The following is a 283,272-nucleotide window of genomic DNA, read 5'->3' on the forward strand; positions in this document are numbered from 1 at the left end:
TGTGTCTTTATGTTAGCCAGATGCTGGCGCGGTTCTGGCTGACTAGGTGGCAGCAGAACTCTTCTGTGGCATCTGCAAGTGGAGGGCAGAGATTTCAGTGCCTGCAGCTAATGTCAAAGTTCAGGGGTCAAAAGGGTACAGCCTAAAGTTCATAGGTCACAGGTCAGTGTTTACTGGGCAACGGTCAAGGTTTGGAGGTCAAAAGTCAAAATTCAGGAGCCAAAGGTCACCATTTGGTGATGAAGGGTCAAAGGTCAAAGTTAAGGCATAGAGTTTCAGGGCTAAAAGGTCAAAGACTCAACATTTAATGATCAGTGGTGAAAGGTCAAAGTTCAGGAGTCAAAGGGGCTATAGGTCAAAGTGCAGGGGTCAGAGTTTTGGCGGTCAGGAATCAAAGTCAGCTTTTCATGGGCAAGGGTCAAAAAGTCAGGGGTTCAAAGAGCAAAAGCTAGGGTTCAATGATCATAGGACAAAAGGTTGTGGGTCAAAGGTCAACACCTAGTGATTGAAGGGTGGAAAGTCAGGGTCTGAAGTCGGCATTTTAATGGTCAAACGTCAGGTCAAAGTTTGGGGTCAAAAGGTGATAGGTCAAAGGTAAATGTTTAACTGGCAATGCGCAAATTGTCAATGGTCATAGGTCAAGGTTCAGGGGTCGAAGGTCAACGCTTGACGTGGTCAAGGAGCTTAACAAAAGCCCTCCTGAAGCTGTAGTGGCAGAGCGGGTACAGGACGGGGTTGACGGCCGAGTTGATCCACAGCAGCCAGAAGGAAGTCTCGTACCAGATGTCAGAGATGCAGTGGCCGTGGCAGCCAGCCCGGATGATCATCAGGAGAGTGTACGGTGCCCAGCATATCCCAAAAATGCCCACTATGATTGCCAGTGATTTAGCCACTTTCTTGTCTCTAGAGAGCCTGAAGCGTTGGGTCATGCTCTGGGACACGACCTTCATCCCTTTCTCTAAGGACAGAGTGGATGCTGAGCTTTTACAGCTCTTCTTGTTGCAACACTTGGGTTTCCCAGCGCTCTCAGAGCTTGTTGACAGCAGGGCTTTGGCACCCAGGCTGGTAGGGGAGGCTGCTGCTTTGGCTTTGCTCTTGGAGGGGTCGAGGGTTTCAGCTGGCTCCTTCTGCTCCCACTTACAGCATTTCAAAGAAAGCTTTGCTTCTGCGCTCGTTTCCATCTCCTCGGTGAAGGATTGGTTGTGCACCTCATGGAAGATATCTAGGCGTAGTTTGGTGCGTTTCTGTATGTTCAGGTAAATGCTCAGGTTGAAAAACATCACACTGATGAAGGGGGTGAAAAACTCCAGCGTGGAGGCTGTCATGAGAAAATACCAGTTGTAGAAAAACTCAGCGTAGCACTGGCCAGTGGGTATGGTGCTCTGGCCTGAGATGTACTCCCAGCTGATAATGGCAGGTCCATAAAGCAGGAACGCCAATACCCACACCATCACCATCTTCAGAACTGCCTGCTTGGTGTTGCCTTGCTGGGCTCTGTAGGCGACCTGCAATGGGGGAAACCTTTTCTTAACTCTGGTCACACACCCCAGCTGGTTGAGGCTCTTCACAAATGAACTGTTAGCATTCCTGGTAAAGTTGCTAGGCAATATCCCAGCAGTCTAACCAATTCATATGCCATAGGCGACAGGAGCAATTGCTAGATAAACCACACTCCTGCAGGGAAGACTCAGAACCCTCATATTGCAGCTCCAAAAGGTGGCATCTGCTCAGTGGAAATGTACTTCCTTAGCTGGAGCCCAGCGCTCTGCTGCACCCCGTGCTTGTGTCCCCAGGTACACCCTGTACCTCCCAGGAGAGGCATGCACCAAGCTCCTGGGCCAGGCAGGCATCTCCCTATGGCTCTCACTGAGCATTGGAGCTAATCTGTGTTGTAGCTGGAGTCAGGGAGCAAGCAAACAGCACTGGATCTGGTCTGCCTGTGAACTGCTCGCTACCTCCTGTGAAAGGCTGAGCTTTTTCATCTCACCACGTAGTCAAAGAGCTGAGGGCTGTGCCCTGCTGAAGCTGGTACTGCAATCTACTGCCTGGGTAGCCAAGGAGAAGCTGGGAGCCCAGCTGCAATCCAGTCATTTGTCCTGGAGATAATAAGTCTCTGCAAGTTAGTGGTAGGTCTGCTTACCTCGCTGGCTGGCTTGTATGCTGCTACCCTGTCATCAGGGAAGGGATCAAACACCTGCACAACGGGGTCTGAACATTAAATGATTTAATTATGCCACAAATACTAATCTGAAACCACAGCTGAATTATGTATTTGTGGATAATTATTGCTTTCCATCACCAGGCTGAAACATTCATCATTTCTGGAGGATTCAAAGAGCTTTTAATTATTGCAGAGAGTCTGGAGAATAAAGCAGGATGAGAGCTATTCCCCCCCACCGGAGCTGCCATGACAGGACTCACCGCTCTTGTCACCGAGAGGAATCTGTCATAGCTAATCAGGACGATGTTGAAGACCGAAGAGGTGCAGAGCAGGTAATCAACGACCAGCCAGAGTTTGCAGAGGCTCCTCCCGAAGATCCATCTCCCCGTCAGCACATAGGGCACGTACAGGGGAATGCAGAACGCACCTGCAACCGGAGCGGTCATTTCCCATCGGGATGCGGGAATCCGTCTCCTTCCCCCGCCCCGCACGAACCCCGCACACCGCCCCCCACGGGACCTGCCGGGACGTCGGGAAGGACCCCAGCGGAAGGTATCGGGGCCGGGACAGGAGCTGGGAACCCCGAGGGCAGGAGGCGGCCCCGCCGCTAAGTTTCCTCCGGTGCGGTCCGGTCCGGGGACGGCACTTTACCTACTAGGAAATCCGAGATAGCCAGGTTGAGGAGGAAGAAGTTGTTCTGGGTGCGCAGGCTGGAGTCCGCCACGAACGCCAGCATCACCAGCGCGTTACCGGCCACGATGACCGCGATCAGCAGAGCCATCAGTGCTCCCAGCGCGGCCGTGCCCGCGGCGGTGAAGCGCCCGGCGGCGGCGGTGGCGGAGCCGTTCAGCGCCCCGCCGCTCTCCATGGCCCGCGCCGCTCCGCGCCTCTCCGCGGGGCTACCGCCCCGCCCCGGCCCACCCCACATTCCCGCCCCGCCGGGGGCTGCAGCCCCGCGCTGCCTTGCGGCCGATGGGACCGGCACTCCGGCTCTCAGCATCCCTTCATCCCCCAGAGCATCCCTGCATCCCTCAGAGCACCCCTGAGCATTCCTGCAGCTCCCTAGAACAACCCCAAATCCCCCAGAGCATTCCTGAATCTCCACCAAGCATCCCTGCATTTCTCCTTCCCCTCTCAACTCAGGAACATCCCTGCACCCCCCCTAGAACACCTCTACATTCCTCATTCCCCCTCAACCTGGGAGCATCCTTGAATTCTCCCTTGTACTCCTCACAAGAACATTCCTGCATTCCCCAAAGCATTCCCCCAAGACAGAGGCCATGGGGAACACTCATGGTTCCTGCCTGAGTGGAGAGGAGCGCAAGTCAAGGCTCAACTTGTCTGTTCATCAGAGATCAACCAGGAGAGCTCTCGGGCAGGCAGAGCACAGAGGGCGATGCTTTTGCCCAAGGAAACACTGCTGGGAGCCCACAACTCTACCAAGTGTCCCTGCCACTCGGTCTGCAAACTCCTTGCCTGCAGCCCCCAGCTCCAGGAGATGATTATTGCTCCCTCCTCCTTCCTCTCCTTTAGCTTTTCATAGCTGAAGAGAATACCTCTTATTTGAAGACTTTCTGCAGCTGGTGATATGCCAGGACTAAGTTACCTACCACTGCAACCCCCAGTATGCAGCGTCTGCCCCACACGTCAGCATTGGGAACATCTTCATGTCCAGGGATAGGGTCAGCTCACCCCCTCAGTCACTCCCTCTGGAGAGGGACACAGGGACATGCAGAGCAGCGACACTGGGAAGCAGAGAAGGACACTGGCTGGAGATGCTGGCCAAGCAATGTTCTTCCTGGGAAAGCCTCATAAGTTGTGAATGCCTTTGAAGAACAGAGATCAAAAAAGCACAGCAGGCAAATTGTGCAAACCCAGAAACATGCATGAAGATAGAGCCCAGGGGGTTTGTCACCTTCTGATTACTCCAAAAGCTATTTTCACATCAGGAACTGTTACAGCCTCACAGAACTCCTCTTCAAACCCACCACCACTGTCCTGACAGCGGATGCTGATCCTGCTGAGAGGAGCCTGGAAGGGTCCTTTTAAATCGTGGTGAATCACTTGCAGCCTGCAGAGCCTGGAGGTGAGAGCACCTCTCAGCCAGCGTGGGCAGGGACCCTGCCAAGCCCTCCCACTGCAATGGCCTTAGGTGGCCCCCAACATCAGGCCTGCAGCCACCTGACACAGTGCGTCCCTTCCTCAGGGAGCCAAGTGTCCCCCAGCCCCTCCACTCCACAGAGGGCTTGGTACCCGCTGCTGCTGCATCCCGACGGAGGATGTCACTGTGGGCTCGTGGGAGCTGTGGGTAGGAGAGATGTTGCAGAGGATGCTGCCTGTCCAGAAACCCCTGGTCAGGGGGATAAATGGCTGGAGGTTTCGAGGAACTTCATGCATGGCTTCAGCACTGCTTTGAGGAAGATCAGGTTCAACAACACACCCGAGTCAATTCCCCGCAGATCAGTGAGCAGCTTGGCTGTGCAGCTGCAGCATGGCCAGAGCAAAGAGGACCTGATTTTCTGTGATCATCTCAGATGCCATGGAGAAAAAGGGCTTTTTTGCCCCCCTCATGGTATTTAATGAACCCACACACCACTGAGGTTCTGACTGCTTGTGCCCTGCTGGTGTTGGTAATCTCTGTTCAGACAACCATCAGGATTCATTGGCGTGCTTACAAATTCCAAGCGATTGTGTGCGTGTTGCAGCGTTGTCTCTAGGAGCTGTTTGTTTGCTGTCATTCTGATTCAGAGTTTTCAGCATCCAGAAAGAAAGCAGAAACCACACGTTGTGCCTAAGGTAATTTATAAAGTGATTTATAATTGTAACATGGATAAATCATTGTTTATTGCCAGGAGTATTAGATAATAAGAGAGGACAGAGCTTCACAGACTATGGTTTTCCTTGTCCTGCGGTTTCTCTCTTGCTTCAGCAGAAGGATAAATATATTTCTAAGACAGGCCAGGAAACATGCAGTCTTGTTAATTGTCGGAAAGAAAAGAAAACCAAAGGAAATCACCTAGCCTAGAAGGAGTAGTTAAAGCAGATTACACACAGACTCGCAAGCAGATGGTACGATAGCTAACGTTTTGACCTGGCTTATGCAGTACGTATGCCACGTGTGGATATCCTTTGTGCTCACAAGTGCTTAGAGATGTTCATCTAAGGTGTATTGATCACCCTGCAGTCAGGCCATGGGGTCCTCTTCTGGGCTAGGAAGGCTACAGAGACTCAGCACCTGAATGCTGCTCAGTCCTTGTGTAGATATAGGAGCAAAAATGGTACTTTCTGGAGGATCAGAGCTATAGCTCCCCGAGCATGCTTTAGTCTAACGCTGTGACTGAGAAGCAGGGGCTGGGGACAGCAGATGCAGAGGTCCCAGTTCAGAGCTCCCTCCCAAAACCATTTTCAAGGCTTTCTGCCACAGCTTGAGCCCCAGCTCACAGCCCAGGTGCTGAGGCAATGCAGTGTTTCCTGAACACACTCAGAACTCAACTACACAGGCAGACAAGCCCTAGAAGCCCCCAGGAAGGGTGAAGCCCTGCTGCCACTGCCTGCAAGGCAATTCCTCTCCTGAGGAGCTCCTGAGTAAGGAGCGGGGGGCTCTCTTCCCCTCTCTGCTTCCTTCCCTACTTTATTTTTGAGAAGCATTTAGCCTGAACACAAATCCTGCAGAACTTCCATATCTTTAAAGAGAACCAAGGGAAATAAGTGGCCTTTTTAAGGCTGCTTTGTCCTTGGAAGAGAAGTCTGCACTTGAAAGTTGTTTCGCATTCAAGCAGAGAGTGAGAAGTGAATCAGTCTCTTGTAAGATAGCTGTTCTGGGGAGTTTCTCTGTGAAGCAAAGCTTCAGGCTAAGAGACAAAGAGCTTCTGCAGCCTCCTGGTGTTTAAGGAGCTCAGGTTTTGGATGTAATTTAGCAGTTGGCTCTATGCTGGGTTTTGGGCATTGCAAAGTGTGTGTATTGCCATGTCAGAGAGCAGTGCCTGGGGACATCAACTGCTTTGGCTTTGCTAAAGCCATGCTGGGACCATCACCACTCTGCTCGGTGCTGGTTACTGTGGAGAAACAGGCCATTGGTCTGACCTATGGAGTGTTTTGTACATGCTTTGTATGCATGTGGCTTAGTGCCACTTGCTTGTGTGTTGTTCATTTTAATTTGGAGTTTCTTTTGCATAGCTGTATTTCCTCTGTTTAGCATCTCATTTATATTTTCTCCTGTGACTTGCAGAATTGTACATACATTTACAGAGGAGGTGGGGAGAAGTTGTGTCTTCTCCCAGAACTCACATCCAAATAAATACGACTTCCATGTGGACTGATTATTCTGTGAAGACATGGTGCTGGAATCTGCTCTTCTTGGTAGGACACCTTAGAATCATAGAATAGTTAGGGTTGGAAATGACCTTAAGATGATCTAGTTCCAACCCGCCTGCCATGGGCAGGGACACCTCACACTAAACCATGCCACCCAAGGCTCTGACCTTCTACAGGCCAGGTTTAATTCTCCTTCTGTCTAAAATTTAGCACCCTTTAGTTTTGTTAGATCCCTGTAAGTCCCACCTGCTCTAGTGGAAGGTGCAGGGGTTGGAACTGGATGAGCTTTAAGGTCCCTTCCAACCCAAACCAGGCTGGGATTCTATGATTAATGAGTTTCTTAAAGGTGGCACCATCTTGGCCGAGGTAGCTGTTCTACACAGTAAACCTGGAGCTAGGAGGATTATTCCTTTTTAGCTGTTTGGGTAAATATTGCTATATAATTGACAACATCTTTCATCTTCAGAGACTATGATCTTTGACAAATGACAAAGTGATAATCATGCCTGAGTCATTAAAACAAAATCAAATTTAGTCTTAATACACAGTCTCCCTGTGGTTTGTCACGGAGAATACATTCACACACATGCCAGTCCAAACCAGCTGGGATGATCACAGCCAAATTCTATGTCAAATACCCTGGACTCCATGAGGCAGCAGATGGCTTCTGAGTTGTCAAGTTCAGACGATTCCTGCCCCTCTTCTCCAGGCACATCTATAATTCAGTGCTTGCACTGTCATGCTTGGCTCCAGCTCTGGAATCATACCTTGCTTCGACAGCAGTAGAAGGGCCTCTGTCACAGGGCACAGATGTGTGGGCAAAGCATCCACCCCTGGGAGAGCTCAGCTGCACCGGGACACACATGTTCTCACTTTCTTCTTCACAAAGGAGAAAGATGGAAGCTCCCATTTCTCCTGGAATAAATCAAATAAACCCAGTAAATTAGGTGCTAACGACAAGGAGGGTATTTGTAATCCATAGGGACAGAAGTAATGTTGCCTAGAAGTTGATCAGGCTCCTTTCGTCCTCCCACGGAGGAATTTGCACTTTGGTGCTGGTTTAGATACGCATCATTGCGATTACACAGAGAGGACAGCTGTGTCCTGAAATCAGGAGTTACGGAAATCAGAAGGCACATTAGCATCAGTAACATTTAACAGGGAAATGAGAGCTTTCTGGACATCTTCCCTTTGATGTCTACCTGACTTTGCCTTTCCACAGAGGTAGAGCTTCCGCAAGGAGGAGTTTGCTCTTCCAGGTGGCAGTGAGGGTGCACAGGGCTGGAGGCAGAGCAAGCTCTGAACCTCGAGGAGAGGTGCTGTTACTACTATGCATGGATTGTATCTTTCCACTGCTTATTTGTGTCCCATGGAGCCAGCTAGTCTGTGAAACAAACTTTAAAGAGAAAGAAGATTAAAAACCCCTCTTTGTGTTCATGTCTTTACTGGTGAGGGTAAAGGTAAATGCCTGTCTGGCATTCACACAAGTATCTGTCATTAGAAACGCATCCCTTTGTTTTATTTCCTTTTCTTCTGCCTTTATCATGGGAAATGTTTATTCAGCTTGGAAAATTCACGTTTTTGAGATGCCTGTGCAGGTTAACAGCACACGTGCGTGAGGGTAAGGGCAAAGTGGCAGAGAAAAGAGGTTCCAGAGCAGCCGAGGATGAAATCTCCAGAGGAGCCCTTGAGCTCCTGCTCAACGTCAATTTTTAACATGTAGCGTCAGAGGAGAGGGCACAGCAAATGGCGAGGGAGCATTTCACATTCCAGAGGTGATAATCAGAGTGGATTTCTCTTTTAAAAACAAACCCAACACAACTTATCTGTCAGACTTGGAGAGCCGTTAGGACTGAAAAGTAGCATAGAAATCCAAACCTGGGTGGCACAGCACAAAATCACTTGTTGGGTGTGCTTCATCCTGCTGCTCAAGCAGATGTCAGAATGTCTTCTGCTGGCAGCCAAAGGTCTTTTCCTTACTGTACCGCAAGGGGCTTAATTAAGCAAGCTTGATGTTGGATAAAGATGATGATGGTGACAGGAATAGTCCTCAGAAATGCTGAGAAATACTCTGTGAACCAGCTTTCAAAAGGGAAGCACTAATGTCTCTACTCTCAAAGCATCATGAGTGAGAGCCGCACTGCACAGCATCAGAGCACCAAAGCCACCATGTCTCTGAGAAGGACCAAACACTGGAGGCAAGTCGTCCCTGGCCTGGGCATGCTATGTGTCCATCTGTGTTCAGAACAAGTCCTGCACCTTTTCACTTCTTTCTTTTCCCTCCTTCTTTCCTCTCCTTCCCTCCCTATTTTTCTCTATGTTGTAGCTGTAACCTGCAAATCCAAACTTACAGCATCCAAAAACTTTAATGCAGGGAGACTGTTCATAGTTGGACCAGTCCCAAACAAGCTTCTTGGTTTTGGCTTCTTGGGAACTAACTCCTTAGAATTACAAATCACCTTCTCATCAAAGAAAGTCACATTTCTGGTGGTGTGGAACCAACCATGCTCATGCTTTTGTGAGCATGAAAATGCTGAGTTTAGCTGCTCTGGGGGAGGAAAGCACAGCAGAGCAGGATGTGTAACACAGTTGGTGATGAAGTAACTGTCTGATCAGAGTTAACACCTGGTCCTTGTCGAGGCCAATTCAATACTGCATTTTGAAATGAAAAAGGGAATAAACACAAAACTCATCCTGCACCTGTCATCTTGGACCAAATTGATGGCTGCTTTTAAGACCAATAGATGTTTTCAGCAGAGTCTGAATACCAAGACATGATATCCACATCCAGCTGCTTTCAACAATGCTGGGAGCATTTTGCCATGTGCAGGAGTAAATGTTAAAGCTCTGTTGAGGTATCTGTTGAATTTGGTATTCCATCAGGGGGTGGTTTAAGAAGCAGGGTTGGGCTTTGTTCTTTGACAGTAAGAAGGTTGGGAGTGACATGAGAACACTTGGGAAGGACTAAACAGTCTCCAGTTGAAGCCAGAGCTGTTCCAAGGCAGCTGGAAACCCAACTGTAGAGAAATGAGCTGGATTTCCCTGGGCTTTGGTGCAAGCTGCAGCACAGTGGGCTCATTAACGTGCCATCAAACTTCATAAAACTTCAAACTTCATAAAACTGCCTGACACTAAGCAATTAGAGTGGTAGAGTTTCAGCTCCTTCTGGAGTTCATGGTGTTCTTCAGAGCTACCACCAGCTTCTCATGGGAGGAGACCTACGAATGTCAGCTCCTTCGCTTCCTGCTGGGGCCTGGAGACAGGGAACTCATGAGTAACCTCATGTAATATTTAACAAACTTCCTGGGCTAATTAAGTTTATTGCTTTATTTAGTAATGAATGTAGCTCTAATATCTATCAAAATTTAATTCATAACTGCCACTCAACATGGGCCCAATTCTCTGCTCCCTTACAAAGGTGCAACCACAGGAATTCATTGTGTGCACCAGGGAGGTGCACCAGGATGTAGCCCGTGTTCTGCCAGATCCAGTTTCCAAGCAGAAATATGAAGACAACTTTGCTCTTGACTCTGCACAACTTGATTAAACCAAGAGAGTTCCTTCAGAGTCTTGCCAATGTAATTGAGAGCAGAAGCTGTTCCCAAGCACTGTCCCATCAGGTCCTCAGTGTCTTACAAGCTGGAGGGTTCTTCAGACACAGTATTTGAGGTGCTTTTCTGTAAATCAAAGCTTGGATTCGCTGTCTGGTACTTGTTTTGCGAGCACAGGCAGTTGTAAAAGCAACACAGCATCAAAGGAAAGCTATTTCTCTGAAGAGTAGAAGGCAAACAAGATCTTTGCTGCTGAGATTAGGAAAATCAGCTCTCTAGCTAGCTGGAACTTGTTTATTTGACCATTTGACTTCTGCAAAGCCCCTGATAATGAAACCTGATGTCTCCAGGCTGCTGGACAATGTTAAGCTAATAGGGACTGAAGCTTGTTGTTACTTTATCCTTCTCTGGTGCCTCCTGTGAAATGATGCAGTGGCATCTGTCTGGGTCCTATGGACAGTGCTCTCATTTACTAGAACACCCTCAGGAGAAGTCCCTCTCCCCATGGAGACAGGGCAATCTCTGCTTGTTCCAGGCTGGGCTGCACCTCTTTAAGGTAGGGGATGCTTCAACTGAGCCAGCTATGAGAAACAGAAGAGGCTTCTGCCTGCACACAGCCCCTGAGAGGGGAGGACAGGACAACTCTGCTCTGCTGCCCATGAGGGCAGGGAGGAGATGCTTGGGATGTAGAGGCAGAGATGCAGGCAGAACTGGCTTGGTTAGGTTGAAGCTACCTGTCCAAGCAGCCTCTGTATAGTTACAGGCTGTGACCAGCACCTTTGTCAGACAGGCAGCTGGGTCCGACCCACAGATCCGTGTCCCAAGGGATGCCAGGGGTGAAGGTCTGGAAAAGTGAACAGAGATGCTGCTATTGCCACTTTTAGCAGGAATTTCAAGTGCCCGTGTCTTTAACAGCACTCTCACAGGTGCTCTGTGTAAGGTCCGTCAGCTTCATAGTCAGTTATCAAGCACATTTTCTCTGGAGGAAGGCAGCTTTCCTGGGAAGAGGGGGCACACCCCTCTGTCCTTCCAGCCTTCATCAGCTCTGGCCGTTCCTTGTCTCAGCCCTGTGAGCCACTGTGGTCCTTTTCCATGTCTGAAGAGGCCAGATCCTGCTCAGCTCCCAGATTACAGGTTTGCTAGTGGAGGGGTGCTGCTCCCCCTGCCTGCCTGTTGCCTTCCAAAGCCTCACCTATGGTTACCCACAATCTCCAGATGAGTCTAATTTAGACAGACCTTCATCTGTACAAGGGAGTGATCAGCTTCTCCAGGGCAGTTGGGGTACAGCTGATGGAGATCAAGAGGCAGAATATAAATTGCACCAGTCTGCAGTTACACAAGGGCTGCCTTGAGCAGGCTTTTCTCTCCTCTTCTTTCTGCCGATCACTGGGTGGTGGCAGAGTCCCACATCCCAGTCAGGATCCCAAAGCATTTTGCAATGTGAGGCTGATTTTCCAAAGCATCCGCTTCAGCTTTCGCACTCTCTGCAGGACGCAGCTGACAGCGGGGACAGGGAATTGCATTGCAGCAGCTGTTAGAAACCTGGGTTTGAGGTGGGCAAACACTGCTGTGCCTGTCACTGTGTCCTGTGCGTGGTCGTTGCACACTGCCTTGAAAATGCAGTCCTATGGGAGGAGAAGTGAGGTTGAAGAATGCCCCAAAATACAGTTGTATCTTGCAACAGAGGCCCCATGACAGTGAAATGCAGCTGGTCACTGACTCTAATTTTAATTGATGTGCATGTGAAAGTGCATCAATCTGAGCTGCTGCATGTGGAGCAACCAAAGTGAAGGCACAACTCCACAGACTCGACCTGCAGCCTGGTTTCCAGCACAGTGAGAGGTGCTAAAGCTGCTCCTTTCACTCGTGCTGGAAACTTTCAGCCACACATGGACCATTGGTTCCCATATGCACAGGGCACAGGTAAGTGTGGCTTTGAGCTGCTGAGGCTCAAAGGGCTTCAGAGAGGGCTCTGGCAGCACTTCTCCCCATGAGTTATGCCATAAGCGAGGAGCTGGATTTCAAACCAATGCTTCCTGCTCCAGCCAGCCTCTCCCTGCAGACAAAGGAGTTTTAATATGGCCTGGCCAGATCTGTGCTCATCTGACCAGCGAGGCTGTTAATATTGACACTGCTATATCTGGCATATTAGCCTGAGCATCTAAATCATCCCACAGCTCCGCAGCCACCTGATCTCCTGTGCTGATTCCCACAGCCTCCTCGCTGCCACCGGTGTTAGACACACCAGCAGCCTTCATTACAGGGTGGCAGCCTGCCAGCACCCAAGAGGCAGAGCTGAGCTGCCTGCACCGCTTGCAAAGGGGGAGTGAAAACCCCACACTGGGAAGCAGCAGGGCAAGCCCTGCAGTGCTGATCTCACGGTGGGTCAAGCATCTGCTTTGCCTCAGGTTTATCCCCTGGGAAGAAGCATTGTGTGGGAGCTTGGCTGGTCCCCAGTCCTGTGGCTGACCCATCTTGCAGGATGCTCACAGGGACCCTTCCCAGTGGGGTGCACAGCACTGTAGACTGGAGATTAGGAGCAGTTTCTTCACCAAAAGCGTGGTCAGGCATTGGAACAGGCTGCCAGGGATGTGGCTGAATCGCCATCCTTGGAAGGGTTCACAAACTGTGTAGATGAGGTCTGTAGTGACATGGTTTAGTGGTGGCCTTGGCAGTCCTGGGGGAATGGTTGGAGTTGGTGATCTTAAAGGTCTTTTCCAACCCAGCTGATTCTGTGGTTTTATGTTGTTGAGTCCCATCTCCATCCCGCCCTACTGGAGAAGGTGATAGAAAAGCAGCATTCCCCTATTTTTGCTCTGGAGAGTTCTAGGCTTTTCCCCTGTGTTGCTCTGATGCATGACAAGGGGTTGCAGGCAGTGGGCTATGCCCTTGTACTCCATATAAATGCTGTCAGAGAGCAGAACACACAGACCTGCTTCCCTGCCTGGTTCCTGCATCAGTCCCAAGGCAGCCTTGCTAATTCCTTACCTTTTGGAGCCTTACGTTTATTCAATTCTGTGAAAAACTGAGATGAAATGACATAGTTCCATGGCTATCGGGGATCTAAACATCTCCTCCCCAGAGACCCCAGCAGGAGTGAAGGAGGTGACATCCTGACTTAGTTCCCAGCCCTGCTATGGAGTTGTCATAGCATCTGCTCCCCTGGGCCCTTCCCAAGGCCATGTACCATCTGATAGTGTCAGTGTAATCTTGATGCTGGAGCATCCCCGTGGATGAACGCTCACTGCCTCTCCTTGGAGGACAAAAGCGTTTTACATCTGGAACTGAACTCAAACAGCTGCTCAAAAGCAGGACAGGGATGAACCAAGGCAAAATCCTCAGGTACCACTCTGAAGCAAACAGATCCCTGAGGCACTTGTGCTTCACAGCTCTCAGCAGATAACAGACAATGCCGTGATTGTGGGAATGCATTTAGCATTGTGCACCAAATTGGGTGAATGCCTGGTTAAAGAATAGCTATTCCAGCCTGAAAAGATGGCCAGGGAAAAAGAAATCAGCCTTTGGGTTCTGAGTCATCGCTTTCCTTCGCGCTCAGGATTTGGTCCCCTGTGTGCCCAGAATAATTATTCAGCAAGTTCTGATGGAAGAATTTTATTTACCCATCCTCAAAAAGGAAGAAAAGGATCCTTAATAGTTGATTAGATCAAAAAAAGCATAGTTTATTTTTCAAGAAGTACTTCAGATGTAAGATCAATGGCTTGTAGTTGATTGATAGAAGCTGTTTGCAACGACCTCAAATCTAATTGTACTCAGGCAATCACACGGACGTTTGCTTTGACTAATACCAGACACCATCCCTCTGGTACAGATGGGGGGTACCAGAAAAGAGCAACACTGTGCACTGGAGAGTTGCTCAGCAACTGCCCCATATTATTTTTGAGTTGTCCCTGAGTGCAGCCTCCTTCTCTTTGATCTTTGCATAATTTTTGTTGCTGCCACTTCTCAGAAAAGAAAACATTTTAAGAGAATTGCATCTCCATTTGCCACAGTCTCTTTTCTCTCTCTTTTGCCGCCCCCAAGCACAGCTGAAGCCTGATGGCACCAGGGAAAGCAGTGCATTTCTTTGCAGAGGGGAGGAAATTAAGGTCCATCTATTCTGCTAGAGCCTTTCATGGGGTGTTGGGGAACCCTGGTTCCTACAGGGATTTAGCATCTGTTTCTATACATGGTTCATATACGATATTCAGAGGCAGAATAATGGTGCTTAGCCCTTGCCATGAAGCGGCCACACAGATAAACTGGTACTGGCACTCCTATTTTGGCAGTGTTTTATTAAGCAATGGCAATGGAGTGATTTGTCTGGAGAAGAGAGTGCCAGGGCTGGGATTTCTCACCCTGGTGTAATCCCAGAACGAGCTTGGCATGGAGGCATTACTCTGATTTGGAAGGAGCATTGCATCTTGCCAACCAGTTATTACCAGCCCTGCTTGATAAATGCATTTATGAGCTGCTCATCCTGAACCAGTGCTTCTTCCGTGCTCTGGATGAAACAGACCCCTTGTGGGCCCAGCAGAGAGGAGCTTCTGGTTGTTGCAGTCTATCAGATCCTTTTTTCTCTCTAATTTATTCTCTGCTACTGTTGCACACAAGTGGGTAACAAAAGGTTTGCATTGTGCTTTGGCCTCTCCTGGGTACCACACGCAGAAGAAGAGCAACAAGTAAAACACCAAGGCCCTGCAGTATGGGGAAAAAAACCCAAAAACTAAAAAAAAAAAAAACCTAGAGAAGAAAATAACTCATAAATTTGGAAATTTGAATCAGGAATATGAGTCAGGAGCATCTTTCCTGAAATCCATAGACAGCAGCATCGTACAACTACATGGACTAAAAGGGGGATGACTTGGCAAGGGTTAGCACAGCCCCTGCTCGAGGAGGACACACGCAACTCCTGAGCCACGTTACAGCCCAGCTGGAGGATGTCACCGAGGGAAACAACCAATGTCATCACTTCTCTGTGGTCTCACAGTAACCCCATGAGGCAATCAAACACCCCGGCAGAGCTGCGGAGCTGTGAGCAGGGGTTCCTTGTGCTCCTTCCCCAGTGCTGAGTGGCAGAAAGCAGCTGGTTTGTTTTGCTGGTGTTTGACCAGGCACCACCCAAATGCCTGAACACCCCCCCCCCACCAAACCCTGAAGCTTTCAACGCAAATGAAGAGCCAGGCAGCAGAAGGATGTAAATTTCTACATCTAGTAAAAATTTCAGCTTGAAAAGTCTAAAAATAGACTTTTCTTGCCTTGGGAATTCTGGCCTCGCCTTGTAACTTGTGGTGCTGCAGCTGATTGCGTTCATAATTTAACTGTTGGATGGGTATAAAATTACTCATGTGGGAGGTATTCAATTTCTGGTAAGGACATTTACATTAAATAGAGGCTGCACACACAAAAGAGAGGAAAAATCCCTTCCACTTCTGCTTGCCTGGAGCGGTGAGGACATGTGCAGCCTCGCAAGGCTGCTCTTGTCAGCAGATTGCCTCTTTGTCCTGCTGAAAACCTGATAAAGTACACCATGGCTGCAAGGGCACTTGTGTCTCCTCTCTGACACTTGGCATAGGGCACCCAGGGCTCATCCGAGTGCTGCCAGGGGTGGCTGTTTGTTTCCAACCCTTCCATTTTGTCACCTCGGTGCCTGTGAATCTGAAAGCTCAATTTCAGTGACCCTCTCCTGGGGGTGTATCTATTCCCCTCTGTCTATTCTCAGAGAGAGGGCTGAGTGTGCTGGGCATCATCAGTTTGTAATGGATAGGTGGGAAGAGGAACAGACTGGGAAGGCGATCCAGCAGCAGGCCCTGCATGAGTGGAGGGTTTGGACAAGGCAGAGGTAAGTCACAACAAGGCTCAGTCCAGCCTTCAATGTTGAGGCAGGAGCTGGGGTTCCCTTTGAGGTCCACCTTTCCCACTGCCTGAAATCCTCCCAGGTCTCTGCTCTGTGGTTCTGGAGAGGATGCTCTGTGTTAATAGCAACTGAGAGTTGCGGTTGTCCAGCCTGGAGAAGAGAGCGCTCAGAGAGCCCTTGTTCTGGCCTTTCAATACTTTAAGGGGGCTTTATAAGAGAAAGATGGGGACAGACTTTTTTTAGTGCCTGTTGCAATAGGACAAGGGGTGATGTTTTTATACTAAAAGAGCGTTGATTCAGACTAGTTATAAGGAATAAATTGTTCTTACAACAAGGGTGGTGAAACACTGGCACAGGTTGCTCGGAGAGGTGGTAAATACCCCATCCCTGGCAGTGCTCAAGGTCAGGTTAGATGGGGCTTAGAGAAACCTGCTCTAGTGGAAGGTGTCCCTGCTCATTGCAGAAGGTTGGAACTGGATGGCTTTTAAAGGTCTCTTCCAACCCAAACCATTCCATGATTACTTTGAGGAAACTGGAGGCTCATAGGTCACTATTCCTTCCTCACCCCACTCCTTCTTGCCCCAGTCTTCATTCCTTTCGCTTCCATGCTCTCAGAGTAGGGCTGTTTCTGATCTGTGCAAAGCCACTGCCAAAACCCAAGTGACTGCATCTGGAAAGCCACTGAGGGAGGATGGTTCAGCTGGACCCAGCTGGATGGAGCTGCACCATCAGCAGACCCCAGCTCTGCATCTGAGGGGCTGCAGCAGCTCCGGCACTGCAGCAGCCTCCAAGAAGCCCTGGCTTTCTCCCACCAGCACGTCAGGGTTACTGGGACACTGACTTTCCAGACAGCCCGGGGCTTTCAGTGATTGATCTTTTTTGGATACTGTTCTAATCCAGACAGTGCAGCCTCCTAATGAATCACATCTTGGTCTATTAGGAGTTTCCTGTGAGTCGTGCCTTCTTGGACATCATTCACAACAGGGTAAATGCCATGCTTGGAGCCAGAACTGAGCTCTGTCAGGCAGGAAGAAACCGGCCCTATGTGTAAAAGAGGAGAGATCACCCCCAAAGTCCACTTGTGAATGACAGGGCTTGAAAAATACAAGTGTGCTTTGCATCCAGAGCGGCCGAGCACAGGTAAAGTGGATTCTCCTCCTCCCCTCTCAGCCAAGGTTCCCATCCCGGGGATGAGGAATCAGTCAAAACGGGAAAGGAGCCCTGGGCAGGGATGCAGGCAGAGTTTTCTCACTGCTGGAAACCCTTGGAGGCAGCCAGCTGGCAGGGCTCCTTCCTGCCTGCATGCGGGCCCGGATGGCTGGGAATGCCGGTGTTCGTGCTCGGAGCTTGGGAAACGCCGGCACCGCCAACCCAGCCAGGCAGACACCCAGGGGTGAGTTCTGTCTTTACAAAGCTGTGTTTTCACCCGTGGTGAACACCTACCCCCAGCACAGAGCCCTGGGCTGCAGCAGGGCTGTGCTTTGGGTTCAGGACATTGTTTATTTCATGGGGAAACAGGGAAAAAGGGGGACTTTAAACTTCTTTCACCATCAGGGTGAGGGAACTGTTATTTGCCAGCTGCAATTTCACCCAGTCTGCCTTCATCATTAGAGACGTCTAATTTGACATTTAGCTTAGTTAGGGTAAAAAACTGTTCTTTGGCTGTGCCCAGGCTGAATCCACCTTACTTTTCTGTTAGGAAACATACACACAGTAATCAAAATGATTCAAGGTACCTTAATACACAGAGTAATACAGCTCCTTCCTCCACGACAGGGTTCTTTCTGCACTTCTGGTGGCCATTCTTCCACCTAACCACTTGTTTTCTCTCATTTTCTGAAAGAGTTCCCTTGGACAAAAATGATGCTGGACATGTAAGACGACATTGTGAATATTAATGAAGGGGGTTTTTCTTTTCCTTCTGCTCCCAGTTCCTCCTCTGGGCTAAAAGTAAATAGAGTCAGCTGTAGCTGACACAGAAGCTGATGAGGGAGGCACATTAGTTTGTCTGCCTGTCCGGGATTGCTTCTATAGCAGGCTTCAGATCCCTAGCCAAACTTCCCAACTCCATCTGGGACAGGATCTGGGACAGGATCTGATCCTTTTTCTCTTTATTCATGCTCAAATGTCCTATCTGTTTTATGACTTCTTGTGTGTCTCTGTGTGATTTCCTGATGAGACCCTTTTTATACTTGTTTTTAAAACCAATCTGTAAATGAGTATAATTTGGGGAACATTCAGGTGCTAATTTTCAAGCACGGAAGACACAAAATTAACCTGGATCTCGTTTGGATTTGTATATGTGAATTTGTAGTTACTAATTACTTTGTTCTAGTGGTTGCCTAGGGACCGGTGAACAGGACTTTGTTACATTCAGTAGAGGAGACTGTCCCAGCAAGTGATATGTGCATATAAATATTTGCTGGATCAAAGGTGCTAATTTTACAAAGCTGAATTGGTTTGGAACAATCTGTAGTGCATCAGTAAAAAAAAAGCTTAAAGTCTGCTGTACCCACTGGGGTTTGGTTTGGGGCATTTTGGGTTTCTTTTTGCTGGCAACCACAAGTGGTAGGGTTAAAATCCAGGGATTTTATACCAGATTGCAGGGCTGAACTGACCTGAGCCCATTCCCAGAGGCAGTAGATGCTTCAGCTCCGTGCTGCATCATGATGAGGTGGTACCCTGTGTGTGGGGGCAGTTGTCCTCATGCTGTGATCTCTGCCAATCCCGGTGGCTCTTCCTTGTGCTGTGGGGCATGTTGAAGATGTGTCATGAGGAACACTTGGAAAATACCTGTGCATGCCATAGGAAACACTCCTCTGCTGTCTCTTCATCCACAAAACCAGCAAAACGGAGAGGGAATAGGGAAAAACCACATTACTGAATTAATAGTACCTAATTCAGTAAATAACTTAATGAAGTTAATTTACCTAACATCAGTAATACCTTCATATTAGTAGAATAGTAATAGTGGAAACCTGACTTTCTGACTTGGTACGGGGAATATCCAAAGGAAAATATCCCTTTTATTGTGGGCTGTGAGGAGCATCCTCTCACCTGCCTCGTGCACACCCATCCCACCCAGCCGCTTCTGACTGGTGAGATCCTGGAGACAAAGCTAAGTTACCAAGGAAGCACTCAGGTTAAATTCCACTCACACGTCAATTCTGATCTTGCATCAAGAAGTATAATTAGCTTCTATTGACTTAAATTTCCAGAAAGCAAGCGTACAAGCCATTGAGTTAACCTTTGATGTAAGTACTGCCATCCAGAGAGAGAAATTTGGTCTGAAGAGTACAAGGGTAACTTGGATGCTGCCTCCCACGTAGCTAAACCCAGACATTGTAATTAATTCTAACGAAGACGCTCTTGTGGCCAAGCTTGACAGATAAACCTCTATTAGGATATAAAGCATCATTGATTGCCGGCAGATCAACTGGAGGCAGCGTGATTGTTCATGGGCACTGGGAAAAGAGAGCCTTCAGATCTGCTCCTGAAACAGAGGCAGCTGAAGCTCCTGGGTACCCAGCCCTCAGCAGTATCCCACTGTGGTGCTTCCCTATACAAGTGTGTGGGGGATCGAAGCTGTGAGTCAAAGCTGATCTATCCCCATCTTCCCTGCTATGGAGATGCAAGAAAACCATGGATTTTCATCCCAGGGAGGGCGAGACAGGATATGGAAGTGACCTAGTTTCACCCAACTATTTTTATCCTGAGCACAAGCTCCTGCTCATCCCAGCTCAGCTCCAGAAGTGGGATTTTCCAGTGCCAGAAGTCGAATCTGGAATTAGAAGAATTCAGGATTCAGCTGAGGGGAACATTGACACTTTACGAGAAAGCTTGTTTTATAGGCAGCTTTCTGCTCACTGTGGAAAGCCCCTTTGGACACTCAGCACTTGGCTTTGGAGCTTTCCCAACTTGACCAAGTGTATAACTTCATGTTATATTGAAGAAAAGAGGCTCAGATCCTGAGCTACCCCTGGCTGAATGGGTGCAGCTCTCAGGGTAATTATCACTGAAGCAGAGCATACAGGCTGTTGTGTCTTTTCCTTTCCTTGCTGCTACAAAGAACATGCTTATTCAGCCTTTTAACAGACTGGCTATTTCTACTTATTCAGCTTTTGCCATGTTCCTCATTATTTATGGATTCCTTTTTCTCTTGAATTTCTTTTCTTCAAGATTCTGGTTAAAATTCGTGTGGTTTCAGCACTACCATGTTTTTTCACTAAAGTTTTATCAGTGTTAGCAATGTCTGATTTTTTAAATGTCTTTTTTATATTGAAATAATCTATGGGACATGAGTTCTTTCACAATATATTCCCTTTCTTAGAGCGGGCAGCTCAAAATACACAATTGATTTCAGGATGCCTCGCTTTTGAGCTGAGATGGGATAGAGGAGGAAATGTTTATCATTTTGATTGTGGAAGATCTCATAGAATCTTCCACAGAATCAAATCATAGAATCCCAGAGTGGTTTGGGATGAGAGGACCTTAAAGCTCACCCAGCTCCAACCCCTGCCTCGGGCAGGGACACCTTCCACTGGAGCAGCTTGCTCCAAGCCCGTGTCCCACCTGGCCTTGAGCACTGCCAGGGATGGGGCAGCCACAGCTTCTCTGGGCACCCTGTGCCAGCACCTCAGCACCCTCACAGGGAAGAGCTTCTGCCTAAGAGCTCATCTCAGTCTCCCCTTGGCCTGTCCCTACAGGCCCTGGTCCAAAGCCCTTCTCCAGGTTTCTTGTAGGTCCCCTTTAGGTATTGGAAGAGAAGATACTGGAAAACAAGGTCTATTTGGATGTTTCCCATTTTGCAAAGTGGTTCCTGGCTCCCAGGAGTCAGCCCATACATGTTAGGAGTGAAGTAGCTGCCTTGGGCCAGTGGCTCCTTTGGAGAAGGAGAGAAGCAGCATTTGTCTCTGCCCACATACAACTGGTGAAAGACAATCAGTGTTTTTGCTGTGATGTGCCACATTTCCTGCATTATCTCTATCTCTCAGGATCACTGGGGTTCAGTTTTCCATTCGGCCCTTCCTTACTCTGTTGCAATTTGGGTTTTGTAAATCTGCTGCAGCGACAAGGTTTCCTTGGGTTAGTTTTCTAAGCGGGTTGTGTTGCTCCACAGGAGAGAAGCATTGGGGTTTATTACAGGTGGAGCTGATGGTCACACCTCTGCCTAAGACCATTGCTCAATACTTCCCACTGTAAAGCCCCGTTTTAATTGCCTTTAACGTTGCAAAACTCCTGCCAGTGAGGCAAAATTTTCCATGCCAGCTCCTTTAAAAAGTAACTGTTTTATCCCCTCATTGCCAACACAGGAGGGAGAAAAACAGAGAACTATTCTTCTGCCAGTCCAGCCTGGGGTTTTTGTGAGTTTACATTGTTAGGGAGTAGTTCCATAGTATCTAACAAGGGAATAAATTGTCCATGAGCCTTGTTATTGCTAAGCTTGAGCATTTAGCTTGAATGCCCATGAAATGCCTGGGAGAAGGGGTTTTGTGGCAGTCTCAGAATGAACATATCTTCAATTCACACCTGGAAAAGCGGCACAAATTCAATATTCCCTGGTCAGGTAATCAGTGGATTTCTCTTAATGCTTTTGGAGAACTCTTCCAGAGCAGCTCCTTAGTCGTGACAAAGGCCTGTTCAGTCAGAGAATACTTTATATTCATGCTTACTTGTTGGTTGTTGCCTTTGCTTTTAAGCTGTAATAATAAACTCTGTTCTTAATGTTGAGTCTATGACATTGAGCAATCCAGAAGTGGGCTGCTGAATCAGGGCTTACCGGAAAAGAAAGAATCACTTATCCAGGCAAACTGGGAAACTCTTAAAGCCAGATTTGGAATTGTACAGATTATCCTCTACTCCCAAAGATTTGTATTCCCTAAAGATGAGTGTAATGACACCTGCCTTGCAACCTGGGAATGGGTGAATGCAGGGGTGAAACACGGGGGGTAGAAAGGCTGGAACCAGAGGGACCAACAGACACCCTCAGAGCCAGTCAGAGGCACAGGCTGACACCCATAGAAGCTGTGGCTCCCCCATCCCTGGCAGTGTTCAAGGCCAGGTTGGACACAGGCGCTTGGAGCAAGCTGCTCTAGTGGAAGGTGTCCCTGCCTGTGGCAGGGGTTGGAGCTGGAGGAGCTTTAAGGTCCCTTCCAACACAAACAGGCTGGGATATTATGATTTTATTGTATGACTCTAAGCTTTCAGGTGTGAAAAGGGAAGGATGGAGACATTTCAATGGAAAAAGAGTTTCAGTTCTCTGGTCACGGAGGAAGCTGCAGTGTCTGTGCTCAGAAAGGCAATGGTAAATCAAACGAGCAGAACGGGTGTTATCCGGGAGAAATGAGTCAAATAGGTTTTAAACTCCTGACTCACAGTTCTTACACTCGCATCAGCATCTACAAATCCTCTCGGTTGCTTTAGCGTGCCAGTAATCACCGTCAAGGGGGTTGTTACGAACTTGCCTCCAGTTACCTGTTGTGTACCAACAAGTGCAAGTTCAGGGTGAGGCAAATCACAGCACCTGCCCGGTTCTGCTTGGGAACAGCTCCAATCAGCCCATGGCTTTGGTGACCTTGTGGGACTTCCAGATGTCCATTAACCTGCTCACATCCATCAACGTGCTCAGAGCAGCAGCTGGGCAGGGAGGATGTCACTGGGGTGAATGCATGGCCTGGAAACCCAGCTGTGGTGTTGTGTGACCCACGGGTGACCACTGATGTACCTCAAAGCGCTAGAATGTGATGGAAAAAACCCACAACAGTGGAATAAACCCACAAAAGTGGTTAAAATCCTACTGGAGCACAGCAAAACACTGCACACACCAGCACGGGCATAGCGCGACATTGAGAGACGGGAGTACAGCCACCCTTTTACACCTTATTAATAAAGACACTTTGTTCTACGCAGTCGTGGTGAGCCGAGCTCACTCTCTGCAGTTCGCTGATGGTACAAACGTCCCACAAAGCACAACGGCCGATAACGTCTCCAGCATCACCGTGTGCGTTTGCATGACAGAAGCTGCACCGTCCCCTCCGAAACGCGCCCGGTCCAGCGTCCCAGCGCCGCGGGGAATGCCGGTACCGCTGTCATCTGCATAGACCCGCCCCCTCCGCCGCGCCATTGGCCAGCAGTCTCCCCAGCAGTGGTGCGGCCCGGGGCTGTGAGGCGCGGCGCTTCATTAGCATTCGCCCCGCCTCCGGGCAGGTGAAAGGGGAAGCTGATTCGTCTCTTCGTCAGCCGGCGGGCGCGGCTGCGCTCTGCGATTGGCGGAGAGGCGCATCACTCCGCCGCGGCGAGGACCGTACTTCCGCCTCGGTGTCAGCGGTGCTGGGGTGGGAGGGTGTTGTGGCGGGGCCGTCGCGGGAGCGCGGTGTCAGGTAATGCCGCCGGGCCCGGCCCGGCCCGGCCCTCGGGGGGCTCCGCGCTGCCGCGGCGCTGCCCACCCTGAGAGAGGGGCGGCAGCGCCGCCCCCAGCCCCGCCCGGGCCCGGCGCGGCCCAGCCCAGCGGGGCTGGGGGTCCACTCACCGGTGGGCCGCGGGCGGCTCTCCTCAGCGCCGCGGGCTGCCCGCTCGGTCCGGCCCGGTGGAGCGAGGCGAGGCGCTGGCGGTCACCGGGCCAGGGTAACGCGGCTGCCTCAGCGCTTCGCGCCCGTACCCGGTAGAAGCGGGATCCTTGGCCCGTTCGCTCTTCCTCCGGGCCGGGTCGTAGGCCCGTGCGGCTGAGTCGGTAGCGGGTTGGATCCAGAGAACCTTCCCTCAGCCGTGGCGGGACCCCGGGCTGAGTGGCAGATCCACTGTGTTAGCCGTGGGGCCGGGCAGGGGGAGGCAGCGGGGCCGAAGGACGGTGCGAAGCGCGGGCTGCAGGGCAGCGGGGCTCTGGCAGCACCGGCGGAGGGATAGTTCTCGTTTCTTGTGTCCTCCTGATGCCTTTTGGAGCTGAGTGGTTTGGCGGAGGAGCCTGTGACACGCGGTTCCCCAGATAGATGCGTTGAGCTCAGCTTCAGCACCGTGCAGGAGCCTCAAGGGGCCTTTAAGGCCACAGCTGAAGCACAGCGAGCAGCCAGGGTTTATTAGAGTTTGGGTTATTTTTGTTCTTCAGTTACCTACTCAATGTTTCTCTTACAGAGCTCCTGAAAGGGAGACAAGCAAGATGGGGAAAATAGCAGGAAAAAGGCTTTTTTTTTTTTAAATAACATGCCACCAGAACTTCTGCATGGTAACAAAGGTATACGTTATGTTGCCATTTATTTAATTGGGGTATTAATTATGTTTGTGCTGTGTGTTTGGATTCAGGGCTCCTCCTGGAAGTGGTTTGTTACTCCGCAGCACTTGCTGGGCTGAGTTTAACATGGGGGTTCAAAATCACTTCTGTTTTTTATCTGCCATGGCCTCCTGTTTCCCCTCAGAAGCATCTGTGAGAGCATGATACTGCTTTCATTTACTTTGGATTTTCTCTATTAAAATACATAGCCTTCATTTAAGATTTCAAAGAGTAGAACGGAGACATGGGCCTGCAGTGGAGATGAGCATTACTGTGCCACTCTTTCTTAAAGCTTATGCATGCAAGAGAAATCTGCTCCATCCCAACTTCATCTTCCAAAGTTCTATAACTCCAGTTGACATCTGGGGGCAAGCACATATATATCGTATTAACTAACTTTATACCAGTGTGCTCTGGGACTTGTGAAACCTCAGGGCAAGTTCTGGAAGCAGTGACTTGGGTAACTTCCAAACGTACAGCGCTGCACCGTGGGATGAAGTAGGAGAACTGGCTAAACGAGCGCAGAAGCAAGAAGTTGTGAGCAGTGACTTTCCCCTGAGTAACCCTCTGGGTTTTCAGTCCCTGTAAACAGAACTTTCCTTAAAATAGTTGTCAGCTCATGCAAATGTTTGACCACGTGGTAGAAAGTTGAGGGCAATCGAGGGTAAAAATCAGGAGTGGTTCGTAATGGTGCTTTCCTGAACCAAGAGCACCTTGTAATGAACTTGTCACTTCAGGGAGTGCTCCAAAGGAAACACTGAGACATCTGCTGTCCAGGAATGAGCATCCCATTTTCCTCCGAAACTACTCAGCCCTGCTAAGATGATCTTATAAACAGAAGATGCACTTTCAAGGTATAAAAATGATGATTAGACAACAAACTCTGTGCCTGTGAGTAGCTGAAGACTAGAGAGGTTAGAGGCATCAGTTGTTGCAGTACTGAAAAGCAGTGTGGTGCATGGAGTTCTTTGGTTGCTAACACCTATGCAGATGTACCTGGTTTGGTAGCTGAGAAGAGAGGATGATTTTCACTGTTGGATGGTTTCTTGAAATCAATTTTAATTCTTACTGCTTTCTACAGTGTGTGCTTGCTTAAGCTGAAAGGTTTTATGATTGAAACTGTCATTTCTTTAAGCCTTTCTTCTTGTGAATTCTGTCCTGTGAACTTCACACATGCTGACCTAGAACAAAGGTGGAGAGCTTAGCTTTCTGTTAGTGCTGGCTGGAACACAGGCCAGTCAGGCTTTTGTGCTTTGATAAGGCTGTGTTTTTAAATCACTGTTTGTATTGCCAGTCAGGTGATTTATTGCTGCTGTTGTTTGAAAGTGAGGTTCATATGCAGGTAAACTGAGGTTTGGAGCAGATAATTCATTAGGTTTTGTATTTGAAGTAACTTGTCCTTGAACAATGCAATGTTACATCATGCTGCTTGGTAACTAGAACTTCTGTTCACAAGCTGGCATTGATTTTGTCACCTGAGTCATGAAGATGTAAGAAATGTCTGTATTTGGCACTAATAGGATGTTTTAACGTGCTCAGTGTTCAGTCTGTTCACTGTGAAATAACTAAGCGCTTGCTTTTCTTACCTTATGTGGAAGAAATGCACAAAATCAGGTGTGCAAAGAATGTGTTAAACATGGAGTGCTCAACATCTTGAATGGTTTTGCAGAGGTTGTGTAACTCGTCACAGGGACATCGTCACCAAAGTTGGAAAGCGAGAGCAATGAGCAAGTTGGTCACCTTGTGTCTGCCAGATACGGGACTGTGATGTTTCCTGTTGCAAGAAATATGTATTGTATGGATTCTGTAGATATATAGACACTGTAGAATTTGGAATTAAAGTATATATTATTTCAATCCTTGAACCCCTAATATTTACAATGGAGAAGACTGTATGGTGATAGTGATTTACTTTGTATTCTTAAATGCTTGTAACAGCAAGTTGCATGAGAGCAGTGAGTGAATAGAACATGTCAAATGTGACATACCATTACTTTCAGTGGTTCTCTTCAACAACTTCATTCACTGCACAAAGATAATGTCTTAATTTTCAAGGTTAATAAGTTACAAGAATAGACCAAACTTACTTAAACTTGTTTTATTTTCTTTTAAATACAGTTACAATTGGAAATCCATTCACCAGTCTAGACAGATCCTTTAGATTATTTCAGTATGTTTAATTATGCACATAATTTAATGAGACGGACTCTTGGTAAATTACAGAAGCTCTTCATGCAGGAAATGCAGGAGGCTGGACAGTGTTGTCTTCCCATGGTGGTTTATGAATGTGGTGGGAGCAGGCACAAAAGGTGAATTGTTCCTGCAGCTGCAGAAATACATCTGGACCTTTTAATCTTGTCCCTCTTGGTTTCATGATCCCAAACTTAAACTGTATATTGCTCTATGGGACATGTAACCTCTGTGGTTGACATGAAACTGAATGGAAATCTTGGTCTGTGGCATTTCTGTTTGAGTTCAGTTCCTTTCCTGTGCTCTTGAGTTGGTAAGGTTGTGGCTGCTGGGAGGGAAAGAACCTCTGGGGTACTACAAAGAAGGCTGCATGCTTATGATACTTGTCAAGAAGCATGTCTTCATGAATGGATAACTTCATTATCTTTTTGCTAGCATTATTTCTACTCTTCAGAGTAATTTTGCTTTAGGACTCCCAAAAGAATTTGTTAATAGATTTCACTGGGGTTTGGTTCTGGTGATAGTTTCAAAGTAATAATGATACGAGGAGAGTTTAAATTTGGAGGTGTCTATGGTTCATGTCACTCACTTCAGACCTAACCAGCTGCAGGCACTGAGGTGGAGTCCTGATGTGCCCATGGACTGAGTGAGAATGAGAATCCTTCCAATAACTCTCAGTTACGAAGCCTGTACGTGTTGAGGCTGCAGAGAGGCTGGCTCATCAGCCTGTTTGTAACGGGCCATTAGCAGTGTGTTTGTTGAGGGGATGAAATTAGAACCTTGTTAGAAGGGCAAAACCTCTCCCCCTTGTATGTTCTCTCTAGATTTTGCACATCAGTTGTGTTGAACAGTTGTTTAATAGCGAAACAAAAAGCTATGCATCTTTAGAGATGCAAATAACTTTATTTACATGGTCTTATTTTGTTTTAAACAGAGTTCTAAGTGCTGTGCAGCTGTTTTATTATCTGAGTTAATGTTACTCAGGCAGATAGCTGTGTGGATTCTTCATTAAAAAACTATTTGGATATATTTGTCCTGTTTTCAGAAGTCAAAAGTTTATTGAAATATTTATGTATATATACTGACAACAGCAAACATAGTAACACCCTTACACTGGAATCCATTGCGTATCTACTATAAATGTAGCTTTAAAGGGAATTCAACCACAGTAAAAACTCTTTCTAAAGCTTTTTTTAACTTGTGGTACCATCTTTAAACTCTCTAACAAACAATGTGCCAGCTGTGTGCATGTGCTGCAGAGCGTCAGTGTGTGAGGAATCAGTGGTAGGCATAAAAATACGGTTTCTTCTGCCTTAGGGCTTTACACTGGGTTAGTCAAGTGTTGTCCTCCTGCTTCATTTGCAATAGGACTGCTGCCATAATAGTTTAAGAGTCTCCATAAAAATGATTTGTAAGATACCTTGTAAAGAATAAATGTGAAATTACACATGCCTGGAGAAAATGGGGCCACAGAGACAGAGCTTTAACAGTGCCTCTGAGTAAGAAGATCTATAAACTTAAAACTGTACCTGTTTTTACCATTCTAGGGGTTTTCTCCACTGATGTTACATGCTGTAATTTTCTCCAGTGATCAATTTGTAAGGTGGTTATATTATGATGGGAGAGATTCAAGCATACTTAATTTCACCTTCAAAGGAAGTTTTGGTTCAAAGAGAAGTGTTCATAAATGGTTAATTAGACATGTACTGACACTTGAGTCCAAAGCCACTGTGCTTGGAGTTATTGATTACTTCCCACCATGTCACTTAGAAATAAGATAAAACAAATCCTCAGGTAGCTGCTAAGAGTCAGAGGTTTTACAATGCAGTATTGAATTACTGATTTTCGTGACAGTGTGGTTAGAAATGAGCTGGTTTATCAGTCGTGATCAAGCCTCACATCATGCATCATGTGGAGCAGGTATGTAAACCAGAATTTAGTGATCTTTTACTGTTGTGGGCAATGAAATCGTTCCCAAGGGAAGGCTACAAAGTCTGAAGAATGCTACAGCAGATGCTGTCAGGTGGAAAAATGTCTCAAATATTCATGGAATGTTAAAAAAGGAGCATATTTGCAGAATTCTGTGGGGATTTTAGTGGATTGTTTTGCATCAGAAAATATGAATCTGCTGGAATCAAGTTTTCTTGGTCTGTTTGTTTGCTAGGTTGGGTATTAGTTCTGTGAGGCAGTGTCCTTAGCTATGGAATTTTTGGCTGCAGTGAGGCTGGAGTTAGCCATTGGTTCTGTAGGTATCTGAGCACTAAACTATGGGGGTATCTTCTCTCCAGTTTCATTTTGACAGCTTTTATCTTCAATAAATAGTTCTTCTGATAGCAGCACTGTAGCTCTGTGCTGGGGGCAGCACTCAGAGTGTGGGACAAGTATTGTGGTTCTGGTGCAGAAACACATTCTGTTGCCTGAACTCAGTTGCAGACCAGACTCTGAGTGTTTCAGTTGGCTCTAATTCTTGTGAAGCATCACCAAAAATCTGTATTCCTGAGAGAATAGAATGTGATTCTTCCTACCAGAAATCTGTTTGTTCAGAGCTAAGTTTTCAGATGCTCAGTTTGCTGCCACTATTGCTGTTAAGTGCTTTAAAAAGGTCAGCAAAACTATCAGCTTAGGATGCTTTGCTGCTTTGCTTCTGGGGTGGATAGACCCACATAGCTCCCCCCCGCCCCGTGGGATGTGGGAGAGAATTCAAAGGGCAAAAGCAAGGAAATCTAGGGGAAGAGGCAATGACACTTAAAGGAAGGGAAAGAAGCCAAACAGAATAAAGAAAAACAACAGAAGCAAAAGCATTTGCATCTTGGTGGGAGATGCTGTTACTTTCAAATGCTGGAATAAGAAACAAATCTAACTTGGTAAATAAAATCCGCTTCTGGATTCTGCCATTTGTGTAGCTGTTCTCTGGCTGAAGAGACTTTAAGTGCATAATAATTACAGCAGGTACCTGGACTGCCAATTAAATTGACTTCTTGGCTAATTTTTATAGATGTTTTAGCTCCAGTGTAACCTAATTTCATGGGTCTGTTAAGATTCATCCTTGCTGCAGCTTTCATTCAGAGATGAAACACTGCAGTTTGATGCTTTCAGGAGATGTGTATGGAGCAAAACCCACATGAATATTTATCTTGTAGTTCAAGCTATTTATTTCTATCCCTTGAAGTACTGCAGCTATGTTTTATTTCAGCTGGCAACCCAAGAGAACATGGGCTTGGCTCTTATTCCACCAGTCATGCTGTAGACTGTTGGGTTGTTTCATTTTCCTTATTGTTTTTGATGTTAATGTGAAGGGTGGGTATATTTGATCCTCTACTGGCTCTTTTGGAGTCCTTTTCTGCTCAGAAGCTGCATCCTGAACGCAGGAAATGAAGCTAATGAAAATGCTGCTTTTTATTAACATTTTTTTAGGTGGATTAAACAGGGCATGGTGTGAATTTTCCTTTGTATGGAGCTACTTTCAATCCTGTCAATGCTATTTCTATTTTATTTTGTTTTCTTGCTTGCAGGTGTTCTCCCTTCAAGTGAATAAACTGAATTTGGTTTAAAACCTGCTGTGAAAGTGCACATCCAACAAAACCTTGTTAGGCCTGTTAAAAAGCTGAGGAATGTGCTGCTTCATCAGTTCTTTGGTGGCACTGTAATTCCAGTGCATTGACCTTCCAACACCTTTACTGCTCATGCTGGTGAATGTCTGTGCTTATTTTCATGACTGCTTACTGTTTCTGATCTTGGACTTAACTTCTCCTTGATCTCACAAGTAGAGTGTCTGTATAATGAATGTGACCTAGTGGTTTATAGATGGCTCTTGGAGCTAGAACATGCTTTCAGAGCACAAAATCCAGGATTTATAAAGGAGCAGGATAGTGTTGACAAACAGTGGCTTTCCAGAATTGCTGCATGATGTGAAATTTCAGCTGCTGGAGGAATAAAACACTGCAGCTATAGTCAGTCAGCCAGCCAGCCATCAAAATGGAGCTTGCTGAGCAGCATTCCAGTCAAATAAGCTGCTCCAGCTATAAATGCTTACCTCTCTATGGAAATGGTTCTTTTGAGGAGCAACTTTTGGTTAACCAGTTGGGTCTTTGTGGAGGATCGACATAGAAGAACAAGTCAGTATGGAGTAACTAGTTATGTTGAATTAACCAAGTCATAGTAATTGCATGTTTGAGCTCATACAGGTTGTTTTGAACAGGTACTCATGTTTGGGGTACTTTAATTGTAAGTTCTGAAGATCCCAGGGTCTTGGAGATACAGAAATTAGCTGTTAATTTTTAACGTTGAAGATGGGATTGGAGAAGGAGCAAGCATGCATGGTGGCGTTAGGTTAGCATAGGAAATTACAACTTTTAGTACTTGATAAAGCTGTAAGCAAATGCAGGCATGTTATGGACAGCCATTCTAGGTCATCTCTGCAGCCTCATCTGGTGGGGAGAGAACAGGTACACATAGATGCTCGCATGCAGATCACAGAACACATTGATACCTTTTAAAGTGATTTGCAGAGTCTTGCACTTTTGTTGTCCTGGTTTTAAAAATAAATTCAAGTGGGTGGAAATGGTTTAAAATAGGTGGAATGTGCAGAGTCTGGAACTGATCTTACTGACACTGGATCTCTGGAAAAGAGTTCCATGTGCCTTTTGCTGAAGGGGACTGTGAGCTTGTACCTGACCCTCCAACCTGCATAGAGGTAAGCTTTGGAAAGCAAAGCCTGTTACCAGAAGAGGTGACGCATCACCTGATACCTGTCCCCGTTGTGTTCAATGCAGTGCTTGACACAACACTTTGTTTGACATATTCATAACCAGGTGACTGGCAGCTACAGTATGACTTTGTTCTTCCTTCATCATGGGACTGTGGTGTAGGTGGTAGGAATAGTTACACTCTGCATTGAGGATGTGAAGATCACTGACAGAAGCATGTTATCTCCTGAGGGTGAGCATCTTGGGATCTGCCTTGGTATGTTTTGTGACCATTGGTGTGCTGTGTGTGTTTAGGGACAGCCCTTTCTGTTTGTTCTCTCTATCTGTAGCAAATGTACCTCTGGAAAGCTGTATGTCAGTCTTAGTAATTCCTCCTTGCTGCAGAACCTGTTTCAAGGTGTGCTATGGATGCAGTGCAGGTTTTCATTGTGTTCCTGCAGTATTCATTACAGCTGCGTTCTTTGTTTTGTCCTTTGCAAAACATCCCCATGTCCTTTAAGGAGAGGACTGTCCATGGTCATCAGTCATACAGGAATGTGTGAACCTTTTCCGGTAAATTATGGGAATTTAAAGGAGTTTTAATGAGTAACCCACTTTTGATTAGTTGTATAGCACTAGGGAGACCTTTTAATAACAAAAGTGCAAGACAGACTTCTTGCCTGTGTCAGTAGTAGTTACTTGTATTTCCATCCCTTACCTGTTCAGGCTTTGGGGTTCTTGTTTGGTACAACACTGCGTTTTTATTGCAGCATTGCTATCTGCATTTCTGAGTTGTGCTAGTGGAAAGCATAATGTCTTGTTTAACCCGTTTGTGGATGGTTTTATATCACGAAGGTGCAAAGCTTGTTTCAGAGGAACCAAAGGTAGTCCTTTGAATAGATGATACCAGAAGCTTTTACAAGTTTTTCACTTCAAATTCTCTTGCTGGTCTGGTTTTGTATATTGGAGGCATTGGCATGAAAATAAGCAAAATGACTAGAAAAACTGGGTTCTGCCCAAATAACTTGTTCAAGACTCGCTTCAGTAAGCTCTGTTCAGCGTTGTTCTTTTCTGTTAATTGCTTTGCCACTCACTTTAAAATTTATTTCCAAGAGCAAAATCATATTGTGAATATTCTGGGCAGCCAAACACAGAGTTTCTCAGGGCAAAATATAAGAGAATAGAGCCTGCAGTATAGATTTACCAGCCGACATTGAAGTTGGACTCTTGTGATGGGTATTAGACGGATTTGATGTTTTTATCTGTTGTCTTTCAGCTTGAGCTTCAAAACTAGCATCTTTCCTGTAGGAGATCAAGCTATTACAAAAATAAACCCAGATATGGCAGTTTGAATCCATGCACACAAATCCTGTAACAAATCCAATTAGTATATACCAATGCCTAGCCTTCAAATCTGAGGAAAGAGATGAGCTTTGTTGCTTATCTTGTAAACCACAAAATCTGGGCTGCTTGTAGCCAGTGCTGTGTTGTCATCCTTAAACTGTGAATTTCCAGTTCTCTTACGAGGCCTCCATTTGCAGCTTTTTCCTGTTATTTGTTAAATGGTTTCTCTAAAGTCTCTCTTTGCCATCAGTGACAATACAGCTGATGGCAGCTGGTCCTAAGCTCCTGAAGGCACCCTTCCTTGAAAGGCAATTTTGGTAAGAGCTGTTAACTGCAATTGCCAGTGTGTAAGTGAGTTTTTCTGGGTACATCATGGACATGGGGAGGAAATGCAGATTACAAATGCTGAATATGAAGCAAACAGGATGTTTTCGTCTTCTGGCATTTCAGCCTAATTGAGAGTAACTTTTTGCTGTTCCTCTTAGCAAGAGGAAAGGACTTAATCCGTGCTTTTTGGCTCATGAAAGCTAAACGCTGTTATTGTGTCTTCAGCTACATGCAAATTCACAGTAACTTCTAAATAAAAGAACTGAATGTAAAAGAAGTGATCTGAGTGTTACGTTATTCCTAGTGTAACTGATGCAAAATATATTACTTTGTCCTTTTACAAGTGCTTCTAGCATCTTAGGACAATTTGTGATTGTTATTTAAAGTGACCTCCATGATTATTTTGTAATTTAGGTAATGGTTACAAAGCTTGTATATAACTTACAGGGATATGACTGAACTTTCAAATAGAATGAGCTTAAATTGTGGTGTGAGGTGCCTATCAGGAGAGCACAGGGTAACTCTGGCGTTCAGTTAACTCAAGTCTTTGATTCTAGTTCCTCCATTTGTACTTGTGTTTTCAGAGGAAAGCTTCATTGCCTTTGTAGTGCAACTGCATTCTGTGGGATGTAGTTCCGCTTCACAAGGCCTTTTGTAATGCAGCTATTAGCGTGCAGGAGAGGGGAGCAGAGAAGCTGGTCTTCATCTTTGTGACCTGGTTTACTCCAAGGCTCTTAATAATAACTGGCAATCTTTTAAATCATACTTTTTATGTCTTAGTGCCTTCTATACAAAACTACAGCATACCAGAGCTGCTGTTACAAAGCATCTCTGGAGCTTGCAAGCTGATATGCGAGGTGGCTGTGTTTGGGTAGGGAGCCTGAGGACTTGTGCTCTTTGCATTTGAACTGAGCCTGAGCAGGGGTGGATTTTGAACTAGCTCCTTTTTATGTGTTGCAGGTACATACAAGGCTGTTTCAGACCAGAATCCCATTGCATGAGCTGTGTGCAGCAATAGGCTAGTCCTGCTGCAGGAGCTTCAATAAAAAGGGAAGAGGCAAGAAAACATGGTGAAAGTGAGGGAATTGTAGCACTGGTCATGAGAGGGCAGTGTCTTGTGTGAAATCAAGTTTCCTTCTGGAATTATTGGCTGCTCTCTTGCTAAAAGGATGCAGTATTTGCAGCCAGTTGAAACCTGAAGCGTCTTGCATCTTTGAATAGAATCATAGAATGGTTTGGGTTGGAAAGGACCTTAAGATCATCCAGTTCCAACCCCCCTGCCTCACCACCCTAACAGGAAAGAACTTCTTCCTTATATCCAATCTAAACTTCCCCTGTTTAAGTTTTAACCCGTTACCTCTTGTCCTATCACTACAGTCCCTAATAAAGAGTCCTTCCCCAGCATCTCTATAACCCCCTTCAGATACTGGAAGGCTGCTATGAGGTCTCCATGCAGCCTTCTCTTCTCCAGGCTGAACAGCCCCAACTTTCTCAGCCTGTCTTCAAAGATACAGTACCTTGGAGGATTAAGGAAGCCTTCTAATGTAAACTTCATTTTTGGCAAAGGAGTGGATTCATTCCAGTGCACTGATAATTGCTTCTGGGGTCAGCAGTTGTCCTGAGAGGTTCCTGTTTCTTGTTGCAATAGTATTCTTTGGATTCCCTCTTTCCTCCCCTGCTATAAAGGTTTACATAGTTGCATCCTCAAGGACAGATTTTCTGCAATGATAGGACATATTTGGAGACCTTGGAAGAGAGACTTCCAGATAATATTGCTGGTAGGGCTGGGAAGTTTGGAGAAACTCCAAGGCTGACAGCAGCTTTGGTATGAACAAGCATTTTTCTTATAGAGTCAGGGACTGGCTTCTGCTGGGCAAGATAACACAAGGATAGGTGCACTGACTTGTACTTCCAGTACAGATTTAGAATGATGTTATCAGTTCTGCTGTTCAGTTCACCCAGATACGTGAGCTAGCTGCTGCTCTGGAGCCAACTGTTGTTAAGAGGATTTCTCCCTTTCACATCTGGCTTGTTAATGTTTCGAGCTGTTGCATCCTGGCCTAGAAGAGTGCAGCACTTTGGCAAAAGGAAGTCAGAAACTTGTGGCTGATGAGCAAGAAAGTTGAAGGTTTAAAGGTCTCTGACTGGAGAACAGCACAGGAAAAAGGAAGGAAACTATCATCCAGCTGAGAGCAATTGCAACAGCGCTGCAGCAACAGTCAAGAAAAGCAGATGCATAAAGTTTTGTCCTTGTGGAGATGAGGACTTGTAAATAAGAAATTGTTGAAGCTCAGATACTCACTATGGTGCCGAGGTTGATATAAAATCCTGTAGTGGCAGGGAAGTAGGGAGTTCCCAAGGGAAAAGCGGCAAACTGAAATGCCCTGTCTTGACAGACGTAGGCGAATGCTACATTCATTGACTTGGATATCTGAGTTCCAAAATGGGCTATTTTAGTTCCTCCTCCTGAATGGAGAATTGGAAGGAATGTATATGTGTGAGGCATTCAAAAAGCTTTTGTTCTGGGCAGTGAGGTAAAAAGACTTGAAACACAGGAGGAATTGTACAGTTCAGTATCTTACAGAGAGGAGGAAGGAATTGGCTTCAAACATGATGAGCTCTTCTACTAGGTGTAGAGTGTGCTTCTGGCTTTGTTTCTCTTGACTGGAATGCAATTGTGCAAGTTATAATTACTCTGGAAAAATTACTGTCACAAAAGCAGTGGGATCTTCAAGGGTCATAAAAAATTGAGGCTGACAGATTGAGGTTGTTTGGGAGGAGATATTGATAGCATTGCCATGCTGTCGTTTATCATCGTGCACTTGGCTTGTCATTGGTACCTGGTGAACATTGAAAGTGTGGAAACTAGATTTCCTCGTTATTCTCCTTAGACTAAAATTGGGTGAAGTAAAAATGTTTGTTACACCATTGCCAGCCATCTGGAAAAAATCTCCTGTAGTCTGTCCATAAAGCTGGAATGCTTCATCAATCTGTAAGTTACTTGCAGTTTGCTTGGTTTCACTGAGGAAATCTGTTGTTTCTTTACACTCTCCCTCTAAAGAGGAACATCTCCAGTTGTCTCAAGGATTCGCAGCAGTAGCCTGACAAAGCTTCTGTGATGGTCACTGGCTGCTGATTGCATTATGTACAGTGAGGCCCAGTGTTTCTATGCAACATTGAGATTCCGAGATGTCAGGTTCTCTTCTTTGTTCCCAGCTTTCTTGGTTAAGGATGCAGAAGGGCTCATCCTCCTGCTGAAGAGAAGTTTTGTTCTGCCAGCTGTCTTTTTCTTCCTTCAGCTCCTTCTGGCTGTACTTGCCTGAAATTACCTTACAGTAAATAGGATGTTTTACAGTAATGTATATGATGTATTCAGAGAGAGGAGTGTGGTATAATACATCAGCTGTTCTTGTGGTAGGTAGTATTTGTCTTCAGAATGACTTTGATAACAAAGAAGGCAGTTTAGTTATGAATGCAAAAACCCATCTTTTACCATGGGAAGAAACAGGAAAATTAGTATTTGTCAAATGTGTGTGTTTGTGCACATCAGAAATGTGGAAGTTGCTAATTCTGCTTTCCTGTCTTGTCAAATAGATCTTCTACAGCAGCTGGGTATTTGCAAAAGAAGACTTGGACAGCACACAGATACTTCATCTCTAAATCAAGTCCAACGATGCATTAGAGGAAGCTGGAGTGGCTGCACAGCGATTTCACACTGAAGGATGAATAGTGAAGAAGAGTTTTATGATGCCGTTACGGGTGAGTGACAGGCACAGTGCCAGCCACAGACTGCATTGTGTGTGTGCTGAGGAGCTGCTAGTGTCTTGCTAACATTGCTGTTAATGAATAAATAAAAAGTAAACTGCTGCTGGTGGAACTTGCAGTGCTATTTTCTGAATAGAAGAAAGGAAGGAGTATAATTCAGGTTCAGACTTGGAAACGAGGTGGGGGTTTTTGATTAAAGCTTAGTGCTGGCTATCAATTTATAGCAGTCCTTTAGAGGCCAAGTCTAGCTTTCATTTTCTGTAAAATGCAGGTGATTTAATAGCAGCTTGAGAAGTAATAATTTTAAGACCTTTTGAAAGGTGAAATGTCTTCCATGGATTATTTTTGTTGTTATTTTATTCATTTCTTTCTTTTAATGGAAAACTTATCCTGAAGAATTGAAGTAGAAAATGTTTTTCTGGTCAGGAAGAAATTACTGTAAAAGTATGCTTTTACAGTATGTAAAAGGGAGCCAAAAGCCTTTGCAATCCACTGCTGTTTCTAGGAAAGCAAACATGAATCACTTCACACTTGAGCAGTGTATCAAATGGAACTTTCTTTGAACTAATAAGGATGAATGGTTATTTATGATATGGTTCTGATGGTGAAATAAAATGCTCAAAGTGTTTTAATAATAAAAAAGAAATCCTGTCAAAGATCTCAAACAAGTTTAAAGTTTTCCACTTAAATGTTTCCTCAGAAGTCCTCTAATAGAGGTGAAATGAGAAGTGCTGGCTGTGGTGAGTGTAGACTGCTTAATGTAGAGTCATGGGAATACAAAGAGTATAATGGGAAGCATGAAAGCTGAAGGAGTGGAAGTAGCATGGAAGATACAAGTGGTAAGGTAGACTTAGGCATGGTCGGTTGGAGATTCATATGATGAGGAGTAAACAGAGGAAGCTGGGTGAAGCAGTGTGACTGACAGTGGGCTAGATAGGACTTGTCACAAGTATGTCACAGAGCAGATAAGGATGTTTGCATTGCATTCATGCTGGGAGTGATGGGGGCTGCTGCTCCTAATCCAGCTGTGAAATCAAATCATTGTACTGTACAAATCTTGAACACAGTGTATTGTTCCTGTATGTCTTAATGTTTCAATTCTGAGAGCTCAGGACCACAGCTGTAAATGTACTAGGCCTTTTTCCCACTGAAAAAGGTGAACAGAAACATGGCTCTGAGGTCTGTGTGTACACCTTTGATGTTGATGTATTCCTTTGTCTCTTGCTGCAGAAATACACAGCACTCGGTGCTTGAATCATCTGCATTTGAACACTCTGGTTTTGTCATCTTTCCTCCTCTTTTTCCCTGTCCTCGACCTCAGAAGGTTGATTCCCCTTGCGACTGCTCTGGGTGGTAATGACTTCTGAGCTATTGTGTGTGAGCTGTTCTTGTACCTGGCAGTCTTGGCTGGCTCTGCTCAAAAGTGGATGTTGTACATCAGTTCTGAGTGCTCCTTGTCCTGTCCTAATCTCAGTCTTCCACAGGGAGGAGTGTGATGGCAGGAGGGAAGTTTCTAAGCACAAGAATAACTGGTGTCTCTATAGACAGAGACACAGCCTATACACAGCCCTCTTCTGAGGAGTTTGGTCTGCAGCAGCCACTACAGGAACTAAATGAGCTTGAACTTTTCTCCTTTATATATGTTGCCCTGGAGTGTGTCCCACAGGTTTAAGAGGAACACTAAGTTTGGAATAGTTGGTTTCAGATTCTGCCTCCCTCAGGACTGGCTTTAAAGACAGGTGCTCAGTCTCTTTCTCCAGCTGGATGCTTTAGAAGCTGATGACAGTTTGAAGGATTACTTGCACAAACCTAATAAAGTTGAGGCCCAGTTCTTTGTAGCTGTGTCTTGTCCAAGTCATATAAATGTGATGTGAACATTAAAACCAACTGTAAGTAGGTCTTTCTGCGTTCACGTTCCTGAAGTGGCGATGCCTGTAGCAACTCTTTGCTCCTGTTAGCACCATGGGCTGTTTGTCTTTCAGACAGTGCTTTGCTGAAATTTTTAGGATCTAATGGATCCTCCTTCCTTGAGGAAGCCGCAGCTTTTCTGTAGTTATTAACTGATGGCATCCACTTCTAGAAGATGGATCTGTCCTAAGGAGACCCCTGGGTTTTGTTGCGGTGGATTTTATCTCTTCGCCTGGAAGTTTCCTGCTTCTGACACTGTCCCCGTCACATCCAGAAGACATGCTCACGTGATGGAATTACATGCTGTGTGGCTGGGAGTCATCCTCCTGGCACATGGTTTGGCCCTGACTAGATGATGACTACACTTCTAACACAGTCCATCCTGCACATTTACATGGGTGATGAATTGAGTTAGTGACTGGTAAAGAGCTTCCATGGAGAGAAGTTTCTCTGCAGAGGTTATTAACATTGCTGATTAGTTGGACACTTGACATCCTTACTTCATGAATGAGTACTCCCCTTGGGAATCCCTTGGGAATGTTACCTGTGGTCTCGGTTAATTCTGCTTTTTTCTGAGATGCCGGAGGTAGTTTTCTCTGAGACTGGATCAGATGAAGTGGTTGATCCTTTGAATTTCAGATTCCTTGAAATTGCATTTGAGATGGGGAGCGCACATCTTTGATCACTGCCTCCAGTCTGTGTCACCTTGGGTTCATTAATCTCATTGCAGACTTCTTAAAGACCGTGCCATCAGGTTCTGCTCTGTCAGAACTGTATCTTTCATTAGTTCTGTCAGATATCTGCTTGCCAAAATGCTTTGTGGAAGGATTGCCACAGAATAGAAAAGTGCTTGGCCAGTTACCAAGGTAATTGGTTTTGACAAACATGAATAGTTTAGTTTTGCTTTTGAAAGTATTGACCTGCAGGTCCATGGAAATCATGTTCTGTGCCAGGTTCACGCAGCCTGGTGTGTTGGTGAGGATGTTGTCCTGTTTCCTGTTGCTTGGCTGTTGTTCACTTTATTGCTTTCACTTGGGGAGGAGGAAGTGAGGTATCTGCTGCCAGATTTCTGTTTTCATAATGTCTGAATCAAATGGGATCCGTGGATTCTGTCATAACCTTTAAGTGCTGTGGCTCTGTGAAAGGCCAGGATGCCTCATCCGTGTGTTGTGAACATGGACTTGTTTGAGAAAGTGGAGGGTGGTAATTTCTGGCAAAGAAAACATTTGCCTCTTGCTTCACTGACTACCTACACTTCAGTGGATTTATCCCTACTGCTTATGTCCTTTTTCGGTCTGGAGGTTCGCAGTGCTGGGCTGTTTTGATTCCTGGCTGAGTGACAGAGCTTAATTAGCCTTTAAGGAAGTTGCTGACTGTATGAAAGGGGAGGTCTTGTGTCTCTGTACATGACTCATAGGACCGGGTGCTGCTCATCTCCCTCCTAGGCTGGTGCAAAGCGTAGTCTGTGGGGACTTGTTTCACTTGCAGGATGTGGAAGAAGAAGAAGGCCAAGAGAACTAGAGTTACTGGCAAGTCACTTTTCTTTAAGCTCTTGAAATAGATTAATGTGGGCACCCAATTTAAGTGTTTGACTGTGAAAATTTAAGACTTAAAAGTAGCCCTTAACAGATATAGTTGGGTCTTTTGATTAAGCTAATTTATGACATCTTATTTATGTGTGTGGTCTCCTATCCCCTTTCAAATCCCTATTTTTATCCTCATTCCCAGTGGCTTTCTGCCACTGTCCTGTAAGTAAAACTTACCTACTCGATTTTGCAAGTTCAAGGCTTTAATGGCAGTTGGAGGAAGGTTCTTTCTGTAACTTAGAAAAACTACAACAGATCATTTCAGTCAACTGTTTTTATTCCAGATCAGTACTTTGTGAAGTACATTCTCTGGATAGTTCTTCACTATAATGCTTAGAACTATACAGAACTATAATATGTAGAACTTCATTGAGAAACAGCTTTGAAAACTTTCTCAATGGGCTTGTAGACAAGCCAGCTGATACTGAAGGTTGAAAGTATAGTTGGAAATCTAGTGATTATCTGTCTTTGAACTGTAGTGATGGTTTTGGGTTGGTTGGTTGGTTGTGGGTTGGGGGGGGGGGGGGGGGGGGGGCGTTAAAGTAACCAGGTGCACTCTAATAAAGCAGACTTTATACTTCTGCTGTATCTTAATTTTCTGGAGTAGGGATTTAATTGTTGTTGTTTGTGTGCGAGACACTTGTTTGAACTGACATTTACTGATTGTTGTCCATAAATAATACATATGCCTGAATCTAAATTCCCCATTGTGCTGAATAGGAACAGGGCAAAACAACTCTGAATCATGGAGAAACAGAGAGACTTGTGTGGATAAAAACCAACGAACATTTGATATGATTTGCAAGGTTTCAGGTACAATGTAATTCCAGTAACATTTTTCATAACTATTCCCTTATGAACCATTTGACTATTCCTGTTGTGAAGGTTTGCATTTACATTTAGGTGTGTTTATCTTATTGAAGTGCCTATTAAATGTGATGCTGTTTCTCATGTTGAGTATGCTTATCACCTTTCTGGGGGAGGGTAAGTGTACCAGAAAGCTTATCTGGTTTTCCAGCTTCATCAGACAAACTACTAAAAGCTATTTTGCCCAACAGTACTTGCCTTTTCCATCTCCTTGTACTGTAACAGGTTCCCAAACAAGTTAGTATGTGGTTAGAAATGCTGTTTTAAAATCAGAAATATTTTGTTGTGGATTGACTGAAGCTAGACTTCAGTTTAATGACCTCAATAATATATATATATATGTATATATATGTGTGTGTGTGTGTATATGACTGTCAGACTTTCCAATTAAGTACTAAGGCTGCTAAGGTGTGGTTATTGCTGTGTAATTACATGCTTGTGACATCAAAATGTAGGAGATGGTTTAACACATGACATCACCCATCACAGCTGCTGTTTACCAAGTAAGATCCTATCGGTGGTACTTCCTTGTGCAGTTTTGAATGTTACTGTCATGGTCTTTATCCCTGAATGGAAGGAACACAAAAATAAGCATTCCTTAAAGAACTGTATGCCAGTAAATACTCGTTTTCATGTTGCTTTTGGACTCTGGCTCTTAAATTGGAAGCTGGAAATTGAAATCATCTTGAGGTTCTTGATGAAGAATTGACCCTTGTGGCACTCAGAAAGGGTTTCATGCTCTTTGAATTATTTTCAACAAAGGTATTCCTTTATTACAGTGATTGATGAGCAGTGCTTTCCATTGTGATGCTGTAACAGTTGTGAAGGAGGCTTATATTAATGTGTCATTTTAGGGTGCTCAGTATTGGTGCTGCAACTGATCCTTATTTGTTGTTAGCAATTGATTCTGCAGTCAGTTTCATCCAACTAGTGCTTAGGGCTGCTTGATGACAGAGGTTTGTGTTCTGTAGGTTCCCATTGCTTTTATTAAAGCTGTTCAAAGCATCTTGTTATGGGGGGTGCTGGCATTTACTTACAACAATGTTCCAGTAGCTGTCTACCCAAGTGGATGGAATTGGGCGATAGGAAATGGAGCCACCTACTTTAGGTCATGCTTTCAGTTGCTTGTAGGGCTCAGGGAATGACACCTGGTGTCCACAGGTTCTTGCTGTAACCATTAGGGAAGTATTACATAGTTTGCACACGTGGATGGCAAAAGGAAGTTGGAATCACAGACTGGTTTAGGTTGGAAGGGACCTACGATCATCCAGTTCCAGCCCCTGCCACAGGCAGGGACACCTTCCACTAGACCAGGTTGCTCAATAGGTATTAGATAGCCTACCTTTATTTTGCTCTAGTTGTATGCATGTTTGCTGCTGGATTTTGAAACTGCCCTTTTCTCTTTTACTTGCTCCTTGCCTGTTTGCAGTATAAGAAGGCGAATTTAAGTGGTTTTAAGTTCTTTGAGAAAAGCTTCATAACTGAGCAAAATTGTTGCAATCACAGCGCAGCTCTGAAGAAGAGACAATGCAGTGAATCTGATCAGGGCCCACCGAAGAGCCTGTGAGCGTCTAAATTGGTTTTATATTCAGCAGAGTGAAAAAGGAGTTGAGAATGCTCCATTCTAATGCAGTACTTGGCTCTAAATACTCTTTGGACATGAGGTCACTTAATAAAGTGGGTTTATGCTGATATTCTTTAAAATTAAATAACCTGATGTAAGTGTACTTATGCTATGAAAGCTATAAAACGTGAGTGGCACTCTGGGGCATAATATGGTTCCTAATGAATGCAACAGATTTCTTATGGCTTTTATGCAGGCTTTGATTCTGACAATTCTTCAGGAGACTTTTCAGAAGCAAATCATAAAGTTGCAGAAATGCTTGATCTAGATCCACACCAAAGCGATAGGACTGGGAAGCATAACGGAGAGACAGAGATCCAAGAAAATGGAATTAAGAGACACAGGTAAACATGTACTACTACACAGTGAATGAGAACTGAGTAAGTGCTGGCTCATTGCCTTTTGGGGCATTACTGTTCTCATTGGAACAACTTAATTCTCTGCATCTGAAAAGACTTTCTGTTGTCTGCTTCTTAAGTCAACTGCAGGTGAATGCTTTGCTTCTTTCATAAAGTACTTCAATACCTACAACTGAAAATGACTTGTTGGATAAGGGGCTGATAGTGACAATTGGTTTTTCCACTTACAGGACGTCGTTACCTGCCCCAATGTTTTCTAGGAATGATTTTAGTGTGTGGAGCATACTAAAAAAATGCATTGGACTGGTAAGTGAGCTTGGATGAAGCATGCTGAGGTCAGGGCTCCTCACTTCAACTGTTCATTTTATTGCTGAAACCTTAAGAACAATATGTGGTACATTTTGCATTTTGTCCTGTAGGAGCATCATCTTAAACTGCAACTCTGAATTTACTACCATTTACTAACAGCACTATTTCCTTACCATCTTTAGCTGTTGGAGCATGTGGATTGGTACATTTGTAATGCTGTCCTATAATAACTGGACTAAAGCCATTACAAATATAGTCCAATGTGCTTTGATCAACACAATGTTTTTTTCTGCCTTTTTTTATTCTTTACGTCGCAAAATGTGATTTCAGGGCTTTATTTTGGTGTGATGGGGAGGTTTGGTTTGGTGTTTTATTTTTTTCTTCCCCTCCATAATTTAAGCAGTTTGTCCCCAAAATAATTTGCTTTAATTTGATGGGAAGGATATAAAAGTTTGGGATCTGTTGGAGTTTCTTATGGAACCCACTAAAGCTTGGAGTATTAATGGTGTGATGTAATGGGCTCACAAGATTTGTTCTTGGACTCCCAGACACAGATGTTTACATCGCTCTGTGTTGTTAAAGGACCCTGATGCTTGCATTGTTATTGATCATCACTGCTGTTTTCTTTTAATCCTTTAGGAATTCAGTTACATTAGTTCATTGTTATTAGGAATGAAAGGGATGTTCTACACTGGAGGGCTGTGCTGCCATAGCTGCTTTTTAGAAGCATTAATCCTTACATTTATCTCTAGCCTAGGTCTGCCAGTACAAGCCTTTGTGAATGCAACAGACAAGTCTGTAGCCCTTCTGTTAGCTTACCTTATGTCACCTAGGAAATACATGTGTACTGTCAAAACATCCTTTTGTTAGGATGAGTGACCTATCCACTAGAACACTTTGTTTTGACCAAATCAATTGAAGTCAGTTGGATGTGATGTTTTTCTCCTTCCTGCCTGTGACACTATGAGGAAAATGTTGCATGAAGTTCATCTGGTGGCATTCTCCTTTCTGCTAAGTTTTAATCACTTCAGTCATTCTTTAGTGCTCAGTCATGAGTGCAGCCTTTTAATTAAAGAACAAAATTTGCCTGGATATAGTAAAAGAACCTGGAGAACTGGAAATCTCTGTGCGAGGTTCATGTCTGCCTTGTATCCACATGCAAAATGAGAAACGTTCTGATGCAAATAACAGGTTGCTGAAATAAAGCCACGAAAATTTGTTAGAGCAATTCAAATGCTATTCTTTATGTAACTGTTCCTTTCAAAAATTAATTTGTGGTTCCTGCAGCAAAATAGTTAAGATTTTATGCAAATAGGTATGTGAGGATTTCAAAGGAATGCGTGGTACTTAAGTATCAGTAATGAGCTAGCTGGCACGTTAGTGCTGCTATCTATGGAAATCCTAACATCTTCTGTTTCATGTGGAACCACAGAATAGAAGGGAGCATTTTCCTTGAGTTTGCTAGGTTTGCTGCATCCATTTTGCTTGTTCTTTCAGATGATAGTGGGGTTCTGCAGCACTTTTAGCCCCTTCCAGTTGTAGCACTTAGAGGTCTGCTAGAGACTTGCCAAATGGCTTTTGAAGCATGCTATAAATAAATGAACCCACAACTTATTTTCACAGTTGTTGTTGTTGTTGTCAGTTGTTAACTTCAGTGTTGTGTCTAAGGAATTAACTTATCCTTTTGTTACATAGGAGCTATCTAAAATTACAATGCCCATTGTTTTCAACGAGCCATTGAGTTTCCTTCAACGGATAACAGAATATATGGAACATATATACCTCATAAATAAGGCTTGTAGTCATGCAGACCCCCTGGAAAGAATGCAGGTAAGTAACAGCTACCACCTCTGCTTAGTTGAGAGGAAGATTTTCTCTCCCAGGGTCTTCTAAGACATTTTCTCACTTGAGGAAGTATTTTGTTCTTTGGGGCTATCATACGGATGCCCATTTTGTCTTTCTAGACAAGTTTCTTGTTTCATAGTGGCTGTATCAGATACCTTTGGCACTTTCACACTTGATGCTGAGCACAGAGTTTGAGGCAGAAGTCTAATACAGGAGATGCCACGACTGATGATGTCCAAGGACCTCAACCCTTTTCAGGCCTTCTTTTAACTGGGACGTTGGGGTTTTATGTGTTGTGAAGGTGAAATCTTGGCTTTAAGGCACCCTAAATTGACTTGTTTGGTAGCTCCATGATTTTTAAGTTCCTGAATAAAAAACTGCTGTGACTGAGACAAGGTTTGCCACTCTTTCCTCCAAAACTGGTGGTTGTTGGGAGCAGAATACAGTACCTGGCTGGTCTCACAACAGGGAACTGAATGCGGTAAAGCCAGGTCTATGTACGTTAGGTTATACTGGTATTGCTCATAGCTCTGCTTAAACTTAAGTGAAGCTGGAATGTGTATATTGTACTCTGTGTAGCACATACTCCTGCTTTTCAGCAAGCAGGAGCTTCCAAGTGTCTTTTGTACTTGCTCGTATGGTTCAAGAAATCCCATCTGTGTTAGAAATAATGCTTGTCTGACACTAGAAAAGCTCTGTTCTCCATGAGCTGAGTGTGCAGGACAGTCAAAAAAGGAGAAAAGTAGATTTAAGAAAACAGGCTGTCCTCTTTGAGGTAGCTGGAGGAGCATGGGGCAGAGTGAAATGTGACAAAAGTACAGCAAATAATTCCTTTTGGAAATGAGATTCTTGTTAACTGCTCATATTTCCCCACTTCTGTATCTGTTACTGTGTGGCTTACAGATGTTTTGGCCTGAAGCAATACACAGCATTTCCTGTTTGGAAGAATAATGAAATATTATAATGTGCAACAAATACATTCAACTTAAAGTTTTAATGTGCTGTTCTCATAACTGTGTGTTCTTAATTTGCTTCTAGGCTGTAGCTGCCTTTGCAGTTTCTGCTGTAGCTTCTCAGTGGGAGAGAACTGGCAAACCATTCAACCCACTCTTAGGAGAAACCTATGAATTAACCAGGTAATAATAACTTTAAATAAGGAGCTGGGGCTGTTTGTGTGTTTGTAGCAGACTCTCATGCTGGTTTGGTTGTTTATTCAGTGCAGTACATAAAAATCTATTAAAATACATGTCTGAGTAGATCTAAAACTCTTTTTTTTCCCCTTCAGGCTACCTCAGAATCTTTGAGAAGTTGTTATTCAAGTTGGTAATTTTATTTCTAGGTTTAGGCAGAGTATCTGAAGGGGGCCTACATGGATGCTGGGGAGGGACTCTTCACTAGGGACTGCAGTGATAGGACAAGGGATAATGGGTTAAAACTTAAACAGAGAAAGTTTAAATTGGGTATAAGGAAGAAATTCTTTACTGTGAGGGTGCTGAGGCACTGGAATGGGTTGCCCAGGGAGGTTGTGAATGCTCCATCCCTGGTGGTGTTCAAGGCCAGGTTGGACAGAGACAGATTTAGTGTGAGGTGTCCCTGCCCATGGCACAGGGTTTGGAAATAGATGATCTTAAGGTCCTTTCCAACCCAAACTATTCTATGATTCTATGATAAAAACTGGTCCTTGTTCTTCTACCAAAGATATTTCCTGACCAGACACTCCTAATTACTTTAAATAGGGTTTGCTGATTATGTTGGATGGATCACATCAGAGTAACTCTGAAGGGCCTCCAGCTTGCTTAAATGAATGAGTGATGTGTCTGCAGCAGAGAAAAGAATTTTCAGGCAGACCTGCTGCTGCTGCCCAAAATGTTCCTGTATTTTCATGAGTTACTTCAGTGAAACATCTTCAGATGCATTTGTGGGTAGCAAGTTGTTCAGGTGTTTGAATGTGGGTGGGTTTGGGGTATAAAGAGAAAGCGTTCAGAGTACTGGTTCTTTCACTTCATTAATTGTAAATGTGTCATAGGACTAGAAAAGTCTCACTTCAGCTTCATCTAAAAATCCTTCACATTTTTAAAGCATTGAGTAACTCTTTTCTCCTGTAACATTAAAAAACCTACTTACTGTTTAATGCTCTTTTTTTTGTTGTTTCTAGGGAGGATTTAGGGTTTAGGTTTATATCTGAACAAGTCAGCCACCACCCACCTATTAGTGCGTTTTATTCTGAAGGCCTCAATAAGGATTTCATTTTTCATGGATCAATCTATCCCAAACTAAAATTCTGGGGAAAGAGTATAGAAGCAGAGCCCCGGGGAACAATTACTTTGGAGCTTCTGAAGTGAGTATGAGAAGTAAATACCTTTATGTCGATCTCCTTAACATTAACTTGACTATATTGGCTTTTCATAGGTGGTGATCTTGCAGAAGAGGTCGTAAGAGTTTCTTTACAAGTTAATTTAAACTGCTTAATTTCAGGGCTTTGCTTGTTTTAAGTTATGTCATGCTTGTGTAGTTGGAGTAATGCAACCCAGTTTTTCCATTGTGAAAAACAGCAGTTCTTAAAAATGGAATGCTACTGAAAGCCAGTTCTGTGAAGGCATGTCAAATTTAGAGAGATAAAATTCTGTTACTGGACTATTCAAGCTCATCTTGCTTATATATTGTTGTTGTCTTTGATTGTGTGGAAGGAACTGCATCTTCAGAATAGCTGTGAGGAACTTCTAAGGATTGCCTTGTCACTTGTTTAAAACTCCCTGTATGATCACCTTCCCATTTAGATCGAGAATGCCTCTCCAGGTTGCTCCCAGGCTTGTCTGTAGCAGTAGATGCCTCTCATAAACTACATGAATCTGTGTAAGTTGGTTTGTGTCCTGATGGCACAGTGATTCTCGACCTTTCCCAGGTAGGGTACAAGGGGACACAAGGTCATAGCTGCAGAAAAATTACTCTGCAGTTGAACACTGAAAGGTGCTTTCCTAAAAGCTTTCTAAAAAGGCTGTTTGAAATGTTGTCTTAGGAAGTTTCTATGCATTTGGTTTCAGCAAGGAATCAACTTGTCTGCTGTATCAAGCGTTGACTTTGCCTGTAGTTTCCTTTGAAGGTATAGTTTTAATTCTCAAGCTGCTGGCATCGAATCTTCCAAAGCTTATAAAAGCATGAACTGGTCTTGGATATAAACGGTAATGAAAATAGAAGAAATTTCTTCTGAATGTAAAAGGAACTATGAATGTTAGTGCAAATGTGACAAAAATAAAGTCTGTTGCTTGAGAGAGAAGCCTTTATTAGAAGACTATTAAAAGTCCCATTCAGCCTAATCAAATTACAGGGCACAGATTTAAACTGGAATATAAACCATTAAAGCATTTACTTTAAATAATTGCTTCAAGTTAGCAGCAGAAGTGGAAATCAAATTTTGAGCCTCTCAGTGTTTGTGATTCATCCCATTCTGTTGGGTTGAGGAGTCTGAAAACTGCTCAGGGCTTGTGCAAACAAGTAACTGTTCAGGAAGCAGAATTGCAAGTCAGTGTGAAGTACTGCATTTAGGTTAACCATGACTGCTAGCAAAACACGCCTTAGAAAACACACTTGTTCCTCACTTCTCCAGCACAAAGAAGTGTTTCAGTTTATCAGCTGTCCATGAGTGTTTTGTGGATTGTTTTATGCTGTGCAGCTTTGGGTGTCAAGTAGGTCATGAATGAAGCTGTGTGCTAAGGCTGGTGGCATGAATTTGGGGGGTTCTGGAATTTTTCCCCTACTTGATGGGTAGTCATTGTCCTAAAGTGTGCTTGAAGAAAAGGTGCTGTGGAAAACAGGCTTCAATGATCTGTTTTTCTTCTGTGCTAGAAAATTATAGACTGGGTGGAAACCTGAAATAGGAGTGTTCTCTCCATACTTAATTGGAAGTAGAAGTGCAAGGCATTTGTTACAAAGAGGATACTGCTTGTTTCTGTATCTTTTTTATTAAAATAGAGTTTGCAAGCTTTCCTAAGATGGATTCATTGCCAGCCAGGTAACTTTAGCATTTCTTTTGCCAGCATGGAGTGAGAAGAGATGGCTTTGACTCTGCTGAGCCTGGTGCTGACTGGAGCCCTGTTTAACATTTTGACCACTTTGAGAATAATGTCTTGTAAGGGTTTAGAATCTTCTAAGGGTTAATTCATCTTTGTGAAGCTTTTCACAAAATATTAAGCCAAACAGAAACAAAGTGGAAAATCCTTCAATTCTAGCGCTTCTCTTTCTTCTCAGTAAATCTTTGGGAAAAGGATGGAATTGAGTAATGAATGGGGTTTTCAAATATCATGTTCATAAAAGCTTGAGCATAGTGCTACTGAGTCCTACTGGTGTTAAACAATAACTGACACCCCCCCCCCCCCCCTCAAACTAGTAGGGGTATTTGTATGCCTTTTACTGACTCCTGTCACACCCTTCAGGTTCAAAAGCCTTTTAGCACTCAGTGTTTGTAGAATGATTCAAGTGCCTTCGTCTGACCAGCCCTTGAGGAGGAGTGTCTGCCTTTGTCAGAACTGGTAGTGACTAACCTCTCTGCTGGAAGACTCAACTATTCCTGTTCAGTGCCTCTTTATCACAAAAAGGCACTCTAGATAATGACAGAGGTTTACAAGAAAGAGGTTTTGGAAGAAGCTTTGCAGTGCTGCAGCAGTAGTTGAAGAGAAGACACTATTAGGAGTTAGTCTGTAAGTCTGGTTCCCCTATGGGTATTGTTTTATCACATACAGCTTTAAAAGTGTAAATGAAACAGATGAATTATTAAAGATGTTTATGTTGGGCTGGAATCTGTAATCAAAAGCACAGCAACTTACTATTTCAGCTGTGAGAGGGAAGAAAAATAAAGAGATATCACTGTGTTCACTTGCACCAATGTTTAGATACACACATTGTTGGCTCATAAAGTCAAGTCTGTTTCTCTTCTGTTATGAATTCAATTGCTGGCTGGTCACAGGAGTGCTAAATATTCTGCCCTGCCATGAACAGACTTGAGACCATGTTTACATTCCATCTCAAGCACAAGAAAATGATTTATTTCTGTTTTCTTTACAGACATAATGAAGCTTACACATGGACGAACCCAACCTGTTGTGTACATAATGTAATTATTGGTAAACTGTGGTTAGAACAGTACGGAACAGTAGAGATTGTAAATCACAGGTAATGCAGATCATGAAGCTGAGGACTGGCTTGTAAGAGAGCAACCATGCAACAGTCCCTACAAGGCAGATAGTTCTGCCTTTCCCCCCCCCAACTTCTGACATGCAGTCTGTTCCTTGGGCTGGACTTAGTATCACAATAATACTAATGAAAAGGCATAAGGCTTGATGGCTTATGGGATGTAAAGATGTGTATTTGTCAATTCCCCATTCAAATTCAGCCCTGTTGACAGAGAACAGGGGTTAAATGTAAACTCCAGAACCATTAAATGAAATAATTGTCAGAGGCTTGCAGTGAACCTCCACCATGTTGGCTGTGATTGGGTTTTGAAACTCTTTTTAGTTTTGATAATAGAGAATGTCTTAAATGAAGGGTACAGCACAGAAAAATGGCTGCAGAGTAGGGTAATGCAAACCTGGAAGCATATCAATTGCTCGGCCAACTGCCTCTATAAATGCTTTTTACTTTCTATAAATGACCTCCTGTAATGATGAGGGAGAGAATTCTGTGAAAACTGGTATTTCTACACGTTTTTCTGTCAATGAATGGAGCTTTAATCCAGCAGGGCTGCTGTTCTGATACTTCTCATAGTATCAGATCTACAGTCCTGGCTCCTCTATTTGCACAAAACCCCCATGATGGTGTGTTTGTGCTTGACATAGAAACTTGCCTTGATACCTCAGTGGGCGAGATTATTTACACATGTGTACCTCTCAATGCAAAGATGACTCTGAACTATAATGCTGGTTTATGCTTGTAGACTGTTAGAAGTCTTGAGATGCAATTTAGAGGTAACTTTTGAATGCACTTCACTGGATTTTCCTGGGTAGGTGATTTGTAAAAGCCATTTCTCATTGTGGTTAGCTGTAAATAGGCACTAATCTGAAGTGCAGTGTGCTAATAGTGTGAGTTATGTAGTGTAGAAGGCTGCATTCCATTTTATTCCTAGTACTATAACTACCCCCAGCTAACTACAGCTATATGAAAATGGCTAAATAAGGTAAAAAAGTGAACTTGTCAGTGTGTTTAGCTGCTTTAAGCATGTTCTTGTTTCCTCTGCAGCACTGGAGATAAATGTGTCCTTAATTTTAAACCATGTGGACTGTTTGGGAAAGAGCTTCACAGAGTAGAGGGACACATTCAGGACAAAAAGTAAGTGATAAAAGCTGTTTGGCTTCTCTCTTTCTGAGCACTGAGGCGTTTCTTTCCCTGGCACAGTGACCACAGCTGATGTGACTGCAGAGTTACTGGCACATGGCAATGCGGATTGTAACCCACTTCTGTTCCCTGTGTCAGTATTGAACCCCCTTGATTTTAGGATGCTTATTTTAAGAATTATTAGAAAAAAATCTCCAACCCAGTGTTTGAAAATAAATCTATCCAGGGAGAACGCAGAGTGCTCACAACTGAGCTCACTGTTGTACAGTCACAAGTCCAGTAGTCAGTTTGAAGTAACAACAGTGTGCTTATTAGAAACTTCTAATCAAACCCAAACCTGTTTTTTGACCCCGAGTCTCTCTATTGTAAACTACTGGCTTTATTGCACCCACAATCATTTGAGAGTGTCAACAGCATGTGACTAAGTCATGAGGATGTGTTCTGCACAACTGAATGCCAGAAAGACTGGAAGAAGCTGAAACCTTTTCTTTGCGTTGTCAAGTATCTGGCTTCTAAGACACCTGCAAATAAAAGTAAAATACAACAAAGTAGGAAGCTGTGTATTGAATATAGAACAGAATCTGTATGACTTGGCTTAGAAGGGTTTGTAAAGAAAGAAAACTAAAGATCCCTTGCTTTCTCTGCAGCAGAAAGAAGCTGTGTGTGATCTATGGCAAGTGGACAGAATGCTTGTGGTGCACTGACCCCACTACGTATGAGACATACAAAAAGAATGAGAAGAGAGGTGGTGAGCAGAAGAAACCGAAGCCGGTAAGGTCCAGGGTTCTTTGGGGAGAAAAGATCCTGAAATAGGAGAACTGAGAGGAAAACATCTTCTGTACAGAAATGGGCTGTGGTGAATGGAGGGTTAAACCAGTCTGTCTTTAGGTAGGGGTTGGATGTGAGCAGTGCTAGTCCTGCGAGAAGGCTTTGCACTTTGAACTTGTGTAGACTTCAGTGTGAGCTGCTGGTGTTGAAGAGAGCTCATAGGATGGTGGTGTTTGATCGAAGTTTGTCAAAGAGAAGTCATCAGTTATCAGCCCCAAGCTGATGCTGTCCAGTCCTTGTATGAGGAAAGCGGCTCTACTGCCAGCTCCAGATGTAAGAACACTAGGATTTGGGCATTAAAAATAATGACAAGTTTAAGTCCATTATGGGTTTTGGTGATTCAGCCCTTTAGAATGTATGACGTAGGCAGCCAAGACAACAGGGGGGTCTGGAAGCACACAGGGTTTTTTCATCACATGTGAGTAGTGTCAGGTGAGTTACCACCAAAGCCTCAGTGTTACATGGTGCAGCAGAAGACTTTTGGGTTTCCTGATGTCAGCAGGGCCTTGCAGGCCCTGGTTGTTCATTGAAAATGATAAACAAAATCTAATCCCTCTTAATGTTAAGAGGCTTAAACTTGTATTAAAAAGCCTTCACATGAGAAGAATCCAGAGGCCTTGCTTTTGGCTCTGGATTCCATCATGGTACAGGCTTGTATTTTGACTTTTTTCTTTATATAATAAGGTTCTGTTCATCTTACAAAAATCAACTCTTTCTTTCCTTCCTTCCTGTTGAATCTATATTTAGATGGGGAACTCTTTTAACAGTAAACCAGATGTTGACATGGAAAGTAGCCTAAAAGAGTCTTTTTAAATAATGAATACTCAAACCAAATGACTGAAAATTAGTCTCTTAACCATATGGAGCTGTTTTCTAGTGTATAAACCAGGCCCTGCTTAATGTAATAATAGGGTGCTCTTGAATAAAATAAATGGGTTCTGTCAGAGGGGGCAGAAAGAAAGTAGAAAGCGGGGTGGGTGGGAGTGAGGGGAGGGAGGAAAACTGCAACACTGTCACTCTAGGATGTTATTGCCTTAAACTTCCCTTCTGGTGGCTGTGGTTTTAAATGGTTTCCTATGGTGAAATCCTCCGAAATGCCACAGTGTGGCTGTGTCCTACAACAGGCAGAGTCTCTCAGATCATGAGAGCAGCCTCTTGCAGAATACCGTTTGATTTTAGATATGCCTTATAGCAGTGCATCTGGTAACAAAGGAACATTGAAGGAAGGATACTGTGTTTATAAACTTAAGTGCACAGTCTTTGTGGTGAGAAAAATGGCAGTGATGATAGTTACTAGAACCTACATCATAGGAAATCAGTCTGAAACAAGGGCAGACCTGGCTTTAATTGCGCATCCACGTCTTTTGCAAATGATGAAGCAGTAGCCACAAGTGGGCACATCTTATTTGTCAGTTTAGGCCATTATGGGGACTGGTTTAAACTGCAGTCTTGGCTTACTTCCACCTGAAGGAGTAATAACCATGTTGGGTGAAATTAAGCTATGGCATGGAATAGAATGGAAGTCACAGAAAAGGCTTCTGAAAGATATTAGTTTACTATTGTAAACAGACATTCAAGTGGGTGGGAGACTATTCAGAGACATTACAATAAGAATGAGAGGATCAGTATACACAGTGAGGAAAAGCAAACAGGAGGGGTGAGGCAGAAGTACAGGAGAGTGTTTAGTATCTCAGATTGGAACAGCTTCTTCACAGTCACTGCAGAGCTCTAGATGAAACTGTCCAATTTCCTTTTGCTTCCCTGCCAAATGTTATCTCTGTTCCAGAGTGAAGATGTTATTAAATCTGAAAATGATGAGGCTGATGATATGCCAGAGGTTCAAGACACGGTGCAGTTCATACCAGGCAGTAAATTACTTTGGAGAATAAACTGTAGGCCACCAAACTCCTCGCAGGTAACCGTTTCAATCAGTCTGTGCGTCGCTATCGCTCGTGATTTATCCAAGGGAACATGAGAGATGTTGAAGGGAGACCTTGTTGAAGTGTCTGACCTTCGGATGCACATTGACAGGCTCTGGCAGTCCTTGCTACAGCTGACAAATTACACTACAGTAAGCTCTGTGCTTTGATCCTGTTCTCAGAGCATCACTGCTGTGTCAGAGTTGGTAGCAGGAACACATGCTGTGGCTGCAGCCGCTTCAGCGTGGGCCTGGTGGCGCGGGTGAACGTGTGAGAGATCTTCGCACTTGGGGTGGCTAAAATAGGGAAACACATTCCCTCTGCTGACCCTGCTGTTAAAAGACAGGCTTCCAAAATGCAGTCCCTGGGCAGCTGGGTATTAACTTCAATAGTTTCAACAAGAGACTGTGGTCCTTTAGGTGCGGGTGGGGTTTTGGTTTGGTTATTTTTGGGTTGGTTGTTCTTCTTTCTAAAAATCATGCTGTTATGTGTCAGATAGGAGGAGAATCTGTGTTAATCCTCTGAATCAAAGTGCTTAAAAAATCAAAGCTGTGATTTCCATCCCTTCTTTTGCCTTTCCTTGTCCCTCCCCTCCAAACGCAGTTTCGTACGAGCCTAACCTTGATTCCAGGGCAGCCAGTGCAGGAAGGTTTGACTCAGCGGTTTCTCCTGGAAGCTCCATTGTATCTATTCAGTAGAGGGAACCCGGGGCCGCTTTGCCGAAGCACCTTGTGCGTTATCTTTGATTTGCTTTGCAGATGTACAATTTCACCAGTTTTGCAGTGAGCCTCAATGAGCTGGAGAAGGGCATGGAAGCGATCTTGGCTCCCACTGACTGCCGGCTCCGTCCAGACATCAGAAACATGGAAAACGGGAACATGGGTACGTGTTTGCTGGAGGAGATGCTTTCACAGCAGTAAGTCTTGAGAGGGGTGGCTGGCGGGAAGCTCCTCATACAAGTCTTCAGCTTCTCATTCCCAGAGCAGCCGTAACTCATTTTCACCCTGGGGTAATGAACGTGCATTTGAACAATGTCTGTCTTCTCCCAGAAGATGTGTCCCAAGTGGATCCCAAGACTACTGTCCTCTGTTGGGGTGTATGTGCATGTTTGCTAGCTTGGGGGGAACTGGCAGGCACGCTCTCTTGCTCTGGAGCTTGTCTGGAAAGACATGTGGTGAACAGATGTGCTCTGGTGTTTGTCACCGAAACCACATGGCCAAATAGTGAAAGTCACACTCTGTTATGCTTAATGCAAGTTCTTCCCTGCAGTGTTTCTGAGAGATAAACCACCCCAGTTTCATTTTTGACACTGTGTTTGTCGTAGCAACTGCTCTGAAATGACAGTTGAGGGGTTTTGTTGTGTGAGATTGTCATTGTTCGGTGAGATTTTGTACAGCAAATGCTTTCTCTTGCTTCCATGAACTGTTTCATTTCCCTGCAGTCTCTTCTATGTTCTCTGCTCTTCTGTTTCTATTTGCAAGGTAACCAATCCTTTCTTGCTGTGTTTGTTAGATGTGGCTAGCAAAGAAAAGGAGAGACTAGAGGAGAAACAGCGAGCTGCTCGCAAGGAGCGTGCGAAGGATGAGGTGGAGTGGCACACACGGTAAGGGGAGGGAAGCTGGGCATTTGTTTAATGCTTGGAATGGTTTGGTGCGCTGCTTGAAGGGTGTTGATTCAAGAGAGCGTGTTTGATTTCCTGCATGGCAGCACTAATGTCACCTAAAGCAAATTTGCTGGGTCAACAGCTAAATGTAGCTGGAAGCCAAAATTGCTCATAACTTCTCCAGGCCAAAGTTGTCCAATGCTAAGTGCTGAAAGCTGTCTAATGAAGTACTGTGGTAATGTCAGGTTTCTTTGGGTTTTTCTGCAACCTGCAGATGCCATGTTTTCATTAGAATGAATAAAATATGAAGTCTCATCTGTTCTTTAACCAAGTCCTGTGCAGCTTTTGGCAGCTGAGTAAGACGTTTGTGGCCCTCTGAGGCATTTTGTTTCACTCTTGCGAGTTCTTGCCTTGGATGCCTCAGAAACTGCTTTTTCTCTTGCATATTCGAGTGACTTCCCTGTCACAGAATGCATCAGTGATGTGTGATTTGGAGCCTGCTCCTGCTGGCTCCTTTACACAGACGCCAGTGCTCTGCAGTCAAGTGCATGCTCATGGCCAGTTCCTGCAGGTGCTTCCTTCAAAGGCAAGAACTTTGGGATGCTCCTGTGATTTCCTGAAATTCCGAAGAGACGTTCTCTTCCCAAAGCCTGGAGGAGCAGCTACAGCCTGATTCCAGTTAATGCCTTTGAAAAGCTCTTCCAGAAAACACAGAATTGTTTTCAGTCAACGTGGCTGAAAAGGGAGCATCTGTTCTTGCAGAGTACAGCTCCTCAGAACCAGGCTCCTTCCTGTTTGGACAGGATTACAAAAAGGATTGTGGAAGGGAGTTGGCATTCCTTTAAAGTAAAATGAATCCATCTAATCTAGAGTATCGGTGTTCTTTTTGTTTGCAGTGCGACAGGATGAAAGCCCTTTCTTTCCTCCTTGACTTTAGGTTAAAAATAATCATAGAAAAGGTGCTTTACAAGCGGTGATAACTGTGTAGGAGGTTTAATGCCTTATTTTTCACGCTCAGGCTATTTCCTGAGAGATTTCATTTTCTAATAAGAAATAGCAGTGTGTTTTTCCCAGTGTTTTAGGAAAGAAGCAAAGTTGGTTTTTTCCCCTCTTAATAACTGCTCACTCTATTTGCTTTTTCCTTGTTTCTTTCCTTTTCCTTTCTTTTGTTTTCCAGATGGTTTCATCAAGGCACTAACCCCTACACCGGGACTTCAGACTGGCTGTACTCAGGTGGCTATTTTGATAGGAATTTCTCAGACTGCCCAGACATATACTGAAATTACAGAACCAATCGCTCATCTCATCTGGACATCCAGCTCCTAGATTTCGTTCCAAGCCAGTCACTGGTTTTGTTGATAGCAAAAACCAGCTTTTCTAAGTCAATTTTAACACAGTCTATGGGTCAACAATCAAGGATTTCATTAGCACTAATGTTGGATTGCCAAATATTGAGGTACTGTTGCATTCTGTCCATAAAGCTGCACCTGAAATCATCATATTTTCACTAATTTTCAAAGGCACCTTTTGGTTCTTCATTTCCCCCCCTAGTTTCTTTGTCAGGAAGATTCGCTGTACCCAGTAGAGCACATAACATCCTTGAGAACTACGTAACTTAAATAAAATAGAGATAATATCCTTGTTACTTAGTACAATAGTGAAGAATCGGAAGGTTTTTGGAACTCGGAGCAGGGATGAAAAGCATGGTACCAGCAGGATCAAATCTAGTGCTGTGGATGCTCCCTGTGAAGAGATGCATGTGAGCTCCCATATGGTATGTAGCACTACGGGGGGACCAGCGCCTGGCCCCTCGGTATGATTCAATAATGGATTGACTCGGGGAAACGAAACCCAACCTGAGCTTCCCAACGTGTAGTTGTCTGTTACAGAGTCTTCACAACTTTGGGACACTGTGAGCATTAAACTGTATACCTGTGATAAACCTACATAAAGCATACGTTAAAGAGCAGGGAAGGGTGCATTAAAAACTGTGCTTTTTCTGAAGTCAAATGCTGTTCTAAAACTACTAGAAGCTTTGGAAGCAATTGCAGGAATGTCGAGGTGGTTACAGTGTAAAATATATTGCTTGCTACCACTTGGAGGCTTAAATCTTCTGCACTACCTTTGGCAGCTTTGGCGCTATGTATGCTTCTAGGCTAAACTCTTTGGAAGCACTTTGGTGTCTGTAGCCACACAGGTTCATATTCTGGGGACGTTTTGGTTTGCATGTTGTTCATTATTAGGTCATGTCTGGTTTGTATGTTGTGAAAAAGCAGAAATCAAGCTTTGGCAGAGTTCTACCTATTACAAGTTTTCTGTGAGCACGTGATGTCAGTAAGTCAGGTTTCTTTTGTTCCATGTCAAACCATCAAAGCCATATAACCCTAGAAAGGATGACTGGATTGACGCATTCATTGTCGTTCAAGTGAGAACACTTGGGGAGGGGCGAGGGGGGAGAGAGGCTGGAAAAAGGAAGTCCAGTCATTAAAGCTAATCCTGATGTTGCTGCTGCTTTTATCCAAGTTTTTAATTGAGTACCCAGGTGAAAGGGAGAGCGCCTGCACAGCTGTAGGGTCTCAGCAATTCAGCAATTGCTGGTGTTAAGCACCAGCAGCTGGAGGAGCTCATGGTGTGATTAATGTCCAGGACACATGTGGCTTCAGCCAGAGAGGAGATGCTGAAAGGGCTTCTCTTCCAGCCTCAGGATTAAGAAGCAGAGGAGAGTTGAGTGGCTGGTGGAGAGACGTGTTTGTGTCCAGCCAGGCCCGTCATGGTTAGAGTAACGTTAAATGGGGGGAAACCTAGGTCTTGTCCTCCCTGCAGAAATGAGGGAAGCTGTAACGATTGAGGGCAGCCTGGAACCTGCTCCTGTTGCCAGGAGTCAGACTGTGTGTGCCTGCAGGTCTCGGGGCTCGCCTCGGTGCACAGGGCGCAGCGGGGTGCCTCGGTTCCTCGTGAGCACAGGAACCCTTGGCTCTTACACGGACGTTGCTGAGCCCCGCGGGACAGCACAAAAATGGGGTTTTATCTAAAACAATGAACTTTGGTGACCGGGCCGGGCACGGGGACCCCTTCCCAACCCGCTGCGGGCGGCGCCGGGAGCCCTTGGTGAGGCGGGGACTGAGGATTCCAGTTCAGTGCCTCATGGGAGGTTAAAGCTTGCCTGAACTAAACAGCGTGTTCAGTGGTGGTGTTTGCATAGGAACAGAAACTGAATGGAGGAAGTGTCACTGCTAAAGCGATGCTCTGTTTGTAAGAAGTGTACAGGTTGGCATCTCATGATTTAAGCTCAAAGCCCTGAAGCCTTGGCATTAGGTGAAAGCACAAAACAATGGTTTAATCCAAACCAGGCAGGATCCTCGTGGGATTTAAAAGAAACGGGGAAGGTTCCTATAGTACGAGCACTCCATTGCTTGTGTCCTTACCCTCTTCCCCCCTTCCTCTGAGGTTTTCAGTTCAGTTTCAGGCTCGTTCCAACCCCATTCTTCTAATTTATTGTTCATTGCCAACACTTCAGGTTCTTTCCCCTCCTGGCCCCAAGGTCGGTGCTTGGCTTCCCCTGGGACTCCTGATGCTCTCAACATGCTTTTTTTTCGATGCAGGTCTCGCCTCAGTAGTTTCTGTGTCAGGACATGAAGAACTTTGCACCTTTTGAAAGAATGTCACTTTTATAACTTGATTAAACACTGTCTATACGATACCGGTGTTAGATTGCGTTGATACAGCCCTGGAGAGCAGCTGGAAAGGAACGATAATAAACACTTAACACCCTTTGGGCCTCGCCATGGTGACAGAGATTGGTGTGAGACTGAGTCTGCGAGGGCAGGAGGGACTTGGGGCTGGTTCAGTCCCGTGTGTGGCTGCGCTGATGAGACAGCGGTGATTTAAATGCAGTCAGAGCTGAGCACCTCCTGCTGCCAGGGCGCCCTCGTCCTCCCTGGGCCGCCTGCGGGCTCTGAGGGTGGTGGTGAAGGGGGGATCGGGACTGGTGCAGCTTCAGCTCTGGGGCTCTGCTCGTGATGGCGGCGGCGGTGGAAGGCGGAGCGGCTGCGGGCCCGGTGCTGGCAGGGCCGGGTGGCTGCGGCCTGTGGGGAAGGGAATCCCGGAGGGGCCGTGCTCGGCTGTGAGGGAACAGGGAGCAGCTTCTTCACCCTCCGGCATGCGCGGAATCCCCGGTATCCGGGTTACCGAGGCCAGGGAGCTGCGCCCCTGGATTACCTGGAAACTGCAGCCCCCGTTAGCGGTGCTCACCCCTGCTTAACGGCAGCAATCCCGCGTCCGCCTGGGTTTTGCCCAAGTCCAGACTCTTCCCCGCGGAGGCAGGAGGCTGCTCTGCGGGCACAAGCCCCGCGCCCCTCACCGCGGCTGCTGCCGCCGCACACCCGCGCCCCGTTGGGGCCCGCTCCGTCCCTGCGCGGTGCCCCCCGGCTCCGCCCCGGCCGTGACCCGGGGGCGGGGCGCGGCGCCGCCATCTTCCGCCGCCGCCGTGACACAGCAGGGACGCCTGGCGCCACCGCCGTGACTGGCACCAGCGCCGGCCAATCGCGTGCGGCCGTGGGGCCCTCGTGCCGCCAGGCCCCGCCCCGCCGCGGGAGGGGTTCCGGTGAGAGGGGCAGGAAGAGCGGAGCGGCGCGGGGCCTGCGGGAGGCGGCGGCGGCAGCGGCAGGTACCGGTACCGGGGGCGGGCACCGGGCAGGACCGGACCGGGCCGGGCGGAGCGGCCTCCATCGCGGGCTGCTCCGCATCCCCTGGCCTGGCGCTGCTCGCCGGGGCTTGGTTGCGGGCGCTGGGGGAGCGGGGTCTCCCGCCGGGGGAGGGGGAGCCGGAGCCGGAGCCGGAGCCGTGTGGAGCCGGCGCGGCGGCCTCGGGGCCCGGCTGGAACTCGGGGCGGGCGGGGAGCGCCGGGGCCGGGGCGTGCTGTGGGCCCACCCCGCGGGCCCGCTTCCGGCCGTGTGAGGGGCTCTGCCGGCTCCCGGCTGTGACCGGCCGGTGCCGCGGTGCGCTCGGATGGGCCGGCGCAGCGGGTCCTGAGCCGAGCCGAGCCCAAGTGCAGCGTCATGCGGCCCGAGCGGCGCCTCCACCTGCGGCCGCTGCCGCGCTCTGCCCTCGGGAGGCCGGGCCCAGGCCCCCGGCCGGGCCGCGCTGGCGCTGGGCAGCCCCGGGTTCTCCTCTCCGAAGCTAAAGCGGGAGCCTGGAGATTGGCGTTAGGGCAGCGCCTGTGGCTGTTAAATCCCCCCCGGTGCCGTGAGCTGAAGAAGGAAGCGCCGAGGGGGGGTGGTGGCTGCCGGCTCCTCTTCATTGCGGAGCCCTGCCCGGCTTCTGCTCCATCTCCTTTGGACGTGAAGCTCTGGAGGCCCTGAGGCTGATTCCTCTTGTGGAGCGCTCTCGACGCAGGTGGACGTTTAATGTCGAGAAGAGGGGTCCTGGGCAGGGTTCTCACCGCCCCTGCGCTCGTTCTCCTTCCAGGATGTCTTCGGGCGCGCTGTTTCCAAGCCTGGTGCCAGGCTCCCGCGGCTCCTCCAGCAAATACCTGGTGGAATTCCGGGCAGGGAAGATGTCCCTGAAAGGCAGCACCGTGACCCCAGACAAGAGGAAAGGGCTCGTTTACATCCAGCAAACTGATGATTCCCTCATTCACTTCTGCTGGAAGGACAGGACTTCGGGCAACGTGGAGGATGTGAGTGCTGGGCTGTGTGTGTCAGTGCTGTCGTGTGCTTGTGCCGCTGCTAAAGGGCTTCTCTGAGATAAATCAGGACAAGAGCACCACTGGCAGATCTGTGCTTCCAAACCCTCCGCTCTGAGGAGCAGATGGGAGGGGGTTTGGGGAGGGTCAAGGTCATAGAATCATAGAATAGTCAGGGTTGGAAAGGACCTCAAGATCATCCAGTTCCAACTCCCCTGCCATGGGCAGGGACACCTCACACTAGACCATGTCACCCAAGGCTCTGTCCAGCCTGGCCTTGAACACTGTCAGGGATGGAGCATTCACAACCTCCCTGGGCAACCCATTCCAGTGCCTCACCACCCTAACAGGAAAGAATTTCCTCCTTAGATCCAATCTAAACTTCCCCTGTTTAAGTTTTAACCCGTTACCCCTTGTCCTGTCACTACAGTCCCTAATGAAGAGTCCCTCCCCACATCCCTATAGCCCCCCTTCAGATACTGGAAGCTGCTCTGAGGTCTCCACGCAGCCTTCTCTTCTCCAGCCTGAACAGCCCCAGTTTTCTCAGCCTGTCTTCATACAGGAGGTGCTCCAGTCCCCTGATCGTTCTCGTGGCCTCCTCTGGACTTGTCCCAACAGTTCCATGTCCTTTTTCTGTTGAGGACACCAGAACTGCACACAGTGGTCCAGGTGAGGTCTCACGAGAGCAGAGTAAAGGGGCAGGATCACCTCCTTTGACCTGCTGCTCGCGCTCCTCTTGATGCAGCCCAGGATAGGGTTGGTTTCTAGGCTGTAAGCGCACACTGCCTCCGTCTTTGGGGAGCTGGAGGGAATGTGCATGTGTTTTCTCAAGGTGCTGCCCTCTTTTCCAGGATTTGATCATTTTTCCCGATGACTGTGAATTCAAGAGGGTGCCTCAGTGCACTACGGGCCGTGTGTATGTATTGAAGTTCAAGGCAGGATCCAAGCGACTCTTCTTCTGGATGCAGGTTTGTGGGATGTCCATAACAAAGGTCTCGGAACAAAACGCTCCCAGTTTGACTCATACCAAGGAGCAACTCTCTTACAGGAGCCGAAGACGGACAAGGACGAGGAGCACTGTCGTAAAGTGAACGAGTATCTCAACAACCCACCAATGCCTGGGGCTTTGGGTGGCAACGCGAGCGGAGGCCACGAGCTGTCTGCGTTGGGAGGTACAGTCCATCCTCTGCTCCTGCACATCCGAGGCTTTTATTTGAACGTAGGAGGAGCGCTGACAGCTCCTTAGGAAGCAGTTGCTGGTGCTGTGGAGGGTGAGCTGGGGACAGGGTTAATAGCAGCAGAGTAAACATGCTTTTAGCAGAATAAAGTGGGCTGTTAAACAGGTTCAGGCTGGAAGTTAAGGCTGCCAGAAGAAACCTCTGTGTTTCCAGTGGATTCTCTGGAGTCTTACCTCTTTATGAAGCCAGGTTGCATTTATCTTTTATGAGCATCATGAATCAGTAAACACTTGAAACTGTTTTTTCCATGCAGAATGTGATGCCAATTAATCTCCTGCTGTTTGAGCCGGAGTGCTGTGAAAAACCAAACCAATGTGAATATGTTGTGTTTCAGAATGTTTTTGTTTTTAGGTGAGGGTGGCTTGCAAAGCCTTCTTGGAAACATGAGCCATAACCAGCTCATGCAGCTGATCGGACCAACGGGCTTAGGAGGACTTGGTAAAATGCTTTAATATCTTTATGCCAAAATGGTATTTTCTCCTGCCAGGTTAAATCTTACCTGCCACTGTTTTCAAGCAGTGCTATTGGTTTGAATAGCGCTTCTTTCCCTGCCTCAGAGATGAGCTGAGGGGCACAAAATGGGGCAGGAAATGGAGGGTGCCCCATTCTACGCAGCGCTCATCTTAGGGCTTGATCTGCAAGAACCTCGGTTCTGCTCCTTGCTCCTCTGAATCCGCTGCCTTTTTATTCCTCTCCTTTTTTCTACCCCTTCTCTTCCTCCTAAATATTCACTGGAGCAGGGACTGGAAACTCGGGATTCGTTCCCAATGAATGTCCCAGTTACAGAGCCCTGGAGTTGCTCGCGTTGCCTGTGATCCAGTGAATATTTGTGTGTGAAGCAGGAAGAGCTCATGAGGAATTCTGCACCCTCTGGTCAGAGGAGCAGGGCTCGGGTCAGGGCTTTCTCTCCTGGGTGAATCACTGCTGTGTTCCTGAGGGGATGAGGTGTGTTGTAGTTCCTGCTGTGTTTTGGTCCTAATGCCACCCGTGCTCCAAGGCCAGCAGAGCACTTTCTGAGAGGTCAGACCCTCGAGTGGAGGCAGGCAAAGGAACACTTGCAGGTGGCAGTGACTGAGGTTCTATGCTTAAGCTCCAGAGTCTTTTTAGCTTCGGATTCTAGCTTCGGATGCAACTCTCGTGTTAGCGTTGAAAGGTTCTGTTTTTTTAGGATGTGTTTGGAAAAGATCTTCCTTCTTGAAGCTTCACAACTCCTGAGACTCTTCCTCTTCTTCTCATCACTTTTTCTCAGCAGCTCTTCTTTCTTTGCCTTTATATCTAGCTGTAAGACATGAAGCTCACTGCTGTAACACAAAGGAAACCATCTGCTTGCCTCTGCAGACTGTGGTCGTGGTGAATGTGTGGATCTCTTCCCCCAGTAGTGGCCTGTTCTTTTGCATCTGGTTTGCATCTCTCAGGTCTCTGCCTCCAAGAAAGGAGCTGTAAGCTTTCCCAGCAAGGGCAATCAGAGCAGCGTGGGGTACAGCCGGGTTAGCTTCAGCCTCCTGCTGCTGTGAGGGCTTTGATGAGTGAAGGGTTTGGGAATGGTTCCATAGGAACAGGTCCTGTGCAAAGGGAGGAGGTGGTGGCCAGTGCTCGCTCTGACCCCAGTGGTCTGCAGCTTCACTTGATCACGTTTGCCATTGGAGCGCTGTTGTTCTGCCCTCTGCTTGCAGGTAGATCCCAGAAGGTGGGTGATGGATGCAGGCGCTGTGTAGGGACGCGTGTCTAATTCTAGGTGTGGTACAAGGAACCACTGGATGGGACGCGTGTGGTAAACGGAGCGTTTGGCTGATGTGGCTCAAGGGAATTGTAGGGAATGATCGAGTCACCACTGCAGGGCACCTCTGCCGGGCCTTTCCCCAGCTCTCTTTAGCTGATGTTCTTGAGCCTGTGATAAGTCCTTGGTTGGGATGTGGGTGAAGGAGGCTGATTGCTGGTTTCTTTTGCATATGGCGGTTGGCTCTAAGGCTGTGTTGGTTTCCTGATCACTGCTCTACCAGGAGGGCTGTCTCTGTGTGGGGTTGTTCTTACTTTGCTCTGCCTGTGAAGCGTTCTCTGCTGATTCTGCTGCCACATCTCTGTTAGGTTTGAAGCTGCAAAACCATCTGTATGGGGAGAGAGCGGTGGCAACTCTGGTCTTGTGCTGAGGGCCTTGGCCTTCAAGTTTAGAGCAAAGCTGGATTTTTGGGAACCAGGAGATACGAGGGCTGTGGCACAGGGATCATGTCCAGCACAAACTGAAGTGATGTTATCCTTACGTACATCTAGGAATCGGGTCCTTTCTAAAACGTGCAGCTCTCTAAGGCAGTTTCTAACAGGGACATGAAAACAGGAGCTGTTAATGTAGAGAACGGGGCGGGGGGGTTGGTCTGGGGTCTTTCACCCCCTCCTCCTCTATTTTAGCGAATACCTTTCAGGTACAAGAGTGACCTCTCCAGAGCAGAGAGGTGCAGAGCCCTGAGGAAACACGTTTCTAACCCCCTTCTCCTCTTGTGTTTATGGAAGGTGGGCTGGGGGCGCTGACGGGGCCCGGGCTGGCCAGTCTGCTTGGAAGCGGGGGACCCCCGACCAGCAGCTCGTCATCGAGGTACGGCCCCGTCTGCTCTGGGGTGGTTGGGCTTTTGTAACGTGACGGTGCTGCTACTGCATGGGAAAGCCAGTGGGAATCAGGACTGCTTTATTGCCTCCCAGAAGGGGCAGGAGCCCTTTGTAGTGAACGGGCTTGAAAAGCGGCTTTAATTCCCTGGGTGTTGCAGGGCATTAATGGTATTAACTGTGTCCGCAGCTCTCGCAGCCAGTCAGCGGCTGTGACTCCATCTTCCACGACTTCCTCTACGCGGGTGACGCCTGCCCCGGCCGTTCCTGCGGCTGCGTCCGTGACCAGCCCGAGCCCGGTGCCCAGTTCGGGTAATGGAACCAGCTCAGCCACCAGCCCAACACAGCCCATTCAATTGAGTGACCTCCAGAACATTTTAGCTACTATGAATGTGCCATCTGGAGCAGGAGGGCAGCAAGGTAACAGTGTTCTGACCAGGCAGCTCTTGGATCCTGGAGCCCTGGGGAGCTGTTTTACTGTCCTGTCCTGTTCCAAATTGCTTTGAAAGGTCTATGGTTTTGATTCTTCATTTGAGTGCTGTTCTTGGCTGCTTCAGGAGTCGTATTCTCACTCCAAAAGTGACAGAGGGAGAAAGGATGCTAGCAGTGTGCTAAGCATGTCCAGTAATCCTGACTAGATCACTTAGCTTACATGACAGGGCGGTTGTGCACAGCCTAATAGCCAACCCTCTTTTCTTCCCAGTTGACCTGGCAACTGTTCTGACTCCGGAGATAATGGCTCCCATCCTGGCCAACGCCGAAGTTCAGGAACGGTTGATGCCTTACCTCCCCTCTGGGGAATCTCTGCCACAGACTGCAGAAGAGATTCAGAACACCCTGACGTCCCCTCAGTTCCAGCAGGTGGGTGCCTGGCTTCATGGGAAGCACAGGTCTCCTTCCCTCCTCCCCAGGCCTCTTGCCCTGCTCTGTCAGGTTCCTGGCACTGTTTGGAGGAGGAAGTTACTCAGTAGAAGTGGAAAGGAGAAGGGATGTGCTCTAATGGAGCACTAGTCCTGCCTGCCATCACCCAAGGGCAGATCAGAGTGTGTTTTACTATTGGATTTGGGCTTTACTTTTCTCTTTATTATAAACACTCTGGCAGATGACAGTAGCACATTCATTCATGGCACGGCAGCAGTCTCTTCTAAGGTCATTTCAAGCAACTAAAGGGAGATGATGCTCACACTTACAGCCCTTGTTCCTCTTGAAACACTAGCACTGAACTCGGGGCAGTCTGTGTGCGATTAAACCTGATGTATTTCAGGCCAGCTGGAACCAGTTGCGCTGACGGATTGAAATCTATCAATGCAAGATTTCAGTGGCTAAAGATGACTGGGTTTAGTTTCAGCTACAGCAACTCTTGTGTGAGGAGACTGGGAAAGGGGGAATGTTTTTACTTGCTGATGCTGGAGAAACATGATATGAACTGAGGCTTTTGATGCTGATGATTCCAATTCACAGGCATTGAGCATGTTCAGTGCTGCCTTGGCTTCAGGACAGCTGGGCCCGCTCATGAGTCAGTTTGGCTTACCTGCAGAGGCAGTAGATGCAGCTAATAAAGGAGGTGAGTATCCTGTTGGGAGCAGGAGGAAGTGGTTTGTTGGGGTGGGTTTGTGCACTGCACACAGCCAGGGAATGGGAATGTCAGGTTTGGCTTCCGTGTAGATGGTTCGGGGCCGTTTGTTTCTTTACAACGGGAAGGTTCATAGCTCAGGGGTTCCCCAGCAGACAGAGTGTGTCAGAGCTGTACTTGGAGAAGGCAGGGTTCTGCAGAGAGCTCTGCTGAGCAGCCTTAGGCTTGTTTCCTTGATGGAGATGCAAAAACCTCTGGAGGTGTCAGTGCCCTTGTCCAGGAATGGTGTTTTGGTGGGAATTGTTACTGACTCATGTGGAACAGGTGAACAGAGTGTTGGCTGTAAGACTGCTGGAATAAGTGGGTTGGCTTTACCTAATGAGCTTTTAGTATCCGTTCCATTCCTGGAATAATTCTAGTCTTAGGCTGCCTGTGCACAGTGAAGTGCATAAAATGCACTTTAAATCTATGTCAGAGATATCCAAATGAACATTTTATATTGAGTCAGTGTTAGAGTTAATAGATTCCTAGTAGAGCAACCATTTACTTTGCAGTAATGCAGCTTAACCTCATGTGAACAATGAACTCCATCTCAAAAAGCACAAAGTTCACTAACAAAACTACTGTGTTTAACTTCCAGATGTAGAAGCCTTTGCCAAAGCGATGCAGAACAGCGTCAAGTCAGACCAGAAGGAAGGAGACTCCAAGGACAAGAAAGACGAAGAGGAAGATATGAGTTTAGATTAAGTTATTTGCTCTTCCTTACAGATATTCCTAGATACTAACTTAAGCAACTGCAGTAGGATTACTAACTTCGTATTATGCTTATATAAATCTACAAATAAAGGAATTTTCTTTATCTGCCATACTGTTCTTTCTCCCTCTGTTTAGCATGCACACGGAGGCAGTACTTGCTCTTTATCTGCAGTAGAGTTGTTCACGGTTCAGCTTTGATGCTTTGGACATGGGGATAGACTGATCCTTCTGATTTCTTTGTGATCAAAGGGTTGAGCCCTGTGATTTATAGGAGTAATGAGCATCTCAAAGACACAGTGCTGACTGCCAGCCAGTTTTGGTCATGCCAGGTTGTGATCTGCAGTGCTGAACCTGAGGAGGTTCATTGCCTTCCTGAACATCAGTGCAGTAAGCCTGCTTAGGAGGGAGCTGCCTGTGGCAAATACACTTGTAATGTCCCTATTGTGCTGATTATTCCTCTTCCAGTTCTCCATCAGCCTCATACTTGCCATACATCAGCCTCATACTTTCACCAGTAAAGTGAAAGAGAGTAACATAAAACTTTATTCCAAAGTATGTACCAGTGATTTACAAAGCCCATCTTTAATACTACAACTTAAAACCAGGTCATAATTACATTTGTTTAAGATGGACATGTTAAAAACCCATTTTACAATATTTACCCCTCATAAAAAAAAACCCCACAATATAACGATATAAGTTACAAGTCCATTTCAGAAGCAAGATGTTGTCCCCAAGTGGCTTAGAGATATATATATACACACAAATATATATATGATGTGTAAGTGCACGAGTGAACTGCGTGTCTTGGGAGAAAAAGGTCAAGTGAAGACTGTGCTACAAAGGGGTGAGTGAGGCTGAGCAGGAGCAGGCAATGCTGGTGGGGGGTGAGGGCTGAGGGCCCCCCTTGCACCCTGCCAGCCTCAGAGGTAACCTCTATTTCTTCCCCTTCAAGCAACAGCTTCTTGCTTCACACACCAGGACTTCAGTCAGTGTTTCTACCAGCGCTGAACGCAGCTGCAGTCACAGTGAGTTTTGGGTCTTTTGCTCTCCCTCAGCCCATTTTGTTCCTTTTTGTTTTCCTTTTGATCCTTATAAATCAATGTGGAAGTCGATGCTAATTCTGTGAGCAGAATTTTGTCCACGTTCCCCCTTGCAGAGCTCTGGAGCTGTGGCGGGTGAACTGAGGCTGCCCTGGGGCAGCCGGGAGGTTAAATGAGTCCTTGCTTTTAAAAACACCAAAGTGAGGGAATTAATCCAGTTTGTCCTAATTGCATTTATTATAAACCAGAAGCTGGCTCCAGCCTGCAGCAGAAGACAGTCTGTGACTATTATTAATAGCCTCAAGTGTTCCGTGAACTACATCTATGTGCGTTGTGAGTGTGGGGTGAAGGGAGCAGGATTTAGGACATGATGCACGGCTGCTGCCTGCTTCAGCCCACGCTCTGTACAGGACAGGGGCTCTTGCCATGAGCCGTGTGGCAGCGCAAGTCCTGCTGCCGATGCTTGACCACCAGGGAAGGACTCGGACCTGTCTCCAGAGCCCACTCCAACTAGTTGGTTGTGTTTGTGAAAGATGTCCCCAACGTGCCCCCTTATCCCCACCTTCCTCCCCTGCCCTCCTTCCCCTTGGATCTTGACCCCTCGCTGGTTTTTGCCCCCCCCCCCGACTTGCGCCTGCAGTCACTGGAGATCAAGTGTTTGACCAGGGTTAATGCAATCGAGTAGGTGATGTCGGGCCCAGGAGCAGTGCAGCTTTCTGGTGTCAGGCTGTGCACGGAGGTGCACGCACTTACTTACAGCACGGGGCAACCCTGGAGGCCAATGGAGCCCCTGACAGTCCCTGTGCGTGGCAGGTTGATGTGCCTCTGGTTAATCACCAGGTTCCTTATGCAGCCCATGTAATGAGGGACAGGAGGTAACGGCGGCACTGTGCTGGCCTTGGCTGTCTCTGCAGAAGGAACAAGTGAAAAGCAAGCATTAATCTGGCTCATTACAGGGCAGAGGATGAAGTAGCTCTTAACTGCACCAGGACTGGGATCTCTCTTGGTATCTCGTTCCACAGTGCATCCTTCCCAACTCACCTGGCAGCCCTCCCATGTGGAAGGTGGCCCGTACGCTGGGTGGAGGAGGCTGGCTGGGTCCCACCGTGTAGTTGCCTTTTGTGTCCACATCGACCTGGATCACGTTTTTCCTTTTGGTAACTTCAACAGAAAACAAGAATCACTGCTGGTTCCTTACCCAGAGAGCAAACCCACCTCCATCCTTCAGCCCAAAACCCCGTCCTTCACCCACAACAGCATCATGTCCTGCTCTAGTGAAGTGGGAGAGCAAGCACTGGGTGTACAGGGATCAGCTCAGACCAGCTCTGGCTGTGGACAGGAAGAGGTCCTGAAGCTGAAAATGCAGCAGGAGCACACAATGGGTGCTGGGTTGAGGAAAATGAAGGCTTAAAGCACAGCTGTGGCTGTGACCCACCCCCAGAATGGGCTTGAGGAAAAGCTCAGCATTTGCTCAACAGCATTAAAGGCTGAGCTGTGCCTGCACAGGGGTGAATCCTGCACATCCCCCATCCCAGCCGTGGGCTCTGAGCCCTGTGGACGCACTCTGCAAGTCAGGCTTTCCCCTTCAGCAGGATGTGACAGATGGAGCTGGTGCATCCAGGGTGATGTGGGACATCCCGGGCCTCACCAGCTGCTCTGTGACTGGGAAACACCCCATTGATCCTGCCCCCCAGCTCTGACAGCACTAATGAGATCAAGGACTCTCACTAATTAGGAAATTACTCAATGGCAGCTACAGTCACCCAACTCAAGTGCCTTCAGGTGGGAGCTGGGGCATAAATACCCAAGGAAGGGCCCTGGGCTCCCCCCAGGAGTGGGGGCTGAGCAGCAGGAGGGGAGCAGTGCCCCAGAGCCAAGTGCTGGCTGTCACCTCACCTGCGATGCTGTGCCACTGCCTGTCGCAGAGCGATGGGCACATCACCGATGTGGAGAACTCATTAGCTCCAACGTTTGCTCTCAGAGTGACCTGGTGTGAGAGACAAACCCGTTAGACCCAGTGAGCTGGGTGGGATGGGCAGGAAACTGCTGAAAACCTGCGGCGAAATCACCCTCATGTTACCTTTGTCTCCTCACTGTACAGCAGGAGATGGTGCCTTCTCCTGGTGCCAATGTAGAAGATGAGGCCAGAAGCACTGTGGGGACGGACCTCCAGCGTCACCTCCAAGTCCTGCTCGGTCACCACTGCATCAGCTGGAAGAGAAATGGCTCTGGTGAGGAGAGGGATAAAGGACCTCCTGTGAGGTGTGTTCCTCCCAGTCCCAGGGCCATGGGAGCCAGCCCAGGCTGCTGTGGGGTACCCAGGGCGATGGAGCCGCCATCCGCAGTGAAGAAGACCCCGCTCTCCAGTGCGCCTTCATAGCACGGCATCACCCCAAAGGTGCGTGAGGGGGGACCCAGAGGCCTCCCGTCCAGCTGTAGGTTCTTCAGGCAGCCGTCAAAGCTGGAGACCTGCAGGGAGACCACAGGAGTGAGCACTGAGGGGCTAAGAGCTGGGAGCACAGGGCAGTGCCCCAGAACTGCAAATGGGCAGCGACAGGAGGATACTACAGGACTACCAAGCCCTTACCGGTATGTGAGCCTTGACTTTGCCACCTGGGAGCCCTCCTACATACAAGGGTCCCCGGGCCACAAAGAGCCCTGAGGTGGCCACTGCAGCATCCTGGGCTCGCAGCCCATCGATGACCAGCTGGGCCCGGCTCTTGTCTCTGCTGAAGAAGACCTGCAAGGACCAAAGGTCAGCGCCAGGGCTGGGGCTTCCTGGGTTGGGAGGAGCCCCAGGGCTGTGCCCAGGGCAGGGAGACCTCAGCTTGGAGGTTCAGCCAGCCCGGGCTGGGGTTTTACTGTCCCCTTTGCTCCCATAGGAGCATGAGTGTCCCATGTGCGATAAGGAAGTGATGTCTCCACCAAACTAACCCCCCCGGAGCCCCAACCCTCCGCTCACCGTGTGCCACCGCTGGTCGTGGTACTTGTCTTTGCTGCGGATGCGCAGCCGGTGCCTGCCAACGTGCACCAGGAAGACAAAGCGGCCGTTGAGGACAAAGAGAGCCATGAAGGTGCCCCCCTTGCCTGCCACGTGGAAGAGCAGCCCGCTGGAGGAGTTCAGCTTCACCTCCACGGAGAAATGGGCCCTGCAGGGACACGGGAGGTGATGGGAGCACCCTGCTCTCCCACTGTTCTCCAAGGGAAACTGCTCTCCAAGCCATTATCCCTGGGGCCCAGTGCACGTGTGGTGCCTCACCTCTGCCCAAAGGAGAGCGGGATCCCATCGAACTCCCAGCGACTGCTCGGGGTGTACCCGAAGCGGAAGGTGCCCCCAGCTGCGTGGGGCTGCGGGTCCAGGCGGCACAGACCATGCTGATCGTGGCGGCGGTCCTTTGAGGCAGGCTTGCTCAGCACCTACACACAGCACCAGGGAATGGAGTGAGGGGAGCAGGCCTGGCACGGGGCAGAGGTGCTCAGCGAGGGGGAAATGGGGAGTTTCAGCAGCAACTGGTACCTTGGGTTTCCGCCTGTCCTTCTTCGGAGTGACTCTGAACTGCTGCGGCTGCTCAGCCCAGGGACAGCTCATGGTGACGTTGATGCTCTCCACGTTCTGCTGCAGGTCCACCACCATCTGTGGCTCTGATGTCCTGCAGGCAGGAAGAAGAGGTCCCTGTCATGAGGCCAGCTGGGAGGTAGGACGGGGCAGAGCCCCGCTCTCTGGATGCGGCAGGGAGATGCTCACCGCTTGACAAAGACATTCCCGATGCAGCCGGTGAGGTTGCTGAGGGCCCCTGGCTCCGGTGATCCCCCAAGCTGCAGGAGCGGCCGCCGATCCTGCTGCTGCCTGCTGGGCCCAGAACCTGCCCCGGTGCTCTGCAGCTCATCATCCACGTACAGCCGGATCCTGTGGGGACGAGCAGTGTGAGCTGAGCAGGTCCCCATGGCCACGGCCACCCCGTTCCCCAGGACACGTACCCACGGGTGTCGCTGTAGAAGGCCACATAGTGGGTCCTGTCGTCCGCATAGGCGTTTGCAGTGGTGACTTCAGTTTCCAGCAGGTTCAAGGCCAGCTGGCCCCTTTGGAGGGATACCTGGCATACCCCCTCCTGCAGAAAGAATCACCCCATTGCTGCTCAGCAGCTGAACCCCAAGAAGGACCCGTTTCCCCACTGCCCTCCAGGAGCTCAGGACACAGATCTCACTGTGTATTCAGCCCCTGGCCCCACCAAAATCCCACCTTTCCTAAGGGGGAGCAGCACCATCCCCAGAGCAGGAGGTGATGATTCTGCCCCACTGCAGGTGCCCACCTGGGTTGTGTGGTGGTACAGCAGACCCTCGTGTTGGCTGGTCCGGAAGCTGAAGCCGCTGTAGAAGTCCCTCAGCCCTGGTATGTCCTTCAGGGCCAGCGTCAGGTAGCCATGGCCATGGACACTGACTGAGCGAGCCACCTGTGAGGGACACCATGGACACAAGGTGAGAGCCTGGTCACGGCGTGGCAGGGTGCTGGAAGGATGACCAAGGTGCTCAGGTCCTCGTTGGCTCTAGGAGGAGCTACGGCCAGCCCTGCAGAGCACCTCACCATGATCCCTCTGCACTGAGGACCTAGGGTTTATGCTTGTTTATATGTGAATGAGGGGACATCAGACCTGTGGTTCCTGTGCTCTCTTTCCCCAGCAGACCCTTTCCCCATGATGCCAGCCAGACCTTGTGCTTACCAGCAGGTCTGAGGTGCACCCGTAGCTCACACCAACGGTGCTCATGCGCTTCAGGTCGACGTACTTGCCGAGAGCCTTCAAGCCCTTCATGCAGCCCCGGATGGGCCCACCCGTGGGGAAGAGTGCTTTCAGGCTGCAGAGAAGCAAGTAGTGTTAAGAGGACAGCCCCAGATGCAGGATTCAGCCCTGGCCAAGAAATGCTCCTGCAGCCCTTTAAACAGAATGCTTGTGAAGGACACAGGATGGCCACAGGTATTGCCGGTGCCCCAGGCACAAGGCTGCTCCAAAGGAGTAAAGGAGAACTCAGTGACACCCACCAGCACCTCATCCCTCAGCAGAGATGGAGCTGTCCCATTCTCAAAAGCTCACAGTGATGGGCAGGAAATTAGCCCCCAGAGCTGCAGCAGGGCCCCAACAGCCCTGGATGTGGCTGAGAAAGGGCTGGGGCCACCACGAGGGACACTGGAGGGCAAGATGTGAACTGTCCCAGCCAACCACAGGCTGGACCCACCTGGGGGGCAGTACATGTGGGGGCACACCACCCAGGTAGTAGGAGACAGCGTTCTCCAGGGAGTTCTCCTGCTCCACCATGAAGATGGTGAGACGCTCCAGCCGCACCAGGATGCGCTTCTTGTTGTTCATTTTGAGGAGGAAAATCTGGATCTGGAGACAAGGAAAATGACCTAAGGATGATCTGCCAGCCCGGGGCAATTAGGTGCAGCACGAGGTGTCTGGTGGCTCTAGTCAAAGAACTTCTTGCAGCTTTCCATCCCCCACAACCACGGGCCCAGGTGCCCCCCTGCCCTCTGCCTGAGGAGCCTCCAAGCAAGCTCCTCCTTACCGCTTTGTTTGTGGTGCTGCTGATGGTGAGGGAGGAGGAGTTGCTGCTGGGTTTTGCCATCTCCAGGCCAGAGCTGAAGTCGTAGTAAAGCACCAGCTTCCCATCCCGGATGGCCAGACACAGGAACTGACCCTGGGGGAGGCAGGATGGACACTGAGCCCCATGTCCTGGTTGCGGCACTAAGCCCGACCTGCCCTTTCGCACTGGTGGGAGCAGGTCCCACTGCCAGTGCCCCAGTGTGTTACTGCCCCAATTATTGGGGATTTATCTGCAAAGAGCAGCCCTACAAGCTGGAATTGCTCCCTGCAGCACTGCCAGCCCCAGTGAACCCCAGCCCAGCTCGGAGGGTCTGTGTACAGCTGCTCTCCAAGCTCAGTTGTCCCTCCAGCACCAGAGCAGTGATTGCTGCGAGAAGATCTGCGTCCAGCCCTCTTGTGGCTTATAACAATAGTGCAGAAATACTGCTCAAAGCAGCACTGCCATCTCCAAATCCCTCTTTTTCCCTGTATCCTGAACTGGGATTGCTCCAGCCCACCAGCTCAGGGGTGAAGGCTCCCCAGGGGAGCAGGCACCTGCCTGGTTCTCCAGGAAGAAGAGGATGCCGTTGTAGGAGACCAGCCGGATCTCCTGCTCGAAGCGCTTGGTGGTGCCAAACTGGCTCTCAAACTTGATCTCTGCGTAACCAGTGCCATCGAAGTAGGAGCCATCGGTCAGCCAGGGGTCTCCTGTGGACTTGGACCTGAGCCACGTAAGAAGACACCCAAGGCATCACTCCAAAGCCAACTGCCTTGCTCAAGAAGACACCCAAGGCATCACTCCAAAGCCAACTGCCTTGCTCTGGGGCACCCAAGGGTCACGGTAAGTGCCACAGAGCAGAGCTGCCTGGGTGCAGTGCCTACCTGGCACAGGGCTTCTCAGTGGTGGTATCCAGCTGGAAGGTGTGTTGGAAGTTGTACAGGCTCACCACCTCCTCGTTCAGGGTGTCCAGCTCCAGGCACCCGCGGTAGTTGGGATAGCGCAAAGTGGGAGGAGGCTGAGAATGAAACCAGAGCATTAGGGCAAGTTTGATCTTGGTTTCCCCACAAAATCAAGGTGGTTTTGCCCCCAGGAATTTCCAAAGGTAGCACTGATACCCCCTAAAAACCACCCCTCCCTGTTGCCCGTCTCACCGTGAAGCTGGAGGGGTAACCTCCCACATAGAAGACCACGTTGCGTGGGTCGAGGTTGAGCAGCCCCTGCTCCCCCTTGGCCACGCTGTCTCCCTTGGTCTCATGCACCGTCTGCCTCTCCACGATCACTGACATGTGCCCATACTGCAGGATCCTGCAGCAGGGAGGGGTGGTCAAGATAAGCAGAGACCCCCCAAAGAGGAGCAAACCCTCCCCTGAGCCAAGGGCTTCCCCACACAGCTCTAGCACAAAGGAGCGAGCACTCAAGTTTTCAGTGCTGCCACAAGGCTCAATGGACCCTCTACAATGAGCTTCATCTTTCATCTCCTGCAGCCACCCCCAGACCCTCCATGACCTGCAAAGACACCACCTCCCTGTGAGTTCTTTTGAGGTATCTCAGTATTGATTATTTAGGGATGATGGAGTCCACAGCACCTCTGCAAGCCCAGGGCCTGTCTATGCTTGGCCACAGCACTGCCCACAATCCCTGCAGGGGCACTCTCCCACAGAACTTCAATGGGATGTGTCCCATCAATCTCCTACCTGTTGATGCTGATGGTGGCAAACTGCTCTCCAATATCCTCATCAACACTCAGGGAGGCTGGCTCCTCGTTGCCCAGTTTGTAGACCCACTGCACTTTGCGGTCCTTGAGCACAATGCCCAGGTAGTCTCCAGTGGCCTGAACACAGGGAGAGACAGGGCCACATGATGGCATTTGGGACAGGCAGGAGTGATGAGCGATAATCTCCCCAGTGCTCGCAGTGCTGAACTGGCCAAGCACCCCCATTCACACTGCTCTCCTCATCCACCTCCAGCCAGGCTGACAGCTCCATCCAGTGCCTGTTTGTGTTCCCCACAAAGACACTCAGGGAGCAGATGAAGGCTGAGGGGCTGATGTCCAGGAGTGACCCCTCACTGATGCTACCACCATGGGTTCCCCCTGCCTGCACACCCTGACTCACCTCCCGGCTGCCCAGGTACATGACGAACCGCCCCTCCTCTGTCCCGTCCTGCCGCCGCTGCCGGCTGCTGGGCTCGGGGTTTTGGATGTAGAATTTGAGGGATGTATATGCTGCCAAATCCTGCAGGTTGGAGGGCATCCGGACCTGCACACCTGAGCTGCCATTGAACTTCATGGGGACTTTCACCTGGAGGGACAGAAGCACAGCCCCGTGGCACTGAAACCACTGCTACTGCCCGTCTCGTTGCTGCCAGCTCTACCCAATCAAAGCATTTTCTGGAGTACTTCCATGAGAATGGGACTCTGCTGTGTCCCAGCACTCTTGTAGACACCCCTTCCTTTGCATCCCACCCTCAGGTAAGCCTCATGCACCCCAGCACCCCTTCCCATGAGCCCACCTTGCTGGCAGCGTTCCTCGCCTGCGTGATGAGCTGCCGGATGCGCACAATGTTCTCTGAGACGGTGGCGTTTTTGTTCCTCCTGTTCTCCAGGCTGCTCAGCTTCCCCAGCAGCAGTGGGATGGTGCTTTCCAGGCTGGACACTGGGGTGGGAGAGGAGCCAGGGTTGTTGGAGGTTAGGGAGGAAGGGAGATGTGAAGTTCAGGTGGTTTTGAGACATAAAAGTCATGGGACAGTTGAGGGCAGAGTCACAGAATGATCCCCTAAATGCAGCAGCCTTGATGAGGAGGAGTATGACAATGCTCTAGTGCATGCAGTCTCCTACAGTAAATGTGTATGATACAGTCACTGCAAGGAGGGAAAGAAAAATGAACTCCAGGACTTAAAGCACTCACTATTGGCTGTTACCTCCCTCTATTCTTGACCTGAACTGTAAAACACAGCTTCCAAAAGCACAGGGCTCTCTGGGGACATCTGTCCATGCACTGGCTCATGCCAGACTCAGCCCTGGCAGCCCAGTGGGCTCAGCACTCACCAGATTTCCTGGCATCCTGCACTGCCTGGTTCAGGTCTTCATTTCGAAGGCCTCCATACTGGTCTTTCCACTCATCCAGATTCTTCTTCATGCTGCTCAGGGTATCTTCCACTCTTGCGGCTGTTTCGTTGGCCTCGGCAGCTGCTGCTTTGGCGTTTTGAATTGCTTCTTTTGTGTCCTCTGGAAAGAAAGGAGAAAAACCTTTGGGATGGCCAGGAACAGGGGGAAACACCCCCAGGTCACAGCCTGAGCACAAGGAAGGGAGCAGAGAGAACCAGTCTAGCTAAGTCAGAACAAACCTTGGTCCCTGCCCAGCATGTCCTGCACAGACTGGAGCTGGCTCAGGAGCTGCTCCTTCTTCTCACGGAGATCAGCCAGCTTGTCCTTTGCTGTCTGCAGTGTGCCTTTAATAGCTGCAATTAGAAATGCAGACATTGTGTATTGGATCTCAGTCCAGCCCGAAGGACATCACACCCTGCAAGGAGCCTTTCTCACCCTCGTTGAGCTTTCTCTGCTCTCTCCTCACAGCCTCCTCCAGGTTGCTGCTATTCCTCTTCAGCTCATTAGAGATGGCCCCGAGATTTTCTGCCATGACATTCTGTAACACAAACATGGGCTGCCTGGGACTCTGAAGAGGAATTCAACGGACACTGAAATGCTCATTCAGACAACTGCAGTGTGTGCTGCTGGGGCATGATGGGGAGACCCAGATTGCCAGAGTACAGCTGTGGCAGAGGCTCTACTCTCCAGCACAGAACTAAGTGCTCAAGTGTCAGAGGGAAGGGACAGCAGAATGAGTGTAAAAAGACTGTTTGGCTTTTGCTCACTTTCATGGGGCTCCCCATAGCACATACCATCAAGGCCTCACCAGCTGCCTCATCTGCATCGTGTGCGGCTCGCTCGGCTTTTCTCACAGCCTCAATGATGCTGGCATAGGCATTGGAAGCATCGATTGCCCGCTGGATAAAGCCATCCTGGTTTGTGCCCTGGATAATGCTGTGTTGGAAAATGAAGACATCAAGTCCATAGAGAACACTCAGGCTGGGCTCTTGCCCATGCCTCTACAGAAAAACCCCTATAGGATCTTCATCACAATGTGTGTTCCAGGACAAAGCTTTGGAGACTGCACCTACTGTTGCCCTGCCATGGTGTGGGCTGCAGTTTCTTATCCCCAGCTGTGGTAGGGGATGCCCTGACCAGTGAGTGCCAGGACCAGTGCCTCACCTGGACAGGTTCCTTGCCAGCTCATCCAGGAGCTGGGCATGCTCCTCTGCCTGCTCCACGATGGGGATCTTGCTGCTGGCAGGGGAGAACTTCTTGACCCTCTCAGTCAGGGGTAGCTTTGCCCCATCGAGCAGGGCTGCCAGCTTCTCATACTCCTGTAAGGACACACATGAGTCCTGAGGGCTGCCACCCCTCGTGCTCTGCCCACGCTGAAGCATCTCTGTCACTCACCTCCTTTGCACTCTCCATCTTCTGTAGGAAGTCAGAAACCTGAGCCAGGGAGTCCCTGGCCATCCTCAGGGTCTCCTGCACCAGTGCATGCTGCTTTTGGAGTTCACGGCTCTTGTGCTAGACACACAGACACAGGGTTAGGTACCAGCGGGGCTGGGGTATGCACCCTCAGCGCATGGTACTATGGGACCTCCTGGTGAAGGTCTACCTGGTTCTCCTCCAGGTTGTTTCGGTTCAGGCTGTTCAAGTCCTCTGTCTGCCTGGTTTTGTTCACAGCCTCATTGAGGGCATCGCGGAGATCCATCAGCTGGGAGCTGTGCTGTGCCAGCTGGTCCCGGATGCTGCTTAAAAGGTCCTGGTTGGACTCCCAGCGCACGTGCAGCTCGCTCTTCACCCGGTGCAGCACTGAGGATGGAGGAGATGAGAACTTGCTGCTAATTCATCTTCTTTTGTTACAGGGCTCTTTCTGTACTTGGCTGCTGAAAAGCTTGGTTCTGGTCTCATCTACCAGGTATCAAGGCCAGAAGGGATCATCTTCCCTGCCTCCCTTCAGCTTAGATAGCAAAGGATCTCATCCAAGAGTGAGATCCAAGCACCCCCATGGTGGTGAGAGGGATGGTTCTAGGTGTTGTAATTTTTGGTCATCAAACAGAACTACCCAATTAGTCAAATCTGCTGTAAAATTTGCCTCAAGGGAAAAGGAACTACCAATGATCCCATTGGAGTGTCACAGGGCACTCTGAAACTACTGTCAAACCTGTTGGGGTGCCCGTTTATTAGCACGACCATGACGTGTAGTGTGTACATAGGTTCCAAGCCAGGCTACCAGGGATGGCCAGACCCAGCAGGATCTGTGCAGCCCTGTTCCATGTCACTGAGCCAGACTTACACTTCTGGGCTTCCTCATGCTCGCGCCTTGCCAACTCTTCCTGGCTGCCCAGACTCCGCTCCTTCATCTCCCTCAGCATTCTTTCCACCTCGGCCATCTTCTGCCGAAATTCCTCAGTGGAGGTGGTGCTGGTGTTTGCTGTCCCAAACCTGGCCATCTGCCGCATCAGGTCTGCAGAGAAGTCCAGATCCCCCGTTAGCATTGACCAACCTAGGTCCTCATAAACCCCCCCAGATCTTTCCTCTCTTACATCAGCTGCAAACTGCAGCCAGCTCTCATGCAGTACTCAGGCACCCAACCTGCTCGAGACCACTCAGAGGTATTACCCCATGTTTCTGTCTCCTTGGCCACTACAAGCAATGTATGCCACATCCCAAGCATCAGTTTTTAGCTTTACCTCCTGTCCTAGATCCAGTTTTATGCGTTTTAATAACACTTGTGCAAGTTTAATGTGTTTTTTTCCAGACTCTGCTTAGCCAAACAATGGGACCCACAATCAGCCTGGCCAGAATAAAAGCCAGAATTCTGCTGGGATCTTCATTTCATTTGTATTTCCCCTTGTTGTCTCCACAGCTCTTTCTAAGTGATGCAATACTCGGTGCTGTTTGAAAGCAAGAGCGTGGCATTCCCAGCAGGAAAAATCCCACAAAGCAGAGACCCATCTTTACCTACCTGCAATGCCCCGCTGAATGCTTTGGATATTCAGCAGGATCTGCTCCCCTCTCTGGTAAGTCTCTCTCGTGTGCTGGTCAATACGGGTTGCTTCTCTGTGAGTCATTGTCATCTACAACAAAAAACACTGCTTAGCTGAAGTATGAGATCACATTTTACTTGATTTCTTAGCAGGAAAGATGTTCCAAAAACACACACAAGACTTGGGAATGTGCAGCTTTTGAGGTCCTTGAACCATTTCTCCTCCAACAGCCTGCCCTGTGCTGCTCCCCTACAATGCATTTAGTGATGGTCCTATTTAGGACCTTCAGGGAACAAGCAATAAATGCAGCTCCAATGCAACAGGCTCTGGATCCTGAAACCATAGAGGACAACACTGTCCTGCACTCTTAACACAGGAAAAGCCCCATAGCCTGGAGTCAGACCCATCTGGGTCCTGACCAGGACACAAGAAGAGACAGTGGGCTGCAGTTTGGCCAACCAGAGCATAGATGTACATATACAAAGAGGCAGTTTGGTCTGGGAAGTACATCATCAACTGGAGCCATTTCCTTCTCCCTTAGATTAGGAGCAGGCAGTTTATAAATAACATCAAACCTAGCTCAGTTTGCAAGTCCCCTGAAGACCCAACTGGTATTTTTTAGACTAAGGCCTCTCTAAGGAATGTTACAATAAGAAGGTTTGACCCATCTGCTGACAGGGCCCAGGCTCTCCCTTTGGGATAGACCTCTAGATGTTTATGTTCCTTCCTGATATGCTCCTCCTATAAATGACTGGTTAAAGCTGGTGCTGCCCCAAAAGCAAGTAATAAATCAAGAAACAACCATCAGTATCACAATACCACAGCCCTCTTAGAGAGGAATGCAGGTCATCTAGCTTGGGCATCTGAGATGATGACACCCAAGCCTAGGGCTGGTGCAGCAGGAGATCCATCCTGCCTGAACCAGGCTCCTCACAGCCTTCTAAGCTTTCATTTTAGTTGAAGTGCTCTGGCAAAGGAAGATGGAGAAATATCCTACTTTGTGCTGCAGCGCGTTCAGGTCCTGTGTGAGGTCTATGTTCTCATCCTCCAGCTCGTCAGTGCGTTGTCTGACCTTGTTCAGGGCCCTCTGGTACTCACGGAGCTGGTTCTGGAAAAACAGAGACAAAATCAGGCCAACAGACCAGGAAACGTGGGCAGAAGGTGATGTTAAACCCTCCACTTACAGCGATGGTCGCCATAGTGCTGTTGAAACTGTGGAGGCGAGCCCAGGCGATGGAGCTGGCGTTGAGGTTGAGCAGCTGGCTGCGAATGGAGGGGAAGGACATCTCGATGCTCTGCAGATCCTCCAGCAGAAGCAGGACACAGCTATCACACACTGCAAAGGGAACAGAGCCATCAGCACAGGCCCTTTCCTGGCCTTCCCTCCCCTCTTTCCCCAAGACACAGACCTTCACACCTCACGCTGTCCGGGCCATTTGCCACAGGGATCTCATACTTGTGCATGCAGACATCACACTGCTTCCCAGTCAGCCCATTGGAGCAAGTGCACTCCCCAGTGCGCGGGTCACAGGAGCCTCCTCTGCACTCACACTCTGCCAAGTTTAATAACAGGAAAGTGGGATCACTTCGTGCTGTTACCACCCCAGAGAGAGGGAAAGGAGTGCTTTTATTCCAGCTGTGTGCAATTGAACCTCTACTTATTATCTACATGCCGCTGCAGGGGGTTTCCCTAACAACAAGCACAGAACCTCAGGCATCAGTCAGTTGTTTTCCACCTGGAACAATCTGATGTGCCAGCAATGCCTTGTCCCACTCCTCCCCATGCAGGACCCAACACCCAGGAAGCAGGGCTGCCTACACCTGGGTCGGAGCAATCCCAGGGACAGCTACAGGTTGGGCAGAGAAGAGATTCAGAGCAGCCCTGCAGAGAAGGACTTGAGGGTGTTGGTTGATGAGAAAATGAACATGAGCAGGCTTCACTGTGCGTGAAACCAACCGTATCCTGGGCTGCTTCAAAAGGAGCGTGACCAGCAGGTCCAAGGAGGTGATCCTGCCCCTCTACTCTGCTCTCTTGAGACCCCACTTGGAGCACTGTGTGCAGTTCTGGTGTCCTCAACAGAAAAAGGACATGGAACTATTGGGACAAGTCCAGAGGAGGCCATGAGGATGATCAGGGGACTGAAGCACCTCCTGTATGAAGACAGGCTGAGAAAATTGGGGCTGTTCAGGCTGGAGAAGAGAAGGCTGCGTGGAGACCTCATAGCAGCCTTCCAGTATCTGAAGGGGGGCTATAGGGATGCTGGGGAGGGACTCTTCATTAGGGACTGTAGTGACAGGACAAGGGGTAATGGATTCAAACTTAAACATGGGAAGTTTAGATTGGATATAAGGAAGAAATTCTTTCCTGTTAGGGTGATGAGGCACTGGAATGGGTTGCCCAGGGAGGTTGTGAATGCTCCGTCCCTGGCAGTGTTCAAGGCCAGGTTGGATGAAGCCTTGGGTGAGACGGTTTAGTGTGAGGTGTCCCTGCCCACGGCAGGGGAGTTGGAACTGGATGATCTTAAGGTCCTTTCCAACCCAAACTATTCTATGATTCTATGACTCACTCATGCAGCCACTCTCGCTGAAGCCCCAGTATCCCGGGGCACACTGGTGGCAGCGGGAGCCGCTGACTCCGGGCAGGCAGCTGCACTGGCCAGTCTGTGCATGGCAGTTACTTCCCACTGAGCCCACGTCGCAGTCACACCTCCGGCAGCCAGAGCATCCCTCGAAGCCATAGTATCCCTCCTAGGGAAAAGCAGGACAGTGGGTAACCTGCTCACTGTGCTTCCCTCCTGGGGCAGGCTGAGGTGATGTGGGATCCCAGCCTGGCTTTATAGGAGTGTTTTGATCATCACAAAACTCCTATCAATAAGATGTGGAGCTGCAGTAAGAACTCAGACACAGCATAGCACTGCCCTGCAAACCTGCCCTGGCCCTGCAAACCTGCCCTGGCCCTGCAATGCCCACGCTGGATGCATTCAGGAAAATGGGGTTTATTGCAATTTCCCAAAGGGTACCACATTACTGCCCAGGCTGCAGCTGAATGCTGCCTCTATTGCTTGTTGTCAGATCTTTAACAGGCTTTTGCTTATAAAGGATGATGTAAATCCAGCTTAACCCCCTGGCTGGAGCACCGCTCTGCTCATGGGCCTGAGGATGACACAAGGGGCTGTCCCTCATCCCTGGTCCAAGGACAGGCACCATCCCAACATGCAGGTGGCCTTACCTCGCAGCGGTCGCAGTGCTGGCCTGTCACTCCAGGCTTGCAGAAGCACTGGCCAGTTTGTGGATGGCACGAGTCAGTCCCGCAAGGTGAACAGCTGCATTCTGCCAGGGAAAAACACCCCCAGTTATACACTGAAGAATCTGCTCAGCCACTCACAAACCTTATTCCCAATAGGGAACTGTATGTCCTTCTCAGTGAGAGCAAAGACAGAGCAGAGCTTTCTCCTCTTGGATTTGCTTCTCCTGACAACTTATTCCCATGACACCTGCCCAGAGCAGAGCCCTGTTTTGCAAGCTGCAATTTGGCTGCAGAAGCAGATGAGCAGTGCTGGGAGTGGACTCTGCAAACCCACACTCCCAAGGGAGTGCCAGCAGTTCGCTGCTCAGGGCAAAACTGTTCCAGCCTGGCTGCGGTTTGGCAGCTTCCATTTGGGGGTGGATTGGAGGTTCTGGAGTTGTGATGCTGGAGGGCAAGTTTTGGGGGGTGGTGTTTTTAATTGTCATCATCTTTGGAGGATGCCTGTAACGTGCGTAACGAAGACTGTGACTCAGTGGGGCAACCGCAGCATGGCTAAGGTGCTCAACATGACCACAGTCAGCCTGTCCATCCTCCCCCTGCCCCACCAGTGCTTGCTGCCTGCCCCACTCACGTGTGCAGTTCTTGGCTGCCACCGCATCCCCGTAGTAGCCGGGGGCACAGAGCTGGCACCGTGCACCGGCCGTGTGGTGCATGCACCCAGTGCAGGTCCCCGTCAGGGAGTCACAGCTGCTGAACAGCATGTTGGGATCTGTGTTCCCACTGCAGTCACAGGGCTGGCACGAGCTGCCAATCACCAAGGGATTGCCGTAGTATCCTGGGGCACATCTGGAGAAGTAAGGCAAGTCAGAACACAGTCATGGCATGAGGGGGCTCCTCCAGCTTATGCCTGCACCATGCTCAAGTTGTACAATTACAGCTGTGCGAGTATCCAACACTTGTAACTGCTGCAACCCTCAGGCATCTCAAAGCACTTTGTGTTTTGCCTCATGATACCACAGAAAGGTGCCCTTATTGCAGACTGCAAGTCAAAGCAAAGCACAGATAAGTAATACACCCACAGCAACACAATGCTTCAGCAGTGGAGACAGCAACAGGGCAGCTGCAGGCTGAAAAGGATTGAAAGAAATGCTACCAGAACAAAGCACACTGCAGGCAGAGCTAATTGTTTCCTCTGCAGTCTTTACTAGGACAACTTACAACAACCACCCCCATACCTGGAAGTGTTTCCCATCCTTGTAAGTGTTTAAGGCCAGCCTGGATGGGGCTTTGAGTAACATAGTCTAGAGGAGGGTGTCTCTGCCCATGGCAGGGGGCTGGAGCTATGTGATCTTTAAGGTCTCTTCCAACCCATCTATGATTCTATGAACCTCTCTTCTGCCACAGCAGTGGCTGCATGGGACTAGTGTGTCTGAAGCCCCAGAAACACAGATGCCATCCCCCTTACCTCTCACAGTTGGGTCCAGCATAGCCAGGCTTGCAGAGGCACTGCGTGTTGGAGCCCTTGTGGACACAACCGACGGCAAAACTGAAACGAGACGGGGTAAACAGGAAGGTGCAGTTACCTCTGACGTGGTGCCAGGGGAGCTGATCACTTGGTGTGGGCTGCTGGGGCCTTGGGTAAGAGGGTATGGACATGGTCTGGGGCCATTGACAAGGCTGGAACTGGGACACCTGCCAGTGCCCTGATGTGGCAGAGGTTCCCAGTGGTTAAACAGTGAGGCCAAAAGGGCAATCCCATCCAAGGGTGCTTACTTGTTGGAAGCAACTGAAAGAGGGCACGGACATCCAACACACTGCAGGGCTTCTTCAGCAGAGCGGCTGCCCACGTAGCCATCCTTGCATCGCTCACAGTGGTCCCCTTCTGTGTTGTGCTGGCAGTTCTGCAAGGAAAAGGCAGGCTATGGGCTCAGCACTGACAGCAAGAACTGGTGGGTTGCACAAAGAATTCCCCACCAGATATCTGGATGCTTCAGTCCCTCCTCTTTCCCAGAGCTGTCTTGCACCCTAAGCTGACCCTGAGAGGGACCAGCTCTGAAATGGCACATGCAGCTAATGCTTCAATTCAGGCACTTTCCTGCTCAGTTAGTATACTAAGAGCTTTTTAATCACATGCTTCAGACCTTATAACTCCAAAATATCATGTTGCTTCACTGTTTCCTTACCAGACATATCCCAGAGCCCGGCAGGCACTGATCTGAGTGGCCGTTGCAATGACATGGGATGCATTTTCCCAGAAAGAGCCCCTTGGTGTCCCTGTAGTAACCTGGAGCACATTCCTGAGGAGGGAGAGAAAGAGGGAGATCTGAAAAACAGCCCAGTACGTTCAGGCAAAGCAAAGAAACTAACTTAGTTCCCACGACAGAATTCCCACAGGGCTGTACTGATGGAGAAGAGATTAAAAGCAACAATGAAGACTTTTCGGTATAGCTCCTTCCTGCTCCTTGTCAATAGGAGATAATCAGCCAGACAGAAAGACCTATTTCAAGGTACTCCATGCATGTAATTTCAGTCTGCAACACCTGATTGATTTCCCCATCATGCCTCTTCCAAGAAGGCAGAAGCAGCTAATGCCTCTCTCCCAGGTGCACTGTGTTGTGGTGGCAGGGGAGCTGGAGCAGGCTGGTATGGGGGAGATATTGCTCCTATAGCACAACCCAAGCTGCACTATTAACTGAGGCCCTCAGGGCTAGCTTGGAAGCTGGTACTCTGGCACCACTGCTTTGCACAAACATCCAAAGCCCACGGCTGCCACCTGCACCAAACACAAAGGGTGGCTGAGACCCAAAATGCAGCTGTTTGACTCTCCTCTCCCTGGAGCAGCACGTCTGCTTTCACCCTTACCTGGCAGGAGTCCCCCTGGTAGTTAGCTGGGCAAAAGCACAGCTCCACGTTGCTGGCACGGGTGCCTGTGGCTGTGTCTGTTGCAATCTCCAGGACCACACGGCGCAGGGACACGGATGAAGAGAGCTGGGAGAAGAGTGCCCGGATCTGCAGCTGTTCCAGGTTTGCCAGCACCATCATGAGCTCCTCTCGAGACACAGGGTTGTGCGTCTCTGTGTGCCTGAAGTTACCCTAGTGGGAGCAAACCTGAATTACTGGCAGGAAGCACAGGCACCTCAACATCCAGCCCAGCCTTTGCTTCCCTGCTGCTGGGAGTCTCCCCTTTGCACAGGTAAAACAGCCCTGGCTCTTCACAGCCAGTTCTGCTGCAGTAGGTAGCACCTAAAATACTGAGCTCAAAGCAACTGTCCCTTCTGTGTACAGGCTGGTCTTGTCCTTTCAGGAGCATCTGAGCACTTGGTCCACACTCATGTGTACAAACCCACCTCCACCAGCTGCAGCCGGCCTTCATAGACCTCCCCTGGGGATGGGTAGGTGCCTTCCAGAAACATGATGCTCATCTGATTTCCCTGGAAGGAAAGCAAGGAAGGTGTCAGTCACCACCTCATCCTGCTTGTGCACTAGCAGGGAGCACCAGGGGATTTCTCGGGCTCCACCTTCAGGATCACATCCGGGCGGGACTCCATGGGGATGAACACGTCCCCCCTCCGTGGGTCGGAGTGCAGCTCATAGCGCAGGTGCCCACCATAGGAGGAAACCTAAGGGAGAGACAAACTGCACGTGTTACTGCAAGTCCATGCCACTGAGATGAGTCAGAGCTGCCCACGTTCAACCAGAGCACGAGCAATGCTTGCACATCAGTGGGCATGCTGCTGGCACATGTGTGGTGGGGTCAGGGATGTGCATGACTACTGATCCAGCTGCCACCGTGCTCTTACCTGGTCCCCAAGGTAGGAGCTGGGTGCAACCCAGTAAAGCTCTTGGTAAGCATCTGGGAGGTTCTTGAGATCAGCGTGGAGGAGCTGCTCCCGCAGGCTCAGAGTTGTAGGCACTTCCTGGCGGTCACTGGTCAACAAGAGCCACCCGCTCATGTCGATGAACTGTGGGGGAAGAGCAACCACAGATCTTCTACTGGAGCTACAGAAAGTATCTGGGTGCTGATGCTCCAGAAAAGCATCAGTCCCAGAGCAGCAGGAAGGATGATAACAGGCTCACAACCTCACATGCATCCTGATAAAGCCATTGGAAAGCTGAGCACCATCCCTGCCTCCCACCTATGCCATGACTTTCCACCCTATGAGACTCCAGTGACCAGGAAAAGGGGCTGAAAGTGGAAGACGGTCATAGGGAGACAAAGGTAACCCTCCTCACGGTGTATCTTCCAGACAGGTAGGATTAATGCAGGACAGAGCCCAGAGGGCTGCAGGGAGCCCTGGCCCCTCTCACCTCAGCTCTGTGCTTCTCGGCACTGCGGCAGCGATCGGTGGCACCAAAGCAGAAGCACTTGGTGCAGCCCTTGGGGTTGCTGGCATCCAGAGAAAATGTCCCCAGGCGGCACTGGTCACATCTCGGGCCCTCCACATTTTCCTGGAAGACAAGCAAAGCTCATCAGTGCCAGCAGCTTCTCCCGAGGCCTTAGTGGAGGACAGAGATAGCTGTATGAGTGATCAAAGCACAATGCTGTGATGCTCAAAGAGGATTACGCAGTCCCTGAACAGGTTTACTTGCACAGCACCCCCGAAACATTAAATTCACCTGTAGAAAGCACTTCGGAGCCCTGCAAAGGGCTGGAGCAGGCAGCTCAGGAGCACTCTGCATTACTCTGCTGTCATGTAGAGCAGAAGTCAAAAGGGGCTGACCCAGGGCTGGACCCAGACTGCTCATCTCCCCAGTGACAGCCCAAAAGCCTTCATGGCCAGGAAAGACAGGGAGAAGGAGACTTTCAAGGTGCTCTGAACCTAACACCATGTGGGGCAGGCTGGCTGCAGCTCATGCACACAGGCACTCTCCTTCTTCAGCCCTACTCCATCCCTGCACACCAGACAGCCACAGCCCCCCACATCCACAGCCCGTGCAGGAGAGTCAAGCAGAGGGGAAAAGCACAAAGTGAAGGCATCAAAGAACCGACCTTGCAGTGACATTGCCCCGTGACCGGGTCGCACACACTGGCTTCGGTGCCAGCCTGGTGGCAGTCACACCGCCGGCAGTTGGGGTAGTGGTAGTAGCCAGGGGCACAGAGGTCACACTGTCGCCCAATGATATTGGGCTTGCACCTGGATGGAACAAAGAGCCACAGCATTAGAAACCTCTGCCTTGTGCTCTGCATGGGGAGCAGCCCCAGCTTCTATGGGCAACCTGTGCCAGTGCCCCAGGGCTCCCTCACCTGCACTGCCCACTGTCCACATCGCAGCCCGGCTCCGTCAGCTCCTGCACGCCGGGCCGAGAGCAGTTGCAGTCCTCACAGCCGATCAGGGGGTGGCAGCCGAAGGTCTGCGGCTCACAGACAACACACTCTGGCTTCAGGGTGTGTGGAGGGCAGATGCACTGCCCCGTCACCTCATCACAGAGACGTGTCCCGCAGTCACAGGCTAGAAGGGGCAGAAAGGGGCTGTGTTTGGGGGAGCCAGACCCAGGCAGCCCAAGGAGAGCATAAAGCGTTGGATGCAGAACTCAACCGCTCACAGGAGCTGGGCTGTTTCGTGTAAGTGGAAACCAAATCAGCCTCAGCCCTCTAAGAGGCAAACCAGCAAGTGCTGGGAAAGCAGAACGGGAGACGGGGCAACTCACGCCTGCAGTTGGGGAAGCCCCAGTAGCCGGTGGCACAGCGGGAGCACTCTCGTCCGATGACATTGGACTTGCAGGGACACTGCCCGCCGAAGGGCTCGCACTGGCTGCCCCGTGCCCCTGCCTCGTGGCACCGGCAGGGCTGGGCCCCGTTGTTGTAGAAGAGGGAGAGTGAGACGGCAGAGTCACGGCAGAACCTCGATGATGTGCTGGGGCTGCAGGGGAAGGCAGGAACAGTCACGGTGCTGCACACCCCAGCCTCCCACCACCCTAAAGTCCAGCAGGATCTGCTGCAGCAACAGGTACTGAATTAGTGGTAGGGAGAGCCCCACGACACTGAGATCTCCTGAATACCGATAGGTTTGGTCATTAGATAAGGAAAGCCTTAATCAGATCCCCCCTCTGCCATGTATGAAGGGAATGGCTTTCTCCTTGTTGAGGAGTTCACAGCAGAACAGCCACACAAAACCAAGGGTCTTACTTGATGTAGAAGCTGTTGATGCCACAGCTGCTGATGAAATCATAAGACTTGTCCAAGGGTTCCTCCTGCAGGTACTGAGAGCTGTAGCTATCCTCAGGCACCACAAGGATGTAATCCTGCAAAGCAAGGACAAGCCAGGCTCCTTAGCTGAGCCACACAGATGCAGTCTTACTATGAGAGCTTACTAAAAGTCCAAACACCCCCTTAACTTATCATCATCATCCCTTGCTGGGACAGAACATAACACACAATGTGCTGAAGTACTGGAAAGACCAGGGTTCACCACCCTATTGGGGTCTGTCCATCAGGGCCCATCTAATCTAATGCTCCAGGTGAGGAGTGGCCCAAATTCACTGCAGTAAAAAAAAGGCAGAATATAAGGGCAGCACTGGCTCTGCTTCTGCAGAGGGGCAGGCAGTCATTGGCATTTAAACTTCTAGACATGGAGGCATCTGGGTTCCAATTCTGTCTTTCAGACACTTATCCAAATTTTGGTCAATTTTCTGGTCCTGTTGTCTGAGGATAACAAGGGTTCCCTGCTTCTATGATGATATCTGTCTGGACAAGCAATGCTATGCAGGTGCAAAATGCTGCTGGGGCAGGAATAAGGCTTATTCTGGATCATCACAAGCTACATATGCAAAGCAACAGCTTCAGTTTCTGCCTTGTTTTGGTACCAAACCCACACAGTGAAAGAGAACTGTCATATACAGATGCTGTCTCTGTGAATTCTGCCTTCAAGTCTAAACCACTAAGGTTGGAAATTGCAACTTTCTAGGGTAGCCCAGAAACTGAGTGATGGTGAGAAACATTCCAGTGACAAAAAGCCAAAGACAAACTCCAGGCCTGCTGGAGCCCGGTCTGGAGGCAGACTCACCAGCCACAGCTGCTTGCCCTCTGGCACTCGAACAACCACAGTCAGATCATTATCCGTAACATCCAGGATAATCTGATCCTCAGAAACTACCAGGCTCCGGCACCCATAGCCATGGGGACAGAAATTAGCACTGGTCTGACCTGAAAAGACAAAATACAGATTGGGGCAACGTTTCCCTTGCAGTCCCCATCACACCCTCCCAGTCTGGAAGAGATGAGTTAGTTTTGCTTCGTCTTTATCCTCTGACATGAAAAACTGCCCAGGGCTTCCCCAGGTCCCTGCTCTTCTCACCTTGCCAGATGCGCCCACCATTGATTAACACTTCCACAGGGAAGGTTGGATGGTTGGGCTGGTAGTAGTGTAGGATGAAGGCATAGCGCCCCAGGGTCTGGATCCGGGTGTTAAACACAACAGCAGCCTGGCCCGAAACAGGAGAACAAAGAGACAAACCCCCACATCAGACACCTGTACTCACAGCCAGGATATGGCTTTATTATTGCATAAACTGGTGCTCTTATTGCACACCTGTCAGGCCTTGAGACTTCTGGTGAATCAACCCCCTATGTCTCCATACTCCCCCCTCTAATGGTGCCAACTGAAAAGCCAGCAAACCAGCCCAACCCACAGCCATGGCACTACCTGGGGTGACTGCAGGAGGATGAGCTCTGCAGTGGGGTCCACTGCTGTGGGAGGCCGAGGTGCGGGTTCCAAGGGGACCCCAGCTGGAGCCACATGAACAGCTTGAGCCAGGGGGACGTCAGGGGCGATGGGCAGAGCCTGGCCCCCCTCCAAAATGATCGACTGTGAAAGCTTCAGGAACCTTGAGGGAACACAGGAGCTGCTGCAAAACAAGGAGAAAACAGGATGTAAAGATCTCTGACAAGAAAAGAGAGAGGCTGAAATGGCTCCAAACCTGAGGGAAGCAGGGGAAGCACTTGCTTTTGGAAACAGCCACATTCATGCAAAACCCCGAGGGACCTGAGACTCTTACCTGTTGGGTGAGAACGTGCCATGGACACTGATGCAATGCACCTTCGGCTCGATGAACTCCGTGGTGAACTGTGCAGCAGGTATGAGGTACACCTTGTGCTGCCACATGGGAGAGAGATGCCCAGTCAAGTGACACTGTCTTGCCACTGGGAGCCTACAACAATTTCTGTGCCCACCAGCAATCAGGCTGACCACACTATCACCATCTACTTCCAAACACACCACTGCCCACATTCTCCATCCTGGACTGGTCCTGACATAGATTAAGGTCTAGTATCCAGTCCAAACAGAACTAGAAACCCCTTCTACAGGCTAGGTACCAACTCCTGCCTCCCCTTGCAACCTGCCAACAGAGCTGCCCTTGCAGGGACCTTACCAGGAAGAAGTCAGCCAGATCAGAGGTGAAGCGAATGGAGGCCTCTGAGCTAAGCTCAAAAGTTGCAATGCGGCTCTGGGAATCCACAGCGATCCCTCGACAAAGGAAACTGTGAGAGAAACACAGATTGTGAAGCCAGCCTTGAGCAGGGGCATGGCCCATTTCTTGTCTTGCCAGTTCTATGTCCTGAAGGTGTTTGTACAGAGGCCCTGGAAACCTTTTCATGCCTTTTCTGGAAAGTCATAAGATTTTGGTTTCCCAGGGGCACCCCAGACACTGGTTTCCTATTGCAAAGGTTGCAGTCTGAAGTCAGACACTTCTATAGCAAGGGACATGGTTTGACCTGCACCGACAGCTCCAATAAACCTGCCTGTAGGTCATTCTCTAAACCAAGGCCTCTACCAATCTACTTGGTTGTAAATGGGAGCAACAGATTATCTCCTAGCAGAGGCATTAGAGGACAATGTTGAGCACAGGTATGTACTTCCCAGGGATGGCTGGTCACTAGAATGAGTTTGGACATACACGTATCAGATGTACAGCATTGAGGCATTGCTTTGTTCACGTGACAAAGCAGAAAAAGTTCCTCAACTGGGGCAGAACTTGTTCTTGCCATGTCAGAGGAGGACCAAACCCTTTGTCCATCTCAGAGATGACCATACCTGTAGACACATGGGTAGAAGATGAATGTGCCCTGCTGCATGGCTGAGTGTGGTGAGCTCACAGCAATCCCCACCGTCTGCAAAGCATTGGTGTTGGCGTACTCCACCAGCAGCACGTATTTCCCAGGCTGGGCAACAGGCAGGGACAGCTGGACTTCCACCTGGAGGACAGAGAGATGACTGATTGTCTACTGTCCCACTCCCCATAGTGATGAGTGCAGGATGCCCATGCTACAAACCAGCCTCCTCTGCAGCTGAGGGAACAAGGGGGCAACTCTTACCATGGCACTGCAAGCCCTTTGTAAGGGAGACACTGCTTTGGGGTGCTTTGAACAGGGCATGCAAGCACAAAGATGCAAAGCTGATGGGGCAACAGTAGGGGGTACATGGGTGCAAAGTCCTTCTGGTACCCAGATGTCAGAGCAGAGGGATGAGTGCTGCAGTGCCCATGCGAGGGATGAAACAAGTGCCACTCACGTCACTGCCACTGCACGTGGCCATCCGGGGATGGGAGGGCGTGAGCTGCTCTGTGGGACACAGTCTGGGTAACCGGTTGTCCAGCCTGCATACTGCCTCCAGCCCGGACACTGCAGGGAAGCCATCCACAGACAGGTACTTGTACAGGAGGCAGCTAAAAACATTAAGAAAGGAATTGCAAAGTATGGTTGTTAAATCATGATTTTAAGAGTCAAGAGCACCCATGCAGTCTGGGCGCCAGCAAGATTTGAGAGCAACCAGATGCACCGAGATGCTCCAAGCACTACCAGACTGTGCCTATTCAATTTAAAAAGTCCATCAAGACATTACTCATTGTAGCCATTTTCCAGGACTAGCGCTGGGAATCCAGCCTAGCAGAGAAGAAGGCCATGGTCTTACTGGGTGAGCTGGCCCTCCAGGGTCCATGGGAACACACAGACTAACTGTGCCATGGATGAGGAGATCTATGCATTTAGATCTCCTCATGAGATGAGGAGATCTATGCTTTATCAGCAACAGCAAAGTGCTCCACTAAGCAGTTTTACTGCATCCAGACCCTCACAGAGTGTAAAGTGTATATATTTTGTAACCCCAGGCCAAGAGGAGCTGAGTAGGTCCCACACAGCACAAGGACATGGAGATCCTTACTTCTGGGTGGCTTGTTCAGGGGCTGGCTGGTAGGTACATGGCTCCGTGACCTTCAGCTGCAGTATTGGTGCTTCATAGTATGAGCTGGGTAGCAAAACCAGATAGTCCTAGGAGGAGAGATGGAAAATTTGGATATGTTTAGGACACTTGCCCCCAGGGAGCTGCTGAAGCCCCTGTGGTGGATGGAGCACAGGGGCTGGTCCTTACCAGCAGCACACCCTCTGCTTCAACAACCAGAGACCAGGTGTTGGGGTTGAGTACGAAGGGCTCCCCAAAGCTGTTCTGCGGGACTGTGACAAAGGCTGGCTCCGTGCTGGGAGCAAAGACAATCTGCTTGGTCTGCTCTGTACCTGGAGCGGGAGGGATGAGAGGCTGTGAAGGGACTGGGATGGAAAACCTGGGGCTGCAAATCGGAGGCTATGCTCAGGGAAGCAGCTCTGTAGTGCAATGGGGAGTCCCAGGCTCCTGCTCTCTCAGCGCTGCTGCAGCAGAGGACTGCAATCCCACACTGTCCTGTAACAGAGACATCCACTCTGAATCTGCTCAGTAGCTTAATGGGGGAGAAAAAAAATAAATCACTGCAATCCTTAATGCTAATCCACAGCTCTCCCAGTGTGCTCTGCTTCCCCAGTCTGCAAAGCACGGAGCACTGCATGCCAAGGAGTGTTTTGCCAGCTAGAGGAGGAAGGAACTCATCTGTGAAGAATGTATTCTGAGACAGACAAAAAGAATTGCCCAGATATATTCTTCCTTAGGGATATTCTGATCCCAGCTCCACAGGCGAGATACCTGTCTTCTGGCAAACCCTAAGCTGTGCTCCTGCCTTTCTTGCCAGCCACAGGCTCTGCACTTGAGACTTAGACATTAATTTTAACTGACAGGACAGAAGGGGTTTGAGGGCAGATCCTGCTGCTGTTGAACAGTTCCCTGGCTTGGCTGACACAGTCCCATAACCTCAGGATTCATTAACTTTGGATGCAATACCCATCCAGCACCTAGAAGCAAACTGTCAGCCTGTCCAGCAGTCTCAGGAGCGTTCTGAAGAGCATGACTGAGTGATTCATTGAATATGGCTGCATGGTGAGCAAACGAGATGAAGAAGAGAGTGGGGAATGTGGCACGCTGACTATCCTGGTGTGGCACATGGACATCAAGGCATAATGCAGAGGGCCAGAAGCTAAAGCAAAGGCTTGTGCTACTGCTGGGATGGGTAACCCCTTCCCATGTGTGCTAGCTCTGCGGCATGCCTGGCATCAGCTGAGGCAGAGCCCGTGCTTTCTCAGATGGGAAGCAGAGGTGAGGATGCAAGGGATGAAGAGGTTTCCCTGAACAGGCAATGGGGTAGATTTCTTGACAAGCTGAAGTCTCACATCCCTTTGAGATGATTCACAACTCAAACTGAGATCACTTCTGGAAGTGGGGTGGGAGAAACCGGTCTGCAAATCACATACTTGGAAAAGGCTTCCCTTTTTGCAAGCCACATCTTCCAACTTATCTTCTTTCCAGGCTGCTTGTCCTTTACCAAGTGAAGCCCATTCCACCCCAGCAGAAGGTGGCTCCACCTCTGGAGCTGATCTGGCCTATCAAGGAAGCTGCCCTCCCATATCCCAGTGCTGGTGTGTGTCTGTCAGTTTGCCTTTAGCACTAGAAAAATGCAACGTTGCTTCTGAGCAAGGACGGAAGCACATTGGAAGGCAAATATGCTCTGCTGCTGGATAGGACAGATTAAACACTTCCTGAGCTCTTGCTTCTCTTGTCCTTCTGCTGTGTAATGGAACTGGCCATAAAAATAACGAGACATTTTTCCCCTCAAAATAAATTAGAAAAATAGTATCTTGGCATTTCAAGCCCTGCACATCACATCAAAGGCAAAACACCTTCTGTGTCAGTTCAAGACAGGAGAAAACTTCACACGCTGCTAAGTTAGGCAGCTGGTGTTGTCAGCCTTGTGCTGCACATGTATGATCTGGAGGAAAAGCTTCGGCACGATGATGTGGCTGTAGCATCAGAAGCAGTAAAATCAATCTGCCAACCACCCACTAGGGCACTTGCATGGCCTCAGGTCCATGCCCATGCAGTCTTGCTCGTATCGACCCCCAGAATATTTGTTCAGGTCTCTTGGCTTCTCCAACCATTTTTTGGTGGCTCTTCTTCTTCTCCAGCAGCTCATTGTTGATGAGAAGACATTGCACCAGAGGGCAATGCCTGTATAACACACGCAATTCCACACCACTTCCAAACCCCAGACTATGAGTGAAGGCAGCAGCCTGGCTTGGGAGAAGCACAGGCAAGGGCAGGACTGCCACATGAGGGCATCTATGAAATAAAACCATGTCCAGCTGCCAGAGTTTGGATCCAGTTCCCAGCACTTGGCCCATTCTGGTTTTGTGGAAATTCAGCTCAGTTCTGCCTGGGGCACTGGGGTCATCTTGTCCTGTGCTGGGAAGGTTGTATGGAATCACACAATAGCCTTATCTCACACCAGCCTGGCTCAGTGTGCAGCCCCAGGGCTGAGGCCAGCTTGCTCCTGCTTTGTTAAATAAAGGGGGCTGCAAACTCACATCAGTCCTCTCAGTTGGAAGGGCAGGACTAATGGGTAAAGCCACATGGAAGTGTCTTCTGGAAAGGATGATGCAGAAGGTTGCCTGGGATGGGGAGGAGGTGGCGATGGTGCAGGGGAGCAGCGCAGTCTGGGATCCTTACCTCTCCTTCGTGGCTGATAAGCTGTAATTTTGCCATACACAGTGGCCCCTCCTGAATTAATATACCTCAGGATGACATGGAACAGATAGAGCTCTGCCTCCTTCACGTCTACAGTGACTCTGATTTTATTCTGCAAAAAGCAAAAAAGCACATGGGGCAACATGTCACTGGGGGGCCAGCTCCTGCCTGCGGGAGAGCCTCACCCGCCTGCCTACCTGCCTGCCTGCCTGCCTCTCTTCCCCCTCCCTTACATCCCATGGCACGGCTCTGGCCGGCCGCGAGACGGGCACACTTGGGATGGGCACACCTGGGACGGGCCAACCTGGGGGCAGGAGGAGCGGTGTCGCAGCACGGGATGCTCTGAGTTAGTCTAGAAGTGAAAAATGCACTTACAGTTGCCACAAACATTAAACTTTCCTTCCTCAACGACCGAGACCCTCCCTTCCACACTGGCGGGCCCCCGGCTGACGTAGCGGAAGACGAGGCGGAAGAGGTCGGGGGAGGTCACATTGAGAGTCACCACTACCTTGGGCTGGTGGGAGAGAGAAAGGGGAGAGAAGCAGAGCACACCTTCAATTACCTCCACCGCCCGCAGCTACCAGCGCAAGTGCAGCCGCTCGGCTCACTGCTCCCAAAGCAACATGCCACAGCGCGAGGAGAGGACAAGCACACCGGCCCTGCTGCAGAGACATGGCATGGGCACCTCGTGATGCTGTTCCTTTTGGGACCAGCCACCAAGGGAGCAGCCTGCCTGTGGGGAGGGGGTGGAAAGGCTCTGACCACATCTGGAAGATGCTAGGTGGTTCGGCTATCCCGGGGCACACCAGAGGAAAGGTGTTTAAGAAATTCTTGCTGTTGGTGTCAGCATGTTGCTCTCAAGGGCTTAGTGTGCAGGTACCCAATGCTGAAGTACCTGCTGCTGTGCTGATGAGGCTCTACCCTGATGCTTAGAGGAGGCTGCAAATTGAGCTGGTTCCTTATCCTTCGGACCCTGCAATGCTAAGGACTAGTGGTGCTAACTGATGGTTATATCAGCCCTTCACAAGCCTGGACACTGCTATCAAGACCCCAGTTAAGGAGGTGCTTATGTCCAAACTGTTCCAAAGAGATCGAAGCATCTGCTTAAAGACCCTCCTGCTTACAGGGCAAAGCTGGGGTCTGCCAGGGCGACTCTTGTGTTCAAAGCTCCAGTTACACATCTTCCTACTGGAGACCAAACTGCAACCATCTTGCAGAGAGCAAACCATAAGTGAGACCCGCCCACAGAAAGCCATGTGCTAGCCCTTCTTACCAAGGCCTATTTCTATCTCAAACCAACACTGGATGCAAAACAAAAGCCACAGATTTGAGCATGAGCTCCATCCTTAAGCTTTAAGGTTGTGGTTTTCTCAAGGCAGCTTACAAGGAGTTCGTTCATTCCTTAGCTCCTATCTGCGGATTCAACAGGAAATGGCTAATGAATTTGGCCCCTGTTATCTTACCTAAGCATGAAGGAGTGAAGAAAACTTAAAGTACATGCACCAGAATGAGCGTCTTACGTGGGACAAGACTGTCAAGAGAATCACTGCCCTGCATCCCCCATCCCCAAACACACACAGGTGACACCTCTGCAGGGACCATGCAGAAGAATCCACCGAGGAGGATAAAGGGTCAACAGATGAAACAGCTTCACTTCTAGGGCTTAAACAGCTCTAGATTAGTGTAAACCACTGTTACAGCTAACAGTGAGAGCAGAGGTGGAACGGTAACAAGAGCTCCAAGCCAAACATGGCAGCTGAGGAGGAGCTGATTTATTTTTGGAGAAGGGAGGAAAGGTTTAAGCAGAGAGCTGCAGGAAAGAACAGAGTCAGATGAAAGAGCCACAAGGAAACCCAAAGACAGTGTTTATAGACATCCCTGTAAGTAATCACCAAGCCACTACCTTTGTCTAAAAGGATTAGGATGTCAGGGGATTCCCAGTTTAGGATGTTTCTCCTCATCAGTCTATGTCGTCCCCAGCACTACAGGAAATATCTGTGCGAACAGGCTATATATATATACTGTGCTGTTTATGTTGGCCACCATGTGACTTTGGGGGTCTGGGAAGCACTTGGGGTGAAAGATGTGTGCCAAAAGCATATCAATCCACCGGCCACATCCTCCCGATGGGGAGCTGGGCTGGGACGGTGACACCAGGCATACCTGGATGGAGGACATCTGAGCATATCCTCGCCAGCTGAAGCCCTCAAACTCCAGGGGGTTGTAGCCGAAGCGCACAGCCCGGCCGGCCGGTGTGGTGCCTTCCTCCAGCTCGTACTTCAGGTGGTGAAGGTCAGGGAAATAATGGTCCCGTGTGGGTCTGGGGAAGACAAGGAGCACCATTACCTGCTGAGCTACCTGGAGGGACAGCCAAGGGGACGCCTCTGCAGCCGATGTGGCAGCAGCCCAGACAATGAGGTCCTCATCCCTGTGGCGGCAGAGGACATTGTCCCCAAGGGGATGAATGGGAGGCAGAGCACCCCAAGGTGCATCTCTTGCAGGCAGCTTACTGGGTGCAGGTGGGGCCGCGGGTGCTCTGGCGGCAGCGACAGGCTCCGCTCCGCTCCTCGCAGGATGGCCCCAGGGACCCACCGACGTCGCAGCGGCAGCCTGCGGGCAGGAAGCGGCTGTTGACATTCCCCATGCACTAACGAGCTCCTGGTCACTCATCAAAGGTGCGTCCGCGACCGCTATTTTTATTCCATTGTATCCGCTTTCATATTGGCCCCGGCCCCGCTTGGATCGGCTCCTCTTCCACCTCAGCGCCGAGCTATTTCCAGGCAGCTGATGGAAGAACGAGGTCTGCAAACCCTCATGGCTTGATCCCTCTTCCAAGCCTTGCCAAGACCGCAAGGGCTGGCTGAGAGTGGCCGGATCTCCTCTTTTCCCTCTTCCCATGGGCTTAACAGAAAGCAGCCAACCTCTCAGGTCCATGCCCACCTGCTCCCAACAGGAGGGATGGGAACAGCTGGACTGACATGGCCAGTGGTTAAAACACACCAGTTCTTAGCACTTAAAGGGGCACCTTTCCTGGCTTTTCATTCCCCAGCCTGATAGACCTGTGTCCAATGGTGCCAAAAGCATGAAGTCAGGTCTCCAGATTCACAGCAAGACCCAGGCCCTGCTCTGGGCCATGGTATGATCGAAAGCAAGAGGTGGGACATCTCTTGCCTCTTCTCTCCAAGGCCAACAGTCAGAGCATGCCTGGGCAAACAGTCAAGGCAAACACGCAGAGCTGCTTGCTCCAGGGTCAGCTCTTGTGCTGCTCCATTCACTGACACATCATGAAGGGAGCTCACCTTGGCAGCCAAAGTAGTTTGCGTTCTCCATGTTGAAGTAGCCGTCTTTGCAGGTCGAGCAGAACTGGCCACAGACGTTTGGCTTGCAGAAACACTGCCCATCACCCTAGGAGAGAAGGAGGCAGGGAAGTTCATTCCTTCCAGTCACATCTAAGCAGTTTCTCAGTTATTTGGATCCTTGTCAGAGACACTGGAGAAGCATTTTGAGTTTCATGCTCTACATGGCTTCCTGAGTGTGGGTGGCCACATAAATTACCCAACAATGCAGGCAAACAAAAATCCAAGCACCCTGGGCCAGACCCAGCAATATTTAGGTGCCTAATTTATGACAGGTCTTAATCCTATGTTCTCATGCAAGCCCAGACTGTGGTGTAACCTCTGAGAGCTCAGCTTCAGGACAGGCTTCTCCAGCAGCTGCTGGGAGAGATGGAGCTGAAACACTCCCAACACAGCACATGCTCGGAAGCAGAGAGGAGCAAACCCACCTGCTGGCACTCTGCAATTCCACTGATGGTGCCCCTGGTCTCACACTTGCAGCCTGGAAAGAGAGTGAACAAGAAAGCCGTAAGATTGACCAGCCCCTGAGAAGAAGCCTGATAGAGGACAGTACCCACCACACCAGAGGATACCGGCTGAATAAGTGGAGCTGGGAACTGATCAGGTAGAGGGCTATGGTGCACCAGGGCTTGAGTTTAATTTTGGACAACTACTATTGAGGACACAATTACTAAAACCTCTTGCCTTCTCTGCACATTTGGACATAGAAAATGAAGTCTGCAGGGAGGCCTGAGAATGGCACAACTCATTGCATGACTTCTGCGTTTCATCCCAAGCAAAAAGCTTCAGGCTCCAGCCTTTCCCTGCTCCACGTGGGGGTTACCCAGACCACTCCAGCTTTGACATCACTTCAAGGTTAAGGTGAAAGGAAAGGCATCCCCTCCATACAGAGTGATGGTCCCCACTGGGTAGGGTTTTGGTCCTGCACCATTACAACACAGAAGGGACTTTTTGGGGCTGTGCAAATGCTGTTTCCTTACTCAGGCAGCCGTAGGGGTTCTCTGGAGTCAGATTCCAGTATAAGGGCTTGCATCTGTCACAAGCTGGGCCTTCAACGTATGCCCGACATGCACAGGAGCCCTGGGGAAAGGGATGGGGAGAAAAGAGCAGGTGAGAATTTGCAGCACGGTGCCTGAACATGATGTCAGATACTATGGTGTGGGTAATAGCTGCTTTCAGGCTGAGCTTATGGAAGGATTTGGCCCAAAGAGAACAAGAGGATTACATAGAAATGACCTGCAGGGTTTGGTGGGTTCATTTGATACTCACCGAGGCCAGCGAGGGATCTGTAGTCACTAACCCTGCTGGGTTACAGGAGCCCACTGGAAGAGAGACGTAAGGGATTTATAGAGAGCTCACACCCTGGCTGTTCTTAAAGGGGGTTATTTCTTCCCTTGCAGAGCTCTAGGGGGATGATAAGCTGATAAGCCCATTTACCAGCACCACACCACTGTGTCCCAAGCCACTGGAGTCACACCCCATGAGAGAATGAGAATCATAGAATAAACCAGTTGGAAAAGACCTTCAAGTTCATAAAGTCCAACCTTTACCCCAGGACTGCCAAGTCCACCGCTAACCCATGTCACTAAGGCATCTACATGGTGTTTGCACACTTCCAGGGACGGTGAATCCACCACTGGCCTGGGCAGCTCCAATGGTTCCAGTGCCTGAGCACCCTCTTAGTAAGGAAACTGCTCCTCATATCCAGTCTACAACTCCCCTGGTGCAGCTTGAGGCCGTTACCTTCACAGTGTGGAAATCCATAGGCGCCCGGCAAGCAGCTATCGCAGCGCAGCCCCGTCACCCTGGGCCGGCAGCTGCACTGCCCCGTGTCCTGGTCGCAGGTGCTGTGCAGGGAACCCTCCCGGGAGCACTGGCAAGCTGCAGGAGAGGACAGCAAGTGCTGGAGTGGCAGGGCACAGGGGCTCCTGCGTCCAAGGCTTCCCACCAGCAACCTCTTTGGTCTGCCTGACCTTCATCCCCATCAAAGCAGCCAGAAATATGGGTTATAAATAACATGCACACTCATTCTTTGCTTTTGGTTGAAACCACCCCATTTTTTAAAGAACAATAGAAGCTGCAATGCTTATCATACCTATTTTTACATATATTTTTGTGTAATTCTGGAGGTGGGGAGAAGTTTAGGCTAAGGAAAAGGGGAAGGTGTGATTTCATCCCCTAAAGGTCAGCGACCAGTGACCTTTTGCATCAGCCTATTTGCATCCAAACACCCATTCGGCCATCAGGGTCTGCCCTGAGGATGCTGTATGTGGGCAGCAGCCGGGGGCAAGGCCAGGGCAATGGCTCTGCTGCTTCCTGCATGACTTGTCTGCTGCGAATGCATGTTGAGATCCTGCTGCCCTATCACATGAAAGGTCAGTGAGCTGCCTGTGCCCTCCTTACCCAGCCAGCACTCCTCAAATCCCTGCCAGAGGGGCTGGTTTAGGCTGACACCCCCAGACTGGCTAACAGCAAAACACTGTTAGAAGACAACATTAATAAGAAATCAGGTTCCCTTCTTTCCTTGCTGTGACTCCTCTGCAGCTCTGCAATCTGGACAGTGCTTTATGAGACAGAAAAAAACAAACCCAGAAGTATTAACTCCTGTGAGACCACTTCATCTCTGCCTCCAGCCTCTTCAAAGGCATAGCGCCGGCATCAGCATTTGTGAGCAGCCCTCTGCCAGCTGGCTGCAGCTCAGGCATCTACATTTAGTATGGTGCAAGGGGGTGATGATGATGCTCTTTTGTTGCTTCAGGGAAATTGTACCACAGATGATTTTTTAATGAGCACTAAATTCTTGCTGGGAGACATATGAGTCCATCTGGCTTCCAGTCGGACTGCCGGCAGGGAGGGAGATGGGGACACTGCTGGGAGAGCTATGCAGAGCGTCTGGGGCCGCAGGCACCTGCCACAGGCATTGCTCAGCCCTGGTACCAGCATCTCTGTGATGCAATGCTCATGGAAGTGGATGGAATCATAGGATCATGGAATTGTTCACGTTGGAAAAGACCTTTAATATTATGAAGTCCAAATGTTAACGCACCACTGCCAAGGCCACCACTAAACCACGTCCCTATGTACCACATCTACATTTCATTTAAATACCTCAAGGTATTTATATACATACTACATATAAATACTCCACCACTTCCCCTCATCCAGTGCTGGACAGCCTTTTTGGGGAAGAAATTCTTCCTAATATCTGACCTAAACCTCCCCAGGAGGCTGCTTACGGAAAGGAAAGCCATTACTAAGCCAGCAGCAGCTATTCCCTTCCCTCCCCTGAGACCCGATGGTGGTTACTCACGTGTGCAGCTGGGGTACCCGTAGAAGCCCAGGGCACACTGGTTGCAGGTATGTCCTGCAAAGTTCATGTGGCATCGGCACTGGCCAGCAGGGCTGCAGTTGTTGTCCACAGCACCCCGGGAATCACAAGAGCAAGCTGTAAGAGCAGGAATATCAACAGCCTGATGACTCGTGGCCAACCACTGCTGCTCTGAATCACCATTCAGCCCCAGAGGAATTAGCCATTTCCATCAGAACTAAATTAATTCCTTAATCCCCTGAAAGACAGGCAGTATTTTCAGCCGGAGTCACGACTACACCAGGAAAACGCCATTGAGGGTTTTTTATAGCCCATTCAACGTTCCTCAACAGTTTAGTAGGTTAATGCTAAGAAGACAAAATAAGGCATAAGCTGAGACACCAGGTCACAGCAGGGCTGTGATGAGGAAGCATGACTGATAAAAACTGCTTTGTCTTCCAGGCTTGGGCATGATCCATGACCTCCAAAACAAGACTGCCAAATTCAGTGCAAACCACGCAGGTTTTGATTTTGAGAAACACCAAAATCTTGCAGAAATAGGCACGTTTCTCAGCAGGTGACTGAAGGTTAATGCCCTTACCATAGCAGTGAGGGTAGGAGTGGTACCCAGGGCTGCACTGCTCACACCGTGGCCCCGCAAACTCAGGTCTGCAGAAGCACTTCCCATCAGAGTCACAGCCTCCTGGCAGCGTCCCGACAGCACTGCAGCCGCATACTGCAACAGAGAGAAACCGCGTGCCTGGTGCTGGGAGCACAGGACAAAGCTCATGGCAGTATGATTCCCTTCCTGAGGCTCCTAGATGGGCATTTAGGTGGTGCTCTAAGCATTCAAACTTGATCTTTACCCTTTGCTATATCCTCTAAAACACCCATAAAACCACTTTCCAGTCCTTCAGAACCCTGCCAGAACACTCTGGCTTTGTGCATGCCCACCCAGGCCCACAGCTGACAGATACTCACGCTGGCACAGAGGGTAGTTGAAGTAGCCAGGAGCACACTGGTTACACAAGTGCCCTTCAAATCCCGTTCGACACAGACACTGCCCTGTCTCGCTGTCGCAGGTGCCATCGTACTGACCAGGGCCGGAGCACTGGCAGGCTGGAAAGCAACAGGGGCACTAATAAATAAGCAGCTTCTTCATCTTTCCCCTCCCTAGGAAAGGAACCAGAGCGCCTGTTCCTCTGGGGTGGAAATGAAGTCATTGGAGAAACCACGGGGACACAGCTGACAACAAGTGTGCCTGGCCCACAGCTTATATCCATAGGGAATTTCTCAAGAGCCCCCCAGGCTGGGAGGATGCTGGAGGGTCAGGGCTGGGTGGAAAATACCAGCAAAAAATCATGGGAATTTGTCACTTGGAAGTGGGGCTGGAGAATTCCAGTGTGAGTGGAAGACAGGGGCAGGCACGCTCCCCCCCAGCAGGGCGAGCCTGGGGCTGCTAACCCTGAGTCACTCACGCTGGCAGCCGGGTCCGTAGTGGCCGGGGGAGCACTGGTCACAGTGTGTTCCCTGGAAGTTGGGCTTGCACACACACATCCCCACCCGAGGGTCTTTGCGACAGGCGTTGCCTTCGGTCCCACCGGCATAGCAATCACAGTCTGGAGCAGGGACACACACAAGAAACACCACACATAGCTGTCAGTCGACCTCTGCTGCTGGGCAGATGATACATAAGGACAGGGGAGGCACGAGAGGCAACAACTCAAGCATTTGCCTCCTAATAACCTTCCCACAAGATGCAAATGTTCTAACCAAACCCTGCTCAGGTGATGAGCACACCAGGCTCACAGGGTTGCAGGGTAGTTGGGAGACCTCAGTCACAGAGCTGATTCAGTGCAGCATTGCACAAGAGGTGTGCAGAACAACGAGAGCCTTCAGCTAACCAGGCTGAGGTTTGGGCTTTCTCTGGTCACTCCATGCCCAGTTGCACCCGAGACCTTCCCACTACCAGGGCAAGTGGGTGCTGCAGGCAAGCAGTGCTGAGGCCAGCCCTGCCTTCACCAACAGCAGCAGAGGTGGGAGAGGGAAGGGGAGGTGGGGAAATGAGAAAGGAAGTGAGACACTGCAGCTCAGGAAAGAAAAAACTGTCTGGAAGACACAGTTTAAAATATCAGAGGAAGGAAAAGGTTATCTGGAGCGCACTGGGGAGCATGAGACAAGGGAGGATTCGGTGGGAAAAGAGTCAAAAAAGCTCAAGGGAAATTAATTGAGACGAATGAGGATAAGAGAGGAGGGAGGTGGAGGGGAGCAGGGATGAAGGCATGGGTGAGCTTTTGAAACAACAGAGAAAGCAACACAGCAAGGAGCTCTGGGCAGAGGGGCCATCAGCATGGACCCACCACATGGAAAACACAGGGCAAGCAAGTTGGCAAGCAGAAGGACAAGGTCATAGGTGGACCCAAAAGCTGAGATTTGGGAGAACTCAGCTCAGGTTCCAGCTCAGCCACAGCCCCTCTGTGATCTTAGGGGATGTGCCTTTTACAGGGAGGCCAGAAGGGACATCCCCATCAGCTGCATCCTCTCTCAAAACCACTCTGTGTCAAGGCTGTCTCACAACATAGGTGCCCTATAAGCTGAAGACCTGATCTTGCATTGGATGGTGAGATATAACAGAAATGATATGATGGTGACTGAGAAAAAAATCAAGAAAAACTGCACTGCTTACTTATTATCTGTCCTGCTGGAAGCACTTGTTCTCCAGTATCGTTGTGAGTGAAAGCTGGAATGGCTGCACAGAGAAAGAGACATTGCACAGATCACAGAAATCCTGTTGGGATATCAAGGGGTTGACAGTCCCAAAGCTGAACAGGCTGAATGCAGATGTGGAACATGGAACAAAGTGCAGATATCCCACTGAACAAAGATCCATTACAGCCATTCTTAACCTGAGCTCTGGAAAGATGACTTTCACAGAGAGATGAGACCAGAGCCGAAAGGGAAGCTTCTGTTGACTACAAAGAGCTTGGTTCAGCCCAGCTCAGCTCTGCTCCAGCTTCCACCCAAGCCAACCTTTGACTTGTCCCCACCTGCAAGAACACTTCCTGGGAACTGCCACATGGCATAGGGGAAAGGTACCCGGAGGGCAGCCCCAACTCGAGCTGCTGGCTCTTCCTGCACCCACCGTATCTATGGGGTCCCAGATGCGACCACAGCCCCACAGCCCCCACTTACGGTAGCAGTGGGGGAAGTCGAGGTATCCCTCGGCGCAGGCATCGCAGTGCTCCCCGGTGTAATTGGGTTTGCAGTAACAGCGGCCGGTGAGGTCCTCACAGGTACCATCAGTGAAGTCAGACTCACAGTTACACCCTGCAGGGAAGGACAAGCCAGCAGCGGTTGTCACTGAGACCCTTGCTAGCCATGAGCACCACAGAAGCATCACTACAACACAGAGCCTCAGGAAAAGACCCCCCGTCTGCTGCAAATACTCTCCAAAAATAGAGATTTGGTCTGGTTTAGAGGAAGTGCTGCTGCTGTCCTTGTCCCACTGTGAGGTCCCAGGTAAAGCAGCACAGTCCTGACTGGATTCTCCAGGAGATCCCAAATGCCCAGAGAGGTGGTGGTGATGGCAACAATGCAAAAGAGCTGATGTGTCACAGCCCCCAGACTGAGCTGGGCTCCCCAGCAAGCCTATAACACATTTCTATACACTATAACACTATAACATTTTCTAGCAAGCCTAGAAATCCCTCCCTTAGGGTAGGGAGACCAATGGTCTGCAATTGCCAGCTGAAAGAATACAGAGGTGACAGCTAAGACTCAATTTCCCTCTGGGAACAGCAAGGGGGACAACACATTTTTAGCTAAGTCCAGCCTTAGAACATGCCACCACTTCTGATTACACAGAAACTGCAGGCATATGTACTGCCAGCATGCACACACACATCTGTACCAGCTGCAGCAGGAACCAACCATGTGGCCATATCATGATGCCAGATTCGCTATACCAGAAGCATCTCCCAGCCCAATCCTGCAGACCACCCTTCCCAATGCCACCAAGTCCAGAAGAGTATCTACAGCCTGTAGAGGAGATCACACTCACGATAGCAAATGTATGGAGAGTCGATGGGGTGGTTAGGGGAGCGGTAGTATCCTGGGATGCACCTCTCGCAGTTAATGCCGGTGGTGTGATGCTGAAAAACAGTGGGTTAGGAGGGCATCAGTTCCTCTACCTGCAGGATTGATGTTCATCTGCAAGATGTCCTAACAGCTTCAGGGTCAGAGGAAGCAGCTCAGCAGTGTCAGCACACAGAAGACCTAAATCTGCTCAAAATTCCATGTACATCAATTTGAAAACAAAGCATTTCCTGCAAACTGCATCCTCCTGTAAACACAGTATGAGTTTCAGGTTCATACTGACCTTGAGCCCATTTCACTTGCTTCAGATGGTAAAACACCCTGCCCACTTTGTTCTAAGAGGATGGGAGCAATCTGTTTCCTCCCAGCAAGACAGTACAGCTAAAAGTTTCATACCGTGACACGAATTAACCAGCTCACAGTCACCTTGGGAGCAGAAGAGCCACTCTCCCCACTTCCATTGGGAACTTTAGAGACTGAGGAGACTGGCATTTTGGTGGTCAGAGAAAGACCCAGAGAGGTGGCAGCACCTGAGCACTGCAAACCAGGCAGGGACGTCCCAATGTGCTCAGCACCAATCTGTCCCTCCCAGTGCAGATCTAACCCTAAAGCATCAGAAAGGCAATGATGCTACCCTGGGGACGGCTACAAAGCCAAGTGCTGCTTTCATTACTGGTGCACATTCCTTTAATCTATAGCTGAGACTAAATTTCTAGGTAAGGGGGTGTATGAGGGGTTGGTGGAGCTGCCAGCAACAGCAGAAACAAACACAGGAGCTCTTCAGGCCTACCTGACAGTCAATGCAAACACCTCCCCCTTCAAACTTGTCCTCATGACTTTTGCTGGCTTTGTGGCGATCCACCTCTGGGTCGTAGTAGCAGTCATAGGCATGGCCATTGCAATTGCAAGCTGAAAATACAGACAGATGTTAGCTAAGCCACCAGTCAATGGAGACCCTTCAGTCACCAGCTGGATCTTCAGATAAGAACTCTGTCTTGTGGGTTTGACTTTGGATGGGTTACTTTTCAACGAGGAAAGATGCTTGAATGCATCTGGGTGGTTACATGAGCAGTCAAGCTCCCAGAAGTGCTCTAGCTCAAAGCCACAGAAGCAGCAACTCTCTCACAAAGCCCAGTCTGCACTGGAAGAACGCAGCAGGCACAAAATCAGAAGTAAAATATGTGCAGGCATGTATAGACAAGAAAGAAATTACCCAACTATGGGGCCTCAAGTAGTCTGGTTTAGAGGGCAACATTCTTGCCTCTTCTATCCCACTCAGGATAGAGGTGAGCCCTCAGTGAGGGTGCTCTTTACAAAGCCACAAGATTGAGATCCAGCTGTCCTTTGCTGCCCTGAGTTTATAAGAGACTGTCTGAGGTAACTATGCTCCACGCTCTGCATTCCCAGTGCAGCATAAATTCCACTGTCGGCATGTACCAAAGGTTTCTCTGGACAAATAAAGACATCCTGTGTGTAAACACATCCAAATGTAATTCATCCTGGAGAAAGAATTGAGCAACGAGTCTTGTCTGCACGAACTCTTGGACACGGGGGAGGAACAGGAACAGAAGCAGAATCAAAGTCCCATTAGACCTAATGGGCCCCCCTGTGTGAGCCTCGACTGAGCACAACTAACCACTGTGCAAAGTGTTCTCTCTTGCAGGGCCAGTGACCGTCACTTCCCGCAATGCCCCACACCACAAACCCCACCACTGCAGTGAACAGCTTCTCTGCACTGCACCAAGGGGCTGGTGGAGCACAGGGCAAGCTGTGCCTTGCAAAGCAGCTGGAAATGGAAGGAAAACCCCACTCCAACTCACGCTGGCATTCATTCGCGCTGTCGGCAGTGGCAGGCTTCCACGGGAACTGGTTGAAGCCGGGGCAGCACTGATCACAGGACCCGCCGCAGGTGTTGTGCTGGCAGTCGCACTGCAGCCTGCAAGGGAGAGGAACATGGTACAACCGAGCCTGTGGCCATGACAGGGATCAAATAAGGGATGTTTGTTAATCCAAATAGTCTAAAAAGAGGCTTTTAAGGCTTTTTTTAACGTTTGAATTGCCAATTTGTATGTTTTCTAAGCCAAACTTGCTCCTCCAGTGCCATTCTCTCTCTTCCTTCTCCAGCATCACTCTTATTTTCTTCACAGGGAGACGAGGATTAGATTAAAATCAGTGTGCCACTGCCTAGCCAGACAATAACATGGGAAATGGTTGGATGTAGCAGCCTGAGCTGAAGTGAATAACTTGAGAGGGAGTAGCATGGTGCACAAAGATGTTTCCACTACTGCGCAGGGGTAGCGAGAAAGGAATAAATGGTAGCCCAGAGCTGGAGAGGGATGGGGCCACATGGGTCCCATCTGCTCCTCCAGGAATACCTGTGCTTGAGAGAGGAAGGCCATGAAACTTGAATTAAGCCCCTTAGTAGATGCTGGCCCCACGCTCCCTGTGCAATGCACCTCCTGCTCTGCCCAGGCCAGGCTGTGCTGGGTAAACAGGCGGCTCCGGAGGCACCAGACAAGAAATCTCAGCCCTGGACTGATGGATCTTGTCCCTGCTCGACCGCAACGGTGATTCATTAACATCAGTGACATCACCTCCAAAACTTCCACTTAGCAGAAGGCGATTCCCATCCAACACAAACGCTTTCTGTTGTATTAGACTTATGGATAATACAGCATGTTCCAGCTTTTATCTGTTATTACTCATTTCCCCTCAGGGCTGGGCTGCCACTCCCATCTCTCCCTCCTTCAATGCTTTTCCATTCAAAAGCCGTGTTTAAAAATAAATGTAATTTCTTAAAACATTAGGAACAAATGGAGCAGTCATTCTGGGTGAGATGCAGGAGCGCGGACACGCTCCACCAAGGCTGCAGTGAGCTGAGTGCTTTCCACCTACACGTGTTTTTGAGATGTGGGACCTGCAAGGGTATGTACAGAGAACAGCCAGAGCATGGGAGAAGTGAACTCATTATAATGAAATATGGGATGGTCTGAAATTTTGGGGCAACACTCAGTGTGTTTGGTTCAGCTATATACATATGTGTGGAGAAAGATGGTCACTGAGTCAGGCAACGTGTAAACCTGCTGAGAAATGTTAATCTCCCTGGCTGGAGGACGTGGCTCCAACCACACACCCCGGCTCTTTAATGTTCAAGATGTTTGAAAGCACTGGTTCAGTTCCCAGAATGCAAATAGATGGCACTCAATGAGTAAAGATGCACACTGCAGATGGGGGAGGAGCTATTTATTTAGTCTCTGCTGTCCAGAATTAGCAACGATCTCTCGGAGAGCTCATCTATCACAGCAGCTTTACAGCACCTTCCCGAGTCTGCGCTGCGAGTGAATTATGCACAAATATGCACAAGCCACAATATTTACATGTTTCATTGATTGAATATATACAAGGAAGAAGAGGGAGAGGCTGTGTTCACATAGCACATATTTCCTGGTCATCCTGCCATAAAAAATAAAACCACAATCTTCCCAGTGGCATTGATGCTCAGTAACAGAGACTAAGAACAGTTTCCAGCAAGCAGCTGAGTCAGACTGAGAGCAGCACACAAGCACTGCATCTGCCTTTGACCAGGACACCTGAGTAGCACAGCCAAGAAAAAACGCCCCTTCCTCTGACTGCTTCTCATTGTACTGAGGGAAAATCACCTGCAAAAGGGATTCACAGATCTACCAGTACACACAGTGCTTTCCCCTTCCATAACAGGCAAGATTCAGGATTCAGCTATGGGAAAGCATCCTTGACCTCCTCCTGCAGATCTGCTTCTAACCAGTCAGGCTGCTGTTGTCTTGCTGGTTATCTTCAGCATCATGCACAGAAGCACCAGCACCAGGCACCTCTCTCGTGGCACCCGTGATGGGTCAATGAACCCACAGAGAGAGTTGCTCTTACAAGGCAGAAGCAGAGCACTTGCAGGGCTCCCCTGAGGTCACATCAGCCACGCGTTAACACATGGTTCCTGTCTGGGCTCGCTGTCTGCAACGTGCCAGGTCCCTGCTGATGCTTTTCTCACTGCTCAGGGGGTTTGCCAGGAGAAAGGTTTATGCCTGATCCTCTGGTGTTCACCTTTAACCAGGACAATGTCCCTTAATGCAGCCCATTGGATTCTGGGGTGAAGAGAGACAGTTGCAACAAATGCAAAGCCCCTTGAGGAGGCTGTACCTCCACACACTGACACCTGTGCACACACACATGCAGGGATCAGACGTGCTACCAGCTTCACACAGCTGGATGTGCAGCCTCCGTAACTTGGCACTTCAGAGAAGCTTTCCAAAGCTGGGTAAACATTATCATTTATGGCCAGGAAGTCAGCTCATGAACATGCTCCATCATGTCCTAAAGCCTCTGCCAAGATTTCTAGCTCACCTCACCTCTATCAAAGTGCGCATCCTGCCTTTTTGGGCAACAGGCACAAGAAACACAGGCATGTGCAGAAGAGAGAAGTTAAAATGAGAGGCAGAGACCTCCCAGACAGGCTGAGGCATAACTGGGATTTTTAATAGCGCCGGGCCAATTCACATTCCACATCTCCCTCTATTCATTTCCTTGCCCTGTTGCTGTCGCACATGAGCATCTGAAGAGGCAGGACGTGTGCAGAGGGACACAGCACACTCCTACTCAGATGGGTTGCAGAGGTTTCTGAAGAAGTGACACGTTTCTGACAGCTGGGACCCATGACAAGAAGGGACAGTGCAGCTGAGCCCAAACTGCCTTTGCAATGCCTCTTGCCATGCAGTGTTATGGCAGGTATCAGCATGCTGCCTCTGGGCTACCTGAGGGCAGGAGGGGTGGGATGACTGCCCAGCAGTGCCCACTTCAGTGGGAAGGCTGCACACGGCTGCTGCTGGAGCCTTGGAGAACAGCAGCATTTCACCAATTACTCATTTTCTCAACTGAAAGTATTGTATTTCTGCTGACTTCTCCGTGCTCCTGGGCTTGCTAACAGGGTACAGCAATGCCAAGAGAAGTTCTGTTTACCCAGCCGCTTTGTCCTGATGTATCCCAAAGGGCTTTACAGATGTTCTGTGCTGACTGTACAAAGCACCCAAGTAGGAAATGTTTTCTCCTCTTGGCAAGCACGATCTGCTCTGTGTGAAATGCAACAGCTGCTTAAGAACATGTGCTGCAACATTAGAGCACGGTTTGTGGCCAAGGGCGAAGATGAGAAATGCATCCCAATGAGAGTGGAGGAGGAGAATTTGGGGAGGCAGAGACAGTTGTCAGGAGAAGTGGCACTGAACAAAGATTCCCAACACAACTCCTTCAATTCTCTCTTCCTGGAAAACCCCAAGCCAACAGTACACCAAGATGTTAAAGAATCACTTAGCAGCATGAAGTGCTTTTGCCCTAGGACACCGATGCTGCATCCAGCAGCACCAAAGGCTAAAACAAAACCAAGGAACTGTGCATTCAAATATTTATGAACTTCCCTTTGTCAGAGTTTGGCTTACTAAGGCAGGCTTGCTTCCCAATACATCTTTGTTTTAGTGCTTAGCACCTTTAACCTTGGCTGGGACTCAGTGGAACTTCATTTTAGAAGATCCAAAAGCTCTACATGATCCTGATGAGAAAGAAATATAAGCTTCCTTCGTCCAGCTGAATCTAGCCATCGCTTTCATAAAGGCAATATTCAGGCTGCAAACAGATGGCTAAGAAGCAAACTTTCATGGTTTGAAGCAGCTCTTTGGCATTTCAAGTTGCCAAGGCAGATGGGAAGAGTCCCATGAGCCAAAAAGTAACTGCTTTGCATGCTCTTGTTCTTTTGCAAAGAGTAGTTGTTTAGCTATGTAATAGAACCAATTTATGGTTCTTATGAGTAGAAATGGGCAGTAGAGTCTCTGGTTTCTTGGGAGAGCATCTGCTCATGAAAGCATTGCCTTAACGCTTAAGAAGCCATGAAGGAAGCAAGAGACTTCTCTGGGCAAGTTCAGAAACCAGCCCTGGGAGAAAGCTCCATGTTCAATAACAGTACTGTCTCTGTGCACCCACCTTCCCATTCCAGCACTGCTCCCATGGGGATGGCAAAGTGGGCAGGAAAACCAGATCAGGAAGCTGATCTAGCTGAAAAACAGCCTGTTTAAACAGAGCACTTAGTTTCTGCTACTTTAGCTGGACCAATTTGGGATCCCCTCTCAGGGTAGAGCTATGAACAACAGTGCTGGCGCAACTATGAGCTCAGGCCAGGACACAATTCCCACTGGAATCTTTCACTCTTAGCACAATTCAAACACTTTTACAAAGAACATTGGAAAATGTACCTGTAAGGGTCATTGGGATCTTTGGCATCACAGACGTCTGCGTGGCCGTGGCAGACACAGCGCCCTCCAATGCTGATATCTTTGATGCTGTAGTAATACTGGAGAGCACAAGAAAAGTTGGCCGTTAGTATCTTTATGAATAAGCTTCATGAGCGCTCTGGACTCAGCAGCAAAGTGATGTGTTGGAATATTTCCCTTACAATGACAAGTTGGACCCTGCAGGCTGCAATATCTACCTATTGTAAGACCCATCACTGCTAACAGAGCCCATCAGCTATAAGTCAGGTCTCCTAGCACAGCCAGAAAGCCACGTGATGCCAGGAGGCACTTCCCAGTTTCATGCTGTTGGTGCTAAGCAATCTCTTCCCAAGCAGCCTCCAGCTCCAGCCACAGCAGCAGAGACATTGCTGCAGATACTTGGGGAGCACAAGTACAGAGAGAGCAAGTCCCCATGGGCAGCATCCAGGGATGTCTTCTCCCCAGAGGTGGCATGCACAGCCCTCCAACACTTCCATCTCATTAGCAAGAGGTATCAAGGTCTGCCTTACCCTCCTTGTCACTGTAGGGTCCCTTAAAGCTTTGCCCATGAGGTGCCCGAGCAGCGTGTTGGTCTGCAGGAAGCGCAGTCTGATGTTGGTGGCCTTCGTGAAGTTCCGCAGGAGAGGCGAGTAGGAGAAGTTCATGGCTCCTGGGCGCCCGTTCACCAGAGAGACAACAATCTGTGAAGGCAAGGAGGGAAAAAGCCACATTGGATGGGGCTTGGAGCAACCTGGTCTAGTGGAAGCGTTCCTGCCCATGGCAGGGGGTGGGAACCAGATGATATTTAAGGTCCTTTTCAACCCAAACCATTCTGTGACTCTATGAAAACAAATCTGTGAGGTGGAGGAAATTAACCCCTCCCTCAGCCGATCCCAATCCTTATCTCCCTTCAAGACAACTGAATTGGTTCCCTGCCAGCCTCATCTGGTTTAACTGAGTAGTTTAAGTGGCATCCAAAACTCAATAAGAACACCTCTGGTCACCGAGAAACCCTGGAGACCCCAGGGGACGGAAACGTGCAGCTCTCACCTCCCCATTTTCTAAAGGCACAATCCGGGAGTATTCTGTGGTGCAGATGGCGTGGTCATCCCTGGTGATACGATCCACTGTTTGCAGTCCAAACTTCTCAATGCAGTCCCTCTTGGAAGCTGTTCATCCACCAGAGATGAGAGAAAAGGAACAATTCAGAGCCCTGTATTGGTTTCTCCCACACTGCTTGTGCTGAACTGAGGAAGGGCTCTGTGCTGCTAGAGCTCTGCTGATGGAGGAGCTTGTACCATCATATTCACATGGCTCCTTAAGGTCCCAAGGAGTGAGCCAGCACAGAACCACACAGTGGGAGCAACCACAAGCCATAGTCATCACAGAAATGCCAAGGGCACCCATAACCACCCTTTGGCGACAGCAATCTAGGGCTACTGCCACTAAGTGGCAATGCAAGGCTGGCTAAAGGCCGTCACACTGCTGGCCCTGCAACCTGCTTTGGGAACTGCATGCCAAGGCTCTCCTTGCTGCTGTAGGAATGTCCTGGCTTCTCTGCACGGCTCCTCCTGCAAGTCCAGCGCGCTCGTCCCCAAGGATGTCTGACATCCCTGTGCTGGCAGAGCCAAGTGAACATGGTGGGGCAGTTCGGGACCCCATTGTGCAGGATGGTGAGCACCAGGATCTACCCATGCCAAAACCCACACAGTGCCGCTCTCAGGGACTGTTCCCCCAGGGAAGAGTCTGGGGCAAAGGCTGTTCCTTCCTAATCCCGTTTCACCTGTGCCAGGAGCTCTCAGCAGTGCAATGTTCCCGAGGGAGAAGAAAGAGAAGGCAGCCAACAGAACCTGCTGCTCCTGCCAGCGCTGCTCAGCTCACAGGGAGCTGCTGGGGAAACATCAACCTGATTCATGGGAATAATCCCTCAGATCTGTTGCAATGTGCCCCCAGAAGGCATGCCCGTCACTCCACGTGCTGCACCAGTAGGCTAAGCCAGTCAGGAGGAACAGGAAGGGGGGAGCACACTGAGCTACTGCCTCCCCTGCCTTCACCTCTCTCTGTTACTTCATCTCCAGCAACGTGGCCTCACTCCATGAAACACTGTTTTGGCAACAGCAGGAGCTCAGTTGCATCCACAGGAAGATGGTGTGGAAACATTTAACATCAGGTCCCTGGCCACCAAGCTTTAGCTTCACCAGATGCTTTTTTAAAGGCAATTTATTCTGAAGCCCCAGGTGAGGAGCCTGTCACCACTGGCTCAAGATGATGGATTTCCATCATTTTGTGGCTGGGCATGGAGACAAGATGCTCAGCAAGAGCAGCTAACTCAGAAAAACCAAAGAACTCCTCCAGTTACTGCAACCTGCACAACCATGTGAGCCAGAGACCGGGCTCTTTGACCTAAACCAGAGCAACCCATCAGCCTTAAACCACAGCAGTGCTTTAAGGGAACAAACTGCAGAAGCCTACCCTAAGCAGAGGAAAGGGCAGAGTCTCACTGTGCTATGGCTGCCTGCCCCTCCACGGCGGCACTGCCCAGCAAAGGGAGACAAAGTGGGCTGATCCTGCACAACACGATGAGCTGAGGCTCTATGGGCCTGCATGGGCAGCTGAGACTGAGCATCTTTCATGTCCTGTCCCCATTTGAAACGCTGTGGGGGGAATCCTTCATGCAGATAAACACCACCACCAGTGGTGATCTCCCCAGCGTTCCTGCCTCTCCTTTGGTGGCCAAGGAAAGCACGGAGCTCCCTGCCATGATGCATGGAGGATTTGCATTGCCACGGTCCCTCCAGAGCCCTTCAGCTGCACCAGCAGATGCTTTCCATGAGTCACTCCCTGACCCCACAGGGATAAGCCCAAAACCACTTCAGCAGCCTGGCTGGGGAGCACGGGGCAGTCTGGGGAATCCATCAACCCCAGTGATGAGCAGGGCTCGAGGGGCAGCGCTGAGCCCATGGGGATGGTGTCACCCAGGGCACGGTCACTGGTGTCTCTGGAGGACGCTTCAGTTTCTGACAGCTCTTGTTACTGAGCTGAGCAGTGTTTTTATTAGACCACCTACAGAACTCCCCAGGCCAAAAATAAACCTCTGCAAAGGACTTGTTGTGCTAGCAAATCTGGCAGGTTTTGGAGCAGCCACCTCTTTATTTCCATGGGAATTTTCCACTGGGCTGGATCACTGCACGTCACTTCTCAAGGGGGGGTGGTAACGGGAACTGGTGTTGCAGGAGGGAAGGGGACTCCAGCCATTGCAGCACGGCCACTGCACACAGAAACAAGCAAGTGGGGCAAGAGCTCCCTGCTCAGCCCCAGATCATGCAATAACATGACTGTAACAGACCCCAAGATGCTTCTTGCTGCACAAAAAAAGGCCAGCAAACCTAAAGCACAGGCTGACAGGTAAGCCAGAAATATGAGCCTTTAGGGGCAACCCACAGCAAGGCCTCTGAGGGCTCTGAGGTCCGTCCCTGCCAGGTTTTAAGCTCTGGCTGTAGATCTCAACTCACATCTTCTCCCAATTACTGGGGCTGCTTCAGGGAGGAACTGGTGGTTAACAAGTTCCTCAGCATCTGGCTACCCCATAGACCCTTCGGGAGAAGGGGTTTGTAGAAGCAGCTGTTTCTACAAAGGGATCAGGTTTTAATCAGAGAAGTCAAATGCACAGACTGGATCTCTGCAGCCACTGTTTGCAGCCTCTGATCCCACCTTGCGCAGTGGCAGGAGAACAGTTCCCTGCCCTGCACAGGCTGTACCTGATCTCCAGTGCTGATAAGCACAAAGGGACTGTTTTCTGCATCCAGGCTTTTCTGTTACTTGGAAGCTTGTTTGCTTCTGGAGGAGCTAAAATACATCAGTCTGGATGCGGTACAGGACAGACAGAGAGGACGGCAGGGAGGAGATGATAAGAAATCTCACGTTCCAGACCTAGACAAGCAAGGTCCAACTGTGCCAGCCTTGGCATCCACATAGATTTGGGTGAGCACCAATGAGTATTCTCTAAAAAACTCCAACCGCAGCCTCAAAGAGCTGCCTTCACCATGGCTCCACCACCTGGCCTGAGGCTGCAGCTCCCTTGGAACACTGGCATACTTACAGGCAAAGTACTGCCAGGGCTCGTAGGTAAGGCCAAAGTCAGTAGATCTCTCCAGCACCCAGAGGTCAGGACGAGGGGAATTGGCAAATTTGATCAGGACATACGCTACGTGGAAGAGCTGGAAGAAAGGAACACAGAGTTAGTTGGCTGCTCAAAGCATTGTGAAAACCAGGGAGAGCTTAGAGGGATCCAAGCTGAATACACGAGCTGGCACTTTGCAGATGCTGCTGCTCACAAGCAGCCTGCAGAGCAAAATCCTCCATATCTAAAAGGATCGTAGTATGACATGGCTGCTGCAGAGCCAGATTAGGGAGCTCAGCTCCCACCAGAATGCAAACAGAACACAGACTCTGTAGCTATGGGCTGTACTTAGGAGGTTGTGCTAGGAGACACCTTAGACTTAGCCTTGCCCGGAGCAGGCAGCACTACAATACATAGCACTATAGGCATGAAGCTGTTCTGTGGACCTTGGCTTTTGGGTTGTTCTTGGGGTAACAGGCTCCCACTGAGCCTTGCACACAATACTACAACATCCTGACTTCTATTTCATGTTCTTAAGGCTCTCCACATAGCAGCTCCCCTTCCCCAGGTGCCACAGGGAGGGGAGAGCAGCACTTGCTTGGGCTGCTCCCATCTGTCTGGACACTGATGTGTGCACACACACCCCTGCCAAGCATAAAATAAACGTACTCTTTAAAGAGCTAAATATCACTGCTGGAAGGAAACAAAAGCCACAGCAGAATTTCCCTTCCCCGGCTGGCACAGGCTCGCTCCAAGAATCCCCACTCCATCATCCTGTCACAAAGTGATATTTAAAGGCAAATAAAGTTCTGTTATCAAAGTAAATTCCTAACGTCAAAAACAACCCAAAAGGGAGTTTAGCAGTTGAAAAGCAGAGATTTATAGCTCAGGAATCTCTCCTCATACAAAGGCGGTGCTGTATGAGCATACATCCCCACAAAGACTAACAGGTATCCAGCGGGACACTTGTACAAGGGCAGGAAAAGGATGGCTCCCTGCCTGTCTCAGCTCTCCTGCCCCTGCCGTCACCATCTGCGGAGGGGCCAGAACAGCAGCCTGAAGCTCAGCTCTGCCCCAGCCACACACAGCGCTGAGCCAGAGGATGAGCATTAATAATAACAAGCCTCCAATGCAGCCATGAAAATCCATGGAGGACTTGTTAAAGGGAAAAAGAGACAAGGAAGAGGCATTTAAATCTACCAAGTCATCCATAACACCCATCTTGTTATGGTCATTCAGCTGAGGGGTCTGAGGGCTGTTGTGTGGGTATGGAGCGAGAAGACAAGCGCACTCATCCCTGTGGACTGGCATCAGTTCTTTCTCCTCCTCAGCAGGACACACAGACAAAAACTTCCTCAGGCTCCTGCTGGATGCTCCCCTGGCTCCGGTGCAGCCTCTCCTCCTCTTACCAGGGGTTGCTCTGGTTCCCACGGCAGGCTGGCACCTGGACTTACACGTAGGGGCAGACTAAAGGGACTCCACACAGATGCTCAGGATGGAGTGAACTCTGCATGATCCTGAAGCACAGCAGGTCAGAGGCCAGCTGTGGATGCGCAGGAGGATGGGATTTGTCACTACTATCAGGGTTTGCACTGGTAAGGACTGCTGCCATCTGGAATTAAGATATCAAAGTGGTCACCCAACACAGCTCCCTGCTGTCAAAAGACTTGCAAGCAGACTGAGAAAAACCAGACCTAAATGCTGCCTTACCTCCCCTCTGCAAGCTCCATGATGTAGTCAAGGAACATGAAATGAAGCTTTTTTGGAGGAGCAGCATTTTCTGCCTGTTTACCCCCTCTGCAGAGCTGTTATTTGTTAGTGAAGCCCAAGAGGCTGCAGCTCAAGCAGCTGCTTCCTCTGTGGGACCAGTTCTCACAGCTCAACATCTGCCTCTTGGCACGGAAACAGGGCTGACACCAACCAGTGAAGTTCAGTTACACCTTCCCTCCACTGTAAATCCTCCTCTAGCTTTATTCTACAGGGAATAAACGAATGCTGCTGCTGGAATCTGGCATAGCTTTTAGGTGGACAAAATTCACTGCAGCTCCCATATAGCTGCACGCATTCTGGTCCCAGGCACCAGGAGAGCCTCTGCCCTGAATGAACAACAACCACAAACACAACGCTAGCAATGTGAGGCATTTCCCTATCTTCTGCATTTATCCTTTTGCACAACCAGCTCCGAGTTCATCATCAGTGAATCCCTGGAGTTTCTGGGGGGTCCTCACTGTCCAGCTTCGTACTGGAAATAAAATGTTCCTTATGAAATGTCCTCCAGTCCAAACTCCGCACGCTTTTAGGAGCTCTCAGAAATCCCCTGCCTCTGGAGAACACGGGTTACGATCCAGCCAAACCAGCGCCTGGGGAGAGTCAGCTTTTACACACTGAGAATTGAAGCAAAACCAAGCCTGGGGCTCAGGGCTTTGCAAAGTGCAAACAGCAGCCAAGAAAAGAACCAGTGCTGCTTGGTTGCTGCGTGCACTCCTGGGACAGGGGAGTGGCAGGGTCGGGCACGCACAGGCTCCTGACCCGCACGAGCCCTCTCAAGCTGGAAGACGATGTAGCTGGTTTCAGGACATCTGAAGTCATGGGAGACACGTCCACGCATTGGGCACTGGGGAGAACTGTGTCCGTGCTTGCTGGGAGCTGAAAGGCCAGACTCAACCCCAGTGGCAGGGTTAAATATCCAAGTCCAGGGGAGCATGCCAACTATTTATTGCTGCTTTTCACAGGAAAGAACATCTGGCTTCTTACTGGATAGTGCTGGGCCAACTACAGTATCTCAGCTAAAGCCCAGTTTGGATATTGCTATCCTGCACTCAAAGCCAAACATGATTCCTGAGCTCCGTACCCAAACCCATTGCTAGCGCTGCTGCATGCTGTCAGACTGCTGCTGTTTTGTTCCAGTCGTGACTGCAATTTTAGGACACAAAGAAGGCAGCCAACATGTACACTCACTGCCCTCTATGCCCATTCCTGGAGCACCCCTCCCCTCCATGGAGCACTGAAAACATCCAGGAGTCTGACTGCAGTGAACCCCATCCTGGAACAGGAGCCGTATCCTGGTATTCAGAGGCATTTGTGTCACATCTGGCCCGGCCCCTGTCGCTCCATCCCACATCCTTATCTTGCAGAATATCAGATCCTGCCGGAAAACATCAAGGCAGATTGCTGCTTCCAGTGCATGTGCTGAGAAATCTCAGAGAGATACAGAGATGGAGCAGTAAACTCTAAAAATAGAGCTGGCACAAAAGCCAGACTTTTCATTCCATGTTTAGTTCCAGTGCGGTTCTGCCCAACTAATATTGCAAGAGAAATGGTTGGTTTTTTTCCAAAGCCTTGATTTAGCTCCCATTATCAGTCAGATGAATAAAAACCTCTATGCTCCCAGCCCCTTAGGCAAATTTTTTCCCTTCTCTATGGAGGAAGGAGGTGAAGCACCAGATCTGATGCACACACTTGTCTCCAGTCAAGCAGATCCCTTGTTCTCACCCCTATAAAATCACACCAGGTACAATTCAACCTTTGACTGTAGCTTGGGCTTACATGAAATGAGTTTTCAGCCAGGAAATTGTGACAGTATTTCAATAAGCAACCAGCTTTCTCTGAAGATAGTAACATCCCTCCATCCAGCTGCTGCTGTGTTAGTGCGTTTGGTGTATTTCCTTAGTAACAATCACTTGTGGCTGCCCCAGTGTCCAGAAGGATGGAGCAAGTCCTGGAGCCAGCAGAGGAAGACGGAGATGAGGGCATTTGCTCCATCTCCCACCCACTCCAGCCCTTTTTGTGTGTTTGGGTAGTGAGCAGCTTTATCCAGCACCAAAATCCCATGCAAATCTAACTCTCAATTACTGCCCTGTGTGAGAGTTTGAAGATTTGAGGAGTAAAACCGGAACCCCGTGAGGCAAGAGAGGAGCAGCACGTGCTTTGTCCGTCCATCCATCTACCTACCGATGTAAGCAGCACATGGTGGCAAACTTGCACATTTCTCTTGTATTCTCTCCCTCAAGACACTGATCCCAGTTCTCCAGCTCTGGGAGGCACAGGCGGAAAACAGGAGAGCAAAGATGGACCCAGCTACATCCCACGTTTCTTTAGTGAGGGATTTAAGTCCCACTGCCACTCCTCCGAGGTGCCACAAAGCCACACAGTAACGTTTAATATACAAAAGTCAATTCCACATTGTTGTAACATTGGCAACTACATGTGGACAAACAGCAAGAGAGGCCCTTGTCTGGCCCTCTGTCAAAGAGGTACGAGCAGGCAGTGCTGGCCAGGAGCTATGTGTAGCTCTGTTCCCGGCCCCGGAGCACACGGGGGTAGTTTATATAGTAAACCACTCTAATTTTCCTTAGGACAGATTTATTACCTTTCGTGTTGACTTATTAAATAGCACCATGTAAAAACAAAGCAGTTCATCTTTTCCTAACTGCTGCTAAATATCCCTGCAGAGTGTGCGTGTGGATAGCGTTACCAGCACTGCCGTATTCCTGCTTGGGATTTCCTGGAAGGATCGGATAGAGCAGGCGAGCAGGTGCTGCTCAGTGCATGGGCAATAAATCCCACTCTCAGGGGCACATGAGGCCTCCTGGATACACACAGCAGGGCCAGAAGCAGCAGCCAGCAGCAGTTTGGGGTGTACTGGGTCACGCACAGCAGCTCCAGACACAGAATCATAGAATCACATCCGCAAAGCCCAGTCTGAAGCAGAGACCACAGGAAAAACCCAGATGAACCATTTCACAACCACTGTGTAAAGTGCTTTGGGTCTTTTTTCCTTCATTTTTCCTCAAAGCTTTCAATCCTTTTGCTTCCCTTCAATCCCATCCATTCCTTGGCCCAACACTGCTGTTACAAGCCCAAACCTGGAAGATGTGGCAGAGGCCAGAGCCTGGATGAGGTTATTGGTCCATAGCACCAAGGAAAAGCAGCTCCCTTGGAGCACAGGTCACCTCTGCCCAGCTAAAGCTAGTAAGCAACCAAACCTCTTCATCCACCTTTTCTCTCTGCACACAAGCACGTGGAAGGTGGGAAAGCCTGGGAAAGGCAGAGAGCTTTGGCTTGCTTCGAGTTGCTCTGGGTCAGCGATCTGCCCTTTTTGCATCTTTTGCCTGTAATCATTTATTCTCATGGAAGCAATGGATTTACTCATTAACAGCCTGACATCCCCCTGCTGTCCTACAGCACATTGATTTCTTCCCGGCACATACATCAGAATCCTTTTCCAAACTCTCACATGTAGGTGCTGGTAAGTGTGTGCCTACCTTTTCTTTCCAATCACACAAGAACTATTTCAACCTCCCTTGGCAGCAGAAGAAAGTTCCAAGCAGGTCTGGCTTTTTATCCAGTCATTTACTGCAAGATACTCAATCCCCTGAGACCAAACAAACCCTGCACAGAAAAGCACAAAAGTCAGTGTTTGAAAGATGGGTGTGAGCTGAAACACACTTTGCCTGTTCCCCTTCTTTGCTCACAGCCGCTCTTGCCTCATTCTTGTTTGTCTGCGTGTCCAATCCTCGCTCTGAAAAGGACATTTTCCCTAACTATTCATGCTGGTTCTGAAGGAGAAGGTTCCCCCATCCTCGTTATCCCAAGATTTAGATAGCCCAGTTTTAGAAACAACCATCCATCCCCTTCCACTGTCTGCAGAGCCCATTGCAACTCATCACACCCGTGCTCAGAAGCCCCTTGGGTTTGGCACACCTCTGACAGAGAACCCAGAGCTGCAGGTAGGTAGCTCTTATCTTCCCCTGGGACAAGGCAGAGGCTGCCCTGAGCCCACTGCTGCTCCAGGAGGTGACAGCATCCCCTGCCCAGCCTAGGACACACACAGACCCAAGCCCAAGGGGAGAGGATGGAGCTGCAAAGCTGTAGCTGTTCACACACCTCTGCAGGGCTGGGGAGGGAGGCGAGCACCAGACCCAGGCACAGGGAAGGGACTGGGTTTGGCACCAGCCTGTTCCCAGATTCTTCTCTCAAAACCCAAGGGCTTTATTGAGAGAGATCAAGGAAAAGCCTCTCCTGGAAACCACGGATGTGGAGCTACCAGGCAGCATGAAACCTGCTTGGTGATGTAACAGCAGCAGCCACCCAACGTCTCATGATGTTATTTTGCAAACAGTTGCTGTTCCCTCTCTAAGCAGCTTGGCTTAAGGAACAGCTGATGGAGCATTTCCTACAGAGGATTTTTCTTTAAACACCACTTCTGAGAAGGATTTGGCTCGTCCAGTTTCACACACACACTGCTTTATCTTCACAGCACCCTCCTGTGCGCACTGTCCCTCCCCAGCCCACACCATACACTCCTGCCAAAACCCCTCAGGGAACCAAATGTGCAGCACTTGGCAGGACAGAGCAGTGCCATCACTTGTGGCTCCATGAGCCCGCACAGGGCTGAATGGAAGATCTGGATAGGCAAGTGTTAGAAATAACCACCAATGGGGCAGCAGTAGAGCCTGACATGCAGCGTGTTCAGGCAGCTGACACTGAGGAGAGGGGCATGGAGGACTATGGGCAAGATGCATGTTTTGGGGAGCATCCTGTTAAATCCATGCCTGCCTGGAGCTGCAAACAGCAAGTGCCACACAGCTACACATACAGTATTCAGGGGATGCTGACACAGCAACCTGTACATGCTCAAACACAAGCTTGTGCTTAGACCCATACAGGTGGGGTCCTCCCTGAACGAGCCCTTTCTGTGTTTGCCCAACAGACACCCAAGTGCCACTGGGGACAGATATGCCCATGGTGGGTGTAGGTAACTGCAGGCATCACATCAGAGCAAAATGAGGTCAGGATAGAAGGGGATGGATGGAATCCTTTGCCCACACTCTCACTGTGCATTAGGAGATCCCCTGCACTTGGCTGAAATGGTCTTTGCAACTTCTGAGGTTGCTGGGAGAAGTGTAAAGTAACCCCTTACAGACAAGACTTAAATATTTGTCTTACAGAGCAAACTTGAACAAGCCTGGAAGGACACAGCCAGGCCAGGATGAAGGGCTCAATGCCGCACAGTGAGCTCCTGCAAATAAACCTTTGAAGTCCATTTCACTTGGCTCTATCTGGGTCATTCTCCAGTGCTCCTGCTCACATGGACAACCTCCTTCAGGAGCAGCTGGCCCCAACGCTGCCTTTGCTCAGGGAACAATCTTAAACCAACATTTCAAGAACATCAACTGGCTGCTTTGGGAAGGAAGACTCAAACAACAGACAATACACACATACAAAGGAGAGGATGGCACAATATGCTGCCACAGCATATCCCTGCGTGGCTAAAAACCCCATCTATCATGACTTCTTACTGTATATAGAGAATAAGGTCCAACTTTAAAGCAAAACCTGTCCCTGTTCCTGAACGGTGACTGAGCATCTTTGCACAGCAGGCACTAGAGCAGGGCTGGAGGAGAGCCCAGCCCAGGCCCTACCAATGATGGTTTGATGCCAAACCATCAAAGCAGTCTGTAAGGCCTTCTGGGGCATCCTCTCCTGGGTCAGAGGGAATGGATGGGCTTGGAGTCAAGAGCTGTAATATTTCTTGTAGTGACGGCCCTGCCTGGTACCTCCAGTTTATCAGCAGTCTAACAGGGTAGAAACGATGACCTTGAGCACAAGGAAAAGAAGGAATCTCATTAAAAGCCCATGCTCATCACTCTCCCAGCCAAGGACAACATTGCCATGAGAAGATTTCACCCAAGAATTTGCCAGTCATTGCTCAGAGCTGCTCCCAATCTTTCCCATTCCTTCCAGTATAATTTAACAGCAATCGGTTAGGCTGGTTAACTGTTCACCCAGCTGCAAGCACACTGATGGGCAGAGAAGAAAGTGTCCACAGTAACTGACTGTTTGCTTTCAAAACATATAGAAGGAATCCGTGACTTTGGCAGCAATCGTGATGAAACCAAGCCATTAGGACATGGCACATTCCAGCTCCAGATGTATGGGCACAGCTGGGAAGAAGTGCGAGTCCATGGTTCAGCGCAGCACGGCTCAAAGGTTCTGGGGTCCTTGGGTCCTCCAGGCTCTGCCCATGTACCTCCATGACCTTTTCTGGGATAACAGGGGGCTCTCCTGCATATCTCCTTTGATTCCCACTCTTGGAAGCAACCACCAGCTGGGGCAGGCACAGCACAGCCTGCACGATGCAAAGTGTTCACATCCTTATAAATTAAAGCCTCAAAGGATGTGAGAGCAGAGCTGCCTGTCCTGAGCCCAAGCTCCCACACAACTAAGTAGGAATTTCAGCGTGCACTAGGCCAAAATTCCTCAACTTCCTCCAAACAAACAGCTCCTCACTAAGAAATCTAGTCTGACCTTTCATACCACTTCAGTTCTGATGCTCTGCAATGCAGCAGCAGAGCCATCCATTTGCACAATTTCAACATGAAAACAGTGTGGACCACTGCAGATCAGCTTGGGAGAGCTGAAGCAAATCATTGTGTGGCACGATACATGGCACCTACATTGTACTGCTGTCTAAGCTCAGCAAACACTGTTCGTGGCTAAGTAACACCCCAGTAAAGATGGGGTGCCTACTAATGCAGGGTATTTCAAGCCAAGCAAAGAAACTGGCACATTCACAAAGGAGAGTCTGTCTGGTTCTCAGTTTGGGTCCAAACTGGGCTGGAAGCAGACAGCCCAAGATGCATCTCAAGCTCCTATGAGATACAGTGCTCAGCATCCTTCAAGAATGGATTTTGGCTTGAAAGTGTCTTAAACCCCCTGGAGCCAGTGTGACCCTGCAGCCAGCTCCCATAGCTCTGTATCTGCCCATCACCACTCTGCTTTCAACACCTCCCGAACTCAGGCAGTTAGAGAAACCTGCAATGCAGACAGGCAGAGACCTCTCTCCCTTAGGTTAACAAATCCCTAATGATGCAACACCAAATTCCCAACAAGCTGGGGTGGAAGGGTAGAAAACCAAGACAAAAGGCACAGTGATGAACTTGTCCTCTTTGTGAAAGTGTCAGACATCACAAGATGGATTCCTGGCACAAGAATGCAGAGGAGGAAAAGCTCAAGAGGTTACATGAGAGACCTTGTGATTTAGGCCAGGTATAAGAGCAAAATCCCTTAAATGGCCTAAGATTAAAAACCTAAGAATTCAGTGAAGCAATACACACATCATCCAGCTCTGAACATACAAACTGATATCTAATGGATGGTCCCAGTTAAACTAGAAGGTGCTTGAGGTACATGACAAGCCAAGCTAGCTGTGCAGAGAGAAATAAGCATCCCAAAGGCAAGAAGCTCAGCTTTCCTTGAACCTCCCAGCCTGGCAGTTCACTCGTATTCTCTGAAGTGCATTATCTCTACTTGCAGGGTTTACTCCAGCCTTGTGCTATCATCTTATTTCCAGCCTCTTCCTGCCCCAGCTTCAAAAAGAACGTCTAACATCACAGAACAGTATGAATGAGCTCAAAAGAAGTCCAGACTCTTTGGCAACCCAACTATCCAGCACACTTTCAAAGGCAGGATGGGGTTTTGCATGCAGAGATGAGGAGAAGCACCACCCCTGGCTAGTGAAGACAGGTTAACTACAGAATTCCCCTAGCACCTTGAGCACAGCTTGACAGGTAAAGAAAGCACTGGTCAAACCAGACCAACCTATCTGCAGCCCATCACTGATCTCAAGCTTGGCAGCACCTACCAGACTCATGGGAGAAGGAGGAAAGGCAAAAACATCTCAGCCATGTTTGTGCCAGGACCATCAGACATGGTCTACTCTTGGATACAAAGCAGCCAGTCTTCAACCCTTTTTGGACAACCATGAAGCAGTTGATTCCTGCAGTTGTATCTGTGAGAGCGCACTGAAAAGTGCTCCCAAGGAGCTGGAGGAAGCAACCTTCTCTCTCTGGGTGAGGAGACCATGTCCCAGAGAAGACTTTTTCTATAGACAACATGTACTCATGACTACTGAGAGAAATCTCCATGCCTGTCAGACCAGCAAGGTGGATCCCAGGCAGCCTTCTTCCCTGACAGCATTACAGGATGCACACATCTGCCCCACAGCAGCAGTCAGGCACCAACAAGATGCCTCAAAAGGCATCTGAGCTGCCCCCCTCAGCAACGTGCAGGACAACAGCCCCTGCAGCCCTTTTCCCCCACCAGTTTAAATAAAACTCCCAGACCAGAACATCCCAGCACTCCCACATAGCCCAGGGCTCACCAGGCACAGCCAGAGCCCAGCCTTCTGCTATGGGATTGTTGCTCAAGCCTGTATCCACCCAGGAAGAGCTGGTTATGACAGCAGAGGCTCCACTCGAGACAGACGTAATCTCCCAAGATAAGGCTTGTCTGTGCTGAAAGGAAATTGGCTGCTTTGTTTCAAACCAGAGCTCCATTGTAAGTACCTTTGTGCATACGCTCGCATCTCCTCCTCCGAGCTGCTCGTCCCCATGGGTCAGCACTGAATAAATCACTGCAGCAGCTCCCGGCCAGCACAACCCATGGTGCTGAGGGCTGAGGTCTTCTATGAACCCCTCCTGGGACAGACTTAATTGGACCCTTTAGACTCACTTCACATTTCCAAGAGAGGCCACAGTCCCCTCAGCACTATTTGCTCATTGCAGAAGAAAACTCAAGAGCTCTATCCATCAAAGCCTGATGCTAATGAAGACCAGTATCCAATTAGCAATGCCCCAACTGCCTCCTCAGGGGGCTCTGAAGCCCAGATGTGCTGCAGGGTGTTCACCTACTCTGGCTATGCTGCAAGTCTCTTGCAAAGCAGCTTCGAGGTCATCCAGGCTATTCAAGTTTTGGGCTATTTTTAGGGCTCTGAATTATGCAGGGATATCCGGGAAGACCTCACAGATCTAGCCCAATTCCCACAGAGCTCAAGACCAAACTGCTCACAAACTCATGTTATCCTCAAGGGTTTTCTATTAATGTTTGGCTTATGCCCTCCTGCTTCTATTGGTATTTTAATTCCTTTAAAAAATTCTTATTAAACATTACTTTAAAGTAAAAAATATGCTGCAGTCTTTGTGGGCAAAATGGATTTTAAAGCATTCCCACATTGGGAATGAAGGTCTAAAATGCCTGAAAAGTCAATTCACATCCTGCATTCTTCTTAGCTTTGGGCTCTTACCACAAAAAAACAGAGGAGAAAAAGAGAATGGAGACATCTTTAAAGGCACATAGGCAGGAGAGAGCAGGATGGGTGATTTAAGATCCAAGTTGCCAAACTTCAGCAACACTGTTACCTCAAATCAGCTGGAATCAGTGCAAGGTGGTGCCCTGCAACCCTCCCATTTGTAGAAGTGCCCTGGCCACACTGGCCTGGCCAAGCTCACCAGAAGCATGCAAGCTGGAGCATCCTTGCTATGAGCAAAGCAACCCTGGCAGAGGAGGGAATACTCCACAAGGCTGGAATTCACCCCTCCTCCTCTTCATCCAAAATAGCCCCATTGCCAGCTTTATCAGGCTCACTCCAGAACTCAACTGTTCTGGGGTCAGATGAGGAGAAAGGAGTCGTAGGCTGGAGATGTGCTGCAAGAGCAATGTGTGTTTGTCCACAACAGGAACGCTGGGAGGCTAATGCAATGGGGCTGCCAAAGATTCCTGATCATTTCTGCTTTGGTTTTTGTTTGAGGGTTTTATCAATGCAAAAGTACCTGAAGGCAGAACCAGACACTTGGTTATTGAATCTATACCCAAAGGGAATGTGCACAGCCCATGTGTTAAGGCAAGACCACAGCGACTCCTGAGCCCGTTCATCACAGCAGCCAAGACCTGCTGCATGCTGCTGTGTGGAAAACAAGTGTTACTCACTTGCTTGTCTACAGCATATTATGTTTTGAAATATTTATTGCCATCCCAATTGGAAGAAAGAAACATTTCTCTCTTGGACATAATGAAAACCACATTTCCAGCACTTCACAGCTGGAAGCTGGAAAGGTGGCCAAAGAAAATCCCTTTTTTTTTTTTGCCTCCTTTAAAATAAGCATCTGGAAAACTCGTTTGCTGAAGAAGGGGAACCCTCCCCAACCAACCCTGGGGAAAGAGTCAATTAAAGTTGGTCACAATTCACAGGCAGGAGCTGATAAGATCGTATCGTGAGTGTGATATCAACATCGTGTTTTCTGTCTGCCCCTGGCAGCTCCACTCCGGTAGGATGAAAAGAAGCTGCTTTTAGTTAATGAAATGCAGCAGCTCCCCCAGGCAGAGGGTTCAGTATGGTTTCAATCAGCCACTGAAATACCAGGGAATTCTTTAACCTCTACCATACATCTCTTTGCCTGATACACTCTGGGAGATGCTGACATGATCCTGCTTCCCAGGGATGGCAAGTGAGCTCCCTTCCACTCCCAGCATCAAGCTGTCCCTGGGACCAGCTCCTCCAGCCTGAACCATAGCATGGGCTGGGTTGGAAAGGACCTTATGGCCATCTTGTTCCAACCCCCTGCCATGGGCAGGGATGCCTCACACTAGACCATGTCACCCAAGGCTCTGTCCAACCTGGCCTTGAACACTGTCAGGGATGAAGCATTTACCACTTCTCTGGGCAACCCATTTCAGTGCCTCAGCACCCTCACAGTAAAGAAATTCCTTATATCCAACCTGAACTTCCCCTGTTTCAGTTTGAACCCACCACCCTTTGTCCTATCACTACAGCCCCTATTGAAGAATCCCTCTCCATCATCCTTGTAGGCCCCCTTCAGACACTGGAAGCTGCTCTGAGGTCACCTCACAGCCTTCTCTTCTCCAGGCTGAACAGCCCCAGCTTTACAGCAGGAACACAGCAGAGGGAATGACAACTGGCCCAGATGAGCCCTTGTTCCCTTCCTTCCGTTCCACAGGACAGCTCCTCTTGCCCTCACAGCTCCTGCAAACCCCTGCTCTCAGATGCACGGATGGCTTTCCCCAGAGCAGCCGACGAGAACAGAAGTGCTCTGCTTTGGACATGGCTTGTCTGGGAAAATGTTTCTCCTCTCAATTTCCTGACAGGTTGGAATTCTTTTGGAGGGAGGACTCTGGGGTTGTTCCTAAAGAACGCACTGTGTTGTTGTAACTACTAACAGGAAATTGATGGCTCGCTCTGTGGTGGGACAGAAGGCAGTCCCTGTGGGGCAGGCTGCTGACTGCCCCCACCATGGATGCATCCCGTGTGCCAGTGGCACTGCTGGCTGTGCAGCGGAGACTGCCGAAAGCACTAGACACCCCTCGAAGGGCCAGCAGTAGATGCAAGGGAAGAGGGAAGGCACAAGCCAGAGCCCATCCAGCACAGTCTCCCATAGCTGTGGGGCAACCGAAGCCTAAAGCCTTCCTCTGGGTTTGCTGCACCCACCACGGACACCAAAGCCACTTCCAAAATGAAGTGTGTCACCTCCCCTCCTTATGGAATGGGCAGACCCTTCTCCCCTTTCCTCCCTTCTGCCTTACTGGAGCCCTGGCTACTGTGTACCAACCGCTGGGAGGAAAAGCTGCTTCTGGCAAATGCAAGGCACTGAGAAGCAGTCAGCTCACGCTGTTTTGCAGCATGCACTTATCTATCTCTGCAGGCAGCTGGGCTCTGCCAGAACAAACAGGACATCAAATAAACAACACATGAAGATGAAGCACGCTGCGGACACGTGCGGTCACTCCGGTCTTGAGCCCCAGCGGCTCCCGCAGCTCGGGCATCTGCAGCTGCTTTGCTCACCATAGAGCCCTGGCTTTTCTGACCTGCACAGGGATGCCTTGGAGGTAACTTGGCTGCAGAGAGCAGGTCTTGCTGCTGACAAACCCAGCTCAAACACAGCAGCTTCACTTAGCTGAGGACCGATGCTTTTGACACACCTCCAGCTACCCTGGTCAGAAAGGGTTCAGCATACAGAGAAGAGGCCAACAGCAAACAACATCACTCCTGTGAGCGTTGTGCTCAGGCAGCACTGAGCCAGCAGCAGCACTAATCCACCTGCTCACATTTCCAACACTGGATTTCTGGCTGGTGAGGAAGAGACCCGGAGGAAGAGGCACAGCCCAGAGCTCCTTGAGCCCCACAGGGTGTTTCAGGTCACACTGCTGACCCAGTTCCCAATCCGGGTGGTAGCTATTCCCACCGGCAGTGCTGCCGGCACAGCACCTGTCTCCCCTCTCCCCGTCAGCAACCTGACCCACAGCAGCTCCACCATGGACACGCTGACATCCTGTCCTGGCCCCAGGGACACTGAACCACGTCGGATCTTGCTGCTGACGTGAGATGCATGAGTTAGGATGTGGGGAAAATAAACCCCAGAGCTGTGCCAGCACCGGCACCAGACAGTGTCCCGGGGTGTGGCAGACATCTCCGGTTCCCTCCTTCCTGATGGTGTGGGTACTTAACAACTGGGTCCCACCATTGCAGAAATCCAAGCCCTTATCCCCAGTCCCTGCCCAGAAAATATCACCAGGTGGATTTATTACCCCTCAATGCAAGAAAAAGCACCACACGTACTAGTTATGGATATGGCATAAGCACTGGGTTACAAACTCAGCATGCCCTGACCACCAGTGTGTGTCCTTGCTGGAGCAAGGTGGGGTCATCAGCACTGCAGGCACAGGCAGCTCATCTCCATCAGGTTCTGGGGTTTGCTCTCCATTCAGGAGAGCACACAACAGCACACAGGGAGGTACACACTACTGACCTGCCTCCATCCATGCTGCTCCTCCATGGAGCAAGAATTAAGGACATGGGGCTGATGCTTAATTTTGGAAGCAGCAGTAGCATTGTTGCAGTATGTCCTTCTATTATAAGATTAACAAGAAGCCTTTAACAACCTGGTATGAATACCCCAAAACACCTTCAGAGCAGCCATTTAACTCCTACTGTTTGCTGACCACTTGCAGTTCTAGAGGCAAGGACCTTGCAAGGGCAATTCAGCACTGAATGCAGCACCATGTGTAACAGTGATGCAGACACCGCTGGGAAGAAGTGGCATTGCTCAGCAGGACACATGCGAACCTGAGCAGTTTGGCTCACAAGCTGTTGGAAGCTGTACTCTGTGGTCCAAGGGAGGCCGCTGCTCCCAATGGGAGCTTTATAAATATTCTCCAGGATAAACATTTGTAAATAGTGTCTTTCAACTTGCCCGAGACCAGACTCTTGATGTCCTGTTTTCAAAGAGAGCTGCCATCTTCAAAGCAGGGGAGGCAAAGCCATTCACGCAGGCAGGGTAGCTACAGCAATGCAGTTTGGCACCGCTCTCCAAAGCGGCTGTGGTGGGTGTTTATACTAGCTGTGCTGTGTGTGTCTCCCAAGCACAGCCAAAGCCTCCCAGCACTGTTCCCAGGCACAGGGAACATCGTCTCGACGGCCTCCAGAAATTGGATCTGCCTGGGGAAAGGTGATCTCCTCCATACCCTGCTGCTAAGGGACAGGGGTCACATTCTGCTAAGATCACAGCAAAGCAGGCTGGCATCTGCCTCCGAGCCTCACGGTTCATGAAATCAATATATGGGTTGTGGTAGCAATTTCACCTCCTCTGCTCTTTGAAGAGTTCCCTCCCTCCCCCTTCTGTTAGCCATGAAACCATTCCCCGGGTGGTCCCTTCCAAGGCTGTAAATTGGGTTGTTGAAAGCCTTAGCAAAAGAAAGGTCAGATGCCTTCTAAACCAAGCAAACCCCATTGTGCTAGACAACTATTTGCAATTATTCAGAGGATATCTACATCCACACTGCTGCTTGCGCCACAGCAGGCATCAAGCCTCATCCAGATGCACCCACGTTGCACCGGTTTCCCCCAGAACAGCATGATGAAGATGAAACTCTTGGTGCCATGCCCTAGACCTCCAGCTCTAGCTACACATTGAGGCAAAGGTGGTGTGAGTTGTGGAGCTGCTGCCCTTCGCTATGGTTGGTAAAAGCCCATACAGAAGAGAAACCTGTTGGGAAGCAGAGGTCAGACTCAGCACTGTCCAATTCAACGGGTCCACAAGCAAGGAAGATGCTCTTGAAGGGGCAGCCATAAAACCCAGTGTCTTCTCTGCAGGTTCAGCCACAAGCAGACAATAGAACATACACACTTATAGACATACACCTGCACATATATACACACAAGGGTCATCAAGAGCCTAGGGGCTACCAGGAGGCAATTGCATGCTGTGAAGCTACGGCTGAACACTTACTATAGGAAAGGGGAAAGAAAACAACAGAAGGAGCCACAATACTTCTCATCAGGAACAGTAATTCCATGAGGACACCAGCCACACTGTCTTTATAGGCCAAAATTAGGTTATAGGTTATAGGTTAATGTGGCCAAAAGGCACAGTGAAGTGCATGGGGCTGCTCAGTCCTGGCTTGGCAGCAGAGCCCTGTCCCAGCACCAGGCTGCAAAAGTGCATATGCTAACTGGTCCCATAGTTTGCATGGGATAACTGAAAGCACTTCCCAGGACTTCACAGTAGCCCTATTCTGATGGTTGGAAAGAAGGACAAGAGGACAGAGAGCAGAAGCAACACCACACAAGCATCTGACAGCAACTTTCAAACCAGCTTTCAGCCCCTTTCCATAAGCTGGCAGCCACATGAGAAACTGCAAATTGTGCTGCACAAACACACCACAAATCCTACTGAAAAAGAGAATGATTGCCTTGCAGAAAGCCCAGCTGCCCAGAAACTTGGGAAAACCCATCTGTCCTACAGGTGCTCCCACTGCTCCAAGCCATACAGCATCACTGCAGGGCAAGCACACATTCGCAGCTTGCTCAGCCCCTCCTGCTTCCCTGCTCCCACTGCCCAGCACTGGGAAGGAACAGAGATAAGGGGAGTGCTACAGAAAACACAAGGGCTTAAGAAAGCTGTGATTTAGTAGAGATAAAAGGTCTGGGTGTGTAAGCACACACCGCTGAAAGACCACTGCTGAAAGAAGGAAGGGCATGAGCAATGGCATGCGTGCAGGGTGGGGGCACAGCACAGGTATGTCGTTTACTTGGGAGGTTAAACACAAGTTTTCAAGCAGTAGCTGCAGTGTCTTTCTCACAGCACTGCAGTCTGACGAAGTTCATCCAACACATCTTCCATGGAAGTGGCTCTGCAGATGCTAACCTGCTAGAAATGAAACTGCAACCAAGGGGACTCTGCACAGTTCAAACCAGCTCCAGTCCCCTACCCAGCAATTCTGAACCAAGCATTTCAGCTGCCAGCCCCAGGGAGAGCATAAGCCAGGCAGGAATAATACTTGAGTGTAGCCTTTACTCTGAGCACACAATTCCCCAGGCTCCTTCATAAGACGTATTAATTCTTCACACTGTAAAGGGGAAAGCAAACAGCTTGGACATTTTTGTTCCTATGTAAGGCTCTCAAGCACATTTGCTGCCTATCTTATCAGCACAGCTTTAGCAGCCTTTCTAAGCTCTTTCAAGACTTTGGCCTTCAGAAACCTGGAGAGGGGGGTGGAAAAGCCCACTATTCATACTCACCAAAGCATAGCACATTGTCAAGAGGACATTCGTACCATCCAGAGCAAACAAATGATCCCAGCTGTACAAGATACGAGTTAAATTACAGTAAGAAACATCAATCCAGGTTCACTGTAGAAGACAATTTAAGTATTTTTAGGAGTTCCTGGGCCAGTTTATAACTGAAATTGAGAAGCCAGACAAAGGAATCCTGGTTTCTGCTGTAGACAGCTTACAGGATGGTTTAACCCGGAGTTCTGCAAGCACAGCTACATCAGCTAGGAACACAAGCTTGTCGAGATGGGCTCTCCAAAGGGAGCTGTACAAATCTGGGACCTGCTCCATGACCACCCAGTACTAAAAATAATAAATACTATAAAAGAGCTATAGTAAGACCCTTGTCAGTGCTGACAAAGCCTTGCTAAGTCTATTTAGGAAGCCCTTGGCTAAATCATGGGCTGAAAAAAGAAACACTCAAGTCCCCTTCCATAGGATACAAATAGGATCTTGTGCTTTAGATACTGGATAAGACTTGAAGCAGCTCCTGCTCCTTCTGTGGCCAACAGTGAATTAGATGTCTGTGCAGCTCCCAGAGTTTCTGGGGCCCTGGGACAGCAATGTAATGATCCCACCACAACACAGCATGCACACAGGTAAATGCCACATAATCTACAATGACAGAGGTCAAGCCTTCTGCCTTGCAGGGCACAGTAGGCAGAACGTGGTGTTAGAGCACCAGCCTGCTGCACTACCCCCTTCACCAAGGAAGGGCTGCCTCACCCTCTCTATACAGCCCATAACCCATCACTCCAGAGCCCTGGACATCATTGCTACGGCCACACCAAGGAGTTAAAACCCAGACACTGCAATTCACCACTTTTCTTGCCACCATCATCCCATGTGTTACAAAAAGGCCTTCAGCATCTGGGTGTCAGCAAGAAGAGCCTCCAGCTACAGCACACTGAACAGTGCACAGGTGACCCACCTCTTAACCACGCAACTGAATTCTCCTAGAAGCACAGACCTGCTGCAAGCTCAGCTCTCAATTCACCTAAAACCCTCCCAAGCCTCATTTGAACCTTGACAAAGCACAACTTGTATAGCTGTGACAATTCCCAAAGCGGGGATTTCAGACCCAGCCTGTCCGCAGCCCATCCAAGTCTTCGCTTGCCTTGTGTTTATGGGATAAAAAGTAGTAATAATTCAATACAAAATCCCTGTGTCATGCATTTCACTTCCAGAGCTGCAGGAAATCCATTCCAAGCTGCATGCCAGCTTCAGTCTGAGGGTTTCTTTGGGCTGTCCTTTCAGTGACAAGGAGAACAAAGCAACCTTGGCAAATGGCCACGCTAGGAGCAAATGTTTCCCCCATTCCCTTGAATGGAGTGGATATCCTGTCACAAACCTGCACACATGGGAAGGGTGAGGAGGGGAGGAAACGGAAGATGATGAATTAGCTAAAAACTGGCACAAAGTGAGAGGTCTCAGCTTGCCAAAGCCACTGAAAGGCTTCTCATTTTCCATGGCCAAATGCCAAAGCTGACGGACTCACACAAACCTCAGAGGAGTCCCTTTGGCACCAAGAGCAGTATATACCTAACTCCTACCGCTGGGTTTGGAAGAGGTTATGGATGTGCCATCTCCCACCTCATTTGTGTGCTTCTCAACCCAGTTCCAGGAGGTGGCAAATGCTATTTCCTTTCTGCTCTCAATTCCTTGTCCTTCTTACTTCCACCATGTCTATTCCCAGGGCCAAGAGATGTTGGAAGGCGCCTTTCTGAACCACGATCAGTCAGCAGCTTCATGTCCCACACATACAAAGACCCAGCTCCAAGAGGAAGAGAACCACCCTTGCACCACTTATTAGCTCCCTGCACCAAACCCAACCATCCCAAGCTTCCAAACATTTCAGCAGCATCACTTTTCAGCAATTCTCCTGCATGGGTCCTGCAAGCCTTGATACCAGTGGGTTTAGAGCCACGGCTGTTAGCACATTTCAACAAAGGCAAACCCAACCCGTGCAAGCAGGTTTATTCATCTCAAAATCAGTGTCACAGCCACGCACTGTGTTAGCATTTATCAGCAGGTTTCCCCACCATGACACTGCCATTCATAGCCGGGTTAGCTGATCCAACAGCAGCACATACCAGGGCCGCAATGGGATTAACATTCCCAATGCCACTGCTAACACCAGCAGAGACCTGCAGCTACAGCGTTTGTGCAGCAGCTCTTTCTGCTGTTTAGACATAAGGGCTCACAAGAACACAGGGTTTTACTCACAATACCCCAAGAGCCTCCTTGTATTTACAGTCCCATTTACAAAGACTTGAAGCAAACCTACTCCTCCAAGGCAGAAAGCAACGGCTGGTAAAGAATAAACTAAGCCCAGCCTGGAGTCCAGCCAAAATCTTGGTGCTCACAAAGTTTCAGTGGGTGCAGACTTTGCAAAAGCCTGGAAAAGGATTAAGGAACAGCTTTAGCAAACAGCCAGGACAACAACAGTGAAGTCATGATGAAGCCAATGACAGAGATTTCTGTTTGCAGTCATGAGCCTGTGTTTACAGTTTGCAACTCAGTGCAAATACCAGAAAGCCATTCTTTCCCCCTTCCCATCAGCGCTTGGCATCATGTGCATTTAACTAGATCCAAGAGATGCCTACGGACACATGCCAACTGTTTCTTGGTCACAGGGCATGCTCCCATCCACAGTGATGGGAACTCATAGGAACCCATAAAGACAGCTCAGCTGAGTGTGTGTGGGGGGAGCTCTGTATAAAAGCAGGCAAAGGAATGGGAAAGAGCTACTAAATACATGAGGGAAAAATGGTGGCAACTGCCAGGGTTTGGTTGTTTGCTTGTCACTGTATGGGTTATGCAAACAAGCACTGAGAAGCATCAGGATGCCAATTGAAGATGCAAAATGATTCTCAGGCAGAGCACACCAACAAGGGCAGAGTTATACACACAGGCTTGGCCAGTAGGTCTGCTCCATCAAAGATGTGGGATGCAGCACACATAGGTAGAGTAAAAGCCATCACCGAGATCTCCTAGGGTAAAGGCAACTTACTCTAATGGAAGCTGCCCTAACTTCCAGATAACCATGTATACCACACAACACAAACATACCCCTGCACCAGGAGCTCAGCTAATTCAACCTTGCTGCCAGAGTCACAGCTTCTCGGATCGATGTGGTTGGGAACAAGAAGCACGATGTTTCCTGCCACATCCAGAAGTCTCATGACTCCCATGAATGCTCTGTTACTCAACAGAGGGAAGGACAAGACAGTGAAACAACCATCCTAATGCTGCCCTCCAGAAACAATGACTGACAAGCCCCAGCAAGTCTTGTGCAGCAGCAATTGCCAGCCCCTGTTACCTGCTCATCCTCTCTGGCATCAAGCAGGTGATATCCAGTCTACCTACAGAACATATGGAACTGTTTCAGGAGAGGACTGAGAAGGAAGTGGATGCTGAGGCCCTAAAGTACACCACAGCCCCACCTCTGCTCTCCCTGTCTCTAGACGCTGCCTTTCCAAAGCAGCATTCAGGAGGCCAGGTTGGGGTGCTTGGAGAAAACCAGCACTCTGCTTCCTGTGCTGCACAAACAGGAGCTGGCACCATCCAGACACACCTTCCATTAGCAGTGACCTCATGTTAACAAGGTGCCTTTTTTTATACCCCTGTTTGGCAAGTCCTTCTATGGAGCACAAAATATCATTCCTCCCATCCTTGTCAGTCTGGTAACCAAAGTAGTCCCAAACCACTGCACCGCCCTCACCTTGTGCAGTCATCCAAGTGCAAAGGACTTGTCCTCCTCTGCATCTCCCACTATGACAAATCCCTGCTCCAGTCTCTCTAAGCCATATCCTCAGCATGCCTTCAGAAGCTGAAACTCAGTTACCAGGTCTGTGTGAACAGGCCACATTTCCCCAGTTAGCTGCCACTGATCTTAAATCTGCTCATAAGCCATTTGGAAAGACTCTTCTGTCCCATCACACCAGGCATGTGCCTCATCTTCTGTCTTCCTACTGGTCGTCTTTTTAGTTTCTATCAAACGGGAAGCAATGTACTATTTATTGCACTGCCTGGCATCACACATAGGAGGGGAGGTCTGGAATGTGAAGAGCACTGCATCCAGAAAACAGGAAACGGCTGAGGATCAAGGCTGGGCACAGCCCAGAGGCCCACATTTACGACTCTAATAAAAGGATAAGGCAGAGATGAAAGCAGGGCAGAGCCAGGCTTGGTAAAGCATCAAAAGAAAGGTGCAGGGGGCTAGAACAGGCTTGAAAGAGGCTTCTCTAAGCTGACTAGGCAGATGTTCAGAAGTGTATTTAGCATCCTGCCTGCCAGCCGGGTGGATCAGAGCCAGGACATAGCTGAATTGGGGCTCCGGAGGGCAGGAACGGCTCCTGGAAACCCGCCCCAGGAAGCGGGAAGAGCCCACTTGAGGGGCTCCTCCATGCTCAGGACAAGTGTCAAGAACTGAAGGGACTGTGCAATGCCACAGGGTGAGGGTGTCTCCCAGCACGCCTGGGTCACACCAAGACAAGAGCAGGATGTCCAGGCTCCTAACTGCATCAGTGCACACTTGGGTGTGTGTTGAGGGCATGAACTCACCCTGCTGCGGTGATGGGTGCTGGCACTGCCTGAGGAAGATGATGGACAGAAGAGAAGGACTGCACATGGCCAACAGCTGTCTTGGGGGCTCGACTCAAGAAATCATTCTCTTCTACAAACGATTTTGTACTGCAGGCTCCAGCACACAAGCTGTGCGCACAAAATGATCGAGAGATGCAGTATTCCCATTCTGGAGACAAGGCAAGGCAAAGCACAGAAAATAACCCACTTACTCAGCTACCATCACACTGCACGTCAGAGCTGTGATTCCCTCCTGCTCCACTGGGTTCACTGACCTCCACACAGCGCTCCCTGTAACATCAGCTGGAGCAGGAAAACACAACGCTCCGACCCAGACAGATTGGGTCTGTTTTAGCTTGCCTGGTACAACCACAAACACACTGGACAAAGCTGACCCTGCAGCACTTTTATGTGCACACATTCATGCTCTTGTTTACCAGCCAAGCAGCCACTTTCCAGGAGAACAGCAAGAAATGGCAGGGTTTGCCTTCCAGCTATTCCTTACACACTAAAGCCTCCCTTACAGCAGCTTGCAGCTCGCCTGACCTCTCCCCAGCTCCTGCTCTCCCCGAGGCTTTCTCCTAATCTTTGAAGAATCCCAGGGAGCTGAGGCAGGAACGGGCAGCCTGGAGGGAAGGGGGAGCTCACCACCACCATCAGCCTCCTTGTTTCTCATCACGCCAGCATTAAACATAGGCAACAGTAAGTGGGGAGAAACGACAGTGGAAATCTCGCACGCACCTCTTGGAAACAGAGCAATTATCCTTTCATCAGTCATTACCTGGAGCTGTCTGGGAGGGAGGCTGAGGCTTATTTTAACACCTGAATTCTCCAGAGCCGGTTCAGGTCTGGGCAGAGCAAGCACAGCCTCTGGGGAGATTAAGCTATTGAAGCACAAGGGTCATTTGTACAATGCAAAGGATGGACAGAAACACCCTCCTCGGAGGCCACAAAAGGTGGCACGGCGCTGAGTGATGTGTGCAGAGCCTCCTGCTTCCCTGGGAGCCTCCTGTGTGCTGGCAGCCTGGCAGACGTGAGCCATGGCAGCTCTTTGGGGAGCACACGTTCCAAGTGAAACGCCATCACTGCAGCCCTGCAAAACTGATTTTAAGCAGCACTGGTTCAGGACTTCAGTAAACATAACACAATTAAAATGCATGTGTCATCCATGATTTACCTTAAGGGATGTTCCACACATCTTATCCCTTACAACAACCAAGAGCAGTAGTAACAAAGCAGAAAGTCTCAGCCTTGCCTGCTTTGGATCCAGAAGTGAACCTGGCATCCAACTTGCTCTGCTCTTGCTGCCAGAGGAGACAGATCCCCATTGATTAACAGCCAGGCACTCCCTTTCCGCCCACCTGAGTGGCTCCTGCACAGCCCTTGGAGCTGGAATCCGGTGGGAGCTGGCAGAAAGCATGGAAAGGTCGAGAAGGGGAGAGCAAAGGTGAAAATCTCCATTATCAGCACAAAAAATGGAAGGAAAAAGCTGCTTTTCTTCAAAGATGAAACTCTGAAGGAAACAGAGGAGCCTTCACAAGCTAAGTTACTTCAAACAATAAAGGGGAAAATGTACCGGGAGAGCAGAGAAGATCCATACACCAGGCTCAGCACCAGCTCCCAGTGCACTCTCTCCCAGGGCACCTTTCCTATGGAAGCATTACAAATATGCACCTCACTTCCACTTGATGGCCATGTTAAAACACAGCAGCACTGAAGAGGCTCCAGAGTTCAAGGGACACTTCAAATAGAGGAACCAGGATCCTGGAGCTTGCAGATGGACAAAGAGAGATAGGGATCTGCTTTTGGAGGGGTTTATGGCATTGCAGAGGACTCCCCACAGGAGGCTGAAGCTCAGCTGGTGAAACCAAGGAGTTCTGCTCAGCCTGCTTAAGATGTTTTATTCCTAATGCTGCTTTTGCTCCAAGAGCCAGAGAACAACTTGGAGAAAGAATGTCTTTGTTAGGGATTTTATGCCCCAGCCCTTTCCTGAAGGTGCAGAAGCTCACGATAAATGTCACTGAGCCCTCCTACCCCTTTCCCACAGTGGTGCCCCAGCACAGTGAAGACCAAGTAGTCCTTCCAGCAAGTGAAATCAAGAACAGTTAGAACTACCTACAAAAAGTCTTAAACCTTCACTCATTCCTGCAGCGCTCCATGAAAAACACACACCGGGCAGATCAGGCAGCCTGTGGCCCTGGGAGAAACGGAAGCTGGGTATTTTCCAGTGGTGTGTGCTGGGGAAAACACCATGGAAGGCATCCCTACCAAGGGGAAGGGAATGTAGAGATCCGGTCCAAGTTTCCCCCTGTGTACAACAAGAACCAACAAGGATGCCTCAGAGGGACATTTAGGCAACAGATTCATCACCCAGAAGCAATGAGCTCTCACAGCAAATGAAACAAAGGGGCAAAAGGAAGAAGGTGAAAGAGGGAAATGTATCTAGTTTTCAGCTGAAAACTCTTCTTGGATCCATTGCCCCTATCCCATACCAACTGTAGGGAAAGCAGCCTCCAGGACAACAGCTCCATTCAATAACCACCATGAGCTTGCCCTTGGGATTTCATGGGTTTACTCATCGAGAAGGGTTTTCTGATCAGTTAAGCCAGGGAATAAACATGAGATTTATCTGTGTGCTGAAGGCTTTTGCTGGGGGCAAGGGGGGTAAACCTTAGCCCATTGCTTTGTGAGTCTTTCCTTCCTTCCAGCTGCCTTTCAAAGAGGGCTCCTGAAGATCTCCACCAGCAGCTTCCAGTACTATTTCAATTGGAAATAAATGGGAGGCTTGAAACTGAGGTGGAAGATGATTTCGGAGCACCCTGACACACAAGGTGTTATGCTGTGGTTCAGTGGTGCTCCTTTAGCTTTAGGCCAGGTAGCTTTTCACCTACAGAACCCAGCCCACATCTACCAAGAACGAGGAGGAATTTAACATCCACAAGAAATCAGTTCACACAAAGAGGATTGACTTGTTCATGCAAGCCAGGCATTCAGCCACATTCACAGAACCTGTAAGTGCCCCCACATCCAATGGCTGTGCAAAGTCAATCCCAAGGGGTCACATTTGCAGTGCAAGAAGGAAAGGGAGTAGGTTTATGCTCTGGAAATCCACCACAGGAAAAACACCCACCTCCCTCTGAGAGACATTTCACACTGAAAGAATAGCAGCCTGCTGGCCAAGGGCTGAAGCATCTAGTGTGTATTGTGCTAATGAAGACCTTGACTTTAGAGCCAGAAGAGCCTGGCAAGCAGAAGTTAATCAGTTCAGTGGAGGCAGGAGATGTGGTAACTTTGGCAGAACCCATTGTAATGGCTGGAAAATGCAAAAGGTACTTCTCAAGGCAGCCAGGAAGTTATTGATCTACTCTTTTTCCTGGACACATCTTGCAGTGACTATGGAACACACGTTCAGACTGGCCTCACAATCCTGGTCCTTTCCTTTCTTTTCAACCTGAAAGGGAGCTGCATTTAAAGCAGCAACAGCCTGGAGCTCTCCAAAGGAGGAGGTTTCTCTTCTCTCCTCTGTGGCAGAGGCAAATGGATGAAGGTGTTTCTCGCTGGTGTGTAGGGGAGGCTGCCTGCCCTCTGCACAGCACTGACAAGTTAAATACCTTTGGGATGTAAATCAAAACTCCCTGCACAGCTTCAGTCTGAATTCCTGCCGTTCTCCAGTGTCACAGGGGCCAGCAGGCTCTGGGATGAGGGGAGATGGGGGATGCTAGCCAGCCACCTTCCCACTGCAGTCATTAACCTCGAGCAAGCACTGGCACGAAGCTCCTTGCTCTTGCATGACTGCAAGCATTCCTCTTCACAGAGTTTATCATAAAGCACCAACTATCCATAAACATCTCTGGGAAGGGCTGGCCTGGGTTCACCTTCATGCAAGAAGGATGTCAGGCCCTGGCAGGATTCCAGTCATTCATGTTTCCTTCAGTCTCCTGATTTTTGTCAGCTCTGACTCAAATGACCTTCTTGAAGAGAAAAAAGAAGAAAAGACTCTTCCATCACACCCTTTCCTCCCCTCCACCCACTGGGGCACTTCATCACAGCAGGATCACTGGGGACAATTCCCATAGTGGCAGTGAGTCATGTTTTCCTCTGCTCCCTGCACAGCCCCTTTGCAGCAGAGGCACTTTCCCACTTCCACTCTCCAAAACCTGATCATCATGATGCTGTGATGTTGAATTTGCAGCACATCCATGCAGAGGACCAGCCACTCATCCTAAATACACTAAAGCTTTAGGCACAAGGTCATGATCAAAAGTGAGAAAAATCCATTTAATTTTCCTCCTTGGAGCCATTTGCCATATTTCTGGGGCTCAGACCCAGGTCTGACATGGTAAACCTCAAGTGACTTTTCCTCCTCTTCCAGCTTTTGCCCCCACCAAGTCCAGAAAGGAAAACTATTTCATCCCAAGGAGGCAGGAACAGACACAGCACCAGCAGGAGCAATTCAGACCCAAGTGCTCCAGCAGATAATCAGCCACAATCTCTTCCCATGCTGTGGTGGGAGCTCTGATCCCTCTCGCTGATGAAGCTGTTAAGATTAGGCCACTGCTAGCATTGAAATGACGTGATGCGAGTGTTTAATGCCCTCGCACCAGCTGGGTGGCCGGCCTGAGACCTTCTTTAGGTTCTTTGCTGGCTGTGAACATTCCTCCCTCCCTTCCCATAGGATTTTAACATCCCTGTGAGGAGAGCAAGCTCCCAGCCAGGAAAAGCAAAGACCAACAGGCTGCTCAATTAAGTGCCCCTCTCCCGGTCGCCACAGCCTTGCCAAATGCTGGAGAAACCCAATTCCAACTGGTAATGAAGTACTTATGGCTCTAAAGGGACCAAGCCAGCAGGGAAGGAGGGGGCTGACACCATAACCCCTTGTGCCAGCCCTTGCTGAAGCACCATGCATCAGCTCCAGGCACTCATGACCCCCCAAAGGGACAAAAGCTTTCAGTCCCTTCAATTAAATCTGAATTGGTCCAAGAGCTCCCTAGAGGGTCATAGAGAGCAAGGAGAGGCCTTGTTTGCCTGCCAAGAAAAGCCCTGCTCTCAGACAAGCCTTTGAGGGTGTTACCTGTTTCACAGGTATCCAAGGAATGTGCAAAGCCTGGCTGCCAGCTATCCTGGCCTCATCCTGCACTTGCCCTGCAGACCCTGCTGGGTCCCATGAGTTCCTCTTTTCATCTTCCACCCTTTCCACCAGCCTCAAACCTTCAAAAGGAGGAAATTAAAGATTCTGTAGCGTTTCTATTGCCCAACCTACCAACACAAAGGAGGGAAAAGCAAAGAACTGCCTCTCACTGGGAGCATTAGTGGGTTATTATAGCAATTACACACAATAAGAGCATGTATTAAGAGGAAGCCACGAAAAATGGGCTGAAGCTTTAGGTTTGTGCTCCTGTTGGGCAACTGATTACTTAGCGAAGGTGGTGGGAAATAGAGGCTCTGGGAGCACAGGGAACCTCCCCACCAGGTGAAACAACTGGTGCCAGCCTTGGATGCAATCCCATCCCAAAGGGTATCCAGAGCAAATACAGAGGCTTGGGAGAGGAGAGAAAAGGCAAACTTACACCAGCTCGGTTTTAACAGTACTGCAGCCCCCCAAATCATTCCAGGCTCTGGCCCCGGGCACTGCAGATCAGAAGCCTCCAAATCCCCAGGTGAGCCAAATGGAACAGCTTTCAAGTGCTGTTAGCTCTGGCCTAAAGCCAGAAGTTGCCACAGAGAAGGACAAAGAGGAGAAGCAACTCTCAAGGGAAGCTGGTCATTGAAATTCCCCTTCCACAGAAGCAGTGAGCGATCAGAGAGCCACATTCCAGGCTGGCCCTTGGTGGGAGGAGGCAGTGCAAGCAACTCAGCACACCCCTGCCAGATGGGAATTCTCCAAGAGACACAGCAGATGCCACCTACGCTGGCTAACTGGATCAGCACAGTGTGTGTGCCCCGGGGAGGCTTTGCCCACACAGCTATTATGCAATGCATATTGTGCCCTGGGCATTAAGAGATGCTTTGCTGGTGCTGTGTACAGCACAGCTTCAGAGCTGGCACTCATGGGAGGGAAGCTGTGGAGAGGGTTTGAGAGGCTCCAAGCAAGTGCTGCAGCAGGGCAGGGAGTGGATCAGAGACAATCCTGGGGATTAAAGTGTGCGTTTGAGCATCTGACAGAGGGTATCACCACCAATACATGCCAGGTATCCATAGCTATAAACGTGGAGTCAGGCACCTTACAAACTGCAGAGACAAATGAGCCTTTTCTAAGCCCAGAAAAATCTGAGAGAATTAACCCATTTCCAGAGGGGGATAGCTTTGCGGATGAATAGAGGCAGGGGGGCTGGCAACTGCTATTACAATGTTAATTCCTTTTGACTTGCCAGCATTAGAGACCAAGCATCCATTGTCTTCCTTTGTCTTTTATAGGAAGAGCTTCAGGATGGACTTGCTGTTCATAAAGAGTTTTAAATGCACCAGTTAAAGTTTTACAGCACAACCCTAAACTCCTCAGGGCTGTGTTTGCCTGTTCTGGGGTGAAGCCTTGCTAACCATGCCCCTTCAGGAGGTAGATACCCTCTTTAGGGGAAGGGCACCTGCAAATGTTTCCGAGTGACTCAGTATTTAGGGACAGCCTGAATAATAACAGCAAATAGCACAGACTGCACTTAATACTACACACACACACACAAGAAGGTTTTCCTTCTATATTTTAACCAGACCCTCCTGCCCTGTCATTAAACAGGCAGGTTTTATCTCACCTTCAGCAAGGACCCCTGAAGGACTGCAGAAGCAGAGGGGCAGGTCCTTGCCAGCCTGGCCTACAGCATAACCAAGGACTTGGCTTACCTGTCCCAGGTCCAACGTGACATTGACCTGGTTGAACTCCAGCCCCCGGGAGAGGGGGGGGCTCTGCCACCAGCGCTCTGTCCCATCGATGGCATTTGTGATGGGGTGAGCCTTGTTGCTGTTTGCAGAGGAGCAGATGTCACAGTATTGGCCCTGTTGGAAAGAATATAACCAACATTTAGTATCCCTTTTGTATTTCAGATATGCACTGAGTGTTGGCAAAGGGACTGTCACAAAGAACTGAAGAGTATGGAGAGGGAGAAGAAGCCCCATCACAATGGAGAGCAGAGGCTGCAGCTCCATCTCCTCCGCTAAGGCTGACACTCACATCCCTGCTGACACCCAAAGATCCTGACCCAGCCCATTCAGTCATCCCTATGGACCCAGACTGGCAGTTCTCCTGCCCAGCTCCCTGCAATCTGTTTCTTGTCAACCTATTCATTTCATGAGTACAGTCCTTTCAGCTACATTTTCAAGCTTAATAGTCTAGCAGCCAAGTTCCTTTCGCTGGTGATGCTGCAGTGCCAGGCGAGAAAGGGATGGCCCCTGCTGCCAGCTGGCCAATCACTTTCCTGCCTTGCTTTTGTGGTGCTGGTTTGCCAGCTCCATGGACACACTTCCAGAGTAAACAACTCTTCAACTTTAACTGCACCTCCTAAGCAGGATCAGACAAAGACCCAAGCTGTGAGGGGCAATTCTTTCTTTCCCCTTTAATGCACAAATGGATCTGACCCACTCTTAAGGAAACCTGCAGAGAGCCCTGAAAACAGGCAAGTTATTTGCTTTGTGGAGCCACTGTTCTGTCACTTGAATTGCTGCTACAAACAGCCTAGAAGGGAAAACCTTACAGGCAGTTTTCCCTTAAGGCACAGTTAGGCAAGCAAGCCCTCCTTGCCTGTCCCAGCTGCAGTCAGATTTAATATTATACCAAGTACATTATCTCAAGACAGGCTTCCTGCATCTGCATCCCTACAAGGGCTGTATCACTGTGATCTTCCAGATGCCCCAAACTCTGGAGGAATCCCAGTGCAAAGGAAACAGATTTCACAGCATTCTTCCCCACAGCTATGTGCTGTGTTATTTGCAGGCAATTGTCCTGAACAAGAACACCTTTTAATTAACACCTCCAGAGATATGAAATAGGAGACATGCAAGCACAAGGCCAAAGGAAAGGGCGGCTGAAGCCATGCAGGTAACCCTGACACCCGTGCAGGGAGCTCCTGCTCCACAGAGAGGTTAGGACAAGGCTCGTTTGAACATGCACGGAGCGAGGAGGGAGACGAGACCAGATAAAACTGACCCAGCTCTTCAGCTCAACCCTTTTAAGGGGAACCGGTGCAACAGGTTGTGTGGAAATTGCTGCTGCACAACACACAGCACTGAGGTGGGGGGAGATGTGAGTGAGGGTACAAAATGGGGATAAATAACAAAAAAACATAGTGGTTTCATACTTTACATTCTTGCCACAGATGTGAAAGCCATTTTGAACCCAAAGTTCACACTGATGGGAGCCAGGCAGTTCAAGTTGAGTAAGAGGGGACTGAAAAATAGGGTCAGCTGCTCCCCATTTGTAATGCTGCTGTTCCCCCTCCCCAGTACAGCATGAGCTGCTACTGGGCTGGTAGCACATCAACAGCTGAATTAAGTTTGCTATTAAAAGTGCCATTAGCCCCTGTGCTGCTCCATCTGCTCATTAGTTGTTTCATTAGAGCCAGACCGAAACCTGATGAGAACCATTTCCAGCTGTTTGTATTATAGAGCGACTCAGGCTCTGGCACAGTGCATCAGGTCTCTACAGGGAAGGGACACGTTCTGACATCAGCAGAGGATTTTAATTAAACAGCAATTGAGAGCTGCAGGCTTAGCAGGTTGCCAGAGCTGGGGAGGCGCGGACATCACTAAAGCACACCAAAGAAAGAACTTCAGCAACGCAAGAAGCTGCAAGGCAGCTTAAAGAACATAAAACTGCCACTATCGGAGCTTACTGCAAAGAGAGGGAGATAAGGAGGGAGTTTGAATGGAGGGCAGCTTCTAAAGACCTGATCCTGTTCCCGCTCAAGTCAGTGGGAACTTTGAAGTTTCCTCTGAGCATAAAGACCAGCCTGGCACCCCGCTGGCAGCGCTTCCCTCGGGGAAAGCAGACGGCTTTGTCCCAGTTTATTTGGCCCTGCCGTGACCCAATCTCAGCTCTCCTCACCTTATTTATTGGAAAACCACAGGGAGCGTGGGGCAGGCTGGGCTGCTGGGATGAGGTAAGGAAGGCAGGAAATGGGGTTATTTCAGACACAGAAAGAGCGTGCTTGTATACTGTTATTGGGGCTGTCCTCACAGATCAAGTAACTGCTCACACAGGCAAGGGCTGACTCCTCAGGTATCTCTTCTGCAGGCAACAGCAACTTGTTCTAAAACTCTGTTGTTTTCAGCTGCAGTTAAACCACTTAAGTTCAGTGGTATCATACATGTCTCTTCTGTGTTTACATGTACAGAGAGGTACAGCAACAACTGACACCCAAAGCACACATTGCCTGGGCTGAGCCAGCATCCACCACCATGCACAGCACAAGAGGAAGAAGCAACAAGCCAGATGGTGGCTGCCTATTGCAAGATATCAACAGAGAATGCCACTTGATCCAGAAACATTCAGGTTGAAATCCCACCTGTGCCCAACACCATGAAGGGCAAGAGGACAAGACCTCCGGTTAACACCAACACCACACAGGCAAGCACAGCAATTCCACATGCATCCAAGTGCTCTGCAGCATCAGGGCTTAGGTGAAGACAGGCTTCAGATGAAAGCAGAAGCAGCACTGATCTGAAATCAGTGAAGTTTGCTGCATGTTTTTCAATTCTAATGTCTGTAATTGCTTCAAAGAATGCCACTGACTTGCCTTATTGTTGTACTACCAATATGAACTAAAGTAATCATCCACAGCCCGGCCTCACTGAGAGCAGTGAACAATCTCTGCCAGCTCTGGCAGGTCTCTAGAATAGCCCCCAGGCAGTGGGATGGGACGGGGAACATGAGCTATGCCTCTCCGGAGCTGGCTGTGTCTCGGAAGACAAAAAGCTACAAGCATCTTCAGTAAAGCTCGGTAAGATCAATAAACCTATAATCTCGCTCTTGCCTTATCTTTGAGACATGATCATGAAGGCAGGAGTGTCCGTGGGACAACGGAAGCAAACCTGCGTGGGGAGTCCCTTTCAGCACATCTCAGTATCACTGCGCATCACATCCTTGCAGGCTGAAAAGCCCCCCCTAGTTAGAAACGCCGTCTTCTGCCAAAGAGCCCTGAATAAAGCAAAGGGGACCCCCTGAAAAGGCTTACACCCTTCCCACAAACTGTGCCAGAAGCCCTTCAAGTGTCTTTAAGGCAGCGTTATTTCAGGAAGCTCAATGATTATCGACATTTTAAGGCTATCATGGTTTGCAGTCAATGAATTCCCTTCCCTGAAAGCCTCCTACAATGTCAAATGAAAACAAGCTCAAAACAGAACTGACTGAACTCATTGACTAGATGATTGTATTCATGTTTACGCTGGGTCTTAGGTCAAGCAAATGTCCCTTCACCACCACAGCACGTGGAAATCTGCCGGAGGGTGCCAAGAGGCACTCTCCCAGAATTCCTGACCAAACTTCCCTTTACACCACAGCTGCACCATGCAGAGCAGGTGAATGGAGAAGGGAAGGGACACGCAGGCAGTGAGGACGTGCATGTGGAGCTCATTATTGTTGCTTCAGGCTGCTCAAATTGAACATTTCCCTCCTACCTCCTGCATTGCTTTAGTCACCGGGTGGTGCCAAAACCCCTAAAGGGAATGAATTGGAACTCTGACCCCTCCCGTTTCCTCCCCTCCCGTTTAGGTGCTGCCTGTGGCCATGGAAAGAAGCCACCACAAAAGGGTTTTTCTAAAGCTTTCAGGCTGACTGAAGACCACTGGCCTGGGAAGTGGTGCTCAGATCAAAGCAACCCTGTGCCAGAGCTGCAGAGGGGAGCACTGCAGAAATCCAGGGCTGAGGAGCCCCGTTTGGCAGCAGGGGGAATCCAGGGGGATGTGCACACCCTATGGAGCCAGGAAAGGGCTGCACATAAGGATGAGATACAACTGCCCCAAAGCCGGTGCAGCCTGAAGGGTTCACTTCAGTCACCAGCATCCTTAGTGTCACGCTAAGTTGGCAGTGTGGCCAGAGCACAGCTGGACAGACACGGAGGGATAAATGCATAGCCACATTTACCAGCTTTTCTGTGAGGTCTTATCCTCCCAGTTTTGCTTGGCAGATTGCTCACATCTATTTGCAAATGCACATAGTAGCAGTTACTTCTTCACCTTTCCTTATTACCTTGGTCTCTCTGCAGGCACAATTACTACATCAAGGTTCCTGTAAGCCTCCTGCTACTTGTACTTAAAGCAAAGCTTCTTCAAGTCACATCAGAGCGCAGCAAAGTGAAACAGATCACTTTAAAAGGGGGCAAAACTCAGAGGAGAATTATGTCAGCTTTCTGCCACCCAGTAGCATCTTCAACAATTTCTACTGCACATGGAGCAAAATTCCATGATATAAGAACACAATAGCCAGAAAATTCCTGGTACAGCACTAACTTGGGAGAATGTGGCCAGAATGAGAAAAATGCTTCAAGGGACGATGTTGTAACAAAACCACCCCTACACAAAAGGCCAAGAAAGGCTGGATCTGAGAAACCAAGTTTTCTCTTGCTCTTCCTTACTGTGGCATACAACACTGACAGACCTCCTGCCCCACTGCAACAGATGAACTGGCACCACCAACCTCATGAGTCACATGGAGAAAACTCCAGAAAGCAGCAGCTCCAGAGCAGGTTTGGGCTGCCCTGGGTCTGGAGTTCGTGCAACTAAAACTAGTGGTTTCCAAGCCCAAGCAGTTTACAACTGCTCCGTCTTCTTCTCAAGAGAGCTGTAGCTGTTAAAGTGCACTGCAGTTTTTACCAACTGCATTCCTGGCTGCAGGCTTCCCCGGTCCACTTGAAATGGGACCTCTGAGATAAGTGACCTGACATTCGCTTGTAAAATTCACCCTCTTCACTTTCTCCTTTGCTCATCCAAATGCCCCTCCAAACCCACAGGGACCGGCAGAGCCAAGACCGGTAAAGGTAAATACTATCACATTTATCATGACTCCGTGACTGGCAGAGGAGTTTCAGAGATGGTTTGCCCAGGGTTTTGTGACCATAAAGAACCGGTAACTTTAACAGGGGCACTCAGCAAGCCGCGTTCCACTTGCAACTTCTGGCAAGGCCGGGAGAAGAAGAGCGCGTGTGTCTGCTTAATCTCCTGGGGACTCCGGATAGGCTCCGGTGCACAGGTCCGAGCAAGGGAGGATGCCCCGAGGACCTGCCCTGTCTACCCCGTCTCAGAGCACCCACCACCGACCCCTCCGCGCAAGGTCCGGCTGCGGCGGCCGGGAGAGCACGGATGCGTGGATAAACGCCAGAGGGGACCGTGGGGCCCCGCTCCTTGCACCGGCCTCTGCCCTCCCCAGCCCCGGCGAACAGGGGTAAGAAAAGGGAGCGACGGCCGGAGGAGCACAAAGAAGGGCTCGGACTCCCCTGCACCCCCCGGGCAGGGAGGCGGCTGTGCCACCCCAGCGAGGCTCCGCAGGCTGCGTGCCCGTGTTTCCCCGCCGCGCCGGCCGTACCTGAATGGTCTGGTTGGGGTCCCCCCCCGCCACCGGTCCCCCGACCAGCTTGCAGTAGAGATCCTCCACGGCGCGGCGGCTGCCGGCTCCCGCCGCTTCCTCGCCGCAGGTGGCGGTGGCGGAGATGCGGGTGCCCTCGGCCAGGTTGAAGTAGGGCGGGTGGAGGCTGTGCCCGTTCACATCGCTGGGAAAGGAGGCGGGCGGCCGGGCGGCGGCCAGCGCCAGCAACAACCCCAACCCCAACCCCAACCCCAGCCCCATCTCCGGCCGCGCACCGCCCCGCTCCGCCGCTCTCGCCATCTTCACCGCGGCTGCCCCGGGGCGGGCAGCGGCACCGGCCTCCCCGTCCCGCCGCCTCGGCACTGCGCTGTGCTCCGCCCCGCAGCGGCCCAACTACTTCAGCTTCCCCCGACGGGGAGGGGCCGCCCGCAGCCCCACCGCTCCTGACCCTTTCGCTCAGAGGCGGGGCCCTCCGCAACAGCCCCACCAAGTGCCGGGAACCCCCCTTCCCGTGGGCAGCAGAGGCCAAACGGGGTGAAGGGATCCCCCCTCGCAGGGAAAAAGGGGGGATAGGATCCCTCGGGAAACAATGTGCCCATTGTATCTGCGGGCTGCGCTGCCTCGGCCGGCTCGCACCATTAATGGAGTTAAACTCCATTAACCGGTAGATCGGTTTATCTCCAGGAAAAACTCCATTACTAATTAACAAACACAACCTTCTCCCCATCTCTGTGCTGCCCATGGACCATCCCTGCGTTTCTATGTACTTCTGGGGGGAAGATGCTTTACAGATAAGAAACTGAACATACTACAAACAGTTATATACAGCAATACATTAACTCATCAAGGCACTACTTTGATTTTCTAGCACAGGCAGACTATTTCAAATCCAAGAATTGAATGATACACACAAAATGTGCCTGAACTGACCAATAATGTTTCTTTAAAGGAAGAAGCTACAGAGCAGACCAACACAGAAAAGGTCTGGACTCCACACAGTGGCATTGCTATGGTAATTGGACCATACAGGAAGCAAAGCAAGCTCTTAAGCATGTCCAGGTCTCCGCAGGCTGCTGCCGGGCATTTGCTTGTTTCATCACATCACTCTCTTTGTTTCTCTTTTGTGGACAGTGAGCAGGAACCATCCCTCTTGGGAGAGTTACTGCCATAAATATGAAAAGCTCTTTAAAAAAAAGCATAATGATATGTATAGTTAAATGCAAAGCTCCATGAGTGTGATCCTGGAAGGCCATGCAGTAACACTCATTTCAGCACTGCCAAGGGTCTTTGGAAGATCCCTTTTACTGTATCTAAAGCAATGTGCATGGCCTAATGTATAGCAATATAGTGGAAGGGTACCGTATGGTAGAGTGGAGCCTGGGTCAGCAGGACACTCGCAGCCCGCAGACATGTGCTGCTTGGGAAAGCTGGTCAGTCCCAACACGAGCCCGTGAAGGACCTGCGCACCATCATGGACCCCAGGGAGCACCCAGTGCAGCCAGTTCCCTCCTGGCACTGTGCAGAGGGAGATCACATCAGCATGACATCAGGCCTGGCGAGGGCAGGGGTGGGGAGAGGTACCTGGTTCCACATGGCCAGGAAGCACTGAAGCACAGCCGACAAGCCTATTCACTTAGAAGCACTTCCTAAAGGGCTTTCAGACATCTTTTAACTCCTTCCTGCCTGTGTCTCTTCCTGTTGGTTTTCCCCCTTAATGCAGGATCTCGCTCAGCAGATGAATGTAACCTTTAAAAGATAACCTTTTAAGCCAAACTCCTATAAAGAGAACAGGCATCTTTGCCCTTTAAATTGCTTCAAAATGGGTAGCTGCCTCTTGCAAAAGTGGAAGAGGCACCAGTGAAAATACTTGTGCTCTGGAGTAATGGTTAACTAACATGTTTATGTATGGAGACCAGTACTCCACAGGACAGGAATTAAAACTTCTTGCAACTTTCCCAAATGCTATATTTAATGAGCTACTTACACTTGTGAATATGTACAAACAAGGAAGGCAGGGCAAAGATGAAGAAAATAACCTTCTCCCGCCTCTACAAGAGAGTTACAAGGCAAAACCCTTGGGTCAGTCTAATATTCCTCTAGTGTTAATGTTGTGGCATGTAATTAATCACCCTCCAGAATGCAATTAAGACAAGTAAACTCACACTCAAAATGGGGGGGTTTGTGGTAGAGGCTCAGGAAAAAGTGACGTTTTTGCAGCCCCTGGTAAAGAAGAGCTACTTTGCAAACATGGAAGGCTGGAAATATCTTTAGGTGACTTATACAGAAGGAATCTGAAATTGGCTTAAAGACAGAATGTTCTAATGAGCTGGTTGGGGTTTTCTTCAGCAGAGTTTATAACATAGCTAACCATACCATCTAGAGGCTATCAGCTTGAACGCCTTCCTGATGCCATCTCTGGTCAGCCACACCCAGGAAAAGAAGACAGGTTTGCTAAGCTGGACTGGAAACAAGTCCCATGTGAGGGTCACCACAGGCAAACATGGCAGGTGAAAACCCCCATGGGTTGGCAGGGAATAGTCTGCTCGCCCTAAGATGTGCCCTGACCTAAAGCAGCTAGAACTTAGCTGGAATACTGAAGCCTTTCTTCCATTTAAGAAGCTTTGCTAAGCATTAACTTTAGCAGCTCTGGATATTTACCATTCATGTTATCATCTGCTCTGATCCCTCTGAGTTTTACTGGTTTCTTGAGCCTGGTAATGGTGCTTGGCTCAGCTTCACAAAGCTACTGGTCACAGTGACACTCTCAGATATGAGATGCTGAAGCAGAAGAGACTTTACCATTCAAAACCAACCCACCACCAGTGAATGCAGAAAGAATGGTCTGTAGCGATCCTACTCATATCTTCCCTGCCCCTATGTGTCACAACATGACATCAGCCATGCTGCTATCCATCTGCAGCTGTTAAAGGCATCTGAGTTCCACTGATGTTTTTACTTTTGCCTCCCTAAAAACTGCAGGACCATGAGGAGCTTTCCAGAAACTGCCTTCACAAGGTCTTTCTTTGAGCAAGCTCTAGAATGACAGTAGGGTCTGGGGAGTGTGGAGGGACAGGGAGAGCTTAAAAGGGCTTCCAACAGCTTACCTCGATGAGAGAATCCAGTTCCTAAATCTGAACAAGGATTCAGCATGTTACAACCAAGAGTTTCCCTATCCCTACAGACCCTTCTTACCTACCACAGAAGTGCACGGAAGTGTCCCACAGACAGGATCAGGGCCCACTGAGTAATTCCATGGCAATGCAGACACATTCTGCTTGCTGGGGATAAATTCCCTGGTTTTGTATTGTCTATTACATGGAGAAATGAAAGAAGCACTCCTCACTCTGGGAAAGCCAACATCTGGTCAATGGAAAAAGAGCCACAGTATCCCCACACAAGGTACCACCACAGCCAGAGCCATCAGCAAAAGCAGAGCTTGAGCCAAGAGAAGTAAGTGAGCATATTCTTCTTGTACCTTGTATAGGGTCAGGAAGGTGTTATGTTATGGAAGATTTAATTACTTTTCTACTACCCTGCTACAAGAAGGAGGAACAAGCACGTTTCCTGAGCCTTGCTCTCTGCTGACCTAAGAACATTATACCAAGCTCCCCATTTTCATAAGCTTGTCGTGTCTTGACACAATTGTGTCAAGAACAGCTACTAGAAGCTAAGAACTAATTCCACGTGAGCTGGAATTGAACCAACACAAGCCAGAAGAGCAATCAATATCCTTCAAGCACATCTCCAGCTTTATAATCTCTCAAGCTTCATGGGCTGTACCTGAGAAGACTAAAACAAAAGTAAGGTTTCAAGTGAGGCTTCACTGAGTTTGCTGAGTTGACAGAGGCAACGGAAAGGGGCTCCCCTCCTGTTCACACAGGCACATACAGACAGTTCTGCAAACAGCCCACAAACAGACACCCAAAGTACATTTGCCTTGTTTGTTCTTCAAACTGACAGCTCAATTCCAGCTTTTTAAACCCTTCTGTGTAGGGGGAGGTAGGGTCCAGCTTGAATCTGCAGTGGGAAATGACTGAGGAGTTTTGTTGAAGCCATGAGGAATTTGACCAGGATCTGCCTCACTTTCTCAGACTGGTTCTTATGAATGCAGAAAGCCAAAGGCCAAAAGGGATGCTCGGACTCCTCACACTACCTCATCTGCTATCTACTACAGGCCGTAAACTTCTACCCCACAGTGTTATAGCCAGCACAGCTCTGCTTTTATGGAAATATTCCTGATGCTGGTTTTGCAATATTAACAGAAATAGTTAAACCTGGGCAAATCAGACCAGATTGATAAGGTGATGCAACAGGAAGTAACTCTAAGAAAGAGCATCCTTTGTATTTTTCAGAATTGAATTATGTTATGTCCAAATGCAAACCCTTAAATCTGGCAGGTGCCAAATGAGCATTACCAAGAGCTGAATTAGGACACATCTGGAATTAAAGGTTATTCCCCCTCTGTTAAATTAATGTGTCATATCTTTGTTTCCTTCATAGTGTTTCTCCTTTAACACTGAATTCAAATGTGAAAAGGCTGGTTTGATACCCAGCTGATCCATTTGCCATCCCTGGCCAGCACCGTTTAGTTCTAACCCCAAGGCAGCACTCATCTGTGTCTTGTCTGCTGTGGACATTCTCACAGAGAGATCAAGAAGTTTTGTAACGCAGCAGGACATGTTACTCTACACCAGAGAATTCAATTCACTTTAAGGTCAGTCTGTACCTTTCCTGAATCAAAGGGTTCCAAAACCCTCCCAAAGCCAGAACAGGTGTTTCATTCATACTGTCTGTCTACCTGGCAAGGACCCAAATACTTTCCTTTAAAGCCTAAACTCCATATTCTTCTGGGGCACACTGAAAACATACATATGTGCTGTCTCCTTTGCATTCTTCAGGCTTAGTCATCATGAACTATGTGTTTTTCTTTGCACAAATCAAACAGGAACACAGCTGCTTTTATGTTAGTAACTAAATCACACTTTAACTTTATGCCACCCAGCTCTGCCCGCAGCCAGAAGGGCCCTGCAGATTGAGCTGACATGTCAACAGAGATCAGTTCACCCACCGGAAAAGGGCAGCTAGTTCTCGGCTGAGACGTGGCGGCTGCTCAGCACCGCAGGAGGATGAAGACTGTGGTGTCAAGTTGAAGCTGCAGAGGAAGCAGGGGGATGAGTGAATGTGCCTGGGATGAAAATCAGTGCAATGATGGGAGTTAATGCACCCACTCAAGGGTGAAAGAGCAATGAGGGCAAGATAGAAACACACATTCCAACCCAAACCATGCTATGGTTCTAGGAAATAGACCCATTTCTTTGAAGGAGAGGAAGAAATGATTCCCATCAATAAGGATTGCTTGGTTTAAATCATCCACTGCATTTCCATTCAAGAGGTTTCTTTTCTTCTTGCCATTCTTGAGAGCTGGTGCTAAAGTCACAAATCACTCTGGGAACAGTAGGCCCAGGGGAACATGCTCCAGTTTTTTGTGCTCCTCAGATTTTCTACTTGTGCACATGTTTTTCCTGATGAAATGAGAACTGGGTCTTGCAAAGAATGGCAGCTGGGAAAGAAGCTAAAAAGTCTGGAAAAAACAATGTTAGAAATGAAGGGTTTCCTTTCTTTCAAATGCACTTTTTGAACATGGGAAATAACCTCATTCCCCACAGCCATGAGGTTGAAGCATTATACCAACCCAATGCTGGTATAATGCGTACATGGGGCCTCTGCTAGAAGTCTCTGCCACACAGGCAGGTTGTGCTGGGTTCGCCAAGCAGCCATGGGGCTTCAAGGTGGGAAGCAAAGACCAGGCATCCACCAGCCTTTACCTGGGCTGCTTGTCAGAATTACAGACTAAGACCTTTACTGGAACCTTCTGTGTAGAAATTAAGGCAAAAACCAGTCTCAGTGTACAGGTTTTGTGTTTTCTGCTCACTTCAGACAGGGCAAGGGCAACAAAAAGTGAGAAAGAGGATAACTGTTCTGGAATAAAAACGATCCATGTGGACAAACAGAAGGAGCTGGTACCATAGCTCTGCTCCATCAACATTAAACCTTTCATGTTTGCATTATTTGATTTAAGTACATTAGAAGACATAAATGTGGTATCACTAATTCTGCCCAATAGTCCCCATCCTTTACCAGGGCAGAAGCTGCATTGCAAAGAGTTGGTGTGCAATGCCTCTTCCCCATGGCTGGGGAAGGTCAAACAGCCTCTGTGGGCTGTGTCCCCACATGCTGGCATTGGGGACCTGGTTCCAGCAAACACACTGATGGCAGCCACAGCATTTTGGGGTGAAGACCCCTCTGTGTGAGGGCACCAGCTTATACTAGGACAGGTTGTGCTGCAGCCACTGGCCCAGCATTGCTTGCAGGTGTCTTGGCATCATCTCAACACGGATATGTTCATATCTGTATTTTCCACTTATTTCACAGCTAGAAATAGATTAGCTACTACCCAAAACTTCCCCACTTAGCACTGGATGTACAGCATTTATCTGCAGCCACACATTGTGGGCTCTGCCAATGGCAAATGCTTTTTTTCCTTTCTTTTTCTCTGGGATACACCCAATCCAAGCACAATATTGACAATAAGCTCTTCTTTTGGAGATTCCCAGTCCTAATTCGTGGGACCTGCATTGTAATGAAATATTAGCAAGAGTTGCCTTGGTAACTGCCCAGATGAAGCCCTCTTATATTCACTGAAGTTCTCTCAGCGTGACTAATACCTCCTGGCCTGTAGTTACACCACTCTGAACGTCCTGAATGCATGACCAAGTCAGCAGAGCAAACACACTCAAGCCCCATTTATACAGCTATGGCTTAATCTGATTATTTTGGAGCTTGACCGAGTGCAAGAGAAATTTGTGGTGCTTCCCTCTGCAGTCATTAGCTCCTCACTTTCATCTTGCCCCTCTCATGAATCCGAGCTAGGATTTCCCATTCTGCATCTCCTAAGGCAGCAAAACCCAGCACAGCCTAACAGCTGAGTGCAAACTGCACTCATCTGGTAAAATGCATTTGGTAACGTTTTCTTTATCCCATTAACCTTATCAGTGAGCGTAACACATGGGGAATGCCAAGGGCCTTCACGCCATGCAAAGCACTTGCAGCCCCTCTGCCCCAAAATCCAGAGCACAGTTTTCAGTCATTTAAAGCCATTGGTGTGAGATAAACCCAGCAGAACCACGGAACACAGGGAAAGGCACAGACAGAGATCCTCACCTGACCTGAACAAGCCTTCTCTCCTCACACTTCCCTCCCCACAAGCTCTCTGGCATTGCATACACACAGTTCCCCTTCTGTTGGTTGGAATCTGAAGAGCTCAGGTACGTGGCCTTGGCCATGTACTGCTCCAGGCTTGCACAGAAGAGAGATTTTCTTCTACTTGAGGGCCTGCAAAGAAAGCCCTGGGCTGCAGTCCTGCTGTTCCCAGGGAGGTTGACACCATCCCACCCCCAGGGCTGTGAGAGCAGTGGAAACTGAAGTAGCTCCTTTGTAAGCTGCAGCTGACAGCAGCAGAGTATCACCATTACTCCAAACTTGGGCTCGCTCCTGGTGCTGGCTCCCTGCATCCCAGCTGTCCACCCAACCCTTAATTTTGCTTTGCAAAGCTCCTTTCACTGCCAGAACTGTGGATTTATATGTCCCTGAGAGAACGACTCCATGCCCTGATCCTCCCTGCTTCTCACTCTCGCTCTGATTTCTAGGAGTAGGATTCATTTCTCTGAGTGGGATCAAGGGCAGAGCACCTGCAGGAGAGGGAGACTTGCAAGAGTGAGAGTTGTCAGCTATTTAAGCTTTGGAAATGCACAAAATCGTTTCCTTTGATGAGATAACCACAGCATTCAGCCCCCCCCCCCCCCGTTTCTGTCTGGCACATCAAACTCCCAAGACTCCTGCTTTAGACGTGAGAGATGGCAATTGCAGTGTCAGAAACAGAGAAGGTCGGGGTGACAATGTGCTCTGTGATGTTTTCTCTTCTCTTAAATGAGGGGGGATGCTAGTAGCTGTCCAAGCTTTTGAGCACAGCTCGATGAGCACTGTGTAGCTCCTACAAGGTAACTACTGAGCTGCATCTTACTGCAGCTACATGATCACTTAGTTCTCCACAGTTGCCTGTGGGCTTTCACCTCCAAGTGAGACATGAGCCATATCATATCTCTGCAGGAATTAGCCCCATCCAGCTAAGACCTTGCTCTCCTATGAAAGCAAAAGGTCACGGAAGTTTTGGATCCCTTTCTACAGCTCAAGGTACCCAACTGGTGGCTGCTGAAGTCTGCAGATGTGATTCTTTCAGATGCAGCTGTCTTAGCTGTGACACAACCAGCACCAGATTTGCTATCAGTCAGAACTACTGCAGGGCAGAGCTCCTTTCAGCATGGGTTATTCCTGAAAAAAGGATTCTTTAACAAGAGAAAAACACAGCAGCACAATCTTTCCTGCCACTAGGGACTCGCTTTGGGTTTGTGCTGCACTAAGCTGCACACAGACCTGTTTTTGAGAATCAATTTATAGGGGATACAGAAGAACATTGCCCACTGTTAAGCCGTTCCCCAGTGCCAGCTCTAACTGGGGTTCTGGAGGTCACTGTGGTAATGGGGGTATTTATGCCTTTCATTAGCATTTGTCCCTCGCATGCAGCACAAGTGAGTTTTCACACCTGTGTCCCCATAGATAAGCATTAGCCATGTTTTGGGCTCTGTATCAGGAAAAGACTTTACATATTTCCATTGTCACAGCCATTAATCTGAAATCTAAATTACTTCCTATTTGGGAAAGCATCTGAGTTTTTTCCATGTGGATTATTCCTACAGTAGCTTAATTAATAGGCACAGATAAAATAATTCCCCCCAAATAGGAAAATAGCTGCTTTCTCCAAAATAGAAGAGCTATGATCCTGTTTCTAACATCACAGAGGAAGATGGTGTCCCAGCCAAGAACCCAGGCTATGGCTGAGGCTCAAATCCCTTCTCTACTAGTTTCCTGCATGACCTCGCACACATCACTTAACTTGCTCTTTGCTCTCTTCATCAACTCGAAGAGTAGCAGCAGTCATGGGGTATGATGAGAATAAAGGCTGTGAGCTGCTCAAGCATCAAGTGTAGGCACACCTTTAAGTCTGTCAAAAGTGGATTGAACAGCCAAGCCCTGCTTGATTGTAGGTTAGATAAATTACAGTGAAAACCCCACACATTCTGCACAGCCTCTCCAGTTCATCTTGCAGGAGATTGAACAGCAAGCACAAAGCCTGATGGGTTTGTCAGGATTTACACAGTCAGAAACACCACAGTCTCTAAACTCAGCTCAAGGGCTGGTGAATGGAAAAGCCAGCACCAGCTCTCACACACACAGGAAGCCGGAGAGATTCTCTAAGGCTCTGAGCTCAGAGGGATGCAACAGGATGCTACAGCAGCCTCTCTGCAGGCTGCCCTGCTAAGCTGGAACGTTTTAGCTCATCCCAGGATGAGCTGGTGTGCAGAATGGCTGCGAGGTCAGAAACCCTTGTTTATACACATGGGGAAGCCACTTGGGAATCTTCAGTGTAAGATCTCGAGTGCGGTTTTCCAGCCATAACACTTCAAATAAGGTGACTGGAAACAGAGCACGGCTGGGTTTGTCCTTTGGGTGCTGGTTTTCAGCTGCAGATCCGCAATAACCTCCAATTTCCTCAGCACTCTGAGGAAGATTTGTACTGTGCATAACCTCTGTACAGTCATCCAGGGAAGCAAAGAAATCTCCTTAAGCTTGGACTGGCTGCTTTGCTGGGATAGATCCTGCTACTGCTTGAAATACTTTGCATTAATATCAAGGAAAACCTTTTAAAGAAAAGAGAGACCTCAGAACCGCAGCTGAAACCTCCAAACTGAGGGAGGTTTCTCCTCAGTTTTCAAAGATCCCTGGAAAACTGGCACGGAAACCAGAAGCTATTTTACTTTCTTCAGGAAGAGTAAAGGGGAAAAGGTGCTTTGTGGATTAGGAGATTAAAATTACAAATACACTGTATGGTAATTTTATAGCAATTAAAGTAATTCATTTGATTGCGTGCTGCCATTTCAGCTGCTTTGGGCTTTTAGAATGTTATTTAAAGGAGCCATATTATTAAAGAGCTTCAGATGTGGAATTACTGCTGAAAGGTATCCACTCTGGACTGATCCACAGCTCTGAACTTTTAAGGACTCCCAAGATGAAAGCCATTTGGAAACTCCTTATGTGATTTATACATACAGTGCCTGACATCCTCATCTTCATGCTGGGGGATTTATTCCTTCCCTAATGAGGTGAAGGTCAGGCATGCCACGCTCTCTGGAAATGGAGAGGGTATGGGCGTGTGCCTGTTGGCATTCCTGCCTTCAGCTCCGCACTTCAAGCATGAGGTATGGATAAAGGAATTTAATTAGTTCTTGCCTGCATCTATTAAACCGCTCTGGAGGGAGGGATCCAGAGACAGTGCAATAAAGAGAGTATGTGATTTGCATGCTAATAAAGGCACCTACACTTTCTCTGGACAAGCCTTGACTTGATACCAAGATCAGAACTTGCACTAAACCCAACTTTGTTCCAAAGCAAGCCTGCCACACACAGCAGTGTGGGTTCCACAGGGTTTAAAGTTAATTACAATCTATTCTGCATTTGCTGTTTCATGTCTCTCTGGTGTTCCCTGGCCTGCAGCTCACTGAAAAAGCAGATTAAATGCTTTGGGGTGTTTATCAAATCATTATTATTACAGGCACTTGCTGGCTTTGGGAGAGGAAGCATCAGATTCTCTTTTGCTGTTTGCTGATGGTGTTTAGAGCTAGAGAGAATGGGGGAGACCTGCTGCCCACACAGGAGGAACCGAGGCTGTGGCTTGACAGCATGTTGTCTTTGGCAGCAGTGTCAATGTAATCTCTTTCTGTCCTCCTTCCCCTTCTGGTTGTGCCAACAGAATCAGTTGTGGAATCAGGCTGTGAAGCAGAATAGGGAACTGACCCAGCTACAAAAAGGGGTGAAAACAATTTTTTTACAGTTTATTTTTCTTAAGCTATCTTAAGCCATTTAAAGAACAGCCCTCCCTGTGAGCCTGCGCAAGTCAGAGAGCTGGAAGTACAACTCTTTCTGTCCGAGGCTGTTAACACAGGTAAGCACTACAAGCGGTTGAAATCCAGCTCTTGCTGATTTAAAGCAGCAGTTCCTAATATTCAGAGCAACGATGTATAGCAAAGTGGAGTGTCACTAGGCCAGAACTGAAAGTGATCCATCCATTTGCAGGAGAGGAAGACAGGTCAATGCACTTTTGGCCGAGTTTTTAGTTCTTGGAGCATGCATAAGTTGTGCTGTTTCAGCTATCCTTACAGATCCTGGCAGGGCAAAATCCCAGATGTTTAGATGAAGGAATCTCCAACCAAATCCAGATTTGCAATAGGGATAGCAGAGTTAGTCAGGAAAGATAAATCAGCTGCAGCTCTCAGCAGCAAAAGAGAAAAAGCTAAAAATATTCTAAGTGCTTATCTGGGTACTGGGTTGAGACCTTGATTTTCCTGGATTTCCTACCTGGGCTTGCAGGAATTGCTTGCCTGCACCCTGGTTTCCCAGCTGTAAGACAGGTACAATAGCCCTGTATGCACAGCAGATGAGATGCTAGACACTGAGGTAAAACACTCTCCTTAGGATAACTCATACAACAGAACATGGCACCAGCAGAGGACAGGGAGCTTGTACCCACTGCAGGGACAATGAAATCACCTGATGGGAGTTTTGAAGCACAGCCATGTTCTCAGGGAGAGATCTGGGTGGTCTCTGATGCAGCTTGACTGGTAATTTGCAATAAAACACCATCTTGGCAGCATACCACAAACACCTTCCTATGGAATGAAAGCCCAACTTTGTCCCTGGAGCGTACTGTTCAACCTGACACAGCTGCTCTGAACAGCATCCAAAGGCCCTGCAGAGGATGGGAGGTACATGGGAAAACCCTGCACAAGTGTAGGTGAAACAACCTCCTCATTTCCCCCACATCCCTCAGCCTATAGCCCAGGCATGGCTTCTGCATTGGTAGTTTAACCACACCACAGCAGCTCTATGGGCTTGTCTCCAGCACATCTTCCCTGCCTGACTGACTTAACTGCCTGCACCAGCTGGACTTGGGACCTTCACCCCCCTGCCCCATCCCATCCCAAAGGATGGGAACATGTTTCTTGTTGAGCTGCATCCAGAGCCTCCCCATAGCAGAGCTCTGTGGAATGACAGGCTTGGTGAGCTGCTGCTGGCTGCTGGCCCAGGACCCCCATGGAGCTCAGTGCTTTACACCCGGGGAACAGGAAGCAGGAGCCAGCCAGAGGTTCAGCTCTTCTGCTTTACCATTAGCAATTGATCCTTAACCTCCTCCAATCTGTCATGAACCTCCAAAAAGACTATTACACATGGATCTCAAGAACAACAATATCCTAACTCACAGGTGTGGGTAAAGACTAATTTGAATGCATTTCAGAGAATGGTTTAAGTTGGAAGGACCTGGATATTCCCCTTCCTCCAAAGGATATTACTATCACAAGTAAGTAGAAACTCAGTTCAAATACAGCACATCCCCCATATGTGCAATGGGCTGGATTTTTCAGAACCCATTTCCCAACCATTAAACTTTTGGGAAGCTCCACGTTCAGACTCTTTAACTCCAGAGTATGCCACAAGGTACTAAAGGACCAAGTTGAGGGGGGTGGTGGCTTGAGAGATGTGGTTTGCAATCCAAATTTGACACTGTAAAATGGTTACATTAAGGCAAACCATGAATGCCTGAAAAGCAGAAACGCTACATCAGACGCTCAAGAGCAATAGCTGCGGTCAGAAGTGCTGCCCTGCATGCAGAAGATATCCCACAGGAGTACACTGAGTTGCTGTTGTGCCGCAGAACAACAATGCTTCACAGTCAGAGCTCCTTCCCTGAGAACCTGAGAACACCCCAGCACCATCTGAGCCAGCAGTAAATCCCCAAATTCTTTGACAAGTACATACATCCTGTTCCTCTGCTTTATAAGTGCAGAACTTAAGGCAAACAAGGCTCATGTCATTTACACAAGGTCACAGTGAATCCGTGCCAGAGTTCTTCAACAGTTGAAAATCCTCCACGAACATCTCCACTGCCTCCAGACAGCAAGTTTGAATGGAGAAGAGCTGAGGAACAGCACAAGCTCCACCATAGAAAAGGAATCCCTGCAGAATTCCTCAGGAATGCAGAAAAAGCTCACAGCTCTTCCCAATATTTGTTCTACTCTCTTGGTGATTACTAATCTTTATGGAGTTTACATTCCACCTATAATTTTCATAACCAGAGATCAGAAAGAGATTACGAGTGGGGGCTGCAAGCTATTCACACAGGGACCCTGTTTATCTAAGCCAAGAGAGCAGCTCTTCTACTTTAACCATTTGTATGGTGAGAGGAACATTGCCGCGTGGCACATTGCAAAGCTCATCTGCTGCCCTACACCAGTAATTTAGATGGTGCCATTTAGAGATGGAAGTATCTCTCAGTACACAGCAGCCACAGACAGCAAGCACACCCCATGCAGATTGCCATTTTTACACCCAGTTTACATCCAGCTCGTTTTGAAGCTAACATTAACAATGACATCCCCTTCTCCCACACTTACTGGGGTGTGCTGGGAGCTGGTAGTGCTCTGCCAATGGAGCACTGTGACCTGAAGACCTCTAGCAGGCATAATTTAGAGAAGTCACAGTGCAAATCTAAATTCATACTAAAGGTCAAACCATCCCCTGGGGCCTTGCTGGGGCCAAAGCTCAAATTGACCAGCAAGAAGCTGAAGCGAAGCCCATACTGCTGGATTTAGTGTGTCTGTCACCAGTGCCCACTCCCTTGCATGACAAGGCTGGGTGTTTAAGATGCGGCTGCCACCTCTTAACGGTAACAAACACTGATGTTTGAAAAGGTTCCTTTGATCCTCAGCAAACATTACAGCCCTGATATCAGAAATACTGTAGCTTTTGTTCTGAAGCAATAAGTGTATCGCTTCCCTTTCAGCCAGAAGCTTAAAAGAAAATAATTAAAAGGAAATAAAGGAGCAAGACCTTAAAAAAAAAAAGCAATAAAGTCTCTATAAATATACAGTGGCACAGAAATGGAATTGATTTCTTGATGCACAAAACCATCTTCTTAAATACCAGGGAGAACAGTGTCTGCTCTAGAAACGTATATGTTATTATAAATAAGAAAAAAACATACGTTTTTACATATAAGAACAAAGCAAGTGATGAAGGTTAAGGGAAAGGGACCTCGGGAGACTTTTTGGAGCAGGAAGGGTTTCCAGGTTATGGCAAAAAGGGAGAGTCAGGAGGGATTTAATGCTTGTAAGGTCATAGGGCAGACTTTCTGGGGAGTGGATTCTCCCCTAGTATTTGCTTGCAGAGTGCCCTGACACCTTTGAAGTACTCTATAAATTACACAATAACCAAGAAGAGTGGGATTTACTGGCCTGACAGGCCTTTACTCTGGTTTAACGACCACTCCTTCTATGCAGATACTTGCATGTTACTTCAAAAGAAGCTGCATCCACTCGTTTTTCCTACCAGGTGTGTTTTTCATCTCCTGCCTACCTATTGTCTCTGCTGGCATATTGCAGCTCCTATCCTCAGCAAACACAAAGCCTGGGCAGCCCAATGGGTTGCATAGAAGCAGTTCTGCTGGGGAACGGGCATGGGACTCTTCCCTTGTGCTTTGCTGTGAGATGAACCACACAGACTAAACTGCTGCAGCATCTAAAAACCAGCATTAGAAAGAAGATGTGAACATACACGCTCAGGTCTTTAGCTGGTGGGGTGAGGAAGAGCTGCTTCAAAACAAAACCTGACAGCCCCAACCTTTACGCAGCAGCTGTCTGCTTTCACTAAGTTAGGTCTGGAGGTGCTGTGCAACCCAGAAAGATGACCAGCAATCTTCTGAAGTAGCTCTTAGCTACCCTCAGCATGAGCAAATCCAGCACTATGGCTCCATTTCTCCCCAGAAATGAGTTTTCTGTGGATTTGGGTTGAGTTCATGTCGAGAGTCCTGGGGCAGAGATGAGCTGTGCTGCTGCTCCCTGTAGTGGGAAGTGCCCCTTGGGCTACAACACACCCTGCAACAGCAGAGCTGATGCTTTCCAGGGCACTCCCCACCAGCTCCCATCCCTGCAGGTACGAGCACCCACAGCCCCTCCCCATGTCCCCCACAGCCCATTGCTGCCTTTGCAGTCAAAAGCAAGCCTTGGGGACAACCACAGACATCTCGGGTAGGCAAAGGTTACAGGTGTGCCCCACGCTCCCTCCTGGCAGCAGACTGATCTCCAGGCCCTGGGGTGACAGCGTGATGAATGACATGCCACATCAAGGCTGGCAGTTTCTTTGCCTGGGAGGAGCAGGGAGGTTCACGAGCATTTTTCTCCTCTGAAATCATCCCCCTGCCTGGCTGTCATTTCTAGCCCCTGTAGCTAATTTTTTTCCTAATTTAAAGATAAAAGGTACCAGGAGAAGATCCCCTCCTTGAGATGAAGTCAGCACTCCAGGGATCTCCATGCTTTGTGGATGGTGGTTTTCCCAGTCATCTCCTGGAACAACAAAGTGGATGTAGCAAAGGTGAAGACTGCCTCTGGGGACCTGGCAACATCTTCTCACCCCTGTCACAGCTGGATAGGACAGACTCTCATCCCACTGGTCACTCCTGGTTCTTCAGAGCACTGTAATTAGTGGGTATCTGCTTTGTCTTCTTCTCAGATTGGACACAAGATCTTTTTAGCTCTGAAAAGAAGCCTCAGGAGCTCTTCTGGAGGCTGGTGACTACTCTTCATTTCCAGAAGTAGGAGCAGATATCACCAAAGCACAAGCCGTTAACTCCAGTCATTCTCTTCAGGCAGAGCAGAGAGATGCTACTTGATTGAAATACAGCCCCTTTCTGCTATGAACAGAGGTACTTTAATGTCAGCAGGAGACTCCTCAACCACATCAGAGGCTCTATCAGTGTCAGACCCTGCCCTGGGTGCAGTGCAGTGCAGTGCAGTGCCACCACAAGCACCTCACACACAACCTCACAGTTATTTACCTTAGCTCCCCTGCTCCATAGAAAACATGCAGAAAAAGCAAAGTCCCTGTAGGAAAATAGATTTGTTTGCTTGTTTTTAAACTCAATACATAAAATAAGCGAGACTGCAGAACCCTTTTTACTAAAGGAAAGTAGACAAGGCAAGAAACACCAAGGAAGAGCCTGAAGCTACAGGCATCACTCAGGCAGCTGTATTGCAGCATGGACACCAAATGGATGGGAAAGCACAGCCTGCAGTTCCTGCCACATCCAGGAAGGGCTAAGGCCCATCCCCCTGTGTTTTGGCAGTTTCAAGTGACATATCCGACCATGGCTCATAAATCTCAGCTAAGCAGGGCACTTCCTTAGGCCCCCGTATCTTTGTTTAATCACTTTCTCTAGACCATGCTGACTTTCCACATCTCACATGCAATAGCTCAGCAGTTCCAGCAAGTGACAGGAATGAATGTGCCGGCCCCATATACCACCCCCACCGCTTGGGCTGCTGCTGCCTTTGCTCACATACCAGGACAAGCATCTGCAACCACCCTGTGAGCTTCAGGAGAGCTGTTTCACAGCAGTGCCCACACCAGGAGCTGGCCTGGACAAAGGTTTACTGTTAAAGACGTCCGCCTGTGCGGTTTAGCATGCACCATCTACCACGCTGACAAAGATTACATGAGTCATCCTGTTCAGCTGGTCGAGCTCAGCCTCGTGGGGATTTTTGACTGTGACTCAAATCTGTTCTACATTAGACTCCTGTCAGCCCAAATGGCTTAATGCAAACCGGACCTTGGGGTGTAACCATACCTTTCAAAGCAGGCTGGATAAAACCCAAAGGTGCTGGAAACCTCAGTGTGGGACAAATGGCTTCTCATGAAAACCTCCTGAATACGTAAGCCAAGCAGGCTGCTCCTCTGAGATCATGTCTCTGTCTGATACAGATCCATGGGAAAAAGCTGGTATTAGTACAAGGCACAGTAGCAAAGAGTTTAAATTGTCCGTGTCTGGGGACTGCTCTTTGAGTGTTCAGTGAATGTCTACTATTAAAATCCTCGTGCTGTAAATAGGCCAAAATCAACTATAATCTTAGCCTGTGACTCAAGCAGCATGTAAAAAAATGTTTTAAAACAAAACAAAAGATGCTTCACTTTCATTTCTGAGTTACAAACAGCTGAGTTTGGATTGGGGGACACACACTAATTCACCTACAGAATTAATGAGTGGGCTTTATTTCCCAGAGTTTTAAACACATGGCCACAGAACTCCAGAGAACACAGTGTCCTGTGCATCCTGGTATTTTCCACCACTGGAAGATGGGGTATCTGCATGGGATAATAGCTTAATCTTTTCAAGAGTGACATTGCCTGGCTGGCAGTAGAAGGACTCAGATTAGGGACTAAGATGCATTTTTATATGTGGGAATAAGCAGACAGAGCTGTCGGGGTGGCTTTTGTTAGGGTCACAAAGGCAAGATCCAGACATGAAGGTGTTCACAGGAAACCAGATGCTAAATGCAGCAATTAGCAAACAGAGGAGGACTCTTTACAAACCAAACTCACCATGTGTTTAAATAGACATGCAGATACAAACAGGAGAACGAATATACAAAATACATCATCCTAATGACACATTCAGAAAGCATCTAGTACAGATCTCTCACTTACCCCAGCCCCACTGGCTACCCCAACTCACACTGAATACTTACACCAACAGAAACCCATTAAAAATGATGCACTGTGTGTTAATGAGCACCTCACTAGGACATGGTGAGCTACTTCTGCTTGCAAAGGTCTCAGATTTGCGTAATAGACTGCAGAGGCAGTTGTACCACGTTTGCCTCCATGCTTGCTCCTCCCCTTAGCAGATGTGCTTGGAAAGGGCTGTCCTTGGGCAGCGATCTCAGCTAAGACACAGCCGTACCAGGGAGAGGTGGAGAAGATTTTGGGCTTCAGTATTTCTGAACGGTGTCCCTGAGACCAGTTCCTGAAGCTGGCATGAATTCCTGTGGGCATTCAGTTCAAAGACAGCACACTTGTCTGAGCACCTTTCAGAGCACCTGGGGGGAAAGTCCCCACCACAGATGGTATAAAAGGGATAATCCCACTTGCCTCCATAGCAAACACTGCAGCAAAAGCACAGAAACACACAAAGAGGGTGAAGTCAGTGCACACAGGCAGCCACTGTCTGTCATCAACAGAGCAAATGGCCCCTGCAATTAAGAGCACAGGCTCTGTCTGGTTTTGGCATCATTCATTTCTAATGGCTGTTGCCATATAATGTACAGATGATGTAGGTGAAATTGAACCTGGAACACCACCACAAGATATCATTTTTATCCCAATATCTGAAGTGAAAGGTATGCCTTTGCTGGATTGCAACAATTCAAGTGTTGTTCCTGTCAATCTTCAAAAGCATTTACAGTCAGATTGAGCTGCCCAAACTACTTCACTCCATTTCAAAACTTATGAGTAACAAAAATAGTGTTAGATGATGAGCAGAGGAGAAGGTGATGCTGAAATGAATTAACGTGTAAAGTCTTGGGGACTGAACTGGATCTCCTCATCCTGCAAGAAGCTGATCCTTGTAATACTTTGATACAGAATCATAGAATGGTTTGTGTTGGAAAGGACCTTAAGCTCATCCAGTTCCAACTCCCTGCCATGGAGAGGGACACCTCACACTAGATCATGTCACCCAAGGCTCTGTCCAACCTGGCCCTGAAAACTGTTAGGGATGGGGCAGCTACAGCTTCTCTGGGCACCCTGTGCCATGGCCTCACCATCCTCACAGGAAAGAACTTCCTTATATCTAACCTGAATTTGCCCTATTCAGGTTTTAACCCATTACCCCTTGTGATATTGCTACAGTCCCTAATGCAGAGTTACAGATGTGGTCTTGGACCAGGAGAACAAAGGCAAGTAGGAAAAAGGTGGTGTCTGAGCAAGTCTCTGTGCACACAATGGAAACACTGGGCTGGAGGTAGGGAAGAGCATGTTTTTGTACAGGAGAACCTGATCCCTGGGAGGCTTCCCTGATGGGTGACAATGACAGCCTCTGCTCCATGATGGTTGTAGCCGAACAACTATTGACTTTTCCTTCCCTCCCCATTGTGTGGATGGGCCTGGGTGATGCAAACAGCAGAGAGCACACTGTGTTCACAGCACTCCCATCCCCACACACCCTTTTTCCATGTGGGAAGTCTGAGGGAGGCCAGACAAAGGGATTTTTCAAATTTCATGTATTGTAAGTAGCACAGCTCCAAACAGGATCAAACCAGGACCCAGCCTCTCTATCTGCAGACAAACCACTGCTGCAGGGGCACTGCCTGTGCCAGTACAGTTGCACGTCCTTTATCTTTGCAAACAGTGTCCTCAGCTCCCCATTCAGCCTCTTACATCTAACACAGGATTTAGTTAATCATATACAGCAAGAACACAGCCCTCTTTGTCAGAGCCCTGCAAGGGTAAGATTATTCAAGCAATGGGTGGGCATCACTTGATATTATGACACCAGTGAGGGTCAAACACTCCTTGTTTCCCTTCCATTAGTCACACTGAGCCTATGTAACACAGGGGAAAATCTGCATCTGCAGGCAGTGAGCAGGGCAGTGCTCACAGAGGGTTTAATGATGCCAGGGATGTCACTCCCAGTACATTTGTCTTGGAAGGTATCTTAATGTACATTTCACCAGTGCTATGAGACTGCTGTCCCTGAAGCTGGTGCCTTGGGTGTATTCTGTATATACCTGTGCCCAACAGTGTCCTGCCAGCATGGAGAAGATAGAGTTATTTGTATTCCTACCACAAGACATAATGCAAACTGCAGTGTTATTTCATCCCTTCCCTTCCCACGGTATATACAGCCTCCCTGCTTTTGGGATGGGGCTTGAATGCTTCACTAACGTAAATTGGGGTTTGATGTAAACTCCACCAGCCTCCTCTCCACCAACTACATTGTGACGTCTCAGTACCTTAGCTCAATCTCTGCTTGAAAACTTGATGGATTTGGTCTGCTGGAGTGGCAGCAACTCAAGCAGCAGTTTCTAGAAGTGTCTCTATTGGGACAGAACCTCAAACCAGCCAAAACTGCTCCACAGATGCACCTTATGGCCACTTGTGTTCAACCACAAAGCTTATGGGGAAAGCTCAAGTCATCATTGCCTGAAGTAAGCCCAAAGTGGACTTGGTGACCCAAAAGTTGTGCTCCCTACACTCCCATAATGGTGTTTTCAAAATTAGAATGAATTTATGTGGTCTTGGGCTGGTAAATGGCCACAGGCTGCCCTGTGTGGACCAACATGTGTCATCCCAGGACCTACAACAGCTGGAAGAAATGTGCAGGGGCAGAATTCCCAAGTCCACAACTGGCCTCAAAAATCAGATAATACCATGGGAAAACAGAAGGGTGACCTCTGGGAGAAGTAATCCTGTATTGCAAACAGCTTTACGAGAACAACTGTAAAGCTTTCTCTACTGTACATAATGCCATTAGTTTCTGTAACTGCAGTAAATGCCCAGTTGGTTAAGACCAAACCAAGGACCAAACTCACTGCCCAGAACTGAGCAATTAAAACAACGTATATTCCACCAGCCAACTGTTTAATTCTCAAGGGCATTGAGCACAGTGTGCAACTAGTAGCAAAGCTTTAGATTCTCAGAACAAGCTATTCTCTCTGCTCCATTTATTGAGAGGAATCAGGGTACGTGATTGCAGTTCATTCCCATTGGTACCACCCGTACTGTGGGCTGTGATGGAAATGCCACCGGTCTGATACATGCTCTTTGGTAGGCTCCCAAGGAAAAAAAGTGGACTTTTAAGAATTGGGCAAGATTCCCATTATGGAGAGAATTCCCTTGGTAGGTTTGTATTACCCTGTTCCCATAGCTGGCTTTATGTCATCTCTCTGACCCCCTTGATCCACAGAGGAGAGGTTTTGGTGGTCTGGAAGAGGACAGTTTCTGGGGGATCTCACACTCCACAGCGCTGGAAGCTCTCCAGGGAGATAATGCAGTCACTGAGTGATGAGCCCACCAGCACTGCTGACACAGCAGTTCTTTTCAAATGTAAACAGCTGCTCCTGGGCCAAGCAAGCATTTCACACAGCCCAGCCCAAACGTTTAAGAAACCCTCCTCTCCCTGGGTCTTGTTTAAGAATGTCAATTTAATTTCCCTGAAGTTAATGAAATCTGGTGGTTTTCATCTGCCTTTTGGTTTCTGGACCATCTTTGGGGTGTACTTTGAGTTTTGCCCTACAAGCTTCAGGAGTAGAAGAGCTGGTTTTTAAAAATGCGAGCAGAAAAGGAAGCTGGAAGGAAACCATCTGATATGGCAAGACATGATAAAATCACAGGAGCTGGCAGAGCTGGCAGGCTGCCCTCTCCTCCTCCATCCGTGGCCTATGCTCCTTTGTGAATTGCCCTTTGTTTGCTACAGATTCACTCTAGCGGTTTCTCACACCAGAAATTAAGCCCTATTTTATCCAAACCTGGCCCAGAGGCCTTTTGGCTCTTAGCCACAACATACATAGCATTTCATTTTATTTGCTCTTCCTTTCTTAGTCTCAATCCCTTCAGAGTCCTGCTATTATTATTAAAGCAAATAAAAAAATCCTGGATTTTCCTGATTAAAGTGCTTGCTTTCATGCTGATACATTTGGTTTGTGCTGCCTTTGGGGTCATAAGGAAGTACAAATTATTTTGGATTTAAGGGGAGCTGGGAGAAAGCTGATGAGAAGAAGGTATATTATCAAGCATTCCTTTGGTAATGTCACACAGCACTGATATTAGCCTGGTGATGATGCAGGACTGAGAAGGGAAATGGTATTTGGATAAAATGAGATGATCTGTGATGTGCCTGCAATGGACTGAGGGAACACACTGTTATCAGCAGGGCCATGCCAAAGAACGTGCTGTGTGTGGTAGGACATGGGGCCCTGTCACAGCTGCTGCTGGACTGGACACAGGCAGCATGCTTGGGAACAGGCATCTGAGGTAGGGTGTATCCCAGTGCAGTGACTCTGCCAGGGCTGTTTCCTGAGCCCACCACAACACACACTGCCATGTCCCTTAGTGCTGGAGCTTTAAAGTTACAGGGAAAATCACCCCCAGCATGCTGGTCCCAGTACAAGCCTTGCATTGAAGGGAGACAGATGCCTGACACCAGGGACACTCACTCCAGACCATGCCCCTGCCAGATGTAGTTGTCAGCATCTGGCAGACACATGCAGCCAGACTGCCAGACTTCTTGCCATACCTAGACATGTCCATGCTGCAAGCTGCATCCCACAGGGCTGCTTCTCTCCTGCTACAGGATGTTGGTTCCTTCGCTTTGTCCCAGCAAACCTCTAGGCTGCTGCTGCTCATCACCACCTTCCCAAGGGCAGGCATGGAGTACTTTGCTGGTTTTGCTGCTGTCCTGAGAGTTAAGAAAACATCAGGTGAGGAATCTCTAAATGGAGACTGTCTGAGCAAAACTAAACCTGTGCCCTCTCAGCTGGGTATAAATGTAAGAGGCTTCACAGTGGGTTGGAAATCTGCACCTGAGAGCAAATGAATTCTGCCCCTCCTCCAAGTGTGGAGGTCTGAGATCAGAGACCTTTCTGGTGCACAGCTGTCAGAGGTTGCCTTTTTCCTAATTCCCAAGGTTTGGGGAACACAGTGCCATGGTGTCATGAGCATCCCAGAAGTCCCTTACTTTCACCTGCATGCTCACCCCATGCAAGCATCTGTGCTCCTCAGGGATGCCAGCACCTTGTGGCTCTGGTTGCTCTCAGAAACCCCAAAGACATAGGGTGAAATCTCTGAGGGGAAAACAACCAGAGTCAAATGACGAAATATTAGAGGATTGAAGGACAAGAAAGTTTTTCTCAATGACTTACAGATCTTCCTTCCCATCCTCCTCTTATCTGCTCAGTTCCTTCTTCATATCTAGTTACCATTTCCACCTTCAAGTTCTCTTTCCTGATCCTGGAGATCTGACTGTGTACAGGCTGCTTCCAACAGATAACCAGCTCCTACCTAACCCATTTCCTTCACTCCTGCCTGCGGGATGAGACCTTGTGCAATTTCTGGTTGCTCCCCCCCACCCCCCACAAGGGCTGGCTGATAAGACCTGGACCCTGTAAGCATCTGCTGAAAAGCTTGACAAAAATAGCTACATCTGCAAAGGCCTCAAGCAGAAGAGAGAATGGTATCTTCATCCAAATCTGGAGTCAGTTGTCTTTACATCAGTTTAAAATGAAATAAGATCCATTCCTCCCTTGTTCCCTCTCAAAAATCAGCTGTAATCACAGAGCACTCAGGCTCATAAAGGCTGGAGATCAAAATGTGCCTCTGCCAGGAGTACTGGGCAATTTATCACAGGAGATTATGCTCGGGGAGGGTTCTCATGTGATTAGGATTTAACAGTCAATTAAATAGCACCAATGTTTCTAACAAAGAACCTGGGATTAAGGAAGGACTCCAAAATGACTCCTTTTCCTTCCTGACTCTGCCAACCTTAGGAATCTCCCTTTTATTACCCCAGATGACCAATTAAAGGCAACCAGAACAATTGCTTCTGAAATTTCACTATGATGGGAAGCAGAGGGTCAGGTCTGTCCTCAAGGACACAGCTTTTGTGACCCAAGTTTCCAGGAAGGTGATATTAAACACCTGCGAAGGTAAGCCAAGGTGTTAAGCATTTTCATATGGCAGAAGAAACAACCTTCCCCTCTTGTACTCCTGCTGACACCACAGCCTGCTACAGAGACATCATGCATTTGCCTGATTGACACCAAGTCCCACAGGTTCATACATCCCTCTCTGTTGCATGGGGTGAGTCCAGAGTCTTGTTTTATAGGTTCACCCAAAATACCAGTTATTCCCAGCATCCTGTTCTGGACAACTCACCCCAGCAGTGTATGATGTGGTGTTTTCCTTACAGAATATGTTATGAGGTTACTTCAGCATCTAGTCTTTGTTCTGCAAGACTTTGTTCTGCATCATTCTTCAACAGCAAATCCATAGTTTTCCATCCCAAAGCTGTGGGTTATTTTTCCAAACAGTAACTGTAAGTTTTCTCCCTCGTTTTTATTAAGCCATAGAACCTCAAAACCAATGCTTGCAGCAAAAAGCAATGTTAAGCTACATAGATTACCATGGTGTGGTCTTGTGTCCTTCTCCTCAAGTCATCTTCACCTACCAGGATGCAGGGTAGGTCACCAGAAGGGTGACAGTGACGCAGCAAATGCTGTGCTAGCCCTGTGTTCATGCTTCAAGCAAGGGGTGTCTAATTGCAAGTCCCAGGAGAGACACGAATTTTGTGTCTCAATGAAGACTTTGTGTATTCCAACAGACACTTTGGATTAGAAAATCAGATCCCAGAGTCAACATTTAAACAACCTCCATACTTCTGGCATGTTTTTTTTGCCAATATATGTTGTTTAACTCACTAGTGAGTTTTCCAGCCACCTGAGTAAGAGCCAAACAGTAGTCTGGGGCTGTTTATGGGAACAGTAACATGTTCTGCTCCTTCTCCCTAAGGCCACACAGACAGAACTAGCACCCCCACAAAGATTTTCCAGGAAGTAGTGACTTTTGGGAACAGAAAGACAGAATGGAAGTCATTGATCAGAACAAGCAGCTGTAGATCCCTCGAGGCAACGCACAATGCAGAACGGGATGCTGCCTGACACGCTGTTTAAACTGGGTGGATTTATGAGCTTCTCTGATAACAACTGTTATCTGGAGCAGGAATCAGTTCTGCCCCCTTTTGCTGGAATTTCTCTTGGCTTGTTCTGTTCCCAGCTCCGAGCAGTTCTGGAGAGTGTTTGGTGTAGCTTCAGCGAAGTCATGAAGATGGGGATCTAAGTCCAATGGTATCCTGTGAATTTGCATTAAAGGCTCCATCAACCTCAGAGATCCAAGAAGTCTTCAGGCTGAGCCAGAGCAGTATGAGCAAACATGGCAGCTACAGCCGTGTGCCCTGGAGCAGTGGTGGAGCCTACAATGACCTGCAGATCTTGGGACTCCTGGGTCACAGCTATTGACCAAGAAATGGGTGACAGAACAGGCTCCCCATGAGCATGGCTTTTTGCATTTTAGAGTCTCCAAATACCAGATGCACTATCTCAAGCTGCAGAGCGTTGTAAATCAGTCACTCTTTCCAGCAATCAACTGTGATAGGACCCTCCCTCTCATCACCCAATCTTTAAAGGAAAAGCCCCTCAAAGAGTCTTTCTCACAAAGAGAAAAAAGGTACCTGGATTATTTTATTTGGTGCTGTAAAATTTCCCTGCTGAATAGAGGATAAAACCAGTAAGAAAGATAGGACACCTGCCTCTGGCTCAACTCTACTGAGTTTCCTCCAGATCTTCTTTAAAGTATATATTCTTTTTGCCACATCATACTACATTTTCTGAGCATTCCTCAAATCCATTCAAAGCTTCCTCCTTTTTCCATCACATTCACTGTAGAGATGGGTAAATTCTAGTGTGGGATGTAGCAGTCAACATGGCTTCCTCAAAAGAAACATTGCTGTCAGCAGTCAAATCTAGGTCTCCTGAGCCTGGTCCCAGTGCTCTAGTTTTGCTGCCTGCCTGTGAAGCACACTTTATGGGAAGCACACCAGGAGCAGCTCTCTGCTCAGTAAAACCAACCAGCACTTTTTTGTTGTCTTTTTAAAAGGCACTGAAGTCAATGAAGGTTGAGTAATAGAACAGACATGAGCCACAATATACCTGATGAAGTGACAGAGGTTGAGATTTTTACAAAACCACACGGAAAGCTATTATACATGTATGTGTACGAGGCTTTCCTGAATGTTTCGAGGGAATTAAGACTTAAAGACTCATGCCAAACACGGTCACACTTGTATAACTCAGCAAGAAGGTGACTACTGAGACACCAATTCCCTCTGTATTCAAAAGACCCAAAGCTCAGCACCATTATCTTCTGCAGGAGGATGCAGGCTTTCCAAAGGCTGTGTCAGGATGTGCTGGGTTTCCAGAAACAGGAGCTCTGTGCTACAGTGATCAAGCTCCCTCTCAGTTAATATATTTGCAGACTGAAGGCTGCTTCCTTAATCTGCCTTTTGTAGTTCACGTTTTAATCAGCACCATCTGGGATTAGCTTCCTTTTATTTAGCTAGTTTTGGGTACAGGCAGTCTTAGATCCTCAGATTTTGGTCAGCCTGCCTGGAAACTCTTCCAGGTTTGAGGTTACCAGCTAATGTACTGAACTCTGGGATGATGGTTCCAGGCACTCGAGAGCAGACATAAGACAGCAGCAAAAGTGACCCACCAGCAGGCTCTGATCTTCCCTGCAGAACTGACTTCTTAAGGGCGTTATTTCCCCAGCACAGCTGGCTTGTGGGCTGCACAGCCACAGATCCACTCGTGTGCTTGGCTGAGCAATCCAGCACACATGACCCCATTTTCCCAGGAATGCAGAGGGAGTTTGCTGCGAGCACAGCTCCATTGGCCAGAGCTGAAATCAAGCGTGTAAATCCCTTTCTTTTAGCCTCACACTAGTCAAAGGGAGAATTAAATCCCCAACCCTTGTAGAGGGAAGAACTGAATGAACCAGGGACAAGCTGCAAGTAATGATCTCTGCCACCTCCCCATGCACTACCCAATTTATTTTGAAGTGCTATTTTCCTTCAGCCTCGGACATTTGGAACACTTTGCCTAGAGCATGAACCATCACATTTCCCAGCTCAATGAGCAACCCATACAGAGCTGTGCTAAATGCTTTATGAAAACGCTGCTTTGTGAGATAAAGCAGGCAATATCTTAGTATTCTTGCTCAACGTTACTTACCTGACAGGCACTGCAACTCATGAGAGTGGGTGAAACAGCCTGCGAAACTTCACGTCAGGACATCAGTGCATTGCCTTTTGGTATGCATTGATAGATGGATCAGAGTGCTCCTTGGGAATCTGTTGCTATAGGAGAGCAGTGAAAAGATGATTGCACTTAAAGCCAGATAAGCAGCAGCTTAATTTTGATGTTGGTGTTGGGTCCTAGTGCACAGCTTGCAATCGGCTCATCAGAACAAGTGTGACGTTTACTTCTATCCCTGCAATAACCCACAATCAACACCCAGCAAGCCTGGCCTCCTGCCCAAGGCTCACCCTCCATCCTCTCAGGAGAACATCTGCCGTGGGTTAACAGATAACACACGATGTGCATTTAATCCTGGTGCTGTAAGATGTCTGACAGACGGGCACACCTCACTTTCAGAGCACCATTGTTTTCCCGGGTGTGAAATATGGATAAATACACATATTTCACCATAAATCTCGTGCAGATCTGCTGCAGGAGAAGCACAATGCAAAACTAAGGCATTGCTGAAGCCCATCGCCAGCTGTACCATAGAACCACAGCCTGGTTTGGGTTAGAAGGGACCTTAAAGCTCACCCAGCTCCAACCCCTGCCACGGGCAGGGACACCTTCCACTAGAGCAGCTTGCTCCAAGCCCCTGTGTCCAACCTGGCCTTGAACACTGCCAGGGATGGGGCAGCCACAGCTTCTCTGGGCACCCTGTGCCAGCGCCTCAGCACCCTCACAGGGAAGAGCTTCTGCCTAAGAGCTCATCTCAGTCTCCCCTCTGGCAGGTTAAAGCCATTCCCCTTGTCCTGTCCCTACAGGCCCTGGTCCAAAGCCCCTCTCCAGGTTTCCCGTAGCCCCTTTAGGCACTGGAGCTGCTCTAAGCTCTCCCTGGAGCATTCTCCTCTGCAGGATGAACCAGCCCAGCTCTATTAGCACCAAAGCTTTTAATGGCACCCACCTTTTGACCAGCAGCAGAGCGGAGCCGGGCGCGGGCGCCTCTGAGGGGAGGCGCGGGGCTGCCTCACACCGGACACAACCGGTTCCGGCCGGCCCCAGGCGCCCCACCACAGCCACGGCCATGGCCGAGCCCCTCCACAGCGATGGGACATGGCTGGGAATGGCTGCAGGAATGGGAAACATGGGTCAGGTGAAGAAATAACTGTGAGAGACAGCCCTGTGAGAGGATGGGGAGTGCGGGGGTCACCCTCAGCCTCCAAACAGGGGGTGGTAGAGCTTTCCCGCCATCCAGCTCTGCATTGATATCCCCAGTTCTTTCCCCTTCCCCTACAAGATTTTCCATCTTGTTTTCTGTCCTATCCATATTGTTAATGGAATCATAGAATCATGGAATAGTTTGGGTTGGAAAGGACCTCAAGATCATCCAGTTCCAACCCCCCTGCCATGGGCAGGGACACCTCACACTAAACCATCTCACCCAAGGCTCTGTCCAACCTGGCCTTGAACACTGCCAGGGATGGAGCATTCACAGCATCCCTGGGCAACCCATTCCAGTGCCTCACCACCCTCACAGGAAAGAACTTCTTCCTTATATCCAATCTAAACTTCCCCTGTTTAAGTTTTAACCCATTCCCCCTTGTCCTGTCACTACAGTCCCTAATGAAGAGTCCCTCCCCGGCATCCCTATAGGCCCCCCTTCAGATACTGGAAGGCTGCTATGAGGTCTCCACGCAGCCTTCTCTTCTCCAGGCTGAACAGCCCCAACTTTCTCAGCCTGTCTTCATGTCTACCATCACACTGACCTTATTAATTGCTTCTAATTCTTAGAACTTCAGTACCTGCCGTTCTAGTGAGGAAGGAACTATTTAATGGAGAACCCCTGTCTGATTTTAAACAATAGGGTATTTCCCAGCAGGAAAAAAAAGCCTAATTAGTTTTCTCTGGTTTCTTTCCATGGCTGATTAGTCCAACGTACATATGGGGAAGCTGCTTCCCTTGGGATGCCTCAATGCGAATGGTCAACGAATTAACTAACATCAAAGCCTCCCTTGACCCCTTCAAAGGACTATTTGCAGCAGAGGGGTTTTATCTCTGTGTATCACCAAGGGTGAATGAAACAGGAGATGGGAATAGGCAGACCTGAACATCCCACTGAGCTCAGCTCAGTCCACTAGGTAGGCTGTCAGCAGCCTCTGGCATCGCTGCACGCCTTGGGAAAGTACATGATATTCCTGGCAAGCTGTCCCAGCTTCCTTTCTGTAGGGAGCACTGGAGAGCCAGCCTCTGCTCCATACACTCCTCGGGAGCTTGAGCTAGGAAGCAGAGAGCTGCAGTAATGGATGCACATGAAGGCAAAAGATGCTCTTGGCGCTCTTACTCCTATCCTAAGGCACGTTGCTCCTTTCTGCCCCGCACACAAGTGCTGCCAGGGAAGCACGTTGCCTCTTGCCCACCTTCAGCCTTGGCAGCTTTGTGCCTGTTTGGCACCTTGCAAGCAAGGGTGATGTTATCAAAGCTGCTAATTCTGTGCCCCCAGCAACAGAAGATGCAGCGGCCTCCCAAACCTGGACCTCTGATCACAGCACGCTTGTGGCCGAGATGGACTCCAGCAGCTCTTCAATGCTGTATAGTTCATGAAAAGAATGTCAAAGCTTAAAGGAAAAATCAGTGCTAGGAGACATCCACAAGCTCCTACCAGGAAAGCAGGTGTTCTAAGGAGCAGAGAGGCTCTTGTCTGCGCAGCAAGATTTTGGCCAAAGACACTTAAAATAGCCCCAGTTAAATCAGATGTCTTTAGGATGCCACTGCCAAGTCCTCGTAAGTAACAGGAAAGAATCTCACGACTTGGTGCAATGTAACCATGTAAGGGCAACTCTGCCCATCTTGTACAGTACAAGTACAGTTCATTCCCTTTCATGGCTCTACAAGGTCTGAACTATTCCTGTCCCAGGAAAACAAAGAGCATTTTACATCACAATACTGGAAAATGCAACTCAAAATGGAGTTTTGGGACACGGGTGCTCCCTTGTCAGGATTTTACAGGCATTTTTAGCCCTCATGTGCTCTGCAGCCTCACTGGTGAAGACACTGTGAACTTCAGGAAGCCTTTAGCACAGCACTAATCCTCTTCCAGATGAACTGGAGTTTAGGACATGGCACTGTGAGATTTCAGAAGCTTTATTTTGACGGGAAATGAATCAAAAAGGAATTCATTTCAAATTTTGAAAAGCCTGAAAACCAGAAGGCAACAATCAGTGCTATAAAGGAAAGACAGTTTTAAATCACAACTTAAATACTGAATCAATAGAGCAGTGTGAATTCAGTATAGCTGTGTGCTAATGGAGTTTAATGGCTTAGGAAGACATCTGAGAGACCTCAAGCTCATCTTAAACTTTTAAGCTGTCAGTTCACTTTGCCTTATGGAGGAATTCCACTGAAATCCACATGGATGACCAGAGGCCCAGGGGATTAGAAACAAGTCAACAATATTTAAACTCTTTAGTAAATAGGCAGTTATCAGCAGTAAACAGTTACTGGGTTTATTTAAAGTTCTACCCTAACGCCAAGGCAAAAGTAGCTAATTTAAGATACGCCAGAAAGAAACATGAAGTCCAATTAAAACTTATCTCCTTTTGCTGTGCACAAAGGAAAGTAATGAGCATTGGCCACAAGCCAAGCTGAAATCTCTCCAGTTTGGAGACTGTATTTGTCTTTCCAGAGAGTGTTTTCAGAGATTTATCTGCTGGAAAAATGAATTATTTCCAGGAGAATCACAACCAACAGTCCTGTCTCCCCTCCCGTTTTATTAATGCATCTTTCATGGTTGACTTACGCAGCAGAAGAAAACAGCTCACAAATAAAGTGTTTTTTTTTTCCACTCGTGGTATTTAACAGGTAACACACTCGCATGATTTCTGTATTACAGAGTTCAAAATTAATTCAACATTCTTTGGTGTTTTTTGCTAGTTCCCTCTCACTTGGAACATCCAGGAGTTTATCTATTAGAAGTTCTATCAGCTTGGAGGAGGACGACTAATTTTAGGTCTTATCAGTGGGAAGACAGCCTGTGCAGTCAAAGATGTTTAATTTATAGCTATGCTAAAAAGGCCGAACAGCTTGCTGATTTCAGCCTTCTCTCCTGTAACAAAGCTTTAGTTTTGTACTTTATATTTAAACGGTGGCTTACATATGAGATCCTCATTTATGATTTGGATAAAACCTCCCTAACTCAAATTAAAACCCCACATCACAGTGCAACCACACATCAACACAGCTTGATTTGCTATGCTTGGATTCAACAGATTGCCATGGTGTCAAAGAAATACCCTGACATGCCTAAGAAAGAAAAACACAGATAAGGAGAAAGATGCTACACATGGGTAGCTCAGCCACCCTCCCCAGTTCAGAGGCAATAGCATCCCTGCTTCAGGCCCTCCTGAGAGAAGTCATAGGCTGGTTTCCCACACCCACAGTAACTTGCAAACAAGCCAGAAACAAGACACATGGTAACCAGCATTACATGGCGACAGCTTACAGCATAAACAGGAAAACATCACCAGAACACTTGCTATCACTTGAGAAAACTTTCAGAGGGCTGACCAGAGATTTAAGGGACTACAAACACTGTCCTAGAGATGACCACACAGGAGCAAACACTGTGTACTCTGGATATAACCTCTCAGTAATTCCTGACAACATGCAATCAGCACATACAACCTGAAGGACAGCCTGTGTGTAGCTGTGGGTATCATGAAATAGGTAAAATCTGACTAACTGAAATGATCAACACTAGGTGTATGACACCAGCATATTTTAAAACTACCAAAACCATGTATGGCATTCAAATTGATAAAGCACCAGCTGATAAATAAACCTGATGTGGTTAACAAAATCCACCAACACAAAGGCAGCACCTGGAAGAAAGGGTTATCACCTTTTCTTGCATCCCTCTTGCAAAACATTATACCAGTAGAAAAGACAGTAGGCTTTTAAGTCCTTGTAGAACTATAGCCACACCATACTTACAAGTTCCTGTGAATTACAGCCACAGCAACTCAGAAATCTCTTTTCCCAGTAGAGGTGCCAGTGATTTTAATTAGACATTTTAAGACACAAAAGTATTAAGTGTCTGCTCCAGGCACCCTTCCCTCTCTCAGACCTATCTTGGTGCCAGCAGTTATTTCTAGCTTAGCACTTACTGCAATTCTCTATTTCTGCACAGTACAGGAAAGAAGACTGTGGAGAGCTTTTGCAATTTAATACAGTGCTTAATGCTGGTAAGACATAAAAGGTCATAACACTGCTGGAAGCACCCACTAGAATGAATGGTGGGACCCCAAACGTTCATCAGTACAGCTCTAGCACCTTGAGCATCCCACTTCCCAAATGCAATTAAGCCCAATGTGAAGAGCTGATCAAAGACAAAAACCAAAAAGGTCATGAAACAATGTTATTTCTGGTGTTCTGGCACAGAAAGCAGGAGGAAGCTCAGAAGTGTCAGGATACAGTGCTGCACGGTCAGGGTGATTGTAGATTTTTTAAACACTTCAGTTTGACAGCCTATCTCTGACCTCAGCCCTGCAGATAACCAACCTTACTTCCAAGATACTGGGTGGATCCAAAGTTAATGCCTGCTGATACCTCAGCAAAGCCTGCGGTTTGACTATCAGCATAATCTGAGCCAATACATATTTTCCTTTCACAGTAACTACAGCAGCTTTCCATTATCAGAAAACCAACCAGTTCAAATTAAAACTGAGCACCAGAAGTACCACAGGTAAAACCCCGAAGCAACTCTTTCAAACCACATGGTAAAAACTTGTGAGCTCAAAATCCCAGTGACTGAAATTACCCAGAGAACAAACTGACAGGTATGAGACACAATGTCAAGATGTAGTAGCAAACCACTTGCATCCTCTCTTGGTTCTGCCAGTAAGATAGCTAAAAACAGTAATTTGCTTAAAGCACGTATCATTGGCAGAATAAATATTGTGAGCCTTTATCAGCAGAAACCCCACTAAACATTGATATCATAACCAAAAGAATCCCCTTTTTGAGTGAAAAAGCAGCAAGCAGCATTTAGGTTGCTAGAAACTTACTAAATCTGGAAAAGAAAGATGACAGTAAAGCAACGACCGAAGTGGAAATTTTTCACTTTCAACTCTGGCACTGCTTTACAAGCTGATTTGTTTTAAGAATTCACAATCAGAATCTGTGTATCTTTTGATGACACACATTCCTAAGTCTTTTAAGACTAACTGTAATAAATCTGCCGATGTTTATGACTTGAACAAAAGACACAGCACGATATAGGTCTGAAGTGTTTATTTTACATCAGATGTTCCATACCAGAGTTTCTTCAGTTAGAAGTTCCTAGAAGAAAATGAAACAAACATTGTTACAAGCCAGTTTGCTTCAGCAGCTCAGGTAAATATTTTTGTCCAACTGTGTAATCATCCTATAACTACAGTGTATACATTTTCCTCTTAAAAGCTGGATTTGGGTATGGAAATTACCCCCGCAAGTGTTAGAGGAGAAGATAAACATACGTACTTGGAAACAATTCCGTCATTTTTTGCCAGACGCAGGATGGAATCATCTGATTCACCCTTTAAAAAAACAAAGAGAGATGATTCTGAAGTGACCAAATAATTGCCAAATACACATTAAAAAGAGAAGCAGCTGCAGCATTAATGCTGGCAGTGAACTGCCCAAAGCCTTCCACAGATCACTACATTTTATATGCACAGATTACTGTTTTCAAAACAAACTGTTAAATTCTTTGACATCCTTTAGGATAAGAAATAGTTTTCACTTGATAAAATACACACTTGAGTTAGTGAGATATATTTCTGGGTAAGCAGAGTTCTGATGAACTCCAGAAGCTTCACACCGTGTTTAATAAATTTAAGTCACGGTAGTATCTCTAATAATTCTAAACAACAGATAAAAGTCAGATATTAGTAACTTGGTACATTAAAAGGAAAAAAAACACTTGCATCCTTCAGTGATTTTAAAAATCTAAACATACATAATTCTACAAAGCAAAGGATTAAGAAATAACCAGAAGAAACTGATTCCTGCAAGTGAATTTGGTCACGTCTTCACTCTGCCTGCATTATCCCCACAAAAGCTCTCTCTCGAATGAGCTGAAGGCACACTGTGTTTCCAGGGTCAAATCTAAATCTGAACAATTCCTCATCAATATAAAGGGAAGCACAAGCATCCTGGAGGTCAGGAAAGTACTCACCATTCGACGAATGGGTCCACAGATGGCGTATGTTTTGAACTGGCCGTTTACTCTGCCCGTTACCTTGTCAACCTAGAATTAACAAGCAAGTTACTCCATGCAGATTCTTACACTGCAAATCTTTTTCTGTAAATTACAAAACAATAAGGCAAATACTGAAGTTTGAAAGACACCTACAGAGTATCTTCTCACAGTGAATTGATAGTTAATGATATGGTGCAGCTATAAAATGGACCACACACCGTAACAAGAACACAATACAAAATGGAGCTGAAAGAAGAAAATACTTGAGTTCTGAAAAAAATGGAAAGTTCAGTGTGAAGTTCACTTGTGGGTTTTATTGCCTTTGCTATTATTTCATGTTTCTTTTAATTAAGGTCAGTATTACAGAAATCTTAAGGGGGAAGGGGACAGTTTTGTTACACAGGTAGAAAAGCGTCCAAGTTGAGAGACACAAAATTGTCTCATTTCCTGCAGTTGCTGAAAAACAGGAAGAAAAGACTAAACAATATAAACTGTGAAATTAAACAGTGCAGTGAAACCTGTAATACCACGAGGGTTTGTTTTTGAGTTCTACTGACTAGCAGAGTCTTTGCAAACAAGAAATAAGGATCACTGAAGGAATGAAACATGGTGAAGAAAGTATTTACAGGAAACCAGAAGCAGAGCCTCTCAAAAAGTTAATTCTTTAGTCAGACATAATACAAGAGGTTCAGCTGTTTAAAAGTATGGGACCTTATAGCAGCCTTCCAGTGTCTGAAGCGGGGCTATAGGGATGCTGGGGATGGAATATTCATTAAGGACTGTAGTGACAGGACAAGGGGTAATGGGTTAAAACTTAAACAGGGGAAGTTTAGATTGGATACTGTGAGGGTGCTGAGGCACTGGAATGGGTTGTCCAGGGAGGTTGTGAATGCTCCATCCCTGGCCGTGTTTGAGGCCAGGCTGGACTGCGCCTTGGGTGGCATGGTTTAGTGGGAGGTGCCCCTGCTCACGGTACAGGGATTGGAACTACATAATCTTAAGGTCCTTTCCAACCCTAACTATTCTATGATTCTATGAAAAGTCTTGTGGTCTCCCACTGAAGAAGAAATCAATCAAGCTATAGAGCTCACAAGGAACTACAGGAAGATTGTGTCCCCAGAATTCCTGCAAGGTGAGTACCAATAAATGAGAAAAACAAAGCATGCTAAAAAAGAGTTCAAATTAACTGGAGCCCATGCGCATTAACTGGGATCCCGCCAGAGTCAAGGTCTACTGTGGTTTTCTCAGCATATATCTTAAGCTTGGAGGGCTCTGCAATAACACTGAAGATTAAATTAAACTTAAGACAGGAACAAATTCCTTGTTACAGTAAGAAAACTAAACGGACAACACCAGGTCAACACATATAACCAGCATGTCTCAGGAAGAATTCTAAGCATCAATACCCCAAGCACCGAGTTAGTGAAATGATAATGCACAAAGCACACAGACTCATTTGCTATCTATCAGGAGCAGCAGTGACAAGAATTAACGCAAATGATTCAAGCAAAACATGGAAGTTCTGCTCTGGAAACTCTGAGTTTGGGCATACTACAAAAAACACAGAGAAGATCAACAAGAATAAAAAAGGTAAAAGGGGTAAGAATCCCCCTGAGCAAGCATTTCTCCTCCCTTCCTTCAGGGCAAGGAATTCCCTAGTAACACTAAATATCTACAGTTAGGAAGCTGTACTCAAACTGTTAAGCCCTGGAACAGACTGTACAGAGCTTTTCCTCCAATGAGTATCTTCCAGTAGGCTGAAAAATAACCAGTGGTGACACAGTAATATACCCATCTGTGTGTAAGAACTCAAGCTCTATACTTACACGGTCTCTAGTTTATTTGGAGATGCATCACAAACTGTTCTATCTCTTAACTTGTATTCAAAGTTTAAAGGTGCAGCTCTCCCCACATATTTGGTATAAAACTTACCTCTGAAATATTTATCTGAATAGAAGCATGATCCTTAGCGCCGATTATTCGGTTGCTAGCAGAGCTAAGGAATAAAACAAGATGCATTTAAACGAAAGGAAATGGACAGTAACAATAAAAAAGCCACTATTAACAACACCAAATCTACACGCAAATTAAAGCTTCACAGGGAGTTCAGGCAATAAAGTTTAAGCTTTCGGGGCTCAGAAAATTAAAATGCACTTTTAAGTACATTTAATGGAGAATTTAACTTGGCAGGGGCATGCTAAATTGCCAGCTATGCCTTCATTTTGGTTTCTATATACCTATTTCACCCCTATAGTGGACACACATCAGCACAGGCCTTCAAATCACACAGAATATCAAGCTTTTCTTTTCTAAAGTACATGAAATAACAGCAATCAAGGTAACTAATGAGAAAGCAGTTTCTATGCCTTCTTCATGGGGAGCCATGACAGCTGCCAAAAGGCACTCAGCCTGCAAACCCCCAGAAACCACAGGCTGTAAAAGCCATCTGACTTAAACCTACTTAAATGCACACAAATGGTTTATTTTTAGCCTGCTGTTGCTGTTTAGCACCCATGTAAAAATTTTCCCACTGTTCCACCAACTATAATCTCAAAACTGTACTTAAGGTGTGCTATAAAGGCAACAAGGGTTCACTTCACAGGTTCACTGTGCCTGTAGCTACAAACCTGCATATTTCCTCCTGGCATGAGCCATACAAGAGCTGTACTGCCACTGTACACACTGCCGCTGTAAAGCTGGCAGTTACAAACAGAAGATGCACAGTGATCGCTTTACATTTAGTCTTTGCTTCGTATATTTTACATAAAGCATTTAAAAATACGGAAATAAACAAAAACACATATATATTTGTTTCAGAGATATTCCCAAAGCCCCTGCTTTCGGCCTCTGTTCCGGTTCTCGCCAAGGGCCCATTTCCTCAGGCCACACGCCGAGGGGAACTGCTCACCACTTCCGAGGGACGTAGAGGTCCACAAACTCCCCGGCGTCGTTCTGCATCTCGCTGCGGTGGCGGCGGCGGCGGAGGCCCAGGCACCAAGCGGTAACACCTACAAAGAGCAAGGCCTGGTCTGCGCACCGCGCTCCCTACACGGGCTCCACCCCGGAGCTGCCCCTCCCGCGGCCTCACAGCAGCGCGGACACCGCGGGTCGCGCACCCCGCGCCGATCCCAGCCCTCCCCCGGAGCCCCGGCCCGGCCGCTCCCCGCGGAGCGGCGCCGCCATCGCGCTCCTACCTCGCGTGTGCCGCGGCGGAAAGGGAAGGAGGGCGGGCGGCGGAAGCGGAAATAACCCAGAGGGGAGTAGCACGCTTCCGGCGCGCCAGAGTGGCGTCATCGGGCTGTTAAATGGCCTCAGTGAGGTAGCGCCCGCTGAGGGGGCATGGAGGCAGCGGAGCGCTGCCGTCGCTCGGCCTTTGAGGGGATGCGGGTGTCAGCCCCGAGGGGTCGCGTCCCTCCCCACACCCCCGTCGAGGGCCGCCCTTCCTCATGGCGCCAGGAACCCGAGGGGAAGCGACCGCCCTCAGAGCGGGCTGGAGCCAAGCCGTGCTTCGAAATAAGGCGTTTAATTACAAACCACGTACCAAAACAGTGTTTATTTCACAGCATCTTCATCTCACAAAAAATAAAACATGGACAAGACAAAACCATAACACATAAAAAAATGTACAAGTTCTCATCAAGAGAGTTCACGCTGAGCCAAGCCAGCAGCATCTTTACACGCTCCACAGCACAAGAACCCCCCCCTCGCCTCGGTGTAAACCAACGCTTCCCTTCACAGCAAGAGGAGCTGGGCTGTGGAAATGCCAAGGCGGCAATTCCACGGGTGAGTTCGGGTCCCGCTTTATTAATGGATAAACGCAATAATAGTCCTTTGCCACATGGTGGCAGCTTTTAGGTGGAAAGCATTCCCGCAGACTGCAAGCTAAGCTCTAGGAACAAAACCCAACACAGACACGCACACGGTAGGTACCGTATCTGTGCAGCCGGGTTGGTTCTGCACAGATGCCACAACGGAGGCACTGATGCATGAGCGTCACCCCTGGACGGCATCATCCCCAAACCATGCTCTACCACAGACACCAGTGCAGCTCCACTGCAGGGTTTCTGGCCTCTGCTCCAGCTTCTGAGCTCACCAATACCCCCATGTGCCCACACCGACGTTTCGGTAACCTTTAGACAAAACGAACCATTCTGAACTTAATGCTCCTTAACCTAATGTGTTCTTCTGAAAGGGAAAACAAAAGCTTGCCAGGTTAGGATGTGAAACTGTAGGTTCTGTGTGTGTCCCTGCAGCCCAAATGCCCACTGCATCTAGACAAAATTCCACTGAGCAGAGTGGGTGGCAACCAAAGTGCGTTGTTTTCCTTACATGGCAAGAAAGGAAAGTTAATTTTGTTACAGAAAACTCTTTATACGGTAAAGTTCCCAGAGAAAGGCATTTTCTGATTTCATTTATACCAAAATGGTTTGCTAGCACTGGGCATAACTGTGCCAGAAGTTCCTATGCTCAGTTCTACCTCTGTCCCCTCCCCTAATAACTTAAAGGAGTGGTGGACCACATTGTTGCCTTCACTGTTAGCTGATTTGAAGGCTAAGTATATGCTAGATGTTCAGTACATCACTACTTGCATGCAAGGACAGTTATATTCAGTAGAAAGTTTAACTAGTAGGCAAGTTTTTAAACCTTTTGGAAGATAACTGGCAAGCTTATTGTCTAATTCTGTTACCATTTTGCTTACTGAGACTAGAAAGTCCTTCTGGGTTAGAAGTCACAAGCATTTTAAATAGTACACAATAACTTGAAGCTACTCACAGCTGAACACAGTTACAAAAGATCTGATAGTCACTATATATGAAAAATACACTTCGAGCCCTTCTTAAAGAGGAAGGGGCTCCAGTAAAGTTTGATGCAATTCCAATGAATCCAAATTAGCTTCAGACAAAACACAGCTGAAAAGGAAAGATTCAGCTTTGGTTTTGGCTACAACCAACATTTAATACAAGGAACAGGAATTTACATTACTGTACATATTAGAGAGCAAGTCCCTTGCCTCAGTACGAGGTCTAGTATTTCATTTAGGAGTCCAACATAAATGACACGTTTCTCAGTTGTAATAGCCAAGCATCAGTTTTGTTCCTTGCAAACGGCCGCAGTTGTTTGTATAATAATATTGCTTTAGAAAATCAACCCAAGAGCCAGTATCACAGAATGTTCCAAACAACAATTCATTCCCAACCTGGATATTTAAAGTAAATGAAGGAATAGGCAATGGTCAGAGAAGTTACTTAACCTCTGAGTAAGCATTAGAGCACTGCTGGGCTGTTCAGATGTGCAATAAATGCCAGTTCTATGAGGACCATCACAGTGACCAATGCTGGAAGAACGGAGTAAAAAGGTAGCATTTAAATATTGAGCATGCTTTGTTTCATTGGCTTCATTTGGCAGCAGTAGCTCTACTGACTCATGTATTCAGAACACGTAAGACCATATATAATACAGTCATACTAAAAAGGTGCTTATTTCAGACCATGGAACGCTGAAACAAAAACTGGAAATGAAACATTTGACAGCAAAACTGCTCTTAGTCAAGCACTCATCTTGCACTAAAGGGTGAATTTGGATGGCAATGGCTTTGCTGCAGCAACCTTGTTCAACATGTGGTAGGTACTTCATTAGAGATTTTCAACCTTTTAAATCAAATGATTATTAATACCTTAAGAATATACAACTAAATTGGAACAAAGTAATTTCAGTCTTACTACTAGAGATCTGTAGTATAGTAGAGAATAGATGCCCTGTGTATCATTAGTGCAGATATACTGGAATTGTCTTCCTTCTATGCAAGGCCAATGCAGGTAAAGAATAAATGGCTACACGAATTCAGGATTCCCCACTAAATAAAATAACCAACTTAAAAAGCACTGGTACCAGACCAGCCAGTTTTAGGCACATCATTAAAAAAATAAAGTATGCATTTCATTAACATAAAAATGCAAGAAGATTCTTAGAAACCTCTGAATTTTATGGTGCACTGGAATGGAAGTGATGCTTCCTTTAGTTTCAAGGAATATAATAAAGGCTTTAAAAATAAACAAAAAGAAACAATACCATAGTATTCTTCATAGGGAAGAACAGTTTTAGTAAAACCAAAAGGATAAATAAGGAATAATAAGCAGCCATGACAGCTGACTGGTGAATATCTGTGCTTTAAATGTCCAAAAGAAAATTAAAGTTCATTAACTCTTCTCGTACCATCCCCCAGACCTGCCATACGTGGCCACAATGCACACCTCAACAGTTCAGTGACACACTGCAAGCTCCAAAAGTGGCTGTAGCCAGGGCAGGATGCACGCAGGCATGTGGAAGGGCTGGTGGCAACTCCACCAGCAGTGTTCAGTGATGCCATCCCCAGCGCCACTGGCTGTCAGCTGAAAGTAGCTTTGGTTAAGACTGTTGTGTGAGCCGTCTGTAATGAGGTAAAACTTGGTTTTCAGGAAGATAGAGCGCCAGTTCCAAAGCTACGAGGACAGTGAATTCAAAACCAATGAGATCTCTTCTGTTGAATCTGAATCTCTCTTCTAGTTTCTATGACAGGAATAAAAAAAGAAGAGGAGGGGGAGAAAGAATCAGTTAATCCACAAGACACCAACGTACTGTTTAATTATTAGCATGAAACAGGAGTCAGAAACGCCTGGCCTCATCTGTACCTACAGGACCAGAAAGTGTTGCCAGGGATCAGACAAGTAAACCAGCTTATCAGCTCAGCTGTGACACCCACACAACAGTCACAATTGCTTGAGTAAGTGCAAAAATAACCTCACTGTAGGATCACCAGGACCTTAGACTGCACCAGTTGGTAATTTTAACGAATCACAGAAATTCATCAAGGAAGAGCCCTAATGAGACATAAAACTGACTGAAAGAGCTGGTTTTAAATTAAAAGCAAGCATGCACTGCTGGAAATCTTGGCTTTGATCTTTGTCTTGTTCTATGAACTAGAGAGGAGGTTCTGACAACACCTGAAGCAAGCCCCGAAGTACTTACATCTATAAGGTGTTTAACTTCATGTTTCCTGAGATCGCTGCTGATCTTGGCTGCAAGCAGAACACAAGCACCAGCACACAGTTTGCGGTTCTGTTTGTTGAGTTTGCCTTGGAGGACGAGCTTCTCAAAGTAAACATAAGCCATGGAGACAGTAACTGGCTCCAGATTGCAGTCTTCACTCAGGTTCCGCATCTCCCTCTTTAAACTGGGAATAGGAAAAGAAACACCCTCTCAAACACGGCAGCTTATATGAAATGCTCTGGAAACACTGCAGCTGGGGAACAGAAGAGCACATGGGCAAATCTCCTGTTTGTATAACCACGATGAGGATAATCTTAGACTGGAGAAGTCCAGCTGGCAGAAAGCTGGAGTTGATGCACAAACATTTAACATAGCTGACTGTGGAAGAACAGTTCCTCATATGCTCGCAAACACTGGGGACTTAGCTGCTTCACTGACACACAGGCTATTGCTGCACGATTCCCTCTGGGCTCCCAAACTGGTTTGTGATTCATATCATACGCCTGAAAAACCCTCACTTACAAAATACCACATCAAAGTCGTGCAGATCACAGCAGCTGCTGCAGAGAGACCTGTCTACTACACACCTTGTGGAAGAATCAGGTCTGAGGGGGAAGGCAGACTGGTTTACACACTTTCCACAACAGCTAGCCCTGTGCTTCAGCATTAAGGCTGACTTCATGGTGGATGCTACCTCTCCTGGCTGCCATTCATGTTACTCCTGCAAGAATATCTCTGTGCAGACACACTACTCAGCTACAAAGAGGAGCATGCAGAACACTAGCAGAACACAGAATCTGCCTGAGCAAGCCTTGGAGCAGAGTTACACGTAGCCCTGGTGATTCAGCAGAGCTGTGTTTAAGCTGGCTATTTCAGAGGCCCTGGCTGCATTAAGTGATGTGTAATACCAGCGAGATTACTTCTCTCTAAAGGCACAACACTGCATCTCATTGATGAGTGGCCAGATGCATTTCCTGGAAGATGAGGAATTGAGTGGCATAATCCTGCCTTCACAAAACGCTCTTCTTTACCAAGACTCCCAAACCTAACACTCTTCATCCTAGAATCTTGTTAGAGTCCATCATCAGCCAACTGGTAATTGAAAGGTGAAAATAGCTGGAGGGTCCAGAAAGACAATCCAGTTAGAGTGTGGCTGCACTACAGCCACACAATCAGGTTACAAGGATTTGTTTCAAGGCTAACACTTCACTGTTAATTGGCTATTAGTGTTGTCACACCACAGTTGGTGGAATAAAACCCTTTTAGGTGGAACTATGAAAACCAACTGTTACCCTTTCACAGCATCCTTAACATTCCTGTAAGGAGCTGTCATCCTACAGTCAGCTCAACTATCAACAAGAGATTAGTGTTTAATCATATATACTATTAATAGATCTAGTATTTGCTCCATGCAAGGGGAAGATAAAGCATCCTTGCACAGTGTAGACGTTCTCATTATTCAGTGCTCATTTCTTACCTCCTAATTTTGCTCAGTGTCAGCTTGATATGAGGAAACTTCTCTCTGAAGGTTTCATTCATATCCTTTTTAAGGTCCGAGGGTTTCACATATTCAATGACTGTAGTCTGAAACACACGAGGCAAAATTTACCATTTCTCTTTTGAGCAGTACTCACAGCCAAACAAGTCTTCCAAAGACGCTAACACAAAGGCAAGCCTGAGTTTTGTTATTCACAGTTTAACATCTCTGTAATGTTGAATCTCAGCTATAAAGTCTTACAAAGAACTAGCAAGCAAATGGTTACAGGAAGCAAATAACACCATGGAGATTCATGTCAGGTTGGTCCTCAATAAACTGAGTGTACAGACCCAAATATATGTATTTTTCCCAATCAATTCTCAAAAAGTCAGGACTTTTTCTTCCCAGAGGAAGTTTCCTTCCTCAGGGAATTTCTTTACAGGAGGATCTTCCAGGCACTCACTCCTCTGTTCAGGTATGCCAGTCACTCACCATGTAAGAGGCAAAGATGAGAACACGTTTGTGTTTTCCACAGGGCCATTGAGGATCATCCAGAATATTTGGATCATACTCTGCAGCTTCCCCAGCTTCACTTCCTGAGAGAATGAGGAAAGCACAAGGTACAGAGCTTTAAATTCCCTCTTTCCTCTTTAAAAAGTTTTCAAACAGCAAACTTGAGTGTTGGCAGGTCCCTGTCCCTTACCAAGGTACAGTACAGGCACTCTGCATGCTTGCATTTCAGAAATACACCAGTTGGGTAGTGGAATGACTAAAACCCACAAAGCTCTTTCTCCTGCATGTGCCTGATGCATAATTTTTGACTTAGTGGAAACTAAGCTTGTCATCTACAAATACGCACAGAAAACAACTGCTCAAGACTGAATTGCTTTGCCTATACGCTGATCTAACAGACAGAGGAGCTGTCAGGTTTGCTTTTTTACATGAGAGAAGAGATTCTGGTCACAAACTGTTTGGCTGTGCTAGAAGGCAAGGAGGACCACCTCTACACCAGATGTTTCTTGCTGAGTAATGTAGAAGTTCACACTTCCAAGGAAAAGCTTTGTGCGCCTTGAACTGCATAAACAGAACTTGGCCAGATGGGCAGAGGAATGTGTGCAGGTCTCAGTCCTAAGGCTCAGCATTTATACTTCATTAACATGCCTTCTTTACTAGGCTGTGCTAAACGAGTCTTCATCCAGCACCAGCACATCCTTCCCCATAATGCACTTTACTCCTTGCAATTGTTTCAGACAAATACATTCCTTTTCAGCTTTTCTGCCATGTGCAGAGTGATGACAAAGCTGGTGACTGGTCCTTACCAAGGTCTGTTCCTGCTGGTATTGCTTTTGCTGTCGCAGGTTTGTATCTTGATCCAGGAAGACTCCGAGAAGCACCAGCTCGACACGAGGGAACAGCACCGTGGCCATCGGCTTTGCGAACCACGAGGGCATTGGTTGGATACAGGAATTTTGCATAGGACACAACCTTAAAGAGGAGAGTTGTGGTAGTTAAGAGGGGGAAGCTTACTGCAAAGCTTATTTCCAGAGATCTAGGATTTACAGACTCCAGGAACTCTGAGTTGGAATTTCATAGAATAGAGAATTTGGGGATTAGAACGTATGCTACTAGAACATAGTATTTGGGAGTGGAGACCTTGAAATTGTGGGACTGGAAGAAAGGGAAAGGTTGGATGAGGAACATCTTGCTTCCACACTGCCAGTATGGAAGTGTTGTAGGAAATCTGGTGGGCTAGGAAGCAAAAAGGGAGGATCGTATCAGTACAATTCTGGCAGTATATAAACTAAAGGGTTTTTATTTTGCCCATATTTCTATCAAAACATCACTCATGTTGCCCAAAATACCAGAATCCAATCAATTCTCCAGAAGCAGAGGCAGAAGTGATCACAGGCTTCAACAGCCTCTTCAGAAGCAGCATTATCACAAGCCAAATATTTCAAACTGAGGATCTAAGCAAACTTCTGCTGCTCTGAAGTCACAGCTCTCACTTTAGGGATGGCAAAGCACTACATAGACTGAGCGACTTGCCCCTGCATGAAACGACACCAGGGTGACAGCAGCCAGTTCACCCACCCACTGTGCTCTGCCCTGGTCAATGGTTTGGGCACTGGCATTACAAATCAAGAGTCAAGAAGATAAGAACGTCTTTCCTTACCTTGCCATCAGCACCCAGCTCTACTCCTTCCAGTCCAAGCACCATCTCCGTGGAGACTGAAACTCCCCCAGAAGGATGTCGCTGCTTCTGTCCTTCCATTCTTAGATCACTAAATGCAGATAAGAACATGTGCCATTACAACATGCACAAGTCCACATTCCTGTCTGGTAAACACCAGGTCTGTTCACTACCTACAGCCAAATCCAACACTCAGTTCTCTATGTGGGAACAGAGCAATCCCTCAATCCCACCACCTCCAAGAAAACAGTCATTTTTAATGACTCTCTTCAAAACATGAAGGCATTCAGGTTCAAAAACCAAATTTCATCTCATTTTAACTCAAATCATACCAATACACCTATCAAAAGTAAACTTTTTTCCCCAATATTACATTTCTGCATAAGACCATGCCATTCCCAACACCCAAATTCTCACTTAACAGCAAGCATGATTTATACTACTAGATTTCCAGCTTTCAGAAAGGCAATTTTCCAGCCACTGTGCACAGAAGCTCAAACTAAGAATGAAGCAGAACTCTGCTTCAGCGATGGCACCATGCAGTTTTGTCACCTATATTCCAATGCCAAAAAGCAGCTTTCAGTTGAAGAACTGCATTGCCAGCTTACAAGCAGAATGACACAGTGCTCAGAACTGCTCTAAACCAGCTCCAGTGACCTCCCTGCTTTCCTATTAAGTGAGAAAATATTTTCCCATCAACTATTTTTGTGGCAAGAGCATTTGCATACAATGCAATTCCCACCACTAAACATCTGTTTCCTTCGTGTGTAAGTTATGCACAGGACAGGAGTGACAATACAATTGTTCTGCCAGAAGCAGCTTTGAATAAAATGAGTATTTTCTATGGTGTATTTGTGGACCATAGACCTTCACAGAATCAATTCAGACTGCACAAGGGACTGAGCAAGGTTGCAGGAAAGTCCAGTTACCAGCTTTGGTTTCTCATAAGTGATCATATTGACAGCTCTATGTAGTACAAACACCAAAAGCAGTTTCAGTTTAAACTGTTTCTGGTTTTCTTAGACTGCAAGTAGTGACATTCATGGCTTAGAGCTGAAGAATGGAAGAGCATCCCTAACTTATTTAGATGTAACTCCAGTACAAAACCATGGAAGTTTCCAGTAAAGGCAGCAGCATCCTTCCCTGATGCTCCATATGTTTTTTAGTTGATTGCACTAAAGGCAGTTGATTTCTGACCCCTTTAGATGTCCAGCAACAAATCACATCATCTGTTCAAAGCGGCTTTCAGGGATTTCATAGTACTGGAGTGCTTGAAATCGTGAATGGACACCTGAAGGCAAGTCTCCCTTTCCCACTATTTTCCTCTTGGAGTTTGAATGAACTCTTTGATGCTGTGACAATGTCTGATTTTACTGCTCTGATAGCAAGCTTTTGTCCTTATACATAAATAGTAGGATAAATAAGTTCACCTGCTTCAAAACAGGAGCCCTACACCAACCATACTCATATAAAGATCTTTTGCAACCCACAAACCAGCCATTTCACCCAGCAGTTAAAGACAACTCACCTGATCCGTAAACTCTCCCCGTAAGGTAGGATAGAAAAAGCCACACACAGTGTTCGTTTAGCACAGATTAACACTATCCTGTAAGCAGATGGGGAAAAAATAATCAGGATATGAATTAAGATGCATGAAAAGCAGCTTTTTATGGAACATGAGTAGAAGACTCTTCTGGTATCACTCTGCAAGTTACAGACACTGCTATGGATTTGATGCATTCAGAAAGCAGCACAAGAGCAGAGGTTTCATTCTGAGAGTGCTTAGATGCAAGCAATTAATGCCTGTAAGTGCTTAGAACCAAGCTCTACATGAGAATCCAGTGTTCAGTAACTGTCATCACCTTGGAGCTCCTCACAGGAGATCCTTGTCTTTAAATATACATATCTATATTTATGTAATTTTTTATGAGCCTTATGAAAAGATGTAGATAATATTTTACATTTAGATGAAGCCTCACACCTCTATTAATAAATGCAAATTCAGCCTCAACCTTTCTCTTCTGCCCAGCAACTGAGCCAAGAATTTGGCTAAACCAAGCCATTCTCCTTGAATCCTCCTTAGCATTCACCTTTGTGTGCTAGAGATAAGGAGGGTGTTACAAGAGAATGATTTAACCTGCTCAAAGTAGGATGGCAGAACCATTATAATATTGCTGCAGAGGTGGGTAGATATGAGCACCTACTGCCTTCAACAGGAGATATAAAACTAACCAGGACATCACCTTATTGCCACTGATATTAAACGGCTAACTGCACTGAACTAGGGTCCACTGAGCACATCCTATTTCACCCAAGAACAGGAGGCACCTTGCCCTTCAGAAGTTACCTGCTGTTCTTGGTGTCATACTGCCTCATGTTCTTGATGAAGTGCATCTTCTTCAAACTTTTGTGTCTTGGAGACCCAGAAATAGGCTTGTTCCTGCAATTACAAACAAAAACCCAAGACCTGGTCAGGGCTCTGACGAAGAAGTCATGCCGGTTGTATGATCAGATGGCAGCACGTGCATGCAGGACCTCAGATATTGGCGTGGAAGAGGGTGGAGGGAGGAGAGGACTGCATGCAACGAGTTGAGATTAATGCTGCTTTTGAAACAAGTACCTTCGTACACTGGCATATTCCACTATGTCTTCTAAAAAGTCTAGAGAGCAGCGCTGGGAGATAAAACGCCTTCTGTAAAATGTACAACACCACGAAGAGTGAACAGTATTAGTTCATGGCCTCGGAGTTTATGAACTGCAACAGATCTATGAGCTCTTAGGACGCATGGCAGGTTCTTTGGGTTCTTTTTGTTGTTGGAAGAGGGCTTAACTACGAGTTTGAAGCTCCTAAAAAGGCCAAGAACTTGTCTACCCCTCCAGGACCCTGGAAGTACATTCATACCAGCTTCATTATGGAGAGCACTACCTTCCACACATAACACCACCTACCTAGAAATCAAACACCTGAAACGCTTCCAAATCCTCATTTAAATAATCTTACAAAATATACCACAAAAAGCTCCTTCCCATCAATGCAAAGGAGTAATTTTATATCAATCTACAGGCAGATGCAGGTCTATCTGTAAGACGACTGAATCCGTGTGTACTCTCTGTTCAGAACACAGCTCTCTCCAGCTGCAGGAGTCAGCAGACAGAGTCTACAGCTGTAGCTCAATAAAATTGACAGATCTCTCCAGAAAACAATAGAGAGGGTTATTAGGGGAAGCAAAGAGTATTCAGTACTCATCTGAAATCCCAGAATGGAAGACAGGAGGAGAATAATAGTAGGAATCATGGGAGTTAGTGTGACAGTAATAAGATATTACAGTTAAGCAAAAAAAAAAAATAGACTTTGCCAAAGTAAGATACACGACTATTGTCAAAGTCATTCTTTGTTGGGAGAGAGATTTACAAACGAATTGTGAAACTACAACTGCAATTTCCAGAGGAACAATGCACTCACATTCATCTACCCCCAGCAAAACACTGACACTACAGCTATCAGATTCCATATTTTCTGCTTTCGTTCGAGCATACTGTGCTACAGCTTTAGCACAAGCCACGTGCATTCAAGTTCAAGGTTTTCGTCCAAAGAGACATAACAACTCAGCTAATAGACGCTACTGCCATGGAAGTCAATGCAGAAGCAGCATATAAGACAAAAACTGTATGAATCTGGCTTGACAAGACCTACTTTTGGAATTAAAAAATCCAACTTTAAACTGTATCAGAACTCTGGCACCACCCAGACAGACCAAAACCAGGCTCTCATGCCTGGAAGTTAACATCCAGGACCAAAGCAAAAGCATGGTACTTTGGATGGGAGCAAGGAGCAGGGGGAAGAAGGTCAAGAAAAATGGGATTTATGAATTGTGAGCAGCTATGGGAGGGTTTTTACACAGCAAAGCCATTTGTAGCTTCAGTCAATTCAAGCTGAAGATCAAAGAAACCTACTTGGGATTAAGTCTGGTCTTGAAGCCCAGCGCTTCATTTTAAGCAGCCGGACAATGTGCTATTCCGGGTGACTCCGCCTCTCCAGCCTGAGCTGGGTAAGAAACCAAACCACACTGGTTTGTTGCTACAGAAGAGATAAACCAGAGTTCTGGACATGAACAAAATCCATCTGCTTTTTCTTGAGCATGGTGGCCAGAAATCCAGCACTTCAGAAGAGATGGTGTTGTGGTGTTCTTCCTTATACATTGACATAAACATTACTTAAAACTGCTTGTCTGCAGGCAAGAAGTTACTCCTGTGGTTGTACATACCAGTGATAGAATCATAGAATAGTTCGGGTTGGAAAGGACCTCAAGATCATCCAGTTCCAAAGCCCCTGCCATGGGAAGGGACACGTCACACTAGACCATGTCACTCAAGGCTCTGTCCAACTTGGCCTTGGAACACCGCCAGGGATGGAGCATTCACAACTTCCTTGGGCAACCCATTCCAGTGCCTCACCACCCTTACAGGAAAGAATTTCCTCCTTATATCCAACCTAAACTTCCCCTGTTTAAGTTTTAACTCATTACCCCTTGTCCTGTCACTACAGTCCCTAATGAAGAGTCCCTCCCCAGCATCCCTGGTAACCCCCCTTCAGATACTGGAAGGCTGCTATGAGGTCTCCACGCAGCCTTCTCTTCTCCAGGCTGAACAGCCCCAACTTTCTCAGCCTGTCTTCATAAGGGAGGTGCTCCAGTCCCCGGATCATCCTGATTATCTGAAGGTTCTGCAAAGAAACACTTCCATCTGAGCATTCCTGAAACCAGGTTAGCTCCTCATTCCCCACTGCAACTTCCTGAGGAACAATTCCCCCTTTTCTCTGTGTTCTCAAGTATATGAAGAGAATTAATACCAAACTAATGAACATTTTTCTTCTTCCCAAAGTCTGCTCATGGTGTTATTAAAATAACTACTGCCCTTTCTCTGTGAATTTATAATGATTTCTACTCCCATATAAAACCTGTATTTTTGCCCCTAGAAGGAAACACGTATCAGATTCTCAGCAGCACTGTTCAGTTATTCTTAAAACAAAATGAGAACACAAACAGGTTGGAATTAAATGATCTTTAAGGTCCCTTCCAACCTAAAGTATTCCACGATTCAATGGTTCTAAGAAAAACTAGTGTCCCTTTCTGTGAACACAGGAGAGGTAAATCCTCCCACAGGGCTACCACATTCAGCATTGCTATAGACTGCCTCCTACATATGCACAGCTATTCAGGTCCTACTGAAGAACATTCCTGGCACAGCTTCAGTGCCCTTCACCAGCACTTCAGCTTTAAAATCATTGCTATTTTTTGCTTTTCAATGAGAATTGCACAAGAACATTTAATGCTTTCACACACACACGGTTCTCCAGTCTACTTTGGCACCTGACCTGCAATAAAAACACCCTCCATGCAATGCGGAGGCCAATGTCAAACCTCCTGGCAGGAACGAAGCTGGTAACATCCAGAGCCTTCCTCCTCCCCTGGATGCAGACAGAAAGACGCCGTGTGTGGTGAGTAAAGGGAACACACAGCTAATGCCAATGACAATAGGCACTGGTACAAAGAAAGCACGTAGTTCTGTGAAAGGATCCTGCTGTGAGTGGATGGATCGAGAGTGCCATGGCCAGACCTTCACTGGAAACTCTGCAGTGTCATAGAACCACAGCCTGGTTTGTGTTGGAAGGGACCTTAAACCTCATCCAGTTCCAATCCCCTGCCACGGGCAGGGACACCTTCCACTAGAGCAGCTTGCTCCAAGCCCAGTTCAGCCTGGCCTTGAACAGTGGCAATGCAATACCTCCATGGTGGAGCCCCATCCCAAGCATTACACCTTCCAAGCACCACCTCCTTTTCTCATTAACAGACACAAGAGCGACAAACACCTGAACCTGCTGCTCCAAGAGCTGATCTGTAAGTAAAACCCTGCTGCAGTGAAGGGAGGATCCTGCCCCTGCACTCAAAACCACAATGACTCATCCCCACTCTGCCAACAGGAAACTTCAGTTTTAGCTATGCTTGTAAATATCTTCAGTCCTCAAGCGAAGCTGTCACCTTGGAGGAATTCCAGATGAGCAAGACACTCACCCTCAGATCTTAAAGCAGGGTGCACATAAAGAGGTCTCATTAATCCAGTTAAGAGTACCTGAAACAGTTTCTATGCTCAAGCCAATGTTTTACAGCAACGCAGCCCCTTCACTGCAGTCAGACTTGCTAGATTCCTCAATATCATTAGTGGAAAGAACTTCTTTATTAAATAGTGCAGTACTTGGAGCATGCTGCAGAATTTAACACTTTTTGAGCATTCTGCACCAATTTGTATATATTTGCTTTAGTTTGAGTGCTCTTCTCACACAGCCAATCCAAGCTTCAACAACAGCCTGCACAAGATCACTTCAGTAGCTGCTAGCTTTGATGAGAAAATCATTGAGTGACATATCGTGTGCTAAGCAGCTTCACTTAGGATAACACTTCTTGCTTTTGGCCCGATTCACTGGAATTCAAAGGATTTTAAGTAGTTTACACAGAATGGTTGTTGCCAAATGCAACTAAACGCTAAAACTGAATACCAATGCCTCTATGTGCACTGCAAGTTACCTTATGGACACCTTTACTGACATGCTACCTGACAATTAGAAATCAAAGTATCTGATATTAAAAAGCTTATGACTTCTGTGGAGCAGGCTGTCATTTCAACAATATCCTAAAGAACTTTCTATTTGAAGCCTGAACCTGAAAATAGCCTGTTGGAAGTACCAGCTATTTCCTTGACAAGCTAGAGAGACATTGCTTATTGGTACATCCTTGGCCAGGAGGTCACTTTTGGGTGCTTCCTCCCCACTACTTTGGGAGCCAACACAACAGGAACCTCCCAGAACTTCAACATTCAACCCAGTACCCGTGTTTACACAGCCAGCACCTCTGAGGTGACCCACCAAGAAAGAAAACACACACAGCCCATGCTCCGAGATAAGGGGCTACTGAGCAGAGGAATTATGGATTACGCCATGGCTTCTTATCAACATGTGCACACATGGTCACACAAGCCAACACCGTGCCAACCCCCTGATGAGCTAAATATGCACTTAACAAAAAGCCCACAAAAAATCTTGTGTTCAGATAAAACCCCAACAAATTAACTCATGATGCATTTTGACTCCCAAACCGGGAAGCAGCAGCCAACCCTTATGTTTATCCTGACGGATTTCCCACAGAGAAAACCCAACTTCTGAGTACTTCCAGCTTTGGTGTTGTCCTCCTCTGGTCCTGCCAGAGTCCCACTGAGCACTGGCAGAGAACCTCAGTGCAGAGAGCAAACAACAACAGACAAGCAGCATGCTGGATCCCCAGCCCTGAGGTTGACAGAGCTCTTAAGTATTGCCAGCAAAGAGAACACAGCTTGGAGCGATCTATGTATAGCGCTGGTAATCCCTCCATGTTCCGTCTTAGCAATTGAAAGGAAAAAGCTGGTTAAGTCACAGCTCCAGCTTGAAGAACAGTCACCTTGCCAATGGCTCACCACGAGTATTTTCCCCCTTCCTATCCATGGGCTGGGCTACCTGCAGACACCCAAGAGGAAAAAGGTACAGTTTAAGGATGCTGCTGCAGTTGGAAGTATCCAAGTTGGCAGTTCTTTAGCAGATACTACAGTAGAATGCAAGAGAGACACCAACCCTGTGCTATCAGACTTGGCTTCAGGTACAGGCAGATGTCTTCCATGCCAGCTCCTGGGTCACCATGTCCTCTAAGGGATGGTGAGGCAGCCCTGGGGGCACTCACACTCCTGCTCAGCACTCCCAAGCTCTGATTCCAGGTTTGGAAACAAATAACCATCACAAAACACTTTTTAACTCCTAATATTGGCCTTTACTGTGGCTGTGATCTTCCTTAAGCCCCTGTGTGCTGCTGCTATTTGGCCATTTTGAAGCTCCTCTCTGTTTTGCCCTCTTGGTTCCAGCATTTCTGCCATAGCTGGTTTTGCTCCTTCCTGAAGGGTTAAATCAGAAGCTTCTAGAATCATACTGCAATTCTCCTCCCATCCTAGTTAACCCCCGACTCTCACGTGGACAAGTTTGCACTCAGCCAACTGCATAGCCAGACTTCAATGGGCATTCAGCTATTTCCAGCAACACAGCATCTTCTGCCATGACTTCTTATCCTCATCACTTCCAGGACTGCCAAGCCCTGTGACATGGATGTTCTAAAGGCAGTAACATGACTTGAGACCTCCTCCAGCCAAAGAGGCCTGCAGGGTCGAGTGGCTTGGGATGAAGTCGCATCCATCACCCTTCTGCTGTGGGAAGGATGCTAGCCTGCATGCATCCACACTGCATGCACCCATGCAGACACACACCCTGAGGCACAAGGCTAAAATTAGCAGCAAGGCTCATATCTCTGTTCCTCTTTAGCCATGCGTGCTGCTGACAGATGGGGGCATGGGGGAGGTCAAGGATTTTTAATTAGCATGTAAAATCAGGGGCTCATAGAATTTGGTTTCCGATTTCCCACTTGAAAGAGTTTTATTTTAATACGGATGTCCCTTTGTAAGGTCCTTTACAGGCCTCAGTGTAATCACAGCCATCACGGGACTGAGTTATTAATATAACAAGGGCAAAAACTCATGTATTGGTTTTTGGAAGCATTAGCTTAGTAACAACTGTCAACGGTAACGTGCACAAGGAACCCAGCTCCCAAATCCTGTTTGCAATAGGAAGATATTACCTGTCACATTTGTTTTGCCAAGACATTATTTTCAAGATTAAGCTGTATCATTTTCCTTCCTTCCAGGTGAGCCAACAGCCAGACATGAACCCTGCTTTGCTTTGACGAGGTAAAATACTGCCATCAAGGGATTAAGGAAACCAGTTCCAGCTTTTAAGCTTACTTTGCATCTGCCATCACTTATGCAGCCCAGGAGGCATACACTGTTGTCAGGTTTGTGCCTCAGAGCATACGAGTGTGAGCATCCCTGTTCTAACAGTGCCCCGTGCCTTACCGCCCTCAGTGCTTACAGTAATGAGTTTCCTGCTCTAAAGCAGATTGAGTACAGCTCACCAGGAGCAACAAGTTCTCAGTTAAAGCCCAAAGCAGGCAGAGACCACATTTATTCTGAATCACCAAACCCACATACTCAGCGAGACAAATTACTCTAACAAAGAACCTACACCATGAAGTGCCCAGCACTGAGCAAGCCATTTTCATGGCTAGATGGTTTCAAGCTCTGATGTTCAATGAGAGGCAAAGACACCCTGCATAACCAATAGTAAGCACACAGCTAAGTGCTCCTTCTTTACAAAGGCAGCTACTCACTGCTTTATGGCACCACAAACGTGCTGTTTGGATCACAGGTCACCATCCCAGGAGCTCATCCTGACATTTGTTTAAGTGTCTGACTGCCAGAGAATAAATACAAGTCTCACAGCAGGGCTGGTTTAACTTATTCCTCTGCTAATCTTCACTTTAAAGAGTAATGCCAGATGAGCTGCATGAGCATGGAAAAGTGCTTTTATGCTTCAGCGCACGGTCCTCTGTAAGACCTCAGAATGAGGGGGGAGGCCCAATTCCTTCACCTTTGTGTTCTTATTTGAGGTTTGTCTGCAAACCTGAATGGATACCAGGAGCTTTCCTGCTGGTCCCAAGCAGCCAGGAGAAGATCCTGCACTCCTCAGGCACCAGTAGAGCCACGTGCAAGGAGAAGAGTGTGTCATGCAGCCTACAGGACAGGCGAGGAGCAGCACACATGAAGCATAATCTGAATAAAGGTGGAGGCAGAGTAAGTGGGAAGCTCACTAAGCCTGGAGATGTTTAAATACTAACAAGGAAAGAAATTAGATACTGTTCACAGCAGCTGCTGTGATTCACAACCACACATGATTAAGACCTAATGCCACTAGGAAACGAGCTTTGTATTCATTGCCTTTCATAAATCACATTGTTTTGGTGCTCAGAGTGTTTAGACAATCCAAGGATAAAATAATGCCTTCCAGTAAGTATTATGAAAGCCATCTGTTGCAACAGAACCTCCAAACCAGATGTAAGGTTTGCTCTGCCTAGAGCCCACATCTAAAACCCACTCCTAAGATCCCTGCTGCTTCTCACAAAGCAAACCACATGTGCTGGCCAGGACACAACCACTGTTCCTCAGTCTTTACCTGTTTCTGGAGGTGTTTCTAGCTCACAAGCCTGGTCCCTCTGTGCTTTGTGCTCTGCTCACCAAGCACTGAACTGCTGACCTTTTAGGCAAGTGAAATGCAAAGTGTGTCCCTGATAACACTGTGGGCATTATGCTAGAAATACTCATGCAGTTCTCTGAGAGATGATGCTGTCACTTCATCATGTGCCTTGTTAAAACAAAAGCCATCGGCACAATAAACCCAAGTTAAAAAAATAGAAGAAAAAGAAAGAAGCTTTTAAGTGGGAAGACGACAATTCAAAACAGACTGGAGGAAGCCCAGTCAAAGGAAGTTTAGAGAGGTCTCACGGTGTTTTTATGGGCACTTGTTTCTTCCCACTGCAACATCAGTCCCTCCAACCCACAATCAAGATGTTGTAGCCTCACCAGGGCAAAATGTTATGCTTAAATTGCAGTGACCACAGCAGAGCAAGTGCAAATCTGCCCATGGTGCCGAGCAGCAGCTTTAACCAGCAGCAGTTCAGACTGTGCTGTGGCTGGCCTGCAAACGACACAGGCACCCAGCTCCATCTGCAGGGTAAGCTGAGGCTGGGTACCACCACCCTGCGCAAGAGCTGATGCAGGACGAGCGTCCCCTGAGGAAGGTGCTGCACAGGGTCAGGGTGTTCTGAATGCCCAGGGATCACAGCCTCAGGCAGGGGGCAACAGAAATGGATGAGCTTGAGGGTCCCTTCCAACCTAAACCATTCTAATTCTATGAATGTCTTGTGAATCCAAGAGCCACCTTGTGAATCACTTCACTTGTTGCACTTATGGGACCAATTAAAGGTTCTTCATTTAACAGCTTTTCCAGAGAATGAGCTGTAACAACTTACTGTAAGTTATACACACAGCTGGTATAAACCAAAGGTTAGGTGTTTAAAACTCTGCACTTGAAGAGTCAGCATGACAGAGTGGCTGTAGCTGAGTACCCTCCATCTGCAGTCACCTGCTTTATCAACAATACCTCGTGCTCATTACAGCATCCAAGTTTCATTATGCTCGTGTGCACGTCAGGTCCTGCATTTTTAAACTCAATCTGCAGAGCTGGAAGACTTTGGAACAATCTTCAAAAGAAGGCTCAAAAAGCATCTTCAGCTCAGCCTGACAGGCTCACAGCTCTAACCGGCTGATAGGAGGAATACAGGACAGATGAAGTTAAGTCTTCAAGATTTACTATAACTAAAACATACATAGTGTAGGAAACTAGAAATTGAGACTTTTGTTAGAATCACTTCCCCTCTTTCCAATTTTCTCCCCCTCTCTTCTAAAGCGAACACTCCATACCCACCCAGAGCAGAAAAGCTCATCTGTAGCTCAGAACTACTCTTTAAAATGGAAAGCAAAGATCCTTCCCCCCTGCCTCATCCCAGCTCACAGTAAATTGCCAAAAAACTGAGAACCACTGCTAGTAACCATAGCCCCAGTGAAGAAGCTTCACCCACAGCACTCTGGTCAGTTGGCAAAGCGGATGCAAGTCAGGACAGTCTGCATCTCTGCAGCTTTCAAGGAGGGCTCTGGGGCTAAGTCATGGTAAGGAGCACTGATAACCTAACCCATCCTTTTCACTGATACCATAGTGCTCAGTGTACAGCTGCTGCTCAACATGAGCTCTGAGTGCTCAGCCCGAGAAGGCACGTGTTCACCAGCTGAGATCAGAGCAGGAAGGCGAGGGGCAGAGATAACTGTTCTGGATTGTGAATCAAAGAAATGATGTTTTAAGCGAGTACACTGAGATCCTGCAGACTTCAGTCAAGAGTTACATTGGAAAATAATAGTCCAATAAAGCTGGTGTTATTTGTCCTAACTCGAAGGAAGCTTGTAAAGTAAATCTTACAAGTAAAACATTAGGAAACAGCCACAAATGCTGTGCTGCTACAAAAGGTTTGGTTTGGGCAGTGCATTCAAGTCCACAGCCAAGGAGCACCAGGATAAGGAAGTTCCAGTCATAACAATCCTACAGGCCCAATTCCTCCCCTTCTTACATTTAATTTGGCAGCATTTCCTCTCTCAGCTGATGGCTCATTGCCTTGAAGCAAGGCAACATTATCCCAAACACCCTTATTGCAGAGGAACCATGAGCTGGGCAGCAAGGGAAAGGTGCAAACTGCGCTTCCAGAGCATCCGCTTTCCCACAGCATCCCAAAACTCACTGCCACAGCTCTAATCCATCCACAGGTAAAATTAGCTGCAAGTACATTTAATGCTGTACAGACAACTCCTGCCTCAAGATCAAAGTTACTTTAAAAAGCCTCTCTGGATTCTTTTAAGTGAAGAGGTTGCATTACCTTGGTGTTAACTCTGGGATTGTTTGACTCAGACCCACTTGCAGAGATGCACAGGATACAAGGACATGGATTTTCTGATCTCCAAGCTCCAGCTTACTTCTGAGTAATATACCTGCCTGGGAATGCCAGATAATAAGTACCACAGGCAGCTCTAAACTATAAGCAGTTAATATTAAACACATACAATTCATCTGCAGTTGTAAATACAAGAGAAAGCTGCAGCCTTATAATTTAAATAAAGTTCAGTTTTAGGTTATGTCCATTTTCAGCCCCAAGCAGCACACCCCAGTCTGCTCTGAAAGGTCAAAGCCTGCCAGCCCAACAGATCCTGCTGCTTCCTGAAAGCACCGTGTGTGCTCAGGTTATTCCAAACAAGGCTTGAAATGAAAACTCAGACTTTGAAACATTCCATTTCCTCCTTTTCAACAAAGTCTGTTTATTAGCAGAGGGGGGTATTGTTACAGTATTTATATCTCTTGAAGTGACCCCAGCAGCTAAACTGACAGTAGCACAAAACAACACCATGACCATCATAAGCATAAAAGCCTGACCAAGCATTTCTGCTCTTCCAGCCAAGGAACCAATGGGATCACACCTATGTCAGCAATCCCAGCGCCCAATTAACACTCACAAGCAGAGTTGGTCCAAAGCCTTGCTGTTATCAACTCCTGTTTAAACTCCTTAAATACCCTTAAAATGACCTAAATTAGCTCACTCATTTCTGACTTATCAGCAATCCTGAGCATTCCGTCAGCTCCCTGACCAAGGACACTGAAGCATCAGTTGTAGATCATTCAGCCTCTGTATTTGTTCTTAAGCCCAGCAAAACGCAGTGAATAGATGACAAACCCAGCTGCTTTACATGATGCTACACTGTACCCTCAGCAGCACAACGAGCATTGACATAAGGGCTGTGGTTCCCATTCCTCATGCTTTCATAACCTGGCTATTTTCAGGGCTCTGTTATCTGTGTTTCCACAGAAAGCTCAGACCCAGCTGCAGAAATTCATTAAAGAGCTGTGAATGCAGATTTGTTCGCTGTTTGCTGCCTCCCTCCACTGCTCCTTGGGAGGCTGGTTCTGTGAAAGAACAAAAGAACAGAGCAAGATGGAAAAGGAGAAGGGAGGAGGGATGGGGAGCAGATTAAGCAGGCTGGTATAACTGTTGTAATTGAAGATCCTGCAAACAGAAGATTCCTCAGGAAAACAAGAGTGGAAGGTTCAAGTCATTAAGCTGATAATGCTCAGACAGCAGCACAATGAAACCAAGCATCCAGGTTGAACGCTGCCTCCGGGGGTGTGCACTGCTGAAGTTTCCATCCTCAAGGACCTGACAGCTACTGAGCAACGAGAAACTCCATGTGCCATCAGCTGAACAGGTCACTTACTCCTTGGGCTGTGCTTTTTACAAGGGCCTGTACAAGGGAATGGCTTTAACCTGCCAGAGGGCAGATTGAGATGAGCTCTTAGGCAGAAGCTCTTCCCTGTGAGGGGGCTGAGGCGCTGGCACAGGGTGCCCAGAGAAGCTGTGGCTGCCCCATCCCTGGCAGTGTTCAAGGCCAGGTTGGACACAGGGGCTTGGAGCAAGCTGCTCTAGCAGAAGGTGCCCCTGCCCGTGGCAGGGGTTGGAACTGGATAAGCTTTAAGGTCCTTTCATCCCAAACCAGTCTGGGATTCTATGATACTCTAGCTCCTGCCTGTTACTAATAAATCACCACCCACTCTAGCAGAGGTGCCATCACAACCTGCCCTGAGCTACGCTGACTGGTCCCATCAACTTCTCATGCCTTCTCAAGTCAAACAAGGTCAAGTTTTGTGATAAATCTCTGCCCAATAAAACCATCAGGTTTAGATAAAACAATCCCCATGGATTGGGGCAAACCCCAGCAAGATGAGATCCCCAGGAAGTGGTCATTGAACATGGATGGAGGGAATCTGGAGACCCTTCAGCCTGTGCTCCTGGCGTGTTTAAGGGAGGCTCCACAGAGGGCAACTCAAAGCAGCTTTGGCAGTGACTAAAAAAGGACTCTGAGGAGAGCAGCTGCCTTAAGTGGGCACCAAAGATTAGATGTCCAGAGTCACAGCACAGATCCCACCTCCCCCTTCCCTCTGCTGACTTCATACGCTTGTATATTTACATGATCCCACAGTTCACCCATACAGAGCAGCAACATTAGCAAAACAACACCCAGATTCCCATGTCCTAGGAAAAGTAAACCCATTTTGTGATGGTTTGCTGATTTCTGAATCCTATTTTGCAACCACAGAAGGGGAAGCAGCATAACCATCACTGTCCTGCAGGAAAGTTGGTCCCTGAATCACTCCTCATGTATTTGCAGCAAGAGATGCTGCTGTTCCATGGGGATGAAGGGATGCTCTGTCAGAGCAAACCACGGAGCCATCCAGCAACAAAACAAATGGTGATTACAGAGGGATGGTCCATCTCACCCGCTCCAGTGTGACTGGGAAGAGATACGTTGGATCCAACACATCCCCACAGGCAGCATAAAACCATCCTCTTGGCCAAAGACGTGTATCACTATGTAAAGATGTGGACCTTCTGAAACCTGAGGGTTTCAGCTGCATTCTCCACTCACTGTTTTCCTCTTTAGAAGTACAAAAATAGATGAACTCTCACTCCAAATCACCCTTGTAAGTAGTACACAGGATGATTAATGCGATACAATACAGCCTTTCAGCCACCTCTCCCAAGCTGAAAAATCATGGTCTGTTTTGTCACTACGCAGACAGAAGCTCTTTCATTCCCTCAATTACCTCCTTGTGCTTCTCTCTACCTTCTAGTTCTGACTTATCATTCTTTTGAGGTGGGTTGATTACAACAGCTGCAGCAGAACACAACACCTAAAATCAGGTGCCAAGGGAAGAGGCAGGAAGGACATCACATGAGAAGATCCCAGGAATATTTTCTTACTATGCTATTGACTTGGTGTGGGAAGGGAAAGGACTGAATCACTTACATGAACTCCATCAGTCCAGAACTCAGCACGCACAGGCACACAGAGAGTCACACCCGCAGAGGTAACTGTGCTTGTAAAACTCGTAATGTAAAACTTGCCCTCAAGAGCTTTAACTACGGTAATAAAGCAATGAAATGAAATCACAGAGCACTGAGTGCTCTGGCTTTTGTGGAGCGCTGGGAAGGAGCTGTGCCACAGCAACACCTTCGCTTTGGGCTTTCCTGCTCAACAAGCAGTACCCAACTGCTTGTACTTGGTACCCATAGTGCAAACTATGAGTACCAAGCATCCATCTAGCAGCCCCAGCTTCAGTTTCTCCATGAAGTAAGGAAAGAAAGGTCTCTTCCATTACAAGAAAAGCAATGGGTAGTAAATGGCAGCTCAAGGAGGAAAAAAATGCAGGAGGGACAACAGGCAAAAGGATCTCCACACTGTACCAATGAACAGCTACTTCTCTTTAAGTTCACTTTAAGCTCCCAGTAGTTTCCTGGGGGTCCAGGACACTCCAGGGATGTACATTGAAAGGGATCACCACCAACTGCATTAGCAAAGCTCCCCAGGTTTAAAGCACAGACATCTCTGTTTCAGCTCGCTAACAAAGCTCTGAAGCAGCTCTGAAGACCATGGAGACTTAAAGCCTTTGATACTGCTTTGCCTATCTGCAGGCTCAGAGGGCCAGCTTACTTTACAAAGCTATTTATGCCAGAAACAGCCTGAAAGGAGTTCCTTCAGAGCTCAAATCCCCAGGATCTGAGCAGGAGCCCGCCTTCCAACTGCCTGGAAAACCAACACTCTCAGGCTGAGAGAAGCCCCTTGGAAACACACCGGTAATCCTGCACTAAAGGCCAGAACCTCCTCCCCTGAGGCTGACTCAAAGTTCCCAGCGCCCGGACATTTATTAATACACAGAGTTACTGCATAGAGAAGCAGCAGAGATGAGGACATCGGCAGCGGACACCCGAAGAGTCCTACCTAGCAATGACTCCATCGGCTTCAGCTGGAAGCAGAAAGATGCAGAACCAGAGCGAAGGGACAAGCAGGAGGCAGCGCTCGGGATACCGCAGGGCTGCAGCCAGAGACCCAGCGAGCGACTCCGCACCCCCCCTCCCCGAGCAGCCAGCCCCGGGGGCCGCTCACCCCCGGTACGGGGCAGGTGCCCCCCGGCGATAACGGGGCCAGCACCGCCTCCCAGGGCCGCCCGCTTCCCATGCTCCGCTCCTCACCCCCCGGAGCCGCCGGCCGAGGGCCCTGGGAAACTCCAGCTCTTCCCATGGCCCTGGGTGGGGGGGGTCCCGCCGCTTCCCACGCCCCGCGGGTCAGTGCGGCCGCTCCCGGGGGGGGGGGGGGGTTTGCTGCGGGCCGGCCCGGCGTGCCCCTGCCCCTCGCTCACCTCTGTCGCTGCGCCTCCAGCACGAAGCCTCCGCCCGCCGCGCTCTGCGTAGGGCTCAGCAGCCCCGTTGCGCCCGGCTTAGCGGCCGCCAGCATCCCCGGCGGGGCGGGCGGCACCGGCGGGCACAGCGGGCCGCCCAGCAGCAGCGGCGGCAGGAAGATGCCCCCGCGGGAGGGGTCCGCCTCCCCTTTGGCTCCAGCGGCGGCCAGCAGCGGGGGGACCCCGGGCAGCAGCAGCGCGGGCGGCGGCGGGCAGGGGGGCGCCGGGGACTGCAGGCGCGGGGGGGCCCCGGCCGGTTCCGCCGCCGCCGCCGCCGCTGCCTCCTCCCCTTCGGCCGAGCCGGCGGGCGGCGGCGGCTGCTCGGAGGGCGGGCAGGGCGGGCGGCCGTCCAGGGAGATGTTGTTGAGGAAGAAGAGCGCGGCCTGGCGCCGGCGGGAGTCGCCCCGCGGCCGCGGCTGCTGTCGGGGCGGGCGGGCGGGCGCGGAGCCGCACGCCGCGGCGGAGGCCATCCTCCGAATGAGCCGCGGCCGCCGGGCGGGGCGCCTGCCGGCGCAGCGCGGCAGCCAGCTCGCACGCTCATTGGCTGCGGCGCGACCGAATGTAAATGAAACCGGCAGCCGCTCGGTTCTCATTGGCTCCGGGCCCCCCCCCCATCATCGGCCGGTAGGGTTCCACCGGGTCCTAGCGCCGGAGCGCAACGGCTCCTGCTGCCCTGGCGGCTCGGTGGTGCCCCCGCCAGGCGGGCAGGGGCTGTCCCAGTGGAGGAGGTGGCTGCGGCCCCGAGCATCGCCTCGCCGGGGCTGTTAGGCAGGCAGCGCCTTCATCCCTCGGGTGCTCCCCCCACCACAGCCACAAGCCCACTGCATCCGCTCCCAAGCACCCACCGCGTCCCTTTGGATGACTTATTTAAAGCTTCTGCTCCCCCCCATCCCCTCACTAACCCCCCAGTGACTCTGGTTACCAAGGTCTCCTGGCCTTCCCGCAGGCAGGGAGGATGCATCTGCTAAAGCCATCAGCTGCCGGCTGTACACATCAGACCTATAAAAAGCAGCTCAGCCTGGGACCCAGCTCACCAGCTTGCAGAGCTGGGGTAGATCCCATCCCACCATCCCTGAGACCCTGGGTCCCCATGCACAGCCCTGAGACTCACCAGCAGCCCCAAAATCCGTGCAGAGAATGAATCCCAATGCCTCTGAAGCTAAGCTGAGGCAGTGCTGGTCACAGGACGTATATGGGCAAAGCAGACCCGGATCTGGGAGAGCATAAACTTGGTATTTATCTCCATAGAGTGACATCAAGGCATTTCTGCACAGCATGCTGCTTCCCGGACTGCTCTGTTTATACTGCATGGAATAAACATACCCCGAGGAGCTTGACCCCATGTGTGCCACATCCCGAGATGATGCTCTGACCGCTTGCCAAGCAGGAAAGCTCTGCCCTTTCCGCCATCCTCGGGGGACTTTGATGTGCATCAACACTGCCCATGCCACTGGGCCTGGTGGAGGGACTATGGGAGCTTTGCTGGGTGCTCTGAGCAACGCGGTTGGGTGCTGGTGGCCTCCCAAACTGAAAAGGTCCTTGCAGACCCCTGTGCTTCCCACCTCACATGCGCCAAAGCAGCTTGTGCTCCCAAGCAGGACTTTGCCCATAGACATGGACATATCAGACCAGACTTGCCATTAACGAAGCACTACCGAGATGTCCAGTTAAGCAGCTATTTATGTGTCTGCAACATAGGACCCTTAGAATGGTAAATGCTCTTGCCAAATACATTTAAAGAAGCTACGTGACAACTCTTGATACACTAGCAATCAAAATGATGTCTGATGATAGGACCTGAAATATGGGCACTGAATAAAAGATAGATTTATGAAACACCTACAGGCTCTATGTCTTTTCATATGGCTGTTTCGTAAGGTCCTTTTTTGGTATACTGCTGTAAGTGGGGCATCAACACTTGTCTTGGAGCATTAATAGTAAATAATAATAATAATAGGATAGGAAACATAAAGCAAAGTTTTCCTGTAGGCTTCCATTAAAAAGTCTACATGGAAGTAGAAACTCTACCCTTAAAACCCCAAGAACATCTCCAGAATTGTATACTATTCAATATAGGTCACATTTGGAGCCTAAATCATTTGGCAGCATCATCTCATATCACAGCTGTGGAAAATATAATTGGGATAAAATGGAATTCAAATCCTTCCCGCTGGCAAGCTCATCAACTAAGCCAATGGATAAATGGGCATGGAATGCATGAGAGCAAACAGCTCCCTAGAACCCAAGATTGGCTTTTTAAAGAGAAATAGGGTGTTTTTTCCCAATCTTTCCTTGTAGAAACAGCTGTAGGATGTCATCGTCCCACTGAGTCAGCGCAGGATGGAGCAGGAAGGAGCCAGCCTCCGTAGCTTAGTGGGTTGTGAACTTCAAAGCTGAATTTAGCGCGTCGAATGTTGCTGCTGGTAGTGCTGGGGAGCTTTCATCTGCGTCTGACAAGCCAAGTAGCTCACAGTGTGTGAGTTCCGTGGGCATCTTGCTGCGTTGCAGGGAATCTGCTGCTCAAACAGATGGGTGGCAGAGCAGCATCGTTTCCACAATTGGCAGAGAGTGGGTACAACCCCGAGCAACTTCTCTCCTTGTTTCCTGCAGTGAGGGAATCCCCACAGCAGGGAGACGGAGGGAACCCGAGCTCCATTTCAGCTGGGGGTGCTCCTAATACATCCCCAGGGATGCTGTTTTGGAGGAAGGACGGACTCATCACAGTGCTGCTGCATGGCAGCGGAAGCACGCTCCACTCTTAACAACTGCAAAGCCCCAGGACAAACTGGAAGGCTGGTAGCTTTACATTCACAACAGCATCATTACACAAATGTAAGTCTTTACTTTGAATCTCCAGCACTCAATTCAGGCTCATTTTGTTCCTGGACCTCCTGCTTTACCTTAAAGGAAGCCTTGGGCTGTGTGAGTACAGTCTGAGCAGTCATGGGTTGCTGGAATAAGGAGCTGGTGAGGAGAAGGCCAAGCCTGCAAATCCTCTCTCCAATAGTATATGGGCAGCAGAGTCACCAAAGTCACCAGTTTTCTCTGCATGCAAGAGCTGCAGGATTTCGTCTAAGCATCTGATATGAAACAGTGTTTTGAAGTACATACGTGGGCTGGGTGTTAGGTTTTTTTTGAAACCATGGCCCAAAATCGAGCAAAAATAAACAGGTCATAAATGTATTTAGGCTGGGAAGCAGAAGAACAGCCTTCCAGCTGGAGGAGCTGCTAGGATTAAGATAAGGCTCCAGAAATTTCTGAGCACATTCTTCCCAACATAAGTAGGGTGCAGATGGGGATCCAAGAGGCCTAACAGGGGACAAGGGTGGTCTCTGGAAGCCTGGGAAGATCATGGAATCCCAGACTAGTTTGTGCTGAAAGGGACCTTAAAGCTCACCCAGTCCCAGTGAAGAGCTTCTGCCTAAGAGCTCATCTCAACCTCTCCTCTGTCAGTTTAAAGCCATTCCCTTTGTCCTGTCCCTACAGACCCTTGTCCAAAGCCCCTCTCCAGAGGGACCCTTTAGGCACTGGGAGCTGCTCTAAGGTCTCCCTGAGCCTAAAGTAACTCCTACGATAAACTTTGCTTGAGGTAAAGAAGCAAAGGAGCTCCCCACATCTCCCCCTTCCAGAAACAACCACTCGGTTCTGGGATTGCCAAACCTATCCAGGACTTCAGAGCCTCTTTGCCAAGTGCAAAGGATCACCTTGTGCTCTGTTCTGAACCCCTGAGCTGTCCCTGTCCCCTTTTACACCCATGCAGGGTGCATCTGACCTTGGGAAGGACAAGGGGTAACGGGTTCAAACTCAAACAGGGGAAGTTTAGATTGGATATAAGGAAGAAGTTCTTTCCTGTGAGGGTGATGAGGCACTGGAATGGGTTGCCCAGGGAGGTTGTGAATGCTCCATCCCTGGCAGTGTTCAAGGCCAGGTTGGACAGAGCCTTGGGTGAGACGGTTTAGTGTGAGGTGTCCCTGCCCATGGCAGGGGCGTTGGAACTGGATGATCTTAAGGTCCTTTCCAACCCGAACTATTCTATGGTTCTATGATTCTAGACCAAAAGCCCAGCTTAAATCCTAAAACAGGACTTAAGCAAGACTTCAGTAATGCCTGGAATGAGTTTTCCTGCTGCGAACCGAGGAGTGAAGCTGTGTTGCCAGAGCCAGCACTATAAATGGGCATTACTTACTGATCAGATCTGGCTAAAAGCATTTCACTGCAGAGAAGGTGGTGCTCAGCCTCATGAAAGGAGCATGAATGGAGTCACCTTCAAAACCATCCATTGCCATGGGGGCAATACCACCGCAGGAGTTTGTAAAGGGGAAGGGACTGATGTGCGTGACTCTGTTTTGGGTGCTTTTGGTTCTTGCATTGCAGCCAGCTGCCTCCCCAGCACAGTTCCCTTTTGCTCATTGGACTTCCTACTTCCCTGCATTACGCACACAACAGAGGAACCTTTGTGTGGTGGCAATCTGTTTTTTTCCAAGAGGGAGGTTTATATTCACTGCACAAACTTATTGCTTATGAAATGTTACAAACCAGGGCTAGAGAGCAGCCGAAAATGTCAGTTTGCCGCTGAGTTTGGTGGGAGGCTGATGGGGGGAGGACCAGGGGGTCTGCTGAGAGCAGCAATCTCAGCTGTGCGAATGATTCAGCACATAGATGCTTCAGGATCAGGAGGTAAAAGAGTTGGGGAGGGCTTGTTACTGGAACTCTTTTGCATGACGGGCACTAAAGGAACCAATCCTTGCTGGTTTGGATGGAGTGAAGCAAACAGGGATGCTTACACCCTTGCTCTGTCTGGTCTGCAGTTTCCAGCCCAGCCCCTGACCCGAGCTATGCTCCCAACGCATTCCTCTGGGAATCTGGTTCACCAGCCCCTATGTCCTACCTACATCCCATCACCAGTGACATCAGAGCTCTGATTTGTCAGAACAACACAAATATGAGCTACCAGCCTCCCCAAGGGCCTGACCTGCTCCTGGGACAGCTTCTCCTCTGCCTTACTACTCTGTGCATTGTAACCCATGCACTCCAAGGGTAATTTCAGTGGAGATCATTGTGTAAAACGGCCTTGTGCTGAGCAGAAATGTGGCAACAGAAAGGATCTGACTCTGCAGGAAGCACAGATTGCTGGTGCTGGTCACAGATATCCCTTGGGATCGTGAGCCAACCTCCAGTGACGTTACGAAGAGGCTGTGTGCTCCCAGGGAAGGCAGGATCAGCCCGTTGGACTCATCCTGACCTCCAGCAGAACCAAACCTCCATACGGAAAACCTCTGCAAAGCTCCAGGCTTCCTTGCATGTCTCCAATTCCTTCCTTACAGCAGAATAGTTCAAGTCTGAGGCTGCCTTGCCTATCACCCCATCGATACATACATCTCTCTGACAAGGCTGACTTCAACAAAAGCCTGACAGGCATAATTATGAGAATTAATGGCCTTCAGCAATTACCCTTGTTCCTGCAGCTCGGTGGTGGGAAACAGCAAGCCAGGAGCAGAGTTTCCAGGCCTGGAACATGGTTTAGTGTGAGGTGTCCCTGCTCATGGCAGGGGGGTTGGAACTGGATGATCTTAAGGTCCTTTCCAACCCTAACTGTTCTATGATTCTATGATCAAGTGCAGGGTCTGTGTTTTATTCCCCCTTCAGCAACGAGCACTTTGCTCAGAGCTGACAGAGCTATTGTTTGGTTTTCTAGCCATAGGATTGCCCTAACTATGAAATACGTGTCCCTGCCAGGCCTCAAACACATCCTGCATGGAGATACAGGGCATCAGCTGAAAATCCCTGCTGGGAAAAGGCAAAAGAAGTCCGATAAATGAAGGTGGATTCTGTGGTGGCCTCGCACAACGGGAGGGGAAAAGAATCTCTAAGAAAAGAAGTTGGGTCACTCATTGTTTCTGGCAGCACTTGAGCACATTTTGCTTATCCAGGGATCGTCATAGGGAGGGGATGATTTTAAGGTCGCATTAAAGTTCCCTCCCTCCTCAGTTCTCCCGATGCCAGGTTGCCTCCCTGCAGCCTGAGGGCCCTCCTAATGGAGCTGCATTTCAGCTTCTTATTTCATGTCCTTTCTTCCCTTTATGGGCTATTTTTAACAGACGTTTACCCAGCTCACCGCATGTGGTCAGTGCTGCTCTGGGTACTGCTGCCCCCGGCAAGTCAGCCCGAGCAAGGGACAGACACAGCGCTGGCTGCCCAGGAGGGGAAAGCATCACTTGTGGCCCTGATCCACCTTCCATGGCCGTGATCTGATGAACACTAAGCTGGGATAAAGCAGCCCTGCAACCTGCACCCCCTGCGCCAGCTCCTGTGCCTGCATCACAGCAACAGGATGCAGAATGAGGCGGAGGTTACCCGGGCTGAGCTGGTCCCCCAGGCACTGTGTAGGCTGCGGTCTGCCCATGGTGGTTGTGCCATGAGAGCTCCTTCCTGCCCTGCCTGGAGCCTGTGGGCATGGGGCATCACCAGTGCAGCTGTGATGGGGATGGAGGTGCTGCTTTCTCCATTAGACCAGTTACAACTTCCTAACCTGGATGTCTCAAGCATTCCTGAGCACAGATCTCCAGGGCATTGACTCCCAGATGATGCATGGCCAGGAGGTAATTTATGAGCTGGGTGGGACTTTGCTCCTGGTGCAAAGCATGACTAAAGGGCTGAGCCCAGAAGAGCTTCTTTGGACTCTATTGCATGGGGTTTTCAGGGGGAAGCAGTTGTGAGATACAAACCCCTTCTGCAACTCCAACCTGTAACCCATTGCTCTGTTGTCAAGGTCTGTCCTGGTGTTAAGCAGAAGCTGCTGAAAGATGGATTGAATGTGAGGAGGAGAAACCCATCAGCCAGGGGCAGGATCTCTGGCAAAGGGATCAGCGAAGGCCGAAGTGTGTTAACACACATGTTCTGCACAGGGCTCTGCAGGGGTTATTTGGAGGCTGTGCTTCCACAGCCAGCCTGCTGCTAATGAAGGTACCCCATGGCTTCCAATGAGCTCTGCAGAACTGCAGAGATGGCAGGAAGATGGGAGCTGCCTAAGGAATGCTCCAGCTTTTCCCAGTAGGAAGAACCCAGCCCAGCTCCTGGTGCAGTGATGTGTGTAGGGATGCTCACTGCAGCCCTTCTCCTCCCATCCCGTCACTCACTGCTGCAGGAAAACTTGCCATGCTTAATGCATCAGAAAAGCAGTGTTTAAGAACAGTTTATCCACGTGAAAACCAGCTCCCAGCAATGCTGCCAAGGCCGGGGGGAGCTGCTGAGCTGGTGCTCCTCATTTAACAAAGAAAACCATGGGCTTTCTCCAGGCCAAACAAGATCCACACATGGATGGAACCTGGGTAGGGATTTAATCAATGCAGGTTTGTGCATGGGGTCCCCCTTGGTCACCACCCTTTGTCCAGCCACTGGCGCCAGTACATGGGATCTGGGGGTCCATTCTCCTTCCATGAAATCCCAGGGGAGAGCATGGTCCTGACCACAGTGAGTGCTGCAAGGAGGGCATCTCCTTCCCAGCACAGGTCTGCTCCAGTACAGGGCTGGGAGTGGGGGGGCACTGAACGTGCTGCTCCATCAGCAGGGACCTGGCTGCTCCAGGCATCACCCGCATGGCTCTTCCTTGCCTGGCTTCTCCTGGGGCACCAAGTGAGGATTCCCAGGGTGTTCTACTCAATGAGTCCTTATGGGTTCCCCACTGCCTGGCTCAGCAGGGCAGGAGGAGCTGCTCTCCCAGCACGGGTGGGATGCTGAGGTCCCCAAGCCCTCTCCTTCGCTCTGCAGTGTCTGTGTCGCTTCTCATCCTGCCCTGCTGTTAGGTCTCCTCGGAGGCAGCGTTGTGGGAAGCGGAGCTGTTCTCTGATTTCTTCGTGCTCCCTGCTGAGCACTGCTCCACTTTGACTTTCTTTCTTCCCCTCATTGGCTTCTTAGCTCCTGTAAAAGCAAGACGACTGCAGGAGTTACCCACAGAGAGATGGATTTACATGTATGAGCACAGCGTGGCCTCAGCCCAGAATAGGGGCTGCACAGGGGGAAGCAAAGCTCAGCAAAGGAAAGGTGAAGAGAAACCCCTCTCACACGTGAGATGCCTGTGGGAGGCTGCTGTGAGCCTGGACGCAGAAACAACATGGGAAGACGAAATAGGAGGAGAACTGACCTGGTGCAAGGGGGTATCTGAGAGGGTACCTGGACCAGTGGGATGTGTTCCTTGGATTTCTCCCCCTCCCAGTGTGGTACACGGCAGATACCACATGCTGAGAGAGGGATTATGCCTCTCCGTGACCCCATTCCCGCCACAACTGCACCCAGCCCTCACTCGGGACATCCTTGGACACAGTCCCAGGAGTCGGATGGTGCTGTCCTGGGGAGCAAAGGACAGCTTCCTCCCCCGTGCTCCCAGTGGCTGGCTTTGTAGAGCACATCCTCTTCTCACCCAGCTCTCACCCGGCGGTGATGCTCCCTGAGCGAACAGGCACCTCTAAAGGCCAGGCACAGAGCAAGGGGCAGCACTTGCCTGTTAAACAAGCTCCCTTCGTGCTTACACAACAGCCCCCTCTGCGTTTATAACTGGGTCAACACTTCCCTGTCTTTACCCATGGTCCAGAGGGGGTTATGGTGGGGTGTTTCTGACAGGGCACTTCTCAAACCTCAGCATTCACACTGTCTTATCCTTGCCCTTACCAGGAGCAGCGCTGTGCTTATTCACCTGTAGGAAACACGGGTACGACGCATTCCTCTGTCAGCAGGGAAACCTCCCTGGCTGCACTGGAAGATCAACAGCGCTGGCAGAAACCTTTCTCTGAATGTCAATATCTCACCCCTGGGAATGTGGCCTTCTCCAGTCACCACCTCCCTGACCAGCTGAGCAAACACGATGGACTTAGCCCTGTTAGCTTAGGTGCTCAGGAGGGCTCTCCTGGCCTCCCTGACCAGGTTTCCTTGGCTAACCATTAGCAGGGGCTTCACTGGATGGAGACACAACCGTGGCCAAAGCACATCACTACTGCAGGGAAGGTGAGGGCATTGTAGCCCTGAGCTGCTGCCATAAGGCATTCCTCCTGCCCACCTTTTGTCCAGGGATCATGTCCTCTTTTTCTCTTCTTCTGCAGAGTGTAAGCTTTGTCTTTGGTGCAAAAATACTTCCCATCAGCCTGGGCTTCTTGTGGGACATCATCTTCATATGGGGCAGCCACCTACATCAATGAGAAGAGCAGTCAGCCTATAAACTACCCTGGCTTTCATAGGGAGCTGATGGCCTGGCTGCACTGCTGGGGACATTTATGACCATTGCTATGGAGTGGTGACGAATGCTGTTGCTCATAAACCCTCTTGGCTAGCTGGAAAGGGTGGTATCTCTATCCCTCAGCAACACGTTGGGTAACTGTGTGGGAATGGGGCTTGGCATCTTGTGTAGGAAGAGCCATCACCCTCTGGAGTGAGCTCGGGCAGGGATAACCGGTCTTACACCTCTCGGACCCAACACCCTAAGCTAATGGCTGAGGAGGGCAAACAAACCTCGCTGTCCGTCGTGTCTGGCTCATCAGATTCCTGCTTCCCAGACTCAGCATCGTTCTCATCTAAGGAAACACAACAGGAAGGGGGTTTGGCTGGCAGGAGGCCCCACAAGCTCAGGAGCAGATGCAGACCCATTGAGGCAGCAGATTCAGCAATAAACTGTGTTGCAAAGCAGAGGCACCACCAGCTGCATGGCTTGAAATGAATATTTACGGCAGATCCAACAGGACTCTGCTGGGGAAACAGCTCCCGATAAAGCCACATCCATAGGACTTTGCTACCTTAAGGCCATAAGTGCTGCCCCAAAGCCCATGGCTATGTGCAGGTTGGGAAGCTGAAGGGTATTGAGAACCCCAGACTGCACCTTCCCACTGGAGACCAGGGTGAGGAGAAGCGTGTCTGGGTAAAGAGTCCGAATGGACAGCCCAGTGCTGGCCTGCGGCTGTCAGCAGGGGTGGTGTGCAGAGGAGCAGAGGGAGGAAAGGCAGGGGAGCTGCTCCCCTGCCCAGCACAAGGGCTTCGCCACGGGCTGCTCAACCCTTGCTGCCGGCATCACCCTGCCTGCACCCGCAGCACCACGACTGCACTGGCCATGGAGGGCAGGAAGGGCTGGGGACGGAGCTGGGCCCCCTTCCCAGGGGCATTCCAGGGCCTCAGGACTTGTTGCTGCTTACACCCAGGTCTAGCTGTGGTGGGATTGTTGGGAGAGCATCCTCCCTTGCTGCCCCTGCCCAGGCGGGAGGGCCGACCCTGCTGCTTTCAAGCCCCCATAGAGCCCCTTCTCCCATCCTCCCTTTATCCTTGGGAGGGTTAAGGTTCTCTAGAAAGTGCAGAAGTGTTTGTGTATGGTTTCCTGGGCATTGTGTCAACCTTAAGGTGAGAACTGAAGAAAGCCCTGTATTCCCACACCCAGAATGTAATCAGCTGAGATTCTTCTGCTATGATGCTATCTCCTGAGCATGTAAATCACAGAGGACTCCCTGCTCCAGTGTTCCCAAACCACCCCGACACGCCCAGACCAACTAATCCAGGCGAGCTCAACTTTCTGGCCCAGCCAGTAAGGCTGGAATGGAGCAGCTCTGGGCAGACGTGCTTCCTGCTCCGCTCCCCATGGCTGCTGCCTGCCTCCCACCCGCCCTGGGCAAACCTGGCACCCACATCCTGCAGTGGTCAGGCAGGGAGAAGGTGTAATGTGTCCCCAGACTGAGGGCACTGCTGGTTTGGGGAATGGAAAGGGCTCTTACGGAGGATGGAGCTGGGACAAGGAGGAGAGCATCCTGTCCTTCCTGCTGCAGGTATCAGCATCCCTCGCTCCATGCTCAACCCTACAACCTGTGCCAGCACAGGGCATGCTTTGAAGCAAGTTGGAACACACAGGGGTGGTTTGTCCAGCACTAGTCCTGCAAACCTCTTCATTTTCCCCTTCTCTGGGGTGACTCCTGAGCTTCTGCTTCCCTGAGAGGGGTGGGTAATGCTGGGGCAGCAATGTCGTCCTGTCATGGATCACTGTGGAGCGGGTTTTGCCGGTGGGTTGATGTTAAACTGATGTCTTTAGCTGCTGGAGAGCTCCGTGCCACCCAGCAGCTGAGTGCAGGATGGTCTGCAGGGTGTGCAAGGGCACCCCACGGGTGGTTCCTGGCCTGTGCTGGGCAGAGACATTGGGCTCTCTCCAGAACAGCCAGGTTATTTTCTCCCTATAGGTGCTAAGCCTGAATCTTGGGCATCCGCAGAGTTGAAAATTGAGCCCTTAAGGATGAAGATGTGAAACCTGAAGTTCCCCTGATGGCCCAAAAGCACTGGGAACCAGGAGCACCGGGTTCCATGGAAGGGTGTCCCATGCTGGTCAGTCACTGCTTCGGTCCATGGGGGTTGTGGGTGTGTGCAGAGCCCAGCGCAGAGCTCGGGGCTGTGAGATACCATCACCCAAATGTTCCTGCTTTCTCAAATGTCACGTTTGCCTCGGGCTTTTTACCTGCTTCTCCCTTCTGTGCGCTGCCATCCAGCCTCACCCCGGCCTCTGCAGGGGCCTCTGGGTCGCTCGGTGTGGAGTTGTTTGTCGGATGTGCCCGGGAGACTGTGAGCTGTAGGATACAGGGAGCACAAATGCTGTCTTCACCAGGCAGGAGCAAAGGGCCATCCCCAGCCCCTATGTGGTGACAGTGACAGCCGTGGGGATGAGTATGGTAGAGGTGTTTCTATGCACTGGTGGTGCCCAGCACACCTCCTGCACCAACCTGTGGGACAGGGCACAGGCAATGCCTGTCCTTGGAACCGGATGGAAACCCCACTGGCATGGGAGGGGAGGTGGGAATGGGAGCCAGGGCTGGGTAGCTGAGGCTTTGCCATGTGCGAATACATCCCTGTGGCTTCACACATGCAGCAAAGCCATCCTCCCATGGGACATTAATGGTCATAACAGTGCCAGCACCAGTGCTGGGCATCCTGGGCAGGGGAAGGGGCCACGGTTGATGTCAACATGAGCTGTACTCACCACAGCTGCATCCTCCTCCTCCTCCTCCTCCTCACCAGCACCAGGCAGTGCCTGGGTGGCACTGGGCCAGCGGTAGGGGGGGAAGCACAAGACATCCCGCTCTGCCCCATGTCTCCCATGGGGACCACGGGCTGCCGGCACTGCGGGGCTGTCCCCGGGGCTCCGCGGCTCCCGGCGGTGGTGCCAGCCCCTTCCCCTGCCTCGGCCAGAGTCTGACAGGTCCAGCGGCGCGTCTGCACCATCATCCCTTGCTGCCTTCGCCTTCCCTCGGAGCTCGGAGCTGTCCCGGCTCAGCCAAAGCTCCTTCTCTTCCTTCCCATCTGCAGCATCCTCCAGGAAGGACCTCTCCTCCTTGCACCCTGGTGCGGTGCTCGGCCATGGGGAGAGGGGCCTCTCCTCCGGGGGGAGCTTTGCGTCTCCATCTCCCCGCGGGCCTGGCTGGCACTGCTGCATGAGGAGATGCTGCAGCCGGTCCCTGTGCCTGAAGAGCTGCAGCTTCTCCTCCAGGTGCTGGTCCCTCACATACACCATGGCGGCCGGGAGCTTCAGCAAGGCTGCGTGGTCCTCCCAGCCATCGCGTGGCCGCGTCCTGCCATCAGCATCTTTGGCTCTGAGCAAGTGGCTGGAGAAGCTGCTGCCGTCCCGGTCGGCAGGGGCATAGTCGCTTGCCAGCCCCAACTGGTGCAGGGAAAGGTGCTTGTGGAGCAGGCAGAGCTGCTCTCTCCGGGTGATCAGTTTGAGGTTTTCATAGGATGGAACAGCCTTGGGCGAGTCCGGTTTAGCTGCTGACAAATAACTGCGAGAAGCAGGAAGAAAATAACCACATTAATCAGAGAATTTCCATGCAACTTCCCAGCTCCCGCAGGTGATGTGCGTGGTCTCTCCTGCTCTTTCTGTGCCCTGCTGCCTGTTGCAGCAGCAGGCGTTGTGCTTGCCTTTGGGTGCTGTGCTAGGGAGGAGGGTTCTGGTGGCTGTGGGGCTTGGGCAGTTGGCAGCAGGAAGGCATCACCATCCCACCATTCAGCAGTGTTCTCCTGCCTCTGGACCACAGCAGCTTCAGGCAGGGAACTGGGCGAGTGGAGGACGCAGTGACCACTCACATCAGCACTGCTGCTGCAAAGTCACTTCTCAATCCATCTCTTCCAGCCAGAAGCATCCTAAGAGCCCTCCATTGGGCTTTCTCAGTGCCTTGGTGGACCTGAAGACCTCTAGGACAGAGGAACAGCCCACCCTGCCCTAACCCACTCAATGGCAGGTTTTACAGCCATGCCAAGAAGGTCATTATTGTGCATGAACCTGCCCTGCAAACCCAGTCCCTGCTATTGCTGCTTATTTGGCAGCTTCCGTGTGTGTGAGCTTTTCCTGGGAATGCTCGGCAGATCTGATCCCACTCTGGGAAACACACAGTCTCCAGGTGAACTCCCTGGCTTTGCTCAGCCCTCTCTGCTTCTGAAATCAATGGAGTGGATAAGCCTGGGGAAGTGCTGAGCCCTGCAGAAAAGCCCATTAGAATAGATAAGGAAGGATTGCTGCCTCCAGTGAGGCAAGTCCTCTCCTCCCCCTGGAAGTGAGGGCACCTGGTTCCCTTTATGGGTCTCTCTGACCAAGCTGGAGTAGCGAGAGTCTGATCCCGCTGGGCTGGATTCCAGTCATTTTTTGCTGGTGTAAACTGGGAGACCCCCCCCCCCCCCCCCCTTCTCTAAGGCTGTAGGAGAAGTGTGGAGAAGAAGGTGGGCAGATACAGTGAATAAAGGCCACCTTATGATAGAATCATAGACTGGTTCTGGTTGGAAAGGACCTTAGGATCATCCAGTTCCAGCCCCTGCCATGGGCAGGGATGCCTCACACTAAACCATGTCCTCAAGACCCCATCCAACACGGTATTCCCAGTGAAACTGCTGCAGCAGGCCATGATCAGACCCAACCATGACCCACGAGCAGGCAACTCACGCCTCGAGGCTGGGGCTGTGCTCACGTTCCGTCTTCCTGGCCGGTGGGGACACAGCTGCCCTCGAAGGACTTCTTTCCAGCAGGCAGGATCTGGAGCCGGGTCTCACCAGGGCAATGGTTCCATGCAATTGGTTGGCGATCCTCTGGGATGCCTGTGGCAGAGGGAAGAGTCTGGGTGAGCTGTTCTGCTGGGCACATGGTTAAGGGAAGCCCCACCAAGCTCATTGGTGTGACCAAGACAATCAGCTCCTAAGAGCTCTGCTTGATACGGTCCTGTTCAACAGCTCAACCATGTTTATATTGGTTTTCCCAGGAAGTTTCCCCTTTGGGTTTTCTATCGGGATGCACAGTATTCTGTATCTCCTGGCTGCACTGATTTGTAGGTCTTGTGCCTCCTCTCAAGCCAAACCATGATTCAGTGGCTTAACCAAGATAAGACCCTGCAAATTCCCTGATCCCTAAGTCATTCCACTAGGCTTCACCCATGCAGGCTCCCAGCTTGCACTGATTTGATGAGTGTATTTCCAGTGATGTAGCTGGCTGTGAAGCCAGGACATCACCTTCTCCATCTGCTGTCCTGAAAGGCTCAGCACATGTTCTGACTTGACTTTCCCCTGCCCACCTGGAGATGTCACCAACCCTTCCTGCCATCCCTATTAATTATCCTCAGAGCCAGCCTGCAGCCTTACCAAAACCCCTTTCCACCTGCTCTTTCAAGTGTTCTGTGGCCTTCAGGTAAGCGAAGCCTGTGCCAAAACAGAAGCATCTATGTGGGTGTGTATGTAGGCTCGAGTTCCCAGGAGCAGGGCTCCAGGTCCTGCAGCCTCCTCTCCCGGTGCCCAATATCACCGTATCACTCAGCATCCCTCGGCTGACACATACTTTGTGTTTTAAAGGCACGGCAGGCTTGCATCAATGCACAGAATGACAACCACTGCATGCCAGGCCCTTTGAATACACCAATATTCATGATGCTGCAGGTGGGGAGACATCTGCGCAGCTCCTGGGCAGGGCAGCTGTGGTGTGTTTGTCTCAGTACCCACAACTCCCACAGTTTACATGTTCTCCAGGCTTTTCCAACACTCGCAGCGCTCCAGCTTCTTGTTCACCCAGTTGATGGGGAGCTGACTCTGTAACTCAGGATGAGCTACACTGAAATGTGGCTCAGCACAACCTCCCCAGCTCCTTCACTGGGAGCTTTCCTCAGCAAGACATCCGAGAGAGGAACCAGAGCGATGGGGAGAGGACTCAAGGATGCTAGATGTGTTGCCAGGAAGGATTAAGATGTACACACTCACAGCAGGGACAGGAGCCTGTGCCGAACTCCAAATGCTTTGCTTGTGGGTGGCAATGTCTGCAGAGAGGATGTACGTTCGTAGGTGTCCTCCTTGGCTCTGGCCACAGCAAACTGGCTGTTTCACCCCATAAATGCCTCCTGCTCTTTCCCTGTCCCAGCCTCTTCATCCAGTTCTGATGACCACAGGGGAAGGGAAAAGGCCCGAGGACATTGAGCTGCCTCCAACACTCACCACTTCTGCGAGGCTGACTTCCTGCAGGACAGTGCTTGGGGAAGTCCTGCTGCTTGGAGAGCTTCTCTGGCTTCTCTGCCCCGCAGGCTTCTCTGCAAGAAAGACACAAGCACAGTGACGGTCCCCCAGAGCTGCTGTATGTGCTGCATGGTGCTGGCGTGCCCCCGCTTCCCAAGGATGCCACTGGGTGGTACCAGCCATCCCCTGTTGAGGATTTCATGCCAAAATCTCCATCTGGCTCAAGCCAGCACCGGACTGAATGTACCCTCCAGTGTGTGTGTGTGGCAATGGAGCAACATGGGCTCTGCAGGAGATGGGTGGTGGGTGCACACCTGCACAGCACTCACGGTGAGGGCACCCAAGCACTCTAACACAGAGCAGCGTTTCTCCCTTGACCAGCATTCCCCCCACCTCCAGCAGCCATTCTGTCCATCTCAGCTGCCAACAGCTTGGTCTTTGCTCTCCAGACCCTTTCCCAGAGCAGCTTTGCACCATGGCTCATTTACTCTGCCCATCCCAGGTCCACCAAGGGCGGCAGGAGCCAGCAGCACCCACCTTCTTCCAGCTCGAGGCCTGGCCCATCGTGGTGGGCTTCTTCTGCTTCCCTGTGAGCTGCTTTCTCGGTGCTGGCATTCCTGCTCACTGGGGACAGCAGTGGCAACGGGGAGCTGGGAGTGGAGCTGCTTTCCCTGGAGGTGACTCCTGGGGGCTTTGCCCTGTCCCTATTAAAAGGAGGAAATGAATGAAGGAGAAGGAGCAGGAGAAGGAAGGTTTGAGAGCCACTGTACTGGGACCTCTGAGTTATAAAGCCCAATGTACAACTATACATATAGATATGTATGTGGATATACCGGCTCCTCAGACTCGCCTCCTTCCATTGCAGGTTATTGCCAGCTCAGCTGCAGTCTGGAGCATGGGACAGAGCCAACATGACAGCTCAAGGTCTGATTTCCCCACTTGGCCGTGGGTAACGTCTCAGGAAGATGTGACGTTGGGAAAGCCAAAACCCAACTGCGGCTGTTGCAAAAGCTCTATGAGAACCTGTACGTCCCTGGCTGGGCTTTCAGCCTGGGTTCAGCATGGGGATGTGGTGGCTGTCCCCCCTTCACCATATCCAGCTGGTGGGGCTGATGCTCTTGGTCGCTATAAGGGAGTCATTGAGTCTTGGAGACCCTCACTTATGCCATGGACCACGTCCTGGCTGGACCCTGATGCTGACACATGGGTGCTTGGCTGGAAATCTTCCTATCCAGCAGCCCAGGGAATAGAGCAGGAATGCTCAATGCTCAGCAAACCCAGCCCAACCGACAGCTCTGAAACTCCCCGGGCCTTGGGAAGAACTGGGGAGTAAAAGTGAGAATTCCTCTTTAAGTGGATGGTGCTTCTGGTCTCCAAAGAAAACACATTTCTAAACTAATCCCTCGGTGCTAATTCCTTTGGACTTTAAGCCCTGGAGGGAAGAGCTGATTTGTATGTACTGGCCAGCCTGGCAGGTTAGCTGGGATATGAACCTGTTGGTGCAGATCACTTCTCCCTCTTAACCCCATCTCAGCCCCTTCACGTCACTCTTCTTCCCCAGACACAACCTGTTTCCTGCAGACCCTCTCTGGCTGCTGCAGGAGCAGAGCTGGTGCCATGGGAAAGCCATGGAAACCCCGGCTGGGCTCCATGGCCAAGGTGAGTAACCCAGAGCTTTGCTTCCCATGAGACACCCATGGAGGGGTGCCCAGTACCCTTGTTCCCCAAAAACTGAATCCTTGGATGCAGGTGAACAGGAGAGCGAGCCAAGACCATTATGGGTGTTTTGGTATCTACCATCTACAGGACATCATAGGACCTAGATGCTAAAATACCCCCGAGGATGCCACGGTTCGGCCATAGCCCTGCTTGGCTGTGGGGATGCCTCTGTCCTTACCAACACCCCCCGCAGTGAATGAAACCCGGCTGAACACTTACTCCAGGCTCCGGAGCTTCTTCACTTCTTCCTTGAGCGTTTTGTTCTCTTCCCGCAGCCGGTTCGTCTCGTTAGCTGCAGGGACACAAGTTGTGCCTGGATTCAGGCACTGCACGCAGGGAGCCGGTGCTCCTCACAGCTCCGTGGGTGCACAGGGACGAGGGGGAGGAAATGGCACCGGGGTTTGAAGGGATCCCAGGTTTTCTTCCTGCTCTGAAAATACGCCAGGGGCCAAGGGATAAAAGGGAGCATCTTCCTGAGCTGGGTTTGGGTCAGGACTCGGGGTGCTTGCAGCTCAGAGGAGAGCATGACCCAGGTGGGATGGTGGCTGTGGGACAGTGGGATGGACACAGCCAGCACCCTGCCTGTGAGCATCACTGCTGCCTCCCATGAGCAGGTGTTGGTTTAGGGGCCGTGGAGGGGATCAGATGAGGGTCAGAGGGAGCTGTGAGCACCCAGCAACTGGGTGCTGCATCGGTGAGCAGAGTGAGCTGCTACCTTGGGTCACTGCTTGAAAGCATCACTTGGGGAGCAATGGCATAACAGGGAGATGATCCAAGGGCTGCTGGCACCTCTGCGTCCCTTGTAACTGCCTTATAGAATCTCCTTTACCCCCACGACCCACGCTGGGCCAGCTAAATCCCCAAGGAAAAACACACGGAGCCTGAGAGGTCCTGGGAGCTCTGCCAAAGGCTGGGGAGAAGCTCCCTCACGCTTGGTTCCCATCTACCCGCACTGAGCTGCTGCTGTGAGTTCCCTGTCTGTGCCAGTGTTGCTCCTCCAGTATCAAATGCATCTTTTATCCATGAGGCTGACATGGCCTGGCCAGCCTGGGGCTGCTCTTGGCATCAGCATCTCTCATCTTCCTGGGGGTGCAGAGGGCTGCAACCCCCCAGACTCTGCCACTTCATGTGAGTGGCTTTGTCTGCTTGTGGGGGGAACATGGACTGCATCTGCAGTCCTGCTCAGATCTGAGTTTCCAAGCCCCCAGCACTTCCATTCACTTGCTCCCTTGTCCCTATCCCCAAACCCTTCCTGGATGTCCGCTCACCATGGGGGTTTACATGCAGGTATCTGGGAGAGGAAAAACTCAGCCCAAGCCGAGCTTCTGGCAGGGGATGGTACGTACTGAGGATGAAGATGTGCTGCAGGCTCTGGAAATGGGAGGTCTCGTACTCATTCTGCTTCTTTTTGGCCAGCTCCTGGGTGACCATGCATCTGTCGCAGAGACCCGCTCGCAGCCTGGAGGAGAACCCACGGGCAGCAGCTTGTTACCACATGGTTCCCATCAGGAAAATAAGCTCCTGCCCTTCCCATGGAGAAGCATGAACACCCAGAATTGGGGAGAGGGGTTTCATCTGTGCAGCCCAGCCCTGCCTTTTCCTCCCTGACAGATCCAGTCCCACCACCATCAGCTTAGAAAAGCTCCTCTCTATGTGCCCCTCCAGCTCTCCCAGCAGCTGAGTATGAGCAAAAAAGGGGTTCAGGTGCTCCTGGGAAGGCAGCAAACCCAAACTCTTCCCTTAGGGGGGTGCCCTCACTGCCACCAAACAGCACCCTATTGAGAAAGCAATCTTACCTGTTTTCTAACACCTTCACGTTCTCTTTAAGGACCTTCTGTTGTTCCCTTAACTGGTGATTTTTAGCAAACAACTCTTCAATTCTCTGAGCATCGCTGATTGAAGAAACGGAGCACAGAAAAGAGGGTTATTGGATTTCTCCCCCAAATCTGTGCCTTTATCCCCCTGTCAAGGGGAAGGATTTCTGTTCCCAGCCCACTGCGCTGCTCAGTCCGGTGTAGCTGCATTGCTCTTGCTTGTGTGTCAGGAGGAGAAACAAATGTATTGCAGCCCAGATGCCGCCCTGGGACACCCTGGAAGCTTGCTTCATCCCAGCTTATTGCTTCCCAAGAGAGCAAGCATCCATTGGCACAAGCATCACTTGCCGGTGGGAGGGCAAACTGTAGGTGGGCTGGGATTACCCCAAGCCTTGCCTGTGCTGGGGAGTTCTATATGAAAATCACCAAAAAGGTTTAGATTTGGCAAATCCAGAAAGGCAAAACATGCTCGATGAACCAGGCAGCCTCAGAGGAGTGCCCAGAGGTCTGAAAAGGAAGCAGCAGGACCCCCTCTCCACCCCTGCCCTACTGTGGGTAGAGCAGACACAGCATTGCTCACCGGCACTTCTCGGTCATCAGCTCCGTCAGCTTGCTCTGCAGACCTGGGATAAAGAACAGAGATGTGGGTATTTATTGCCAATTCCCCAGCACTCAGGAACAAAATGCGACATCAGAACGTCAGGAGCAGGCCAGCTTTGCAGAAACCTCATCAACTCACAAACCTTATTTCGGAGAAGGAACGACCCCTTGCGCGTGTTAAACCGCATCACAGTTTAACGCAGCAGGCAAAGTGGTGCAAAATGTGAGCACATTTTCCATTTCCACTCTTTAAAGAGCCTGCATTTCCCTCCCAGCCCCAAAAAAGTCCGTTGCTGTGGTGTTTCTCCTCCTTTCTCGTTACAGCATGCACTTCCCAGGTGGGCAATACTTTACACCCCTCGGGGCTGCGAAGCATCTTGAAGGATATTTAAACTGAACAAGCTCATCTTTCGCTGATGGATCTGCAGACGTTACATCCTCTCAAACCCATTTCATGCAAAGTAGATGTAAACATGGTTGAAATTGCTCAACAGTTTCCTCTAATTCTCACACGGCTCGAAGTTACACAAGAGAAGGGTGAATTCATAAAGCAGAATCCTCCAAAAGCGCTCTTGTTTTGTTCATAGTATCGATAGTGGGAATTATTCTAATAGGAAAACAATTGGATTTGGCATTCGGTTGCTTACCTTAATGGTTCTTATTTAAATAATGTATAGCCTAAGGAATAACTTGTTCCCTGGAGGAATAAACTATCCAAGCTGACTTTAAGGTTTTCTTTAACAGAACCTTATACTTCTGCTGCTTCTGTCTTATAGATTATTGCATTTTCCACTTTCCCCTTAATCCCTCAGTACCCAAATATGCTGCAATCCACACTGCTTGGAAAAGATACCTGGCAGATGGGCATGTCACTTCTGCAGACCTCCCAGGTCACCTTTATCAGAGACTGTGGATGGCAACAAGAGCAGGAAAGGAGCCAAATCCCTTGTGATTAATGCTTGGAGCGAGTGGGATCCCTGAAGGGACTGATCACCTCCGTGGCTTGCTCTCCAGGAGCACTGGATGAAGGAATGGCCTCTCTCTTCTGCTCCTCCTCATCATCCAAAAAGTTACTGATTTTCTCAGTAAACCCCATTGAAGATACCAACGTGTTATGGAGGGTGTGCTCCTTTGAGGGCCAGGCTGGGACCCTGTGCATGCATGCATCCATCCATCCATCCATCCATCCATCCATCCATCCATCCATCCATCCATCCATCCATCCATCCATCCATCCCTTTTTCTTTCCCTCTCTCCAGGGTATGCTTGCTGAGCCCTAATTCCCAAAGCTCCCTAACCCACACCCTCTCCTCCTCCATTCAAGTTACATGAAACCAACCAGATCAAGTGGCCCTACAAAGAAATGGACCTTGGCTGGTTTTAGGAAGCCTTCTCGTGTCTCCTTACCTTGGACCTCTTTCTCATGGATTTCCTTGAGCTTATTCAGGAACTCTGCAAAACTCTCCATGGTCATGTTCAGGGCTGTGCCGCACAGTGGGCTGCTTCCAGGGAGAGGATGTCCTTTTGTCCCAAATTAGGCCTAAAACAGAAAGAAAAAGCCCAATAAAAGAGAAGTATCTTGTGCTTGTGGTGTTCTGGAGAGTCTTAGGAACAGGACAAAGCCCGCATACAGAAAGTAAAATCATTCTCTAAACCACAGACAAAGCAGGAAGCTCATCCAGGGGACACATTTTTGTCCACCCTGCCTCATGGCTTGGATAAATGGGAGAACCAAAAGACCAGCTTTTCCAGTTGGGCTTTTCCTCCCTTTTCCCTAAAACCGCTGTTTTTTTTCCTTTATTGGTCAAAAGCACCCCTCAAAATGAGAAGTGGAAAGAAACCCACAACAGCCCCAGTTCAGCAAGACGGGAAAGGCAGGAAGGAAAGTAGTTGTTTTTTTAAGAATGATTTTAAGAATTTTAAGGTTTTTAAAGGATTTAAAAATTTGAAGAATTTTTAAGAATTTTGCTCTGATTTTTAGATTTTTTTTTCCCTAATCTCAGAAATTTTGAAATTACCAGCAGGGATGAAAAGCGGAAACTTTGGAGCTGAGAAAGCTCATTACATCACTGATGACCTCATTCCTCACCGGGATGCTGATACTGGGATAAACTCTTTCCTTTCCATCAGCCAAACCCCTGGGAGGTCTCAGATCTCCTGAAACAGCCATAGGACCAGGTCCTTCCTGGACCACTGTGGCACTGGGGAGGGGTGTGTGTCCGAGCATCCCTGCAGAGCATCATGGATGGTCCCGTGGCGTGTGGGCAGGAGAGGGTGCAGCATCCCTGCACCCCACTGAGCAGCTCAGAAAAGCCTTGCCCAAACCCAAACCCATGCTGGCAGGAGGGGGACTTCCACATGAGGACGTTCAGCATTGCCACATGGGAGCTTCTCCCCTAGAAGTCACGCTGGGTAACTGAGTCATAGCCCACAGCCCTGGGCCTGGAACACTCAGCCTTCAACCATGCAGAGATGACCAGGAAGAAAACATCCCCTCTGCTGTTTGGGGGTGAAAGGCCAGGCTGGGACCTGCATTTTACAGCCCCACGGCAGAACGGGGAGGTTTCTGCTGTGCTCCAGCCCTGCTCCCTGCCTGTGCCTTTATCTGCCTGCAGAGCAGAGGTGTGCCGGATCACCTGCATATGCAAGATGTGGGCACGCAGGGCTGGAAGAAGAAACTTTCCCCTAAAGCATCTGATTTTCAAACGAAATGAGGCACGCGCCGGCGAGCAGCAGCAGGAGCTGGGCTTGTGTGCTCCCGGCACGCAGGGACCGGCACAACACAAAGCATCTCGGAGGTGTTTCCTTTGCCTTCTGAGCAAATCCGGTACAAAAGGAGCAGAAATCTCACTCTATGGAGAAAAAGATAAGGAATATTCATTGCTCCCACTTCCCTGGGCATAAACCCCCCTTCTCCAGCACTGGGGGAGCTCTTCCAGTAAGTGAAAGCCACCCGAGGCATGGTGAGGCTTGTTGTGGCTTGTGCAGCTCAGGACCATGAAATGGGATTGGGATCTCTGCTGCTCAGCTCCAAGATCCATAGCAGAGCAAGGGAAGTGATACCCAGTTCTACTCCAAACAGAAATCCAAAGCCTTGATGTTAATAGGAAGTGCTTCATAGAACCGCTGGATCCTAAATCCAGCTCTGCCCTGGGCAGATGGGAGGTTGTGAGACCCACCACTGCCGTCACGGGTCTGCAGCCCCACTGGGAAGGCTTTGAAGTGCTCAGGCATGAATTCCCATTGCATTCCTCAGTGCTGTAAACTGGGAAAGGATTGCAGCTGGGAGCAGAGCCAGCAGCAGCCACTTGGGCTCCCTATGATGCTCAGTGGTGCCGGATCAGCCCTGCCCACCTTGGTGCTTCCCTCTCCTTAAGGCTGCTGGGATTCTGGGACCCAGGGCTCTGGCTGGGACATCCCAGGAAGGTGACATCCAGTCCGGGGCTCATGCCAGCTTGTGTTTCATGGAGGCAGGACTGGGCTTGGATGTGGTGGGAGCGGAGGGTGAGGGAGCAGCACGGGATCTCAGTGCTGGATCTGGATCCCTGCTGCAGTGACTCAGTGCTGCGGGCAGAGCCCGGCACATCAGGATTTGGGGCCGGGGTGTGAGCAGCAGCTTTGCCTCTTGTGCATGGCTGCGGTACTGCCAAGGTTGGGGCTCACTCTTCTTCTGCTCAGAGCCCCCAGATCAGTGGGATCTGTGACCTGCTGGGCTCTGACCAGAGGAGAAAAGCTTTTGCTGTGTTTGGTGCTTGTGGAGATGCCAGCATCCATCCCTGCCTGCTGGGGTTACTACTCTGCAGCCAACCTGGCGAGCACTTTGGGCCTCCAGTCTGCACGCACACACATGGTTATGAGATGCTGCATGAGCATCACTCTCAGTGCATCTGTTCCCAGGATTCAGCCTTTTGCAACACAGAGCAACCCCACAGAGAGCCTGGGCAGCCCAAGGGGTGCAGCTCCGCTCCCTTCTCACCCAGACTGGCCAAGATGTGGAGCCACAGCCCCCCACTCCTCCACCCCGCTTGAGAAGATTTACTGGGGGACATTATTGATGAAGACCAGACCACAGAGTCCCTCAGTGTGGAGCTCGCTCCCCCAGACAGGGATTTCATTTACAGCCCTGAGCCCTTTCCAGAGCTGTCACTGTAATATACACCCTGTGGTGCCAGATGCGGCCCCGCGGTGGGACAGGCTGTATTTCAAAGTGATGGGTGCCCTCTGCAAACAGAGCCCCAGGGTCGGGGACCAAAGGCAAACTCCTCATCCAGTCCCTAGACCTGATGGGGTTGGAAAGCCCAAGCCCCTGGGGGCAGTGCGATTGCTGATGGCTGTGGCTTTGCTTACCTGCTCTCAGCATCCCCTGATGCTCAGCTCAGGGTAGGACAAGGGATCCAGGTCACGGTGCAGGTCTCTGGCACACTGGCTCTCACACACAGGACTGGGGCAGCAGCCAGAATCACCTGGGTACCAATGGCATCACTCAGGGTGGGATGCTCCTGACTGCAGCTGGGGAAAGGAAAACAAGCAGAGAGGTTGTTATCCCATATGAGGGGGGTTGGGAAAGGCTGGACAGGACAGCACAGCCATGCCCCATCCCCTCGTCCCAGGGGATTTATAGCCTCTCCTTAGCATCCCCAGAGCTGTTCGAGCAAGCCACAGCGCATCCCCACACTCAGCATTGCTTCCTTTCAGAAGAATAAAGCAGCTCATTAGCCAAATGAGCTTAACTTGTTAAATATAATCATAGAAAGAAGTTAAAAATGGCAGGACTCTGAAGTTCTGACACTGTTGGATCAGAGGAGCTTTAATGGATTTACAACCAGATATTTCCCCATCAGCAGCGCTGGAGTTGTTCAGCTCCAGGCTGGATTTATGTAATATACCTTCCACTGGGCAACTGCCAGGCAGGGCTGCTTTGAAGAGCCAAAGTTTCTTTTCTTGGCTCCCCTGCGATGCTCCTGCTCTAATTTTAGGTATAAATTGAATTTATGCTTGGAAAAGCTGCCTGATCACTCGTGGAAAATCTGCGGTGCCAGGAGTATTGCACAGGGCAGCACGAGGCTGATCCGCTTTGCTGATGTACTGTGTGCTCGGCAGGCTGGAGAGGGGTTTATTTGTGTGCTGGAGCCTTTTGCTTTGGGTGGGCATTCGTTTATTTATATGGCTTTACATGGCACAGGCTGTACTAAAGTGGAGCCCAGCCCTTGCTCTGCTCTCCACCACACTGGTTTTGTGTGTGTGGGTGTTGGATAGGGGCTGGCAGGCTGCAAAACTCCCCCCCTGCCCCTCAACGGGTGAGACAGGAGGAGCAGCTTTGGCTCTTACCTCGCCAGGGAGAAGGATTTGGTGCCTTCCTCCACCTCACACAACCCGAAAAGCCTCCCCAAAGCAGGGCAGCCGCTCCGTGCTGCTCTGCCAGCTTAGGGCAGGTTTGCAGTAAGCCCTTGATGCAGACACCTTGCCCCAGGGTCGCCTTTGCTGGCCTTAGGATGGGGCACCCTTATCCTGATGCTCTTGGGCTTTGCTGGTGACCAGTGCTGGTCACAGCCCCTCAACAAGCCAAACAGGACCAGCAGCAGCAGCAGGTTGATGCTGCCCCTGCTCACGTGTGTGCAGACGTGCCCCGGTGTAGGGAAAGGAGAACAAGAGTGAATCCTTCAAGACGAAGCTCAGGCCTCAAGTCCCAGCCTGCACACCTCTTTACTGCAGCCCTATAAAGTCTGTGTTGCCATAATACAGCACAGCCCCGGCTATCACAAAACCAGCAGCTCCATTTCCCTGCCACCCCAGCCTGCTAAAGGCAGCTTCTGCCTCTCTAACCGCAGTCACAAAACAATGGAGATCTTCTTCCGTTGCCATATTTCTGCTTGAAAGCCCTTAGCTGGGGAGGTTTCCCAGTGTCCGATGGGGACAGGGACATCCCTCTTCCTGCCAGAGACTCTTTGCTGCCCTGGGCTTGCAGGGTGACTAAAGGAGAAGACGGTCCTCTGTAATACCTGAATATTCCCAGGAGCGGGACTTTGGCTTTTATATAGCGGGGTGAGCACTTAAAGGATCTCTTCTTGCACTCTCCCCAGCTAGGAGGAAGGCTTTGTCCCGCTCCCAGATCAGGTCTAGCAGTAAATACTTGTCCTGTTCCCTACGCAAGAAGGAATGCCATTTGGACCCACCAGCCATGCCCTGATGCTCCCCGGAGCATGGTGGGGCTTTGGCTGTGTCTGTGAGCAGATCTGTGTGCCCGCATTGAGGATCTGGGAGATGATTAAAAGTAGCCACCTATCTGCCTGTGCATCTCGGGGTAACCACAGCTCCTACAAACATCACTTCATTAACACTTCAAAATGCTCTGGGAAGTGGGTAATGAAGCACTATCGCGTTTTTCAGGTGTTTTAATTGGGAAGCGGTGAGGCTCAGGGAATAGCTCAAGGCCCCATCGGCAGCGGAGGCGCGTGGCTGCTGCCTCCACCCAGCCCGGTCCCACCACCTCCCCTGTCCCCAGAGCCCTCAGCTGGGCAGAGCAGGTGGTAAATACCCTGGGAAGCTCTGAGCGACGGAGATACCACCCCACGCTTCCCTTGGGATCCCGTTATGCTGCACATGGAGTCATGGAACGGTTTGGGTTGGAAAGGACCTTATGGCCATCTTGTTCCAACCCCCTGCCATGGGCAGGGATGCCTCACACTAGACCATGTCACCCAAGGCTCTGTCCAACCTGGCCTTGAACACTGCCAGGGATGGAGCATTACCACTTCTTTGGGTTCCAGCACCTCACCACTCTCACAGTAAAGAACTTCCTTATATACAACCTGAACTTCTGCTGTCTCAGTCTGAACCCATCACCCCTTGTCCTGTCCCTGATGAAGAGTCCCTCTACAGCATCCTTGTAGCCCCTTCAGACCCCGGAAACTGCTCTGAGGCCACCTCACAGCCTTCTCTTCTCCAGGCTGAACAGCCCCAATGTTCTCAGCCTGTCTTCATACATGGTACCTAAAGAGCATCTCAATCTCACCGTCTTCCCCTCCACGGCAGAAGTGCTCAATAGCAGCACACCTTGGAGCTCATGCTGCTTCTGACAAATGGAGAGTCCATCATCCCTGGTCCTGCATGGGCAACAAGTCTTGTGCGGGCTAAGGGGCATGAAGATACATCATAACTACACTCACATAAACTGGTCCCTCTGCTCCTATGGTAAGGTGTGTGTGGACATCCTGAGCGAAGCTAATGGCCATGCAAATGACACGAATACACCTCTCTCCCCTGGATATGGTGCAGGTGATGAAGTCTTTCAACCGAATCAGCTTTTCTCTTCAGCACCATTTAAAAAAGGGGCAATGTGCCAGGAAGTTCTGCAAAACCATCCCGAGTGCTTGGGCTCCACTGGTTGAACCAGGTCAGCAGGATGGGGGTAGGACAACCTGTAGCGCTTCTCCATGGGAGCTCACAGGACCTTGGGGTGCTGCATCTGGCCCTATCCTCATGGCCAGGGCAGTTTAAAGCCTCTGGTGGTGCAGGTTCTAAAGCTGAACTGAGTGGCTGGGACCCCCTGCCAACGGGATGCCCCAGTGGGGACGCCCCAGCTTTCAGGCAGCTGCAAAACCACATCAGGCTTTTATCCACTGATGTAAGGCTGGAGCCTTGGTGGTCAGTAAAGATTTATCTTTTATTATAAAAGCAGGAGGTGCAGGAAAGGCTCCACATACTTGGAAGATGTGGGGCAACATCGTTGTGTTTGCTATTATTGTGCAAAACAAACCCCACTGCGCACAGGACACCTGCATGGGCCATGGTCCCCTTGGCACTGGTGGCTGCAAGCTGCTAGGACCACGATGGTGCCAGGTTTGGGGTGAGAGGAGGTTGGGGTCTGCAAAGGGCCCTTTCATTCAAGGATCTGCTCCACATGTGCCATGCTCGCTGCTCCAGCCTTGGGAATGTATTCCTGCTCTGGGTTTTCCCATACATCCCACATAGCTCTTCTACAGCAGTGATGGAGCACATCTCCAGGTGCTGCTTCTCTGCTTTCAAGGTTTGTTTTGGGCAATTTGAACAATGACAGGGTTTCAGGTGTCGTGCAGGTGGGGCCTCCGCAGGTCAAGAACAAGCAGGGCAGGAGGTGTGGATGCTTTCTCTTCCCAGCTTCAGCATCTGCTCTTGGTGAGGTTTAGGAGCCAGGTTCCCATCGTTGAGGTGGTACAGGGATGTGCTCATGATGCTGAGCAGCTGGAACAAATGAGCTGCCTCCAAAAGCCCTGGTGAAGCTTTGACTAAAGATGCCAAGGACTAATTCCATCAAATCTTTGTCCTTTGGGAATTCTTGCAGCTTATGTCGAAACGGGGGGGGGGGGGGGGGGGAGCTCACACTTACCTCCTACTTCTGGAGAGGGAAAGTGCCCAAAGCCTCTAATTTGGAAGCAAAACTTCCCAATGTGGCTTTGCCTTGCTCACAGCCACACATCCTTCCAGCCAGCTGCAGGCACATCTGCCAAGCAGAGCGAGTCCACTGCTGAGCACATCCCCTAACACATCGCATACTTGCAGGCTAGCCAGGACATGTGCACCCTCTCACCGCTCCCGAGCGGATCCAGGGCAAAGCTCAGCGGGAGATGCCATATTTGGGAAATATCTGCTTCTTCCACAGGACCACGCTTCCAAACCTCACTGCACAGAGCGCTGCCGGCTTCATCCTGCATCTCATCCACACCAAGCAGTGATTTGACCCTGCTCTGCCCTGGCTTCAGCCCTGCTGCAGTATCACGGAGGGGTCCTCTCTTACCAGCTCAGCCCCCATTGGCCAAGTGGGATGGCCACGGTCAGGCATTGTTAGGGGATGAGGCATCTCTGCTTGTCCCAGATGCTTGGTGACACACTGACGTCGAGGACACTTTGCTGCCCAAGATGGATGGAAGTGTCCCATGTCCTCCGCTAAAGCTATGGGAGGATCTGTGATCAACTCCCCTGCAAGTGCTTTCAGGGCATTCCCTATCATGGGACTGTCCTAGCAGAAGGGACAAGGAGCAGGTGATGGGCATGGCTCAACCCACAGCAACAAAATCCCTCTGTGGACACAGCTCCCCCCCTGCAGCAATCCCACCATCACTTCCTCCGACCTGGATTTAAAGTAGGGAAGAGGGATCACAGATCCCAGTAGCATCACACCTCTGGGGTGTGTGTGAGCCCCAGCAAGCTCCAGCATTGCTGAATACCTGTACTGCCTGCAGGAGCACATCCGCATGCCCAGGAGGGCACCAGCAGGGTGTCCCATGCGGAATACAATGGGGACAGAAAGCCACCTCACCCAGCTATCAGGGGTCACTGCAACCCAGCTCCCAGATGCCACAGAGGGAAAAAGGGAGCAAATTTCTCATCCCTGGCAACAGGGATGCGGGCAACACAACCAACCTCGAGGTGCGCGGTGCTGCCTGCCTGGGACAGCCACTGCTGCCAGCCCCTGTGTTCCCACCGTGCATCCCAAAGCATCCACAGACCCGGCTCTGCTCACACCACGGCTGTCTCAGCACAGATGCTTGCTCTGAGCAAGCTTTGATGTTTGCTGCTTCTGGTCCCTGCTCCGTACATGCAAATGCAGCCGGACTCCCTGGTACTCACATAGCCCCTGACACCCACAAGCTGCTCTGACCCTCGCGTAGCTCTTGCTCTTTGCCTGAGCTAGAACTGGATGCTTTCTTCGCATTTCAGACTCAGGTGATCTCCCATTGCCTTTCACGCTCAAGTAGAAAATGCCGGAGGAAAAGAGGAGAGGAGAGCCCCAGGGTCCCAGCTGGGCAGCAGCCACACTGCTCAGCTGCTCTCCCATCCAACCCCGCACACCCATAGAAGCAGAGCTGCCGCTTTGCAACAAGCCATCCACCCCCCGACTGCTGGGGAAGTACAGATTTCCTCCTCAACCTCCGAGAGGGGATGGAAAAGCAAGGAGGAAACCAGTGACACAGCAGCCTCAGCCCATCAGATGGGAGCTGGACCGGGCTCCGGCTGCCAGCGCTAAGTGACAGCTCGCCCCGGCGGGTGGATTTTGGACAATTCTCCCTGCGAGGCTCCCGCCAGCTCCCTCCCCAGCTCTGTAACAGTGCCCGGGATGCCAGGGGACAGATAGCAATCAGCGCAGGCACAATACTCACAACGGGGGACTGCGTCTGTGTTTCTCCCTCGGCTCCTCTGGCTCGGTTAAGTGGTGATCAAGAGACGGTCATCTGGGACACGGGAGACAGGAGTGAGCAGTGTGGGTGAACTCGCACACACAATAAGCCATAATTTTTCTTTGCAGTCTGACTGGCTCTACTGGTTTGCTTTTCTTTGCCCCAGCAGCAGAAAGGAGGCTCAGCTTAACTAAAGCTGCCCAACAGGTTCTGCTATAATACAACAAAGTGGCAAGACCAGTATGGTGTGAACCCAGATAGAGATTTGATTGTTTTCCCATAATTACAGCTCAGCCCGTGCTCTTGGTTGAAGTCAATCACATCAGCAAACAGACCCTTTTAAATCATTCATTCACCATTAAGATGAGAATTTTTTCGTTTTATGCAACTTGGTTCTTTCAGAGAGGAAGAGAAAAATCAAATGTGACGGCAGCAGCATCCTACTAAATCACAGCAGCACGGCCCAGGGCACACAAGAGCTTGGGAGAGGGGAAGGAAGCTGACACAAACAGCTACTTGCCAGTGCAGGATGAAAGCCTGCGGTCCTGGAATGTCTCTTGGGGGTGCTTTGCAGTGGTGGGGGATGCTTTGGGGACCAGTGGGGAAAGGCTGGGTGACTTGTGCTGATCCTGGCCAGCAGCCCTGGCTTAGCCCGGGATTGCCTCCCAGCTCCAGCTGCTGACACAAGCAGCTTCCACCCGGAACCGTGGGCTGGTGGAGCTGAAGGCAACATGGACAAGTCCTGAGCCTTTGAAGTGCAGCTCTTTCAGCATCCCCCTGGAAATTGCTGGCATGGATTCCCCTGCCCAGGCTGGGCAGGACCAGCCTTCCCCCGCATGCAGGGGCTGTGAAAGCAAGAGATGCATTCACTCACCATCAGCCCAGCACCGATAGAAAGCAATAAATGGTTGTTGCCTACATATCTGAGACCCAGACAGCACATCCTGCTCGGCCAGGAGCTGCCCGGTGAGCACAGGGCCCTGCTGTGCTGGCACAGCCACCTCCAAGCACAGCTCTGTACTCGGGAAGGACGCGTCCGTGTTGCTTAATAGGACACGTAAGTTGGGAGGGTGGTTTCCATGTGATATTTCCAGGGCCAGTGGATAGGGAGAGCTCCTGTGGAAGGGGATTTGGAGCACAGAGGCTGAGCTCCCCTTCTGAGTCCTCCTGTGCTGCACATCCCTGGACTTCGGTCCCCAACCAACAGCTCAGCCCCTCGGCTGGTGTACAGTCGCATCCATCCACCAGCAGCAATATCACCACCCTGATTTACAGCCCAGCTGCTGAGCTGGCTCCTTAGGAAAGCCCAGCACAGCTCTGAGCATCCTTGGCAGCGTTTCCCTGCAGCAATCTCACCATCCATCTGCAGCAATGCTGCTAAACAGTGGCTTTGAGCTTTGTTCCCCACACACGGACAGGTCGGGCAGGCAGGGAGCAGCCGGGGCTCCCAGGAATGCAGCTGCACGCCCTTGCTATGGAAATGGGTGGCAGGTAAACAAGCAGTGCTTGGCGAGCAGTGGTCCTCGGCAGACCTGTAGGGACTGTTCGGTGGTTGCTCCACATGCATGGAATTCCTGGCTCGTTCCTCTGCAAGAGGGACACAGCATGGGGTTAAGGAGGGGTAATTTCCATCCAAGGCTTCTCACGAGCCATCTAGCAATGGGTAAAGGGAAGCTCTTGGCCTCTTTATTAATTTTCTCTTTCCTTTTGGGGTTTTAGCTTTACTGAGGGATATGGCAATTAGAGATGGGTTGCTCGATATGGTCTGGTACCTCAGGCAGATGCTTGCGGTGGCGGAATTAATGGCAACCACATGGAAGAAGAACCTTGCTCAGACCAGCCCGGTGATATCATGGGAGTGGCAGTGGGGTAACAGGGAGGTGCAGAGCTTGAGGAGATAACCCACAGCTGCCAGGCCTCCGAGCAGCAGCAGTGGGACTCGTGGCACGACCCATTGGGGTACCACCACCATGTCTGCCTCCAATGGAGCAGCGACTGCTCTATCGGCAGCATCTCCCACAGGGGCTTTGGGAAGGGAAGGACTGAAAGGAGAGCTTAATGGTAGTGGCTGCCTGTGGGGAGCGAGGAGACCCAAGGCAGGAACAACTGCTTGGAAGTGCTGTGCTGGTGCACAGGAAGGCAGAATGGGCATTTCTGTGGAGCAGGAAGCGATGCACATTGAAATATTCTCTACCTTGTGTATTGGAGGTCACACAGACTGCTCACAGGAACCAGGGTTACACCAAAACCTGCTCTGTTTCCAGGCTGAAAAGCCAGAAGATCTTTCGTTACACCAGTTTCTTCACAACTGGAAACTTAAATAAAATAAAATAAAATCCCCTTTTCTAGAAGAAAAAGAAAAAAAAACTTCTAAGGAAAGAAGCACAAAATCAGTAATGCAACCTGGAGGTGTTTGATGAAGACTGAGACAGATGTCTGCACCTAGAAAACCAGCAAGACATCAGAGCATCACTACATGGGTTCTGCAGCACTGGGGCTGTGATGGGCAGCGTGGGAGAAGGGACCTTGGGGTAACTGCATCTGGGAGAAAAGCAGTCCAGTTCAGAGATGGAGCTGTCAGAGGCTGCTGCCAAAATGTATCAGCCTCTGAAGAGGATGAGCACGAGGTGGATGCAGGGCAGAAACCCCTCCTGAATCACTGTGGACATGCACTGCTGGGAAGGTGCTATAGCTTGTTGGATACCTGGAGGCAGGCGTTTGCCAGGGTGGGTGTCCAGAGCTGACCCCAGGCATTGGTGGCTATAAAAATAGCTCCTTCCCCTAGCTGATTCTGTAAATTCGGGCACATTTTCACTTCTCACCCTGCCCAATTCCAGCTGCTGCCTTTAATGCGCAAGGCAAGAAGCACCTTCCCCAGGCCTCAACCTATGTGCTGGATGGGAAGGACATGACTGAGATCACAAAGGGAGCCCTGCACTCCCAAGATAGGTCTGGGAGGTCTGAGCTGGGCTTCCTGCTCCATGGGAGCCATCTCCATCCTCCACCACAACCCACCCAACCAACGCTCAAAAGCCATCAGTCCAAACGCTGGTTGCTCTTTGCCCATAGCCTGGAAGTCTAAATAGGATGCAAAGGGGGGAAACCTCTGCCTCTCCTGCTAATAGAGAAAGCAACCTTCATGGTTTTCCCACCAGCTTTTTGTACCAGAGAACTTGATAACACATTAGAGAAAAACAAATCCATTGGTCTGAGACCATCAGCTCAATACATGAGGAAACTGTTTTGATGCTGAGAAAACACATCCCTGAGTTGATGCTCACTGATCCCATTCAGAATCAGAGGATAAGAGTGAGTTAGGCTTTCAAGGAAAGCTAGTCACCAAAAAATAGCATCTATTATGGATACTGGTTATCTTTTACTCCATAGCTTTCAATAGAAGGGGGGAACATTCTATTTCATAGAAGCAAGCACATTATTTGCCCTCACTGAAAGGGATTAAAGACACCCAGGAGGGAACCTCGCCATGGGCTGGGCTGTAGTACCTGAGCCATGAGCAGGGCAAAGATAGGGATCACAAGCAGGTTCATCCAAGAGCCCAGGTTACCAGGTGAGTTCATGGTGACACGGGCAGAGCTGGAGACCAGCATTCTGCAGCATCGCTGGGTCAAGGAAGGGCAGCCCCATGCTGGGCTGAAATGGGCTCCAGGGCAATCAATATGGGTGGAGGCTGCTCAGGGCTGTTAAAGCCCATTAGCACCTTTGGGGCCCTGACAAAAGCATCCCTACATCATTAGCAGCCACTTAAAGACACAGGAACCAGGCAAGCAGGGAACAGAGCCAGATGCCTAATTTTAGGGTACATCCCTGGTGCCAGCTGCAGCACATGTCAGTGATGCTGGAGCCAACATCACCTGCAGCAGCCTGGGAACTGGTGGCCCTGCAGCATGCAGCTCTCTGCCAGTTAATACAGATCCACAGGGTCCTGTTGCCATTCTGATGAGTATTTTGAGGCCAAATGAAGTGAAATAGAAACCCAGGCTGACACCAGGAGACAGAAGTCTCTGCCAGCTCCAGAGCAGGATGAGCAGTGGAAGAACCTGCTGCTGCTCTTGGTTGCATTGCCCTGCATAAAGGATACCCCAGCACAAAGCTTTCTTCCCATCCTTAATTCCATTTAGACACAAGGCAAGGTCACAGTCTCTATCCTCCCCCTGCCTTGTCAAGTCCTTATCCCCGTTACAGACTGGAAATAGGCTGAAATCGGGACCTACCAGTGCAGCTTCCGCGGGGCAAATAGGGACCAGAACTCCAGATGCCTTTGGTGATCTCAGATTGGAGATCCAGCCTAAAAAGTGTTCATGTACAGTTTCCTACCGCTTCTGTTTCACTCTTGTTGACCATCATCTCAGTGCAGAAACGTTCTTCCAGGCTTGCAATCCCCATTGCTGATGCCCGGAGCTCCCTGCAGCAAGAACAAGCAGATGGATCACTTCGGCAGGACGCTGTTCTGCAGAAACAAAGGCAAAACCATAAAGAGGGGTTAATAAATGCAACCAGGCAGGGCTGTGATGAGATAACGAAGTTTTCCCTGGTCCAAGCCACCCCATCCCTCAGCGGGCAGGCTCCAGGCTACCGCAGCACATATAGCAGGCAGCATCCACCAGAGGCTGCTCGACGGCTTCCGAAACGCCGCCGTTGCCTGCAGCTGCCTGGGCAGGATACGGCTCCGGGTCTTGCCTGGGGCAGCATCCTTCTGTCTGCGGGCCTTTAGCGGTTCCCGGCTGAACGGACAGCACTGGATGCTGGACCCGAAGGATGGACGCATCATCTGTGAGACCAGGGAGAGGAAGCTGCTTTTCCTGCCTTGCAATAATGGAAAAGCCCTGTAAAAGTGGGATAAAGAGAGGTCAAGCTAAGCCAGTTATAGCTGGTGTTATGAGCATTTAAATAACGCTAAATAACAAAGGCATCCTGCCTTTGTGCGCTGTGGATGCACCATTTCACCCCGGATTTGTACGGGGTAGCACTGGGTGACAAAGGGTGCAGGTGAGAGGCAGCTGCTTCAGCCCTAGAGGATTCCTATAGATCTCAGAAATCTGCTTGGAAAAACCTTGTTTAAAGGCATTGCCGACCTTTAACGTCCACTAATAAAAGATATCAAACCAGATGAGCTGGGAGAAGGGCAGCCAGTGCAAGTGTACTGATGGCACAGAGTAAATGCAGTTTGTTTGCAGGTTTTTCTCTTTTCATCTGCTCCTAGAGAGTGTAACTCAGCTTCTCCAAGTCCCCTCACTCATTTTGAAGCCAGGAGTGCCCCACTTGCGAGCCTTCTGTCATAATCAGTGAATGCCTGCACCCCAGACCTCCTCCCACTGCTGCTGCTTTGCCCTTTAGCTGTCATTATCCTCTCCCTTGGAAGGAGAAGCAGATGAATCCTTCCCACTCTGGCTCAGTTTTCCTTCACCTTCCTGAACCTGCACAATCTGGGTTGCAAACACACCGAGCACGTGGCTCTTGCCTTTCAAGGTGCACAAGCAAACTGGGTGACAGTTGATCTCAATGAAGTGCAAAAGGATGATGGAAATGTAGCTGTCCATGTCAGGCTTTGGCACGACTCGTCTGGTCAGGAAACACATTGTAAGTTTCCATGATCCCACCTCAATTCACCTGTTCCTATTGCTGCTGCTCAGATTTTCCCAATAACCCAATGTACGTGTATTTTATACCTTAAAATAAACCAGCCTGGCTCTGTGGATGGTGTGCTTTGCAGAGCACATGGTGCCTGGCTCCATACTGAGGATGCTGAGAACCAGGTGGGTTGTGAATCCCACTCTACCCTCATGAATCAGCCTGTTGGAAAGAGCATTTCTTGAACACTAGGAAAATGCCTTTTTTTTGGCTCATTCATCTTCATGCCACCCCTTGGCTGGCAGTGGCTCAGCCCAGGCTGCATGTCCTGAGGGTCATCTTCACCTCTGCTTTTGCCTTCAGCAGTGAGGAGATTAATACAATTAGGGCTTTATTAACCATTTCCTCACAGCCTCCAAGGGATGGGGATGGCCGGGCAGCCCCTCTCCCAGCCTGGACCAGGATGCTGAGCTTGCAGGAAAAAGGAAGCCAAGTCCATATTCATTTCGCTTCCTCTCAGCTGAACCAGAGAGGACCCCACTGTCCTCTGACACCTCTTGGCTTTCTTTTAAACGGTCACGACCCATAGTTTGAGAAACTCTGCACTTAACAGCCCTTCCTATCTCTTACTCCTCCCTCCATCTCTGCTCTGTCTCCTGCAATATCCATTTTCCCTCACCCCTCCCTCCTCCCCTGGCCAAAAAGCCATAAAAAATTAGGTGTGAATTTCAGAGCCAAAAATGCTTTTGGGGTTGGGGTTTTCTAAGCAGCCACTGAAGTGAAAGAAAAACCCCTCCCATAAATTATAGTGTCCCATTAAAGTGGCTCCGGTTGCCCAGAGTTTGGTAAATGACAGAAGATGCAAATGCAAATCGAAGCAACTCCGGTGGAAAGGCTCCTGCTCTCGAGAGCTGGGCAAGGATGACAGCTCTGTATATTCTTGGTAGGCTTTAAATGGTTTACCCATAACACACAACTATGTCGTTTATCCCTTTGTAATTAATTCATCAATAATACCTCAGTCTTAAAGACAAGAAAACTTATCTTGAACTTCATTTCTGGCACAGCTTCTTGGAAAGAAAGATGCTTCATTGCTCTCCCCAGCTGTCCTTGAGGTGTTATGTCCAGTGGGGCGGTACCTGAACACTCAATATGCAAACCACGGAAGTGCCAAAGCTGGGTTTTTCTCACTCTCTTCTTCCCCATGATGGGAAACCAGCACCAAAGTGGTCACACCACAATAAAAAGGCAGGAAGAGATGATTTGCCCGAGTCCAGCTGACGTGGAAAGAGTGAATGTCAAACCAGCTGTGGAGCATCCAGTGCCACTAACCCATCTCTGGTTTCTCAGCAGTCTCCTGTTATCTAATGAGTTTCTTCAGAAAAAACCAGAGGAAAACCTAATTCTTCAGTTTGCAGTGGTTGCTGATCAACTCTTAGGCAAGCAAAAGTAGTTCTCTGCCAAATTAGGCTGCAGAAGCCCCTGGAAGATGATTCCCATAGCCTCCAAAACCAGCAGGGGAATAGAAGGCTTGAAATGAGCACCACACTTACACAGACAAATTGCTAAGCTAGTGCTAGCGAAGTTCTGTTTTCCTTGTGGGGCCAAAAGCTTTGGAAATGCAAGACTTGCTTAGTGCCTCATCGCTGATGGGCTGTTCCATGGTGTAACACTCAAGAGCGGTGTTGCGCAATGCCACAGCTCCGGCTGTTTGAACCCGTGATTGATGGCCTTTCTTCCTGAGCATAAATAAAAGGCAACGCCATCTGATGTATTTGCTAGGATCTCTGTGAAATTCCCTTCTCCAACTGCAGAATTTCCTTTGGAGAATGTGGTTTATTTGGACCAACTTCTCCCTTGACCCGTGCCAAGCTCTGTGTCCAAATCACGACTTCCCAGCCGTGGTCTTTGCAGGGTCCCTGTGCCCAGCTTGCTCCTTGCCTTGGTGTGGGAAGATGCTGAGCGAGTGTGCTCAGCACATGAGGGTGGGCAGGGGGAAAGGCTCTTCCAAACCCTCCCTACATCCGCATGCATTGCTGGGAGGGTTCCAAGCACATCCACCCCATGCCAGGTCCCCCCCAGAGCCTTATGCAATACTCCTTTTGGGAAACACTTTAGCTTGTTCCTCTCCATCACCCTTGAAAAGCAATGCCCGCTCCGTGCTCCTTGCAGAGATGAATGTGCAAATAAAAGCTGAAGGTGAAGGGCTTCGCTGCCTGCCTCCATGCCTGGCCTGGCTGCTCCCAGCCCCATGATTTATGCTTTGATTTGCGAATGCCTCTTCCTGCCAGGTGATCACATGGGCTTACACATTATTTTTGCATTTGCTTTTGCTTTCCTTCCCTCCCTGCACCCCCCAACCCCTTAAAATGGGTTTCATTTTTAATAAAGCAATTTATTCCTCTGGTTGCCAAAGTCTTATCAGGTTCAGCACACATTCAGACAAGTCGTGCCTGGTGGTTTTGGAGGGGGGGTGTTTTTGGGGGGGGGAACAAAATGAATGAAAGCAACTCCAAAAGGGCTGGGGCGAGCGTGGCTGGGGTCCAGCGCTGAGATTTCAGCTCCAGGCAAGGGTGGAGGTCAGGAGGGAGACAGCCTGTGTGGAGCTGGGGAGGAGTAGAAAAGGGGCAAAAGGGATGGGGAGAGATATTTACACTCCCTCGAGCTATTTGCAATAGGGCTGATGCCAATCTGGAGCTGTTGGTATTTGAAATGGCACGTCTCTCCTCTCTCTAAGGTATGTTATTGAGCACCCCGCTAAGAAACTCCTTGGAAACATCAAGGGAAGACAAATCCTCTTGGTTGACGAATTAATTTTCTCCCTTTGCTTGACCCTTCAGCCTGTGCTGCCAGCAACGTTCCCATTAGCTTCGGTGGAGTTTGCCAACATCTGCTGAGATCCAAGACCCATAGAAATCCCCTGGAGCCTTTCCATGGATCTCAAGGAGCTTTGGGTCAAGTCTCCTGCTTGCAGAATGAGGCTCGGGGTATGCGCGTTGGCTGCCTGCTCGGAGCCTGCCGGTGAGTGATGAGCTGTTGAACAACATCTTCATCTCTGGGCAGGGCTGGGAGGAGGGATGGGGATGCTAACTGGAACCAGCCTGAAGTCATTTGTTTCGCCGCGCTGTTTCCCTTCTCCTTCAGGCTCCCAGGGAGGGAAGCAGAGCTTGCAGGCTGTGTTGCCTATGAAAATCCAGGGCTCTTACTTCATTGTGTTAAAGCATCACAGTCCCTGAAGATGTTACCCACCTCCAAAGATCAACCCACCGCAACAGACCTCCCACCGCCGCTTTCCTGCAAACACTATGGCTCTGCTGGGAAGGGGCTGTGGCAAACACCAGGGCAAATCACGGCCAAAGAGAGTGAAATATCTCCGAACCGACAGTTTTCAAGCGCTCCTTGCGAGCTAAACATGGGTTTTATCAGCGTATGAGAGCTTGCAAAGATAACGCTTCAAAGAAAACACGTTCTAAATACACTTTTAAAAGCTTTAAAATGTAATTCCATAAATGTTTGTGTTACTCGGGCAAGAGATAAAGCCAAGTGGTATTACTGAATTGTAGTGGGGCCGAATACCTGCAAACTTCCCTCGTGTCCCTATCAGATGAATGGTTCACTTATTAATCTATATCTGGATGCAGAAGAGCCCTTTCCTTTCTCAGTAATCTTTCCCCCCCATCTCTGAGTGCTGGCTGCATTGCTGCTCCAGCAAACATAACAAAGCATCATGCTGACACCTTTGGAAATGTCGAGCCCTGCAAGCACCAACCTATTTTAGGCAGTGGGTCTGCCCATGCTGGCACACGTGCAGCCCTCCAACAGTTTGGGCTGGCAGCAGGATTTGGCCATTAGCGAAAGATTTTGTGCCTATTCACCCAATCTGTCCTTGGCTTGAAAGCCAACCTGTCCCAGGCTGCATCAAAAGGAGCATGGCCAGCATGTCGAGGGAGGGCATTCTCACCCTTTACTCTGCTCTCGTAAGACCACCCTCGCTATCCTGCATCCAGCTCTGGGGGCCCCAACACCAGAGGTAGAGAGGGGTTTTTGGCGAGGGCATGCAATAGGAAGACAAATGGGAATGGCTTTAATCTGCCAGAGGGGAGACCGAGATGAGATATTAGGAAGGAATTCCTCCCTGTGAGGGTGCTGAGGTGCTGGCACAGGGTGCCCAGAGAAGCTGTGCCTGCCCCATCCCTGGCAGTGTTCAAGGCCAGGTTGGACACAGGGGCTTGGAGCAAGCTGCTCCAGTGGAAGGTGTCCCTGCCCGTGGCAGGGGTTGGGACTGGATGAGTTCCCAAACCGTTCTATGATTCTATGACTTACAGCATCTTTCTTGAAGCCCAATATGGGGGGATCTGGCCGGGCATCCCAGCGACCGTCACCAGTAAGTGGTGGCACATACGAGCCAGCAAAGCGACCTTTCTCTGTGGCACTGCACAGCCTCTGAGGTTTTTTATCCTATGTGAAGAGTGGAGATGAGGCCAGAAGTTTTCCGACAGAGCTCGCAGCTCCCAGCCTTGGGCAGGTCCCCCTGGCAGCACTAATGGTCCTGGAATGGAAATCAATGGCGGTGCAAAGGCAGCACAAATTGATCCAAACTCTTGTCTGATGGACAAAAAATTCCCAGCATATCGTTCAGTGCACTTAGTCTTAAATAATTAATATTAGTATTAAGGTGCTTTTTCCTCTAACCCCCCACATGCACCTTTCTCTGTATTTAACCTGTGCAGAGAGCTTTTCAATCTCTAGCACTTTCTTTCTCCCAAAACAAACCCCTCTGGATGTCTTTGGATGCCAGAAAACAAGAGTTTGAATATTTGGTTTAGATCCAGAAATGCTTCCCTGTCTCTAAGCCAAAGAAAAGGCGTTTGTGATTCTTTTGTACTGCGTAGCACAGAGAGATGCTTTGAGAAAGGGGATAAGGGGTGGTCCAGGGTGTGCTATGTCCTATTGCAGCCACTGCCGGCACCCCACAAGCCCAGAAAAGACCCCAGGGAGCCAGTTCCCACCCACTATAACCTGCACGGTCTATAGGGAACCTCGATGATGACAGGGTTTGAAGGGAAGGTGACTCTACCCTGCAGAAAGTGGCTCTGAAAGCCAGGGATGGCATCTGGAGCCTCCTGCCTGGTGGGCTGGGAGATCGAAATCAGGAGTCAACAAGGATGAAGAATAGCAGAGGCAGAAACCCTGTGTTTTCTCTCAAGGAGATGTTTTCTCTCCTTTATCTAGAGCACAAGCTATCTGGGATGTGTGTATGTTTAGCTGTCAGTGCCTGGGACACTTCACATATTCCCTTCTGCTCAGCATCCGAGGGTGAACCCAGGAAAGGCAGCGGCTGCAGCAGTGCCATCAGCAGCTCAAGAGCTTTTAGGGAACCAGGGTGGTAAGCACCCACCCTTCTCCAAAAGTCCCTTTTGAAGCCCAATTCTGCGCTTGTCCAACATGTTCTCTGGCTCCTTGTGCTCAGGATGAGTCCCCAGCATACGGGGGTGACAGAGCAGTGCTCAGGCTTGGTAAACTCAAGTCACTAAAGGTAAATAAAGGCTTAATCACTCGAGTAATCTTTCCTAATTACCAAAGAAAAGCAACTACCCTGAGCCCACCCAGAGGCTCCGGTGTCAAACACTTCTCCCTGTGGTGATTGATGCTGGGTCCCCAAAATTCAAACTGATAGGAGCGTGGTAAGTGAATGCTGGTGGGCAGAAGGCGCCATAAGGAGGTTGAGATGTACCCAGGAGGGTACCTGTCAACGTGGGGCTTTGTTTTCAGCCCTGAGCTCTTCAGCCCATGGCTGTGAGCAGTTTCTACCAAGGCAACACTGATCATTTTTTTGGCTAATGATGGCATTAAATCATCAAATAGAAGTAATGAAGGAGAGAGCCAGAAGATGTGAAAGGGAGGAATTCAGAGGAGCAGAGGGGACCAGCCATCATCCAGACAGGGCTGCTGAATTTATGCATGTGTTAATTAACATCTTGATTCATTAAGCATGGCTTCTTGGAAGGATTCATTGATGAGAAGCTGATTTCGGAGCTGGTGCCAAGCAGGTCCCATCCTGCCCTCATTGTGCTGGTGCAGGATAGAAATGGCTCTTAAAGGCAAAGAGAAAGAGAGTGTAAGCAGAGCATTGTCCGAAGAGGCAAAGCAGGAGCAGAGGCACTTGCCCTGGCAGCCCATTGACAGGCCACAGCACATGCCCATGTGCTACATGCCCATGTCAAGTTTTGTGGGGCATTGAAACAGTTAAGAGAGGTTGATGAAATCCAGCATTTGGATCCCCCAGCCTTCATTTATATATAGAAAACACCGTACATCTTCTCCTGGATGGCATTACATGGCATAAAGAGGTTACTGCTATAGAGATAGGGATGGCCACATTACTTATGTGCAGCCAAGTGCTGAATCATCTGGGTCACCTTATGAGATGTCATCTGTACTTGTCATATATATTTTACATAAGGAATATTTTCAGGATGGTTTAGAGAGCATTAATATCATTTATATGTATTGCTTCTCTCATCCCTTTGCATAAAAAGCCAGGTGTAGTTTTTTGCTCTGAATCCAGCCACCTGGGACTTTACAAAGAGAAGAGTTATAGCTCGAACATTTCAGATATCTCTAAAATGCACCTGCAATAGTTTCCTCATCCATCATTCTGCTATTATTTTAAGCTTCAACATCCTGGGACTTCCCAAGCCTCTAAGTGAGCACTGATGTCCTCTCTCCAAGCCTCCTAAAAATTAATAACTATAATTAAGAAGGTGGACAAGCTTCTCCATGGGTGGAAATCAGCCCAAGCCACCAGGCCTTGCTATTGTACACCAGTAGAAGACCTGGCCCTACCCTCTAGACTAGGAAACACTGATCCAAGAATCAAAGGGACATGAATAATTCTTCTTGAGGCACTTCAATACCTTCTCTTTGGCTTTTAGAGTAGGAATTACAGGGACCTATAAACACAGAAATAGCCTGATTAATTCCCCCTGAACATCAAGAAATGAGGGGGGCAAGATCAGAGATTCGTACTTATTGTATCCAGCCCTGTTTGCCCAGCTTTTTTGCTGATCTTGCTTTTCCTTCAAGGAAAAACCCCAGCCAAATTGCCCCCCTGGTGAATTGTGCCTTGAAGAAGTGCATTTGGCCTCATGAGGATGCATCAAAATCTTGATGCTTAGCACAAAATAAAACTATTTGCACTCCGTTCGTTTCTGGAGCTCTCATAAACTGCTCCCCCCAGGGCACAGCCACGGGAAAGACTGGAAATAAAAGATAAATCCTAAACAGCAGTAAAACGTTTATCGCTTTGGGGGTTGTGAGCGTTCGGCTTTTATTACTATGAAAATCAATTTACTGAACTGGGGTTTACTGCAGAATCACAGGAGTGAAAACCTGGATTTAGCCGGCATGTGCTGCTTTGCTGCTTCTCCCTTCCTATGCCCAAGGAGAGATGTGTCCCATATGGCCCCAGTCTCTGCCTCCTGCCCACTGTGGCTCCTCTACTGATGGCAGCCAAGCCTCTCTTTGTGCAGCCTCTTTGAGGGGCTACAAGACAGTTAGAGAGTAACTTTATACAAGGGCCTGTAGAGACAAGACAAAGGGGAATGGCTTTAAACTGAAAGAAAAGAGATTCAGTTTTGCTATTAGGAAGGAATTCTTCACTTACGAGGGTGCTGAGGCGCTGGCACAGGGTGCCCAGAGAAGCTGTGGCTGCCCCATCCCTGGCAGTGTTCAAGGCCAAGTTGGACACAGGGGCTTGGAGCAAGCTGCTCCAGTGGAAGGGGTCCCTGCCCGTGGCAGGGATTGGAGCTGGATGAGCTTTAAGGTCCCTTCCAGCCCATTCTATAACTCTATGTGAACAAGGGTCCAACCTGAAAACACAAATTGAAGAAATAGGAAATGTCCCGTTTCCTCCACCAGGATTTTTGGTTGTGTTTGTGATCTTGTCATGAGCCGTGTGTGGGATGGGGATGCAGGATATAGCTGAGAAAAGGGGTAGCTAAAAGCAGCCTGAGTGTGAAAACCCTCCTGGGAACTTCATCGTAGTAGCAGTGCATTATTTGCAGGGAAGTGCAAATCTGCATGTTCCAGTTAATGTTAGGATACTGTATTAGTGATTCCAATAGTCACAATAACAATAAAAAAGCAAAAGTAGATGCATAGAAGTCACTTCAGTGTGGCTGGGTATCATTCAGTGTGGCTGGGCATCATTCAGTGTGGCTGGGTATCACTCAATACAATGCAACCCATCAACAAGTCCCATGCAGCCACTTTCAGTTCTGGAGTTTTTAAGGCTAAAATCAATGCATGTATTAACAGAGCTAGTAAAAGGCAGCGCAAAGAGTTTGGCCAAAAGCTTCAAGCATCTGTCCCTTAACAGTCCCCAAAGAGAGACCCATGGCCAGGTAAAACTTAGCAAATCCGTCACATTCCCAGTTTTCCATAAATGCAAATATTTCATATAAAGAGAATTTCATCCCTGCTGATATTTTTTGGAAAAATTGTAGCAGAAACCCCATTTTTCTTCCCCAAATAAAAGAGGAAAAATACTGGAAGAGGGTTAGGTCAGCTCTACAAATGGTCAAAGCAAAGGTGATGAGGATGAAAGCTGCCGAACTGAGCAAGTCAGCAAATAGCTGGGGATAACAGAGAATTCCGGGAAGGAGAGGCACAGCTCAGGAGAGTGTGTTTGGGGTGGGAGGGTGAAACTCCTGCCTGATATTAATAGGTTTGGCTCACTCTCTGTGCCGAAACGTGATCAGAAACACATGAAAACAAGGCGAGTGAGACGTAAGGGCTGCAAAGCCTGGTGTGCCAGCGAGGCTGGGTGCCTGCATCCCCTGATAATGGGGTTTGGGGCCACCACTCACCACCCCAGGGTTTGCATGGGGGAGGTTTTCCCTGGGAGCTGGCACGCACACGTTTCCTCTTTCACCCTCCAAAAGAGAGTGAAGTGCCCAAGTTTTGGGGTGCTTGGGGGTGTCTGTCTGAGGTGGCCACTAAGTGTGGTCCTGGGATCCGCATTTGGGGTTCTTTTGTATTAATGAGGGGGTTCTGGAGTGAGCCTCAGCATCTCCCCGCAGAGAGCCAGCAGCACTGCCAGGACCACAGGCTGGTGATGGGGGGGCTGTGGACAGGGCAATGCAAACAGCCACGGCTCTGTGTGCAGCATCCATCCCTGCTGACTGGCCTGAAGGCTGTTGGGCATCTTTGGAATAACAACAAGATCCAGGGATCACTGGGTCCCTCCATTCCACACTGGTAGGAAGGGAAGGGCACGGAGCAGGTTTGGATATGTGTTGCTGGCACTGATAATGGGCTAATTTTCTTAAGCCCTGTTTTGCAGTGACACCCCCATCCCATGGCCAACAGCATCCCTCAGCCCCTTAGGGCCATGCAGCACAGCCTTTGCTATGTACTTTTTAAAGCTTATCACAGTTTGCTTCCATCCTTGCTAAGCCTGGATGGCTGCAAAGGGGATGCTATCCGTGGCAGCATAAACACGACCCACTCCAGCTGAGATGGGACTTCTGCCCTTTCCCTTCCACCTCAGCATCCCCTCCCCAGCTGGACTGTGCAGCTCCCGCACCAAAGCAGCCCCTCACTCGTTATCTATCCATCTTGCAGAAGATGGAAAGTGCTTTACCATTTTTCCAGAGGTCATCTGATAACCCTGTCAGGCTTAATTGTGCCATAATCAAACCCCTTCCCCACCCCGGCACGGGGCGGGATGAATCAGTCGCGAGCAAACACGGCTGACACCCCACCAACATGAAAGGCATGAGCCCACAAATCACCTATTAAAAATGGGAGCGTTGGGCAGGATTCATTTTCCAGCAGAAAAAGGGAAAACAAAAAAGAAAGTGTTCTCGGCTCGCAAGGGAGCAAACAAGAGGTGGAGGAAGAGGCATTAAACTGGGATGAATCACGGAGGAAGGGCTTTTCTTCAGCTGAGTTTCCCCGCTCCTCAGCTAAATAGCACCGGGTTTTGGAGTCCTCCCAGCTCTGCCTGTGCTATTCAGGAGTTAGCTGCTACCTGTCTTTAATGCACCAAGTAGCAACTTGGCACAGAGTTCAGCACAAGCCTGCTCAGATGATCCCTATTTCTGCAAGAGGAGGAGCTGTCCCTGTCACCCTCAACGCACCCGGTGATGGAAACCTGTAACTACACCCCAACACCCTTCCCTTGGGCACACACAACTGTGCGCCCCAATGCAGAGCACAAACCACCCATAGAAACATCACAAACCCATCACACCAAGGGGTGATTTCCCCTTTGGATCCACTGCTGGGCAGGCACACACAGCAGGGGCACTGTGGGGTGGCTCTGAGCATCACTGTGTGACTTTTGAGGGTTTGTGTCCAGCTCCAAACACTTTGCTGGGATGCTCTCTGTGTGCACAGGATGAAAAAGACTCAGTTGAAAGTCAGTTGTTAGAGCTGTATTTGTCTTGCCAAGGAAAATCCAAAGCCACTTGGATTTTCCGCTGTGCTGGATTAATTTTCCAACAGACTCCCTTCCCCATACAAATCTGGAAGTGCACACGTGAGCAGGATTTAAGTCATAAAGGTGCTGAGTTTTGCATCCCTGGAATAACCTTTGGTTGGCATCACAGGGAAGAGAAAAAGCACATGTGAATATTAACCTGAATGTTCACCCAGACTCAGGCTGTTTCCCCTGGAGAGGTTCAGGATCCCCCCACTGGGCATTTGCCTCTACGAATCCAAACCCTGACACTCCTGTTTGACAACTCACCTCTTTGTAAATGGCTGATACAGTCAAAGAGATGATGCTGATCTTGATTCAGCATCATTTGGATGATTCTCTGGGGGATGCTGCTGCAGGCTCCCTAGGCAGGAGCTCCAGCACCAGCGCTATTGCTGCAATGGGAAACACACAGGCATGCTCCTTTTGCTCTGCAGCGCTCAGAGCACATATATTCCAGGTCCTACACAAACAACCCCTCTGCTGTAAGCGGACAGAAGAAGGGTGACAACTTTCCTTGCTGCTTCCACGACACCAATCCACCACAGTGGAAGCAATGCCCTGATTTCCAGACTCCTTTGACCATTAACCTGTGAGTGCTTATTTATCAGCAAGGATTTCATGGGAAATACCCCTATTAATCCAGCTTTCCAACAAAGACTGTACAATAAATATCCCTTTAATCAACCTTTCAAGCTACTGACTTCCAAAACGAAAACTAAGGTTTATAGAATCATAGAATAGTTAGGGTTGGAAAGGACCTTAAGATTCATTATATGTAGATTATTTAATAGACTTCCCCAGCGCGAACCAAAGACACCAACCACCCACTGTTCCCTCAAGCCATGATGATAACCATAACAACACCAACTTTTTCCCTATACAACTATTCCAGAAGGGCTGTCGGACCGACCTCATTTCCTGAGATCGGGAATGCCCTGCAGGAACCGCTCACATTAAATATGGGAAATGACTGCCACCTCCAGCCCTCTGCCTGCTACTGGAGCCAGCAGCTCCCAACCCGCCTTGGGTGACTGGGGGAACCTGGAAACTTGTTTTACTGCTTGCTTGTCCCAAAGATATAAACAGTGGGGCTCAGAGAGCAGAAACACGAGATGGCAATTAGCCCAGAGCTATTAGCTGTGCCTGAATATCATATACTCCAAGCTTCCTTGATCCACTGGAATTTATATGACTGTTAATGGGGACTGTAAATTGCTGTCAGCGGGGAGAACTCAATCCATGCTCTTTTGGAGAGGTGGGGGCATGGGGGGAGCAAGCAGGAAGAGGGGAAGGTGCCCCGAGATGGACACGAGGAGCTGTACAACAGCTTTAAGGCACTGCTGTCTACTGGCATATAACAGATAATAAAAATATGGTTTAATTTAGAACGTAAGGATATGGTGTCAAAATAAAATGTCTCAAGGGCAAGTAGGGAACATAAAAAAGTCATAGCCCATGCAGTGAGCATCAGCTGCACATCATAAAGATACATTAATGGTATATTTCTTTAAAAGAAATTTTCATACTTAGGAGTTTTATGAGAAATAAGAGTTTAAAATATTAAAAATGGAAATTTTATGATGGGGGGAACGTTCAGATGAAGGTGATGGGAACAGAAAGAACACGGAAGTAAAGCTCTGGTGCCTTTAGTAGTGCTGGCAGCACCCGAGGGCAGTGACTCTGCTGTGCTGAGTAGGGTTCCCACCAACCTAGCATGTCAACTCTTCCCCCTACACACTCTGCATCCATGGAAAGCAGTGGGATTTTCTGTTGAATGGGAACAGAGTCAGGCCCCAGAGGTTGGAGATTCAGGCAAAAAGTAGTGTTGTATCGTAAAAGAACAGGCAAGCAAAACTACTTAAACCAGATCATCAATGGAATTGATGATCTTAAAGGTCTTTTCCAACTTAGTAGAGTCTATGATCCACTTGTGTGCCAATGGTCAACAATAAAATCAATGACAGAAACAATGCTTTGCGGTCAAATCTGAATGTTAGAGGCAAAAGTAATTAATCTGGGTGTGGATCATTCCTTTTTCCTGCTGGACTTGGAGAAATGTCCTAGGAAGGGCTTGCTGCATCAGAACATCATCTCAGAACTGATGGCTTAAAGCCACAGAATAAAGACCTCTGCGGCCAATCTTCCTGGGTTCATCTGGGCTCTGGAGTAACAGACACCCACGAGTTCATTTTTGTCAGGGGAAATTAGCATCAGAGTCCAATGACTAAAATATCCCTTCCTATTGTTCCACTTCTCTGTCAGCCACTGGGAAGAATAACCTGGCATTTCCTTCCTGTCCTGCCATTAAACCTCACAAATAGGGAATTTCTAAAATATGATCTCCTGTATTTAGTCATCAATGGGAAGCAGCTGCTGACGGTCACTGCTTGGAGGGATGATGCTTTTATCTGCACAAGGGTATTTATCTGCACCTCTTCTGGTTCCTTAAAGGTGAAGAGATTTTCTGCTGAGCAGTAGGGTCCAGAAAGGATGGGCATTGCTTGCAGAGACTGTATTTGGTTTCTCTTGTTCAGAGGATGCTGCTCCCAGCTCCAACTTAACACAAAGGACCACGTACACAGAGCTTGGGTGCACAGGCAGCTGCCAGCACACCCCCAGTCTGGAAACCACAGCTCTGGAGAAAGGAGGATTAGAACTTTTCCAGTCCTGTTAGAAAGGCACCATTTCCCCAAATATAAAGACAAATTTGGACACCATAAATCTTAATGTAGAGTACAATACACTGGTGTAGTGTAACTGTTCATGATGCATGCGTATTAACACCCCACATCTGAAATCTCCCTCAGGGCACTCAGTGCCCATAAGCAAACCTTCGTGGCTCACAAGAAGAGATCCTTTCCTCCCTGGATTTAAAACCTGTGCTCAATCCAGTGTGCAAAAATTGCCACTGCGAGCACTATGGTAGCAGAATTATAGGAGAAATCTCCTTAAAATGAAACAAAACCCTGCTCTCTTGGTCCCCTAATGCTGCACCAACACACCCAGAGACCGTCACATGCAACTGGACTCTCCACGAGGCTGAAGGTAGCATCTCTATCTCCCGTGGTCCATGAAACGTGCCTACCATTGTCAGGCTGCTCGGAGCCTTGTGTGGTCCATTATATTTTATGCCGGTTTCCTAAACATTCACAGTTAAATAAACCATGATAACACTTCATAAACATTTTTCTAACATGCGGAATGTTTGACATGAATTTCAGCTATTTTAAAACTAATAAACAAGTGTCAATCGGACGCTGGAGACTAAGCAGAAGCCACAACTGCTCTTATGGAACATCAAAGGCATAATAAATATCTGATTCCTTTTTTCTAAGCGAGGCTTTTGTCCTTCTGCATACGAGCCTCTGTCAGAGCATGGAGGGATGAGCGCTGGGGCTGTGCCCTATTGCCTGCTCTGCAATGGGGTTTGAGTGAGGAAGAGGAGGTGCTACACTTCATAGGATCAGATTGCACTGTAATCTCTTGGTATTTGGGATAAAGAATAATAAAAGCCAAGCAGACATCAGGCTCCTGCCCAGCCTGCTGCAGATGTGCTTCTTTCTCCCAGGCCAAAGGCACCTTGTGGAGCTGTTGGCAGCATCCCTTATTGTGCCATCCCTCCAGCATCACTCCTAGGGGGAGTGTGTCCCCACAGCAGCACAAAATCAGGCAGCCTGGGGCTGAGAAGCTGCCTTTAGGAGACAGGTCACTGGGGAGCTGTGCAGTGATGCTGGTCTGACTTACACACTTTAGTGGAGGCCCAAAGTTCAACCTCCTTCCTGCACCAGCTTCCCCACTGCTACACGTCTGCATGCAGAAGCAGTGAAGGGAACCAAAGGCATCATAACGGCCACACAGCTCCCTCCCCATAGAGCATCTCTGGAGGATTTTTGCTGCAGTATCAGGGCACATATGGGGTCTCCCAACATTCCCATCGAGGCAGGGATGCGAGCACGGGACTGGTGCCTGCAGCCACCCCAAGCACTCGCAGCTCCTCCCCAGTGCAGGAGCAGCCCTTTGATCATGCCCCGCTGGGTGGGAAAAGGAGACAGCTCAGAAAAATATTTGTCAAGAGAAACACGACGTCAATGGGATATTTTTTTTCTGAGGAATGCCCTGGGCTGGGGAAAAAAAAGCTCATTTAGAATAACAGCCCCTTTAGCAAGAGATAGTCTGCCTCCTTTAATCTATTGTCCGCGACATCCCAACTGGTGAAAGGCTTCCCGGCCCAACAACAAGAGCTTGGGAGCTTCAGAGAGGAAACTACCGCTGCTTAATATTTATCTCTGGGCACATACATCAGGAAGGAGTCACCCACGGGAGGGGAGCTATCAGGCCCGTGTTCATCTCTCCTGCGCCACGAGGGATGTGCGATTCCAGACAAGATGAAAGTTGCTCCCCTCTTTGGGGTGATGACGGATGGTGGCTGGTGCTGGGGGAGGATCGCCGGGATAAGTGCGCTGCTTTATGGAGCTACAGAGTTTTGGAACTGAATCTAAGGGAATGTGGCAGGGTCCCAGGGCCAGATGCACTAAAAGCTCCGGGTTTTGTCATGACACGAGACAGAAGCACTTGAGAAGTCCTTTAAAGGACTTATGGGGGTTTGGGATGCTCTTGCCTTGCAACTATGGAGGTGGGACCCTCAGTACTGGGCTGTCTCTATGCCCTGAGCAGCTCTGCCTCCCTGGAGCCCCTCTGCCCTTACAAACCTTATTACTACTACTACTTACTGCCCTTGTTACTCAGTAAAACCCAAGAGGTCCATGAGATGAGAAACAAGGAGGCTCTGAAACTGTCAAGCAGATATCCTGCCCTTCCCTAGTGCTTTCTGCAGGCTCCCAGGTGTGATCCCAGGGGAAATCACAGCAGGTCCCCTGGCTGGATTCTGCTCCATTCCAACCAGGAAACCCCTCTCTAAATCCACACCTCTACCCACGCAGATGCTTCTTGGGCTTTGCTTTAGCCCATTCCATCCTGGGATGCCGCTTCATGCTGGCGCAGCCCTGCCTCTCGCATCCGCACTGCTGCTGTGGCACCGGAGCTGCGGGAAGGTTTTCGGCTGCTCTGCTTTCCTGTGCCGGGGCCGGCACCCAGCTTTTCCCACCGGCAGGAAAAGGCTGGTGAGCCCCACTGGAGCCAGTCTGGCTGCTTTCTGCCGAGCTGGGCGCTGGGGCAGATAAGTAAACACTTGCAGCACTGACATAAATTACTTTAGTCCTTGACAGCAGGACACTGACCAGGGTCGCCTGATAAGGGAGGGAAAGCCTTGCATGTCTCTCAGTCCCACTCAGATATTTCACAATAAATGTCACTGGGAAAGAATAGACACTTCTGTACCCATTAGGCAGCTGCGTGTTCCTGTCACCTTGAGAAGAAGGGACGCATTGTCAGAGCTGTCGGAGCAGGCAGGAACCAGCTGTTAATCTGCTCTGACATCCTTTTTCACAGAGCAAGTGCGTACGGGGCGCAGGGAAAAGCCAGTGGAAAGGTGATTAAAAACAGGCCCTCAATTAACACCTACAGGGTCTGTCACTGCACCACCGATGGGGAGCATCGGCCAGAGGACCAGGATGGAGGCACCACCTCCTCCTGGTTCAGCTCCATCAGCCCACCTGCCCCCTGCCTCAGTTTCCCCTCAGCATGGATCACATTGCCCAAGGGCAGGAAATCTCTACTTGCGCTGGGGGCTGAAGTACATCTTGCCTTGAAAGGACCATGGATCACCCAGATCATCCTTCAGGGCTGAGTGTTTTGGGCTAGGGCTGGTTGCTCGAGTCCAAGTGGCATGGCTGCAAAGCCGATCGAACTGGACGGACCGACAGTGCTTCATCTGGATGGGTCTTGGCAGATCTCGCAGTGATACCTGAGGATGCCACCAGTGCCAGCTGGACACAGTGCTCCTCTGCCAGTCATCACCAATGGAAAGCTGCCTGTGCTTTCAGCATCAGTACCCAGCTCCCTTCACCAACCTGGCTGGGGGGCTCCCTGCTCCTTATGGACCCTCTTGCATGGCAGTTCTCATTACAGGGGCTGCCCACACTGACGTGGTGCAGAGATGCTGGTGACAGGTATCTGGGGAGTCAAATGTGCCCCATGGATAGCTATGGACAGTAGCTCCTGGTGTGTCCATCTAGAAGAGGACCTGGGCATCACTGCAGCTTTATTCGAGGCAGGTGAGAGAGCTGGAGCCTGGGCAGGGAGCAGTGTGCCTGCTCTTCCATAGGTGCTCTGGAGCAAGTGGGATGCAAGGCTGAAGATGGGTTAGATGCTCATTGAACACTCTGGCTTCAAATTATCTCCCAGATGAAAGACCTCTGCATTCACCCCCTCTCCTTTTCTTAGTGAGATTATTGACCAATGTACAGATTTCTATAGTGGAAATGGGTTTGATTTTCATCCCAGTGGGGAAGATCACTGCAGACCCCTTCCTGGTCTTGTAGCCCATTGCTTACAGCAAGACTTTGCTGGCCCAGCTTTTCTTTGTGTAAATCACCTGCACGCACTCTCTGCTAGATCCTTCATCTCTTCTCGAATTCCCATGTCCTGCAAATCTTCAGGGCTTTGCTACATGGTCCTTTAGCCACAGGTCCATTTTATTTCTTCAGATATTGGGAAATCTTGGGCGGAAGATATCTGCTTAGTGTCTAACACATTTAGAATGCTTATTAACGGGATATTCCCCTGTTATCTCATGCCTAATCTCTGAGGAGGATGCTGGCCTTGCCAGGGCCCACCACAGCACAGCCTGTGCACCCCAAGCCCCATGCACCCCCAGGGACCTGGCCTTGGCTCCTGCCCGGGTAGGACAGGTCTGGCCAACACCATGAGCTGAAAGCTCCCTCCCAACCCCATGTTCAATACCTGATTTTGCTCCACTGTTTGGCCTTTTAATGTGGTTCTGCTTATTTTTATGGGTTTTCCAATCTGCCCTCTCCCCACATTGTTTATGTTTTTGGAAAGCCTTCTGTTTAGTGCCTGTAATACCCCTGACATCCTTTAGCTGCAGCGATCTCCCCTTGTTCGCTCCTCTGCGGAGACTTAACTGGGATTTGTTTCAACACTAATCTCTCAAACTGTTTATTAAAGCACCTCCTGATTTATCTGCAACAGATTTTCCTTGAACTTATAAAATTTCAATGAGAATTCCTTTGGGAATTCCACATTCCCCTCTTACAAGCACTAAATCCTATTTGTTCTCAACGTGAACCCCCCCCCCCCCCCCCCCCCCCCCTTGGCTCGTAGCCTGGAGGAGGCAGAGAGCATGGATGCACACTGCAAGCAAGCAGCTCCAGCTGCCCCCCTGCCCCATCAACCTCCCACCTCCAGACAAGGAGACTTCTAGAGCTGCTCTGCTGAAACCATTTCTTTCCTTTTCACCCTCAGACTTAGCTTGCAAAGCTTCCGCATTCTCCAGGGTGAGTTTTCCTTGTTGTTTCATCCCCTCGCACCTAGTTCCAAGCCTGTAACATGCTAAATAATTCCTCTTCCACCTTGGTGTTTACATTCTTCAGATACTTTCCGCTGCTTTTCATGTCCCGACTCATTCGGCCCTTTGCTGGGTTATACCCAGCTCCTTTCATCTTTTCCTGATGGAGCAGCCTCCCATCCCCTGCTCCCTCCAGCAGTGGCAGCACCGGCCAGGCTGCTTTCTTCTCCCCAAAAGACTCATCCACCCATCCCAGTCCTTCCAGGGTAAACTTTAGCCAAAGGATGAGCTTGTTCCCTGTGCCTAGATCCCTGTTATCCAGCAGCTTTCCCACCCAGCTCATTCCTCTTTGTGTAAATCAGGTCTAGACTGGACCAGGCAGTGTTTTATACCCATTTTTATACCCATTTCTCACTCCACAGAGAATACAATTGAAACCCTGATTTGAGAGGCAGCCCATGAATGCACATGGCAAAGCTCCATCCTTTCATACCCAGCTGCTCTACCCTAATTCCCACACCACCACCACAGCTTTTCCTACTGCCCAGGGCAGCTTTCAGCTAGAGATGAGGGCAGAAAACATTTCACCCATCTGGAAAGAAAGTATTTACTGTTCATCCCTTCAAACAGTTTTTGGGCTCTGTTAGAGGAAGAAAACTCTTTAATGGTCCATATACTAAATAATGTCACATTGGGGGTTCAAATCCTTCCAAGGGTTCTACCCTGGATGTCGTTTGATGGTGTATTTACTATAGCAAAGGAGTGGCAAGTCAGTGACTGAATAATACAGCTATAGAAAGGGAATGGCAAGACAGTGATTGGAATAATGCAGCTATGCAGGGAACTGAAAACCACCTTATTAGTTTAATGCACATCATTTCCCCCAACACACAGCTCCTGACTAAAGTCAGCCAAACGAAACAGTCCACCTACTTGTACGCAGGACACTTCAAAGAGAAAATTAAAAGGGACAAAACCGATATGAGAGGATGAAGAATCCCAGAGGGTTCTTATCAGGATCCCTCCCAGTGGATGTTCCCATGTTTTAATGGAATAAAAAAAACAAGCAACGACAACAAAACCGACCCGGCGCAGGAGCCTCTGTGGCTGATAGAGGATTTTCCTCTGGCTAGACACAGAGTCTTTAGAAAAGCTGTGGCAGAGTGTGGGATCATTAAACACCTTCAGATTCCTTCCTCGCTGCCAATCACGGCATCAGCAACCGCCCTCTCCATGGCGTCTGCTGATCCCACTTTGAAAACCTCCCCATTTATCACTGCCGGGAGAGATCCTGCTGAGACCGCTGGAGCCTGCTGCTTGTCAACAGGGCACCTTATCTTCTCCAAACATTTACTTAACCCTTTGTCTGGCAGGCCAGGAACAATGGGAGCCCGGCCACGGCCCCGTACTGGGGATCCCAATTCTAGCTCTGCTGGTCCTTGCCTGGCCACTGGCACGGGCAGTGGGCTGAGCAAAAGGAGGATGGAGACCATCCTCCTCCCAGCCTCCACCTCCATGGAAAAGGTCACTTGCAACACAGTGGAGCAGTGATTTACCTTTGAAAGCATTTTCTACCAGAGACAGATGTACAAGGAGCTTTTCTAACTCTAAGAGACCAGTGAAATACATCATGAGTAATTCATACGGACCCCCAAAATCAGCTTTATCAGCCCAGAGTTGGTGCAACTCTACTTGAAGGAACGATAGCACCTCCAGAAGATGTAGCTCTTGTTGTGCACTGCTATAAACACGACTTAAATTCCCCCTGTACTCATTGCCATTGCAGGTAGAAGATTCCAGATGCATCTTCATTGAACAACTTATTTCAGACCAGCTTTCCTTATAAAAACTGGCTTTTTTAAGAACTTTCCTTATGATGTTGCAAGTGAATCAGTTACAGGTTCCCGGTGGAGACGTGTGGGACACTTGCAACAGGAAAATGAGATCTCAATTCTTGACCTTCAATGCAACAGAAAAGAAACCCACAGGCCAGCTCCTGGTCCCATCAGCCTCTGATGTGTACCTGCTCCTGCTGTGCCATCACTTACAGAGTTAAGCAGCAGTGACAAGGAACCTGATGCCAGGAAGGATGCCCATGGGGCCACTTTTGGCATGAAGAACCTCAAGGCTACTCATGCTCACCCCATAACAAGCCTTTATCAGCCTTGCAGCAGCTGGTGGCAGGTACAGAGGCACTGGCTTAGCAGCACAGAAGGATAAAAACCCATAAAGAACCAGAGGACATAGGGATGAGCTCAGTTCTCCCGTTGAGAACAACCTGCCTAGCTCAGCAGCTGCACTGAGGACAGTAACAAATGGCAGTGTATTTGAAACCCCGTTTTAAGTCTTTGTATTGCTGTTGTAATGCTTTGTGCTGTTATCTGTGACAAGAGCCGGGAGTTCACATCTTTATCTAGGAATAAAGCCTCACTGATCACGGCAGCGTTTGACGGTATGACAGCCTTGGGAAATCTGGGATATAGTTAGCAACAAACAGCCCTTCCCGCACGGCGGTGGTGGCAGACTGATGCTCCTTTCTTAATCCCAGTCCAGTTTACCAGCTTCTCTGAAGCTGTTTTAATTAACTGTCCTTCATGTACTTGCTTAGCAGAGCTGGGAATGAGGTTGATACGTGCTTATGTATTTCCTAGTACTCCAGCAAGTAACGCCAGCCAGGCAGGCTTCCTAAGCCATTTGGAGGGAATCTTTTCCCAAGGACCTGTGACCAAGAGCTAGTGTTTCTTCATTGCCTCTCTATTTCCACCCCCATATGCTTGTTCTGCAATTTTGGACAAGGAACACACAAGCTTTCTACTGATAAACGAAGACAAGATTTCCTTGTCTTATGTCATGGTCTTTAAAGGATGTTGTGGTAGGGAGTGAAGCACATAGAGGCAGGTCAAAGAAATGGTGTTATATTTGAAGTGACATGTGAGAAACAAGCACCCGTGTTTATTCGTTTGCTAAAATAACCCCAAACAAACAAACAAAACCCCAAAGAAATCCAGCATATAAGAGGCTCAGATAACTTTGGATCTAGAAGGGGCTTTTGATGGCGAAGGAAAGCAGACTTTGGATGTAGCTTGTACAACATTAATCCTAAGGAGAACTATAGGAATGTGACATATATTTAGCCAACATGCCTTGAACTATAGAGGACACTGCTGCACAACTCATGAATCTCATTTCCTTATGCTTTTATTGAGAAAGGCTCCCTGAAATTGCCAGACATCTGATGTGCTCCACTGCGAGTGAAGATAATCCTTCTGGCACAGGGCACGCAGCCTTTTGTTTGCATGGAGCGCTGCTGGGCTGACTGCTGAAGTGGCTGTCACACTGCAATGGCGAGCTCTCCCTAAGCTAAGTGACATTCCCGTACCCTTGGCAGCACAAGTCATGTTTCTCCAGGGGTGGAAGCGTTCAGAGGAAAGCCCCGCATGCTTTGGCAACGCCAGCTGGGTACCTGGCAAGGATCACTCAACACCGCCTGCCCTCGCTCCACCCCACATTGCCTCCACTATGATAACAGGAGCCTGCAAGCTCCTAATCCCAGCAAGTAAACCTGGAATTGCATCAAACTTTTGGGAAGAGAAAGACATCACTTTCAGATGGATGAGTTACGGGATCTCCTATCTGATTTATGACAGGAGGGATAGACCACCGTTCTAGCTCACCAACACAAGCACAACCATGACGCACAAGTTTCAACGTGAGCACAGGGGATTAGGCAGCACAGCTGCCATTACACATTGAGTTACCTCACAGTAGTCCCATTAGTGCAAGTAAGAATTTAACAGCAGCAGTTAAAGCTGTTTTTCTCCACCCTACCAGTTAAGGGCAAACATTCAGCATTGGCATTGGGCTGACAGCACACCCAGACCATTGCTGCTGTTCAGGTGATATCACCTGCTGTTTAGGTGATAGGATCCAGCCACACTCCTGAACTCCATGTAATAGCATCAAAGATAAGGAAACCCCTTTGGGATCATCAGAAGTACTCACAGGATTCTCGGGGTATGCATGATGAAGCCGCACATCTATATCGAGCTCTCCAGCCTTTCCTTGGAGCTGGTTGTGCAGGAGCAGCAACCTACCTGCAGAGACATCAGAACACCACTGATTATGTGATAGCTGACAGCTATAGCATGGGGTGCCCCCACAGGTAAACTTTGCCTCCTTTAGGGGCAATATTCTTTAGGAACAGAGGACTAGTCTGAAAATGCATCCTTGATTTGGGGCCACTGAACAGAATAAATTGGGTCTTTTTCCCCCCATCTGAGCTATATCTGTTTAATTCAGCAGAGAAGCATGACTGTCAGGAGGAAAAAGCCCTTGTATTGCTTCGTTCTGCAGCTTATGCAAGTTAAATCTCATCCTCAGGCTTTCATTTCTGCATCAAACCCACCAAGACAAGAACTGTGCTTTGAGTCACCCTCTTCAGATCCCTGGTACCCCAGCGTTGCCCAGAGCAGTAAATTACTCTCATGGTAGCAGTGCTGGGTAACCAGAAGGCAGTTATGAAGCAGTGGGAAACAACATGAGATACACCCAGGACTGTCATAAGGAATCTTAGGAAGGGTTAGAATAGAAATAATCTCTTAAAAATGCTCAGCAAAGCTGGGGTTTGGCTAATGAAATAGCCAGGATTACCACAGTAATCCCCTATACAGATAAATAGCCACAGGTGGAGCTGAATAAGTGAGCTTCCCTGGACCCCGTCCTGCCAAACTTGAGCACAGAAACCCTGTAGGTGGCACGTCCTCCTCAGTAATTTGGGAGCAGGAACAGAGGGGTCTCAGACCGAAGCCCCACAAAGGAAGGGAGATTTCAAGCTTCTTCACTGATAAATGAAACACTTCTGGCAGAAGCCAAAGTTATTTCAGACCTTAAAGTCCCATCCCGAGACAATACATAACAGAGATAACACTGCAGAGGCCCCAACCAGGAGCAGGTCCATGACTCTCACTGTGCTTGCTTGGACTTTGAACCTCATCTGCTGCACACCAGGAGAGCAGCAGGTACCCACATGGGGGTAAATGCTGCATCACCAAAGGTGGGTGCTGCTTACCTGAGCCCAGCAGTGCCTTCACCTTCCCTCTCCACCAGCACTCAAGCACCTAAATAACCTCCTTTATATAGCCCAGCCCCTCCAGCCAGGGTTGAGGGACATCCTGCTCCCTCTTAAAGAAGTACTATCCAGATCCAGCCCATCCTCATTGAAACAGGCTGTGTTAGAGGGAGACAATTGCAAAGGAAAGCTTTGGGCAGTGACTGATGGATGTGCTGCTGCCAGGGGTGGATGTGGGTAGTGCCCACCACTCATTTGGGCTACACAGCATTCATGGAGCATCCTCTGCTCCACATAGGGAAGGGCAGAATGAGTATTTTATATATAATTAGTCATCTTTCATTCATTGTCACTTCCATGAAGTGGCTCCAATCTGCAGAGAATTAGCTGGAAAAGTAGGAACTCTTTATACCCTTTTCCTTAATACAAAACCACTTCAAGTTCCTACACTTTCATTGCTTTAATATTCCTTTGGATACTCAGCTTGCTCCTCTACCTGTCATGGTCTTCTTTTAGGCATCATTTTGTTATCTATTACTTTAATCCCCAAAATGGTGAGGGAATGCTACATGGAAACAAAGAAAAAACCAGTGGGAAATAGGCCCAGCAAATGGAGTTAAGGAGAGATAGGAAGGAGCCAGGGTCTGTCAGCTCCCCGGGGCCCTGCAGGGTGCCTGCAAATGACAAACAGCATTTCCCGAGCATCAGACGAGGCCAAACACGTTTCTTGATAACCTAATTAAGTAAATGTGTTGAAACAATGTGAGTGTGACTGGGTGCTGGCTCCTCTGCCCGCACTGTCTGGGGCTGCTGAGGAGGGCACAAAGGGGGTAAAGCTTTCTTCCAGGGAGATGGGACTGAATAATGGGCAATGTGGGAAGGGGTTATGATGAGGAGATGCCTTGTCACTGCTCAGTAGGGGATCTGCAGTGCCTGCTTGAGGGAAGCTCAATGGGTGCCCATCTCTGGGGCATCATCCTGTTGTTTGAAGTCAGGGTCTCCTTATGGGATCTGCCTGATAGAAAGTGTGGATGCAGGTAAATAAGGGCTGCCAGCCTGGACGAGTTGAGTATTGGCACTGGGAGTACTGAGGGATGTGTTGCAGGGACCTTTGGGTGATAGCTCTGGGTAAAACAAGCTGCATGTATTTTTTAGTTATAACACTGGTGCTGCTGGAGTTGCTGGTGAGAGTGAAGAAGAGGATGGTAGTGGTACCCTGGAGAGGAAGGAAGCTCAGTGCATCCATCGCCTGCTCTCTCAGGTGAGCCGAGAGGCAGCCTCAGCTCATTTCTGTGTCCTGGTGGATCTGAGTCACCCACCAGTATGTTTTCATCTAAAGCCTTCTGTGCCCATCTACTTGGTGCTTTGCAGCCTTCTTCCTCAGCTCGCACACCCACTCTGCACCCTGAGCAGTGGTACCTTTAAATCTCCTCTTTGTTTTCCACTCAAGAAGCACCCATGACTTCAGCACGGTGTCCCCAGAATGTCCTGCATTTTGTGCTTTTCCTGCAGCCAAAAATAGAGATCCGAGTCTCAGGAGAGCAGCGCCAGGGCTGAGGACACAGTGGCTGTGGTCTGACCAGGCTGGGGACTCCCTTCCTCCATCTACTCAGGGCCAGACCACCGGCAGCAGCAATAAGAAATACTCCCATCCCACACGCCTGCTCTCAGGATGAAAGATTACATCCTATCCTTCCTTCTCCTCCCTCTCGGTCCTCTGCTGCCTTCCAAATACGATGCTGAACCACGTGTATCCTGAGCAGCGTTCGCTCAGACATGACAACCTGGACTTGACCCCTGAGGTTCTGGCTCCATTGAGTCTTCCTGGCGGTTTCGGGCAGCAGGAACCTCTGTCAGTGCTGGTGATGGATGGGTTCACTGGGAGAGAGCACTACAGACGAAAAGTCTCTCGAACACAGTGACAGGCAAAAATAAAATAGACCCTGAGCAGCAGCAGCAGCTTATTGTGAGCAGAGCTCATGGGTCACTGCTGTAAAGAGCTGGCCCTTCTTGGGGCTGCTTAGTCGTCATCATCCTTTCCGCAGCCCGTGTTGTGAATGAGAGCTTTCTCCCTTGCCCATGTTGGCTTTCAGGATTTCCTGCTCTTCAGCTTAACCACCACCCGCTGAAATAAAGCAAATCATAGAAACATTGAATTGCAGAACGGTTCGGGTTGGAAGGGACCTTAAAGATCACCTGTTTCCCACTGCCAATAGTGTAGCTTGGGGTGATGGTTTGCACTGCAGGAATCCCTGGTGAGAGGCATCCTGGAGACTGATCTTGGATTCATCATCCTCTTGACTCCTCTGCAGTGCCAGTGCAGACAGGAGAGGAAATAAGGGCAGAGGAGAAAAGATCTGACCATGTATTTCTGCCTCTTTTTCCAGATTAAGCCGTTTCCTTATAAGAGACACACACCCTGCAGTCCAAATATTAGCTGAGTTTCCATTTTGGGCAACGCCATCATCAGCAAACTCCATCCCAGTATGTGTTTGTACCCAACTCTGTTTCATGACATTTTAACATTGAAACTCTTTGGTTTTTAAGACTAGCATTTCGTTTCTGTGTCCAGTGCAGAAGACAGGGTCATCCAAAGTATCATGACCCATAGCACTGTATTGGGGGAACATCAAATCAGAGGGACAAGTCACAGCGACCATTTGCTGCTGCCCTGGCTCCAAGTGCCAGGACATGAGCAGAGCAATGCTGCTTCTGGGGACAGCTTATTCCACCACCAAAGCAACAACAGGAGCCACACTGTACAAACCATTTCCTTCAACCAGGAGGCTGAAGACTAATCCGTTGGGAATACTGACTTCAACCAAGGAATAGGGATTGCTGTCGGACAACGACTGTGTGTGCTCCGAACCCTTGCCCTTAGTGCCTGTGCCCCTTATTCACCTGGTACTTTATGATGGGTTATGCTAACATACATGAAATTTAATTTCCGGTTATTAACCCGCAGGAAGGTATTGCTGTTTTCAGAGGAATTGCTTTGCTTCCAATTAGTGCTGCCCTTTGGTTTATGGTATGTTGTTTTTCTTGAAAACCTTTGAACCAGGTTGTACACCAGCTGAAGGGCATTCTGGGGCTTTTAATAAAGATTAACTCTTTTCAGGCAAACACACGTCCTGATTAATCTGTAAGGATTGCACTGTTGCAAAGGAAGGGGATCTCAGCGTACGTTAGATGTCTCTTCGCTTTCCCTTCAGTTTTCCCCTTATATATTTTCTATGCTTTTCTGTTCCTGGGGTCCCATTTTCCAGCCTTGCTAAAGCAGATGCCCTTCTTTCCATTGCCACAGCAGGTCATGACAGAGTAAGATGCCATCAGAAGCTGGACACTTAGCAACTGCCCTTCTTCTAGAGAAAGGTTTTGGACTGGCTTTGCCCAACCCTTCTGTAACACTTACATGGAGAAGAGGAATCTTGTGACACCAAGAGAAGGGAAATGGGGGTTATTGTCACTTAGGAACAGTGCTATACAGATCTATTTAATAACTTCCTGAGTCTTGACTCTCACTGCCCATCTTTCCTCATGCTACGATGAAATTGTATGGCTCCAAATCAGCTTTAGTCTTTCTGCGTGTTGGGTATCATTCACCCACACCCTTACCTTCAGAGTGCCAATGCATCATACAGATACAAAGGCAAAAGTGTCTTTGATATATATATTTTCACTCTGACTGCCTTTCAACTTGCTTTTATTACTACATTACACTTGTATCATGGTGCCAAGGGCTGCAATCTCCCGTGTTCATTTATTTTGTCCTTTCACTGCACCTTCCCTGGTCAAAATCTTTAAGACCAAGGGGGGAAAAAAGGAAAATTTAATCAATAAAATTTAGCCCGTTTTCCTGACTTTCAGCCAAACACTTCTCCAGGCTTCCTGAGGCTCCCACAGGACCAATGTGGTTTGCAGCGTGGGTACTTGTGCTATACCTCTGCAAGGCAAAGCGATGGGGATTTGTCCAAGGAGGACAATTCAAAACACATCACTTTTCCTTTAATAAAGCTGTTTGCATGAGCAACACCTGAAGATTATACTCCTCTTATTTAAATAAATGGCACACAGCCTGTGCTGCTGTTCCACATGTAACAACAGAGTGTAGCTCTTATTTTCAGGTAAGATCACTTGAGGAGAAGACTGTTGGTGTTTCCAGTTAGTCGATGGCAACTTTTCTCTTGGGGCACTATGCCAGTCAAAGAGGCTGTTGAAGGTGATCCCACAGCTAACAACTGTCAGTGCTGCAACCTCTCAAAACAATGCCGGCTCTTTATTAGCTCTTTACCACCCAGGCTATGACTTGATGCTAAGCAATAAAGCACTGATGGAGCTGAGCCACCCACCGGTATGTTTTCATCTAAACCCTTTGGATTGCCCCTGGCTCTTTCTTTCCCCTTCCTGTTGTGTCTCGGTGGCATGAGGTGCAACTTTAATACTGGGTGCTTCCCAACTTGATGCTGGTCTCCTGATGCCCATGGAGGTCATCATGGAGGCGATGTCTGCATGGATTTCATTGCAATTTAGAAGCACCTCAGCATTTCACAGATGCAAACTCAAGATCTGTGCGCCAGACAACCATGGGTCAATATATTCCTTGGCCATACTCATTCCATATGGAAATGGGTGCTTCATTCTCCACCTGTTTAATCTACTGTCCTGGGCTAGTGCTTCTCCTGAACACTGGTCTATAAAGCAACAAGCCAAGATCCTGGGTGGGAAATACATCGCACTTCCCTATTTTCAGTATGGCCATACATCTGCAAGGACATGGAGTGAGCAAAATGGCTGCAACCTTGGTGGCTCTGCAGACATTTATTGTGAAAAGCAGCTGGGGAACAATCAAAGTAATTGCTCAGGGCCAACGTACGTGTTTCTAATGAGTCTTGTTGCAGAGGGACTTATCCAGCGCGTCTGCATTATTTACACAGGACAGCACTATCAGTAAAAAGCCTTATTATCTTCCCTGTATTTGTTTCTATATCCTTCGGTTTAGCAACTCTCAAATTCAGTGTGGGGGTTTAGTTTTATAGCTTGTTTCCTCCTTAGTGATATTATCATGGAGCCAATAAAAGCGCTTTCCTTCTACATCTGGTCAAGGGAAGATTTTGCTGGGTACACGAGTCGTATTTCTGAAAATGCCTCCAAGTGAATATAAAAAACTGTGGGAAGCAATTGAGTTTATTGTTGCCTTATGTACTGTCATTAATTAGGAAATAAAGCAAACGGCTTTTTATATCACTTGTAATCAAAATGTTACAGTCTTAACATGAAGTCTTCCAAGTGCAGAGCCTGAAAGCGCATCCTGTTCTTGTAGAAATGAGCAGAGAAGAAAAGGGTATGGAGCTCCTTTAAAATCCATGGCCCAATTTTTCAGTGACAGGATAAAAGAAGCTGCCATGCAAGAAGGCAGGATACAGGCAGCTGCAGAGAATGCAGGCAGGATAATGCATGTGTGGAGACCTCATAGCAGCCTTCCAGTATCTGAAGGGGGCCTACAAGGATGCTGGAGAGAGACTCTTCACCAGGGACTGTAGTGATAGGACAAGGGATAATGGGTTAAAACTTAAACAGGGGAAGTTTAGGTTGGATATAAGGAGGAAATTCTTTCCTGTGAGGGTGGTGAGGCACTGGAATGGGTTGCCCAGGGAGGTTGTGAATGCTCCATCCCTGGCAGTGTTCAAGGCCAGGTTGGACAGAGCCTTGGGTAACATGGTTTAGTGTGAGGTGTCCCTGCCAGTGGCAGGGGGTTGGAACTGGATGATCTTAAGGTCCTTTCCAACCCAAACCATTCTATGATTCTATATTGTAGCTACCCAGATAATCATGTGGGTGCTGTGATTTATTCCACCACTGCAGCATCATAGTAACTCTGGTAATTGGCAGAGCTTATACTCTGCCTCCCATTCTTGCGTACCACAAAACACCCATCTTCAGCAACCACTCTTTTCCTCTGCTTTAGATTAAATTGACATTTTTGCCCCAGTCCTGTTTTCATAGAGTTCAGAATTTTTTTGACCCCCTTTCTGCCTCCCAGTTCAAAACATTGAGCAGGCTAAAACATAAATAAGAAACACAAACAAAATACTTTAGAAGGAAAAAAAAAAGAGAAGAAAAGCATTTCATCAGCAACCCCTTTTTTTCACAACCTTTAACATTAGGTGCCTTTGTCAAGTCCATTAGGACCATATCTGCCCTTTCCGGAGTTTGAATGCTTTCATATATTTGGCTCCATATGAACAAACTGGTGGAGCAAACATATTAGTAGATCATTTGCCATGTACATGATTCAGATACCCAGACATGTACAAAACCCAGGCAGGGATTAACCAAGTCTGACAGCGCTGAAGTGACTCCAGTTCTGTGTATGTATAAGCGATAATGAACCAAAGGCCCTGTTTGCCTTCAAATAACACACTAAATGATTAATTAGACAGAGGGCATGAGTAATAATCACAATATTATATGCTCTACCATAATGGAACGCTGCTCTCCTCTTGCTTTGTTCCTCTAATCTCTGAGAGGCAAATATCCACAGGGTGTTACCAACAGAGCTGGAAACAGATTGCAGTTGCTCACAGTTTATAAGCAGCACTTCTTTCCCATTGTGATTTTATACCCCCGGGACAGACAGAAAGCCCTTTCAGAAAACACATAGTTGCTAAAGGTTTAAAGGGGATCTGCAGGGGAAAAATACAAACCCAGAAAGCTCTCTTAGATTACAGACTTAAACAGGTTCCCATTAAATTCAGTGGCAAAGTTTTCCTTGATTCAGGGTTGGATCCCAAGTGTTTTACCATCAAGATATTCTTTGGGAAAAGTGATGTTGTTTGTCATAGAGATACATAAGAAAGTGTTGCTCAAACCCACTTCCTGTTTATTCATCTACTTCTGATGTAATGCAAAACTGCCCTATGGAGTATTTACTAAAGCAGCTCTGCTGGTAGCAGGGTTTCCACTCTCAGCAATGCTCGGGCACAGGTACCAGCCAGGGCTCGCAGAGAGTCAGCAGAGGGAGCAGGAGCCTTGACTTGCTCTTTGTCCCTCTGAGGTGCAGTGCAGACAGCAGGTTTCCAAGCTCAGAAGCACAAGGTGGTACCAGGAGCCTCCTTACACACTGCTCCATGGCACAGAAAGCCAGGCACCAGCCTGATTCCAAACTCCTCTGCAGCTAGAGCCCTGTCCTCCATCCCTCTCCCATACTCAGCTACACAGCAAACAGAGGAGGGGGTAAAATCCTCTGCTAACACCCAGTTTCTTTATGGAAGAATCCATACTTGTTCCCTTGGGAAGCCCACACATTGTGCAACAGCCCTGGGGTAAGTGCAGAGAGGTAGCACCCAAAAACCATTACTGGTTTCAAAATCAAGTCTACATCAAACCCATTGTCCAGCTAAAAAGTCACACACTTTGATTTCCTCATTTAAGCAAAAACCCCATTTTTATGTATTGCCTAGATATAGGTTTGTCCTCCTCCAAGTTTAAAAATATTATAGGCAAATTCCTGTCTTTCCCTATTTTTAGTTGCTATTGTCCACTGTGACGTTTCGGTTGGTGCTGTATTGACTTGGATGCTCATGGATCTGGGAGAGGTTTCGGAGGGGCTTTTTTTCAGTAGGAAGTGACCAAGGAACACAAGCTGTGATGCATTTCTGCATTTTAATTCATTAAGTAGAGCTCAGCCCAAGGGAAGCTGATGCTCTTCCTCAAGTACTCCTTTATCTTCTCCTCCAGGGACCCTTGGGTTTAGAGGGAGAAGGTGATTGCACCGCCTGCATGGGAACCAGCCCCAGACAATGGAGTTTCCCAATGCATATTTACTTTGTGCCACCATGTTTTTCTCCTTCAAATGACTCCCACATCTCTTTCCTCAAAGGTGACTTGGTCTGGGAGGTGCACTTTGCAAGCAGGCCGTGTTCAGGTGGAAGCAGCAGTCAGTTTTCCAGCCCCCAGGGTATTTCTGTCTCAGCAACAACAGTTTCTAGTGGAAATCTTTACCCAGGATTGAGAAAGGGCTTTCTCATTCTTTCAGTAAAATAAGCTGTTGCCATCATGACCTCTTGGTCCAACTCTGCCTTTGAAGCACCTCAGGCTGCTGATGGACATTGTAAATGAAGATGTGATTTACCCTCAGAGGCTGTGCCAAGCTCTTGCTTCTGTCAGAAAGACCTTAGAAAGAAAGACCTGAGCCTACTCTAGAAATAGTACTTGGATAAGCTTGGGAAAACCGGTAACTATTCATGATTTACCTGTCTTAGAATCATAGATCAGATCGGGTTGGAAAGGACCTTAAGATCATCCAGTTCCATCCCCCTGCCATGGGCAGGGACACCTCACATTAAACCTTGACACAGAAGGCTCTGTCCAGCCTGGCCTTGAACACTGCCAGGGATGGAGCATTCACAACCTCCCTGGGCAACCCATTCCAGTGCCTCACCACCCTTACAGGAAAGAATTTCTTCCTTATATCCAATCTAAACTTCCCCTGTTTAAGTTTTAACCCATTACCCCTTGTCCTATCACTACAGTCCCTAATGAAGAGTCCCTCCCCAGCATCCCTATAGGCCCCCTTCAGATACTGGAAGGCTGCTGTCCTTGTAACACTGCAGTAACCTTTGAAACGCAGAGCCAGGCAGCTCTGCCAGGGCCACTCATGACCATCGGACTTGCCTTCACCACTTCTTGACCCACATCATCCCCATTCCCCTCAGCAGCTGCCCGTCCAACACCTTCCCTTCCCCACAGCCTCTGAACCCCACAACTGCCCTCCCTGCCAGCCCTGACATTTACACACAGGCTCCTGTGAGCAGCCTTGGCAAAGTTAGAGCCTGATGCAGAAGGGAAAATATTCCCTTCACTTGACATACCTACGTGCCAAAATGAAACAGGCTTGTACAGGGAAAAACCTCACCCTTATCAGTGTGACATTGTGGAGTCTCGGGATCATAATCCAATATTAGTGTGCGGCAGGGATCCTACTGCTGGTGCAGACCGTGTTGGGGGAGAGATTGGACCTTGTGAGTGACCTCTGCCTGACTCGCAGATCCACCTTCACCTGCTGCATACCCAGCATGTCCCTGCTCAGACATGGGTGCTTTTTGCTTTAGGAGTGGAGAGAAAGGAATGGGACCTTTCCTCCTCAGTCACTGCCCTTGTGCAAGGTGCTCTGTAAGAGGGAAAAGCCATTAGGAAAACCAAATCTCTCTGAGCCTCCTTTATGCCCTCAAAGCTTCTCAAGCTTACAGAAGGAAAGACCATGGGAAGCAGGGAGAGCTCTGTGCTACAGAGATGCAGCAGGGCAGAAGGGGAGGTTGGGTGCAAAGCAGCGCCTTTTCCCATCAGCCTGCCTTCCAGATCTGGCCCTCTCCTCCACCCCAGAGGCCACAAGTTCATTTGAGTTCCAGCTCTTTATCTTAAACTAGCGCAGTTACCCCAGTTTTCAAGGCCCTCACCTTTTTAACGCAGCAATCACAGGAGGTATGGAAGTACCATTATTTGCCCTTTATTCTGTTAACACCCACCTGCCCAAAAGCACAGGGCAATGGCTCTAGGGGGACAGGTCAGCTCCACTGCTCCCCTTTTAGGGTGCAGAAGGGGGTGTGGGCAGCCAGCAACTTTGTCCCCAGCAGTGCACTCATCTGAGGCTCCATCTCAAGCCACTGGACCTGCATGATCCAAACTGCCCTCCTCACCCATAGGGATAACAGACTGCTTTATAAAGCCAGGCTGAGGTGTAATAGCATGAAACCTGAAGCTGAATCTTTAAGGACAAAAAGCCATCAAATATTCAAAGCTAATAAGAAATCGTAAGAACCCATTGAACTGGAACAAGCCAGACTTGTACTGGCAGGAGCTTTTTGCCCCCTGAATAACCCATTCAGGGATAATGCCTGCACCAACTGCTCAGGCTCCAGGGTGCAAGTGACAGCAGTACTTGGCTCAAATGTTATTGCATGAAACAGAGTTTGGCCATAGCCCTGCCTCTGGACAAGGATGTTGGACAAACCAGTCACTCTGTCCACTCCGTCCTCTGAGCACGGTGTGGTTTTGCTGAGGAGTATGGAGCTGAAGGCCAGCACATTTCCACAGCCAACTGGGACCCACGGGAATAAGCCTTGTCTCCTCATTCTGCAATCAAATCCCAGCCAACAGAACCCAAAAAGACCCCAGAACCTTTCCTCTTCCCATAGTACAGTGATACAGGTCAAAGTGTTATACCTGAACGTGAACCTGAAAAGCTTTGTGCCAAGTGATGGTTTGGGAGCCTCAAAGCCATAAGCTTTGCAGGGAGGGCACCAGACAAGTCCATGTGGCACCCCAGCACACACCAAGCCTCCTGTAAAGCCCTGCCTGCAGCTGGCAGTGCCAAACCAGCCACATGTGCCTTTTCATATTTATCATGCTATGATCTCTCTGGCTCAAGGAAGGACATTTAACACGTCAATCATATTCCCATTACTGTAGCGATTCATTAATGCATTGGAATAAGATCCTGGGAGAAACCCTCTTAAAGGAAAGGGGAGGAGAAACAGGCTGGGGAATCTGCAAGGTTAATTCACTGAGGAATTGCTTTACTTTTCAATTCAAAGCAAACTCCACCATGCTTGCCAACTACTTTAAGGAAAACACAATTACCTCGGGTGCTAACACACTGCAGAGACAAGCGTAACTAGGGACTGACCCGAGTTACACCCCTAAACACAAGCCAGATTTACAGGAGCAGGGGAAATAGGACAGCAAACGGCACTGCTCACCCAGGCAGCCATGTATCATTTCTCCCAGTTGCAAGATCTAAACCTAGTTTCAAGCTTAGCATGACGCTGCTTAGATGATGCTAGAAACCCTCCTTTTGCTCTACACCCACTTGCAGCTCTGCCTGCATAAGGTACATCAAAACAGCACCCACACCAGATCAACGGGATGCACATGAGCTTCTGGAAGCACAGTATTTGCCCCTGCCCTACAAGCATCCAGCCTTCATCACGAGCCACATGTGGCTGCTGGGAGCATCCATTTATAACAGAGACAGCAGAGATCCTACTCAGCACTACGGAAAGGCTCTTTACGTCATAAATTGTATTTAAAGGCTCTTTCAAGACGACAAGCAAATTGAAGAGGGCAGTTAGCTTCTGGCACTTAGATGCATAACTTTATTTGAGTATTCAATTTCCTCCTTCATTCATAAAGTAAACATCTGAGTTATCTGAAAGTGACTGTATACTTACGCAGTGTTTTCTTAAAAGAGTCAATAGGAGCAAGGCGACATAAAATGCTCCAGAGAGCATGACACAGGAAAACACAAGCCTCTAAATTATACACATTCAGGAAATGGTT

At 48.8% G+C, this 283,272-nt stretch overlaps 7 protein-coding genes and 1 long non-coding RNA gene across 14 annotated transcripts; 2 read left to right on the forward strand and 6 right to left on the reverse strand.

The window, feature by feature from the left end:
* Positions 1 to 659: 659 nt before the first annotated feature.
* On the reverse strand, positions 660 to 3,062 carry HRH3 (histamine receptor H3). Its single transcript, XM_057400812.1, has 3 exons — positions 2,813 to 3,062; positions 2,422 to 2,588; positions 660 to 1,505 (listed from the first exon to the last, which is right to left on the reverse strand). The coding sequence occupies exons 1-3, from the start codon at positions 3,027 to 3,029 to the stop codon at positions 660 to 662; spliced, it is 1,230 nt and encodes a 409-aa protein (XP_057256795.1). The 5' UTR covers positions 3,030 to 3,062.
* A 20,113-nt stretch (positions 3,063 to 23,175) lies between these two features.
* Positions 23,176 to 58,018, forward strand: OSBPL2 (oxysterol binding protein like 2). Of its 3 annotated transcripts, XM_057400852.1 has the most exons (15): positions 23,176 to 23,259; positions 24,008 to 24,107; positions 36,284 to 36,448; positions 42,636 to 42,783; positions 43,029 to 43,104; positions 44,803 to 44,937; positions 45,991 to 46,088; positions 47,108 to 47,290; positions 50,011 to 50,118; positions 51,181 to 51,270; positions 51,924 to 52,047; positions 53,891 to 54,019; positions 54,782 to 54,905; positions 55,536 to 55,626; positions 56,804 to 58,018. In XM_057400852.1, exons 3-15 carry the CDS (start codon positions 36,412 to 36,414, stop codon positions 56,904 to 56,906), a joined length of 1,446 nt encoding a protein of 481 aa, XP_057256835.1. In that variant the 5' UTR covers positions 23,176 to 23,259; positions 24,008 to 24,107; positions 36,284 to 36,411; the 3' UTR covers positions 56,907 to 58,018. The 3 variants fall into 3 exon arrangements, with proteins under 3 accessions (XP_057256835.1, XP_057256836.1, XP_057256837.1); XM_057400853.1 differs by lacking the exon at positions 24,008 to 24,107 and having other exon boundaries at positions 23,187 to 23,259; XM_057400854.1 differs by lacking the exons at positions 23,176 to 23,259; positions 24,008 to 24,107 and adding an exon at positions 29,872 to 30,022.
* A 2,215-nt stretch (positions 58,019 to 60,233) lies between these two features.
* ADRM1 (ADRM1 26S proteasome ubiquitin receptor) lies at positions 60,234 to 67,581 on the forward strand. 3 transcript variants are annotated; one of them, XM_057400858.1, is made up of 10 exons: positions 60,234 to 60,292; positions 61,093 to 61,303; positions 62,161 to 62,277; positions 62,358 to 62,481; positions 62,899 to 62,985; positions 65,053 to 65,134; positions 65,333 to 65,562; positions 65,846 to 66,003; positions 66,604 to 66,706; positions 67,356 to 67,581. In XM_057400858.1, exons 2-10 carry the CDS (start codon positions 61,094 to 61,096, stop codon positions 67,460 to 67,462), a joined length of 1,218 nt encoding a protein of 405 aa, XP_057256841.1. In that variant the 5' UTR covers positions 60,234 to 60,292; position 61,093; the 3' UTR covers positions 67,463 to 67,581. The 3 variants fall into 3 exon arrangements, with proteins under 3 accessions (XP_057256841.1, XP_057256843.1, XP_057256842.1); XM_057400860.1 differs by having other exon boundaries at positions 65,333 to 65,454; XM_057400859.1 differs by lacking the exon at positions 62,899 to 62,985.
* A 1,522-nt stretch (positions 67,582 to 69,103) lies between these two features.
* Positions 69,104 to 152,351, reverse strand: LAMA5 (laminin subunit alpha 5). 2 transcript variants are annotated; one of them, XM_057400857.1, is made up of 80 exons: positions 151,965 to 152,351; positions 146,294 to 146,446; positions 117,445 to 117,562; positions 114,396 to 114,514; positions 113,876 to 114,046; positions 113,328 to 113,425; positions 108,879 to 108,994; positions 107,849 to 107,967; positions 107,024 to 107,114; positions 106,156 to 106,290; positions 105,650 to 105,712; positions 104,442 to 104,582; positions 103,945 to 104,082; positions 103,565 to 103,699; positions 102,967 to 103,101; positions 101,400 to 101,537; positions 100,926 to 100,978; positions 100,637 to 100,736; positions 100,085 to 100,137; positions 99,600 to 99,705; positions 98,811 to 98,910; positions 98,464 to 98,620; positions 96,283 to 96,412; positions 93,787 to 93,929; positions 93,580 to 93,686; positions 92,932 to 93,085; positions 92,455 to 92,615; positions 91,793 to 91,901; positions 91,418 to 91,515; positions 91,066 to 91,267; positions 90,718 to 90,844; positions 90,427 to 90,566; positions 89,550 to 89,665; positions 89,072 to 89,283; positions 88,668 to 88,872; positions 88,413 to 88,557; positions 87,731 to 87,871; positions 87,223 to 87,384; positions 86,941 to 87,042; positions 86,770 to 86,853; positions 86,285 to 86,515; positions 85,606 to 85,719; positions 85,196 to 85,323; positions 84,888 to 84,968; positions 84,054 to 84,268; positions 83,405 to 83,505; positions 82,743 to 82,923; positions 81,585 to 81,728; positions 81,360 to 81,511; positions 81,173 to 81,283; positions 80,154 to 80,265; positions 79,482 to 79,652; positions 78,801 to 78,997; positions 78,593 to 78,709; positions 78,362 to 78,516; positions 77,992 to 78,133; positions 77,633 to 77,735; positions 77,437 to 77,550; positions 77,138 to 77,317; positions 76,603 to 76,745; positions 76,206 to 76,391; positions 75,786 to 75,922; positions 75,243 to 75,396; positions 74,973 to 75,106; positions 74,650 to 74,812; positions 74,074 to 74,205; positions 73,744 to 73,895; positions 73,233 to 73,365; positions 72,825 to 72,965; positions 72,493 to 72,623; positions 72,260 to 72,421; positions 72,032 to 72,164; positions 71,774 to 71,931; positions 71,477 to 71,663; positions 71,102 to 71,254; positions 70,833 to 70,983; positions 70,595 to 70,725; positions 70,411 to 70,501; positions 69,556 to 69,675; positions 69,104 to 69,422 (listed from the first exon to the last, which is right to left on the reverse strand). In XM_057400857.1, exons 1-80 carry the CDS (start codon positions 152,262 to 152,264, stop codon positions 69,268 to 69,270), a joined length of 11,073 nt encoding a protein of 3,690 aa, XP_057256840.1. In that variant the 5' UTR covers positions 152,265 to 152,351; the 3' UTR covers positions 69,104 to 69,267. The 2 variants fall into 2 exon arrangements, with proteins under 2 accessions (XP_057256840.1, XP_057256839.1); XM_057400856.1 differs by lacking the exon at positions 96,283 to 96,412 and adding an exon at positions 96,676 to 96,814.
* Positions 152,352 to 172,715: 20,364 nt separating this feature from the next.
* Positions 172,716 to 175,029, reverse strand: LOC130594721 (uncharacterized). The gene is made up of 3 exons (XR_008971148.1): positions 174,941 to 175,029; positions 174,259 to 174,805; positions 172,716 to 173,279 (listed from the first exon to the last, which is right to left on the reverse strand). It is a non-coding gene; the product is annotated as an uncharacterized LOC130594721 (long non-coding RNA).
* A 10,054-nt stretch (positions 175,030 to 185,083) lies between these two features.
* RPS21 (ribosomal protein S21) lies at positions 185,084 to 189,315 on the reverse strand. Its single transcript, XM_057400861.1, has 6 exons — positions 189,242 to 189,315; positions 188,956 to 189,055; positions 187,980 to 188,043; positions 186,024 to 186,095; positions 185,327 to 185,382; positions 185,084 to 185,146 (listed from the first exon to the last, which is right to left on the reverse strand). Exons 2-6 carry the CDS (start codon positions 189,003 to 189,005, stop codon positions 185,137 to 185,139), a joined length of 252 nt encoding a protein of 83 aa, XP_057256844.1. The 5' UTR covers positions 189,006 to 189,055; positions 189,242 to 189,315; the 3' UTR covers positions 185,084 to 185,136.
* Positions 189,316 to 190,502: 1,187 nt separating this feature from the next.
* Positions 190,503 to 214,060, reverse strand: CABLES2 (Cdk5 and Abl enzyme substrate 2). 2 transcript variants are annotated; one of them, XM_057400862.1, is made up of 10 exons: positions 213,552 to 214,060; positions 199,362 to 199,433; positions 199,089 to 199,181; positions 198,270 to 198,347; positions 196,724 to 196,832; positions 195,870 to 196,035; positions 195,043 to 195,146; positions 194,551 to 194,657; positions 193,053 to 193,257; positions 190,503 to 192,593 (listed from the first exon to the last, which is right to left on the reverse strand). In XM_057400862.1, exons 1-10 carry the CDS (start codon positions 214,058 to 214,060, stop codon positions 192,453 to 192,455), a joined length of 1,584 nt encoding a protein of 527 aa, XP_057256845.1. In that variant the 3' UTR covers positions 190,503 to 192,452. The 2 variants fall into 2 exon arrangements, with proteins under 2 accessions (XP_057256845.1, XP_057256846.1); XM_057400863.1 differs by lacking the exon at positions 199,362 to 199,433 and having other exon boundaries at positions 190,505 to 192,593.
* Positions 214,061 to 221,204: 7,144 nt separating this feature from the next.
* Positions 221,205 to 234,729, reverse strand: RBBP8NL (RBBP8 N-terminal like). The gene is made up of 13 exons (XM_057400864.1): positions 234,617 to 234,729; positions 233,190 to 233,232; positions 232,592 to 232,687; positions 232,142 to 232,254; positions 231,015 to 231,087; positions 229,614 to 229,780; positions 229,059 to 229,150; positions 227,530 to 227,681; positions 225,580 to 226,375; positions 225,061 to 225,169; positions 223,089 to 223,150; positions 222,640 to 222,766; positions 221,205 to 221,507 (listed from the first exon to the last, which is right to left on the reverse strand). The coding sequence occupies exons 1-13, from the start codon at positions 234,681 to 234,683 to the stop codon at positions 221,389 to 221,391; spliced, it is 2,016 nt and encodes a 671-aa protein (XP_057256847.1). The 5' UTR covers positions 234,684 to 234,729; the 3' UTR covers positions 221,205 to 221,388.
* Between the last annotated feature and the right edge of the window lie 48,543 nt (positions 234,730 to 283,272).

Source organism: Pezoporus wallicus, unplaced genomic scaffold (assembly GCF_028554395.1).
Source record: "Pezoporus wallicus isolate ANWC-B61680 ecotype Strahan unplaced genomic scaffold, APGP_CSIRO_Pwel_v1 contig_11133, whole genome shotgun sequence".
Lineage (NCBI taxonomy): Eukaryota > Metazoa > Chordata > Aves > Psittaciformes > Psittacidae > Pezoporus > Pezoporus wallicus.

Bases quoted from the DNA above. Each gene is read 5' to 3' on its own strand.
- HRH3 (XM_057400812.1), bottom strand. From the start codon at position 3,029: ATGGAGAGCGGCGGGGCGCTGAACGGCTCCGCCACCGCCGCCGCCGGG. The intron at 2,589-2,812 runs GTAAAGTGCCGT...CTCCGGTTGCAG, and splicing joins TATCTCGGATTTCCTAGTAG to GTGCGTTCTGCATTCCCCTG. The intron at 1,506-2,421 runs GTGAGTCCTGTC...CCCCCATTGCAG, and splicing joins TCCTCTCGGTGACAAGAGCG to GTCGCCTACAGAGCCCAGCA.
- OSBPL2 (XM_057400852.1), top strand. From the start codon at position 36,412: ATGAATAGTGAAGAAGAGTTTTATGATGCCGTTACGG. The intron at 36,449-42,635 runs GTGAGTGACAGG...GCTTTTATGCAG, and splicing joins GTTTTATGATGCCGTTACGG to GCTTTGATTCTGACAATTCT. The intron at 47,291-50,010 runs GTGAGTATGAGA...TTTTCTTTACAG, and splicing joins ATTACTTTGGAGCTTCTGAA to ACATAATGAAGCTTACACAT.
- ADRM1 (XM_057400858.1), top strand. From the start codon at position 61,094: ATGTCTTCGGGCGCGCTGTTTCCAAGCCTGGTGCCAGGCTCCCGCGGC. The intron at 65,135-65,332 runs GTACGGCCCCGT...CTGTGTCCGCAG, and splicing joins ACCAGCAGCTCGTCATCGAG to CTCTCGCAGCCAGTCAGCGG. The intron at 65,563-65,845 runs GTAACAGTGTTC...TTTTCTTCCCAG, and splicing joins TGGAGCAGGAGGGCAGCAAG to TTGACCTGGCAACTGTTCTG.
- LAMA5 (XM_057400856.1), bottom strand. From the start codon at position 152,264: ATGGCGAGAGCGGCGGAGCGGGGCGGTGCGCGGCCGGAGATGGGGCTG. The intron at 146,447-151,964 runs GTACGGCCGGCG...TCTTTCCAACAG, and splicing joins ACCCCAACCAGACCATTCAG to GGCCAATACTGTGACATCTG. The intron at 81,512-81,584 runs GTCTGTGTCTTG...TTCCCTTTGCAG, and splicing joins GGACAGCGTGAGGTGTGAAG to TGTGTGATAGCTGTGTCCTG.
- RPS21 (XM_057400861.1), bottom strand. From the start codon at position 189,005: ATGCAGAACGACGCCGGGGAGTTTGTGGACCTCTACGTCCCTCGGAAG. The intron at 188,044-188,955 runs GTGAGCAGTTCC...TTTATTCCTTAG, and splicing joins CTCTACGTCCCTCGGAAGTG to CTCTGCTAGCAACCGAATAA. The intron at 186,096-187,979 runs GTAAGTTTTATA...TGTTAATTCTAG, and splicing joins TTCAGATAAATATTTCAGAG to GTTGACAAGGTAACGGGCAG.
- CABLES2 (XM_057400862.1), bottom strand. From the start codon at position 214,060: ATGGCCTCCGCCGCGGCGTGCGGCTCCGCGCCCGCCCGCCCGCCCCGA. The intron at 196,036-196,723 runs GTAAGGAAAGAC...CTCCTCTTTAAG, and splicing joins AGCTGGGTGCTGATGGCAAG to GTTGTGTCCTATGCAAAATT. The intron at 192,594-193,052 runs GTAAGTACTTCG...TTCCTGTCATAG, and splicing joins AAGTTAAACACCTTATAGAT to AAACTAGAAGAGAGATTCAG.
- RBBP8NL (XM_057400864.1), bottom strand. From the start codon at position 234,683: ATGACCATGGAGAGTTTTGCAGAGTTCCTGAATAAGCTCAAGGAAATC. The intron at 233,233-234,616 runs GTAAGGAGACAC...TCTTTATCCCAG, and splicing joins CCATGAGAAAGAGGTCCAAG to GTCTGCAGAGCAAGCTGACG. The intron at 226,376-227,529 runs GTGAGTTGCCTG...TGCTTCTCGCAG, and splicing joins CACAGCCCCAGCCTCGAGGC to TTATTTGTCAGCAGCTAAAC.